General features: G+C 31.9%; 16 protein-coding genes, 3 long non-coding RNA genes, 2 other non-coding genes and 1 pseudogene across 39 annotated transcripts; 11 read left to right on the top strand and 11 right to left on the bottom strand.

Moving 5' to 3' along the window:
• The first annotated feature begins 16,687 nt into the window (after positions 1-16,687).
• LOC102613959 (probable jasmonic acid carboxyl methyltransferase 2) lies at positions 16,688-22,430 on the top strand. The gene is made up of 4 exons (XM_052435876.1): positions 16,688-16,762; positions 16,867-17,271; positions 18,266-18,541; positions 22,065-22,430. The coding sequence occupies exons 1-4, from the start codon at positions 16,688-16,690 to the stop codon at positions 22,428-22,430; spliced, it is 1,122 nt and encodes a 373-aa protein (XP_052291836.1).
• LOC127898666 (uncharacterized) lies at positions 19,193-21,342 on the top strand. Of its 2 annotated transcripts, none has more exons than XM_052439007.1 (5): positions 19,193-19,371; positions 19,680-19,785; positions 19,938-20,150; positions 20,251-20,430; positions 20,731-21,342. In XM_052439007.1, exons 3-5 carry the CDS (start codon positions 19,995-19,997, stop codon positions 21,085-21,087), a joined length of 693 nt encoding a protein of 230 aa, XP_052294967.1. In that variant the 5' UTR covers positions 19,193-19,371; positions 19,680-19,785; positions 19,938-19,994; the 3' UTR covers positions 21,088-21,342. The 2 variants fall into 2 exon arrangements, with proteins under 2 accessions (XP_052294967.1, XP_052294966.1); XM_052439006.1 differs by having other exon boundaries at positions 19,680-19,829.
• Positions 22,431-40,157: 17,727 nt separating the features above from the next.
• On the bottom strand, positions 40,158-42,301 carry LOC102622272 (uncharacterized). Of its 2 annotated transcripts, none has more exons than XM_006478340.4 (2): positions 42,076-42,301; positions 40,158-40,771 (listed from the first exon to the last, which is right to left on the bottom strand). In XM_006478340.4, the coding sequence occupies exon 2, from the start codon at positions 40,686-40,688 to the stop codon at positions 40,419-40,421; it is 270 nt and encodes an 89-aa protein (XP_006478403.2). In that variant the 5' UTR covers positions 40,689-40,771; positions 42,076-42,301; the 3' UTR covers positions 40,158-40,418. The 2 variants fall into 2 exon arrangements, with proteins under 2 accessions (XP_006478403.2, XP_052291714.1); XM_052435754.1 differs by lacking the exon at positions 42,076-42,301 and adding an exon at positions 41,826-42,054.
• A 1,644-nt stretch (positions 42,302-43,945) lies between these two features.
• LOC102621489 (phospholipase SGR2) lies at positions 43,946-58,423 on the bottom strand. Of its 2 annotated transcripts, XM_006478337.4 has the most exons (21): positions 58,032-58,423; positions 57,809-57,909; positions 56,813-57,001; positions 55,842-55,997; positions 55,263-55,334; positions 55,011-55,163; positions 54,702-54,752; positions 53,043-53,213; positions 52,136-52,285; positions 51,345-51,410; positions 50,691-51,236; positions 50,438-50,501; positions 50,207-50,328; positions 49,876-49,948; positions 49,150-49,252; positions 48,105-48,198; positions 47,935-47,997; positions 47,368-47,416; positions 46,939-47,042; positions 45,365-45,411; positions 43,946-44,579 (listed from the first exon to the last, which is right to left on the bottom strand). In XM_006478337.4, exons 1-21 carry the CDS (start codon positions 58,210-58,212, stop codon positions 44,339-44,341), a joined length of 2,796 nt encoding a protein of 931 aa, XP_006478400.2. In that variant the 5' UTR covers positions 58,213-58,423; the 3' UTR covers positions 43,946-44,338. The 2 variants fall into 2 exon arrangements, with proteins under 2 accessions (XP_006478400.2, XP_024954305.2); XM_025098537.2 differs by lacking the exon at positions 58,032-58,423 and having other exon boundaries at positions 56,813-57,083; positions 57,809-57,906.
• Positions 58,424-86,004: 27,581 nt separating this feature from the next.
• On the top strand, positions 86,005-92,677 carry LOC127901001 (acetolactate synthase small subunit 2, chloroplastic-like). 2 transcript variants are annotated; one of them, XM_052436715.1, is made up of 11 exons: positions 86,005-86,421; positions 86,692-86,899; positions 87,166-87,249; positions 87,995-88,093; positions 88,318-88,467; positions 88,927-89,011; positions 89,447-89,538; positions 89,626-89,725; positions 91,915-92,006; positions 92,087-92,187; positions 92,282-92,677. In XM_052436715.1, the coding sequence occupies exons 1-11, from the start codon at positions 86,192-86,194 to the stop codon at positions 92,298-92,300; spliced, it is 1,260 nt and encodes a 419-aa protein (XP_052292675.1). In that variant the 5' UTR covers positions 86,005-86,191; the 3' UTR covers positions 92,301-92,677. The 2 variants fall into 2 exon arrangements, with proteins under 2 accessions (XP_052292675.1, XP_052292676.1); XM_052436716.1 differs by having other exon boundaries at positions 86,008-86,421; positions 87,995-88,078.
• Positions 92,678-94,694: 2,017 nt separating this feature from the next.
• Positions 94,695-100,994, top strand: LOC127901002 (protease Do-like 1, chloroplastic). Of its 2 annotated transcripts, XM_052436717.1 has the most exons (11): positions 94,695-95,039; positions 96,350-96,533; positions 96,937-97,253; positions 97,909-98,028; positions 98,946-99,117; positions 99,220-99,257; positions 99,520-99,715; positions 99,840-99,989; positions 100,080-100,214; positions 100,302-100,415; positions 100,773-100,994. In XM_052436717.1, exons 3-10 carry the CDS (start codon positions 96,952-96,954, stop codon positions 100,380-100,382), a joined length of 1,194 nt encoding a protein of 397 aa, XP_052292677.1. In that variant the 5' UTR covers positions 94,695-95,039; positions 96,350-96,533; positions 96,937-96,951; the 3' UTR covers positions 100,383-100,415; positions 100,773-100,994. The 2 variants fall into 2 exon arrangements, with proteins under 2 accessions (XP_052292677.1, XP_052292678.1); XM_052436718.1 differs by lacking the exons at positions 96,350-96,533; positions 96,937-97,253 and having other exon boundaries at positions 94,709-95,039.
• Positions 100,995-101,208: 214 nt separating this feature from the next.
• On the bottom strand, positions 101,209-139,756 carry LOC102621011 (uncharacterized). Of its 6 annotated transcripts, none has more exons than XM_052436720.1 (7): positions 139,482-139,756; positions 139,309-139,388; positions 138,982-139,079; positions 138,694-138,811; positions 102,716-102,807; positions 101,728-101,834; positions 101,209-101,559 (listed from the first exon to the last, which is right to left on the bottom strand). In XM_052436720.1, the coding sequence occupies exons 1-7, from the start codon at positions 139,739-139,741 to the stop codon at positions 101,535-101,537; spliced, it is 780 nt and encodes a 259-aa protein (XP_052292680.1). In that variant the 5' UTR covers positions 139,742-139,756; the 3' UTR covers positions 101,209-101,534. The 6 variants fall into 6 exon arrangements, with proteins under 6 accessions (XP_052292680.1, XP_052292679.1, XP_052292682.1 ...); XM_052436719.1 differs by lacking the exon at positions 138,694-138,811 and adding an exon at positions 102,888-103,005; XM_052436722.1 differs by having other exon boundaries at positions 139,318-139,388.
• LOC127898629 (phospholipase SGR2-like) lies at positions 107,466-121,804 on the bottom strand (annotated as a pseudogene).
• On the bottom strand, positions 131,447-131,544 carry LOC112498443 (small nucleolar RNA snoR100). Its single transcript, XR_003065759.1, has one exon. It is a non-coding gene; the product is annotated as a small nucleolar RNA snoR100 (small nucleolar RNA).
• LOC112498283 (uncharacterized) lies at positions 136,150-137,582 on the top strand. The gene is made up of 2 exons (XR_003065502.2): positions 136,150-136,936; positions 137,385-137,582. It is a non-coding gene; the product is annotated as an uncharacterized LOC112498283 (long non-coding RNA).
• Positions 137,648-138,686, bottom strand: LOC127901003 (uncharacterized). The gene is made up of 3 exons (XR_008052982.1): positions 138,527-138,686; positions 137,948-138,034; positions 137,648-137,775 (listed from the first exon to the last, which is right to left on the bottom strand). It is a non-coding gene; the product is annotated as an uncharacterized LOC127901003 (long non-coding RNA).
• Positions 139,757-150,595: 10,839 nt separating the features above from the next.
• LOC102620563 (uncharacterized) lies at positions 150,596-156,862 on the top strand. 2 transcript variants are annotated; one of them, XM_006478333.4, is made up of 7 exons: positions 150,596-150,998; positions 151,489-151,883; positions 152,217-152,402; positions 152,564-152,665; positions 152,750-152,824; positions 152,908-153,024; positions 155,383-156,862. In XM_006478333.4, the coding sequence occupies exons 1-7, from the start codon at positions 150,764-150,766 to the stop codon at positions 156,628-156,630; spliced, it is 2,358 nt and encodes a 785-aa protein (XP_006478396.2). In that variant the 5' UTR covers positions 150,596-150,763; the 3' UTR covers positions 156,631-156,862. The 2 variants fall into 2 exon arrangements, with proteins under 2 accessions (XP_006478396.2, XP_006478397.2); XM_006478334.4 differs by having other exon boundaries at positions 150,597-150,998; positions 152,750-152,821.
• An 838-nt stretch (positions 156,863-157,700) lies between these two features.
• On the bottom strand, positions 157,701-165,509 carry LOC102619312 (uncharacterized). Of its 5 annotated transcripts, XM_052438490.1 has the most exons (21): positions 165,360-165,474; positions 164,796-164,898; positions 163,946-164,001; positions 163,033-163,137; positions 162,873-162,929; positions 162,683-162,753; positions 162,448-162,547; positions 162,094-162,164; positions 161,909-162,009; positions 161,715-161,821; positions 161,566-161,619; positions 161,383-161,438; positions 161,225-161,263; positions 160,969-161,113; positions 160,508-160,683; positions 160,350-160,417; positions 159,925-159,997; positions 159,788-159,849; positions 158,783-159,710; positions 158,260-158,550; positions 157,701-158,169 (listed from the first exon to the last, which is right to left on the bottom strand). In XM_052438490.1, exons 3-21 carry the CDS (start codon positions 163,994-163,996, stop codon positions 157,887-157,889), a joined length of 2,838 nt encoding a protein of 945 aa, XP_052294450.1. In that variant the 5' UTR covers positions 163,997-164,001; positions 164,796-164,898; positions 165,360-165,474; the 3' UTR covers positions 157,701-157,886. The 5 variants fall into 5 exon arrangements, with proteins under 5 accessions (XP_052294450.1, XP_006478390.2, XP_006478395.2 ...); XM_006478327.4 differs by lacking the exon at positions 164,796-164,898 and having other exon boundaries at positions 165,360-165,509; XM_006478332.4 differs by lacking the exon at positions 164,796-164,898 and having other exon boundaries at positions 161,715-161,818; positions 165,360-165,508.
• Positions 165,510-172,878: 7,369 nt separating this feature from the next.
• On the top strand, positions 172,879-179,361 carry LOC102618805 (uncharacterized). Of its 2 annotated transcripts, none has more exons than XM_006478326.4 (13): positions 172,879-173,108; positions 174,025-174,106; positions 174,194-174,264; positions 174,824-174,938; positions 175,067-175,146; positions 175,739-175,823; positions 175,910-175,990; positions 177,076-177,170; positions 177,259-177,309; positions 177,702-177,782; positions 178,073-178,145; positions 178,233-178,310; positions 179,001-179,361. In XM_006478326.4, the coding sequence occupies exons 1-13, from the start codon at positions 172,978-172,980 to the stop codon at positions 179,037-179,039; spliced, it is 1,062 nt and encodes a 353-aa protein (XP_006478389.2). In that variant the 5' UTR covers positions 172,879-172,977; the 3' UTR covers positions 179,040-179,361. The 2 variants fall into 2 exon arrangements, with proteins under 2 accessions (XP_006478389.2, XP_006478388.2); XM_006478325.4 differs by having other exon boundaries at positions 174,022-174,106.
• Positions 179,362-180,144: 783 nt separating this feature from the next.
• On the bottom strand, positions 180,145-181,655 carry LOC102618527 (cytochrome c). The gene is made up of 3 exons (XM_006478324.4): positions 181,440-181,655; positions 180,980-181,113; positions 180,145-180,464 (listed from the first exon to the last, which is right to left on the bottom strand). The coding sequence occupies exons 1-3, from the start codon at positions 181,549-181,551 to the stop codon at positions 180,372-180,374; spliced, it is 339 nt and encodes a 112-aa protein (XP_006478387.1). The 5' UTR covers positions 181,552-181,655; the 3' UTR covers positions 180,145-180,371.
• Positions 181,656-190,088: 8,433 nt separating this feature from the next.
• LOC107177063 (pentatricopeptide repeat-containing protein At1g05670, mitochondrial-like) lies at positions 190,089-191,255 on the top strand. Its single transcript, XM_015530302.2, has one exon. The coding sequence runs from the start codon at positions 190,089-190,091 to the stop codon at positions 191,253-191,255; it is 1,167 nt and encodes a 388-aa protein (XP_015385788.2).
• Positions 191,256-193,058: 1,803 nt separating this feature from the next.
• Positions 193,059-198,879, top strand: LOC102617575 (protein DETOXIFICATION 14-like). Of its 2 annotated transcripts, XM_006478320.4 has the most exons (7): positions 193,073-193,492; positions 193,980-194,524; positions 194,630-194,716; positions 195,197-195,253; positions 195,357-195,595; positions 196,724-196,929; positions 198,513-198,879. In XM_006478320.4, exons 1-7 carry the CDS (start codon positions 193,295-193,297, stop codon positions 198,582-198,584), a joined length of 1,404 nt encoding a protein of 467 aa, XP_006478383.2. In that variant the 5' UTR covers positions 193,073-193,294; the 3' UTR covers positions 198,585-198,879. The 2 variants fall into 2 exon arrangements, with proteins under 2 accessions (XP_006478384.2, XP_006478383.2); XM_006478321.4 differs by lacking the exon at positions 195,197-195,253 and having other exon boundaries at positions 193,059-193,492.
• On the bottom strand, positions 198,691-203,909 carry LOC102618044 (flocculation protein FLO11-like). 2 transcript variants are annotated; one of them, XM_006478322.4, is made up of 7 exons: positions 203,500-203,909; positions 201,802-202,428; positions 200,338-201,363; positions 200,194-200,246; positions 199,582-199,675; positions 199,291-199,428; positions 198,691-199,128 (listed from the first exon to the last, which is right to left on the bottom strand). In XM_006478322.4, the coding sequence occupies exons 1-7, from the start codon at positions 203,593-203,595 to the stop codon at positions 199,036-199,038; spliced, it is 2,127 nt and encodes a 708-aa protein (XP_006478385.2). In that variant the 5' UTR covers positions 203,596-203,909; the 3' UTR covers positions 198,691-199,035. The 2 variants fall into 2 exon arrangements, with proteins under 2 accessions (XP_006478385.2, XP_006478386.2); XM_006478323.4 differs by having other exon boundaries at positions 200,359-201,363.
• An 18,705-nt stretch (positions 203,910-222,614) lies between these two features.
• LOC127901564 (small nucleolar RNA R71) lies at positions 222,615-222,718 on the top strand. The gene has a single exon (XR_008053805.1). It is a non-coding gene; the product is annotated as a small nucleolar RNA R71 (small nucleolar RNA).
• A 16,755-nt stretch (positions 222,719-239,473) lies between these two features.
• Positions 239,474-240,258, top strand: LOC127900944 (uncharacterized). The gene is made up of 2 exons (XR_008052861.1): positions 239,474-239,718; positions 239,992-240,258. It is a non-coding gene; the product is annotated as an uncharacterized LOC127900944 (long non-coding RNA).
• An 8,560-nt stretch (positions 240,259-248,818) lies between these two features.
• On the bottom strand, positions 248,819-249,772 carry LOC102613378 (ethylene-responsive transcription factor ERF022). The gene has a single exon (XM_006478395.3). It carries the CDS (start codon positions 249,705-249,707, stop codon positions 249,189-249,191), a length of 519 nt encoding a protein of 172 aa, XP_006478458.1. The 5' UTR covers positions 249,708-249,772; the 3' UTR covers positions 248,819-249,188.
• Positions 249,773-260,726: 10,954 nt separating this feature from the next.
• On the bottom strand, positions 260,727-262,416 carry LOC102617287 (ethylene-responsive transcription factor ERF021-like). Its single transcript, XM_006478319.4, has 2 exons — positions 261,475-262,416; positions 260,727-261,151 (listed from the first exon to the last, which is right to left on the bottom strand). The coding sequence occupies exon 1, from the start codon at positions 262,033-262,035 to the stop codon at positions 261,475-261,477; it is 561 nt and encodes a 186-aa protein (XP_006478382.2). The 5' UTR covers positions 262,036-262,416; the 3' UTR covers positions 260,727-261,151.
• Positions 262,417-288,358: the final 25,942 nt, after the last annotated feature.

Here is a 288,358-nt window from a genome sequence, read left to right as displayed (position 1 = left end):
GCCAATTTGGAATTGCTGTAACTTTTAAAATAATTACTGTTAGTTGTATTGTAAAACTAGTTTGGGAATACTGTAGTTTTTAAAATAATTATTATTAACTGTGCTGTAAAAATAAATAGTTGTTAAGAGAATCAGTTAAGTGTTTAATAAATTTTATTTTTAGAAGTATTGTGAGTTTTGAAAACAGTTATGAGCATTTGATAAATTTGACTGTTAAACTGTAGAGAGAAAATAAATGACTAAAATGTATTTAATATACAATAAAATTTACTTATAAAAATATGCACATATAATATTTTTAATTGTGTATTATAATAATTTTTATTAAAAATAAAATTAAAAATATATTGATTTTATTTTTTATTTTTTATTTTTTATCTTTAAACAATTGATAATTAAAGTTATAATTTAGTGAAACAAATTTAATAATAATTCGACCAAAAAATTGATATTAATAAATTTATATTGATGAATCAAAATAAAATTTTATTAAAATATTGAGTTTGTTTCCAATTTGAATAAGGATAATTTTGGGTTTAGGTAGTAATTTTAAGGATATTTATACAATTGTATTAAAGGATAAAATTAATTTTCAAAATCAGAATTTAAAAGATACTCTTTCCCTACTTTTCAAAATCAGCTGTGGGAGGAGCTGATTTCACAAAAGTAATTTTGATTTGTTTTTTTTTTACCAAACACTAAAATTACCTTTAGATTTACAAAATCATTTTTAAACCTCCTAAAAGAAATCCTCAAACGGGCCCTTAGTTTCCCTAAAAATCGGTCTAAAGGCTTGCAAGCCTAGATAAGCCTAGGTGGGGATTAAAATTTTAAGTAAATTTTTAATAAAACTAAAAGTAATTAAAAAAAAGGATAACTAAACTAATTATAAATAAAGAGCCAGATGAGGCATAAATTTTTGTGTACCACTTCAGCTGTAATATGGGTGCAGGTTCATGTGTTGCTGCCTCTGTTTTCCTCATGTAGTTGGAGAATGAAGGTCAAATCTGTCATTATAGCAGAGTGTGACAAGTGTCAAGTCGAGGGAAAGTACGATTTGTCATCCATAACAGTATGGCATGTCGGTTCAGTGTTCTGATAGCTGTACGACCCTTTTTTAAATGTCGGTTGATACAATAAGTAGTACACGTGATGTATCACGTGTATTACTTACTTCTATGGCATTATTAATTGCCGTTTTGCCTAACGGAATCAACCGAAGCCCTTCACGTGTCCCTTGGTTTGTTCTATTGGCTGTTAAAGCCGTTACACGCGCGCGAAGATTATGGGTGTTGCTAACAAAACCCAAAAATTGCTGCTGACAGTTGCGGGATCTTTCAATATTGTTTTCTAAATGTATATTAAGCCATCGGATCTGATCTTTGACTAATTCTGTTCATTTACAGTTTATCTTCAATATTGTATCTTGTAAAGACAAAAGTAGGGAAAGCTCTCTTTGATCTTCACCGTGGATATAGGTTAGTTTATGGCCGAACCATTATAAGCCTTTTATGTCAAGTGTGTGTGATTTCTTTGCTTAGATTGATTAGTTATTCTTTTTGCACAGATCAAAATCATCAAGCATAGTTTCTTTAGTAGCCATTTAAAGGTCATTAGACTTAAGAGTTAAGAGTAGTTCTTGGGGAACAGGAATCAGTTCTTGCTGATTTGAAGTTTAACAATACTACATTCGGATTATTTCAAATTCTACTAATTTTCTTTTTTGTTCCAAAATGATTTGATCAACAAGACACTTTGTTCAACAATTCATAGATCCACCAAACATTAATTTAGAAATCTAATTGCACAAATATATGGGAAATATCTATTCCTATAAAATTTGGAGAAATCAAGCCCTCATAGAAGGCTTGAATTTGAATCCACACCCTCAACCTAACTTGAGAGATACGGGAGACAAGGGCTAGTGCTCGCATTAGATAATTAATTTCTTAAGAAGTTTGTTTCATATTCATATTTACATCACGATTATTGATTTGTTATATTTAATTATAAAATAAGAGTGGTGGATAATACTTAGAACTCATTGCCTGCGATAAAATGAAATAAATTTAAAAAAGAAAAAGGCAAAAAAAAAAAAAACACTAGAAGTTTCAATTTTTGTTACAAGTTTTAAGTTGGTTTACAGAAACTCAAATTACCAAGTAGGCAGTTGTAGTGGAAACTCCGTGAAATATTTTTAGATCCTATATTACAAAGTCTATGAAGCGGGAAAAGACAAAGGCAGGAAATCCAGATTTATGAATTAATATGTACGCCAGAGAACCCTTTATTTCAAGAATCTGGCAAAAACTATCTTTACCATTCAATTATGCACACAATTTTAATGAAAGCATTAGACAGATTTATAAGTTACTTGTACTTGTTAAATAATTCTGTCTCTAGTGTCATCACCACTTACTGACAAATGAACTTGGTAATAAAATTGGGTCCAGCTATATTACCCATGGTGTTTGGTACCCCATTTTTTGTCTTTTTCAAATCCACCTTTAGATTCAACCCAAAAGTTATACAACGGCTTAGATGCATTTGTTAGGTTATTAACCTTAACAATATTATAATTGTTGTTGTTGTTATTATTATTATTATTAAAAATATTATTAACAATAATTAATAATAACTAAAATAATAAAGTTAATAAAATTTAATAATAATAATAGTAATGGGGGCAGTATTGATCCGTTATTTAGTCGGGTTTCTTTATCGGGGTTCTTTATTAGTTTTTAGTTCATTTTTTTTTTTTTTGTTTAAGTATTTTTATGCTTTTCTTTCTTTGATTTAGTATGATATTGTTGGTATGCGCTAATACTACTAATAAATTACTAAATTTCTAATTTTATTATTAGATTATTAATTAGAAATTAGTTTCTAATTTTACAGTTAATTTCATAGCAAAGAAAAAAGACAATAGAAATAATAATATTATTATTAAATTTTATTAACTTTATTATTTTAGTTATTATTAATTACTGTTAATATTATTTTTATTAATATTATCATTATTAACATTTATTATTATTATTAAATTTTATTAACTTTATTTTTTAGTTATTATTAATTATTGTTAATATTATTTTTATTAATATTATCATTATTAACATTTATTATTATTATTTTATTTTATTTATTTTATTTATTTTATTTATTTAGTTATTATTAATTACTGTTAATATTATTTTTATTAATATTATCATTATTAACATTTAGTATTATTATTATTATTATTTAATTCATATCATTTTTATAATAATATTTATACATGTATCTAGATAATGAAAATTACATTATTATTAAATTTTATTAACTTTATTATTTTAGTTATTATTAATTATTGTTATTATTATTGTTATTATTTTAGTTATTAATAATAATAATAATAACAAAAACAACAACAATAATGATAATATTGTTAATAATGATAAATTAATTATTTTTATTAATTATTATTTTTATCATTATTTTTATTGTTAATAATGATAATATTAATAAAAATAATAATAACAATAATTAATAATAACTAAAATAATAAAGTTAATAAAAGTTAATAATAATAATAATAATAATAATAATAATTATTATTATTAATGACATTTAAAATAATAAATTATTTGTGATTTGAACAAATGTAATTTAGGAAATATGAAAAAATTAGAAGGATAGAAAAGTAAATATATGTTTCATTCACATTCCCACATTTTCATTCATAAACCTCTCATGGGAATGAGATTTTCATTCCTTATTCTCAAATTGTGGGGGACCCACACATTTTATTCCCATTCCCAAATTACAATTTGCCAAGTAAACATAGGTTTCATTCTTATTCCTTTATTTTCATTCTCCAAACCCACAAGTAAACACACCATTAGAGAGTTGCTATCTGCCTTCAACAATAATATAACAATATGATGATCCGCCTCCTAAAATTACACTTATTTTTTACACTTCTTTTGAACCTTTAAATTAAGCATGAATGAATGTTTAAAATTAAATGATATGAATGTCAAATGAGTAGAGTTATTACTAATTCTCTCTCCTCTAATTTCTTTTCTTTTCTCTTCATTCTAACTATTGTATATCAAACTAATAATTCTTTTTTCCTTAGTTGTGAAAATAAACCGATAATAATGAAGCAGGAAATGATACCAAACCTCTGCATCCGGAGAACCTAAGTAACTCATTTGAATCTGTGACAAGAGGATGGTAGTTGACTAATGGTTGATATATTTGCTTCGATGTACCTCAAAACTTTTAAACTGCCAATATTATTTGGCAAATTTTCTAGTTTAGAGCAACTCTCTAAGCACAACCTTTCAAGCCATACTAGATTTTCGAATGCAGATGGCGGCTCTGTAATTGTTATCCGTCTTAAAATGATGTATCTTAAATGTTCCATTTTCTCCAAGATTTCTGGGAAACTCTCAGTCACCGCGATAAAGCCGAGAAGAGATTTCAATTTACAAATGCTAGTTGATTCCGTCTTTAGCCTTGTGCAATTAACTGAATTTCAACACTTTAAGACCAATTAAGCACTCTATTGATGAGGGAACTTCTTCTATTGCAGTTTTTCATAAGTCTAGGTCTGTTAAGTTTCTAAAAAATTATGGAAACTCTGTGAGATTAATCGAGTTGCAGAAATCAATAGTTATCGGAGAAACAAAATGAATGCTTCTTAGAAAAGATCTAAGACGTGTGTAGCCCTCGAAACACAATATATATACTAGATGGCTGAAATTCTGGATGGATGAGGGAGCGCAAGCCAATTAAGTTTGTACAATTTAAAAGATTTGTTCCCTCTCATGACTTATGGTTTGTGATAGGTCTGGCATCATAGTGAAGTAGGGAGTGATGGAGGTCAACAGATTTTAACTTGAATGTTTTCTATAAAAAAGACAAACAAAGAATACAGTAAATTAGCATCAACCAATTTTACAACTAAATGCGCATATTTTAAAGAATAAAAAACTTACTGCTCTGGTACTGGTATACCATATCTTTTTTGCTTCTCAAACTTTTTCAAATTTATTGTAAAGCAATTTGAGGTCAATAAGGTTCTTCAACTTAAAACTCGATAATAATGTTCTCAATGGTATTTAAAGATATCACAATTTTTCTATAAGGTATTTCAAACCTTGGTCAACATGCACGTCAGAGCTTGTAATTGAAACACCAAAACACTCTGATACATAAAATTTAAGCAATCTAAGATTTCACATATATATTTGCACAGGCTTGAGAACATATATGCTTGTTTTTTACTTTTGACAAGTCAAGGAATATGCCTTCAATAATGGCATAGGGCCTCAGAGCTCTATATCACATAACTTTAATAAAATCTAAAACTTGATTATGTAAAAATATTTGCTAATACATTTATTTTAATATAAAAATTTTTACCAAGAAATGCTTGCTAACAATAGCAAATAAATAAATAAATAAATAAATAATTATCATTATTATTATTCATATCCATTGATATATTTGCAAACTTTCTTATAATTATATTTTATAATCTTATTTCAGTTGAAAGCAATCCACAATTTTGTAGTTTTATGTAAAATAAGTAGGGATGACAATAGTACCCGCAAACCCGCTTAAATCCACCCACCAAAACCCGCCTGTTACGGGTAATTTTGTGGGTTGCTGGTGGGTATGGCATTATAAATTGACACCCACAGTAGGTTGCGGATGGGTTTAGTATTAGACAAATATCCGACGAATACCCGCATGGGTATCTGTCAACCCACATCTTTTTTTATTATTTTTTAATTTAATTTTGATTAAAAAAATATTTAAATATAAAAGTATACTTATACACTTATTATAATTTTGGTTGAATTTTCTTTAACTTAATGCATGGATTATTTCATTATTATAATTTTGTTCTTCGGATTAGTGTTTAAAAATTAACATTCTTTAGAAAATATTAATTTTAAGTATTATTATAGGAATCATGTTGGATGGGTGCTAATGGTGGTGAATAAAATGAAAATTTTCGATCGGAGCTTGTGTTGAATGACAATATGAAATGATAATTGTTATTTTTAAATACTAGTTAGTAGCTTTTTTATGGATTTATGTATTTTATACTTAAATTTGAGAATTTGTTTGAATTAATGTTGAAAATTTAATTTTTCATTTACATTGGTTAAATTTAAAATTGAGTATGTTTTTTGGAATTTTAGGTTATTACTACAAATTTACATATTGAACATCTATGATTTTAAATATTGAACATCTATCATTACAGATTTGTTAATTGTCAACACACACAGAGAATGAATTTTCTTTAAAAGATAAAAATCTGCAATTTAAAATTCATGAGCGTTAATGACAAATCCGTTGTGTGGTAATGACAAATCCGATACGGACAGTGCCCATTACCATACCTAAAAACAAGGAAAATTTTCTTAAAAAAGATCTTGCGGGCCTAATTTTATGGCCTATAGGGCTAAGTCTCAGAGCTCATTCATATCTGAGCAACAAACCCCTATTACCATTTGAACGAAATTACTGGAAAGGGCAGGCATAACAGTTTTCCTGCACTTCTTTCATAGCTATGGAGCTGATATTTCTTGGATGAGCAACAATAATTACAGCACGTTCTAAACATTTATACTGTATATGTTGAAATTTTTTAATTACATAATTCAAGATGATATGGATTAATATTTTACCATGTTACCAGATTGTAGATTCATGTTTAAGTGCAAATTATACAATCTTATTTACTTGGTTTTGGTTGAATTGAATGTATCCGACCTTACAAATTTCCTTTCATATAATATTTATATTCTTCTTATATCCATGTTTTATTGAGAAAAGGATATATACACTATATTCTACATCCACGGAAGGAATTATGCGAATTCTGATATTACAAAAGAAACAGAGATTGTTGAGAGTAGATGTACGATTGAAAAGGTGTGAAGTAACTGTATTGAAGTTGAATGCTTGGAGCTTTCTGTCGGTTTTCCTAGAAATACCTTGGAGCTCTCCTAATACTTATTTTCTGACATAGAAAAAGCGATATGCGTTCTCGTAGACAAGCACTACGGGATAGGAGGGATCCTTCTTTGCTATCCCACTAGGAGAAGACCCATTCTTTCTATGTTGTTTAGGTGCGCGATTGCTATTGGTTTAGGGCTGCCCCTTTCCTTGTATCCTTGCAGTCGGATGGCACCCGTGACGAAGGTTTCCGCTGATGATTTTATCATTCTCTTACTTTATGTGGATGACATATTGATTGTAGGCCATGATGCTACTAAAATTGAGAAGTTGAAGAGAGAGCTTCCATCACTTAGGCCGTTAGTGACAATAGTGACCTGAGGAGTGGAGATGCATTCCCTGATCCATTGCACTACCCTCTCCGGAAAGCCCAGGATGTTCAGGACTACGCCTACAAAGTCCCATCTAACTGTGTCAAAGTTGAAAGAAAAACATGTAAAAGTTTTTGGTGGCCCAGCAAGGAGTTACTAACATTATCATGAAATGATCCTAAATTAACAATCTCCTAAACTCTGTGAGATATAAGCCTTAATGTGATGTAGTTGACCGATGTTTCTAGCATGAATGGAATCCTAACCTGCTACATGAACTCAATTCTACTGCTACATGAACCTGAACAAATGCTAGGAGGTGCCGGACGCAGCCTTCTATTCAACTCATCTGTTGATATGTAAACACACACAGAACACACACACACATATATAGTAGTCTTCTCATCCGAAATTTTAAAGTACAAAAAAAGTATGAGAACTGTGGGGTTTAAAAGGCCTAAAACTTAAAGTATTTAAACCGCACGGTTTATGCGTTTTCTCGAACTTTTTTATACTTTAAAATTCTAAATTAGAACATTTTTATAGCGCTTAAACCGCACGGTTTATGTATTTTTCTAAATTTTCCCACACTTTAAAATTATACACACACACACACACATACATATATATGTATATATATTATAATTTCTCAAATCCAGGATCTTAGATCTAATTGATTAATTGTTTAAACTTTTTCTTCATTATAAATTTTAACAAATAATTTGAAGTCTAGCAAAAACATTTTTTAAATGGGGTGGATTTACGTAAGCTGTTATCGGTTATCCCCACCTACCAAAATATTATGTGGAACAGTGAAATCATATACGTACTCAAAATAATAATTTTTTAAATCCTAAAGGAATGTAAAAAGCCTCTTATATTTCTTTACATTTAAAAGAGCTCTTAAGGAAAGAATAAAATATAGACCATAAATAATTTTGGCAGATTTTTTCCCCTTAAAATTCAAAGAGAAAAATTTTAATTGCACATGGATATTATAGTGGGAGACCTAGCTTTAAAGAACATAATAAAGTAAGGCATGATTTTTCTTTTTTGTCATTATGGCCCTTAGTAGAGTGCAATCAGTGTAGTATTGTTGTCCAACTGTTTTAGTGTGGGATAAATTTCATTGTGTTCCCCTACTAGAGTGATTATCTTCAAAATACCCCCCAAGGATAAGAAAACACCACTCTACCCCACAATTGTCATTCTAGGTGAAGCACGACGAAGTGTTATTGATCTAGGAATGCTATATCTAATCATTCATATCTTAAGGGACATTTCATCTAATCCACATTTAATCGTCTTCATCTACCATGGATAGGTATCTTCAACTACAGGCTCATCCTCATCCTCCGAATTTTCTAAGTTAATCACCTCTCTTCTTTTTATAATTTCATCTACATATCCACTGTTATCCTCATCTATCTCCTCTTTCAACTCACAACTACCTACATCACTCGTAGTAGCATGAATGGTAGTCAAAGGAATAGCATCCACCACAATATTTTTGGTCATTTTGATACTAGGTCTTGTTGAACTAAGAAAAACCTACAAAGTGAAAATGACTATGATTACTCTCCTAAGGATAGCAATAAATAATAAAAAGCAATGAATAAATAAATACTCACAAAAAGATGTCGGAAAGTCGCAGGAAAATCACTAGAGAGTCGACAAAAGGCCGCCAAAAATTCGTCGCCAGCTACTATGAACACCACCGTCGGGCACCTTGAGAAATTTTTCTCTCTTGTTAAGTTTGAGGATGAAGCTGAACTTGGATCAGCTCACTTGGGAGTGCCAACTGGAGCTTACTTGATTACCAAGAATGATGCTCACACAAGTAAGGTGATGCAACACACACGTGAAGAAGAAAGATATCCAAGTTGGCAGAACAATTACACAGAGATTCCTCAACCATTATGTGTGTAACAATCTAGTTATAGATGAGCGGCTGAGATTTAAATAGATAACACACGCATTATTTGTTTTTAGTAATTGTAAATCTGAGTTGCTGAGCTGTATGATAAATCTGATCAGCTATATAAGTTAGTAGCATTGTACATTGCATAATAAATAAAACAGTTACAAATTCATTACTCAAAATTCTCACATGGTATCAGAGCTCTGAGAAGCAACAATGGCGAGTAATGAAAATCAGATCAACAGTAATGGAGCTTCGAGCTCAACCATAAACACTAATCATCTTTCAAACGTTAGCACCTCTGTTCTTAACTCACTTGTCTTCAACACGCCAATAAAGCTTACCAATAACAATTACTTGTTGTGGCGATCTCAAGTGATAGCTACGATCAATGCAAATGATCTGGAGGATCTGATCGATAGCTCAAAGAGTCCACCTAGTCGAGTTGCGATCAACATTGACAGTGATCAAACTGTGATCACAACTCCAAATCCACAGTTCCAGATCTGGAGAAGAAATGATCAGCAGCTAATGAGCTGGTTACTCTCAACTTTAAGTGAAGAAGTTCTTAGTGTTGTAGTTGGAGCAAGGTCTTCTCTGGAGGTGTGGCAAATTCTTGCAGCTCAGTTTAGAGCTAGATCCAGAGCCAGAGTTCTGCATTTGAGAACTCAAATTCAGACCACGAGGAAAGGATCTACCTCTATTCATGAGTACTACACAAAGATGAAAACAAATCTTGATGCTCTGAGAGCTGCTGGAAATAATATGACTGATGAAGATTTTGTGCTGTGCTTGCTTGCTGGCCTTGGATCTGAATATGATTCAATTGTTACAACTATTAATGCACAACCTGAAGGCACATCTCCCTCTGATGTGTATGGCATGCTGCTGAGTCATGAACATAGAATCGAATATCAACACTCTGTCAGTCATATGGATTATCAAGCTAACTTAGCTTATCACAGAGGAAATCAAAGGAGGAACTGGCAGCCGAACAACAACTATGGTGGAATGCCAGCTAGAAGCTCAAATGGAAAACAACCTGGTGGATACAATTTCAATCAGAATATGAATTCACCAGACAAGTTCAAAGGCAAGAATCCTGCTGATGAAGAAGAACCTAAGGGACCATGCCAGATCTGTTTCAGGAAAAATCACACTGCTACCAACTGCTCGTACAGGTTTAAGAAGAATTATGTACCTAATCAAGCACCTAACAGGAGGAGTGCATTTATTGCTGAAAATGGAAGTCACAGGGATGGAGCCTGGTATCTTGACAGTGGTGCAACCAACCACATCTCAAATGACTTCAACAATCTCAACATCAGCTCTGAGTACAAGGGAAGTGATCAGCTGGCAGTAGGTAATGGTACTAAACTCAAAATAGTTTTTGTTGGTCACTCACTGCTCAACACACTTGATTCACACACATCAACTCATATCAAACTTAACCACATTCTTTATGTTCCAGAAATAACCAAAAACTTGATTAGTATTTCACAATTATTGCATGATAATGATGTCTCTATTGAATTCCATAAAACTTGCTGTGTTGTCAAGGACAAGAGAAGGGGGAGTGTTCTTTTGAAAGGAATAGCTAAAGGTGGATTGTACAAACTGTTGAGTTTGCCTCATGATTCCAGTCAATTCAAATCCATTCTATTGTCTTCAATTACTACTCCTAGTCTACTTACAGTAAATAAAACATCTTGTCATGAGTCTATGTTGTCTGTCAGTTGTAATGACAATTATACAAGCAACAAAGTGCTTGATCTTTGGCATATGAGATTAGGCCATCCTAGTGTCAGTGCTCTTGTGAAAACTTTATCTGCTTGTAATATTCAATTTGGAAATAAAACATCTGGTTTATCATTCTGCAAAGCCTGTCAGTATGGAAAACAACACAGATTATCTTTCAAACATAGTGAAACAAAAACCTCAAAAGCCCTTGAGATCATCCATAGTGATCTTTGGGGTCCTGCACCCACTGAATCCAATCAAAGTTTCAGATATTATATATCCTTCATTGATGATAAAACCAGATACACATGGATTTATGGATTAACTCACAAGTCTCAAGCACTCACAACATTCATATCTTTCAAAAATCAAGTTGAGAAAAGTCTCGAACTGAAAATTAAAACCTTACAGTGTGACATGGGGGGGGGGGGGAATACAAAATCTTTGAACCATACCTGAAACATGAAGGTATTTCTTTGAGATACTCATGCCCATACACTCATCATCAAAATGGAAAAGCTGAAAGGAAACACAGACACTTGGTAGAAACTGGATTGACTCTTCTTGCTCAATCTGGATTACCCTTGAAATTCTGGTGGGAAGCCTTCTCAAATGCCACATTTCTCATAAACAGAACCAGCACACCTACCTTAAATGACAAGACTCCTTTTGAATTCCTTTACTCAAAGAAACCAGATTACTCTCTCATCAAAACATTTGGCTGTGAGTGCTATCCTTTCATGAGACCTTACAATAAACATAAACTTGATTTTCATACCTCCACTTGTGTAAATTTAGGATTCAGCTAATATCACAAAGGTTATATGTGTCTAAGTTCAACTTGAAGAATATACATAGCAGCACATGTAAACTTCAATGAGAATTCTTTTCCTCTCAAAACAGATCCAAAATTCATAAAGTCAAACCAGAACAAACCATCTGAGTCTTTAAATTCCTTTAGCAAATTCATCACAGTGACTTTTCCTTCTGACAGTCACAATCATGAGGCACCAGTAGTAAGTACAAGTTCATCTGAAAAAGAAATTCATGATCTCACTCTCCCTAATGATCAAAATTCTAACAACAATCACAACCAAATTCTTCCAGAGCAAAATATTTCTTCAAACCTACACACAGAAATTCAAGATACCCCAGAGTGTTCTTGTGCCCCTGAACACAATGAAGCTCAAAACCAAAACACTGAAATAACTCAAACCACTTCTAAAATTAACCCTTCACATCCCATGATTACTAGAGCCAAAGCTGGCATCTTTAAGCCTAAAGCTTACAACACTAAAAAAGCTTTGTCCCTAGAAACACCATCAAGTGTTGCTGAAGCTTTAAGTGATAACAACTGGAAACTAGCTATGCAGGATGAGTTCAGTGCCTTGGTTAGAAATTAGACCTGGTGTTTGGTTCCACCAGAACAACATATGAAACTTGTGGGAAACAAGTGGATATTTAGAGTAAAACAAAACTCAGATGGAACAATAAACAGATACAAAGCCAGATTAGTTGCAAAAGGTTTCCTACAAACTGAAGGTGTAGATTATCAGGAGACTTTCAGCCCTGTGGTGAAAGCAGCCACAATAAGAATTGTTCTAAGCATGGATGTGATCAATAACTGGAAGTTGAGACAAGTTGACATTAATAATGCCTTTCTAAATGGGGAGTTAACTGAAACTGTTTATATGCCTCAGCCTGAAGGCTTTGTGGATACAGATCACCCAAGATATGTTTGTAAGCTAAAGAAGGCCCTCTATGGTTTGAAACAGGCACCAAGAGCCTGGTTTGATAAGTTAAGATCAGTACTTGAATCATGGAATTTCTGTCGAGCAAAATCAGACACTTCACTGTTCTTCAAACAAAATGAAAATGAGCTGATCATCCTACTAGTTTATGTGGATGATATCATAATCACTGGAAGCAATAATGTTGAAATAGAGCAGCTTATTTGTAATCTGGGAAATGCTTTTGCTCTAAAAGATTTGGGTCAGCTTAACTTCTTTCTAGGCATTGAAGTCACAAGGAATGAAGATACTCTGTTTTTGTCACAATCAAAATATTTGAAGGAACTACTTACTAAGTTTGATTTAAAGAACTGTAATGGCTCAGACACTCCACTAGCAACTACAGAGAAGTTGAGCAAAAATATGGGGGAAATACATGCTGACTCAACTCAATACAGGAGAACCATTGGAGGACTGCAGTATGCTGTATTAACCAGGCCTGAAATTGCTTATGCAGTCAATAAGTTAAGTCAATTTATGTCCAATCCTCTGCAGCCACATTGGTCAGCTTGCAAACGAGTACTCAGGTATCTAAAGGAAACAATTGACTATGGCTTGACATTCAAGAAGTCTGACTCCTTTGATCTTGTAGCATATTCAGATGCTGATTGGGGAAGTGACCCTGATGATAGAAGGTCCACCAGTGGGTATTGTGTTTTCTTGAGTGACAATTTGATTAGCTGGAGTTCTAAGAAGCAAAGTGTGGTATCTAAGTCCTCAGCTGAATCTGAATACAGAGCCATGGCATTAGCTAGTGCAGAAGTAACTTGGATATGTTCATTACTGCAAGAATTGGGATTAAAACTCAACTGTACTCCTCTGTTGTTAAGTGACAGTACAAGTGCAGCTGCAATTGCTACAAATCCAGTTCTCCATTCTAAGACTAAACACATAGAGATAGATGTTCATTTTATCAGAGACAAAGTTGAGAAGAAAGAGATCGAAATTGCTTTTGTGTCCAGCAATGATCAAACTGCAGATGTGTTAACTAAACCACTCACTTATTCCAAGTTTAGCTTCTTCAGAAACAAACTTAAAGTCTCTCCTAGAGACTTAAGTTTGAGAAGGGATGTTAAGTTTGAGGATGAAGCTGAACTTGGATCAGCTCACTTGGGAGTGCCAGCTGGAGCTTACTTGATTACCAAGAATGATGCTCACACAAGTAAGGTGATGCAACACACACGTGAAGAAGAAAGATATCCAAGTTGGCAGAACAATTACACAGAGATTCCTCAACCATTATGTGTGTAACAATCTAGTTATAGATGAGCGGCTGAGATTTAAATAGATAACACAGGCATTACTTGTTTTTAGTAATTGTAAATCTGAGTTGCTGAGCTGTATGATAAATCTTATCAGCTATATAAGTCAGCTGCATTGTACATTGCATAATAAATAAAACAGTTACAAATTCATTACTCAAAATTCTCACATCTCTAACCTCTTCTCTTTTCTCTTGTAAACTATTGCATGAGATAATGAGAAATGAGGCATTATATAGGAGAGAGAGATGATCTTAGCCAATTAAAGAGGATTTGCAATTAAGACAATTAATGATAGAAATAAAATATTCTTAGGAAGGAATCAAATCCTCCTAACATAGCTTGAATCTCCAAAAATCATCCTAGGATGGAAATAAATTTTTCAAGTATGGAAAGAATCATCCTAGGATGGAAATTTGAATCATCAATAAATCATCCTAGGATGGAAATAAATTATCCAAGTATGGAAAGAATCATCCTAGGATGGAAATTTGAATCATCAATAAATCATCCTAGGATGGAAATAAATTATCCAAGTATGGAAAGAATCATCCTATGATGGAAATTTGAATCATCAATAAATCATCCTAGGATGGAAATTTGAATCATCAATAAATCATCCTAGGATAGAAATAAAATTTTCCAATGATGAAAGGAATCCTCCTAGGATGGAAATTGAATCATCAATAAATCATCCTAGGATGGAAATAAATTATCCAAGTATGGAAAGAATCATCCTAGGATGGAAATTTGAATCATCAATAAATCATCCTAGGATGGAAATAAAATTTTCCAATGATGAAAGGAATCCTCCTAGGATGGAAATTGAATCATCAATAAATCATCCTAGGATGGAAATAAATTATCAAAGTATGGAAAGAATCATCCTAGGATGGAAATTTGAATCATCAATAAATCATCCTAGTATGGAAATAAATTATCCAAGTATGGAAAAAGTCATCCTAGGATGAAATCCTCCTAAGGATAAAATCTAAGGAAACTTTCCTTAAAGAAAATCATCCTAGGATGAAATCCTCCTAAGGATAAAATATAAGGAAAATTTCCTTAAAGAAAATCATCCTAAGGATAAAATTTAAGGAAAGTCATCCTAGGATGAAATCCTCCTAAGGATAAAATCTAAGGAAACATTCCTTAAAGAAAATCATCCTAGGATGAAATCCTCCTAAGGATAAAATCTAAGGAAATTTTCCTTAAAGAAAATCATCCTAGGATGAAATCATCCTAAGGATAAAATTTAAGGAAAGTCATCCTAGGATGAAATCCTCCTAAGGATAAAATCTAAGGAAAATTTTCTTAAAAAAAAAAAATCGTCCTAGGATGAAATCCTTCTAAGGATAAAATCCTTCTAAGGATAAAATATAAGGAAATTTTCCTTAAAGAAAATCATCCTATGATGAAATCCTCCTAAGGATAAAATATAAGGAAAATTTCCTTAAAGAAAATCATCCTATGATGAAATCCTCCTAAGGAAAAAATTTAAGGAAAATTCCTCCTAAGGATGAAATTCTTGGAGAAAATCCTCCTAAAGATATTAAAAAATAATAATAAGAAAGTCTAAATTTTTTATTTATTTAAAAATTTTAGACTGGGGGGGCAACTGTTGGACCAAAAATAAAATAAGTCTAATAAGACCCATCTAATATATTTCCTCTCAATTAAGCTCACGAAGTGGTGGACAAATGACCTAGAATGATCCTCCTAAGTAACAAGGTTTCAAAGCCCAAAAGGAGCCAAAATCCTAGATTCTTATCCTAAGACAAATCACCTAGGATAAATCAACTAGGTGGCAAGGATGTAAAGTCCAAAACGTGCTGAGGTTCTAGGCTCTTACCCTAGGACGAACCTCCTAAGTTTGAAGGCTCTTATGATCCCAAGGTCTTAGTAAAAATAACCTAAGGATAAAACATTCCTTCCTCTAATTTGTAGACAAGTTTGTATATCCATGTGTCAATCCACATGGGTACTAGAGGACAAGTGTTGCCAAATGTCACAAGAACAATGACATTTGTCATCAAAATAACTAGGACCCAAGTCAAATCAGTTTGGTCGATAAATATGTCTTTCATTCACATCAAAAGGTAAGACAAAAAAAGAGACTCAAAAGGGGAAAATGCTAACTTTCTCCCTCTAATCTTTCTCTTTCTAAATTCATATTTCCAAAAGTCCGATGACTGACTTGACCGTCGGAGGGTTTACGCCGGCAAAGCCGGCCCTTTGATAATTTTCTTGTGTTTGTAGAGTATCACAGGATAAGGACCTTTTGATTGCCTAAGGAAGTGGACTCAGAAGAGTATATACAAAGGCCCATAAAAATCAGCCCAAAGAATGAACTCACCATCATAAGTTGGGACAAAATTTGCACCAACAAGTACCATGTGATACTATCTCACCATAAGGTGAGCACCATCGCCCATTATATCATTACTCATTAATTATATCCACAAGATTTAGCAGGATATCTAATTCCTTACACTGGGCCACTTGATATATAAGAGCCAAAGTATTGATTGTTGTATCCTCGTACTATAAATAGAGCGTAATCACATACACATTCTCATTCTCAATTCTTGATTGGCGGTACAGCTGAGAAATAGAGAGAACATTAAAAGGGAAAAAAATATGGAAGTAATGAAAGTACTACACATGAATAAAGGAGATGGTGAAAACAGCTATGCAAATAATTCCGCCGTTCAGGTTTGTTAATTCCATGTTACCAAATTTCATTTCAGTGCTTACTGTATTGTTCTTAATTAATTTCTTCATGGATATACAGCTGATTCAGTTAATTATATATGTAGGGCAAGATTATAACAACAGCGAAACCGGTGATTGAAGAAGCTATACTAGGAATCTTATGTGAAACATTCCCAGAGAGCATTGGCATTGCGGACTTGGGCTGTTCATCTGGACCCAACTCCTTGCTTGTGATCTCTGAGATAATCGACATCATACATGCAAAATGTCGCAATCTGGGTCGTCCATCGCCGGAGTTTAGGGTTTCTTTGAATGATCTTCCTGGCAATGACTTCAACTCCATATTTGAGTCATTGCCAGCGTTCTTCAAGAAGCAAAAACAAGAAAAGGGTATTGGATTCGGACGTTGCTACATATCGGGCGTGGCTGGTTCCTTTTATGACAGACTGTTTCCTGACAAGAGTCTCCACTTTGTGCATTCTTCTTCAAGCCTCCACTGGCTCTCCCAGGTTAGTATTTATTGACTGTATCCACTGGCTCGCCCGGGTCATTATTTCTTGACTGTAGTATGTATAGTGAAGGGACATATACTACAGATGTGTGTCTGCGATTCCTTAAACAGTTTTTATATTTCCAAGTCAAAGCACACACAAACCGCTCCTGGCGGAGAGTAATTTTCACTCAACTTGCATCTACTGCATGCTTAATGACTCTGAAACCTTGAACATAGGCATATTTTATTTATATTTATCCAATTTTTGGAACTCCTTTGGAAAGGTCATGCTGATCAGTTGCTCAAGTATTTCTTATCTTATGTTGGTACCAAAACAGAAATCTTCCCTAAAGAATGGATAACGTATGAAACGCGTCCTGCTCAAAGCATTTATTTGTTTTTTTAATAAATATTTTAGGATATTATCATTTTACCACATAATTTTTTCTAACAAATTATTCTATTACCAAAGTTTTCTAATAATTACATTTTCTTATTTATTATTTTAATTTTTATCATTTTACCACCAAACAATTGACTCAATTAAGAAATTGCTAACGTCACGTGAGTAATTTAGAAACTTTAATACATTAAGCTGAAAGTATTATAATACTTACAATTTTATCGCTTAATTATTTTAAATTTACAAGATAATCAATTCATAAAAGTACTATCTCTTTTACTATAATTAATTTTTTAATTTTTTATTTTATTTGTACTTATACAGATTAGGGTAAAATAAACTTTTATCATAATTTTTTTGTTAAAAATTACATTATTTTTAAAAGCTTGGTAATAAAATAATAATAATCGAAATGTGAGGTGAGAAAAAATAATTGTTAAGAAAGAACTTCAGTGCATGGTAGGCGAAAACTGTGGCTACGAAAAAGCTGAAAGAAAAACTAGTTAGATTTTGTGGTGAAATCAAGATTCGAAAAGTATGTAAGAACTAGATTGTACTTTTATCTGAACGATTAATGAAAGTAATCTGAAGGAAAAAATATGTACAGGTACCACCTGCTCTGGAGAGCAATGCTACCCCAGGGGCTTTGAATAAGGGAAAAATCTACATATCAAAGAGTAGCCCACAGTGCGTGTTGGATGCATACTCGTTGCAATTCCAAAATAATTTTTTGATATTTCTGAAATCACGAGCAGCAGAAATGATTGCTGGAGGCCGCATGGTCTTATCGTTAATGGGCAGGAGATCTATTGATCCTACCACTGAAGAAAGTTGCTACCAGTGGGAGCTCTTAGCGCAAGCACTAATGAGCTTGGTTACTGAGGTACTAACAATAATTAATTTGTTCCAAGTGTTTATCTCCTGCGCCCCCCCGCCCTCTCTCTCTCTCTCTCTCTCTCTCTCTCTCTCTCTCTCTCTCTCTCTCTCTCTCTCTATATATATATATATATATATGCTCCTAATTAACACCACAAGAAAATAGAGTATTGGCTACAAATTCTATTGCAACAAAACTTACTTTATTGCTAAAATTCATATCTTGCAACAAAAATTAGTCTTTATCGCTATAGCTAAACAGATTTTATTCTTCTTAATGATGTGGAATAGGCAAGAAAATTAGAATATATGGCAACAAAATATTTTCTTGCCCTACGTTATGTTTGGCAACAAAAGTGTTCTTGTTGCCTAACAAGCTTAATGAAGGCAAAATATGTTTCGTTGCTCAAGTTTTTCCACAACAAACACTTGAATCAGTTGCAACAAATGAAATATTGCAAAAAGTTATGATTAGCGAGAAAATTTGTTTTGTGCTCTCAGAGTTTTTTGCAACGAGATTAATTTTGTTGCGCAAAGGTTAACAAAAATATTAAATTAATAAATGAAAATATAAAGATAATATAAAAGCAAACATGACTTTGTGGGAGGCTTTTTAATTTTTTATTTCCGCGCCCTTTATTTAATAAACCGCGTGCTAACCGAAGTAAAGTTTCCATCTCCAATTTTTTCTTAATTAAAATATTGCTTCTAGAATATTTCCACTTTACTCTTCGCTTGTTTCTTTTGCCCTGCCATGGAGTCATTCTCTCTACCCAAGCTTTAAGCCATTGAAGAGTTGTACTAGGAAGGCACCACTCAAGACAACGATTTCTTCAAGTAAATTTAGTTTTATTTTATATATTGGCCTGTTGAGTTTGATTTTGTTTAGTGGGTTTTGCTTTAATTATTTATTAAGTGGGTCTTTGTTTCAATTTTTAATTTGTTAAATTAAAGTTAATGGATTTTTCATGGGTTTTTCATGGTGAAGAACCCGAGTTTGTGGACAATAGTCAAATGAATGTAGGATCTATGCCCAGTAATAGGATCTTTCATGTTATAATTTCTTTGACAAAATTATAGTTATCTTGATTTATTTTTATGTTGATTATTAATAAACTCTAATGTATATTTTTAATAATTACTAGATGGGTCCTGGACATAGAGTTACCAAACGTGTAAGAGCAGAAATTGTTGTCGCATCTACAATTCCCCAATCTCAACCTGTTATGTCCAGCCAAGAGTTTGTGCAAGGTGTTGTTACAACTCTAGAATTTGGTATTTAAAGAGTTTAATTGGTAGGTTTTGTTTGATCGACTATTAGTAAGTACTTATGATTATTAATATTCTTCATCTGTCATTTTTTTTAATTATAAACTGAGATATCTTTTTTTTCCTAAATTCAGTCAAAGTTTGAGATTGATTTGAACTTACCACATGTTCGTCGATGTGTGAATAACATTATGGGTGGGAGATATCGTGATATGAGACATTGGATGTATGATCATTACTTGGATTATCCATCCTTTGAAGAGGCACTTAAGCATTCATATCCAGGCATATGTCCAGATGATTGGGCTTGGCTTTGTCATAACATTTACAATTCCGCAAGTTTCCAGGTCCAATGATATTCATATTATGAACTTTAAATTGTCCAACTAGTTGTCAATATGCTTGTATATGTATCTTATTTTCCACTGTTATATTTTTTTAATGTAGACTCAATCTACCAAAAAAAAAGCTAATCGTGCTAAGCTCCCATATGTCCATTGTGGGGGATCAAGACCTTTTGTTAATTATCTTGAGGATGACATGGTTGATGGTGAAATAGAATTATTTCGCGTCACTCATTTCAGCAAGACAAAAGGTTGGGTGAATGAGGTGGCACACTTAAACCATGTAAGATGCTTTGTTGGAAACAAAATTTTTAATTTTATTATTTCTTATCACCTACATACTGTTGATGAAAGTTTACTCATTGAGTTTTTTTTTCTTAATTTTTCTTTCATGCTCTAATTAACTTTATTATTTGAAATATCAAATAATTAGATTTATAAGTATAACAGCAAGTTTCTTTTTTTTTTTCAATTTATACCTTAATACAAATTAATTCCGTGACCAATGGATTAAATTTCAACTATTTAATTAATAAAATTCTTTTTTTTCTTCCTTCATTTACTAACAAAGCTTTATGTATAGGACCAAATGGTAGAGATACAACAACAGCAACAAATAGATCCTCAAGAAGCAAAACCACTAACTCAAAGGGAAATATGCATTGAAGTACTTGGAAAGAAATCAGGCTATTTTCGAGGACTTGGCAACGGACCACGCCCAACTTCAAACCATGGTGTTGATACTTCTGAGGCTGACAGATTGCATGGTATTATATCTTCACAACAAAGTAGATTGGATTCACAAGATGTTGAGCTTCAAGAACAAAAGAAGACTATTGATCAATTGGAGTCCAGATTGTCCCAATTTGAGGGTATGATGCAGCAATTTTTTTCTTCTCAAGGATCCGTTTTTCGCTTTACAGATTCAGCTACTCAATGATTACTCATTTCAATGATGTCCTTAGAGTATCTTGAACTTGTTAGTATTTTGAATTGGTCATCACTTGATCTTTTTGGTTACTGCTGGTGCATGTCATATCTTTAAGTATTTGGAGTTTGGAGTAGTTGTAATTAGAGATCGTTTATAATTTTTGCTCATTACATTTTTGGGATAGATGACAATCCACTTTTGTATTTGACTATCATATGTGATTCTTAAAGTCAGTTTTGTATATATATATATATAGCTTGGATACTGAATGGGCCTTTAACTTTTAAATTAGTTCAATGACATTAATGATTTTTTTGTTAGATTTCTCAACATATATTTCTAGTTTATTATTGTCATGGTGGGGGAAAAAATTGGTATCTTTCCCAACGAACTTGGTTTGCTTCCTTTTATACCATGATATTATTAAAAAAAATTGTAGTATTTTTTAATGACAAAATTGATTTGTTTCTAAAAATATTTAAATATTTATTGCAAATTTGTAAAATTTTCAACATAAAGAAACAAAGTAGTTTTGTTGCCTAAAATGATCTTAGCTAACAAACACCTTTGTTGGTACACGTTTTTTTTATAAAATGTACTTTATTTCTTAGCAACAAATTAGTTTTGTAGTAAATAACTATATAGAAACAAAATAATTTTGTTGTGTAAAACTGTTTAGCGCAACAAAAATGTTTGTTGCCAAATTATTCTCTAAACAAGTTGAAGACTCCTTCACAACAAATCTGTTTTGTTGCGAAAGGAAGTTTGAGGCGAGAAATGTTTTGATATGTTGTTAAACATAGAGGGCGACAGTGCTAGGCCGACGACCGGGCCGACAAGCTTGTTTTTGTAGCAATAACCTATGGCAACAAAATTGGCACTTTAGGCAACAAAATCTTTTTGTTGCAAAAAGCCATTTCTGTTGTGGTGTAATTAAAATGTCCAAAATTTCATTGTACAAAATACAAATAATATTTGGCATGCAGCGTTTGATTGAAGAGGAAAAGCTTGATTCATTCAATGCTCCTTATTACGCTCCATGTCCGGAAGAACTAAAGATGTCGATACAAAAGGAAGGCTCATTCATCATTGATCGCCTCGGCCATTTTGAAATTGATTGGGATGGGGGTGTTGAAGAGCTCACTAATACAACGTTACTGCCATTGTCAAGAGGACAGCGAGTGGCTAAGACGGTAAGAGCCGTAGTGGAATCAATGTTTGAACTTCATTTCGGAAAGGGCATAATGGACCTTTTATTTGCAAGATATGCTGAGATGGTCGACGATTACCTGTCCAAGAACAGAGCCAAGTACATTAATTTGGTCATTTCGATTATCAAAAAGGATAACTAATCTAATTATAAATAAAGAGCTAGATGACGAAGCGTAAATTATTGTGTACTACTTCAGCTGTAATCTGGGTGCAAGTTTGCGTGTTCCTGCCTCTGTTGTTCCTAATTTGTTGAAGAATGAAGCCCAAATCTGTAATTATAGACAAATATGACAAGTTAGTTATATTTACAGGAAAAGTATGATATACTAGCCAAAACAGTATGTCATGTCAATTAAAGATGGCAAATTGCAAACTTGCGCTCTTTTAAGCCTAAGCCGAAGCTCATGTTCTTGGTAACAGCCTTAGGGCCAGTTTGGGAATACTGTAATTTTTAAAATAATAATTATTAATTGTGCTGTAGAATCAGTTTGGGAATGCTATAGTTTTTAAAGTAATTGCTATTAGCTGTATTGTAAAAATAATCAATTTTAAAGAGAATTAGTTAAGTATTTGATAAATTTTATTTTCAGAAGTATTGTGAGTTTTGAAAATAATTATGAGCACTTGATAAATTTGATTGTTAAACTGTAGAGAGAAAATAAATCACTAAAATGTATTTAATATACAATAAAATTTACTTATAAAAATATGCACATATAATATTTTTAATTGTGTATTATAATAATTTTTATTAAAAATAAAATTAAAAATATATTGATTTTATTTTTTATTTTTTATTTTTTATCTTTAAACAATTGATAATTAAAGTTATAATTTAGTGAAACAAATTTAATAATAATTCGACCAAAAAATTGATATTAATAAATTTATATTGATGAATCAAAATAAAATTTTATTAAAATATTGAGTTTGTTTCCAATTTGAATAAGGATAATTTTGGGTTTAGGTAGTAATTTTAAGGATATTTATACAATTGTATTAAAGGATAAAATTAATTTTCAAAATCAGAATTTAAAAGATACTCTTTCCCTACTTTTCAAAATCAGCTGTGGGAGGAGCTGATTTCACAAAAGTAATTTTGATTTGTTTTTTTTTTACCAAACACTAAAATTACCTTTAGATTTACAAAATCATTTTTAAACCTCCTAAAAGAAATCCTCAAACGGGCCCTTAGTTTCCCTAAAAATCGGTCTAAAGGCTTGCAAGCCTAGATAAGCCTAGGTGGGGATTAAAATTTTAAGTAAATTTTTAATAAAACTAAAAGTAATTAAAAAAAAGGATAACTAAACTAATTATAAATAAAGAGCCAGATGAGGCATAAATTTTTGTGTACCACTTCAGCTGTAATATGGGTGCAGGTTCATGTGTTGCTGCCTCTGTTTTCCTCATGTAGTTGGAGAATGAAGGTCAAATCTGTCATTATAGCAGAGTGTGACAAGTGTCAAGTCGAGGGAAAGTACGATTTGTCATCCATAACAGTATGGCATGTCGGTTCAGTGTTCTGATAGCTGTACGACCCTTTTTTAAATGTCGGTTGATACAATAAGTAGTACACGTGATGTATCACGTGTATTACTTACTTCTATGGCATTATTAATTGCCGTTTTGCCTAACGGAATCAACCGAAGCCCTTCACGTGTCCCTTGGTTTGTTCTATTGGCTGTTAAAGCCGTTACACGCGCGCGAAGATTATGGGTGTTGCTAACAAAACCCAAAAATTGCTGCTGACAGTTGCGGGATCTTTCAATATTGTTTTCTAAATGTATATTAAGCCATCGGATCTGATCTTTGACTAATTCTGTTCATTTACAGTTTATCTTCAATATTGTATCTTGTAAAGACAAAAGTAGGGAAAGCTCTCTTTGATCTTCACCGTGGATATAGGTTAGTTTATGGCCGAACCATTATAAGCCTTTTATGTCAAGTGTGTGTGATTTCTTTGCTTAGATTGATTAGTTATTCTTTTTGCACAGATCAAAATCATCAAGCATAGTTTCTTTAGTAGCCATTTAAAGGTCATTAGACTTAAGAGTTAAGAGTAGTTCTTGGGGAACAGGAATCAGTTCTTGCTGATTTGAAGTTTAACAATTCTACATTCGGATTATTTCAAATTCTACTAATTTTCTTTTTTGTTCCAAAATGATTTGATCAACAAGACACTTTGTTCAACAATTCATAGATCCACCAAACATTAATTTAGAAATCTAATTGCACAAATATATGGGAAATATCTATTCCTATAAAATTTGGAGAAATCAAGCCCTCATAGAAGGCTTGAATTTGAATCCACACCCTCAACCTAACTTGAGAGATACGGGAGACAAGGGCTAGTGCTCGCATTAGATAATTAATTTCTTAAGAAGTTTGTTTCATATTCATATTTACATCACGATTATTGATTTGTTATATTTAATTATAAAATAAGAGTGGTGGATAATACTTAGAACTCATTGCCTGCGATAAAATGAAATAAATTTAAAAAAGAAAAAGGCAAAAAAAAAACACTAGAAGTTTCAATTTCTGTTACAAGTTTTAAGTTGGTTTACAGAAACTCAAATTACCAGGTAGGCAGTTGTAGTGGAAACTCCGTGAAATATTTTTAGATCCTATATTACAAAGTCTATGAAGCGGGAAAAGACGAAGGCAGGAAATCCATATTTATGAATTAATATGTACGCCAGAGAACCCTTTATTTCAAGAATCTGGCAAAAACTATCTTTACCATTCAATTATGCACACAATTTTAATGAAAGCATTAGACAGATTTATAAGTTACTTGTGCTTGTTAAATAATTCTGTCTCTAGTGTCATCACCACTTACTGACAAATGAACTTGGTAATAAAATTGGGTCCAGCTATATTACCCATGGTGTTTGGTACCTCATTTTTTGTCTTTTTCAAATCCACCTTTAGATTCAACCCAAAAGTTATACAACGGCTTAGATGCATTTGTTAGGTTATTAACATTAAATGTCCCTATTGTTTATACAAAATACGAAAAATTAAAAGTTGTTAAATTTTAACATGTAAGTCCATAATATTTTAAATTCTTTTTAGATTATTGAACTAGGTTTTCAATTAAATAACTTATTCTTACATTTGTTAATATTTATTTAAATTAATAATTCTCTTATTAATTAATAAACTAATTAATTTAATATATAGCTAAACATTGTATTTTTTTTACTAACATAATTGACAATAAATATATATACGATTGTTTTTTTAATTTAACAAAATGGCAGCCAATTTCCTCCCATGTGAGAGATATTATACCTTTTTTTTCTCTAACGCAAGAGATTTTACTATCTCAAATGGATGAAATGCACAAAATATGAAGATGAATTTAATTTCATATTATATATAATTAATGTTTTATTATTTTCTTGTAGTAATAAAACATAAATTTTGTATAAACAATAGGGACATTTAATGTTAATAACCTAACAATGCATCTAAGCCATTGTATAACTTTTGGGTTGAATCTAAAGGTGGATTTGAAAAAGACAAAAAATGGGGTACCAAACACCATGGGTAATATAGTTGGACCCTTATTTAACATACTATCAATTATTTGATTATGTAGACAAATATATTAATTTACTAATAATAATAATAATAATAATAATAATAACAATAATAATAATAATAAAGTGTTAGTTTATCAATTCGTAAAATCATGAGTTTATCAATTTATGAAATCATTTTTGTTCATTTGAACAAGGATTTTGTATTTTTGGTTGAATTTTTGTCCTTAAATAAAAAGAGTAAATTTAATTACACACTTAACTAAATTGAGTTTTTTTATTCCACCCCACCATTTTAAATACTCATTAGCACTCATTTAAAATATTACATTAACTTAATTAAAGAAGGGTAAAAAAATAAATCTAAGCAATTACTCTATTTGAAAATAATTTAAATATTTCTTATTAATTTTTTGTAATTAAAAAGAAGAGTAATAATTTTATTTTATTATTTTGTTTCTATATTGTAAATAATTTTAGTTATCTTTTAATATTAATCATTTTAGGAAAAGTAAATAAAAAATAAGAATTTTTTATGTAAAACACATTAATCAATTTTTCATATTATAAAATGCATAATGATTTATAATAAAAATTAAATGCGCATGTTTACCCATGTGGCAACGTAGTTTCGGCCAATAAAATTTTAATAATAAACTACTTGGACTTGGTAATAATCAAAGGCTTAACACTTTCAGATCATGGAAAAACTAATGATAATCTCTGTACAATCATATCGAGTTCTGACCATTTACTAAAGTGCAGAGTTAATAATCAAGCACAACAAGTATATTAAGTTTTGTCAGAAAAATTTATTCTTTTTCCTTTTTATTTTTTATGCAAAGGGGCTCTCAATCAAGAGCCAAAAAGGAATTAAACGGGTAAGCTACCCCATACATATCATGAGCAAGTAAAGGTTTTAACACTTTTAGGAGGACTCAAAAACAAGTGGAGACTCAGCGAAAGAGAAATAGCGAGATTAACCATGTGGTCTGTAGCGTAATTGGCCTCACGGTATATATAATTGATGCAAATATACCAATCACCCTTTAGAAGCTCTTTTATAGACCAAATGAGCGGAGAAAATTCATTGTTTAACTAACAAAAATTGGAAACCATCTGAGAACTTACATACAAATGAAATAGTTTGAGCAGACAATGAACGTATATATTTCATATACTTTTTTTGCTACGTGAATGGAGAAGCTTTATTTAGTCAAATGGTACTCCCTATTGTGGATTATAAAGTAAATGAAAATCTCTTACAAGTTCCAGATTTTTATGAGTCTTATATCTGTAATGCATGAAAGAATAATTAATAAATATTTCAAACTTTTGTATTTCATAATTTTTCTTTCCATCAAAAAGCATTTTTAGCTTGAAAAGGGTATAATATGAAGATTCAATTTAATGTTATTTAAAATATATATATATATATGCATATAAGATAAATATTTTAAAAGATTGCACATCATGCAAACTAAATGTCAAGAAGGTTGAGAGAAAGATAAGATAAAGATGTGTTTCTATTAATTTTTTAATTTTTTAAATATTTAAAGGCTGAGAGATAGTGGGAGACAAACGGCAGCATCTCTCTTATTTTCTCTCAGCTTTCTCTATATTTAACTGTGCTCTCATGCAAAATTGGTTCTCTTCTATCAAAAAATAGAATGACAAAAAAGTAGCCAACTTTTACCGTTCATATTCAACTGGACCGTTAACAGGATTGTTTTCAATTGAATTTTGGGTAAAAAAAACTGTTAACCAGATTGTTTTCAGTTTAATTATAGGTACAGACATTGTTGGTGCGCTTCTTTTCGAATCACATTTTTAACTTTTAATTTATCTTTCAATCACATGTTTTTCGTAATTTATCTTTGCGCTTCTTTTTGAATCACTATTTTTATCTTTTAATCACATGTTTTTTCCGGTGACAACTCGTTAGGGTAATCTTAAGTTTTTAATTTCGTAATCATTTTTCCAATCAATATTCTCAAGGCTTTAGTTTTATAATGCTTTTCATATTATTATTAACACTGCTTTTTACTATTAGAGAGAGCATGGCAAAAGGGAGAGAGAAAATATTGGAGCAGAAAGATTTGAAGTAGGATTCACACAAACAGGGAAAGTATTAAAAAAATTTAAATATTTAATTTCAATAAAACTCATTTATTGATTCTTCTCAAATCCCACTGATATTAATGAGGGTAAGGCTAAGAGTACTAGTATGGTGCGTTTACTTTCTGAAATGGGAATGTGATGGAATAGGAATGAGGAATGAGAATGAGATTTAAATGTTTACTTGGCAAAAATAAATGGGAATGGGAATGTGCTGAAATGTCATTGATTTGTTTACTTGGCAAAATAAATGGGAATGAGGAATGGGAATGAGAATCAATTTTTCAAAATACCCATAGTATTAATAATTAATAAAAATAATTAATTTATCATTATTAACAATATTATAATTGTTGTTGTTGTTGTTGTTGTTATTATTATTATTATTAAAAATAATGTTAACAATAATTAATAATAACTAAAATAATAAAGTTAATAAAATTTAATAATAATAATAGTAATAATAATAATAATAATTATTATTATTATTATTATTAATGACATTTAAAATAATAAATTATTTGTGATTTGAACAAATGTAATTTAGGAAATATGAAAAAATTAGAAGGATAGAAAAGTAAATATATGTTTCATTCACATTCCCACATTTTCATTCATAAACCTCTCATGGGAATGAGATTTCCATTCCTTATTCCCAAATTGTGTGGGACCCACACATTTTATTCTCATTCCCAAATTACAATTTGCCAAGTAAACATAGGTTTCATTCTTATTCCTTTATTCTCATTCCCCAAACCCACAAGTAAACACACCATTAGAGAGTTGCTATCTGCCTTCAACAATAATATAACAATATGATGATCCGCCTCCTAAAATTACACTTATTTTTTACACTTCTTTTGAACCTTTAAATTAAGCATGAATGAATGTTTAAAATTAAATGATATGAATGTCAAATGAGTAGAGTTATTACTAATTCTCTCTCCTCTAATTTCTTTTCTTTTCTTTTCTCTTCATTCTAACTATTGTATATCAAACTAATAATTCTTTTTTCCTTAGTTGTGAAAATAAACCGATAATAATGAAGCAGGAAATGATACCAAACCTCTGCATCCGGAGAACCTAAGTAACTCATTTGAATCTGTGACAAGAGGATGGTAGTTGACTAATGGTTGATATATTTGCTTCGATGTACCTCAAAACTTTTAAACTGCCAATATTATTTGGCAAATTTTCTAGTTTAGAGCAACTCTCTAAGCACAACCTTTCAAGCCATACTAGATTTTCGAATGCAGATGGCGGCTCTGTAATTGTTATCCGTCTTAAAATGATGTATCTTAAATGTTCCATTTTCTCCAAGATTTCTGGGAAACTCTCAGTCATCGCGATAAAGCCGAGAAGAGATTTCAATTTACAAATGCTAGTTGATTCCGTCTTTAGCCTTGTGCAATTAACTGAATTTCAACACTTTAAGACCAATTAAGCACTCTATTGATGAGGGAACTTCTTCTATTGCAGTTTTTCATAAGCCTAGGTCTGTTAAATTTCTAAAAAATTATGGAAACTCTGTGAGATTAATCGAGTTGCAGAAATCAATAGTTATCGGAGAAACAAAATGAATGCTGCTTAGAAAAGATCTAAGACGTGTGTAGCCCTCGAAATGCGTATATTTTAAAGAATAAAAAACTTACTGCTCTGGTACTGGTATACCATATCTTTTTTGCTTCTCAAACTTTTTCAAATTTATTGTAAAGCAATTTGAGCTCAATAAGGTTCTTCAACTTAAAACTCGATAATATTGTTCTCAATGGAAACCCATGTCTTTAAAGATATCTCAATTTTCTATAAGGTATTTCAAACCTTGGTCAGCATGCACGCTCAGAGCTTGTAATTGAAACACCAAAACACTCTGATACATAAAATTTAAGCAATCTAAGATTTCACATATTTGCAGAGGCTTGAGAACATATATGCTTGTTTTTTACTTTTGACAAGTCAAGGAATATGCCTTCAATAATAGCATAGGGCCTCAGAGATCTATATCACATAACTTTAATAAAAAATTCTAAAACTTGATTATGTAAAAATATTTGCTAATACATTTATTTTAATATAAAAATTCTTACCAAGAAATGCTTGCTAACATAGCAAAAAATAAATAAATAATAATAATAATAATAATAATAATTATTATTATTATTATTATTATTATTATTATCCATTGATATATTTGCAAACTTTCTTATAATTATATTTATAATCTTATTTAAATTGAAAGCAATCCACAATTTTGTAGTTTTATGTAAAACAAGTAGGGATGACAATAGTACCCGCAAACCCACTTAAACCCACCCACCAAACCCCGCTTGTTACGGGTAATTTTGTAGGTTGCGGGTGGGTATGGCATTACATCTATGTCTATATCTAGTTGTATCGGTGATGATTCCCCCCAAAACCCTCCACCATCACTTTTTCTGTCTAATGGGAACATCGCCAACATCCATATTTTAGAAAGATAAAGGCGAACAAAGCTTTCTATTGGCAGTTGAACAGGGTGCTATTGAGTTATATGGTCATCTGTAATTTATATCAACCTGAACTTAATTCTTTTGTTTGATTTCATTGTTAATTGTCAAACAATTAACAGTTGAACAGGGTGTTACGGGTAATTTTGTGGGTTGCGGGTGGGTATGGCATTATAAATTGACACCCACAATAGGTTGTGGATAGGTTTGGTATTAGGCAAATATCCGACGAATACCCACATGGGTATCTACCAACCCACAACTTTTTTTATTTTTTAATCAAATTTTGATTAAAAAATATTTAAATCTAAAAATATACTTATTATAATTTTGGTTGAATTTTCTTTAACTTAATGCATGGATTATTTTATTATTATAATTTTGTACTTCGTATTAGTGTTTAAAAAGTAACATTCTTTAGAAAATTTTAATTTTAATCATTATTGTAGGAATCATGTTGGATGGGTGCTAATGGTGGTGAATGAAATGAAAATCTTCTATCGGAGCTTGTGTTAAATGACAATATGAAATGATAATTGTTATTTTTAAATACTAGTTAGTGGCTTTTTTATGGATTTATGTATTTTATACTTAAATTTGAGAATTTGTTTGAATTGATGTTGAAATTTTAATTTTTTATTTACATTGGTTAAATTTAGAATTGAATATGTTTTTTTCGAATTTTAGGTTATTACTACAAATTTACATATTGAACATCTATGATTTTAAATGTAGAAACCCGCAAAAAATTCGTCAGGTATCATTACCGATTTGTTAATTGTCAACACACACAGAGGGTGAATTTTCTTTAAAATATAAAAACTTGCAATTTAAATTTTATGAGCATTAATTACAAATCTGTTGTGCGGTAATGATAAATCCGTTACGGACAGTGCCTATTACCATACCTAAAAACAAGGATTTTTTTCTTAAAAAGATCTTGTGGGCCTAATTTTATGGCCTATAGGGCCAAGTCTAGGGATGGCAATGGGCACCGCCCGCAGCGGGTTTGCCATTACCAAACCCAAACCCGCACAAAATTTAAATTACCAAACCCACCCGCAACCCGCAGCGGGTTTTAATTTTTGTACAAAAACCCACCCGCAGCGGGTTTTAACAATTACCAAACCCGCAATGGTATCCGGCGGATTTTTTGCGGGTTTCCATATTTAAAATCACAAATGTTTAATATATAAATTTATAATAATAACCTCAAATTCCATATAACATACTTAATTTTATATTTAAATAATGTAAATGAAAAATTAAAATTTCCACATCAATTCAACACAAATTCTCAAATTTAAGTATAAATTACACAAATCCATTTAAAAAACACAAACTAGTATCTAAAAATAATAATTACATTTCATATTATCATTTAAAACAAGCTCCAAGAGAAGATATTCATTTCATTCACCACCATAAGCACCCATCCAACACAATGCCTATAATAATAATTAAGATTAATATTTTCAAATACTAATTCGAAGGAAAATGCCTTTAGTTTTCTTTAGATTATGACTTTAGAATAGGATATAGGCCACATACACACATACACAACTTTGAGCCTTTGGCTATTTGGTAATTTAATTAATGACATTATTTTCTTTATACATTTTTAGATTTAAATTAAATTAAAAATATTTGAAAAAAATATTGCGGGTTTGGTGGATATCCATGCGGGTATCCACCGGATATAAGGTTAATACCAAACCCACCCGCATCCATGTGCGGGTTTTAATTTATAATACTAAACCCGCCCGCAACGGGTAAAATTACCCGCAACGGGCGGGTTTTGGCGGGTGGGTTTGGGCGGGTTTGCGGGTTTGCGGGTACAATTGCCATCCCTAGCCAAGTCTCTGAGCTCATTCATATCTGAGCAACAAACCCCTATTACCATTTGAACGAAATTACTGAAAAGGGCAGGCATAACAGTTTTCCTGCACTTCATAGTTATTGAGCTCATATTTCTTGGATGAGCAACAATAATTACAGCACGTTCTAAACATTTATATACTGTATATGTTGAATTTTTTTAATTACATAATTCAAGATGATATGGATTAATATTTTACCATGTTACGAGATTGTAGATTCATGTTTAAGTGCAAATTATACAATCTTATTTATTTGGTTTTGGTTGAATTGAATGTATCCGACCTTACAAATTCCCTTTCATATAATATTTATATTCTTATTATATCCATATTTTATTGAGAAAATGATATATACACTATATTCTACATCCACGGAAGGAATTATGCGAATTCTCTGATATTACAAAAGAAACAGAGATTGTTGAGAGTAGATGTACGATTGAAAAGGTGTGAAGTAACTGTATTGAAGTTGAATGCTTGGAGCTTTCTGTCGGTTTTCCTAGAAATACCTTGGAGCTCTCCTAATATTTATTTTCTGACATAGAAAAAGCGATCTGCGTTCTCGTAGACAAGCACTACGGGATAGGATAGATCCTTCTTTGCTATCCCACTAGGAGAAGACCCATTCTTTCTATGTTGTTTAGATGTGCGATTGCTATTGGTTTAAGGCTGCCTCTTTCCTTGTATCCCGGTTCTTTGTTGCAGTCGGATGGCGCCCGTGACGAAGGTTTCCGCTGATGATTTTATCATTCTCTTACTTTATGTGGATGACATATTGATTGTAGGCCATGGTGCTAGTAAAATTGAGAAGTTGAAGAGAGAGCTTCGATCACTTAAGCCGTTAGTGACAATAGTGACCTGAGGACTGGAGATGCATTCCCTGATCCATTGCACTACCCTCTCCGGAAAGCCCAGGATGTTCAGGACTACGCCTACAAAGTCCCATCTGTGTCAAAGTTGAAAGAAAAACATGTAAAAGTTACTAACATTATCATGAAATGATCCTAAATTAACATTCTCCTAAACTCTCTGAGATATAAGCCTTAATGTGATGTAGTTGACCAATGTTTCTAGCATGAATGGAATCCTAACCTGCTACATGAACTCAATTCTACTGCTGCATGAACCTAACCAAATGCTGGGAGGTGCCCGACGCAGCCTTCTATTCAACTCATCTGTTGATATGTAAACACACACACACACACAACACACACACATATAGTAGTCTTCTGATCCGTAATTTTAAAGTACACTAAAAGTATGAGAACTGTGGGGTTTAAAAGGCTTAAAATTTAAAGTGTTTAAACCACACGGTTTATGTATTTTCTCGAACTTTCCTATACTTTAAAATTCTAGATTGAAACATTTCTATAGCGCTTAAACCGCATGGTTTATGCATTTTTTCGAACTTTCTCGCACTTTAAAATTATACACACACACATACATATATATGTATGTATATTAAAATTTCTCAGATTCAGGATCTTAGATCTAGTTGATTAATTGTTTAAACCTTTTTCTTCGTTATAAAATTTTTTAAAAAAATAATGTGAAGTCTAGTCAAAACTTTTTTAAAATGAGGTGGATTTACACAAGCTGTTATCGGTTATCCCCACCTGCCAAAATATTATGTGGAATAGTGAAATCATATACATACTCAAAATAATAATTTTTTAAAGCCTAAAAGAATGTAAAAAGCCTCTTATATTTCTTTACATTTAAAAGAGCTCTTAAGGAAATAATAAAATATAGACCATAAATAATTTTGACAGATTTTTTTTCGTTAAAATTCAAAGAGAAAAATTTTAATTGCACATGGATATTATAGTGGGAGATAAGTTTTAAAGAACATAATCAAATAAGGCATTATTTTTCTTTTTTGTCATTATGGCCCTTAGTAGAGTGCAATCAGTGTAGTATTGTTGCCCAACTATTTTAGTGTGGGATAAATTTCATTGTGTTCCCTTACTACAGTGATTATCTTCAAAATACCCCACAAGGATAAGAAAACGTCACTCTACCCCACAATTGTCGTTACTTTAAACGGTTGACTAACGTTGAATAATGAAATTACAGGATTATCCTTGTAAGAAACAGAATATTCTATCTAACGGGATTATTGTGTAAACATTTGAGTTTTGCCAAAGGTTTTAATGTGACATCTCTGTCAAAAAACATGGGAGTGTTAGGCTTATAATATTAAAAATGTATATTTACTTGTTTGGTCAAAAAGTTTTAAGTTGATTCCTTATTTGGGCTTTAGATTCAAGAAAATTATAAGGCATGCCATTAAATAACTCTTTTTTACTGAGATTTGAACTGTGATTTCAACCACTCATTTTGAAAATTAGAAAAAAAAAAAGCATCCTTCTCTCTCTATGACTATAACAATTCGAATTCAAAGATCAAACTTACCATTATTTTACATATTTGAACAAGGTTCATAGTTGGCAAATTAGAAACAAGACAACAAAAAATCCAGAAATAACAGCAGGTATGTCCTCTTCAAGAGGTAGTTGGTTTGATGCGAAGATGAAGATGAAGATGAAAATAAGAACTTGGAGATCAATGGAAAGGTGCTCAAGTTCAAAAATAAAACATGCAGAGATTGCGGTAATAAAGGCCGTAATTTCTTCAGATGGTAGAACCAAGTATGTACAAGTATAGAGTAATTATAAAAGGATTGAGAAAGTCGCATGATGGTTTGGAAAGTGATGATGATATGGGAATTAAAGACAAGAAGATGTTGGAGATGAGAATTAATAAACTTGTTGTAAAATCATATTCAATCATTAGGCTGCTACATATTATCTTGTTCATGATGGTACTTTGAATGATGTATATGCTTAGTATTGCTCATAACTGAAGTGTGAGGCTAGAAAGTAGTGGAAATTAAATTAAATTAAATAGTTGAATGAAAAACTTCCATGTACCAAGGAAGCTCATGCATTACATTTAGTGATATGTATTTCTAGTTCAACAAAATATTACACTTATGTTGTTGTAGTCAATATTCACCATCACTAACAGAATATTACATTTTGCCTTTTTAGCTTCTATGATAAGGAATTACAGACCAAATATTAATTGCAACAACCCCAAAAAAATAGTAATTTAGCCTAAATAGTTAATAAAATTATAAAATTAACAATTCTAAAAAAAATGAGCACACATACTGCATCTCAGTTGTTTTAAGTCTACAATTAGGTTATAATTGAATAATTATTTATTTATTTATTTATTTATTTATTGCACTGTCGTAGCAGTGTATTCAAAAGTATCAAAATATCAAAATCAGTAGCATCATTTTCTATAAATGTCCATACTGCTACCATCATGTCATTTACTGTAATAGTATTTCTCTGCAACATAAAGCCTCAATTCGTAGTTACCATGTTAGCAAAACAATATCTTATATGTGAATAAAAAGATTAATTTTTAAAGAAAAAGAAAAAAAAAACTTACAGCCACGTTAAGCCATTGTTTTGCCTTTCAAATCTCTATTTGTTTGAATTGCGCTAGATTGTGGAGTGGCCCCATTAAATTTGCCTCCCTCTCTAATTTCAATGCCTCTTATTGGTGGCACCGAAAGTTGATCAAAAGCTACGTTTCTTGCTGTTGATGCATTCCTTCGTCTCTCTTTTGCTCTGCTTATTCCTGATGCTTCCTTTGTTTCTGCTGCTTCATTTGTTGTTGGTGCTTTCCTTGATGTTGAACCCCTTGTTGATTGTTTTGGGATAGGCATTGAAGTATTAGGTGATGGCTCAGCTGTTGATCATAATTCATCACCATTCATCATTAACAGGTTTAAATCATGTAAATAAAGCTATGTTTCAGTTTTAAGATTGACTTTTAACTTTATTATCATTTATCGAACATCATATACCTGATGTAGATCCATTAGGTGTTGAGTTTCCAGCGGTGTTCACTCCTATAAATGATGCTCCTAAGCTTGAGGTTGCTGCCAAGTTCTTGCATGCTTCTATTCAGTACAGTGAAGTAAATTTTGTAATGTTAATACACTCAATCCTTTAAATATGGTTAAATTCATATTACTCCCGATATATAGTGACAAAACTTTAATTTACATTCCAAAAAATGTGAAAACATTAATTTACTCCTATATGTAGTCACTCTAGGTGGGGGTAATTTGAAAATAACTTAACAGTAACTAAAAAAAATTGAAAAATTAAATTGTAAGCAATTTCAAACTAACCAAATTTTTTTGTCCTTTTGTTATCCAACCGTTGGATCCAAAGCAAGAATTGCAAGAGTAAAGGCAACGGCAAGATGTGTTTGCTTAGGTTATTAACATTGCAATCTCTCTCGTTTCCTAAAAAGTCAGATAAAAATATAATTATTATTAATTTACTCTCTTACCCCATCAATAATCATCCTCCTCTTTCTTTCGTGCACAACCCATGGGTAACCTTTAGATTTTCATTTTTCTTTTCTTCTATCCTAGTTTTTTTATCTTATTTCTTTTAGTAAATTTTTTATTTATTGGCTAATTTATTAAATAATGTGAATAAGGAAGGTGTAGGGAATTTTGAGAGGATTTTTATTATTGATATCGAGTAATTATAATACCTAATTCAGTTGCACATCCATAAGAGCCACAACTCTTTAAATAGAAAATAAACCCTATGATTATTTCCTAACTTCATAAAGATAAATCCCTTGATTTATTCCACAAATACATCAATATTTTATAATTCACCAATTATTGCTATCATTTCCATATCTACTTCTATAATTAATTATCCGTAATATTAAGAAAGTACATAACATTAAAATTGAATAGAAAAATAAAGAGGAATTATTGTTTCCTCTGTTTTATTTCTCTAGTTTTATTATGGGAACATAACGGACCTGAGTATCGAATTTTTTTTTTTTTTTTGCTTATCTTTTATGTATATTTGGTAAAATTTGTAGAGACTTATAATGAATTTAACAATGATATAATTTATGTAAAGATTTTTAATAACTTTGTGAATTTGATTTTTATGAATCAAAATGAGAATTGAAAAAAATCTTTTTCTTTTTTGGGTATAAGGGATAGAAACAAATAAAGTAAAGTCCGATTGATTAGTCAAAACCTAAAAGAGTTACTCGGTGTTTAGTTAAATTTCTTTCATATTAGGCGAAAAATATATAGTTTAAACTTTTAACAATAATAATAATACATTTTGAGATGGGTAAGTTGTTTTAGTGTTTGCACGTATTAAATCAAATTCAAATAAAGGTAGTTAAATCCTAATATTTTTTAACAGGATTTTCTTTCTAACGCTAATAATTGAAACTTTGTGGTCTACGGTGGTTGAATTGGGATTCTCTCATGTTCTAATATTTTCCCAAAAAAAATCACTAAGCAATTGGTAGTTAATGAATTAAAAATTAAATATAATTAAATTCTAATCATATACTAACACTAAAGGACAAGTGTCACAAAATCTTTAAAACTCTAGGATAATTCAGATTCAATTGAGATATAGAAAGGATTACAAAGTATGAAAAGAGTGATAAAAGTTGAATATTCATTCTCTATAACCAATAAAAATAAGAAATGTTTATGACTATTGGCAAAAACTAATCATTAAACCAATTGATTGTATCAAAAATTGACCAAATAAGCTTATTATCTTTGAGAGACCATCATCCAATAACTATAATAAAATCAACTTAAAAACAAGAGACCAAGCACAGCCAATAGTAGATCAAATCCAAATGATTGATTTGCTATAAAATCCTCTTATTTTCGCTTCTTTTTTGTTTAATAAATCCTCTAACATATTGAAAAAAAAAAAAGGAAGAAGGGAGGAGAAAAAGATAGCCAAGATTAATATTAAACCATGGAAAACAAGAGAGAGAATAATAAATAATTTTTAAATTAGACTTACATGTTAAAATTTTAAAACTTATAATTTTTATTATTTTGAGAAAATAAGAAGGACTAATGTGTAATACAGCGTAATTGTGGTACAGTTGCAAGATAGTTTTGTCCATGAATACTGATATGTTTGCAATAAAATTCACAACTAATAAGTAGGTATTAATATGAACTCTTCCAATTTGCGAACGAATCTTAATTATCTTATCCAACAATGACTTTTGTAATTGATGGACGTGATAAAGAATATCAATATTTCGTTGTGCCTTCTAGAAATGACCAGCAGTGAAAATACATCAAGTTTGAAAGCATAAGAAATTAAGAAGGATAAAAAGGCTAAAAGTAGATATGGGGATCAAGCCTCAAGGTCTCTTACCTAAGTGGAAAGTTAAATTTTAAATTCTGAGTCCACCATTCTATGAACCAGATAATTACCGAAGCTCTAAAATGCACATGCTCTTTAAACCATATGATTCCAGGAAAAGAATCATAAATTACATATAAATCAACCTGTTTGAGCAGATAATTAAGACGGATTCCATTTTAAACAAGTTTATGTTTCATTTACTTTATTTGCTACGTGAATGGAGAAGCTTCATTTAGTCATATGGTATAAACTTCCTATTGTGGAATGTGGAGTATAAAATAAATCAAAGATCTCTCACAAGTTCCACATTTTTATGATTCTTATATCTGTAATGCATGAAAGAATCATTAATATATATCTTAAAGTTTTGTGTTTTATAATTTTTTTTTTCGGTCAAGAAACCTTTTTAATTTGAAAAGGGTATATTACGGAGATTTAAGTCAATCTTAATATTAAAAAAAAAAAGTCTACATGCGAATAATATTGAAATGTTAGAGGAAATTAAATATTTTAAAGGAAGCCTTGAGATGTAAGAGGAGATTAAATATTTTAAAGGATTGTAATGCAGAACAATTTCTTTTGTAGCTCAAAGATAGAATAGGCAGATTAGTACTAGCAGGCAATTTCTACTATTCATGATTTCATTTTAATTTCACAATGTGATTTATTTATTTTATCCTCAAATATTTTACAAGTTTTTAATTTTTATGTTTTTCATATTATTATTAACTTTTAATTTCATAATGCGATTGATTTTATATTATTATTAACTTATACACTCATTAAAGTTCGAATCAAGCCTAAAAAAGTTACTCCTTACCACTAGACGTTAGGCTTCTTTAATTTGTTATCGATTTCATATGTACATACATAAATGAAGTCTGAAATTTGAGGCGACACATTCAACTCTTATATTAAATTTGCAAATGAAATCCAGTTACACAAAGGAGGTCATACACTGATCAAATTAATTAATAATATGACATTTGTACTAATCATTTATTGTGATACCTCTCAATCGACATAGAGGGACAGCCCCCAAAATAATTGAAAACGAAATCAGAAAGCCAGTGATAAAAAAAAAAAAAAAAAAAAGGGAAAAAAATTGCTATTTTTACCGTAATCTTTTTAAATGGAGGATTATATTCACGTGCTGTATCACCTGCTCAAGGGATTGGCACTAAAATTGACCCAAAGAATTTATGTTACACGATTACACGAATCCCAAGAAGTTCAAAATTCATTGTTTTTACATATTCAAAAACAATAATGATAAATTTATTAAGTTGGGATATAAGGATTGTACCCCAATTTATATGACAGAGTGGCATGACCTTATAGAATCAAGTGATAATTAATTATTGAGTCTTATTATTTCTTATTCAAGTGATGAATTTATATTGGTGCCACGCAGATTGAGATACAAACTTTATGTCTCAAAATACTCATTCGTAAAACATGTGACTGTTGTTGGTTTAATTTACTTTGTTGATTAGTAAGAGATTAAAAGATGAAAATGGAGGAAAAGCTCACAAATATAAGAATAAGAGATCCATGATAAGGTCAAAGCAAAGGAACTATAGGAATAAGTGAACTATAGGAATATTTTGGTAATAAATATTATCCCCTTCATCTATAAAACAGAGGTACAATTCTGTTTAAGAACTTCTGTATGGAAATACAATTGTACTATTATAAAATACAATTGTTCTGTTATAAAATAAAATTGCCTCTTGTCTCCTCTCTCAAACTATATCGATTAAGTAAGGTGGTTCATATTTCTCCAAAAATGGATTCCAAAATGAATTAAGGAATTAATTGATATTGTTTCTTCAAACCTTAGGATTGTTTGGTCTGAGACAAACTTTCAGTATTCGGGCTTTGGAGCTGTTCAAGTTGTTTTTTACCCCGACGAAGTAAGTACTCAATATAGAGGAAATTTTTTCGATCTACTTGGTTGGAATTCTGGCGGAATTCAGCTGAAACAATTGATTCAATCTGACGTCGATCTTCTGCTGATTTGCAACGAGCTGCCCGAAGAAAACCTCTGTATAGACTAAGCACTTGCTTCTGCAGCCCCGAAAGCCTTGGCCCCCTGGAGGCTCCCATTGCATCTTCTTGTTTTAAGTTTGTGCTGAAAGACTTCTTTACAAAGGTAAATCCCAACAGAAAGTATTATGTTTCCTTGTACACTGGAGAAACACAAATATTAAGTTTTGTTAAGAATATAAAGATTGAAAAAAATCGAGAGTGAATAGAAGAGCAGGTTTAGGATAATCGATGGGAAGTAGAATATTTATTTTATAGAGAATAAAAGTGACAAAGAAAAGATATAGAGAGAAATATTAACACATTTGCAAATTCAACCTTTAACAAAGGAAGCATATCTAAAGGATAAATACCAATGTTAAGTACATTAACAAACAAGGGAAAGGAGTCTATGTGGTGGCAAACCAAAATTGTATTAAAAAAGAGAGCCACATAGCCTTGTTTAACTTGTAAATTCAATATGTAACTACATTTATCACCAAAGTTGCCATTCGAGCTTGTTATATGCTTTTTCTCTTATACAAGAAACAAAAACTTAGTTAATGGAAAGAAATTGCACAAACGTCCAGACCGAAGTCCACTCAGTGTAGTCTGAAAATAGTTACAAACTAAAGAAACAACCACAAAGAGAACTCAACTAAGAGTAAATTTGTAATTGAAGTGCTTCTAGCTAAATAATACCCACTAATACTTGGAAGCTAATGTTCACCGCTATCAACTTAACATCTACTTGACGGCTAGTGATTTCATTCTACAATAACTACAGATTTCACAACACTTAAATCTAAACATACCCCAACTACCAAAACAGCAAACCATGATAAATGGAACAAAGACAACGTCTTAACCATTACAGCATAAACAACGAAAGATCAATCACGGCAGTGAGCAAATTGACCAAAGCTCGCTATTTATCAAGCTATCACAGCATCAACCTGAGGGTATGTTTAGAACGGTCTTGTTTGCATCTGCCTAATTTTGAAAAACACGTTTACTTAGCAGATCGTGTCTGCTAATTACCCACCCAGTTATATGACAACTGCTGATTTCATTCCACAACAACTGAGAATCACCTCTACCCCAAACATCTCCTAAATCAAGTTAAAGGCTGTGAGTCAAGTTCTATACAGATTAAAAGCTTATAATGTGATCAGTAATCAAATGCCCACATGTATGAATCAACAATAATCCACTCACATAGGCCCGGTTCATCTTCTTCATTTGCTTTATTTCCATTGAGGACTTTCAACAAACACATGGCAATCATATAAAAAACAAATCAAATAACTTCTTTCCACTTATTTTTTGGATCTAACATCCAGCAATCAATAGAACGATTTAAATTAAACCCAGAAACTAGTTTGCTTCCTATCTTGTAAATAAAAAGTTATTCAAAGTTCAAAAAATTAATTTTAAAAAAAAGAAAAGAATGAGCTTAAACTTGTACCAGCAAAATGAGGAAACGAGAGTGGGTCGCCGGTGGATCCAGAATTAAATAGAGGAGAGTTTAGATATTATGTGTTTCTATCTGGGAATTTTGAGAGAAAATTAAATTATAAGTTTTTTAAGCACCGATGTGCGTTTTGATTTATGTATTTCAGAAGAAAAGGTAAAAAAAATTGATTTGTGATTTTTATAGTTGATTGATGTATTAGGAAAAGGAAAAAAAAAAGAAAAAGTTTGATTTATGATTTTTAGAGTTAATTTGAAGAACGACTTTCCGAAATGTAACGGTTTGGGTTTGCAATTAGGGATGGCAAAAATCCCCACGGGGACGGGTACCCTCGGAGATTTTCCCCATTCGGGGAGGGTATGGGGATAATTTCATACCCAATTTCTTATTCGGGGAGGGGACGGGGAAATTTTTTTACCCAATTTCTTATTCGGGGAGGGGACGGGGATGAGGTGGAATCCCCATCCCCTACCCATTTCCCCATTTTAATTTTTAATTTAATTTTAATTTTTTAAAATTACTAGTAAATAAATTATAAAATTTAAATTATAAAATTATAAATATTGGTAAAAATAAAAAATATCAAAATATTTATATTATTAAACTTTTAGGCCTAATTAGCTAATTAAAGTTCTAAATTTTTATTTAGGACATTAAAAAGACTGAGTAGATTCTATTAGCCAAATTTTTTTTTAATTTTGATATTCTTTAAATATTTTAAACTTAAATCTATTTTTTATTTAATTTTAGATGTTATAATTGCCCACAGCGAATCACAATTTTAATATCTAATCTAATCTAATCTAATATTTACTTTTGATTTGCTCCGATTTAACTATTGTGTTGTAAAGGGAATAGTCCACATTTATAAAGTGCCCACGCCACCATTGAAAAAGTTAATTTTGAATCTAAATTTGATTTTATTTGTAACAATTTTGTATTAGACTATTAATTTGTTCATGATAGTTTGTAAAATAAGTTTGTATCTCTTGTATGTTGCGTTACTTACTAATTTAATGTATGTGACTTTTGTAATAGATATTAATGTAAGATATATTTCGAACTTTACTTTTATTTGAATTTTTTATTTTAATATGATTAACTCAAAATCGAAAAAAAAATGTATTAGTTATTCGGGGATCGGGGACCCTCGGGGATCCCCTGTTATTATTCGGGGAGGGGATGGGGATTCTCTCAAGTAATTCTGACGGGGACGGGGAGGGGATGGGGACATACGTAAAATATCGGGGATGGGTACGGGGAGATAGGTCCCCTCCCCTCCCCTCCCCATTGCCATCCCTATTTGCAATGGAATTAAGCTATAACTGGAAAACCAACAAATAAATGGAGACTAAAAAATTGTGTGTTAAAAGAATATAAATTTAGTCTTTAATTAATGAACAATTTAATGCTAAAACTTACAAAAAAAATTAGTCTTTAATTAATGAACAATTTAATGCTAAAACATACAAAATTGAGATGCAAAAATTTGATGTAGTTTGCCTAAATTTTTTTTCTTTTTAAATTCTTATAAATTTATCTACCCATATAACAAGAAATCGATGAAACATTTAAATTTATCTTTAAAAAATCTACTTCCAAATATGTATTTAAAAATAATAATAAATAGATATAAATATACCCTTTGGAAAAACAAATGTTTTGATACCAATTGTAAGTATAACATATGAAATTACTTTATTAGTAATTTAGATTACGCGTGGTTAACATTATAAGTTACAATTAGACGGCAAGTGCTACATGACTGTATCCACACGATCTCAGACTTTCTTCATTTCTTCGTGAGAAAATCAACCGTTAATACTAACTGCAGCCTCAAGATAATATGTACGTTTCGGAGCACTTACAAGCACAACGTGTAATTATTAAGCATCAAAATAAGTACACAAATTTAGTTGCAACTGGCAACAAACCTTCGACCTTTCTGCCATAACTTGTATTCTATGTACACATTTTGAATTTCTAAAGCCTACACTTCTTTTCTGTACAGAATGAACATATCTATAGTACGAAAAGCTACTGTTTACAACAAGATGCTGCACAACTTACATCCACTCTTCGAAAATGTACCACTTTGACAACTCCGGCAATTTTCCAGCCGTGGGAAACCTATATGAACCTGAACGTGCCATGACATGGTTACTAAAGATTAACTACAAAGGTTAAATCGTCGATATGATCCGCTACACTGGCAGTTACATTTGCTATACAACAACACAGGGAAAGCTGTTACTATTCAGCGCTTCTTTATGAACTTCTTTGCTCTTCTCGAGAAGCTTCTAACCACAGCTCTGTCAGAGAATGTCAGCGGTAGCTCTTCTTCGGCATATTCCCTTTGGTCGGACCAACCTGTGGAACCACTCTCACCCTTTGAGTTATCTCCGCCAGATTCCATTGGCGAATTCGGGTCTTCAGGTATGTCCCGATACAAGTGTTTCAGTATGAATAGGGCAGTATCTTCATCCCTCCAATAGTTTCTGCACAAAAACACTCAAATGATTAAAAGGAAATTTATACTTCCTAAAATTAAGCAACATTACATGCAAACAGCTATTATAATTAAGTGATGAGCAAAGAGCCTCACCCCTGAGCTAATGAGCTCACAGGAATAGGATGCATTTTTGAAGTTCATGTAAGACACGAGATCAAGTAACAGGAGCAGATGACACCCCTTCATTTAGTAGTTAACTAAAGTCCAAATAATATCATTATTTAAATTTAAGATAGAAGTCATTTGCGGATGCTTAAAGAAACCTTCCCAGACCACCCAGACCCATAAATAGAAATGCAAATTTACGTCCCATCTAGCTAGCAAGAGAAGCAAGAAAGATCCAGCTAGTTTAGCTGGTCAATTATCAAGTGTTAGTTATTGGACAAACAAGGGGGCAACGAAACAAATGTACTGTTCCATCAAGCAATGTTGCCTGCCACGAGGATTTATAGCACAAGGAATACATCTGCATTCGGAGAACTATATCACCCTGAGCAGTACGGATATAGATACATCTCTGTGGTACAGATATAACTTCAGAATTTCCTATGATCTCAAGCACAAAGGCTAATCTATTGAACATTTTTCAAAGGGATAATCAATATTTCTCATGTTTGAGCCTTAAAAATGCATGCCAAACTGCCTCAAGCGAACTAGCTTATCTCAGCTCGTTCAATAAAAAGCATGGAATAATAAAACATACGGTAGGAAGAAATGAAAAACAGACACAAGTATATACTTGATAATATTATCCTTTTCAAAAGCACTTACGTATGTGACCCAATGGCTTGCAAATATGGATGTTCAAATGTTTTATCCTGCATGATCGATACAAAAACGCAAGATTAGAAGACATTAACAGAATAAGTTGGCAGTATTATCTAAACTGATTAAAACTAAAATTACCCCATCCTACCACCAATAAAAGTAATTATAATTAATTAGGAAAGTTCTTCAAAATCGCAAACTAAAAAGGGTAAACTTCAATTCATCCCCCAGATAGAATGACAAACTTCAATTTACCCCCAAAAAGTGTGAAAACCTCAATTTACACCCCATTTTCATTCAGAAGATGAAAGCAAATGGGGGCTGCACAGCCTGCACTGATACATTTCTCTCGTCTTCTAATAGCAAATGCGGCTAAATTGCTGTTTTCACACTTTTGGGGACAAATTGAAGATTGTTATTCTAAGTAGGGGCATATTCAAGCTTATTGAACTAAAAAATATCAAATTAATAAGAAAATTACTAATACTGTGCCCAAGTCTTATTGTACATTGCTTTTTTGGCATCCACTTTGATGTAACACCTATTCAAACAAACCTGTATTGCAAACATATCCCCACACACTCATTTTCAGTCTAAGTTGCATGCAACAAAGTAATGTCCAGGAACCTCCTCTTTATCAACATTCAGATCCCTAAATGCCCACTTTTAGACCTCAAGGCATGCAATAGAGGATATGTAAAATTCCATAGCCTAGAATCTAACATTTTCAATCATTTCCAACAGTATTACATTATCCATCTTACTGCTTTGTATGGTTGATCTGTGTCAGATGATAATCCTTATCACCCTTTTACAACACCAAATATAGCTTATTAAAAAAAAAAAAAAAAAAACCAAATATAGGGATTTTCACTCTTGTTCAATTTGCTAGCTTTTGTTCAATTTGTTCAATTTGTTTAATTTGGCAGGAGGTTAATGTCCAATTAGCTAGCTCTTGTTCACCTAGGAGGTTTAATGTCCACATAGTACTTTTAAAGACTGCCAGTTGCGAGACTGACAGGCACAGGACTGTCAAGCAATAAGAGAACCTTATAGTAACAGCCTAGGATAAAGATACATGACATTCATCTATGGTTACAGACATAAGGCAAGCTAACTGTAAAACAATTTGATAAAAACCACATATATTAACAAATTAATATATCCTCTAAGCCTACACTAAAGGCAAAACATAAAATATAAAACATTAATCAAAGATAGCTTCCAGTGGAACACAGGGTAGAACTGAAGTTAGACGGATAGCAAAAGACCCACAGTCATGCCGTGCCCGATCTATCAACTTTCTCTGTTTTATGGGAGAAGTGGAGGGAAGACATTCCTAAACTAAGAAGGTAACATCATTCTAAAGAAAGAATAAGTAGGAAAGTTTTGCATAAAATTTATAAGGTAGCATGGTCATCACTGGCTGGATGAGAACACAGGCCAAGAATAATTCAAAATCAAATTATCAATAAAACATGGCATTTGAGTACACAAACACAATTGAAGCATATTTTTGTCAAGGACATGAAATAACAGTAAAGCATAAATAGTTGGCATCAAAATTCGGTACACACTTGAAGCATGTGATCTATCCGTCCTTCTTGACTTCCAGTTAGCCTCTCCATCATTATAGAACCATAGGACCTTTCTTCATTTTCTTGACCGTGCTCTTCTTCTTCTGCAATATAATACGGGACAGATCATTGATGTCATTAATAACATATAAATAGGGAAAACCAACTTAAATTAAGTGTATCTACTTTATTTGTTTCCTTTTCTTCTATGCTTTATATTTTCCTCCTTCAATGGGTCTTTTCCCTTTTTTGGGCTTTTTTTTTGGGTGGTGGTGGTGGGGGGGGGGGGGGGGGGGGTAGCTGCCAGTATACAGGAGAATGGGCTGTTCTCATGGAAGATATTGTTATTTTTATGCTTGAAAAAGAACAATATAAAGGGGTGGTTGAAAGAAAAAGCAATACAAACAATAAAGGAGAAGACCTATTTACCTTCTATACCATCTGCATTTCTTGATTGACAAGCAGTTAAAACTTTAACCTGTTTCAATGGCATAGAATTCAGAACCTCAATAGTTTCCAACAAATGATCAGAAAATGTTCAACAGCTAAAAAATGAATATGGCAGTTCCTCATGAACCAGAACAATTCAACTAATTTCCAACTGATACCCGGCAATTTTATATAATTACAAGTTTATGCATGTATAAAAAATATAGGCAAATGAATCAAATGTGTTAGAATTAAATCTCTACAGCTATGAACCAAAGAACTGGGGTTAAGTTTAGATTAGGACAAATATTTAGTTCAATATATACATATGGAGAAAATTCTCATTTTACATTCTATCCATCTCTCAGCTGTTTATCTTCTCTCTCCCTCCTCTTTTTCTCTTCCCTCTATATCTCTCCCCTTTCTCCTTATGTCCCACATTACAGCCTGAGCAATAGTGTAAAAGACAAGACAATACCAAAAAGCTGAAATACAAAGTTAAACAGCAAAACCTCATGCATAAATTAAGAAAGAAAGAAATATTAACTCAGGAAAGTCAAGACCCACCCTTACAGAATTGAAATGATTCGAAATTGCTTGAGAATGAGCAGCTAAATCTTCAGTAAATTCCTAAGCCACAGATATGAAGAAATTAAAAGTAAGAATATGGAAAAGAAGTTGCCACACAGAGACAGGGAATAGATTTAATTCATTCTACTAGTATTAAAGGGGCTTACCCGAAATCCAATATGCAACCTCTTCCCACCTTTGTGGTAAGGAATAAAAACTGGGCATTTGTCTAGGTATTCTTTACAAACAAGAGGTTCAATTCTGTAAATACATCCTGAATATAAGCTGAATTATCATATCAAAGACAATAAAGGAAAAGAAAAAGCATATAAAAGAGACACATTATCATAAGAATAGAACTCTCAGAATATCATCATCAATATATATATATATGTATATATGCTTGGAGTCAAAAGATATGATGTGGTGTGCTCTTTATCTCCTAGGCCAGTTTTTCTGGCATTTCATCAAACACTTCAAAATTGGCAAAGTCTGAAGCATTACTTTCCTTTTTCTCTTTTTTAAGGCTTTGGTCGAACAAGAAAGCAAATGAAAGGACAATGGGAAAGCATATAAAGAAAACATGACTCAAAAGGAAGGATGGAGAAGAAGAAGAATCCCAACAGATAAAAAAGAGAATGTGAGAGTTTGTAGAGAAAAGGAGCAGATAAGAGGAGGATGGAGCCAGAAATTAAGAGAAAGTAATGATAGAGGGACAAAGGAGAGAGCAAAGGAACATAATTCTTCCCAAATATTTTGAAATTTGTGTTTTCCCCACCCTTTCTAATACTGTAGTAAAGCTCTATAATAGACTTTGCAGTGCTTGAAAAACTAGAATAAAATCACTTTATGTACAAAGTCTACAAAACGGGAGAAAATATCTAGTACAAAGAAAGAATAACACTTCATATACAAATACCTTCCGAATATGGAAGAAAATGCCAAATACCAAATTCTTATAACATTTTTGGAGAAAACGTTTCTCAAAAAAAAAAAATTACACCAATCTTCAAATATAAACCTAATACGTTAAATATAAAAGCAGAATTAACTTATTGCAAATGTTGAAACCATGATATGATAGGCCCAACTGATTGCAACAGGATGCCTTTCCTTAGTGGGTGACACATTTTTGAATGAAAATTTATGCAACATATTCCAGAAAAAGTAAACAGAATGATAATAGAAATAAAAGAGATGTGTGAAATAAACCTATATGCTACAGGATCAAATGGGTGAAATATGTTGAACATTTGACGACAAGCTGGCATCTCTTCGTTTACATTTTCCTCTGCCCAATATTCTTGTCCTTTTCCTGGAAAGAGAGGAAAAAATAGCTCATAAAAATTGTACTTTAAGAGTTTGACATGGAGGCAAGTACTATAAAGAATTCCAAAGCAAGAAAAAGGAAACTACAATAAAGATAGACCTCTAGAGGATGATTCAAGCAAAACAATTATTAGAGTTTCCAAAGTACAATTAACTAACTAAACATCAAGACACACAAACTTATTTGATATATGAGAGCTTTCATGAAAACGACACAATTGACAATTGAAAACAATGCACAAAATCTAATGTCAGTTTAAATTTACACTGATAAAACAATATACGCATAATCATTTTAACTTCTTCAAAGAGCTATCCAAAACCATTCGAAGTTAAAATATGTTCATGTATTAATTAAAGTCCAAAGACCAAGATGTAAAAGAATTTTATCTCATGGCATTGCTCAAACATTTTTGTACTTCCTGAAATGAAAGAATTCCTTCAAGCATATGTCTGCAAGCAGATCCCCGTATGAGCTATTTTTTTATCGTTCATCAAAACTACCAAGCATATAAATATTAAGAATGCTGAAATTTTTCACTGAATGCCGTGTCCAACAGTAAGAATATCCAATAACCGATCTTGAAGCATTTGAAAAAGTATGATTACCTACTCCAATACGAATATTACGGAGTGCTAGGAAGACACCAAGAGGTGATCCAACAGCAAAGAATGTGTCAACCTGATGAGTAAACAAAACAAATTAAAAGATCCCTCAAATAACACAAACAATAGCTCATATGTACATAAAAAGCTCTGCAAAGATCCAATTTTCATTTCTTCTACCAAAATACAAAGATTTAAATTTGAAATCTACGAAATGAGGAAAAATTAAAAAAAAAGAAAGAAATTGCTGACTCCAGAAAAGCTCTTTAATAAAAGAAAAGGGTTAAAGGAAAAAGATACTCCACAAAGGAATGAGCGTGCTTTTGTCCCCAACCTTAAACTCAAGCTTTGTGTAATTAACATAAGGGGTATAACTCTTTGGTGCATCATCTAGCTTAGATGGCAGCTTGTCAGGTGATGGTTGCTCTGGGTTGTTAGGAAGAGCCTCATAATTTTCTGTTTATGCAACACATAAAAACTCCAAGATATCACACATAATCTCCTTCAATAGAAAACAACGAAAAAGTAGAATGTGAAGAACAGATATCAAGCCAATGCAACTCACCACTTAGGCCGTTACCATCACATTTGGACTCCAATTCCGCTATTCTTGATTTTAGGGAACCAATCTGAAACACAGAAAAACTCCATTTTAAGTCTTGTATTGGTAGAAACCAAAGGTTTATCAAAATACTTTTTGAGAAGAAACTATCCGATTTCAATACTCTTGTTAGCCCAAAGAAACCTGGCTTCAGGTAAACTTATAATAATACACAGAATTGAAAGAAAGGCGTGCCAAAAGCATTATAAATTTCCACCTCTTCAATGAGAAGATTAATTGTTTTATCCTTATCACTGGTATTTAAGCAATCTTCCTCTATCATCTTCTCCATGTCCTTGACACCAAAGTCCTTGTAGGTAGCTTCATTTAAGCCATCATTTTGTGCAAAAAAAGTGTCACTGGAACCATGAACCATTTCCTGAACATCATTGTCACCTATTCGCTCAGAGACCATAGCTGTTGCAGTAATATCACCTGAATCTGATATGACAGAACCCATAATTGGGGAAAGATCTTCAGAATTTCCCTCGTGCATTACTTGAGTTGATTGCACACTCATTGTGTCTTCATCAGCAGGATTCACCTTTTCCCTAGTATCATTCATCATAGTGGAGATATTATTCTCTAGATTGGTTGAAGAGTTGCATCTAGAAGGCTGATTGTTCATATCCGGAGAAGATTCTTCACTGCCGGCACGTTCCTTGTACAAACAATCCATTGGAAATGGAGAAGATAGATTCTCTTGATGGCATAGAATGTCATATGAGAGGACACTTCCCAAGGAATGACCATATATGGAAACCTATACAAATATTAGGATAAATTAAAGGATTACACAATGCAAATTGTCACTTTATTGTTCTAAATTAATTCTTAATTATTGTAAACTAATAAAGAGATATTTCCATACCTTTCCATCATAACCAGGATTCCGTTTTAGAAATTTCAGATATAACCGATTTAATTGATTTGAAACCTGGAGGAGAATTGCATATTTATCAGTTTAAACTTCAAACTAGATTTCAACTCCAACCTAGACATCTTGAATCCATAAACTTCTGACCCCTACAAAAAACAGTCACTTCCTTTCCAAAACATCAAGTCAATGTCATAGTAGATAGAAGGAAATTTCATTTATACTAAAAATAAATGAAAAAAAAAACTGAGACAGGATTTGCATGTAAGAAGATGAAATTGTTGCATGCTCAAGACATCTCCAGCAGAAAGATGTTTCCATCACCATCATCAACGTAGTGGAATTAAACTTAATAAATCCTTCCAAATTAAGGCTCCTATATCAGTACTTTATGAGTCCCTCAAACAATCCTCTCAACGACCATCAAAAATATGCTTTGGGCATGAGAAAAGTGACATTACTTTTTCTTTGATCCTCAAGAATTCAACTAATACACTTGTCCTTTTATGATCCAAGACTTTGAAAAGAAACGTCAAGGTAAACATGAACAGTTAACCAATGGGAACTAACAGAGTAAGTCAAATAGCTTGATAGCACATTTATCAAAGCCATCATATATGTCTAGACATCAGCAAGTTTGACCCTATAATTTTTCAGGTTTTTGCTCAGTGAAAGCAACATTGACATCTTACGAAGAATTGGTCCAGATAAAATTATCATCTGTAGTAATGAAAATGGAATATGAAAGAAGAGAGTAAGAAAATAGAGATAAGATAAAGCAGTACCGAATTGATAATATCCTGACAGTAAATGGGGCTCATGTAGTATAATACATCGTGAACAGTTGCACTCAGCATGACACGCAAACCGCGAACACCATCTAAAGTGATCTTTTCAACAGCAGTTTCACTGCTAAGCTTCAGACCTTTTCTCCACTGAAACAAAAATATAATGCTATGTCTGATGAGCATTTGGCACAATTTATTGAAAATAATAAGAATGCAGGATTGCTTTTGAACTATAAGAAACATGAGAACAACTTTGTAAACAGGATTGTATAGGTTTGTTTGTCCTTTTTTAGGGTAGTTGGGTATTCACTGTAAATCAATCTTTGATTGATTTTAGAAGATTTTTGTACACCTTTTGGTTCCACTCCTAGGTTTATTTGCTGATCTTGGAGACAACTGTTCTGTCTCTAACACTTTTTTTCTTCATTATTTCATTATCTTTTCAGTTTCTAATATAAAATTCTTTATTAAAAGGTAAAATTAAAATAACAGACCACCTATGAATTTGTACAAGTGAGAATTATCAACTAAGACCACAAATCTCAAATCAAAATAGGATTCTAATCACACAATACACTGTTTACCACAGTTAATGAACCAAGAACATGCACTAGCACACCAACAAGAGATAAAAGAGAACAGGAAATGATAGGAGAAAGAGACAGGATTCTTGTTGAACCCAACCAGAATAAGCTCTTAACAATTATGGTTATGACACAAACCCATCAAGACAACATGTCAACGCATCTACTCATTTCACATTTGCTTCAGATAAGCAGAGTCTAATTTCATCAAACATGATTCCTTTTCAGATTCCACACAGTATAGATGGGTTCCTGATACAATGAAACCAAACAGCATAGGAAAAGAAATCTGAATTGAAATAATAGGATTTTCCGTTCACCTGGCATGGGATAAAAAGAACTCTTTGAGTGCCACGTTGATGCAAAGTAAGGTGTCTTTCAGCAAGATGTACAGTTATATGGCGAAAGTTGCCGACATCATCAACCAGATTCGATTTCTCCAACCTTTGACCAATACCATGAACCATAAAGACTAGGTGTCTAACAGGAACCTACATCAATAGTACAAGATTACACCTATCCGTTTGAGAACACAACTGACAGTCTGGTAAGATACTGAAAAATGGTAATTGAATGAGAACATAGGGATGTAAATAAAGAACATTGCAAACCTGAAGATATGCACTATTATAAATATCTAATAAAAGAGCAGAAGAGCAGCAAAGCATCCAGATTTGTTATACATTCACTAGCAGACAATGAAAAGCAGTCATTTATTCAATTTAATAGCTTTAAAGCATTACGAGGAGAAAAAAAAATACACTACTAATAAAATATGTTGTGGAATATAACAATCAGAATCCCACATTTAATTCTAGTAGCTAAAATCCTAAGTTACCAAAAAAAAAAAAACCTCAACAACAAATGTTCTCACACACCGGTTTTGTAGAAGCAAAATTTCAAGAGCTTAGCAGGGAGAAACTGTAAAGTTCACAACATTGTGACCTCAAGAATCACTAAAATGAATACCAAAAAATATCTGAAAAAGTTTGTTTGTTTTTTCAACTTAATGAAAATTTTCAGTCATCAAGTCATTAAGTTATTAAGTCAATTTTCTAAGGTACTTAAATCTAAAAAGACTGAATGACATTAGGAAAAAATATTCTCTAAAAATAACCCTATCTACTTAATTATTTTCATCGTTACCTAAATAAAACTTATTAATTAGCATTATTATTCATATCCATAACTTATGCCATAACTTATGATAACTGATAATATAGTAATAGATTATTATTATTTTTATCCTTTTATATTATTTAAATTAGCGTTATTTAGAATATTAAAGGCATTCACTTGAACATGATTTATGTTGTGATAAAATACTATCATATTTGTGTTCCTTGAAATATTTATTATTTATTTAGCATTTAAAATTTGTAAGGGCAAAAATGTAGAAGTACTGGTTTTCAGACTCTTTAAGTTGAAAAGACAAACAAGTTTTCAGGTTAAAAAAAAAAACAAATGCCATCATACACAAGGAACAAAAGATAACTTCCCATTTGGCAAATCAGCAAGTTATGTGCAGATCTGTCAAGGACTTAAAAAATAATGGGTACCCAGAATTTCATTTAAAAAATAATGTTATCCGTCATAACATTAATCTTGGGTCACGTTTGCACTTCACTTAAAAATTCATATTTTCGGCACAAGTCCAATGACCTGAAAATTATAGTATCATGCAAATCCTTCATTATGTTGATCTACACAATTTTCCAGTGAGGATTAGAAGTTAGCTGGTTAGCTTCCCAATTCCCACCAGCTAGCAAAACATGGCAGTCAGCAAGTACCCAATTACTACTGCATAGCAAACAAGGAGACCAGCAAACATGAACAATACTTACATGTGTGTGTGTGTGTGTGTGTGTGTGTCACTCAACTGGTCTCCAAAACCCATATCTCTGTTGCCCAAATATTATAAAAATTATAAAATAAAATAAAATAAAAACAAAAAATCAAAGAAATATGGACGGTCTTACCTGTGAACAATAATCGTCCATTTCCTCCTCTTTCTGCTGACGTAATTCATCCTGGATTTGGTGCAATTGACATTACAGAGTACCAAGTGTGGAAGTTCCAAAAGATTATTTAATTACGCATCAATAACTCATAAAATCAAATTCCAGAGAAGGAAAAATTAGATCATGTCCTAAGAATAAGAATCTAATTTCAAATAAGAAATTAGATAATGTCCTAAAAGACAGAATCTAATTTCATATTCCATGAATACGGACATAACAAAGGCAGTGGAGGATTTATTCAATCACTAAAAGGAGAAGGACAAGAACCTTGCTTGGATTTGCTGAGATGGTTTGGGAATAACCACGCCTTAACTTAATTCCATTTCCACTGAAACTAATGATGCTAGAAAACCCAGATGCATCAACATTAAGCCAAGCCTCCCATGTATCATCTTCTCCAGTAAAAAGTGCATGAAGACCCTACATGGACAACCCAAGAGAAGTTAGTGCCCATGTTACCAATCCATATTAGGAATTGAGGGAACAGAAATCTCGCATTTCACAAGAAAATATATGTACTGGAGTAGAGCCTTGCAGGTCAACTCGAGCTGCAAAAAGTCCAGAAGGTTGAAATGTTCTGCGGTGCCAAACCTGGGACAAGTCCAGCATTCTTCAGTATTCTTCTTTTTTTTTTCAAGACAAAAAATAAGTAAGAATAACAATTAAAAATAAACTGCACACTTCTATTGTTGCATCCCAAAATTCTATTGGTTAAAGAAGATAATACAATAGAATTAAAATTTATATTGATTATACGGTTTCTTTGAAAATTTGCATAGATCTTTGTGTGATCTTTAGGGATTCTTCCCTCGTGGACTTCTTGTTCACTTCTTTGCACATCTATTTTTTGAAATATAAGCTTCTATGTTTTGCATTAAAACAAAAAAGTTTCTCTTAAAATTTAGGCACTTCTCATGCTGCGGGATATACATGAACCAATGAAATTTATAGCTTCTTCACAAGTTCAAGCACTTTTCATGTTGGGATATATTTATAAATACAGACTATCTGTATATGGGCAATGGAAACAATAAGATTAAACCCAACCTTATCAAATAACATATTATTCAGGTATTAAATATAACTATTGCAGCAAACCTGACTACGGTAAGCAATCTCTAACTGTTCAGCTACATCTTCACGAATTGGAAGCCAATCAAGGCCCCCCTTACGAGCAAACCAATGGCCTCTCAAAACACGCCGGTTGTCTCCATTCCAATAAACAGGGAAACAATGTCTCCTCACTAGATCTACCTGCAATCGAGGGCTTCATCTTTAAAGTATTCTCCAAGTTACAAAAAAACAAACAATGCTTTGAAATGAACAAAAGTACCCAGAATTTCAGTTAAAGATTAAGAATCTTGCAAGAGCAATTATAAATAATGTAAGGGTTGAAAAGAAAAGAAAAGAAACATTGAACCAGAATCCTCTTATTATTACTGTCTAATACCAAAAGTGTTAAAACATACAGAGTCCAGAACAACTGGAGGAGGAAGGAGGGGTGGGGGTGCTGGTGAATGCAAATGAGCCAAGTTCCAATCCAATGCAACACATTACGAAAGCAAAAGAAATTGTTATATGGTAGGTATATAATATGTTGTTTAGCTTATTTTCTTCGTTTTGAGGCTAAATTCAGACGTCACACATCCGCAGCTAAAGATGCTATTTAGCTTTCCTCTTAAAATTCATCTAATCAAGATTCACATGTGTTATCCATGTTTGGAATGGTTTTAGTAATTACAGTCTAAAGTCTGCTATAAGAATGAGTATTTTTCTTGGCAATAAAATCAAGTAAAATATGAGAGAAAGGTTCCGGAAGCCACTAGATAAACCAGAGGTAGACTCTATTAAAACAAGAATTTGAAGTTTTCAAAGATAACTCTAGCTCATTGCAAAAAAAGAATCCAGTGTTGACTGAACTTTCTCAAGGTAGACTGATCACTATGAGCAAGGATCCTCAATCTAACAAGATGAAAATATTTGAGTTCTAGATTTGTCTTCATAGTAAACACAGAATAAAAGTAAACAAACGGAAGAGCTAAAAACTTCACCAAGGGAAAGCAGGATACCTCATAGAGTCCTCCCTTTACAGGGACACCAACTCTTTCTTCTTCAACTTCATATAGCTCAGCTGATCGAACAGACTCTGTCAAAGAAGCTTGTACATCTGACTTCTTAATAGAACTAGCTCGTTCCCGTGGACCTTCACTACACTCTGCATACTCTTTCCACCAGTTAGAGAGAAGTTCTTCCTCTCTCTGTAACAAGTGTTCAACCATTTGCCTTACTAAAACACATCCATTGAGTTCTTCATATCATGGTTTAATGAACAAATAACACCTAACAAAAATTAATTGAAATTAAGACACTAATATTACATGGCCTCAATAGCTGCCTCGTAAGTCCTAACTATGCTCCTCAAGTAACTCAATGTAGTTTCAGAAACTCTCACATCAAACACAACACTTGAACATATACATTCTCTATTGAGGTAAGCAACACTGCCACCTAATGACATCTCATTAGTCACAGTTTCAACCAAATCCATGAAGTGCTACAGAATCACACCACATGCAGTGAGCAAAGTTGCTTTATGATACCTCGTAGATTGCAAAAGCCGTCAATTAACCCGACCGCACAACATGGCAGTGTCACTTGTCATAACATATGCAAAGTCATTGTAAATAATATAAGTTCCGTAATTCTATAACACCTCTTCAATATACTTTTAAGTTGGGATTAACCTGACTAAACCATGTGATAGTGTCACTCAGATTAACATAGAGCAAAGAAATTAACTATGCTTCACTCAAGCATCTCAAAACTAATTTCATAAAATCTCGCACTCAATTGTTGTGCTCAACACACTAATATGCATACTCTAGTAAGGTGAGCAACATTCTCAGACACAGTTTCAACTACACCAACAAAGTGTTCTGGGATCACCACACACACATTATGCATTGAGGATTTAACACAATATGCTGCATGGCAGTATCAGTAACCATAACATAACATGGGCAAAGTCAATGTACATTAGATAAGAAGGAAAAAAAAAAATTGACCTGCAAGAAAGAAGCCTCAATCGCAAGAGAATCTCTCATACCAAAACGAAAGTAATCACTCTTCCCAACTATCTCAGTACTAGGAACCGAAGCAGCAAGCTCTGTGAAAACACCAAAAATTCCCAATTATTTACTCTCACGCCACGTGTAATTAATCTAATTCAAACTAAAAACAAAAAAAGAGAAAAAAATTGAAGGAACTGAAAATGAAATTGGAACAGACCGTTGGGAAGCAAAGGGAACTTCGAGAAGTACCAACGAACGTCCCCGCCATCGGAAGGACTTCGCGTTTGCGCCAAGTACTTTTGGCGACCTTTACAATGCTCTATCTCATCTTCCAATCTCGCTATATTTGATGGCGTGTTCTTCAACAATTCCGCATTCGTCTCAGCCGAATCCTCCATTGTGTTTTTTTTTTTTATTTCGTTTTTGGTTTCAATTGAGCTTCAATTTGATAGAAAAAAAAAAAAAAGTGGTTACATAAGCAATTGTCGTGAGTGATTGGAATGGTAGGTTGAAAATGGAATATTTGAATTTCAGATGGAGGAATTAGAGAACAATCATCTTCCTCGGCAATGGCGGTTGCGTGCTTTTTCTTTTTCATTTTTATTTATTTGTTTATTTATTCAGCGGTAATTGGTATTGTTTATTTATTTAGTTTTAGTTGCATTTTATTTTTATTTTTTTGCTTTTTTCCTCTTTTTTTGAGGATCAATTTCATTTGAACCCATGAATTGTTTTTTAACATCAACTTATCCTAAAGAATTCTGAAATAGTCACGCAGCCGCCAGTTTGCGAATAATGCTTAATAGCAACCCAATCCCTTAGCCATCATTCGTCATTGCGTCTCTTTTTTTTAATATAGAGTGAAGTAGCGTTTGGGGCAGCTGCGCTGCCACCGCGTAGCTACCCCAAACGGGCTATGAATTTAGCATATTGTATTATAGGCTAATGCTAAGTTACATGCATGTACCTTACACCCCTCTCATATGAATAGTGAATGATGTGGGTCCACTCACTATTCATGTGAGAGGGTTGTAAGATACATGCATGTAACTTAGAGGGATCCTGTATTATATGATACTGAATTGGATCATTTTAATGTAAATATATTGTATTGTGCTATTTTGTTTTAAAACTATATTATAATAATGTGAAATAATATTTGGTGCTACATTATACTATATTTATTTTTTTATTAATTTAAATTATATATTTAGGAAATAATACTTGTTAGTGCTTAGAAAAGTACTAAATATAAAAGTGTTAAATTTAAAAAATTTAACTTTTTTTGTATAAATAATAAAAAAAATCATATTTGAAACCTGTGGCCTTATATTTTCTAGAGCATAACATTTATTTTTCACTTATTTTTCAAATATATAACTTGTGAAATAAAGATTGGAACAAATAATTTAATCAAATAATTTCTAAATAATATCACAACATAAATAAATAGTTAAAACCTACAAAATTAGTTCAAAAGTCATTTTAGGATAATAGAATAAAAGTTTATACATACCACAAGTTAATAAAAATAAAATAAAATAAAATAATACAATAGTTGTAACATATTCACTAACAAAAAAAAATGTGCTAAATAATCCAAATAAGAATTTTATAGTATATGTAACAATATTTTATATTATTATTTATATTACTATTAATTTTAAGTTGATATTATTGAAATTTATTCATATTTAAATATTTATTAATAGTTACATTAAATTATTATTTATGTACTTATTATTAGTTATATTAAATTGTTAAGTAATAATTTATAAATTTATATTAATAATTATACTCTAAAAGTAAAAGAAAATAAAAATTAGTAATATATACATTATATTGAATTAAAAAAGTTATATTTATTCATTATTATTACCAAAAAAAAATAATAATACAACAACTACTGCATTAGCTTAGCTCGACTGTTAGCACACCCGCTTGTTGCATTACAATTTCATTCCAAACAAAGGATAGTATTAGTTTAATGGGGAATAGTTTCCTAATGTCATGCAATACTATCTTCCAAACATGCCCATAAGAGATTTTACATCTTGATTTTATGGCACCCATATCTGACAAAATTAACAAAGCATGGGGTTAGAATGATTAATGTTGGAATGTTTGAGGATAAATTTATGTTAATGAAACTATAATGGAGTAAAATAAAGTTAACCTATGTTCAATTGCTTTAGAGTTGGAAAGTCAAGAGAATGTAAATTGCTTCAGGAGTTTCTATCTAATTCGTGGTTATCTTCGATTTTATTCATTTGCACCGAATTCTTGACTTCGCATGGATGGAGAATGGATTCAAAATGGCTTTCATCAAATGCTAGCATGATAAATGTAAATAGTAAATATAGCTTGCGGGTGTCAATTAATTTAGTTAGCAAAGTCTCGTCAGCGAAAATCATAATTCTCTCGTTTAAATCCCACTGACATGGGGCACCATTAAGCTGCAGCTAAAGAAAACAAATGTAAGCAATTTGTAGAGTGAAGGAAAGAATAAAAATTGTTAGGAAAAAGTGTTAGTTCAGTCTAGCCATGTGTCGTCCATTGATTGGTTAGCACACTCTTAATCTCTAGAGTCTTTGAAGTTGTATGGAATTATGCCCTGCTTCTGTTTTGATATCAGCGATCTTAATCTATCAAGTGTTTGTTCGAGGGTGAGGTCCACACCGCTCTTTGTGCATTGGCATGCTACAATATGATTCCTATGTTGTGATCTTGTATGGCTTCATGGCTTGATGGGCTCTTAAGAAGTAAACTAACGAAATAATAGGTCTAGTTGTGAGAAGTACGGTGTAGTTAAAATATTAATTTTTCTAAAAAAATTGATAATTAAAATTTTTACAAAATTAATTTTTTTGGACACACATGAGCTTCAACAAAAATTAATATATATCTTTTTTATTTTTTATTTTATTTTTGGGTTTAATTTGATAATCTAATTTTTTATTAATATCCAAAAAAGAAATATTACTGTAAGAATGTAATATTGTAAAAATATGCTAAAAAAATAAAAAAAATAATGGCACAAGTGTCAATATTTAACAGCAAGGACATTTTAAGGTATTTTTAAAAAATTTAAGAATTAAATGGACACTAACCTCATAATATAGGGATTAAATAAGCTTTTACTCCTATTTAGGATAGTAGATGAGTTACTTGAGGTGAAACAAGTAGGCGTTGTTGTATAGATTTTTATAAAGCTTATGACAGACTCAAATTTTTTAAATGAGGTTATTAAGTCTGTGAATCGAAAAGTGTTAGCGGTTTGTACAAAGTTCTTAATCAATGTAAAGTTTGAGAAAAGATAATTATTCACTTTCTCCCAGTATTAAATCCTACATGTCTTTTATTTATTTATTTACGTTTTGCTTAAACTTTTGATGAATGATTCTGGATTTTGATGGGACGTCCAAGTGATGTGGACATACCAACGTTAATAACCAATGAAGTCGATAATTATTCACTCCTTTCTTGTTTGGTTCCTAGTTAAAAGTTTTGTAATTCTTTAATTTCTAGGAAAAATATGTCAACCAACTTCAGTGTTATAGTCTTCGTTATATATAATTTTCACATTGAATGTTTGTACTTTAAATAAAAAAGTTTATTTTCATCTTTCAATAGTTTTTGTAGTGGACATTTGGTTGTAATTAGATTTGAGTGAAGTGAATGTGTGGTTGTAAACTTGTAATAAACCACAAGATTTATTTTTTTTAATGGGGTTGTTTATTCTACAAAATATGTCAAACAATAAATTATTTTTATAGGATCACTATTTTGACCAATCAACTTTTTATGCAAAATTAACTTGTTAGTTATGACCAAGACAAGGATTTGGCATTGTTGCATACTAAGACTAATGATAGATATCTCTGATTTTTTATCTCAAATTTCATCATAAAATAATGCGTCATTTATTAAGTGGCTGGTAATTTTTTATAAGATTTAAGTAAATTGACTATCTTATCTCATCAACAAACTAATGAATGCTATATCATTTAAAATAATTTTTTGGGAATAAAAAATTTAAAATGTGTAGCATTACTGGCATATTAATGCACCAAAACGCAAATAAAACCAATAACTATGTGAGAAAGTCAATGCAATCAGCCACCCTGCAAGTATGATTTTGATTGTTCATAAAGTTTGATTGGAGTAAATAAATATATTGTCTCTAGAACTAGTGTGTTCTCTGGCGTTGGATGTTCTATTCCAATTGACCCTATAAGTTACTATTGAGACATTGTATTTTTTTTTTTTTTGGGATATACTACCAATCCGGTATCTAAAGACTACATTGGGCTCTGCCTAATCCGAATTCGAGCTGGGTAGAACCATATAGGAGGCAAAACTCTCCCAACGAGACATTGGTTTTTATAATATTAACTGACTATATTTGTTAGGGGTTAGACTGTTAAAGTCACAGTTTATAAAATTCTATGATTATATTTGTAGGGTGTATTAGTATGTGATAATTTATTTCGTGAATCTTAATATGGTAATGCATATGGAATCTGGACCTCAGGACGCCCTTATTGTAGGGTCAAAAAAGTTAGAATTGTACAAAGAGCTGGTCCTTGGACACCCTAAAAATCTATTATAAACCTCTTTAAAATGAAATTGCATATATAATTAAAGAAAATTTAATTCATTTCTTTGAATAAAAATACAATTAACACATAAATAAATTAATCTTTTAACAAATATCCTACATACACCTCATTTCATAATTTATATTTATATTATTAAATTTTATTTGAAATTTTTTTTAAGAAAATTATAAAATTTAGAGTTATGGAGACAAAAATTATTTCATAAAAAAAATAATTTAAGATCTTAGGATTTGCATGCATTTTATAAATAAAAACTTAAAAAACTACTTTTTCTTGGGTGAAGTTCTACTGAATGATGACCTTTTTAATATATCGGATTGTATTTAAAAATTAAAATGGCACCAAACTGAGCTAGTACCTCTGTTTTGGTTTAACTTGGTGTCAGTTTTAAAGTGATGGTATTTAAAATTACCCTTAATATATAGGAACAATTATTTAAACATTATGTGTGTGTGAATAATTTTTCAATGAGGGATCCTTTAAGTTATTAAAGGAAGTGTCTATTTTTTCCACTCCAGCATTTACCAACTCAAGGAAGGGGATCGGACTCATAATTTTTAGAGTGAGAAGCGAGATTTCAACTTCTATGGGGGAGGTGTTAGTGGATTCCCACTCCTAACTATTTCTTTTTTACCCTTCCCTTATTAGATATAATATAATTAAAATAAAATAATGTAACATTTAGTTAAAAATAATAATATTATATTTATTTAAATAATGATTATATTATATTATTTAATAATATTACATTTATTAAAACTAATAACACTAAACTTATTTAAATATAATATTATTATATTTAGTTAAAAATAATAATTTATGTTGATTCTAAGTTAAAATTACTTGAAAATAGTATTATTATATCCATGGAGAATTAATAATATTATTATACACTATCTTGAAAATATAATATATTATATTTATTTAAAAATAATAGCATTATTTATTTAATATTATTAATTAATAATAATAATAATAATAATAATAATAATAATAAGTTTATTCTAAGAGATTATTAATTTTGTACTATATTATTAATAATAATGTTTCATTTGTGTTGCTTTTATCAATAAGTTTTAATTTATAAAATTGAATTAAAATTAATAAAAAAATATAATTTACAAGGTTAAGAACATTAATGATTATTATTAATTTATATAATTAAAATTAATAATAAAATAAATAGTTTGTTTTACAAATATATTTTTTTATCGCTTTGTAATTAAAAACTATAATTTTAAATAATTCACTCTCAATCTAAGACCAAATAAACACATAAATTATATTATAATTCCTATTACACACTCTCATTCCAATGTAATTAAATAACATTCTTTCACTCCTACTCCATACTCCAAATTTCAAGATTCTCCTTCCAATTAGAAGTAAATGTTGCCTGGCTAAAATAATAGATAAACTAAAAGTAAAAAAAAAAAAACCACATACTCTAATATACAGACAAAATACATTGTATTGGAGTGTGTGTTTTGTTTGTCTTTTTAGTTTATCTTCTACTTTAATAATTTAAATAGATCATTTATTAAATAATGACTACATATATATATATATATGAAATAAGAGATTCTTGACCATATTAAAATCAAGAATAAGCTAAAAGATTAAAAAAAAACTCTAATGCAGTGCATTTTGTCCTATAATATATTGAAATTGCTGCTTTTTTAAATTTTTTAACTTGTTCCTGACTTTAATATAGTCGGTGATTCCTGATTATATATACATACATACATATATATATATATATATATATATATATATATATATATATATATATATAGAAGAAAATAAAAACTTTAATACAATGTATTTTATCCTGTAGTATATTAGAATCTATACTTTATTTATCTTTTAGTTTATCTTTATCTTTAATATGATGAAAAATCTTTTATTAGAAACCCACCGTGTGTGTGGCTTTAGCTAAGTTACGATTCATTTAAATTGCATTGCCCCTAAAATGTGCCAAAAAAAAAAGTAATATAAAAGTGAGGTCTACTTCATTTTTGCATGGACTTTATGTTTCATGAATTGTAACTTAGGAAGACCGTGTGTGTGTGTGTGGACTTTATGTTTCATGAATTGTAACTTAGGAAGACCGTGTGTGTGTGTGTGTGTGTGTAAAAGACACGGACTTTGTTTGGAGGTCACAGCACAATATGGAATACTACCTCTTCCTCTTATATATCTTTGTCTCTTCGAACGGGGTAACCCCTTCAACCATTTGGTGGTGGGTTTGAACGAATTGTTTAGTCTTGATCCCATGCCTGCCTTTGATCAACGGTCCCTAAACAATATTTCTCATCTGATGATAACGCTGTTTGGCCCATTATTGACCTCTGCTTTAGAAAATTCGACTCTGTGGGCCATAAGCTGTCTACCGTGCGCCCATCGTTGCTCATGACAACTAGGTAGCAGACTACGTTTCATTATATAGGACTGCTTTTATGCTACCACGCCTCTCTTGACCTCTGCTTGCTTCTTAGTCTACATTTAGTCAATGTTCATTCGAAAGTAGGAGCTTCTACTTGTGATGATGAAAGTGAAAATGCTCTGTTAACTGATCTAAAGGTACCAATGCATCAGTGTGTGTGTGTAGTAGGTTTTCAACAAGAAATTCCTGATCATATTAAAGTCAGATATAAGCTAAAAGAAAAAAATACACATATTTTAAAGCAGTATATTTTGTCATATAGTATATTGAAATATGTGTTTTTTTTTTAAATTATGCCTAACTTGAATATAGTTAGGGTAAACACACACACACACGTTGTTAGGGAATTTTAATCTCACCTAAGATATTGGAAGAAAAAATATCAAATAAATAATAAACAGAAAGTAGATAGAGAATAAAAATAATTACACAATATAAGAATTTACGTGGAAAATTTCAATACTGGAGAAAAACCATGGCCGCTAAGGATGACGAGAAAAAAATTCACTACTTGAAAAATTATTACAATCACTCTAGTATTCTTTTTTTCTTTACACCTAAAATCCCAATAACACCCAATCTCTCAATAGATCTACAATTTCTCTCAAATAAAAAATTGTATACTTGTAGAGAAACCGATTGCTATGTTATGTTAACCTCCTATATATAGTGATTATTGCTTATAAGAGAAGTATTTCTTTCCTTATGTAAATTGCATTCCTTCATGAATAAGCTAAACTCCAACGAAAAAATTATTTATTCCATAAATAAAAATCATTCTAAATTAAAAAAAAAGGCTAAATAAGAAAAGATTAAGAAATATCTTAACTTAGGATTTACAAATCCTCACAAAAAAATGCACATATTTCCTAACATATGCGTATAAACACACACACACACACACACTATATAGAAGACATCGTCCCCAAAAGATTTCATGAAAAAACAAAAGAAAGACTTTCTGCCGCTAATAATTCAAAACTGAATGTCAGTTCCAAGGTTGAAGCCTCAATCCATAATAATGGTTTTGATTTTAAAACTTCTTTTGTCCTCACAAATGATATTCATCATGCCATCATTTTAGGAACTCCTTTTACAAATCTTATAACTCCATATACTGTCAATTATGATAGTATATCCTTCAAGGCAACAAACAAAAGACTTGTTTTCCCTTTTATTGAAAAACCTAAAACAAGGAATTTAAATATTGTCAAAGCTTGTTCTGTTTACCAAAACAAAATTAATGCCATTCTTAAGTCCAAACAAGATGATTTATTTTGTTTACAAAAAGATTTGAATTTCCAAAGAATTGGAAGTCAATTACAAAATGATTTTATACAAAGAAAAATCTCTGATTTCAAAAGCCTTATTGAAAAAGAAATATGTGCCGATTTACCATCTGCTTTTTGGAATAGGAAACAACATTTGGTAGATTTGCCTTATGAAAATTCGTTTGATGAAAAACAAATACCCACCAAAGCTCGTCCAATCCAAATGACTATGGAATTGGAACAACATTGTAAAAATGAAATAAATGATCTTGAAACTAAAAGACTCATTGTAAAATCCAGATCACCTTGGTCTTGTGCCGCTTTTTATGTTAATAAAAATTCTGAAATAGAAAGAGGCGTACCTAGACTTGTGATAAACTACAAACCTTTGAATAAAGCTTTAAAATGGATTAGGTACCCGATACCTAATAAAAAAGATTTACTCCAAAAACTTTGTTCAGCTTTCATTTTTTCTAAATTTGATATGAAGTCTGGTTTTTGGCAAATACAAATTCACCCTAAAGATCGATATAAAACAGCTTTTACTGTTCCCTTTAGACAATACGAATGGACAGTAATGCCTTTTGGTTTGAAAAATGCACCCTCAGAATTTCAAAAAATCATGAACGTATTTATAATCCCTATTCTGAGTTTTGCATTGTTTATATTGATGATGTGTTGATTTTTTCTCGAAGTATTGATCAACATTTCAAACATTTAAAGACTTTTTATCTCATTACAAAAAAGGCTGGATTAGCCCTTTCTAGTTAAAAAATTTCTTTATTTCAAACAAAAGTCCGGTTCCTTGGTCATCATATTTCCAAAGGAACTATCACTCCAATAGAGAGGTCACTTTTGTTTGCAGATAAATTCCCAGACAAAATTCTGGACAAAACCCAATTACAAAGATTTCTTGGTAGTTTAAATTATGTTCTCGATTTTTGCCCTAATATCAATAAGATGTCTAAACCTTTGCATGATAGGTTAAAAAAGAATCCTGTTGCATGGTCAGAAGAACATACCAAAGTTGTTAGATTAATAAAGCAATCTGTGAAAAATATTCCATGCTTATTTCTTGCAAATCATGCATTACCTAAAATTGTTGAAACTGATGCATCTGATATAGGTTATGGAGGTATATTAAAACAAAAGGAAAATGACAAAGAACAGATAGTACAATATGTTTCTGCACATTGGAATGATTGCCAGAAAAATTATTCTACTATCAAAAAAGAAATTCTTTCTATTATTTTATGCATATCTAAATTCCAAAGTGATTTACTAAATCAAAAATTTCTACTTAGAATTGATTGCAAAGCTGCAAAACATGTTTTAGAAAAAGATGTTCAAAACATTGCATCAAAACAGATTTTTGCACGATGGCAAGCTATTTTAAGTGTTTTTGATTTTGATATTGAATTTATTAAAGGTGACAAAAATTCTGTTCCTGATTTTCTAACCAGAGAATTTCTTCAAAACAGATAATGCCGCCAAAGAAGAAAGATAAAGGTAAAGCACTCTGTATAAAACGAATCAACCGCAATTCCATTTCATTATCAAAGCAATCCATAAAGAATTATTTTGAAAGCACATCCATCCTTCGATCCTATTTCCTTCTAGTATCAGAGCCAAGGGGAGGAAAGTGTTTTATTGTTTAGAGTTTCGTGTTTAAAATCTTGTGTTTTATTTTGAAGTTTTGTTTTGTGGTGAATTTTTACTGGTTGTAAGTCTCGTTTTAGGATAAGGATTCCGCTGAGGACTGTAAATCCATACCTGTAGCCATATTGACCAAACCAAAAATAGACCATAAGGTCTTGACCATGGATCCTCCGATCTGTAGAACATCGTCCTTTTCTAGCTCTTCTTCCGGGAAGACTAGTGAGTCAAAGCATGTTGTGAGTTCAGAAGAATTCATTATTGAGAACTTTGATAAAGCAATTGATTGTTGGGAACTTCAAAAAATTTCCAAAGAAAAGATTTACAAAACAAAAATGCTTGATCTTTTAAAACATGATTATATTATAAAGACTGAAGAACGTGATATAACTCTTTCAGAGCCTTTTGAAACAATTTATTTGTTTTCAGAAAAATCTTTAAAGAAATTAAAAGAAAAGAATTTCAAGTATATTCACATTGGTCTGATCCAAGTAGGAATAAAACCTTTGACCAAAGAAGGCTTGGATACTTCTATCCTTGCTGTCCTTAGAGATGGGCGATTCATCTCTTTTGATGATTCTTTACTAAGTAGTATCGAATCTAGTCTATGTAAAGGTCCCATATCTTTTGATTGTTATCCAAATATAACAATTTCTCTTAAAGACAAAAATATTTTAAAAAGCATGATTTTACAAATCAAGACCCATAATTATCATATGATTAAGGGATCTATCCCAGTTGCATTAATTTTTAAAATTTCTTACAAAGCCATGATTTCTGCATTTAGCACACAGCATAAATACCAGTCGAAAAGAGATGAGACCCTTCTCTTGCAGACTGATTTGTCCAAAGCAAACACGGTCATTCCTAAACCAATCCAATGGAAAGATGTAAATCTTCCAGAGGAATGGATCCTCGAAGGAGCCGCTCTACCAGCGATTCTGAAACAACTTGAGCCCAATACAGAGTTGCAAAATGTGACTCAGTATTCCGATGGTAAGGTCAAACTGTCATTCAGGAGATCTACCTCATCCAGATTTTCTGATAGAGCATCGTGCTCAAGCATTCCTTCATTGGAAAGGAAATTTACAAAAGTACCCTCTGTTATAAATCTCGCTTTTCAGTCGATAAAAAGTCAACATAGGTTTTCTACTTCAGATATACCTAGTACCTCCATTCGATCAGTTGATTACACCACTAGTGTTCCTCATCCGATCTACACTAGTAATCAACATATACAAAGTCAGGAAGAGAATGAACCTTCTCCTCCAACATCTCCTACGTTTTCTGCTGTTACAGAAAATGTTATCAATGTCATTGAAAAAGAATTTGAATTAGATAAAACTTCTCTGCATAATGATTTTTATTCTGATTTAAACAAAGAAAAAAGACTTTGGTTTTTCAAACATTTTTTAAACCAAAGAAAAGAAATCCAACAAACTTATTATGAATTTGTGAATCTTCATAAAGTTCATATATTGTTTTTTGATTGGTTCGAAATATATTCTTCTGATAACAACGTCTCTTATCCTTTTAAAGAGTCAAACCCTATTACTATTAGGAAGAAAGTTTCTGAATGGAAGCTTCTTGATAGTGATAGAACTATAGAATCTGAACACCCACCTCTTCGGAGTGTAACCGTTGATCACGGTGAACCTCTTGTCCAAATTCGAGCTTCACCTTACAAAATTCCAAAACCAAATGATTCTGAGGCAAATTTAAGTAGTATTATCCAACAGAATAATTTCTGTAATACTAACTTAAATACAATCGGAAAGCAGTTGACTAGGATAGAAAACCAAATCCAGAAGTCAACCATTACTGTTCCATCAATTTCTCATATTCCAACAAAATCGGATTCTGACAAAAAGCTTAAGGAACCTATTTTCAAACCCTTTCAGGTTTCGAAAACTAGCCAAAAGCTTGTTCAAGAGTCAAAATCAGATTTTGCTAAAGCCATTAGAGAACAATTAGATAGGATAGAAGCTGCTTCTTCCTCATCTAGCAAAGTTCAAATAGCCCCTGATACTCCTCAATCTAGCAAGATTGGAGTATTAGAGAAAGATGACCAAACTTCTATAGCCTCTTCGGACGTAGAAGCCTTCCAAGAGGAACCTACTCCTAAAGCCAACAAAATCCATTGGGAATTAGCCCTTCCCACTATCAAGACTCCACCGGATCTAGCAATAGATAATAGACCAAGTGCATTAAATCAATCAAGATATAATGCATCTTCAGTCTATGAGTGGAATATTGACGGCATGTCCGAGTACAATATCCTAGGATTGTTGCAACAGATGACAATGGCAGCCAATGCCTATAAAACTCAAGCAGGAACCTCTGATCGTGCTATATCAGAAATCCTAATTGCCGGTTTTACTGGTCAACTAAAAGGTTGGTGGGATCATCTTCTCATTAATCAGCAACAATTAGACATTCTAAATTCCATTCAAGTCGATGATAATGGAGTCCCTATTCTTGATGAGTTCAACAATCCAATCCAGGATGCTGTTGCTACTCTAATTTTAACCATTTCCCTCCATTTCATTGGTGACCCTTTACACCTTCGTGATAAAAACGCTGAGTTACTACATAATTTAAGATGTAGGAAACTTAGTGAATTCCAAAGCTACAAAACCTCTTTTTTCACCAGACTATTTCTAAGGGATGATGCAAATCATATAACCTGGAAAGAAAAATTTCTTGCTGGATTACCTACCCTTCTAGGTGAAAAAGTAAGAAATTCCATCAAAGCCCTTTATGATAATCGTATTCCTTATGACGAGCTTACCTATGGTGAACTTGTCAGTTTCATCAATAAAGAAGGTTTAAAGATTTGTCAAGATTTGAAATTACATAAACGACTTAAGTGGGAGCTTAAGAAGTCTAAACAAGAATTAGGCAGTTTCTGCAAACAATTCAATTATGACCCCTTTAAAACTTCTTATTCCAAAGATTGTAATGGCGAGTGTTCTATTAAACCCCGCAGGAAACATTACAAATCAAAAAATTCTAGGAAACCCTTTCGTAATTTTAGAGAACTTCCTTATAAGAAACCTTCGAGACCTTATAAGAAACCCAAATTCTCTAAAAGAAAAGAGTTTAGAACCTTCTAAAGAACCCCAGTCAACCCCTTCTAAAGAAAAACTACTTTCTTCTGCCATGCCCATCAAATCCTGTATTGATTTGGTTGAAGAACATGGAGCCCAATACAAATCTATTTCTTCTGATGACCAAGTAAAGCAATGGATGAGTTCCATTACAAAATCTCCAGAGCTCATGCTTGCCCTACAAAACCTTTCTCAAAGCCAAATTTCTCCTAAAAAAGAAATTGATAGAGAAATTACAAAACCCTCTTCCTAAAATGTTGTTGTCTCTGCTGAAAGCTCATCTTCCCAAATTGTGCTTTCTCAGCCAACACCTTCAAAGAAAACCTCCGATTGGTTTGATAAAGCCCATTTTCAAAATATTCTTTCTATGGAAGATGGATTTTACCATACTGATCCTTTTCAAAGCATTTCAAAGTTTTTCCCCAAAGGCTGGTTTTTCAAACCATGGGATTTAACAAAACCCCAGTCTTATTATCAAAGCATTTTGGAAATAACTGAATCAGTTAAATTCAAACATTTCTTTCTTGACAAAACCTATTCTGAACCGGCTTATTCCACGGCCACAATCCTAAAAGTATTGAGCCCAAACCAGTGGGGTGACCTACTCCACAATTTTAAAACCTTCCCTTTAAATTTTGAGACCCGTTTACCACATTGTCGGACTTTTTCCTACTGGGATTACCAACAAGCCTGGTATAACACCTTTTTTATCCAAAACCCTAAAAAATCTCATTCTTGGTTATTTTTCTTTAATTCAAAAATAACCGTCCAAAGCCTACCTAATTGGTTTCATCATTGGTGGAACTTCTTCGGACCAATACCTCAAATCCTAACTCCAAATGCCACAAATTGTTTAAACCTCTTTAAAACCCATTATAATCCTTCTGACTCAGAGAAAAGATTTCCCCCCTTTCTCTGTTTTTGTACAAACTTCTTCCTACCATGGGTTTGGATGTGGAACTTCCGATTTCATACCCATGAGTCTCAAGTCATCCTTCAAAGAACCTTCAAAGTCAAATGGTGGTCAAAATTTGATGAGCAGTCCAAATTGACTGTTAACATGATCAAAGATTGGCTCTCCTCTAAAAGCCTCCTACAACCAACCCTAGAAGCCTCTAAAGCCCAACAAACCTTCCTAACCCAAAAATCCAAAGCCCAGTCTCTATTGGCAAGTGCCAAAACTGAAGATGAATATTTTAAAGCCATGGAACAGCTCCTCGCCTCAAGATCAAAATCATCAGTTGCAGACTCCTCTGAAGATGAAGACGAAGATGAAGACGAAGAGCCATTCATTTCCCTTAGAGACGAAAACGAAGATGATTGTTTCGGCATTTTCTCTCCAGTAAAGCATTGTAAATAATTATTTGATTATTTACTTTTAAAAAAAAATTATTATTTTTATCCTGTTTCTTTGGGTGGTCCTCTGGACACAAGTGAGAGCGCACATGTCTCTTCACCCGTATCGTATTTCAATTTTGTACAAAGCATCTACTATTCAAAGATACGATCCAATTGTTACTGTGCACTTAAAGCTCCGCTACAGTGAACAGTGCAGATTTCCAGATGTTACTGTGCACTTAAAATCCCGCTACAGTGAACAGTTTATATATCTTTGTATAAAAACCGAGAGGAAGACTTAGACTCCTCAGGTTTTTCATTTCTAAGTTTAGAACTTCTCTCTCTTCTCCTCTCCCTTCTCTCTAGAATTCTCTCTCTCTCTCTCCGGGAATAGGAATCTGGAATCCGAAGACAAAAAGGAATTTCTCCTGTCTTCAAATTAATTTCCCATTATTTCCCTTTCTTCTCTACAAAGAAAAACCAACCGATGTAAGCATTTCATTCCAATTTTATTAAAGCATTTTAATTTCCGCACTTTAAATTTCAGCAATTTAAATTTCTGCAATTTAATTTTATGTAACATTTAAATTTCCGCAATTTACATTTAAAGCATTTAAATTTCAGTTTTTAAAGCTTTCATGCATGCTCTGCAGACTGATCTGTATCAGATCTGCCGTATAAATTGTACGTTCCTCTGAGGCAAAGAGACTAGATCTCGATCCTCAGTTGTAAAATCTTCTCTTCTCCCTCCATTCCTTCAGAGCACCATTTCCGGGAACCGGATCTGGTACTGTGTTTGTACCCAAGCCTTTAGATGTATGTGTTGCTAGGCTTGCAAAAGAATTTAATAAAGAATTGGTAAATTGTTTAAAATCTGACAACCGCGTTTAAAGAACTTAATCATTATCCGGTAAAGCAAAAGTGATTTGGTATATCAGCTGGAATACTCGAGAGTGCGGGCTACTGGTCCAAAGGGTTATTAAAAATCGGTTTTAAAATAACTAAGCCGGAACCATCTCTCAGATAACAACGCTACGTACCCTATCAAGTTTAAAATTTTGATTAGCCGTGTTCCATCCAAAGCAAAGCAGTTCCATTTAAAGAATCTAAACATTATTCGGCAAAGCACTCTGTATAAAACGAATCAACCGCAATTCCATTTCATTATCAAAGCAATCCATAAAGAATTATTTTGAAAGCACATCCATCCTTCGATCCTATTTCCTTATGTTATCAGAGAAATTTTTGAATGTCTAATTGTTGCTGATTAGTGAGAAGATGATCCCACCAACCTTTTAGTTGACCAGTAAAACCGACAATTAGGATTTCTGATATAGCACGATCAGAGGTTCCTGCTTGGGTTTTATAGGCATTGGCTGCCATTGTCATCTGTTGCAACAATCCTAGGATATTGTACTCGGACATGCCGTCAATATTCCACTCATAGACTGAAGATGCATTATATCTTGATTGATTTAATGCACTTGGTCTATTATCTATTGCTAGATCCGGTGGAGTCTTGATAGTGGGAAGGGCTAATTCCCAATGGATTTTGTTGGCTTTAGGAGTAGGTTCCTCTTGGAAGGCTTCTACGTCCAAAGAGGCTATAGAAGTTTGGTCATCTTTCTCTAATACTCCAATCTTGCTAGATTGAGGAGTATCAGGGGCTATTTGAACTTTGCTAGATGAGGAAGAAGCAGCTTCTATCCTATCTAATTGTTCTCTAATGGCTTTAGCAAAATCTGATTTTGACTCTTGAACAAGCTTTTGGCTAGTTTTCGAAACCTGAAAGGGTTTGAAAATAGGTTCCTTAAGCTTTTTGTCAGAATCCGATTTTGTTGGAATAGGAGAAATTGATGGAACAGTAATGGTTGACTTCTGGATTTGGTTTTCTATCCTAGTCAACTGCTTTCCGATTGTATTTAAGTTAGTATTACAGAAATTATTCTGTTGGATAATACTACTTAAATTTGCCTCAGAATCATTTGGTTTTGGAATTTTGTAAGGTGAAGCTCGAATTTGGACAAGAGGTTCACCGTGATCAACGGTTACACTCCGAAGAGGTGGGTGTTCAGATTCTATAGTTCTATCACTATCAAGAAGCTTCCATTCAGAAACTTTCTTCCTAATAGTAATAGGGTTTGACTCTTTAAAAGGATAAGAGACGTTGTTATCAGAAGAATATATTTCGAACCAATCAAAAAACAATATATGAACTTTATGAAGATTCACAAATTCATAATAAGTTTGTTGGATTTCTTTTCTTTGGTTTAAAAAATGTTTGAAAAACCAAAGTCTTTTTTCTTTGTTTAAATCAGAATAAAAATCATTATGCAGAGAAGTTTTATCTAATTCAAATTCTTTTTCAATGACATTGATAACATTTTCTGTAACAGCAGAAAACGTAGGAGATGTTGGAGGAGAAGGTTCATTCTCTTCCTGACTTTGTATATGTTGATTACTAGTGTAGATCGGATGAGGAACACTAGTGGTGTAATCAACTGATCGAATGGAGGTACTAGGTATATCTGAAGTAGAAAACCTATGTTGACTTTTTATCGACTGAAAAGCGAGATTTATAACAGAGGGTACTTTTGTAAATTTCCTTTCCAATGAAGGAATGCTTGAGCACGATGCTCTATCAGAAAATCTGGATGAGGTAGATCTCCTGAATGACAGTTTGACCTTACCATCGGAATACTGAGTCACATTTTGCAACTCTGTATTGGGCTCAAGTTGTTTCAGAATCGCTGGTAGAGCGGCTCCTTCGAGGATCCATTCCTCTGGAAGATTTACATCTTTCCATTGGATTGGTTTAGGAATGACCGTGTTTGCTTTGGACAAATCAGTCTGCAAGAGAAGGGTCTCATCTCTTTTCGACTGGTATTTATGCTGTGTGCTAAATGCAGAAATCATGGCTTTGTAAGAAATTTTAAAAATTAATGCAACTGGGATAGATCCCTTAATCATATGATAATTATGGGTCTTGATTTGTAAAATCATGCTTTTTAAAATATTTTTGTCTTTAAGAGAAATTGTTATATTTGGATAACAATCAAAAGATATGGGACCTTTACATAGACTAGATTCGATACTACTTAGTAAAGAATCATCAAAAGAGATGAATCGCCCATCTCTAAGGACAGCAAGGATAGAAGTATCCAAGCCTTCTTTGGTCAAAGGTTTTATTCCTACTTGGATCAGACCAATGTGAATATACTTGAAATTCTTTTCTTTTAATTTCTTTAAAGATTTTTCTGAAAACAAATAAATTGTTTCAAAAGGCTCTGAAAGAGTTATATCACGTTCTTCAGTCTTTATAATATAATCATGTTTTAAAAGATCAAGCATTTTTGTTTTGTAAATCTTTTCTTTGGAAATTTTTTGAAGTTCCCAACAATCAATTGCTTTATCAAAGTTCTCAATAATGAATTCTTCTGAACTCACAACATGCTTTGACTCACTAGTCTTCCCGGAAGAAGAGCTAGAAAAGGACGATGTTCTACAGATCGGAGGATCCATGGTCAAGACCTTATGGTCTATTTTTGGTTTGGTCAATATGGCTACAGGTATGGATTTACAGTCCTCAGCGGAATCCTTATCCTAAAACGAGACTTACAACCAGTAAAAATTCACCACAAAACAAAACTTCAAAATAAAACACAAGATTTTAAACACGAAACTCTAAACAATAAAACACTTTCCTCCCCTTGGCTCTGATACTAGAAGGAAATAGGATCGAAGGATGGATGTGCTTTCAAAATAATTCTTTATGGATTGCTTTGATAATGAAATGGAATTGCGGTTGATTCGTTTTATACAGAGTGCTTTACCTTTATCTTTCTTCTTTGGCGGCATTATCTGTTTTGAAGAAATTCTCTGGTTAGAAAATCAGGAACAGAATTTTTGTCACCTTTAATAAATTCAATATCAAAATCAAAAACACTTAAAATAGCTTGCCATCGTGCAAAAATCTGTTTTGATGCAATGTTTTGAACATCTTTTTCTAAAACATGTTTTGCAGCTTTGCAATCAATTCTAAGTAGAAATTTTTGATTTAGTAAATCACTTTGGAATTTAGATATGCATAAAATAATAGAAAGAATTTCTTTTTTGATAGTAGAATAATTTTTCTGGCAATCATTCCAATGTGCAGAAACATATTGTATTATCTGTTCTTTGTCATTTTCCTTTTGTTTTAATATACCTCCATAACCTATATCAGATGCATCAGTTTCAACAATTTTAGGTAATGCAGGATTTGCAAGAAATAAGCATGGAATATTTTTCACAGATTGCTTTATTAATCTAACAACTTTGGTATGTTCTTCTGACCATGCAACAGGATTCTTTTTTAACCTATCATGCAAAGGTTTAGACATCCTATTGATATTAGGGCAAAAATCGAGAACATAATTTAAACTACCAAGAAATCTTTGTAATTGAGTTTTGTCCAGAATTTTGTCTGGGAATTTATCTGCAAACAAAAGTGACCTCTCTATTGGAGTGATAGTTCCTTTGGAAATATGATGACCAAGGAACCGGACTTTTGTTTGAAATAAAGAAATTTTTTAACTATAAAGGGCTAATCCAGCCTTTTTTGTAATAAGATAAAAAGTCTTTAAATGTTTGAAATATTGATCAATACTTCGAGAAAAAATCAACACATCATCAATATAAACAATGCAAAACTCAGAATAGGGATTATAAATATCGTTCATGATTCTTTGAAATTCTGAGGGTGCATTTTTCAAACCAAAAGGCATTACTGTCCATTCGTATTGTCCAAAGGGAACAGTAAAAGCTGTTTTATATCGATCTTTAGGGTGAATTTGTATTTGCCAAAAACCAGACTTCATATCAAATTTAGAAAAAATGAAAGCTGAACAAAGTTTTTGGAGTAAATCTTTTTTATTAGGTATCGGGTACCTAATCCATTTTAAAGCTTTATTCAAAGGTTTGTAATTTATCACAAGTCTAGGTACGCCTCTTTCTATTTCAGAATTTTTATTAACATAAAAAGCGGCACAAGGCCAAGGTGATCTGGATTTTACAATGAGTCCTTTAGTTTCAAGATCATTTATTTCATTTTTACAATGTTGTTCCAATTCCATATTCATTTGGATTGGACGAGCTTTGGTGGGTATTTGTTTTTCATCAAACGAATTTTCATAAGGCAAATCTACCAAATGTTGTTTCCTATTCCAAAAAGCAGATGGTAAATCGGCACATATTTCTTTTTCAATAAGGCTTTTGAAATCGGAGATTTTTCTTTGTATAAAATCATTTTGTAATTGACTTCCAATTCTTTGGAAATTCAAATCTTTTTGTAAACAAAATAAATCATCTTGTTTGGACTTAAGAATGGCATTAATTTTGTTTTGGTAAACAGAACAAGCTTTGACAATATTTAAATTCCTTGTTTTAGGTTTTTCAATAAAAGGGAAAACAAGTCTTTTGTTTGTTGCTTTGAAGGATATACTATCATAATTGACAGTATATGGAGTTATAAGATTTATAAAAGGAGTTCCTAAAATGATGGCATGATGAATATCATTTGTGAGGACAAAAGAAGTTTTAAAATCAAAACCATTATTATGGATTGAGGCTTCAACCTTGGAACTGACATTCAGTTTTGAATTATTAGCGGCAGAAAGTCTTTCTTTTGTTTTTTCATGAAATCTTTTGGGGACGATGCCTTCTCTAATGCAATTTAAATCGGCGCCAGTATCAAAAAGGGCAATGGCGTCCATTGCAAAATCATCAGAAAAGATTAAAGTGACTTTAATCAAATACTTTCTTGTGGTGATTTGCTTTAAAACAAATAGAAAATCATTGGGTACTGACTCAATGTTTTCTACTTTAATATCATCACCATCATCAGGATTAGATTCATTGTCTGAATTATCCTGCAATTGTTTTTGTAAAAGAAGTTGGATAGTATCAGAATCACTTTTTTGTTTTTCTTTTAAATCTCTGATTTCACATTTGATTTCTTTTATCTCTTTCTGAAGATCTTGGATATTAGGAACCGTCTTTTTGTTTTCTTTTTATCCAAAATTTGAGTAAGATCATAAGAATTCTTTTTAACAATTGGGACTTTAGAAGTCTCGGCTTTATTAAAATCTAAAGTTTTCAAAAGTTTATCAAGATATACTTTTTGAAGATTTGGATCAGAAATATGCTTTACAAGTTCAAGAAAAGTTTCTTGGTCTTTAGTCAAAACATTGATTTTCTTTAAATATGAATCAGATTTAGATTCACTACTGCTAGATACAGAGTCATCTGAGTCAAAAAGCTTATCAACTTGATATGGATCACTGTCTCCCGACATGGAAGATTCGGAATCAGAAGATTCGACAAGAAGGGGGGCTAATTTGGAAAGGATTTCTTGATCGAGGTCAAGTTCATGAAGCTTTTTGTTCATCCTGCAATAATTTGCAGTATGACCTTTCATGCCACATTTATGGCATATAGCTTCTTTGTAATTGAAAGGGTCTTTGGTTTGGCTCTAAACTCTTTTCTTTTAGAGAATTTGGGTTTCTTATAAGGCCTCGAAGGTTTCTTATAAGGAAGTTCTCTAAAATTACGAAAGGGTTTCCTAGAATTTTTTGATTTGTAATGTTTCCTGCGGGGTTTAGTAGAACACTCGCCATTACAATCTTTGGAATAAGAAGTTTTAAAGGGGTCATAATTGAATTGTTTGCAGAAACCGCCTAATTCTTGTTTAGACTTCTTAAGCTTCCACTTATATATATATATATATATATATATATATATATATTGCCTAACACACACACATATATATACTTCCTCCCATCTTCACTGTCTCTCATGGATCATAATCACCATTACTGCCATCTTATATGCAAATACCATCACCGCTTGCATAGAAGTGGGTGGGCAACTGTAAAACGAATTAGTAATAATAATGAATATGAGGAAGCAAAAGGATAACCCTATGATTTATATTCCAAAATGGGACCCCATGAATCATGTATTTTTACTGTATATCTAATTCTTGCTAATTGCTATCTATTTTAGATTATCAAGAGTTTAAGATGCTCAGTTGTGCAAGAAAGAGCCGATGAGACCAAAAAAAGTACAGTATTTATTCTTATAAGGATAGTTTTGGAAATGTGATGTTACTTGAAAAGTGAGGGGAGGGGGGAGATTAGATAGTTTGATGAGCCCAAATTTCACCAATCCACCTTTTATTCAAAAATCTTAAGCCAGACATATTTGATTTGGGTTCGGTCGGAGCTTAAACCACAGTTTGGTTGAAGCTTAAACGAGCCCAAGCCAGGCGTCCCAGCCCTTAACGATGTGTTTGGTATTATAATGTGTTAAAATAATGTTCCCATTAACTTAATATTAATAAGATGTTTGGCAAAATTTAGGGGCTCATAATGCATCGTAATGTGCCAAAAATGGCGCATTACACAAACCCGAGTTTGCTAGAGTTTGTGTAATGGGGTGGTCCCAGTGGCTTTTGCCTCAATTGAGGCAAAGGTTAATGTCTCAATTGAGGCAAATGTAGTTATAATTATAAAAATGAATTATTTTATTATTAACTAATATTATAATAAATAAAATATAAAAATAAATTATATAGATAATATTATTTTATTTGACAATAAATATTTATTATATAATTATATTAATAATTAATTTAATATAATTAATAATAAATTTAAATAATACTAAACTAAAATTAATATAGTATAGTATAACATGAAATATTGTACAATATTATTATAATAAATATTAATATAATACAACATAATACAATACATTTGCGTTAAATAATTTAATACAGTGTACCAAACACATCCTAAATTCATATGTATTACTATTTATTACTCTTAAATCATGTTTGTTAGTTATTTTTATTTAATAAAGATTAACTATAGTTAGAGGTTAGTTGTCAAATGTCTTAAGTCTGAAATTTTACTAATTTTAGACATTTTACAAAAATGTTTTTAACTTATGTCTGATTTTCAAACATTTACATCCGAATAGAAAAAGTAAGCTTTTATGACTTTTATTTTAATGGAAAAATATCTGAATGATAAGTAAATATTATATTCTAGAAATGTCTCTATAAAACAATTTATTACCTAAACTATAAAATAAAATCTTCCTTTTTTATTTTGACTTACAAGGACGTAAATGTCAAAAAACCAACTTTAAGATTTTTTTATTATGAAAACAAACAAGATGCCACTTATATTCAGATATTAAAAAAAGAAAAATAAACAAATGATTCAAAATTTCGTATTCAGACTTTAGAAAATTTTAAACCCATTTAGATTTTAGAGTAAAAAAACAAACGCTACCTTAGTATATGTTTTATGTAATTGAGATATAATATTATTTGCATGGCGGTTTCTTCTTCTTCTTTTTTTTTACCAGAAAATTTGAAGATAACATAGGTATAAGGTAGTGTTTACATTTTGTAATGGAGTGAGAATCCTTAGATTGGGAGTGTTGAGTAAAAGTGGGAGTAGGTTGTTTGTTTACATTGAAATGAGAGTATAGAATCGAAAATTATGTATTTAATTTATTTTGAATTAAGAGTAAATTGTTTCAAATTACAATTTTACTCTTTTTTAAAGAATTGTAGCTTTTAATTACAAAATTAATAAAAAAGTATATTTGAAAAATCAAATATTTATTTTATTATATTTGTAAGTTAATAATAATTATTAATATTCTTAATTATGTAAATCATATTTTTTTATTAATGTTAATTTTAATTATATAAATTAAAAATTATTGATAAGAGCAACACATATGAAACATTATTATTAATAATATAGTATGAAATTAACATTTTTCTAGAATAAACTATTTATTATTATTAATTATTAATATTAAATAAATATAATACTATTATTTTTAATTAAATATAATATTATTATATTTTCAAATAAAGATAGTGTATATAATATTATTAATTCTCAATGAATATAATAATATTATTTTTAAGTAGCTTTAACTTAGAATTAATGTAAATCATTATTTTTAACTAAGTATAATAATATTGTATCTAAATAAGTTTAATATTATTATTTTTATAAATTTAATTTAATAATATTATTTAAATATGATATTATTTATTTTGTTAAATATAATAATATTAAATTTAATAGAAGAAGGATAAAAAAGAAAAAAGATGGGAGTGGATATGAGAGTGAAAATCTCACTCCACACTCCCAAAATTAGTGGGGCCTATGGAGTGGGATTTTCATTCATTCTTTAAAATATGTAAGTAAATATTAGAGTATAAGGAATTTATACTCCTCACTACTACTTCAGTAAGGAAACATAGTAAAAATACAGTGAACAAATCAAAGGTGATTTCACAAATAACAAATCAAACGACCATTTATGTGACTTCGCCCACATACTTAAAATAAGAGTATTTTTTATTTGCCTCTCATGAGAATTAAAAAACTAACACTAATATGGACCTATATTGTTGATATCAATATCAATAAAATTGTAAATTAACATTTAGGTGGCGTTTGTTTTTTTGTCTGAAATCTGAATAGACCTGAATTAGTCTGAATTCTGAATAGATTTGAATGTCTGAATCTGAATAATATGTTTGTTTTTTTGTCTGAATCTCAAAAAATAAGTATTAAGTTGTTTGTTTTTTTCAACTGAAATAGCTGAAAATATGTACTTTTACATTTGTACCCTTATTTAAATTTGAATGTCAAATAAATAATATATTAAATACTAAAATATTTTAACATTTTTAAGTAAAACTATATTCAAGTGAATCCATAATTATTTTACAATTTTAATATATAAAATACCATAAATTTCAAATTTTATCATATGTAATATAAGAAAGAAAAAATATGGATATTTGATTTGGGTGAGTTTTGGGATAGACATGAAAACTAAATTATAAAACATGGATATTTTTTACATTAGTAAATAATTGACTTAATTCAAATTTCTCCATTAAGTAAAAAGCCAAAAAAATTGGCTTATTTTATTAAGTCAAAATTATCTAAAAAATCTCATTAAGTTATAAAAACAAACACCTCTAATTAACTTAATTAATTAAGTTAAGTCACTTTAAGTCATTAAGTTAAAAAACAAACGCCACCTTAGTCCTGTATTGTTGGTATTAGAAGACTAAGATTTTTAGTATATTCTTTTGTTGAAAGAGAGGGGAAAAAAAAGAAAAACAAAAAGTTCCCAAACTAGAAAGAACAATAGGGTGAATAAATAAGATGAGAAGAGATAAATTCTATATTCAACCAAATAATGAAATCAAAATTGATCCTCTTTTTCTCTTAATTTCTCTTTTCCCTGTTCTTTCTACTCTTCTCCTCTATTCTCATTTTTTCTAATCAAATTGAGACGTTAGATAAGTTTGATAGACCTCAAGATTTAAGAATTGTTTGTTTTTTGTCCGAAATTTGAGTTTTAATTATTTTTAGACATTTAGATTTTTTTTTTAGGTTTTCTATAACATAGGTCTGATTATAAGATATTTACGTCTAAATGAAAAAAGTTATAAATTCAAACTTTTATTGGAATGGTAAAACATCTTAATAGAACTTCAATATTCTCTCTCATTAATATCCCTATTAAATATATTTATTTCCTACTATTAATATTATCATTTTATTATTTCTTATTTATCAATTTTCCTTGTTCTGCGTGTATTCAACTATCAATTTTTTGCTTGTTCTACGTGTATTCAACTATCAATTTTTTTATTATGAATGAGAATTTTAAACATAATTGGACTCATGTGAGTGTGTTCTATAATAGTTTCATCTCTTTACACTTATAATTAATATTTTTCTAATAGATTTTGAATATCATTTAGTACATTATTTTTAATGCATATGATTAAACAATTCTTCGTTGGCTTACATAATTAACAAAAAAATAATCATATAATATACTAAAAATAACATTATAAATATCATGGACTAGTGTCAAAAAATACACGTGTTAGATATATATATATTTTTTTCATACTTTGTTAAGGTACACGTTATCAAATTTTTTTAACTAATCATATAATTTATGAGTAATAATACAGTCACAAACTTTTGTACAAACTGATGTAGCATGATGAGATTGATTGAATTAAATATCACTTGGTCCACATGATTTGTTTTTATTAATTTATATTTTCATTCAACCAATGAATTAATGCCATGTCAGTTTGTACAAAATAAGTTTGTACAAGAGTTTGTGGCTGTATCATTACTCATAATTTATTTATAACTGATCATGTGTTTAACAAATAAAAATAAGTGTTGTTGATATTTATGAGGCTATATATATAGAGTGATAATACAACCACAAATTAGTGTACAAACTTATTTTGTACAAGCTAATGTGACATCAATTTATTGGTTGAATGAAAATACAAAATAATGAAAATAAATTATGTGGGCCAAGAGATATTTAATTTAACCAATTTTATTATGCCACATCAATTTGTACAAGATAAGTTTGTATAAGAGTTTGTACCTATATCATTACTCATATATATATATATATATATATATATATATATATATCATAATATTTATAAGGCTATATAAGTGTTGTTAATGTTATATTTCATATGTTTTCTTCTTAAAAATCAAACAGCTTAATACTTATATTCAAATATTGAAAGAAGAAAAACAAATATCTCATTCAAATTATGTATTTAAACTTATTTAGACTTCAATAAAATTCAAACCCCAAGTTCCACAAAAAAACAAAAACAAAACACAAACGTTACCTTTGTACTTGTTACTATATGAATTTAAACTACTGGAAAGATCCCTAGTCCCTTAAAAAGTTAAATTCAAAAAGACAAATAACACCTGTATAACGAAGAATTCATTATTTTACTACATATTCACCCGATTGGGGAACATTTAAATGGGCTACCCGATCCATAGCCCAAAAGGCAAACACACTATTCTTAATAGAGTGGAGCTATTGGCACCCCTCTAATATTCTTTGAAAGCCCTTATTATAAGTACACCCGATTAAACAGAAAATTTATATTTATTATTAACACTCACTTTAATTTCAAAACTGTTTTTTTTTTTAATTTGATTTTCTCTCCAACACCCTACAATAAACATTGGCATTATTTTTGCTGCTCATCTCATGTCATGCTTTTCGTCCCTCATTCATACAATTTCTCGTCCATCTGTTGAGTTCTTCTTCTTTTACAATTTTGTTACTTGATAAATTCTTTCAGTCCCGCTCCTTAATTTATACTAAGCTATTGGACGACTCCTAAGAGTTTTCAATAGAAAATTGTTGCTGTATAACACTTTATTTTGATTTTTTAGATGTATAAGTCTCAAAACAATTCATTGATTTTTAGAATGAAATTGATGATGAATGCCAAGAAATCGTAACCAATTAAAAATTGTACTTATGCAGAATATGGCTGCGTTTGAAGTTTAGAGAGAAAAATATAATTGATGCATGTGTCCTTAAACATAATTACAGAAAATAGGGGTTTTATAAGTTCAATAAGGGGGTGCCAATAGTGGTCTTAATAAAGCTGTCTTCGCAATAAGTCACGATGTACAATGTACCAGCCAATCAAAGAAGGATAGAACGAGCGGCTTCGGAGCTTGCGTTTTCAAGTCGACTAATAGAGTCTCTTTCGTTTTATCTTCATTGCCAGCCACTTTACCTTCAAGAAAATGATTCTTTTCAACCTAAAGGTCTGTCTCTTTTCGTGTACCACAATACCAACAAAAAAGCTCTTTATTTAGGCCATTCACATAGAAGGAAGTAGGGTACTCATAATTCAATTCGATTTATTCAATTTGTTTAATCCATAAAAATCTAATATGTGAATTAATGGATTGAATTGGATTAAAAATTTAAAAATCTGCAGACAGCGGATTGAATATGAATTTATTTATGTAAATCAATAAAAATTTGCGAATCTTCAAAAAAATAATAAATATATATTTATTTAATAAAAAAATTGTAACTGTGGTGTTATTACTTACTAATAAATAAATAAATTAAAATATAGTTACATTAAAACTATACATATATTATCCAATACTAATATATAATAAACATAATTAAATAATTAAATAAACAAATATAGCTTTTTAAAAAGTTAATTTTAGTTGATTTTTATAATTTTAGTTAATTTTCATGTATTAATTTAAACAAATGAGTTTTTTTTCTGTTTATTGTGTTATATTTTAAAATCTTGAATATATTATTCTATCTTTATTTAAACACTTAATTTATTAAATCTTATTCAATTTTGAATTTGATCAGTAGTAAAATTATTTTTATTTAATTAGTTTGTAGAATGAGCATAATTAAAATTTTTAATCTACAAAATCATGGATCGGAAATGGACTGGTGTCCAATATACAAAATCCGAACCGTGAGCACCCTTAGAAGGAAGAATAAGATTTTTTTTTAGTCTATTTTTAAAATATGAGAAATGAAAATTGTACAAAATGGTAATAAAATAACCACCATATTTAAGTAGTTTTGATGGATAAAAAAGTTATAAAAACAAAGCTTTTCAATTATAATTTTGATAAAAAATAAAATTATTTATAAATTTATAATCAAATAAATTAGAAATAAAATCAATTTAATTTTTAAATTACAACGGCAAGTATTTACTGTAACTACAAAAATTACAGCTACGCTCATAATATGAGTAACTTCAATTGACTATTTTTCTTTTACCTCTTTTGTTAGAATCAAAGACCGTGCCTTCAATCTTCAAGTATAAATAAAATTGGCGTACTATCTTGGCTTAGCCAGGCAATCTTGCTTGTTTTTCTCAAATGCTCATATGATCGGGATCCGATATAAAGTTGTGTGAGAGCTTGCTGATTCTGCCGACCCTTGGCGTTCTTACTTTCATCATTTTCCATTCCTCTCTCCCTTCTTCAATGGCGGCCATTATAAAGCCAGCGTTACAACCATCACAAGCCCTTCTCCCAAAACCCAACTATAATTCCCCCTTCATTTGTGACTCCCGAAAATCTTATAGTTTCCCGGCAAGGGTTCCATTTTCGCTCTCAAATTATAAAGCTAGCTCCCGTCGTGCCGCCTCGAAACCCGTCGTCTGTGCAACAATTATCGATGGGGCTTTCTCTTTCTCTTCTACGAACCGCTCCGAGTATTCACTTCACTCACTATTTTTCTTATGTGTGTGTGTGTATTCAGCCTGTGATTTGTAAGCTTGTATTGATGAAAGGTTGTGCTGAGAAATTATCCATGTTGGCCTTTCCTTGAAATTTTATTTATTGATGTGCGAATAAGTATCATAACTGTCTTGCTGATTCCATGCTAGCAAGTTGTTTTACTAATTAATAACTATCAAGTATTCATTTGCATGCTAAATTAACATTCTTTCCTTGGTTTTCTACTGCTACTACTACAAATTCAGGTTGAGACGAATTTCTGTGTTTGTTCGGGATGAAAGTGGAGTGGTAGACCTGATTGATGAGGTCTTTGCAAGGAGGGGATATAATATAGAGTCTCTTGCTGTTAGTGGGAACAAAGACAAGGGTCTCTTCACCATAGTTGTTTCCGGAACTGACAGGGTGCTGCAGCAAGTTATAGAGCAGCTTCAGAAACTTGTAAACGTTTTGAAGGTTATCACGTTACTGTGGAATCTCCCTCTCGAAATGCATTTATTCCCTGAGACTTTTATTACATTCAATTTGGCATGTGGATAGCATAACCTTATAATTTTTTAGTATTAATTGCCTCCTTTTAGATGTATTTGCCTTTTTCTAATTTCCTTAAAGTTTCTTAATCAATTTCTGTTGTTTACCTTTCCTGTGAATTTCTATCTTTGAAAGTAATATTTTCTATCATAGTTAAATTCTCAACTTCTGTATTCAAATCTGGTCATCAGGTTGAAGATTTCTCGAACGAACCCGTTATTGAACGTGAACTAATGCTTATAAAAGTGAATGCAGATCCGAAGTTTTGTGCTGAGGTAGCTACATGCTGTTGATTTGATCCTTGGAGATTAAGTTTCAAAATCTATCTTCATGTTTTCATCTTTCAAATTTCTCTGAATTTCTTATTCCATGTCTTGTTATTCATCTTTAGATTAGGCAGTTACTGGACATATTTAGAGCGAAAATTGTGGATATCTCAGAACACTCGCTGACAATTGAGATAATGGTTGTCAGAACTCTTTTTTTATTTTTTTTTGGGATCATCTGTCTTCTCTTCCCTGCCCCCATTATATTAATGTTCCATGAGCAAAGGGTTATTTTAACATATAATTTGCTATGACGGTGTTGAAGAAAGTGATTAGATTATCTGGACTTTCGATATTCTTGAGTTTTGACAAATTTTTTAAGAAACTTGACTTTTATTTTGCTTTAGTAGAGTGACATGTACCTGGTAGTTTGGATTGCTTCTTTCCATCATGAAAACTGAGTGCAGCAAGGACTGGATAATAACAGCAATAACATCTAAGGCATTTAGATAGTTTTGATTCGCATCAATGAAGTTTAGCTGAAGCAATTTCTTTTTTTCCCCTTTTTTTTTACTTTTGGAGAAGTAAATGCATATATCGATTCTTGTCTCCACCATTTAGCCTTGTCAAATGCTTTCCTAGTCTCAAGTACAGTTTAAATTGCTTTGTAGAACGTACCGATTTTCTGTCTTCTCGCTCATCCTTCGTTGTTAAAATTCTTCTGACATAATTTATTTTGTTACATATAATCCAGGTGTCTGGAGATCCTGGGAAGGTGGCTGCCGTGCAAAGGAACTCAAGCACGGTTGGGATCCTAGAAATTGCAAGAACTGGAAAGGTTAAAAAAACAAATGTAATCGTTTGTTGTTAACTTCATTACTTAAGCACTTTGTATTTCTTAGGGAAAAAAAAATGCCTGGACATCATTTCATGTTTCTAACTTAAGTAAAGGGATGGGCTAGGATCATCTCATCTTATTAGTTTGAGAAATAGAGAAAAAGAAAATGATATACAGAGAGAGATAGAAAGGGGGAAAAAAATTCATTTGTTAACTTATGAACCTTTTATTCTTAATAGACTGCCTTCAGAAGGGAAAAGTTGGGGGCTTCTGTGCCATCTTCGGGATTCTCAGCAGCTTCATATCCTGATCTTTGTGAAACACCAACTTTTGGTGTTCTTGTTGGGGCAGGAGATAGAGCATTTCTCAGTCAAACTGGTGCTGTCGAGGTTTGCGCTTCTCTAAGATTTGCATTTAAAATTTTATCCTAATCTGGCATTTCCATGTTTTCTCTTTTGTTAGCTTGCTTATGTGGTATTGATGCAGAGAAAAATGTGCATTTAGAGGGAGCAGAAAAATTGTTTGCAAAAGTCTCATGACATCCTAATGCCAGATTCTATTTACCGTTACCATGAGCAGGTGGATTGTGGACTTTGGGTTTAAACCCAAAAGCCACAGTCCTGATCCCGGAGTACAGCAACTAAAAATAGCCCTAGCTGTTTTACTCCTATTAGAACCTGCCCCATCTTTCAAAGCATTTCTTGCCATATCTTTAATCTCTCACTCTCAAAGCTTCCCTTACTTCTTTGGGACAATGTATTCATTTAAAGCTAGATTTCCGTCAAAGCCTCTGAAATATGCAACTAATTCCTTCCATTTTACATTTCTCTTATACATCTTGGTCACAGAGAGGACCTGTTTATTGTGCTGGCTCGGTTCCACTGCTTGAAGCAGCCGACAGTTCAATAGAACGAGTCACTGATCCGCGTACTGGTAAGCAATTTTTTGTGCACAAACATTCATTAACTTAAATCCTTTTCATCATTTTGTAAAAGTTTGTGCATAGAGCTTGCTTCATTGAATGCAATATAACTCGAATATTAGGCCTAATATCATGTGTGAATCAGGAAAAGGTGGCTGATTGATTTTATGAGCATCAAAAAGAGAGTGATTATTCAATTGGAAGAAGGCACAATCAGATATTGTTTTTGCTTAATTGATTAGGCCTGAATGTAGAATTGATTAGGCCTGAATATAGACTTAATTGCATAAGTGTCCACTTTCCTTGTTGGCAAACTTGTAATTGTGGATTGAGATTTTTCTTATCATTTTTGGGCACAATTAGATATTCTTGTACCATGTTTGTTGTATAGCTAGCTGAGACTTTCTTTTATTATTTTGGTTAATTTTGTTACTTATATTTTCTAGATGTTATCATTGTTCTTCAACATCCATCTGATTATAATGTGATGCAAGATGCCATAGCCATCCTCTGCGAGAATGATAACATCTGCTGTCAGGTTTGTTGTTACTTATTCCTTTCATTGCTTTACTTTTCCAGTTTATCAATATCTTTCTAATTTATTTTATAAAATAATTATTATTAGGTTATGAAATCTTATACCAAGAAGCAGCTTATTACGAAGCTTTCTCGCAGTGGACGAAAAGTAATAATTGCGACTGACCATGGTGTTGGAGCTTTTCTAGGTAAACTCATGACCTTCAAGCCAATTTGCATCTTTTCAAGTTTATCATCGCTGTTGCGTATTTTATTGACTGCTTTATGTTTATTTTATTAACACATTTTGATCAGGGGAAAAAAATTCTTTTCATTTTGGTTTTTTTTTTTTTCGTGTATTTTCTAGTTATGCTATCAAATTTATTAAGCTTGGCATTGGATCTGTATTAGAGAAATTAAAATATTGATTGATGATGGAGGAATATGAGCTTTGGTTTGAATTTGTATGAACTGAGAAAGAATTTACTTAAAGAATAAAAAATTAGCTTTTGGTGTAAAGTTGTATGAAAACCATGGTGAGTTGTGAAACTTAGTTGTGGAAATTTTTTGCCGAATGTTTTTGATGAGTGTAAGTATTAGATGAATGTAACCTCCTGCTGGTCTTCAATCACTACAATCTCCTTGACCAGTCAACGTCTGTGCATGCATTTATCTTCAATTGTTCTCATCTGCTTAATGCAAACCATAGTTTGTTGTCCCTTTAATATGTCTTAGCAATTTCTTGCATCCCACCAGTGTGCCTTTTTGGGATCTTCAACAAATTGGCTCAATTTGTTCACTATGTGTCTTTACTTCCTTGCATAGGAGTTCTTTTATTCTAAACAGATCAAGAGCAGACTTAGTTTGCAGTAACATGCATTGCTGCAGTTTCTATTTTGATCTCCAATACTAGGAAGTTGTCGTTAGTCTCTTAGTCATTCACTCTACCAACTTTTTAGTTCGTCCAGTGATCAGAATGTCATATACATAGATAAGCATAATCACAACATCTTCAATGCCCTTTTTAATGAAAAGAGAGATGTCAGAGATACACGTTTTTGAAACCTCACTGGATCAATGCCTTTTTCAGTTTATCATATGTTGTCCCAGGTGCCTGTTCATAGAGAGCCTTCTTTAGTCTACATATGTAGCGAGGTTTGTCTTTCTGCAAAAAGCCTTCTAATGGTAGCATAAACACCTCTTCACTCTGTTCCTCACGCAAAAATGCATTGTCAAGTTGATTTCCTAGTTAAAATGGACTGCCAAGCCCAAGAGTAATCTCATAGCGCAAGACTTGGCAACAGGGCTGAAATCGTTTGTGTAGTCAATTGCTTCAACCTGATGGTAGCCTTTAGCTACCAATCTTGCTTCTGTTTCACCTTGCTGACTTATTTGTTTCCCACTAACCTCAAGCCTTGTATGAATCTTACCAAGGTTCAAGTTTCATTATTTGTAAAGGGCTGAAATTACTCTTCCAAGGCCTTCTACCATTTGGGATCTTTAAGAGGTACTTCTGTACATTCGAGCAGGAGATCCCAATGTGGTTGCTGTGTATTTGCTAGGTATAGTTTAGGCGTATAGATAGTTTAGACCTGGTATATACTGTTTCGTTAATGTTGTGTTCGTGTTGTTCTGCGCCTGTGATGTCTTGTGTTTCAAGAGTCTCATAGGATGGAGTTTGGCTTGGTTGTCTAGAGGCTTGTGATGAGATAGTGGGAATATTGTTCGTAGGCTGTTGATCTGATGGCAGTGAAGAATTTGATACAAGTGAATTATCTCAGATGTATCTGCTTGAGTGTTGTCAGAGGCTCTTGCATCATTGTTTAGTCAAAGAGATTGCAATCATCATTCTCAGATTTGGTTCCCTTAAAGGATAAATCACCTTTGTATGGCAAGTTTGACTCCTAAAACTACATGTCTTGAGATGTATGCTCTTCCCCTGCTGTCCGTGCATTCATAACCTTTGTGACTGGGGCTGAAACCCATGAAGAGTCATTTAAGAGTGTGTTAATGCAGCATGTTTTTATCATAGGGTCTGAGATGAGAAAAGCAAGCACAAGCAAATGTTTTAATGAAGTTACTATCTGGTTTCACCTTATCGATCTTTTCGAAGGGTCGTAAACTTTGTAAGACCCGCCCTGACACCCTGCTCGTAAGATAGTCTGCAGTATGGAAAGATTCCCACCGAAAGTTGATAGGAAGACTTGTGTGAACCAAGAGAGTTAAGCCTGATTCGACTCTGTGTTTCTTCTCAAACTTGTACTCTGTTGTGCATTCCTTTGTTGTAGTGCAAGCCAACTTTCCCTCCTCAAATGGGCAGAACATTTTTTGCGGTTACTGAATTCTCATTATTGTTCATTATTATATTCTCTTAATTGATTTCGAATGTTCTTTTCAGATAAAATAGATTTATTAGCATCGGGCAGCCCTGTTATTGGTGTCCCTGTGCGTGCTTCTGGAGTGACGGGATTTCCACATCAATTTGTAGAGGTATATACTTTTCTCATTTAAATTTGTGTTTAGTCTTAAATTATACGTTAACATTTGTTTGTTCTACTTTGAATATTCAGATGTGCCCTAAGCATGCCATTCTGCTAGTTCCTGTGAATGATGCAAAGGGTGCAGCTAGACAAGCTATGATTATCTGTGATATGGTTCACCCCGGGGGCAGGTTTGGTTCTCTCCTTGTGTAAGTCTGATTGAAACCTGGCTCAATGCAAACTGCATAATTCTCATTTTGTTTTTCTTTCGCAAATTATGTGCAGGACTCTCAAGAGGATGTAAACCGTGAGGGGACATGCTGCATACATGTTTTTTATTGTCTTGTGGAGTAGTGATGATGTTAATTATTATCAGGGTCCCGGTGAGCTATGTTTTCTTTAACTAACAAAAGTTGAAATGGTTAACTGCGAGATAGATGCCACGGGAACTAAGAAAGGAAAACTGATCGGCACCGCCAGTAATTATCTGGCAGAAGAAAAAGTAACGGATGTTGAAGTGAAATGATTTTTTTTTTTTTTTTTAGCAGCGATAAAATTGAATGTTGAGCTTGAGAATGACAGTGTCCGTCCTCTGGGGAAGGCCAAAACTTAATAATTTACTAATGAAATAGAGAATTCAAGTAGTGGGGTCACTACCCAAGGTACTAATAAATTGAAATACTGAATCACTTAATGGGGCTCTCATTATAGAGCCCTTTATGGTCAAAGGATAGATTAATGTCAGTGCCAGGCAGCGAATTGTTGAATGGGTAATTTTCACTGTCCATGGGTTTTAAGCTGATGGAAAGGCTAGGATATAGGATTGATTTGGATTAATTATTAAGATTAAATTTTATTAAATTAGATTGGATTAGGTTGAATTATTTGTAGCTCAGTGTATTTTTGGTACAATATTTGATTGGATTATATTAAATTAAATTTAATATAGTTAAATGATATTTAAATTGATATTTTATATAATTCTCAAGTAATGAGTGGCATGCTTCTTATTAATGGATATAATATATTATTAAATAATAATTGAAGTGTTTAATATTTAATTTTATTGTAAACAAATAACTAAATAATTCTTACGTCTAATATTTGGTACTGCATTAACCAAATTATTGAATTAAATCTAGATTTTTAATATGATTTAAAATAAATTATGGGATAAAATTTTTGATACTAAATACAACACAAAATTCTAGGTAAATGCATTTTGACAATAATTTTTATATTTAGTTTAAACTAAATATTACTTTAAATTAAAAAAAAAAAGAGTGATAATGAAGACAAGAACATATTCGTTTCATTTAATCTGATCAATGAAATCCTCATTACGCCTATATGAAAATAAGGATTAATAATCCTAATAATGTTAAATTATATAAAAAGACAAACTGTTGAGTGGAATTCTAAATTTGTGTATGTATGCATTTGTGCGGATGGGTGATGAGTCTCATAAATCAGACAACAGGTATTTTAAGTGTGCAAGTCACAATCAATACAAACTTACAATACTTGCAATAACAGTTTATATATCTCAAGCTCAAGAATATAACAAAATCTTTACGGAATAATTTATTCCCGTCTCCCCTATGGAAATGGAAACTCTAATAATCATTCTTAATTTTAGGTGGAACTTACCACTTTAATTTTCATTCCACATCTTATTTAAGGAAGTAAACACATCATTTCTCATTCTTATTGTCAATAGGTAAACACACCATTAGAGCAACGATTTACTATAACAAATTCAAGTATTTGTTGGTAACGCTGTTTATGTAATTTGACTCAATCTTGCTTCATCTAATTGTTCTATTACCTGTCGGGTGGGCAATTGCTTTGTAGATCCTGGTAACCCATTCCTGGCCCAAATTGAATACAGATTACCTTATAACTAATCCTTGGCGGCGGGATAAGTAACAAACGGTAGGCCGTTCGTTTTCAGCCAAAAATTCTTGAATCTCCTCTTTGATCATCTGCCGCTCCCCTCAGTTCCTTAAATCAAAATCTGAACATTGCTACTTTTTATCGTCTTGTTTCGTCTCAAAAAATGAGATATTAACATATTATTATAGCTGAAACAAATAATCAAACACCATATGGATCGAATCATGCGTTAGAAAACTCAAAGAGTTAGATAAAGAGGATTACCCCTGATTGCCAATGCAGATTGCAGAATATAAGAGTTAGAATAATTCAAATGCATAACTGCTGAAAATATTTAGAATTAACTAAATATGTTTAAAATACGCTGTAGGACAAGAATACCCATTTGGCTCATTTAGCGAAGCAAGTCCAGAAGTTGGCTGGGGCCGAGAACGTGAGAATAAAGGCCGTGATTGACCCGAGTTTGGTCCAAGTTGATTGATATGGGCGTCCAGAAGCAGTTGGAGGAGAGATTGCTGCTCAGCTTGATTTGGGTGACGTTCAACTTGCTGTACGATATGAATAGGGGTGTCAAAAAAACCCGCCCGGACCGGATCCGGCCCGGACCCGGCCAATCCGGTCGGGGCAAAACCCGGACCGCATATACAGAAAAAGCGGATCCGGGTTTTAGAATTTAAAACCCGGACATATCCGGGCACGGTCCGGGTTCAGCACCCAAAACCTAAAACCCGGACCTGGACCCGTTTTCCCAATTGAAAAAAAAAAAAAAACTAAACCAGTTACCTACCCAAACCCAAATCACAAAACCAAATCCGAAAATCCCTAATTCCCCAAATCGCAAAACACCCAACCCAAAGGTATAAGCTGAGCAGCGACGCTGCCACCGTCACCGTCGGCTAGCACCCACCGTCACCGTCGGCTAGCACCCACCGTCACCGTCGGCATCATCTCTTCTCGTTTGCATTTGCTGACTCGGTTTTGCTCAGTTGCGGCTGTGACGGGAGTCGTTCGTGCAGCGGCAGCAGCGCAGTGCATCCCCCTCCGGCGCCGTCAGCGTCAGCGCCACCGTCTCCAACTCTCCATTGCCACTTTGTCATCCACCATCAGTCTATCACTCTGCCATCACAGCCACCACTACCAGCCGCAGGTATTGATTTTTTTCCTTCCATATTTTGTCTTCCCAGTTGCATTTTTGCCGATTGCTTCTCTGTTGGTGTTGGCTGTTGCTATTTGTGTTTATTTTCGGTCAATTTTGTGCATGGTTGCTGACTTGCTGTTGCTGTGAGAGTGTGAGGCTGTGAGACTTGCAGATGTACATGTACACACATTAACGGAGGACTAAGCTTATTGTTTAATTAATTAAGTTGCTTGGTGCATGCCACTTACCATCTGCCGCTTTGACCATTATTGGATAACTTCTACCAATTTGTTACATCTTAATTAAATTTATTTTCAATTTAAGATAGTTGTATGACTCTACTGATTAAAAGGGAGCCATTGTTTATTTTCAATTTATTTTTAATCTGTTACATCTTAATAAAAATGAAAGAATTTTTTTTTTGAAATATTTGTTTGCGGGCTTAGAAGCCCGGAAGACAAAATCCGGACCCGGGACACGCCGGGCTCAAGCCCGGACCGGACATACAAAAACCGGGTTTTGTCCGGGTCCGGGTTTTAATTTTTGGCATCCGGTCCGGTCCCGGGTTGCACCAAACCCGGACCGGACCCGGGGTTTTGCCAAGCCTAGATATGAAGAAGACTTTTGTTTTTCATTTTTTGTATTTGTTTTTATAATTTGATTGAAGTTTGTAAAACATCTTATTATTTAAGGAAGATTCAATCTTCAGTTAATTCTGAGGTACATATAATAATGCAGTTTCGGGTCGGGGTAAGCTTCGGATATTGATTTAAGGAAAAAGGGTTGGTACTCCCCAATGTTTGGGAAAAAAGACAAAAAATTTCTTAACATAAATGGGGGTTATTAGTATAAAAAGTTAATTATCAGTTTGTCTTTTGATATAATTTGACAACAGTTTCACTACAATTATGCACATACCTTAACTATGATAAAGAATTAATTGTATATCTTGCTTGCAATTAATTGCTAGCATATAAAGTGGAAACAATAATGCAGCATAATTTTCAAAAAATACATAGCTAGCACATATTATGGCCAGAATCAAGAAATATGATTTGAATTTTTAACTAACCAAATTGCCCATTTGGTCAAAGAAAACAAATGTTTGATCTAGAAGGCCATCTTGAATTTGGACGTAAAAGACTGACTGTGCGTGAGTTGGACATACTTAAGGAGAAAACAGTAAAAATCATCTTGGTTGATTTAACCAAAGAGCATTGATACTTAAACGCTAAGGGTTACTGTTTATGTTACAAAACGACAGTACCACAACGTAAGTAAGGTTATCGTTTCTGCGTTGTTGGTCCTTTTTTCCACAGCTAAATTTTAGGTTGGGCGCGCTTTCCCTTTCAATTGTCAACGTCAGCTCCCCGCCTTGACAAGGTCAACACCTGCTCCTTCAATTTGTCAACATTTTCACTTTTACAAGCAAAGCAACATAAAAGAGAGAGTCTATTTTGAAAGATTCCTTCACATCGTCTTCTGCGACTGCAACTTCATCAGGTTTTACCTTCTTCTCTATAGCCAATATAAAAAATCGAACATTCTGTTCTTGATTTCTTAGTTGAACACGATTTGACTGCAGCTCAATTGAATAAATGCTTTTGCTTGAATTTATTTATTGAAGTTTGCTTACTGTAGTGCTTGAGGCTCAACCTTCTGAGTTTATATTTTCTAATATTCAACGCGATCTTAGAGCTTTATTGGTAAGCATTGTGAAGGCAATGGATGTGAAAACATTTTAAAAAAAAATTCGATGCGAAGTTACTTGATGTTCAAAAACTCTGTCGTATGTGAAGGCAATAAGATGAAATTACTAGATGGTCAATTAGAACTGCTTTAAAGGGTAAAGCAATTAAAGCATATTACAACTCACCCTTTTGTTTCATTGCATGATTGTGTGCAGGAGCTGCAAGAGAAAATGACTTACTCGCTGCAATCTCCAACTATGTTCTCTCTTTCTCGCTCTCCGAACAACAAGCTATCACCACCACTGATCAACAGATACCATTTCCCTTTCATGAGTGATTCGAAGGCTTTGATCTTGACGAAGCAATCCTCGTCCTTCTCTTTAGAACCTTTCTCTCTTCTTTTCTCCGGCGTTGGTTCCAGTTCTACTCATTTCTTCGTTAGTCGACAGTGTAAGCTTAAGACGGATGAAGTCGAAACGGCCGGCATTTTTGAAGAAAACCTTCCTTCGGTTGTTCACATCACCAATTTCGGGTATTATTTATAGTTTGTGTCTGCGGTCTAACTGATAATTTACCTGAATGATTTGAAATTGTTAAGTCTTTGGAGGCTGTTGTTGATTAATTAAGGAGATGTTTATTCAATCCTTTCTATATTTGCTGCCGAGCAAAGTTGGAAGGGGCTGCCCACCCTTTGCTCTTTCTGCCCCTACCTATTGTCATTTCACGAGAGGTATTCTGAAATTAAGGTTATTGTTTTTCATTTGAGTATTTAACTCTCTGCATTTTAGGTTAGTAGTTTGTTGTCTTTTTCTTTTTCTTTTCTATCTTCTTATTATTATTTTTCAATACATTATTTTGCTATCTTTAATTTTTCTTGCAACTTTAAGCCATTTTACGCACTAAGGGTGAGGGGTGTGATATCATAACACCTTTCGCACCAGGAGTATTCTTATGGTTATACTAGTATCTAATTAGCATATATAATAGTCATTCAAACAGTTTTACTATTACATGTTTTAGTAGTAACCATACATGACCTCCAATTGTTATGAGGGTATGAGTGGCTGCTTGGTGTGGTTAAGGATTGCAAATTGTTTTTTATTTTTCTAACGAACACTAAAATTATTTTACTAATTTTAATTTTCTGTTGTTGAATTTGCTTGTTTGGTGATTTTAAATATTTGTAGAATGAATACATTTACGTTGACTATGGAATACCCACAAGCAACCGGGACGGGTTTTATTTGGGATGAAGACGGTCACATTGTCACTAATCATCATGTGATTGAGGGCGCTTCTTCTGTCAAGTTTGTTTTCTTTCATCCATTTTATCTTTATAAGTTAGATTGTTCTAATTATTTTTTTATTTAAATTTTTGACACAAATATTAAACTATTGATTTTAAGAAATTTTTTAATTAATGAATAACTATCATTAGATGCTACGTAATTTCACTTTTAATATTAACTATTATAGTTCTTAAAACCAATGGCTCAAAATTAACTTAAAATTTTAACATAAATTATATACTTAATATTTTGATGTCAATTGATGATCTCATCAAATCTAATAGTAGAGATTAAAAATCAACAGATGGCATTAAATCTTGCCAATTCGATCATCTACTTTTTTTACCATTTTTAATAAGATCAATGGTTATAAATTTTATATTACAATTTTTAATTAAAACAACCCCACCCTTTATAAATATTTTATACACAGCATTCAAGTCTGCTAATGCTTCATTTATTAGGTTGATAACTAGCACATCAATTTGAATAAACAAAAACTAATATATCAGCTAAGTTTTTTTTTTTTTTCAAAAAAATTAATAATAAGTTGCATTAAAAGGGCCAATAACATTTGCTAAAGTGATTAATCTGCATAGAGTTTGACTTTGAGCCATCAGCCACTAACAGAACGCAAATTCAAGGGTCTGCGTGTGTATATTTTTATATTTATAACATACTAAGTTACATAATATATAATTTACGTTAATTTAAAAGTGATACTTAAAATTCAAGTGCTGTTTAACTGTCAAACTCTCTTAAATTATTGAATACTACTTTTAAGTTGTGTTGTAAGTTTTAATATTTTATTGCTGATTATGTGTCCATTTTATAAGCATTAAACATGCTCTACCCTATGTGTTTATTTCATCTAAAATAAATTTTTGCGTAGAAGTTTATGCTTGAATAAAGATTTTGGAATGTCTGATTTACAGGGTCACACTTTTTGACAAAACAACTTTGGATGCAAAAGTTGTTGGTCACGACCAAGGCACGGATTTGGCCGTGTTGCATATTGATGCACCAAACCACAAATTAAGATCTATACCCGTTGGTGTCTCTGCTAACTTGCGTATTGGTCAAAAAGTCTATGCAATTGGCCACCCTGTAAGTGTGATCTTGGTCATGGCATTTAAGTCTCAGAGACTTGTTATTTTTTTTTATCGGTTAGTTGAAATCTCTTTCTTAAGTTCATATCTATCTTTGCAGCTTGGACGGAAATTTACCTGTACGGCTGGTATCATTAGGTAACTTCATAAAGAGTCATTTTCTAATGCGGACGTTTTCATTTTATTTTTTTAGTGTGGACATGTTGTTAAATAATATGACTTAATAAAATCAGTTTTTAATATCCTCTAAAACCGCATTTGAGAAAGATTAGCTTCGTGAAAATATATCTTTTTACCTCACACATATTTGAAATTCTTATAATATTGCTGAATTCGATATTTCATATGAAAACCATGTCATTACTAATGCCTATCGCATTCTTTATCTATACTGCTGCAGTGCATTTGGATTGGAACCCATTACAGCTACTGGTCCTCCAATTCAGGGTCTTATACAAATTGATGCTGCTATTAATCGTGGTAATAGTGGAGGGCCACTTCTAGATAGTTCAGGAAGCCTGATTGGAGTAAATACATCTATTATCACTAGAACCGATGCATTCTGTGGCATGGCATGTTCTATTCCAATTGATACTGTATGTTATTATTTTGATATTGGTTTTCATTTTACAGATAAAAACTTGTGATGTAAACTTCTATTTTTTATTTTAATGCATAAAAACTTTAATGATTCTTTTTTTTTTCTTTTAATGTATACAGGTAAGTGGCATTGTTGACCAACTAGTGAAGTTTGGTAAGATCATAAGACCTTATTTAGGGATTGCACATGATCAATTGCTGGAGAAACTTATGGGTATAAGTGGAGGAGTGATCTTCATTGCAGTTGAAGAGGGTCCTGCGGGCAAAGCAGTATGTTTAATTTTTTTCCTTTATCTTTTTGTATGTTTTTTTTTTCTTTTGTGCTTTCACTCAGTAAAGTTGATCGGTGTTTATCTGTAGGGTCTGAGATCAACCAAATTTGGAGCTAATGGCAAATTCATTTTGGGCGACATCATAAAGGCTGTGAATGGAGAGGATGTCTCCAATGCCAACGATTTGCACAACATTCTTGATCAATGTAAAGTTGGAGATGAGGTATCTCGCGATGATGCATTACTCTCTTTCTCCAATTATTTTGTCCTAGTTGTCTATGCAAAATTCTTTGAATTGTTTTGATATCAGGTGATTGTAAGGATCTTGCGTGGTACTCAATTGGAAGAAATTCTCATTATTCTTGAAGTCGAACCTGATGAGGCAGAGTGAAAGAAATGTTTTATACATGTACTAGTCATGCAGGTATGTATCCTTTAGAAATAAATTTGACTTATAAATCAGGATGGTTAAACTGAAAAATAATAAAAATAATATTTTATTGCACTTTTTTTTCATAACATTATCATTCACTGTGAAAATAATTAATGAAAATTGTGATTACATATTGAAGTTTGATATTGATATGATTACCGTAGCAATTTTGATATGAATTTTAATTATGTCTAGCCCCATTGCATTCACATATGCAGATGTAATTATGTCTCTTTTCTCCCCCAAGTAAATAATATGTTTAGGTTTTTATTTTACTTCACATTCTTCAGCTTTTACTTATTTATTAATAGTGTTTATTTTCATTTATTCGTTTTATTTCTCTCGGAGGTTTTGGAGAGAGCCATCTCGGACCATCATTTTCCAAGTGGGTTTGTGAAGCATGGTGGACGGTTAATGGTGTGTTTGCTGTTGTCATATTTTCTCTTTTCGAACAGACGTCAATAATGATGTTTAATTACTTGTTGCATTCTGTCTTTTCGGACCATCACAAAATTGTAAGTTGTTTATTTTCAATATTAACTTGAATTATGGGCTCGTATTTCAGTAGAATGGCTTCTCCAATTCCAATTACATTAAAAATTAACTCTAAAAAAAATTATACCGTGTACATATTTAACTAACTTATAAATTTAAAATTATTAATATCGACACGAAACAAGATTGAATTGGAGGTCGTGAAACCTCGCGATGCTTGTAAATATTGATGTTAAAAACTAGAACATCCACGGTTGTAAGAAGAAGTCAAAAGTTTACATCGAGTCAGTGAGCTAAAGTAGACAATAGATTCATCGATTGAGATATAATTTTGGGTCACAGTTCTCCTCCATCAGTTGCAGACAAAAAGAATTCAACAGCAATATCTTCACAAACAGAAGAAAAATTACTTTCAATCCATCAAACACAAACAATCAAGTAGGATTAATAATACCCATATCTTACGGCAATGCAAAACACACTTGCATTGTTCTTTTCTACACCCTAAACCCTTTGCTGCTTAAATCATCCCACACTAATACAATGATTAGTCAAAAGATTTCAGTAAGATTCCCAACCATTAATCTGCAACCTCCCAGATATTATCAAACACCATTACTCTTCCACGTACTTTCTGATTCTGCAAAAATTATGTGCAACATTAAAAACACAAAGAAAGAAAATTCATCAAAAAGGATTAGTTCATACTGAGACATAGATTCATATTAAAAGAAATAACACTAATATGGGTTGTCCGGCATTTGAATCAGACTCGCATTATTATCAACCACATAGTGAGGACACCAACCTTTCCAATAAATCCTCGTCAGCAATTCCAAGTACCTTTACTGCATATAGAGCAGCATTTTTCGCATTATTTCTTGGAACAGATGCAACTTGGACATGACTTGGCATCTGAATAACCAAAACACAAAGATTAGCACTATGGCTTTTCAAGACAAGCTAAAGATAGCATAATTATAAATACAGTGAACAAATCAGAAGTCATTTCAAAAAAATAACACGCCAATAACTTGCTTGCATTGTATGATTCTGCCTGATGGAAGTATCAAGAACCATTTATGTAATAAGTGATTACATTACTCAACTATTGTTCAAGCTAAATGACCCCTTTCAAGGCCATGAATGCCCATTAACCAACAAAATATAATAATTTCATTCACATACTTAAAATAATAAGAGTACTCAAAAAAGTAACAATTATATGGATCGATATGTTTATTCACACATTCTTCCTCCCACCTCAAACTGTGCTAACCATTACAGTTAAGGGCATTCTGGAAACTTTACAAAATAATTAAAAAAATGATTTCTTTTTCAATAAAATCCTAGAAGTTTATGCACAGAGCTTGTCTTCCCCAAGCTAATGAAAGGGGTCCAAGAGCAAAAGAGCAACATGTTAAATATTTATCAAAAAGCTAATCAGCACTGCTAATCAGCACAGTCAGATCTTTGATGCAGCTGTGTGCTGTCACTAAGAAGGCAGCTGGCGCCTTTCGAAGCACAATTGCAGTCCGAAACAGGTTCATAAGTGTATCTACTTGGTAAGGAAACTTAAATGAAGAAGTGTTTGATTTGGGTTTCATTATAGATGGATGCTTGAAATAAGCATCCATTTTGGATTTAAACCAACAAGCAGCAAAATACTAACAAAATTTGAGAATCTCTAGATTCTAGTTGTGCATTTCAGGAATATGATGTAAATTTCACAAACATTGAAGATTGTAGGGATTGTAAATAATGTAAAGATAAACAAATTTATTAGAGTGGCCTACCCGAATTGAGTTGATTACATCATCTTCACTCCAGTCTTCACTTAATAAAGGAACACGAATAACAAGTATTTGAGAATTTGCAGCAGCTACACCTAAAATAAAAGAAATGCACTCTAGTGAGAAATTTGTGCTAAATCAAGTCAGTATATATGGAGAAAAATTCATAACGTGCCTGATAAATGGGCTTCAACACCGTCACCAACAATAATGATCTTAATGCCTCGCTCCTTAGCCGACAATGCATAAGACAATGCCTCCTTGCAATTTTGATGAGGTGGTAATATTTTAATCTGGAAAATATAAACTTAATTATATGCATTTGAATTCATAGTTCGTTTGAGATTATAAAAAATACATCATATACACATACATACAAATACAATCACTGATGAAGAATTAATTTTGAGAAGAAAAAGACTATAGTAATAACAAAAGTATTAAAGAGTTCTAAAAGGGAACCTCATAAGGTACGCCGAAGTCACTCAAGGTCCTCGCAGCATCATTCATAACAGGAAGATCCAAATCCGATTCCATGATTATCCCAACAATTGGGGCATCTGCAGCGAGCAATAAGAACCGAGGTAGACAAGATTTCGTGGAGGGGCAGGCGGCAGGCACATACACGATTTGACATCGCAACAACTTATACGATTCAATGGACCAAACAATGTAAAATGCTTATGACAACAATCTAACGATCCATTCAACCCCAAGGAAAAACAAAAATTGCAACTCTTATGTTTGATTAACGAATTTCATAGAATAATTTAACTAATGCTACACATATCATTTTTACCTGTAGAGTCACCATTAGGGTTTTCTTCCTCGAAGACAGTTGATGGTTCACGGACAGATGAATCATCCTTCCTGCATGGAGAAATATTTCCAATATCAAATGAATAATACTTTTTTTTTTTAACAACGAAGATATAGAACAGAAAGCAAAGCTTAAATTACCGACCTTCTGGAAGTAGCAGAGCCGTTCGACGAGGCTAAAACAGGAATTGTGCCCCGGCTTACAGTACGAACCGAATTGGGACGCTTGCTGTTATTGAACATCCGAACTTTTCCTTCAACAAATTTTTTTTGCCGCGGTTCTATTAAGCAAGAAGTAACGATGACCTTGTTGAGTACACAAAATAGCACTCGCAGATCAATGGTAATGGTCTTCATTGTGAGCACCGCCGCGCCAACCCTAAATCGACTTTCCCTGTAATCTTTTATACTTTTTTGTTTTTTGGGCCCGCTTATAAAACACCGGTACTCTCATTTTAATTGGTTAAAAGAGGCAAATATTAAATGGCAACTATCTGAAAGCTCCCTCATTTTAGGTAAATATCAAGATAATCAATCTGAAATTAAAAAACTATGAAAGACCCCCTCAACTTAAAAAAAAGAAAATACTCCTTTTTCTTTTAATTCATGGAAAAAATAGTTAATATATTTAACTTATGTACTAATAAAAAATATAATTAATTAAAATTAATAGATTAATATATTTAAACAAAAATAATTATATTATTTTCTTAATATTACGTTATAAATTTAATGATTTTTACTTTAAAAAATGTAACTTATGTACTAATAAGATTAATATTTTAATATAATAAATTACAATAAATTATATATCAATTAAACTATTTTTTTTATATTACTTTATAAATGTAATGATGTTTTGCTTAAAAATTATCAAAACAACTTTATCAATTTTTAATCGCATTAAAATCCAAATATCTAAACATATAATGAAAACAATTCAATTCTAAATATTTGGAAGAAATCAATCCCAATATCCCACAATACACATACAGGGACTTAAATCCCTACCTACAAAAATGATTGCAATGTTTATCCAACTATCAAATAATTATCATACCAAACATCATACTTACCCCTCAAATATTGTTGTTGTTATTATTAGTGGCTAATATTAATACATTCTCTATATACCCTCTAAAAAAATAATTGTATATTAGACAAATATAAAGCATCTAATATTTGATATTTTTAGATAAAACTCACAAACAATCTCTTATGCAAATTAATTAATACAAAATTATGTCAAATTAATTACTTTATTTAATCTTTTATGGCATAGTAAATTATTTTGGTAAACAGTAATCAAATTTATAATGGTACATAATATGGATAATTACAATTTGAATGCAATTAATATTGAATAATGTTATATTCAATTATTTTTACGGTTATATGCTTTAAGCATGATAATTACATTTCCAAATTAAATCAAATTATTTGAATAATATTGCACTCACTAGATGGTTCATGATTTGTGTACTAAATAGTGTGCGATTATCATAAAATTAGTTCAATCTTACATTTATATCTATATTTTTTTGAAATTAAGTTAATTTATATAACAACTAAATAAGCTTCTTTTGGTAAATTATTCTTGAACAATAAATAGCTAAAGAGAAATTAGATTTTAAAGAGCTATTTTCCGAATTCTTTTATATTTGCTTAATTTTGGTAGTAACCTAGAATAAAGAAAATAGTAGTAATAAGCGGGTAATACTGGTTTATATTAGATTTTGGGAAAATGAATGCATAAGGAAATTACAAAAGAATTGAAAATCATGCATGGTATAACCTCTGTGTATGTGTTTTGTTAAATAATATAATGAAGGTAGTTTATTAACAGACATTATTAGGGTAATTTGATCATATTTTTACTTCTAAAGAATTCTTAAAATTAAAGTCCCGTGTTATATATATTTTTTTCATTTGTTTCCTAAACTGAATGCTGCTGTAATGCTGATTTCTATAGCAGCTTTATTCCATTCCATTGTTTCATGCTAGAAAAAATGAAAGAAAAAGCTAAAAATTATATTGATTTGTATTCCCCCATCTTCCCCCCCCCCCCCCCCCCCCCCACCCCAAAACGGTTGTGGTATTGATATTACTACCATGCTATGGTAATTAGTAACCTAGATATTGTATGTGATATGGCTACCTGAACCGATTGTTTTTGGGTATGCTGAAAAATTATAAAAATTATGAAAACTACAATAAATATACAAGTCAATGGATAAATAAACACGGTTTAGGTTCTTAGTTTCCTTTCATTTTGGAAGTTGTTCATATTAGATGCTATTTGATGATTTACATTATTCATGCAATCAATTTGTTCTTATTTATTGTAGATGTGTTCTCCTCTTTATCTTCCAAAGATACTTTATTGTTAAATTAAAGTTGACATAAACATTGCATGGAACAAGTATGCTAGTCCGGGAATAATTTTATGTTTTAATATTGCTATTAAAAATTTCTTTAAAAAAATATATTGTCAGAAATTAGTATATAGTTTTGTGTGTAGTTCGCATTGGGTTTTTTTTTTTTGGTTGAAAATAAAATTTATTTGGTTCTACCCAAGAATTTAAGACATGCATTTTAAATTTTGAATATTATTTTTTATTATCATTTATTTATTTATTATTATTATTATATTTATTTTTGTATGCAGGTCTAGTTTTTGAAAGCTGTAAATTGATTTAGTTTTGTATTGGTTTTATTTTCTAAAAGCTTGTAAAAAATTCTTGTAAACCTGTGTAGATGAATGGAAATTTTTGTATTGGTTCATTTTTTAGTGCATTGGATAAATTAGTAGGTTATAATTTCATTTAGAAGCAAATGCCAAAAAATCATTTGAAAAAGTAATTAATTAAACACGCTTAATTCATAATCATAAATGTTATTACTGTGCTATTAGATTTTTATAATGCCATATATTGGTCATAATAAATATTGAAAAATTATTTTAATTAAGCCCTGAAAAATTGAAGAACTTATTTTGTAACTAAAAAAATTGTATGTATATTTAAAAGAGAATGATTGTCAATTAAAGAAAAAAGTGTTGTTAGCAAAATTATAATTACTTAAATGATAAATGAGCATAAATGTGAACAAAGTCAAAATATTAAATTCATGACGAAATTTCCTAAAGTCATTTCAACTGAAAAAAGATATTTCAACACCTCAAGTTCCATCCATAGAATGAGTATGTTAGTCGAGATTTTTTTTTAATATTTTGAATATTGTTGTAAAAAATCATCAAAAAATATGTTATTAAAATTAGAATATAGTTTTGTGTTATTTTATATTTAAATTTCATTTTTTCTGTTGAAAACAATATATATTTGATCTTGCCTAAGAATTTAGATCATGTCTTTGAAATTTGAATATTTTTGTTATTTTTTTACAACATTTTTTTCTAATTTCATTTGATTTTTGTATTTTTTTAATGTAGTGCCCATGAAATCTAAATCCCAAATTAGTACCATTTGATTTAGCTTTTGGAAGTTGTGAATTTATTTAATTTTGTAATAGTTTTATTGATATTAATAGTTTTAAAGAGTTATTTTCTCACAAGCTTGTAAAAAAATTTCTAAACAGAAGTGGTTTTAGGCTCGACTCTTTTTGCAATTTTGACTTTTCAACAAGCCTCATATTAGGTTACTATTGTCACTAACTGCTTAAGTGATCAAAGTTCTCATTCTTGTAATGAAAATCTTAATTTGATTAATTTTTAAGTGCATCGGATAAATTAATAGGACATTATAAATTTATTTGCAAATAAATGCCAATAAATTTATGAGTAAAAAGACCATTTGAAAAAGATAAATTAATTAAACATGCAAAATGAAATTACAAAATGTTCTTACTATAACGTTAGATTTTCATCGTACCATATTGGCCATAATAAATTTTTGAAAATTATTTTCGCTAAGTCTTGAAGATTGAAGAACTTTTATAAATTGAAAATTATATACATATTTAAAAATGAAAAGGAAGAATACTCGTTATAAGAAAAAAATGTTGTTAAAAAATCTCATGATTGTAATAATAATAATTGTAGTAGAAAAAAAAACAAATAATTTCAGTACGAAGAGGGCAGTATCTTCATCCCTCCAATAGTTTCTGCACACAAACACTCAAATGATTAAAAGGAAATTTATACTTCCTAAAATTAAGCAACATTACATGCAAACAGCTATTATAACTAAGTGATGAGCAAATAGCCTCGCCCCCGAGCTCATGAGCTCACAGGAATAGGATGCATTTTTTAAGTTCATGTAAGACACGAGATCAAGTAACAGGAGCAGATGACACCCCTTCATTTAGTAGTTAACTAAAGTCCAAATAATATCATTATTTAAATTTAAGATAGAAATCATTTGCCGATGCTTAAAGAAACCTTCCCTGACCACCCAGACCCATTAATAGAAATGCAAATTTACATCCCATCTAGCTAGCAAGAGAAGCAAGAGAGATCCAGCTAGCTTAGCTGGTCAATTATCAAGAATTAGTTATTGGACAAATAAGGGGCAAAGAAACAAATGTACTGTTCCATCAAGCAATGTTGCCTGCCGCGAGGATTTATAGCACAAGGAATACATCTGCATTCGGAGAACTATATCACCCTGAGCAGTACGGATATAGATACATCTCTGTGGTACAGATGTAACTTCAGAATTTCCTATGATCTCAAGCACAAAGGCTAATCTATTGAACATTTGTCAAAGGGATAATCAATATTTCTCATGTTAGAGCCTTAAAAATGCATGCCAAACTGCCTCAAGCGAACTAGCTTATCTCAGCTCGTTCAATAAAAAGCATGGAATAATAAAACATACGGTATGAAGAAATGAAAAACAGACACAAGTATATACTTGATAATATTATCCTTTTCAAAAGCACTTACGTATGTGACCCAATGGCTTGCAAATATGGATGTTCAAATGTTTTATCCTGCATGATCGATACAAAAACGCAAGATTAGCAGACATTAACAGCATAAGTTGGCAGTCATTATCTAAACTAATTAAAACTTAAATTACCCCATCCTACCACCAATAAAAGTAATTATAAGTAATTAGGAAAGTTATTCGATATTGCAAACTAAAAAGGGTAAACTTCAATTCATCCCCCAGATAGAATGACAAACTTCAATTTACCCCCAAAAAGCGCGAAAACCTCAATTTACACCGCATTTTCATTCAGAAGATGAAAGCAAATGAGGGCTGCATTGATGCATTTCTCTCGTCTTCTAATAGCAAATAGGGCTAAATTGCTGTTTTCACACTTTTGGGGACAAATTGAAGATTGATATTTTTTAGTTCGATAAGCTTCAATATGCCCCTACTTAGAATAACAAAGTAATAAGAAAATTACTAATACTGTGCCCAAGTCTTATTGTACATTGCGTTTTCTGGCATCCACTTTGATGTAACACCTATTCAAACAAACCTGTATTGCAGACATATCCCCACACCCTCATTTTCAGTCTAAGTTGCATGCAACAAAGTAATGTCCAGGAACCTCCTCTTTATCAACATTCAGATCCCTAAATGCCGACTTATAGACCTCAAGGCATGCAATAGAGGATATGTAAAATTCCATAGCCTAGAATCTAACATTTTCAATCGTTTCCAACAGTATTACATTATCCATCTTACTGCTTCGTATGGTTGATCTGTGTCAGATGATAATCCTCATCACCCTTTTACAACACCAAATATAGCTTATTAAAAAAAAAAAACCAAATATAGGGATTTTCACTCTTGTTCAATTTGCTAGCTTTTGTTCAATTTGTTCAATTTGATAGCTCTTGTTCAATTTGTCAGGAGGTTAATGTCCAATTAGCTAGCTCTTGTTCACCTAGGAGGTTTAATGTCCACATAGTACTTTTAAAGACTGCCAGTTGCGAGACTGACAAGCGCAGGACTGTCAAGCAATAAGAGAACCTTATAGTAACAGCCTAGGATAAAGATACATGACATTCATCTATGGTTACAGACATAAGGCAAGCTAACTGTAAAACAATTTGATAAAAACCACATATATTAACAAATTAATATATCCTCTAAGCCTACACTAAAGGCAAAACATAAAATATAAAACATTAATCAAAAATAGCTTCCAGTGGAACACAGGGTAGAACTGAAGTTAGACGGATAGCAAAAGAACCACAGTCATGCCGTGCCCGGTCTATTAACTTTCTCTGTTTTATGGGAGGAGTGGAGGGAAGACATTCCTAAACTAAGAAGGTAACATCATTCCAAAGAAAGAATAAGTAGGAAAGTTTTGCATAAAATTTATAAGGTAGCATGGCCATCACTGGCTGGATGAGAACACAAGCGAAGGAATAATTCAAAATCAAATTATCAACAAAACATGGCATTTGAATACACAAACACAATCGAAGGATATTTTTGTCAAGGACGTGAAATAACAGTAAAGCATAAATAGTTGGCATCAAAATTCAGTACACACTTGAAGCATGTGATCTATCCGTCCTTCTTGATTTCCAGTTAGCCTCTCCATCATTATAGAACCATAGGACCTTTCTTCATTTTCTTGACTGTGCTCTTCTTCTTCTGCAATATAATATGGGACAGATCATTGATGTCATTAATAACATATAAATAGGGAAAACCAACTTAAATTAAGTGTACCTACTTTATTTGTTTCCTTTTCTTCTATGCTTTATATTTTCCTCCTTCAATGGGTCTTTTCCCTTTTTTGGGCTATTTTTTTTGGGGGTTTTGTGGGGGGGGGGGGGGGGGGGGGGGGGGGGGGGGTGGGGTTAGCTGCCAGTACACAGGAGGATGGGCTGTTCTCATGGAAGATATTGTTATTTTTATGCTTGAAAAAGAACAATATAAAGGGCGGTTGAAAGAAAAAGCAATACAAACAATAAAGGAGAAGACCTATTTACCTTCTATACCATCTGCATTTCTTGATTGACAAGCAGTTAAAACTTTAACCTGTTTCAACGGCATAGAATTCAGAACCTCAATAGTTTCCAACAAATGATCAGAAAATGTTCAACAGCTAAAAAATGAATATGGCAGTTCCTTATGAACAAGAACAATTCAATTAATTTCCAACTGATACCCGGCAATTTTATGTGATTACAAGTTTATGCATGTATAAAAAATATAGGCAAATGAATCAAATGTGTTAGAATTAAATCTCTACAGCTATGAACCAAAGAACTGGGGTTAAGTTTAGATTAGGACAAATGTTTAGTTCAATATATACATATGGAGAAAATTCTCATTTTACATTCTATTCACCTCTCAGCTGTTTATCTTCTCTCTCCCTCCTCTTTTTCTCTTCCCTCTATATCTCTCCCCTTTCTCCTTATGTCCCACATTACAGCCTGAGCAAAAGTGTAAAAGACAAGACAATACCAAAAAGCTGAAATACAAAGTTAAACAGCAAAACCTCATGCATAAATTAAGAAAGAAAGAAATATTAACTCAGGAAAGTCAAGACCCACCCTTACAGAATTGAAATGATTTGAAATTGCTTGAGAACGAGCAGCTAAATCTTCAGTAAATTCCTAAGCCACAGATATGAAGAAATTAAGAGTAAGAATATGGAAAAGAAGTTGCCACACAGAGACAGGGAATAGATTTAATTCATTCTACTAGTATTAAAGGGGCTTACCCGAAATCCAATATGCAACCTCTTCCCACCTTTGTGGTAAGGAATAATAACTGGGCATTTGTCTAGGTATTCTTTACAAACAAGAGGTTCAATTCTGTATCAAAATCCAACATCAATTCTGTAAATACATCCTGAATATAAGCTGAATTATCATATCAAAGACAATAACGGAAAAGAAAAAGCATGTAAAAGAGACACATTATCATGAGAATAGAACTCTCAGAATATCATCATCAATATATATATATATATGCGCTTGGAGTCAAAAGATATGATGTGGTGTGCTCTTTATCTCCTAGGCCAGTTTTTCTGGCATTTCATCAAACACTTCAAAATTGGCAAAGTTTGAAGCATTACTTTCCTTTTTCTCTTTTTTAAGGCTTTGGTCGAACAAGAAAGCAAATGAAAGGACAATGGGAAAGCATATAAAGAAAACATGACTCAAAAGGAAGGATGGAGAAGAAAGAAGAATCCCAACAGATAAAAAAGAGAATGTGAGAGTTTATAGAGAAAAGGAGCAGATAAGAGGAGGATGAAGCCAGAACTTAAGAGAAAGTAATGATAGAGGGACAAAGGAGAGAGCAAAGGAACATAATTCTTCCCATATATTTTGAAATTTATTTTTTCTCCACCCTTTCTAATACTGTATTAAAGCCCTATAATAGACTTTGCAGTGCTTGAAAAACTAGAATAAAATCACTTTATGTACAAAGTCTACAAAAGGGGAGAAAATATCTAGTACAAAGAATAACACTTCATATACAAATATCTTCCGAATATGGAAGAAAATGCCAAATCCCAAATTCTTATAATATTTATGGAGAAAACGTTTCTCAAAAAAAAAAAAAATTACACCAATCTTCAAATATAAACCTAATACATTAAATTTAAAAGCGGAATTAACTTATTGCAAATGTTGAAACCATGATATGATAGGCCCACCTGATTGCAACAGGATGCTTTTCCTTAGTGGGTGACACATTTTTGAATGAAAGTTTATGCAACATATTCCAGAAAAAGTAAACAGAATGATAATAGCAATGAAATAGATGTGTGAAATAAACCTATATGCTACAGGATCAAATGGGTGAAATATGTTGAACATTTGACGACAAGCTGGCATCTCTTCGTTTAAATTTTCCCCTGCCCAATATTCTTGTCCTTTTCCTGGAAAGAGAGGAAAAAATAGCTCATAAAAATTGTACTTTAAGAGTTTGAACATGGAGGCAAGTACTATAAAGAATTCCAAAGCAAGAAAAAGGAAACTACAATAAAGATAGACCTCTAGAGGATGATTCAAGCAAAACAATTATTAGAGTTTCCAAAGTACGATTAACTAACTAAACATCAAGACACACAAACTTATTTGATATATGTGAGCTTTCATGAAAACGACACAATTGACAATTGAAAACAATGCACAAAATCTAATGTCAGTTTAAATTTACATTGATAAAACAATATACGCATAATCATTTTAACTTCTTCAAAGAGCTATCGAAAACCATTAGAAGTTAAAATATGTTCATGTGTTAATTAAAGTCCAAAAACCAAGATGTAAAAGAATTTTATCTCATGGCATTGCTCAAACATTTTTGTACTTCCTGAAGTGAAAGAATTCCTTCAAGCATATGTCCGCAAGCAGATCCCCGTATGAGCTATTTTTTTATCGTTCATCAAAACTACTAAGCATATAAATATTAAGAATGCTGAAATTTTTCACTGAATGCTGTGTCCAACAGTAAGAATAGCCAATAACCAATATTGAAGCATTTGAAAAAGTATGATTACCTACTCCAATACGAATATTACGGAGTGCTAGGAAGACACCAAGAGGTGATCCAACAGCAAAGAATGTGTCAACCTGATGAGTAAACAAAACAAATTAAAAGATCCCTCAAATAACACAAATAATAGCTCATATGTACATAAAAGCTCTGCAAAGATCCAATTTTCATTTCTTCTACCAAAATACAAAGATTTAAATTTGAAATCTATGAAATGAGGAAAAATTAAAAAAAAAAAAAGAAAGAAATTGTTGACTCTGGAAAAGCTCTTTAATAAAAGAAAATGGTTAAAGGAAAAAGATACTCCACAAAGGAATGAGCGTGCTTTTGTCCCCAACCTTAAACTCAAGCTTTGTGTAATTAACATAAGGGGTATAACTCTTTGGTGCATCATCTAGCTTAGATGGCAGCTTGTCAGGTGATGGTTGCTCTGGGTTGTTAGGAAGAGCCTCATAATTTTCTGTTTATGCAACACATAAAAACTCCAAAATATCACACAGTCTCCTTCAATAGAAAACAACGAAAAAGTAGAATGTGAAGAACAGATATCAAACCAATGCAACTCACCACTTAGGCCGTTACCATCACATTTGGACTCCAATTCCGCTATTTTTGATTTTAGGGAACCAATCTGAAACACAGAAAAAATCCATTTTAAGTCTTGTATTGGTAGAAACCAAAGGTTTATCAAAATACTTTTTCAGAAGAAACTATCCGATTTCAATACTCTTGTTAGCCAAAAGAAACCTGGCTTCAGGTAAACTTATAATAATACACAGAATTGAAAGAAAGGCGTGCCAAAAGCATTATAAATTTCCACCTCTTCTATAAGAAGATTAATTGTTTTATCCTTATCACTGGTATTTAAGCAATCTTCCTCTATCATCTTCTCCATTTCCTTGACACCAAAGTCCTTGTAGGTAGCTTCATTTAAGCCATCATTTTGTGCAAAAAAAGTGTCACTGGAACCATGAACCATTTCCTGAACATCTTTGTCACCTATTCGCTCAGAGACCATAGCTGTTGCAGTAATATCACCTGAATCTGACATGACAGGACCCATAATTGGGGAAAGATCTTCAGAATTTCCCTCGTGCATTACTTGAGTTGATTGCACAGTCATTGTGTCTTCATCAGCAGGATTCACCTTTTCCCTAGTATCATTCATCATAGTGGAGATATTATTCTCTAGATTGGTTGAAGAGTTGCATCTAGAAGGCTGATTGTTCATATCCGGAGAAGATTCTTCACTGCCGGCACGTTCCTTGTACAAACAATCCATTGGAAATGGAGAAGATAGATTCTCTTGATGGCATAGAATGTCATATGAGAGGACACTTCCCAAGGAATGACCATGTATGGAAACCTATACAAATATTAGGATAAATTAAAGGATTACACAATGTAAATTGTCACTTTATTGTTCTAAACTAATTCTTAATTATTATAAACTAATAAAGAGATATTTCCATACCTTTCCATCATAACCAGGATTCCGTTTTAGAAATTTCAGATATAACCGATTTAATTGATTTGAAACCTGGAGGAGAATTGCATATTCATCAGTTTAAACTTCAATCTAGTTTTCAACTCCAACCTAGACATCTTGAATCCACAAACTTCTGACCCCTACAAAAAACAGTCGCTTCCTTTCCAAAACATCAAGTCAATGTCATAGTAGATAGAAGGCAATTTCATTTATACTAAAAATAAATGAAAAAAAAAACTGAGACAGGATTTGCATGTTAGAAGATGAAATTGTCGCATGCTCAAGACATCTCCAGCAGAAAGATGTTTCCATCACCATCATCAACGTAGTGGAATTAAACTTAATAAATCCTTCCAAATTAAGGCTCCTATATTACTTTATGAGTCCCTCAAACAATCCTCTCAACGACCATAAAAAATATGCTTTAGGCATGAGAAAAATGACATGTTACTTTTTCTTTGATCCTCAAGAATTCAACTAATACACTTGTCCTTTTATGATCCAAGACTTTGAAAAGAAACGTCAAGGTAAACATGAACAGTTAACCAATGGGAACTAACAGAGTAAGTCAAATAGCTTGATAGCACATTTATCAAGGCCATCATATATGTCTAGACATCAGCAAGTTTGACCCTATAATTTTTCAGGTTTTTGCTCAGTGAAAGCAACGTTGACATCTTATGAAGAATTGGTCCAAATAAAATTATCATCTGTAGTAATGAAAATGGAATATGAAAGAAGAGAGTAAGAAAATAGAGATAAGATAAAGCAGTACCGAATTGATAATATCCTGACAGTAAATGGGGCTCATGTAGTATAATACATCGTGAACAGTTGCACTCAGCATGACACGCAAACCACGAACACCATCTAAAGTGATCTTTTCAACAGCAGTTTCACTGCTAAGCTTCAGACCTTTTCTCCACTGAAACAAAAATATAATGCTATGTCTGATGAGCATTTGGCACAATTTATTGAAAATAATAAGAATGCAGGATTGCTTTTGAACTATAAGAAACGTGAGAACAACTTTGTAAACAGGATTGTATAGGTTTGTTTGCCTTTTTTAGGGTAGTTGGGTATTCACTGTAAATCAACCTTTGATTGATTTTAGAAGATTTTTGTACACCTTTTGGTTCCACTCCTAGGTTTATTTGCTGATCTTGGAGACAACTGTTTTGTCTCTTAAACACTTTTTTTCTTCATTATTTCATTAACTTTTCAGTTTCTAATATAAAATTCTTTATTAAAAGGTAAAATTAAAATAACAGACCACCTATGAATTTGTACAAGTGAGAATTATCAACTAAGACCACAAATCTCAAATCAAAATAGGATTCTAATCACACAATACACTGTTTACCACAGTTAATGAACCAAGAACATGCACTAGCACACCAACAAGAGATAAAAGAGAACAGGAAATGATAGGAGAAAGAGACAGGATTCTTGTTGAGCCCAACTAGAATAAGCTCTTAACAATTATGGTTATGACACAAACCCATCAAGACAACATGTCAATGCATTTTCACATTTGCTTCAGATAAGCAGAGTCTAATTTCATCAAACATGATCCCTTTTCAGATCCCACACAGTATAGATGGGTTCCCGATACAATGAACCCAAACAGCATAGGTAAAGAAATCTAAATTGAAATAATAAGATTTTCTGTTCACCTGGCATGGGATAAAAAGAACTCTTTGAGTGCCACGATGATGCAAAGTAAGGTGTCTTTCGGCAAGATGTACAGTTATATGGCGAAGTTCGGCAAGATGTACAGTTATATGGCGAAAGTTGCCGACATCATCAGCCAGATTCGATTTCTCCAACCTTTGACCAATACCATGAACCATAAAGACTAGGTGTCTAACAGGAACCTACATCAATAGTACAAGATTACACCTATCCGTTCGAGAACACAACTGACAGTCTGGTAAGATACTGAAAAATGGTAATTTAATAAGAACATAGGATGTAAATAAAGAACATTGCAAACCTGAAGATATGCACTATTATGAATATCTAATAAAAGAGCAGAAGAGCAGCAAAGCATCCAGATTTGTTATACATTCACTAGCAGACAATGAAAAGTAGTCATTTATTCAATTTAATAGCTTTAAAGCATTAAGAGGAGAAAAAAAAAATACACCACTAATAAAATATGTTGTGGAATATAACAATCAGAATCCCACATTTAATTCTTGTAGCTAAAATCCTAAGTTACCCCAAAAAAAAAAAAAAAAAAAAACTCAACAACAAATGTTCTCACACACCTGTTTTGTAGAAGCAAAATTTCAAAAGCTTAGCAGGGAGAAACTGTAAAGTTCACAACATTGTGACCTCAAGAATCACTAAAATGAATACCAAAAAAATCTGAAAAAGTTTGTTTTTTCAACTTAATGAAAATTTTCAGTCATCAAGTTGTTAAGTCATTAAGTCAATTTTCTAAGGTACTTAAATCTAAAAAGACTGAATGACATTAGGAAAAAATATTCTCTAAAAAGAACCCTATCTACTTAATTAATTTCATCGTTACCTAAATAAAACTTATTAATTAGCATTATTATTCATCTCCATAACTTATGCCATATCTTATGATAACTGATAATATAGTAATAGATTATTATTATTTTTATCTTTTTATATTATTTAAATTAGCGTTATTTAGAATATTAAAGGCATTCACTTGAACATGATTTATGTTGTGATAAAATACTATTGTATTTGTGTTCCTTGAAATATTTATTATTTATTTAGCATTTAAAATTTGTAAAGGCAAAAATGTAGAAGTACTGGTTTTCAGACTCTTTAAATTGAAAAGACAAACAAGTTAATAATTATTATCAGAGATTCAGACAAAAAAAGAAACATGCCATTTATATTTAGGCATTTAGCCCTATTTAGAATTTAGACTAATTCATATCTATTCAGATTTCATGTTAAAAAAAAAAAAAACAAATGCCATCATAGACAAGGAACAAAAGATAACTTCCCATTTGGCAAATCAGCAAGTTATCTGCAGGTCTGTCAAGGACTTAAAAAATAATGGGTACCCAGAATTTCACTTAAAAAATAATGTTATCCGTCATAACATTAATCTTGGGTCACGTTTGTACTTCACTTAAAAATTCATATTTCGGCACAAGTCCAATGACCTGAAAATTATAGTATCATGCAAATCCTTCATTATGTTGACCTACACAATTTTCCAGTGAGGATTAGAAGTTAGCTGGTTAGGTTCCCAATTCCCACCAGCTAGCAAAACATGGCAGTCAGCAAGTACCCAATTACTACTGCATAGCAAACAAGGAGACCAGCAAACATGAACAATACTTATATGTGTGTGTGTGGGTGTGTGGGGGGGGGGGGGGGGGGGGGGGGGGGGGTGTGTGTGTGTCACTCAACTGGTCTCCAAAACCCATATCTCTGTTGCCCAAATATTATAAAAATTATAAAATAAAATAAAATAAAAACAAAAAATCAAAGAAATAAGGACGGTCCTACCTGTGAACAATAATCGTCCATTTCCTCCTCTTTCTGCTGACGTAATTCATCCTGGATTTGGTGCAATTGACATTACAGAGTACCAAGTGTGGAAGTTCCAAAAGATTATTTAATTACACATCAATAACTCACAAAATTAAATTCCAGAGAAGGAAAAATTAGATCATGTCCTAAGAATAAGAATCTAATTTCAAAAATGAAATTAGATAATGTCCTAAAAGACAGAATCTAATTTCATATTCCATGAATACGGACATAACAAAGGCAGTGGAGGATTTATTCAATCACTAAAAGGAGAAGGACAAGAACCTTGCTTGGATTTGCTGAGATGGTTTGGGAATAACCACGCCTTAACTTAATTCCATTTCCACTGAAACTAATGATGCTAGAAAAACCAGATGCATCAACATTGAGCCAAGCCTCCCATGTATCATCTTCTCCAGTAAAAAGTGCATGAAGACCCTACATGGACAACCCATGAGAAGTTAGTGCCCATATTACCAATCCGTATTAGGAATTGAGGGAACAGAAATCTCCCATTTCACAAGAAAATATATGTACTGGAGTAGAGCCTTGCAGGTCAACTCGAGCTGCAAAAAGTCCAGAAGGTTAAAATGTTCTGCGGTGCCAAACCTGGGACAAGTCCAGCATTCTTCAGTATTCTTTTTTTTCTTAAGAAAAAAAATAAGTAAGAATAACAATTAAAAATAAACTGCACACTTCTATTGTTGCAAATCATTCCATCCCAAAATTCTATTGGTTAAAGAAGATAATCAATAGAATTAAATTTTATATTGATTATACGGTTACTTTGAAAATTTGCATAGATCTTTGCGCGATCTTTAGGGATTCTTCTCTCGTGGACTTCTTGTTCACTTCTTTGCGCATCTATTTTTTGAAATATAAGCTTCTATGTTTTGCATTTAAAAAAAAAAAGTTTTTCTTAAAATTTAGGCACTTCTCATACTGCGAGATATACATGAACCAATGAAATTTATAGCTTCTTCACAAGTTCAAGCACTTTTCATGTTGGGATATATTTATAAATACAGACTATCTGTATATGGGCAATGGAAACAATAAGATTAAACCCAACCTTATCAAATAACATATTATTCAGGTATTAAATATAACTATTGCAGCAAACCTGACTACGGTAAGCAATCTCTAACTGTTCAGCTACATCTTCACGAATTGGAAGCCAATCAAGGCCCCCCTTACGAGCAAACCAATGGCCTCTCAAAACACGCCGGTTGTCTCCATTCCAATAAACAGGGAAACAATGTCTCCTCACTAGATCTACCTGCAATCGAGGGCTTCATCTTTAAAGTATTCTCCAAGTTACAAAAAAACAAACAATGCTTTGAAATGAACAAAAGTACCCAGAATTTCAGTTAAAGATTAAGAATCTTGCAAGAGCAATTATAAATAATGTAAGGGTTGAAAAGAAAAGAAACTAGAATCCTTGTATTATTGCAGTGTAATACCAAAAGCGGAGCAAATATAAATAATGTAAGGGTTGAAAAGAAAAGAAAAGAAACATTGAACCAGAATCCTCTTATTATTACTGTCTAATACCAAAAGTGTTAAAACATATAGAGTCCAGAACAACTGGAGGAGGAAGGAGGGGTGGGGGTGCTGGTGAATGCAAATGAACCAAGTTCCAATCCAATACAACACATTACGAAAGCAAAAGAAATTGTTATACAGTAGGTATATAAGATGTTGTTTAGCTTATTTTCTTCGTTTTGAGGCTAAATTCAGACGTCACACATCCGCAGCTAAAGATGCTATTTAGCTTTCCTCTTGAAATTCATTTAATCAAGATTCACATGTGTTATCCATGTTTGGAATGGTTTTAGTAATTACGGTCTAAAGTCTGCTATAAGAATGAGTATTTTTCTTGGCAATAAAATCAAGTAAAATATGAGAGAAAGGTTCCAGAAGCCACTAGATAAACCAGAGGTAGACTCTATTAAAACAAGAATTTGAAGTTTTCAAAGATAACTCTAGCTCATTGCAAAAAAAGAATCCAGTGTTGACTGAACTTTCTCAAGGTAGACTGATCACTATGAGCAAGGATCCTCAATGTAACTAGATGAAAATATTTGAGTTCTAGATTTGGCTTCATAGTAAAACACAGAATAAAAGTAAACAAATGGAAGAGCTAAAAAATTCACCAAGGGAAAGCAGGATACCTCATAGAGTCCTCCCTTTACAGGGACACCAACTCTTTCTTCTTCAACTTCATATAGCTCAGCTGATCGAACAGACTCTGTCAAAGAAGCATGTACATCTGACTTCTTAATAGAACTAGCTCGTTCCCGTGGACCTTCACTACACTCTGCATACTCTTTCCACCAGTTAGAGAGAAGTTCTTCCTCTCTCTGTAACAAGTGTTCAACCATTTGCCTTATTAAAACACATCCATAGAGTTCTTCATATCATGGTTTAATGAACAAATAACACCTAACAAAAATTAATTGAAATTAAGACACTAATATCACATGGCCTCAATAGCTGCCTCCTAAGTCGTAACTATGCTCCTCAAGTAACTCAATGTAGTTTCAGAAACTCTCACATCAAATACAACACTAGAATATATACATTCTCTATTGAGGTAAGCAACACTGCCACCTAATGACATCTCGTTAGTCATAGTTTCAACCAAATCCATGAGGTGCTACAGAATCACACCACATGCAGTGCGCAAAGTTGCTTTATGATACCTTGTAGAGTGCAAAAGCTGTCGATTAACCAGACCGCACAACGTGGCAGTGTCACTCGTCATAACATATGCAAAGTCATTGTAAATAATATAAGTTCTGTAATTCTATAACAACTCTTCAATATACTTTAAGCTGGGATTAACCTGACTACACCATGGGATAGAGTCACTCAGATTAACATAGAGCAAAGAAATTAACTATGCTTCACTCAAGCATCTCAAAACTAATTTCATAAAATCTCGCATCAATTGTTGTGCTCAACACACTAATATGCATACTCTAGTAAGGTGAGCAACATTGTCAGACACAGTTTCAACTACACTAATGAAGTGCTCTGGGATCACCAGACACACATTGTGCATTGAGGATTTAACGGAATATGCTGCGTGGCAGTACCAGTAACCATAACATTACATGGGCAAAGTCAATGTATATTAGATAAGAAGGGGGAAAAAAATTGACCTGCAAGAAAGAAGCCTCAATCGGAAGAGAATCTCTCATACCAAAACGAAAGTAATCACTCTTCCCAACTACCTCAGTCCTAGGAACCGAAGCAGCAAGCTCTGTGAAAACACCAAAAATTCCCAATTATTTACTCTCACGCCACGTGTAATTAATCTAATTCAAACTAAAAACAAAAAAGAGAAAAAAAAATTGAAGGAACTGAAAATGAAACTGGAACAGACCGTTGGGAAGCAAAGGGAACTTCGAGAAGTACCAACGAACGTCCCCGCCATCGGAAGGACTTCGCGTTTGCGCCAAGTACTTTTGGCGACCTTTACAATGCTCTATCTCATCTTCCAATCTCGCTATATTTGATGGCGTGTTCTTCAACAATTCCGCATTCGTCTCAGCCGAATCCTCCATTGTTTTTTATTTTTATTTTTATTGTTATTGTTATTTTTCTTTTGTTTTTGGTTTCAATCGAGCTTCAATTTGATAGAAAAAAAAAAGTGGTTACATAAGCAATTGTTGTGAGTGATTGGAATGGTAGGTTGAAAATGGAATATTTGAATGTCAGATGGAGGAATTAGAGAACAATCATCTTCGTCGGCAATGGCGGTTGCGTGCTTTTTCTTTTTCATATTTATTTATCCATTGGTAATTCAGGGTACTTGGTATTGTTTATTTATTAAGTTTTAGCTACTTTTTTTTTTTAGGATTAATTTCAATGAACCCATGAATTCTTATTTTAACATCAACTTATCCTAAAGAATTCTGAAATAGTCATCCAGCACCCAGTTTGTGCATAATGATTAGGGATGGCAATTGTACCCGCAAACCCGCCCAAACCCACCCGCCAAAACCCGCCCGTTGCGGGTAATTTTATTCGTTGCGGGCGGGTTTAGTATTATAAATTAAAACCCGCATATGGATGCGGGTGGGTTTGGTATTAACCTTATACCCGGTGGATACCCGCATGGATATCCACCAAACCCGCAATAATTTTTTTTAAATATTTTTAATTTAATTTAAATATAAAAATATATAAAGAAAATAATGTAATTAATCAAATTATCAAATAGCAAAAGGCTCAAAGTTGTGTATGTGTGTATATGGCTCATCTCTTATTCTAAAGTCATAACCTAAAGAAAACTAAAGGCATTTCCCTTCGAATTAGTATTTGAAAATATTAATCTTAATTATTATTTTAGGCATTGTGTTAGATGGGTGCTTATGGTGGTAAATAAAATAAATATATTCTCTTTGATCTTGTTTTAAATGATAATATGAAATGTAATTATTATTTTTAGATATTAGTTTGTGTTTTTTAAATAGATTTGTATAATTTATACTTAAATTTGAGAATTTGTGTTGAATTGATGTGGAAATTTTAATTTTTCATTTACATTGTTTAAATATAAAATTGAATATGTTATATGGAACTTGAGGTTATTATTATAAATTTATATATTAAATATTTGTGATTTTAAATACGGAAACCCGCAAAAAATCCGCCGGATACCATTGCGGGTTTGGTAATTGTTAAAACCCACTGCGGGTGGGTTTTTTTAAAAAAATTAAAACCCGCTGCGGGTTGCGGGTGGGTTTGGTAATTTAAATTTTGTGCGGGTTTGGATTTGGTAATGGCAAACCCACTGCGGGCGGTGCCCCATTGCCATCCCTAATAATGATTCACTTAGAACTTAAATTAGTTTTTTTTTTATTACTCAAACAATAGCAACCCAATCCGTTATCCATCATGCGTCTCTTGTTTTTAATATAAGAGGAGTTTGGTATACTATATTGTATTATACTATATTTTATTTTTTTTATACATATGTGTTGTATTATACTATTTTACATCAAAACTATATTATAATAATGTTGTACAGCATTTGGTGCTACATTATACTATATTTATTTTTTCGTGATTAATTTAAATCATATATTTAGAAAATAATGCTTATTAGTACATAGAAAAGTACTAAATATAAAAATCTTAAATTTTAGAAATTTATCATTTTTTAGTATAAATATTAAAAAATCATAATCGAAGCTCATGGCCTTATATTTTCTGCAGCATAACATTTATTTTTCATTTATTTTCCAAATATAAAACTTGTGAAATAAAGATCGAAACAAATAATTTAATCAAATAATCTTTAAATAATATAACAACATAAATAAATAGTGAAAACCTACAAGATTAGTTCAAAAGTCATTTTAGGATGATAGAATAAAAGTATACACATACCACAAGATAATTAGAAAATAATAAAGTGATATGGTAGTTACAACATATCCACTGACAAAATAAATTGTGCTAAATAATTCAAGTACAAATTCTATAGTATATGCAACAATACTTTATATTGTTATTTATATTACTATTAATTTGAAATTAATATTATTAAAATTTATTCATATTTAAATATATGTTATTAGTTGTATTAAATTATTATGTGAGTACTTATTATTAGTTATATTAAATTGTTAAATAGTAATTTATCCATTTATTAATTTATATTAATGATTATAATGTAAAAATAAAATAAAATAAAAATTAATATTATATTATATTTAAAATTATATTTATTTATTATTATTAAAAAAAACTAATGCAGCAACAGTCACATTAGCTAAACACAACTATTAGCATACCCCCTTAATGCATTACAATTTCAATCCAAACAAAGGATAATATTAGTTTAATGAGGAAATAAAGTTAAACGATTTTCAATTGCTTTAGTGTTTGTTTGGCATGCTTATCTAATGATTATAAGTACTTATTTAATATTATAAATTGTTATTGTAATTTTTGTTGTTGTTTAGTTTTTTTTTTTTTTTTAGAGCTTTTGAAGTTTAAAAATGTCAAATTTTGGGCTTTGAGAGTAGAGGTTGAAAAGTTTTTTTTAAAATATTAAAATATTTAAAATATTATCTATTTATTTGATTATTTTATTTTATTTTATTTTTTATAACATAACTTTAAAAAACTTGCCTATTAAAGTAACTTTATAAAATTTTAATAAAAAATCTCATTGACAACCAAACACCAAAATATTTTGGTAAAAACTTTATTTGTAAAAGTTTTATTAATAAAAGTTTTACTTAAATAAGCTCTATTTAAAAAGTTATGCCAAATTAAGCCTTAGAGTTGGAAAGTTTAGAGAATGTAAGTTGCTTCACGAGTTTCTATCTAATTCATAGTTGTCTTCAATTTTATTTATTTGCACCGAATTCTGACTTTACATGGATGTAGAATGAATTCAAAATGGCTTCATCAAATGCCAACATGACAAATGTAAATAGTAAATATAGTTTGTGGGTTCCAATTAATTTAATTAGTAAAATCTTTTGAGCGAAAATAATAATTCTCATGTTTAAATCCCACTCACATCGGGTACCACTAAGCCACAGCTAAAGAAAACAAATGTAAGCAATTTGTAGAGTGAAGGAAAGAATAAAAATTGTTAAGAAAAAGTGTTAGCTCAATCTAACCATGTTTTATCATTAATTGGTTGGTACACTCTTAATCTCTTGAGTATGGAATTATGCCCCACTTTTGTTTGATATCAGCGATCTTCTAATCTATCAAGTGTTAGTTCAAGAGTTAGTTGAAGAGTGAGGTCCACACAAGTCTTTGTGCGTTGGCTTGCTACAATATGATTCTTATGTTGTGATCTTGTATGGCTTGATGGGTTCTCAAGAACTAAACTAATGAGATAATTGGTCCAGTTGTGAGAAATAGTGTGTAAGCCAAGCATTATATATGAATAGTGCAAAACTATACTTAAATTTAGTGGAAAACTAGTTTGAAAAAGATTGTTTAGGGTAGCGGATGAGTGACTTGAGCTCGGACAAGTAAGCGTTGTTGTATAGATTTTTATAAAGCTTATGACAGAGTGACTTGAGGTCAGACAAGTAAGCACTGTTGTATAGATTTTTATAAAGCTTATGACAGATTCAAATTTTTTTGCGAGGTTATTAAATATGTGAATCGAAAAATATTAGCAATTTATACAAAATTCTAAATCAATGTAAAGTTCGAGAAAAAAATATCTAGTGTTCCATTATTCACTTTCTCCCAATATTAAATTCTATGTCTTTTATTTATTTATTTATGTTTTGCTTAAACTTTTGATAAATGGTTCTGGATTTTGATAGGATGCCAAAGTGATATTAGACATACCAACGTTAATAATGAAGAAGACAACTATTCAATCTCTTCTTGTTAGGTTCCTTGTTAAAAGTTTTTTAATTTCTAGGAAAAATATGTAGCACTACTATTTAATAATGAAGAAGACAACTATTTTATTTTTTTAATTTCTAGAATGTGTAGCACTACTAGCATATTAATGCATCAAAACACAAAGAAGACCAAAAACTATGTGAGAAAGTCCATGTAATCAGCCACCCTGCAAATATGATTTTGATTGTTCATGAAATTTGACTGGAACAAATACATCTATTATCTTTAGAAGTGGTGCATTCTGTGGCATGGCATGTTCTATTCCAATTGATACTGTATGTTATTATTTTGACATTAGTTTTCATTTTACAAATAGAAATTTGTATACGAATTATAAACTTGTGAAGTAAACTTCTATTTTTCATTTTAATGTGTAAAAAATTTAATGATTCTTTTTTTTTAATGTATGTAGGTAAGTGGCGTTTATGTGAGAAAGTCCATGTAATCAGCCACCCTGCAAATATGATTTTGATTGTTCATGAAATTTGACTGGAACAAATACATCTATTATCTTTAGAAGTGGTGCATTCTGTGGCATGGCATGTTCTATTCCAATTGATACTGTATGTTATTATTTTGACATTAGTTTTCATTTTACAAATAGAAATTTGTATACGAATTATAAACTTGTGAAGTAAACTTCTATTTTTCATTTTAATGTGTAAAAAATTTAATGATTCTTTTTTTTTAATGTATGTAGGTAAGTGGCGTTTATGTGAGAAAGTCCATGTAATCAGCCACCCTGCAAATATGATTTTGATTGTTCATGAAATTTGACTGGAACAAATACATCTATTATCTTTAGAAGTGGTGCATTCTGTGGCATGGCATGTTCTATTCCAATTGATACTGTATGTTATTATTTTGACATTAGTTTTCATTTTACAAATAGAAATTTGTATACGAATTATAAACTTGTGAAGTAAACTTCTATTTTTCATTTTAATGTGTAAAAAATTTAATGATTCTTTTTTTTTAATGTATGTAGGTAAGTGGCGTTATTAACCAGATAGTGAAGTTTGGTAAGATCATAAGACCTTATTTGGGGATTAAGTATCCACATAATCAATTGTTGGAGAAACTTATGGGTATAAGTAGAGGCGTGGTCTAGAGGTGGCAAAAATACCCGCCCGGTCCGGACCCGGACCGTACCCGGGTGTTGCGGGCCGGGTAATACCCGGCCCGGGTATGAAGCCGGGTCGGTCTTGGGCATCACTTGATAAACCCGGAACCCGGATTTTATTAAAAAAAATTATTAAATATATATTATTTTAAATATTTTATATTTATTTGACTTATTTATTATACATATATAAAGTTTTAAACACTTAAAGTTTATATTTTCATGTCAAATTTTATTGAAATAAATTTAAAACTTATAAAATTATCAAAAAATAAAAAATATATACACATAAAATATTAAAAAATATAAAATCCGGGTATCCGGATTAAAACTCGGCCCGGACCCGGACCCGGACCCGGACCGGTTGCATCCGGGCAGGGTTTGGTCATGGCAATACCCGGACCCGACCCGGGGTTTTGCCATCTCTAGCGTGGTCTTCATTGCAGCTGAACAGAGTTCTGCGAGCAAAGCAATATATTTAATTTTTTTCCTTTATCTTTTTATATGTTTTTCTTTTCTCTTTTGTGCTTTCACTCAGTAAAGTTGATCGATGTTTATCTTTAGGGTCTGAGATCAACCAAACTTAGAGCTGATGGCAAACTCATTTTGGGCGACATCATAAAGGCTATGAATGGAGAAGATGTCTCCAATGCCAACGGTTTGCACAAAATTCTTGATTAATGTAAACTTGGAGATGAGGTATCTCGCGATGATGCATTACTCTCTTTCTCCAATTATTTTGTCCTAGTTGTCTTTGCAAAATTCTTTGAATTGTTATTATATCAGGTAATTGTAAAGATTTTGCGTGGTACTCAATTGGAAGAAATACCCATTATTCTTGAAGTCGAACTTGATGAGGCAGAGTCAAAGAAATGTTTTATACTTGTAATAGTCCTACAGTATCCTTTAGAAATAAATTTTATTTATAAATTAGGATGGTTGAACTGAAACATAATAGAAACAATATTGTACTGCACTTTTTTTCATAACATTATCGTTCACTGTGAAAATAATTAATGAAAATTATGATCATATATTGAAGTTTGATATTGATATGATTATTGTAATAATTTTGATATGAATTTTAATTATGTATAGTTCCATTGTATTTTAAATAAAAAGTTTCTTTTTATCTTTCAATAGTGTATTTATAGTGGACATCTGGTTGTAAATAGACTTGAGCACCAAAAGTGAACTTGTGTTGTAAACTTGTAATAAACCACAAATTTGTATTCTTTTTTTAATGGGGTTATTTATTCTACAAAATACTTCAAACAATAATTTTTTTTTTATTCTACAAAATACTTCAAACAACAAATTATTTTTATAGAGTCACTATTTTGACCAATCAACTTTATATGCAAAATTAACTTGTTAGTTATGACCAAGACAAGGACTTTGGCAATGTTGCATATTAAGACTAATAATAGATATCTCTAATTTTTTATCTCAAATTTCATTGTAAAATAATATGTCGTTTATTGAATGGTTGATAATTTTTTATAAGATTTAAGTGAATTGACTATTTTGTCTCACCAACAAATTGATAAATGTTATATCATTTGAAGTAGTTTTTCTAGATAAAAAAATTTAGAATGTGTAGCACTACTAGCATATTAATGCACCAAAACACGAAGAAGACCAATAACTATGTGAGAAAGTCTATATAATCAGCCACCCTGCAAGTATGATTTTGATTGTTCATGAAGTTTGATTAGAGCAAATACATCTATTATCTCTAGAAGTGATCCATTTTGTGGCATGGCATGTTCTATTCCAATTGATACTGTATGTTATTATTTTGACATTGGTTTTCATTTTACAGATAGAAATTTGTATGTGAATTATAAACTTGTAAAGTAAACTTCTATTTTTCATTTTTATGCGTAAAAACTTTAATGATTCTTTTTTTTAATGTATGTATTCCCTGACAAAGTAGATCATGTGTGTTAGCTGAAGAAGTCTCTTTATGGGATCAAACAGTCCCCTAGACAGTGGTACCTCAGATTTGATGAATTCATGCAATTACATGAGTTCATCAGATGCAATTATGCTTATAAGCTTCGATTGGTTACCCAAGAAGGAGTGAGAAATACGCGAGACAGGCAGCGTGAACGTCAAAGACGAGGCCATTGAATTGCCTTTTGGCTCTCTTTTCACGGAGGGTTTTTTTTTTCCCCTCCCCTTCAAATATCTACCGAGACGAGACGGAATTGTCCGCGCCTAGCCGCACGACCACGATGATGGTTTATATAGGGTTTATCTATGCTGGGTTCCTGATGTGCGATTACCAAGTTACCCTCCGTTAAAATATACCTCTCATGTTATTGGTAACAGGCCCCACCAGGGCCCAAAAGTCCGTCCAAATATAAGCGGATTGGGCCTAGGCTGGACCTAAATTGGGCTTCCGTTAATTTTTGAAATAAATTTTAATGAAGTTAAAAGTCAAAAAACTAAAATTAAAGATGATTATTTAATACATAATAAATTAATAGTCTAATACACAAAATACTAGCAATACAATATAATAAACATATATTCAATCACTTGAATTTGGCTGTTTTCTTTTTTTTTATTTGATTTCATTTTTTTTAATTTATAAATTATAAAGAGTCTAAGTTTTTTTTTCCATAAGCCCTTAATCTGACCCATTCATAGTGGGTTTTTAACAGTAGGTTTTAAAATTTTTAATCCATGTCTAGGCTCTCATATGGAGGGTTGGACAAAAGCCCACGGACCTAGGGCTGTCCAGTCTTTTTTGTCCACCCTACTTCACACCCCTTCACTAAAGTATTCCAAACACTCAACCAATTGGTCAATTTTATTTAGTTTTCACTAATTTACCCTTGTATGTTTTAAATAATCTTAACCCCACTCTTCAGTAAACTAATTCTGACAATAGTAGTACTACATCCTAAATTTTTTATATAAAACTATTATCCTAAACGATATGACATTCATCAATTAATTGATAAAATAATATAATTAATTCACGTAAATCTTATAAAGAATTATCAATCACTCAATAAATGATTCATTATTTAGAATTAAATTTAGGTTAAAAACTTTCGTATATCTATCATTACTCTTCTAGGAAATATTACGGACCCTTATATGTTTCAAAATTAATTATCCCAACCCCACTCTTAACTAAACTAATTCTGACAAGAGTAGTGCTACATCCTAAACTTTTTTTTTTTTATCAAAATATTATCTTAAATGATGTGGCATTCATGAATTAGTTGGTGAAATAATATAATTAATTTACTTAAATCTTGTAAATAATTACCAACCACTCAATAAATGATACATCATTTAGGATGAAATTTAGGATAAACAATTTCAAATATCTATCATTACTCTTCTAACAACTATTACTGTTAGTTTTCTTTAACGTATGAAAAATCATATTTTGCTCTTTAATACTACAATACAATACATCAATCATATTTAATCCTAAAAGATAAAAGGTGTAATATTTGACTCTAACAAAAGATGAAAGGTATTTAAGACCCTATTTAGTATTGTGAGGTAGTTAATACAGTAATAAAGTGTTTGTTAAATATTTTTTTCTGGAAGCTAAATTAATTTAATTTCATATTTTGTATGATGAAAATAATTATAATATATTTACTATCTTTGTCAAAATTATAATTAAAAGTTTTATTTTCCACACACTATTAGTTTTTATTTCATAATTATAGTGTTTTTTCACAATACAATCAACTTTTTCATAACTATAATATTTTTTCACCAAAAAAATATATATATATTTAACAAAATTTGGTTGTTTTTTCAAAATTTTTTATCCATCAAAACTACTTAATTCCGGTGGTTATTTTATCATCATTTTGTACAATAGTCATTTTTTATATTTAAGTAATAAGATAAAAATCTTATTCTTCCTTCTTTCATAGCACAAATGTTGTTCTGGTGTTTTGTGGCATTTTGTACATTCTCTGTTGGCCAGGGGAACCGAATTGAAATTACTCAATTCAGTTACATTTAGTCCAGTAGACAAAAATTAAACTATTCACATTTTTATAGGCTCAAATGCTTACAATTGACTTCCAAGATGTCAATAAACCTTTACAACAAGAGATTATCTCCAATCTCTTAACCCAAGTGTATCCCAACACTTATAATCACTTTTTGTTATAAATTTTTTCTTCACTCACACAATACTTAAGATTACAAATCAAAGCCCAATATGTGAATAAATGAAGCAAAAATATGTTTAAAGCTCTATGAAGGTTGTCTTCTTGATTATAAGCTTAATGATAGTGTTGTGATCAGTCTTTGTTTGAGTTTGAATGAGCTTATTTATAGTTTGAGCTAAAAAAATAGTTGTTACTGATTGTCTGCCCGTAAAAGGATTGCCGTTAACCATTAACAGTTAACCGTTTGGACTAGTGAAAGTTGCCGTTGAGCCAAATTTCAAATAAAGGGTTGACCGTTTGTCACTACCCTTTCACCGTTAAATTCCAGCAACCTGCAAAATAAATTTCTGCTATCCGTTCTTACTAAACGGTTAAATATTATCAAGGAATGACATTCTGGAATTTATCGATTAACCGTTTGACGTTACCGGTTCGCTGCTTATTTCCAATAACCTGCAAAACGAAATAGCCTTATCTGTTTCTGTTAAACGGTGCAAGATTAGTACAAGCTTCCATTCTTGAATTTATCGGTTAACCGTTTTCGACAAACGGTTCACCATTTGTTTTAAAATTGAATAATTTTTAGAAACCCAATTCACCCCCCTCTTGGGTTGAATAACTAGAATTTCATACTTATTACAACTTTAGAAGTTTAATTAAATCACAATTTCTTATCCTTTTTGTAAATCCTTGATTACCAGTGCCTAATAAAAGGATAAGAACTAAACAGCACTAAATCATACACAAAATAAAATGAAAGATGAAAAAAAATGTAGGTCATAACCAAGCTCCTAAATAAGAGATCATTAGAAGCAGGCATGCGGACCCAAATCAATTTCTTGCACATAACCATGCTACCCTCATCTCTATATATATTAATTCCAAAGCATTAGCTCATTGTTCTCAGATTTTATCAAAAAATCAAAAATGAAAAAGATTAAACCCTAGAATAGAACTTGAAAAGTGTAAGATCGTAAAACATCTTAGCCTTCGCATCAGACAGGTTCCCTTGTTGTGGTTTTAATGGCCACTCGTACAACCAGCGAGGGGGCCTTCGCATTCCATGCGACCTATGTAGCTATTTATTGGCTCCTTCTGCTGCGAAGCAGAGCAAAAGATACAAAAATACAGAGATTAGACTTTAGTGGAATGATACAATTAGTTTGGATTCGGCACAATGAAATTTTTACATCTCTTGCGGTTATGACCTGGTTCGTTGCACCGCCCGCATCTCAAAGTCTTTCGGTTTACAGTCTCATCGATAGAAGGTATTCTGAGCTCCAGACGACAATCAAGTGGTGGTGCTTCGATCGGTGGGTTAACTTTCATTTCTTGGATTTCTGCTGGAATGTCTCAATCTGTCATGTTGCCAACCGGCTCCACTGGTTCTACATATACCATGACCAATGATTCTTTAGAGTAATAATTAGAGCAAAGACTTATGTAATCCACACAAACAGTAAGACAAATAGCAATTGCATGCGCACAAACAAGCTGATCGAGTTGGAATACTCTACATGAATAAGTCCTGTCATGAATGTCAACTATCTATTCCTTTATACCACCACCCAAAATATGGAGTTGATGCTGAGACACGGAATGAACGGTCATTCTTTCGGCCAAAATTCTTCTTTCGCTGACTATCTCATCTACCCACGTCTTTAGACGAGTGCTCATCGATTCAGCCACAATTTTCCTATCATAAAACCATTGCTGTAATGTTTTTCTAAAGTGATCAACAAGATGAGTAACAAGAAATTTTCGCGATCCCTCATGAAAGAATTTACACTTTCCACAATATTGGTGGTAAATATATTGTACCTCCTACCTTCAAATTCAGACATTGCCTAATTATCACGTACCCACATTATTCTGTAAGTAATCAGTTGTGCCCGAGTGGGACATCCACAACCCTTCAAGTTGCTTTTTAAATTCTTCGTGTCCATATGCCTTTGCTGCATTAATAAAGGATGTCTCAAATTGATCTCAAAGAGGTTTGGACATCTTGAATTTTGACTTAATGTTACTTTTGACATGGTAAAAACAAACGCCATGAGCAGCAGTGCGAAATACTTTCAGAACGACTCTCTTGATGGCAGTGCATCGATTAGAGATAATTACTAACTCTAGTCTATCGCCAATCATGTGAAAGGAATTAAATAAAACAAACTTGTACTAAGTAGCCAAGATTTTTAGGTTTTAAAGAATAATATAGAGCCTTTGCTCATCAAATCTTTGAAAGTCTTTGTCGATGGGTAATTGCTCTAACCACTCATGATTGTTCAAAACTTTTGAAATCGAAGTGAAAGAAATAATCAAAATAAATTCATATTATAAATCACAATCACATTTCACCATAATAATAGTAATAGATTCTAGAAATTAAAAATTTAGAATTAAGACAAATTGAAACTATAAAGAGCTGAAGTTACCATCAAGTGAAGAGCTGATGGCTAAGTTCAAAGATTTCATTGTGTTGAATCCAAACTAATTGTATCATTCTAAATCAATCAGCCACCTTTTATTATCTCATATTGTTCCTAGTGATAAAACAGGGACAAAAATCATAAAAATTTATACCTAGGAAAAAGATGATCTCCTTATAATGTTTTTATAAAACTGAGAATTTGAAAACAGAGGATGTTAAAATAAAATAACAGCCACTTCTCTGTTACAACTTTGTTTCTGTTTTTAATTCCTTATTTTGCTATATAAACTGACTGAAATAACCAACAACATCTATTTGGGAAATGTAAGAGGAGTTTTTTTTTTTGCTGCATTTCTTTTGTTAGCTTTTGATTTTGCTATACTGGTGTGAATCCGAACATAATTTTAAGCATCAAGTAGCAGTTAATTGATTCATGTGAGTAACATTTCACACTTTGGGAAACAACTAACGACAAAAGAGTTTAGGTTCTCATTTTCAGAGCCATGTTGTTCTTATGCTTATATTGAGTTTTCCTTTTTGGTTCATATTCTTTTACTTTCTCTTGATCTTTTGGTTCTTGTTTGGTTAGTTTACTTACTTTTATTCATTTGTTATGTTCCAAGAATTTGTGATGACTAGCATATATGTTTGAGGCCGTTCTACGAAGATAAAAACTAATTTTTTATGTGAATTTGTGTTCTTCTGTGGAATATTGAGTCATTTGTATTGAAAGAGTTATTTTGGAGGTATATTGTTACATTTGACTATTAGAGATATAAATACCCAAAGGTGACTGGACTGGAATTAAAATCAGATTAAGTTCTCAATGCCCCGGTGTATGTTAGAAGCTTCTTCGGTAATCAACTCTGCAATATTTGGCGGTAAATGAGTATCAGCATGTAGTTTGTATACACCAGTGAATTATGCTTTCAGTTGTGTGGTTTGGATTCATTTCCTTTTCATAAGAATATGTGGTAGGAGTTCTTTGTACAGTCAATTCTTCAATTTTATGTTGTGCCATGCAATTGAAATGGACTTTCAATATGTTAATTTTTTTGGATTTTTTTCCTTGTTACCTCTTTTAGTAATGGAATAATTTACAGAGAAAAAAAATCTGCTTGTTTATTTTTTTTTAGTTTTCTTAGGCATTTGTTCATGTAAAAAAGGAAATTTTTTTTGAAAAACTCAAAAATGTTGTTGCAAGAATCGGATGAGAATAAGCACAACGTTTAAACATTTGATTGTGGAGGATCATGTAATGGAATATGATGATCCGGAATATTATTATTTTAATTCAAAGTATATTGTTAGGTTATCACACGGACATATTTAAATGAATGATAATTAAGTTGTTTACAATCTAATTTTTGGTGAATAACTTATTTTGAAATTAAAGTTAAAGGGAATTGATGAGTATACCATGAAAGAGCTTTCATGACTTTGTGGTCAATGGGCAACATATGTTGCCAAGTTAATTATAGCCTACAATCACGAGGTAATATATGAGTGATTTATTATTATTTTTGCTGTCAAATATTAAAACTTATTTTTTGTGGTATACTAATTGATTTTATATACTTGTCGGTGGGAAAAAAAAAAATGAAGTCATGTATGGGTATTCAGTGACATTCTTGTGACTATTTTTGTTGGTTAATGTTTGTTGAAACTTAATTTAGTATTTTGTTGTTTAGAGCTTGTCGAAAACTGAATTTGGTACTTATTTTTTTCTTTTCTAAACAGTGGTGTAATTGAATTATGTGAATTGAAGTGATGTGGTTGGGATGTTTATTATGTGAATCGTGTTGCGAGATTTGATATATTTAATATATTTTGAGTTTTCTTTTGGTTGTAAAACAGAAAGAAAAAATGTAATTAAAATAAAAATATACTATTAACCAAAAGCAGTATAACATTACTAAATACGGACACTAAATATTTAAAATAACATTAGTAATTTTTGACGTTATTGAGTCAGTGTGCTCCTAATACTGTAGTCACATAAATCACTAATGTGTAAATAGTATCATTGAATACTAACATCATCATGTCATTATTTTGATGATATTATAGTGATACGAATTACTGGCACAAAAATCACTGACACTAAAAATTAGTGTCAGTGTGTTCTGACTAGAACATTCCTGATACAATTAACAAGTGTAAAAAAAAGTAATTACTGACACTAATTTAGTATCAGTAATGTCCATTTTTCTAATAGTGAAACCAAACATCACGTAAGTTATTGTATCACAACTCACAAGAATGGAACTGTTATTTGCTAGTATTTGCTACAAAATAATAGAATTTTTTAACATAAAAGATTATTTATCAAACTTTTAAATGAGTATTCTTGTTCCATAGAATATTAAAATCTATATATATATATTTTAGCATAAATGGGGTTATTACTATAGAAAGTTAATTACGAGTTTGTCTTTTTATATAATTTGACAACAGTTGGTACTACAATTATGCAAGTACTTAAAAGGGTAAAAGCTCGTTTCATCCCTATATTTTAAGATTAGTACCTATTTAGTCCCTATATTTTAAAAAATGCCTCAAAATATCCCTACCCTTAAATTATTGACATCCCTGCTGTTACTTTTTGTTTCTTTTGACTTGCTTTTACAATATTACCCTCTTACAATAATGTTTCTTTTTATAAAATTAATAAATTATCAATTTAACCCTAAAAATAAAATTAATATATATTAATTTTTGTAAAAGTTTACATGTGTCCAAAAAAAATTATTGTAAAAATATTAAATTACCTTTTTTTGGGACATTAGTAATAAAAATATATATATTATTTCCTTAGCATTGTGTTACAAAAAAGTAACATATATTAATTTTGTTTCTATTTTATTTTTTGAGATTAAATTGATAATTAATTTTTTTCTTTTTATTAGTGTCCAAAAAAATATTGTAAGAGGGTAATATTGTAAAAATTAATCCAAAAGCAACAAAGTAAGAGGAAATGTGCTAATAATTTAATGCAGTGATGTTTTGTGGTATTTTTAAAAATATAGGGACTGAACGGGTACTAACCTCAAAATATAAGGACTAAATGAGATTTTACCCGTACTTAAAATATAATAAAGAATTGTTGTATATCTTGCTTGCAATTAAAAGGTAGAATATACCACGAAAACAATAGTGAAGCATAATTTTCAAAATACATAGCCAGCACATATTATAACCAGAATCAAGAAATATGATTTGAATTATTTAACTTACCAAATTGCCGTTTGGCCAAACAAAACAAATGTTTGATCTGGAAGGTCATCTTGAATTTGGACGTAAAGTCTTAACTCGGTTTGAGTTGGACGTACCTGAGAGGAAAGCAACAAAAATTATCTTTACTGGATTAACTAAAGAGCATTGATACTTAAACACTAGGGGTTATCGTTTATGCTTCAAAACGACAGCATTACAACGTAAGGTTATCGTTTCTGTGTTGTTGGTCCTTTTTTCCCTCAGATAAATTTTAGGTTCCTCGACCGACTTTAACCCCGACTCGCGCCCCGAATTAAACGCACCGTTTTGAGAATAATTGAAAATGCACCGTTTCGACGCATTTTTCCTTCGTTTTGATTCATTTTTCCTTTCGTTTTGAGGCCTTTTACTTTTTGTACAACAGCTGCAAACCGAAACGCACTCTCTCACAGACGACAGCCGGTACAGACGACGGACCACCGCCATCACGCGATCGAGGTCTCCGTTACCATCACCGACAGTCACGCGACCATCCTCATCCACTCACAAAGCGCCAGACCACGGCTCCCCTCGGCCAGGTCTCCGTTGCCATCACTGATAGTTCTGCACTTGAGGTAATGGAATGATTATTTTAGAGTTGTAAAATTAGTTGATTGAGATTTTGGCTGATTGGGAAATGATTATTGGTGCTGGAATTGTCTTTTGGCTGTTTGATAATTTTAATTTAAATGATGGCATCTTTCTGTAGGCAGTAGTCTGTCAAAGAAATAATGCTAAAAATAATAAATAGATAATTAAGTATATAGAGGACCGATTTAGTGCGTGCATCAAGAGATTTGATTATTGATGCTGGAATTGTTGCTGCCGGAAGTGATTATTGGACTTGTTGTTTGATAATTTTAAATTATTTGGCTGATTGAGAAATGATTATTGGTGCTGAAATTGTTACTGCTGGAAGTGATTATTGAATTTTCTGTGCCTTGAGATGGAGTGTGACAATTTTTTTTCTTTTTTTTTGGGTAAAATGACAATTTATTTTTTATTTATTTATTTTTCTTGTAGGCTTTGGAGAGAGGCATGTCGGACCATCATTTTCCAAGTGGGTTTGTGAAGTATAGTGGATATTTAATGGTGTGCTTGTTGTTGTCATATTTTATCTTTTCGAGCTAGCGGTGTTTAATTACTTGTTGCATTCTCTCTTTCCGGACAATCACAAAATTGTAATTTTCGTTTTTTCAATATTAACTTGAATTATGGGCTCGTACTTTAGTATATGGCTTCTCCAATTCCAATTACATTAAAAATTAATTCTAAAAAAAATTATACGGTGGACACATTTAACTAAATTCCTTATAAATTTAAAATTATTAATATCTACATGAAACAAGATTGAATTGGAGACAACCTCCCAGACATTGTCAAACACCATTGCTCTTCCGCATACTTTCTGATTCTGCATGCAAAAATTATGTGCAACATTAAAAACACAAAGAAAGAAAATTCATCAAAAAGGATTAGTTTATACTGAAACATAGATTCATATTAAAAGAAATAACACTAATATGGATTGTCTGGCATTTGAATCAGACTTGCATTATTATCAACCACATAGTGAGGACACCAACCTTTCTATGGATCTATATTGTTTATTCACACATTCTTCCTCCCACCTCAAACTTTGCTGACCATGACTGTTAAGGGCACTCTGGAAACTTCACAAAATAAAAAAAAATGATCTTTCTTTTTCAATAAAAATCCTAGAAGTTTATGCACAGCGCTTGTCTTCTCCAAGCCAATGAAAGAGGTCCAAGAGCAAAAGAGCAACATGTTAAATATTTATGAAAAAGCTAATCAGCACTGCAAATCAGCACACTCAGACCTTTGATGCAGCTGTGTGCTGTCACTAAGAAGGCAGCCGGCGCATTTTGAAGCACAATCGCAGTCCGAAAGAGGTTCATAAGTGTATCTACTTGGTAAGGAAACTTAAATGAAAAAGTGTTTGATTTGGGTTTCATTATAGATGGATGCTTGAAATAAGCAAACATTTTGGATTTAAGCCAACAAGCAGCAAAATACTAACAAAATTTGAGAATCTCAAGATTCTAGTTGTGCATTTCAGGGATATGATATAAATTTCACAAACATTGAAGATTGTAGGGATTGTAAATAATTTAAAGATAAACAAATTTATTAGAGTGGCCTACCCGAATTGAGTTTATTACATCATCTTCACTCAATTCTTCACTTAATACAGGAACACGAATAACAAGTACTCGAGAATTTGCAGCAGCTACATCCAAAATAAAAAAATGTACTCTAGTGAGAAATTTGTGCTAAATCAAGTATATATGGAGAAAAATTCATAATGTGCCTGATAAATGGGCTTCAACACCGTCACCAACAATAATGATCTTAATGCCTCGCTCCTTAGCCGACAATGCATAAGACAACGCCCCCTTGCGATTTTGATGAGGTGATAATATTTTAATCTGGAAAAAAAATAAACTTAATTATATGCATTCGAATTCATAGTTCGTTTGAGATTATAAAAAATATATCATACACACATACATACAAATACAATCACTGATGAAGAATTAATTTTGAGAAGAAAAAACTATATTAATAACAAAAGTATTAAAGAGTTCCAAAAGGAAACCTCATAAGGTACGCCGAAGTCACTCAAGGTCCTTGCAGCATCGTTCATAACAGGAAGATCCGAATCCGATTCCATGATTATCCCAACAATTGGGGTATCTGCAGCGAGCAATAAGAACCGAGGTAGCCAAGATTTCGCGGAGGGGGAGGCGGCAGGCACACACATGGTTTGACATCGCAACAACTTATACGATTCAATGGACCAAACAATATAAAATGCTTATGACAACAATCTAACGATCCATTTAACCCCACGGAAAAAAAAAATTGCATCTTTTATATTTGATTAACGAATTTCATAGAGTAATTTAACTAATGCTACACATACCATTTTTACCTGTAGAGTCACCATTAGGGTTTTCTTCCTCGAAGACAGTTGATGGTTCACGGACAGATGAATAATCCTTCCTGCATGGAGAAATATTCCCAATATCAAATGAATAATACTTTTTTTTTTTACAACAAAGATATAGAACAGAAAGCAAAGCTTAAATTACCGACCTTGTGGAAGTAGCAGAGCCGTTCGACGAGGCTAAAACAGGAATTGTGCCCTGGCTTACAGTACGAACCGAATTGGAACGTCTGCTGTTATTCAACATCCGAACTTTTCCTTCAACAAATTTTTTTTGCCGCGGTTCTATTAAGCAAGAAGTAACGAAGAACTTGAATTCACAAAATTGCATTCGCAGCACACTGGTCCGCATTGTGAAGCACCGCCGCGCCGACCCTAAATCGACTTTCCCTGGAAGTAGCAGAGCCATTCTGTAAGTGTTTAAGTGTTTAAGAGCATCGCATTGTGAAGCGGCATCTCCAAAACATTCAATAAATTTATTTACATTATAAATAAAAGGATAAAAAAATATGATATTATTTAAAAAATTATTTAAATAATAATAAATTAATATTATTTTAATTATATAATTAATTTTTTAAAAAAAATTAATAACAATTAAAGTATTTTTTTAATAAAAAATAATAAAATATAAATTAAAGAGAGATAAATTAACTCATCAAATTTAAAAAGAGATAATCAATTCTTATTTAAAAAATCTTAATTAAAGTATTTTTTAGAGGTTTAAATATTAATGTGGCCCTTCAAATAAGTAATAAAATCTTATTTAAAGAGTATTTTGATGATACTCCATACTTATTTTTTATGGATCCGCCAAAAATACGCCTCTTTTTATTATTTTCTTAATACAACCAATAACCGGCCACCGGTACTCTCATTTTAATCGGTTAAAAGAGGCAAATATTAAATGGTAACTATCAGACAGCTCCCTCATTTTAGGTAAATATCAAGATAATCAATCTAAAATTAGAAAACTATAAAGACCCCCTCAACTTAGAAAAAAGAAAATACTCCTTTTTCTTTTAATTCATGGAAAAAATAGTTAATATATTTAACTTACATACTAATAAAAAAATAGTATTAATTAAAATTAATTGACTAATATATTTAAACAAATAATAATTATATTATTTTCTTAATATTACGCTGTAAATTTAATGATATTTTACTTTAAAAAATGTAACTTATGTACTAATAAGATTAATATAATAAATTACAATAAATTATATATCAATTAAACTATTTTTTTATATTACTTTATAAATGTAATGATGTTTTGCTTAAAAAACTATCAAAACAACTTTATCAACTTTTAATCGCATTAAAATCCAAGTATCTAAAACATATAATGAAAACAATTCAATTCTAAATATTTGGAAGAAATCAATCCCAATACCCCACAATACACATACAGGCACTTAAATCTCTACCTACAAAAATGATTGCAATGTTTATCCTACTATCGAATAATTATCATACCAAACATCATACTTACCCCTTAAATATTGTTATTGTTATTATTAGTGGCTAATATTAATACGTTCTCTGTATACCATCCAAAAAAATAATTGTATATTAGACAAATATAAAGCATCTAATATTTGATATTTTTAGATAAAACTCACAAACAATCTCTTATGCAAATTAATTAATACAAAATTATGTCAAATTAATTACTTTATTTAATCTTTTATGGCATAGTAAATCATTTTGGTAAACAATAATCAAATTCATAATGGTACATAATATGGATAATTACAATTTGAATGCAATTAATATTGAATAATGTTATATTAAATTATTTTTACAGTTATATGCTTTAAGCATGATAATTACATTTCCAAATTAAATCAAATTATTTGAATAATATTGCACTCACTAGATGGTTCATGATTTGTATACTAAATAGTGTGCGATTATCACAAAATTAGTTCAATCTTACATTTATATCTATATTTTTTTGAAATTAAGTTGATTTATATAACAACTAAAAATAATAAAAATATTAACAAGCTTAAATTTTATATCTATATTTTTTAAATTAATTAAATTATATTTTTGGTGAAACAATAAGTAATTAGGTTTCATTTCGGCGGGTAAAACTACCGCCAAGATAAAACGAGATTTTTTTTTTAGTACTGGGTACATTTACAATTTTTTAATTTTCCCCAAATTTTGATTCAAAATATAAATGCCTCTCATTGTTCCATTGTTAAGAAGCCCTACCCGCTCAACTCAAAGATATCACCGGGCACCATCGTAGATGCTTAACAAAAAGAAAAACAAGCAGCCGCCATGAGTTTTTGCCCTTAAAGTTTGTAAATCTCGTTCTTACCTTCTGTCTTTCTCACTACAGTCCCTAGATCCCTCATCTTTTCACTTTCGTTAATCTCCCATAATCAATCAATAAAAAAGTTGGCATCTTTCGAACACTTACAGTTCAAGGTAAATGAACAAGGTTTGAAATTGTATTAAAAATCTATGCTCAAGCATTTTGCATAAAAAAATTTATAAATTCAGTTCCCTTTTCTTGAACTCGTCTTATTAGGGCTTAGAAATTAACTTTAATTATTTTTTTTATATATTTTGAATTATCAATTACATTTTTCAATCCCTTTTTTTTTCTTGCATGTTTTATGGTTCCATTCTAGATGGATTGGCAAGGGAGAAAATTGACAGACGATCTAATGCAAACACTGCTTTTGGCATCCTCTCAAGTGGTTTGATCCAAGTCCAAGTGACGCTGATGAGTGATGAGTAGCCTAAGCTTGAGTTTACTGTCGCCAATTCAAAGAAAAATCTATTAAGAATATAATAAAGTTAAATTTTATAAGTAATAATAAAAGTTACTTATTAACTGATATTATTTGGGGTAATTTGGTCATGTTTTTATTTGATGAAATAGGTGAACTATGCCTTTATTGAAAGAAATATAAAAATTAGGGTCCAAATGTTTAGACAGTTGAAATTAAAGAAAAAATTGCATCTGAATTCTGGAGGTTGACAATAAATTTATGTGATAATGTATGTGTGTATGTATGTGTATATAACTTGTGAAATTCAGTAATGAAATCCAATTAGATAGCATTGAATTTCTTTACTTTCGAAGAATTCATAAAATTAAGGTCACATGTATTCTGCTTCTTTTCGTTTGTTTCCTAAAGTAAATGCAGGATAATGTTGATTTCTACAGTAATTTTGTTTCTTTTTAGTGTTTTATACTAGAAAAATTAAAAAAAAAAGGCTAAAAAAGACATTGATTTGAGTTGTTTTTTCTCTGTTGTGATATCGTTATTCCTACCATTTCAAAGCTTAATTTCTATTGCATTTTGTAAGTTTTTCATAATAGATGCTATTCTCATGATATATGTTGTTCATGCAATCATGGATCCGTAGTCCTGAAAAGTTTTGATCTTGTTAATTCTGGATGTATTCTCCTTTTTCAGAGCAACAAATGAATTTCAAGTTTCTTGAATTGTTGTGATGTTTTGATTTCAGTGCATGAATTTTGTGGTTTCTCAGTCACTATATTAATATTATGTGTTATGCAAAGGTGATGATGGGAATTATGAGTTTGGGTTAGTCAACTGGATCGTTAGCTGAGCATGACAATCCTTTTATGTACGACAAATAAGCTTCTTTTGGTAAATTATTCTTGAACAATAAATAGCTAAAGAGAAATTAGATTTTGAAGAGCTATTTTCCGAATTCTTTTATATTTGCTTAATTTTGGTAGTAACCTAGAATAAAGAAAATAGTAGTAATAAGCGGGTAATATTGGTTTATATTAGATTTTCGGAAAATGAATGCATAAGGAAATTACAAAAGAATTGAAAATCATACATGGTATAACCTCTGTGTATGTGTTTTGTTAAATAATATAATGAAGGTAGTTTATTAACAGACATTATTAGGGTAATTTGGTCATATTTTTACTTCTGAAGAATTCTTAAAATTAAAGTCCCGTGTTTTTTTTTTCATTTGTTTCCTAAACTGAATGCTGCTGTAATACTGATTTCTATAGCAGCTTTATTCCATTCAATTGTTTCAAGCTAGAAAAATGAAAGAAAAAGCTAAAAATTATATTGATTTGTGTCCCCCCACCCCACCTAGATATTGTTTTTGGGTATGCCGAAAAATTATAAAAATTATGAAAACTACACTAAATATACAAGCCAATGGATAAATAAACACGATTTAGATTTTGAATGCATTTTACTTACAAGAACAAATCTATATGTTGATGAATTTTTTACAGTTATTTTTAGGTGCTTAGTTTCTTTTCATTTCGGAAGTTGTTCATATTATATGCTATTTGATGATTTACATTATTCATGCAATCAATTTGTTCTTATTTATTGTAGATGTGTTCTCCTCTTTATCTTCCAAAAATACTTTTTCGTTAAATTAAAGTTGACATAAAAATTGCATGGAATGCTGATGAATTTTTTACAGTTATTTTTAGGTGCTTAGTTTCTTTTCATTTTGGAAGTTGTTCATGTTAGATGCTATTTGATGATTTACATTATTCATGCAATCAATTTGTTCTTATTTATTGTAGATGTGTTCTCCTCTTTATCTTCCAAAGATACTTTATTGTTAAATTAAAGTTGACGTAAAAATTGCATGGAACAAGTATGCTAGTCTGGTAATAATTTTATGTTTTAATATTGCTGTTAAAAATTTCTTTAAAAAAATATATTGTTAGAAATTAGTATATATTTTTGTGTTTAGTTCACATTGGATTTTTTTTTTGGTTGAAAATAAAATTTATTTGGTCCTACCCAAGAATTTAGGATATGCATTTGAAATTTTGAATATTATTTATTTTTTCCTGGCCTTGTTTTTTATTATCATTTATTTTTTTTTATTATTATTTTATTTATTTTTGTATGCAGGGACCCTTGAAATATAGCAGCATGCGAACTCTAGTTTTTAGAAGCTGTAAATTGATTTAGTTTTGTATTGGTTTTATTTTCCAAACGCTTGTAAAAAAATCTTGTAAACCTGTGTAGATGAATGGAAATTTTGATTTGGTTCATTTTTTAGTGCATTGGATAAATTAGTAGCTTATAATTTCATTTAGAAGCAAATGCCAAAAAATCATTTGAAAAAGTAATAAATTAAACGCGCTTAATTCATAATCATAAATCTTATTACTGTGTTATTAGATTTTTATAATGCCCATGTATTGGTCATAATAAATATTGAAAAATTATTTTAATTAAGCCTTGAAAAATTGAAGAACTTATTTTGTAACTAAAAAAATTGTATGTATATTTAAAAGAGAATGATTGTCAATTAAAGGAAAAAAAAAGTGTTGTTAGCAAAATTATAATTACTTAAATGATAAATGAGCATAAATGTGAACAAAGTCAAAATATTAAATTCATGACGAAATTTCCTAAAGTCATTTCAACTGAAAAAAGATATTTCAACACCTCAAGTTCCATCCATAGAATATGTTAGTCGAGATTTTTTTTTTTGAATATTTTGAATATTGTTGTAAAAAATCAGCAAAAAATATGTTATTAAAATTAGAATATAGTTTTGTGTTATTTTATATTTAGATTTCATTTTTTCTGTTGAAAACAATATATATTTGATCTTGCCTAAGAATTTAGATCATGTCTTTGAAATTTGAATATTTTTGTTATTTTTTTGCAGCCTTTTTTTCTAATTTCATTTGGTTTTTGTATTTTTTTAATGTAGAGACCCATGAAATCTAAATCTCAAATTAGTACCATTTGATTTAGCTTTTGGAAGCTGTGAATTAATTTAATTTTGTAATAGTTTTATTGATATTAATAGTTTTAAAGAGTTATTTTCTCACAAGCTTGTAAAAAAATTTCTAAACAGAAGTGTTTTTAGGCTCGACTCTTTTTGCAATTTTTACTTTTCAACAAGCCTCACATTAGGTTACTATTGTCACTAACTGCTTAAGTGATCAAAGTTCTCATTCTTGTAATGAAAATCTTAATTTGATTAATTTTTAAGTGCATCGGATAAATTAGTAGGACATTATAAATTTATTTGCAAATAAATGCCAATAAATTTATGAGTAAAAAGACCATTTGAAAAAGATAAATTAATTAAACATGCAAAATGAAATTACAAAATGTTCTTACTATAATGTTAGATTTTCATCGTACCATATTGGCCATAATAAATTTCTGAAAATTATTTTCGCTAAGTCTTGAAGATTGAAGAACTTCTTTTATAAATTGAAAATTATATACATATTTAAAAATGAAAAGGAAGAATACTCGTTATAAGAAAAAATGTTGTTAAAAAATCTCATGATTGTAGTACTAATAATTGTAGTAGTAAAAAAAAATTATGATAGTGGTAATAATACAAGTATAATATAATAATATTTGTAATTAATAACGTAAGATTTCTTTGAAGTAATTAGAACTTAATAAAACTAATTTGAAAAGAAAATAGAGTGGCAAAAATTTAATTTGAATTAAAAAAAAATCTTAATTCTTGATTTAGAAAAGTGGTAAAAAAACATATAGCAAAAAGTATGTTAGAAAAGTTTGGAAAATATTAGGATGAAATTCATGGTGTGATGGTTGTTGTTGTTGTATTAGATCCTAGGTACAAAATGGTTTTAGTGGGCTATTTCTTTCCTCAAATTTGTAAAGGTGATTGCTCAACTCATATCGATGGAATATGTACTCTTCATTCTAACTTATACACAAAATATTGAAAAAAACAAGACAGAGAAAGAGAGAGAGAGTATGTTAAGATCGAATTTGGGATAAGCATGTGGAATGTCCAAAAATTTAATGCATTTAAGTTAACATGTTCGTAAATGAGTTAGGCCAGAGTTAGATACTTAATTGAAGGAGGAGGATAAGATTACTTCGGACTTTAAGATTTTAATATGGTGGAAGGTGAATAAAAGTCGGTATCCTATATTATTTGAGATTACTAGAGATATGTTAGCTATTCTAGTCTCTACAATTACTCCTCAGTCTATTTTTAATGCAGGTGATTGATTTCTAAGCCCATATCATAGTAGACTTCATCCGAGTATATTAGAGGCTTTATTGTGCACTCTGAATTAGATATGAACTCAATTCAAAGGTATCAAACTTATCGCACTTGTCAGTAGCTAGTAGTGTGAGAGTGGTGTGGTGAGTTCTTACTCTCCCCCTTCACCCTTTGTGAGTGTTTTAGGTCTTTTATTCTCTCTTGTTTTATATGATGGATACGGTGGAACTAGTGAAGCTTTGTGGCTCTTTGACTTTGCGTGATGAAGCAAGTGAGGTCTTGGTCTCAGATGTTGTCCATAAACGTGGGGAGGTAATTGCAGCCAATTGTTTGATTGGTAAAATTTTGACAAGGCGAGTGATTCCTAAAGAGGTTTTCATGAAGAATTTTCTGGCGATTTGGAAAAACGTTAAGGGAATTAAGGTAAAATTTTTAGAGAAGAATATTTTCTTGTTTCAGTTTGCATTTGCACAAGACCGCCGACGAATTCTTCTACTAGGCCCTTGGCATTTCGATAGGGCTTTGGTTGTTCTCACTCTATTACTTGGCAATGGTGATTTAACTATACAATGCTTTAACAAAGTGGCCTTTTAGGTGCAAATTTATAATGTGCCGTTATTATATATGTCAAAAGAGATGGCATAACTTCTTTGGAGTAGACTTGGAACGGTGGAGAAAGTAGACGTGGGATTATCCGGGGATTGTGTGGGTCACTATATCCGTGTCTGTGTTACTATTGATGTTTCTGCTCCATTGAAGTCGGGCCTGTGTGTACAATTTCATTCTTCGGATCCTCAATATGTGCTACCTGTGCTATATGAGAAGTTGCTGGATTTCTGTTTTCACTGCGGAAGGTTAAGGCATGTATTTCGTGAGTGTGAGGAGTATGTGCTAGTAAAGGTCGAGGATGGTTCCCATCCCCCTCTTCCATTTGGAAATTGGTTGCGAGCGCCTACTAGTGGTTTCATGAACCAGTCAGAAAAAAATCCGGCGACTGAGTTTCACTCTGGTGATGACGGAGAGAGGTTGAATGAGTCGTTGTTGGCTCAAGAGAAAGAGATGCCTGGTATTGATGATGCCATAAATTCAGACGTTTTCCATAACGTAGAAACGTTAAATTCCGAATGTGCTGATGCTACTGTTGATGGGCAGTATGTGATGGGGTCAAAGAATCATGAACGACTGGATGGAAAATCATTGTCTAACAATGTTAATGATATGGCTCAGGTGCAAGACATAGCACGTGACTTATCTCCAAAAGTGTGTGGGCCTATTTATAAATCGAAGTACAATGGGGATGGCCCATTAAAGGAAAAAGAGGGGGTTCATGGGTTGCCATCTAAAGACAAAACAAAGGGGGAAAATACAAGTGCTGAGGCTACAGTAATAAACATAAATTCCCAAAATATAAAAAATACGTCTGCACCTATTTTGGAATTTTCTTCTTCAACAGCAGTGCGTTCCTCCATCAATCATCATTCAAAATTAAAGAAGCTTGCTTGCCAAGCTCACTTGCCCCAATCGTCTGTACCTGTCCAGGAGGGGAAGAAGCGGTTTTTGGAGAGCTTGATGTTGTCTCTAAGGAAAATGCAAAACGGGTATGTTTGGGGTTGTGTGGGGCTGAAAATTCATCGATATTTATTGGTATTGCTGGTGAGAGAAATCCTAATGGGGATGAGCATGAAAATAAGTTGGGTTCTGCGAATGAATCGGCGGGTTCTGTGTTGCAGCCGCGCCGACCACAATGAAGATAATGGTGTGGAATGTCCAAGGTTTGGGGAATCCTCTGACATTCCTAGCACTTAAAAAAATCCTCAAACGAGTGAAGATGGAGATTGTATTTTTATGTGAAACTAGGAAGGTGGTTTTAAAGATGGAAGTTGACAGTAGGAACTTGGGTTATGAATGTTGTCTAGTTGTGGGTAGAACAGGAACTGGGGTGGTTTGGCTTTGATGTGGCGACAAGAGGTGGATTTATCATATAGTCTCCATCATATTGATGCTATTATTAAGCAACATGAAGAACTTTCTTGGCGTTTCAGTGGAATTTATGGTCATCCTTAGGCAGGAATGAAAAAGCACACTTGGGAGCTTCTTCGCCGGTTGAGTTCAGAGTCTAGACTGCCGTGGATTTGTGGTGGTGATTTTAATGAAAATTTGGAGCCAAATGCAAAAGTTGGAGGTCGGTTTTGCTATTTGGATGCAATGGCAGAATTTCGGCAAGCTTTGAGTGACTGTAAATTGATAGATATGGGTTTTTCCGGCTTACCTTTTACATGGTCTAATCGGCGTTTTGGATCGACTAATTTAATTGAAGAACGGCTTGATAGGTTTCTTTGTTCCTGTAGTTGGCAAGATTTGCATTTTTCTTCATCCGTTTCTCATTTAACTTCATGGGCATCTGATCATTGTCTTGTGTTGCTTGAAGTTCGGGATCAATTTATGTCTGGGTTGTATAAATCAGTTAGGCCTCGATTTCATTATGAGGCGTTTTAGAAAGGGTATGATCGATGTACGACTATTATTAAGGAATGTTGGCAAACAAATGAGTACTTAGTGAATGATCAGGTGGGGATTTTTAAGCGAAGGGTGGCACGAACGGTGGCGGCATTATCTCACTGGAGTGCTCAGGAATTTCAAGGTAGAATGCGAAAGATTGACTCGCTAGTGCATAAGCTGGGCTATTTGAAGCAGAATTTTGGTCACTTTGATGATGGAATTTAGATACGGGAGTTAGAGAATAAAATTGAGGGGTCACTTCTACACTTTACTTAATTTTGACAATAAAGTTTTTTTTTTTTTAACAAGGTGGAATTTTTAAAAATAAGATCATGAATGGAGAAGTGACTGATAATGATAATTAAGAGGAGACACAATCATGTTGTTGATGCTCTATGATGCTCAATTATGAAGGATCAAGGTCATATATAATACAAAATATTTACTTGTTTAATGCTTTAATTACTTTGATTTATAGATTTATGATGATGGTCATTGAAAGTTTGTAAGTCATAAAAAAGGCTTGTTGGAAGAATGAACTTTCTATATTTAGTTTGAAATTAATTTGTAATTTCATATTATAATTTCAGTTTGTGAATCCATAGGGCTAATGTTTGTTATGGGATGTTTATTATTTCTAATTTGATATTAGATATATTATTATTATTATTTATTTCATACTTTTTGTATTATTTTTCATATTATAAAAATTAAATATCCATTACTATTCATATTTGTAGATATATGTATCTAGCATTAAAATCATATATGGATATAGACATATGCATCATAGATAATTATATAGTTGCACTTGAATGGATAATATCCATCAACAGGTGGATGTTTACAGTGCGTCTACTTCTTGGATTGAGGAATTGGAATCTGGATTGGGAATTATTGGCAGTGTTTAATTGTTATAATAGAAGTGGAATGGAAATCAAACATGTGAGGTGCATAATGTTTTGGAATTAAGGAATGGAAACTTGATTCCCGTGAGGGTTGGGAATCAAGTTCCCATTCCTTGAACACCTCATTTACCCTCACCCAAATTTCATAATCCCACTTTTGTCCTCAATTTAAATATTATTATATTATTTTTATTGTTATTATTCTTTGTTTGTGATTTTTGTTAATAATAATAATAATTCTACTACTAATTAATGGTAATAAAACTAATAATAATAATAATTAGTTTTTAAAAATAAATAATATTATTATTAATTAATGATAATAAAATTGATGACGATGGTAATAATAATAATTATTATTACTATTATCATTGTTGCTGTTGTTGTTATTATTATTATTAACAATAAATAATGAAATAATCAACTAAAATCATTTTAGTAATTTACAACAATCTATTATGATTTAAGATAAAATAAACATATCAATGATAATATAACTCATTCTGATTTCTATTTTTATAGTTAAAGTAAATATTTTATTTCGATTCTCATTTTCTATTATGATTTCAAATATTTTATTTTGATTCTAATTTTTTATTATGATTTCAGTCTATTTTGATTACCGATTAGTAAATACACTATTAAAAAAACATTTCTTTTGGATAGACTCGAAATAACACGACACTAAAACCAATCTTCAGTCCATGATGAGCAATTGGCTTAAGGCCGGTCCAAATGTTTTGTTGGCCCAACATTTTGTAAACCCTAAATTATACAAAATTACAATTAGGTCCTCCGTCTCCATCACGCACTAAAATATCTGCACAGTAATCAAATTGCTTTCGATTAACGTGTGTGTGTATATATAGGCACAAAACCCTTCTTCTCGACATCTCGCTCTCTACATCTCTCAAGAAACCCACGAACTAGTGGACGTTATATCTTTTGACTGTTGGAACCCTAATTTCTTAATAAATTATTAGATTTTTAGGTTTTTTTCGTTTTGTTTCTGTTTAATCCGAATGGCGGAGGAAGAGGTGTTGGCTCCGGCGTCTGCTGCTGCGGCGGATCTTAAAAGGAAGCTCGACGATTTGGAGCCCGACGAGGCCTTAGAACACGCAGAGGGAATGCGTGATGACGAGGCCAAGAACAGCGATGAAGTGGAAAAGAACGTTGATGGATTTGCGGAGGCTCATGGATCAGAGGTTAAGCGACCTAGACTTGATGATGAGAAAACTGAAAAGCCTGATGGTCCAGGTAATTTATTATGAATTATTTTTATTTTTATTTTTTCGGTTTGCTTTTTCCTTAGATTTGTGATTTGATTTTTTTAGTTGATTTTTTTTTTGTGCAAAATTATATATTATCAATATTTTGCCTAATACTGTCATTGAGATGATCTCTTTTCGAGAATAGTCAATGAATTTTAGAGGTTAATTGGGCCATTGAAGGATGAATAAATAGTTTATTTTGGAAAATTAAATAGCTGCTGAAATAGTATGCAATGTTTATAATGTGCTAACTTTATAAGCTAAATGAGACTATTGAAGAAAAGAATATGCATTAGAACTTTTGGTTTTGACTTCTTCTCTGTTTTCCTTCTATTAGATCGCATTTAGTTTAAAGGCAGTTGTTGATACATGGTTATCTTGTATTTTTTAGAGGCTTATATACTTACTTTTAATAATGTTATTCTTGTTAACTTGGGACTACTGTAATAATGAGCAAATAATTTGTTTGAGTGCAGTTAATGTGAATGGATTAAAAGAAGAGAAACCAGATGAAGTAGTGGATGCTGAACAGCTGACTGAGGATACTACTAAAGAAGAAGAGCTAGAAAGTGCGGAAGTGAAAACTGAACAACATTCTTCAGTGGAAGAACAGGCTTCGGTTGACAATCAGCAAATCTCTGTTAAAGAGGAGACAAAAGAAGTCTTATTCAGTACTGAAGAGGCCTTTATTGATGTTAAAGAGGAAACCAAAGAAGTCACTGTTAAGGAGGAAGAAACAGTTAAAGAAGAAGAATCAGTTGAACCCTCTAATGTGGTTCCTCAACAAGTGGTTGACAATTCTAAGTCAGATGATCCGTCTTCAACTGATGATTCGACCATGAGCCGCAAAATTGAGGTCCCTAACAATAAGGTGTGGCATTAGCTTTGGATATAGTTTTTTAAAGATATTTTTATCATCTTTTTTCTAAGAGTAGTTTGTAACTGTGGAGGTGAGTGCTATATATTTGCAAATAACCCTTTCCTTTGGGTGCCTAATAATTTGCCAAATGTGGACCAAAATTATTCATGTGAAGGCTTCAATACTCTTTGTGAAGAATTCCTAATGATAACATCTTGATGATTTGATTTGATGACTGTCTGATGGTTGTGTAATGCGTGTGGAAATCAAAATTGCTTTTTATTGGTTAGATCAAGTGTGCAAGAGCATCTTTTGACAGATTAAAGTTTGCAAACGCTGGTACAGGTTGGGGTTCTTATTGGCAAGGCTGGGGATACCATACGGTACTTGCAGTACAATTCGGGGGCAAAAATTCAAATTACTAGAGATGCTGATGCGGATCCCCACGCTGCAACCAGACCAGTAGAAATAATAGGAACTTTAAGTAATATAGACAAGGCTGAGAAACTTATAAATGCTGTGATAGCAGAGGTAATGTGTTCAATGGTTTTATTTTTTATTCCTAACAAGTGATTAATTTAATTTGGGCAATGTACTTTTTTTTATTTGCTTTTTGTAATTTTGTTTACTTGCATGATTTTGGGACTTTTTTTAGCACTCATTAATTGAAGATAATGTATCCATTACTGCAGGCTGATGCAGGGGGCTCTCCGTCACTTGTAGCTAGGGGCTTAGCTACTGCACAGGCTTCTGGGGCTGCAGAACAAGTTGAGATTAAAGTTCCAAATGAAAAGGTTATTGTTGTTATCATGATGAGCTGAAATACTTGGCTTTGCATGCATGTTTGCTGATCATCCATTGCACATAATCTTGGTCAGGTTGGTTTAATAATTGGTAGAGGTGGGGAGACAATCAAAGGTCTGCAGACCAGATCAGGGGCACGCATTCAGGTAGTTGATACCGTTACCCTAGGCATTACTTAACGATTCAGTTGAAGGTTGATGTAGACTCAGTAGTGAAACTGTTTTTTGTATAGTTGATACCTCAACATCTTCCCGAAGGAGATGGTTCCAAAGAGAGGATAGTGCGAGTTACTGGTGATATGAGGCAAATTGAGATTGCTCAAGAAATGATAAAGGAGGTTTTGAGTCAGGTTTGTTTTTGACCTTGTGTCTTTTACTGTAGACTTGCAGTTTTATTACATTTTAGATACAATTTTTATTTTGGTATTCTTTGCATTACAATTATCCATGTGGATATATGAGATTCTCTTGTAATGAATTTTTGTTGAATGTTATTGAGATGATGACTTCTAGAAATGCTTTGAGACACTGAATGTGCTCTGCTCATTGATATGTAATGTACAATTGGAAGAATTTAATTCATTACATCAGAGTCATAAAGGTCTATTGTTTAACTGCTCATTGTATAGTTACTTGTAATGCTACATCTTTGATGGTGGCAACTTGCACCATGCAGTCCAAGTCAGAATACAGTTCTTTTTGTTGTGTTAGAAAATGAATTGTTGAAATTTTTGGAGACTGTTTAATTCAATGCTTTCTAATTTTTATTTTTTTTTAACATCTTGCAATCCTTAAGATCTGTATCTATATGCAATTAGTTCATTTTCTTTGGTATTTGTTTTGAACAAGTGGACATGTAGGATTCCATAGGTTACTTTCTCATTCTGGGGGCAGTTGCATATTTCCTACCATGCCTTATCTTTTTTTCATGTTGTCACAACATCTGGTAGTTTGGAATCTATAAATTGTAATGTATGCTTATGCTTAGAGTAAGTTGTGGTCTGAGTGGATACTCTTTTTTTTTTTTGGTTACTGATAGGATAACTGGTTATGACAGAGAATGTAGCTTTCCTACGTGTTATTGATATGTAATGGGAAAATATCTAGGACTACTTGAAGGTTTGACTTTCTTATGGATGTCTATCATAAATTAGTTGTATGTGAAGTTCTTTTGCTCTCTGCTATAATTGTTCAACTTCAGTGGCATTACTTCTATTATGTCAAGAAGCATATGTAAACAAACAATTTTGTCAATTATTTTGACAAAAAAATCATAATACTTATTGCTTGATTTGGGTCTTTGGAAAAATGTCTTGTCTTCATTGGATTGGTCAAACAGAAGCTCAATATCCTTTGCATTTATCAACATATAATTGTAGTCATGGTGTGATAACTTTGCCATGGGAGTGAGAGCTGAATTACATTACCACTTATGCCAAGGTTACATGAATGCTATTAGGAAGATATTCATGTATTCAATCGAAGATGTCGGTTGCCATGATTTCTTTATGTTAAAGGTGCCAATTCGAGTTGGTTGGCTTTAAAAATGCAGATTTGGCTATCCCTTTCTCATGGGTCAGCATTGGTTTCTTGGTGTAGCAATAGACAACCACTTTTCACTCCCCCGAAGAGAGGTATACTCGCAATTGCTGGTGTTACTAGTGGGTAAGATTGCTTTGAGACTTGAAAAGTTAAAAAATCATGTAGTAAAGCCTATATTCTATTAACCTTAGTGCTTTGTAGTGTCCCGATGTTCTATGTGTCGGACATGTATCGAAGACAGTTCTATACCTGGTGAAATTTGTCATGTTATGATTGATGCTTGTTGAAACATTGGAGAATATGGTACCTGTCTTCTGATGTGCTTTGAGGTGCAGCATGAATTCGTCGGAAACATTATTTGATACCTGAGATCTAGCATGTTTATGCCATCTATTTTATGGTAATTGCCTGGAGTGTTATAATCTAGCAAATTTGTGAACTCAAGCATCCAGAATATGTGTTAGTCTGAAGATAGCTGAGAAGCCGTATCCTCTTTATCTTTTGATGAACTTTGAACTTCTAAAATTTCCAGAAAGTCCCTAATGAACATTCTATCTTGTCATCTTGATTGGCTTCCTATGAAACATGTTTAGACTACTGTGCATTTGGAATATCTGATCAATTTCATCTAGTCCTTGAGATCTAATGCTGAGACTGCTGAGAAATATCTCTATTGTAGAATTTATCTCTTTCTTTGATCTTGTTGGTTGAGAAGTGAGAGTTTGTGATAGTGAGACAATTTTCCTCTGAATTTTATTAATGGTGTCTGAAGCATATTATATGCTCTTGCTCTTAATAAACTTTTGTTTTTAATACAGGTTTGCTTATAATCATCATATCTCTCTTTTTCAATATAACATGCTTATGATAATTTTGTACCTTGTTATGGTGATGATTATCATGAGTCTACTGAAATGTATGTAATGTTTGTGATATTAGTCTTACATTTTGATTTTCATTGTTGTGCTGAAGGTCTTGGCTTTCACTTGAATCATTTTTCATCTGTTTAGTTGGTGGCTTCTTTGTATTATCATTCCAAAATGACATGCATTTTGTGACTTTCATATTTGTTCATTTGTATGAAGATCATCTTAGTTTGTCCTTGTATGTTTATGAATGATGGTTACTTTGGTTACTAATTCTTGTAATGCAATTGCATTCAATAGACTGTGAGGCCGTCAACTCTCTCTGGTGGGTTTAACCAGCAGGCTTATCGACCTCGTGTGCCTACGGGTCCTCCTCAATGGGGTCCACGGGGTTCTCACCCTTCTCAACCTATGGCATATGACTATCCACAGCGAGGACCTTATCCATCTCAAAATCCCCATTATCCACACCTGCCATATGGTAATTATCCTCCACAACAAATGGCTCCAAGAAGTAATTACGGTGGTCCTCCCAATATGCAGGGTGCTGCCGGTGGTTATGATTACTATGGTGGGCAAGGAGGTCATGTATCTGATCGACCGGTCTCTGTCTCACATTCAACTTCCATTCCTGGGCATCCTTCAGTCCCTGCACAAGCCCCTGCTGGGGGTCCACCTCCCTCCCAGGCAAATTATAACTACGGACAGCCACATACTTCAGAGTATGGGCATCAACAACCTTATGCCCACGCAGCTCCTCAGCAGGGCTATGGACATGGATATGATGACAATCATGCTCCGGTACAGCATCCCTATGGAGGGCACAGCAATTCTCAGCCTGTTTACTCGCAGGGTGGGTTGCAATCTGGTTATCATCAACATCAGTATGGGAAACCACCATATGGGATGCCAGCACAAGGAACACAGCCCCAATCTTATGGTCCCCCTAGGCCTGGTCAACCAGGGGACATACCACCTTACCAAAGCCAAGTTCCATCAGCTCAATCATATGGCCCTAATGTACCACATCAACAGCAATACCCTTATGCAACAAGTGGACCCACGCAGCAAACATATCCTTCATATGGGTCAGCACCGGCTCCTGACAGCTATAATCAGCCTCCAGCATCTGCTCCGGGGTATCCTCAACAAGCTGGTCAGGCAGTTCCTAATTATCCTCAGCCTGGTGGTCAACAGGCCCCTAGTTATGGGCAGGTAGCGCCTACTGCCGGGTATGGACAGTACACAAATACTCAGCAAGCTTATCCCGAACAGCCTGCAACTAGTAATGCAGGTTATGGATATCAAGGGACACAAGATCCTAGTTATGGAAGTAGTGCTCCTGGGTCAGCATATGCTGCACCAACTGGGCAGCCAGGTTATGCTCAACCTGCAGCAACTCAACCAAGCTATGATCAGTCTGCATCGCAGTCAACTGCATATGGAGTAGCTCAAGGAACTGCAGCAGCTGGTTATGGGAAAACTGTCTCACCTCAGCCTGGTTATCCTCAATATGATTCAACCCAGATGTATGCTGCACCTCGTTGATAATTTGATTTGTATTTCTAATTACCTGATGTGGATTAGTTAGCAGTAGCTCTGGTTAGGTCTATTCCTCTAAACTGCTGGTGGAATTTGCAGTTGCTGAACTCTGAATTTCTTGTTTTGTGATAACTGAGTATCTTACATATATGCTGCTGGTATTTGTTATGTTGTTCCTCATCTTCGACATTGTATGTTCTCAATGACATAATCTTATCGTAGTATCTATCTTTTTAAAGATTGGTCTTCAGGCTGTTTGTGACCCATTTGAACAAATATCAAGGTTCTCTTCAAAGGTAATGAAAAAATTTTCGTATTATGTTAAATGGAACTTTGAAGTCGCCATTGAGTTAGATCTTGTTCTGAGATGATCTTACGTATGAAACGGTGGTGATTGAATTCAAGTTTTTTACCTCAAACATAGAAAGCAATTTTTATTTTTTTTTCCAAAAGGCTTCGATGGATCACCTGGTGAAATTACAAGATGGAATGGAGAGGAGTTACATCCTTTTTTTGAATCTCATGGAGTAGGTTATCGTTCTCCTCACCCTGTTATGCACATTCTTTGCTTCCAATGAGGAAGCAAAAGCTTTTCTGAAATGGAATGCCTACTTTGAAAACCCAACTTACGCTCTGTTTGGGTATTGATGTGCAGCAGTTGTGTCGTGGAAGATAAGTTTGTGTTCGGTAAACATGTAAAATTTTGTTTTGAACCTAAGTTGACTATCAAGTTAAGTTGTTTCAGCATTCACTCAGTTGAGGTTATGGCTTAAAAGACGACACTTCACTATTTTAACCTTATAGACTTTCCATTCTCAGAATGCTACAAAATAGGAAAGTTGGAATCTCATGCAAATCTTGCTGGAAAGATCATCAAACTAAATATACAAGCTTTGCCTTGTATGTTTGTCAAGCTCAAAATTCTCAGAATCAGTTGAGTACCCAAAGGTCAGGTAAGCTCTCGTTTTGAGCTTGCATGGTATGGCAACTGATTTGGTGATTCAATTCCTGCTTCTTTAGATAATTTGAAAAACCAGTTAATGAAGTTATTTAAACTTAATGCTCTTGGACAAAAGTTCATGTGAAATCTGAAGCATCTGTTATTTCAATCCTAGTATCCAATTCTAATTTATTGCACGTAAAAAAAAGCTTGGTAACACCAGTAGCACCATATTAAGTTCCAGTGCCATTGATAATAACATTCCTTTAAAGAAGTTACTAATGAAAAGGAATTGCCTAAGTTGGCACGTTCAATCCAAGAATTACCAAAGAACTCTTCCGATTGTGAAGTCATAAACAACCTTTAGGAAGCCTTTGGAAGCTTCCTCCTTCGGCAACTTTAACAGAGAAGCCACTTTTGAAAATGCGGCATGTTGCTCCAAGTATGAAGAATCCCGATCACTTATCTCATGTTTTATCTCTTGCCTGCTCAGCTTTGGCTTTGTCAAAGCCCACTGCATTGCCCATATGGTCAACGGCCGCATATAACAGAGAGATCTGTACTCATCATTGTTGTTCCAACTTTCTGGAGTCTGAAAAGAGTATCTGTAAAAGAACAATTTTGAGTGAGTAAAACGGAAAGGTGCTTCCTACTAATCAACAAAGAAAGTTAACTGAAGAAAGAAGTTCACTTACCCAAGACCATCTTCGGACCAAGCTACTTCATAGACACCAGCAGCCGTCTGAAATGCCATATCCACCATCTCCTCTTGAATCATAGAAGCAGCAAGGCCGTATGTAACTCCAGGCCATATTTCTCTTGCCTGCAAGCCAGACATATCAATTCTTCCATCAGGTTGCATACCGTTCATTGCTCCACACATTCCTCCTTTCACCTTTAAGACATTGAAGTCGTAAATTTTCGTAAGTGCTTTCTTCACTTTAGCTTCATCAGCAATTGGCAAAAGACCGCATGCTCTTGCATACCTATAGTGTAGCAAACCGCAGACATGATGTTCAACTTTCAGAATAGGAAAATTAAACAGATTATAATATTAGCTTTTCGGTTGTGCACGCACAAATAAACTGAAGGGTGGGAAAACAGGAGGCAAATGATCTATATGATATTTCATGGTACAGTGTTATGCCAATCACTGGACTGAATGAAGGAACATTTATTCTCATGGTGTATGATAATACTGAAAAGAATCTGACTCACCATTGCCCAGCCAATTGATCGGCCTGAATGGATGTGCTTGAACTACCATCACTGTTGTCATAATTGAAGTAGGAACCATTCCATAGACTGTCATATACAGCTTTTGCTTTCTGATATCTAACCCAGAAGTAACTGGCAGATGCATGGTCACCAACGTCATTTGCCAAGGCTGAGGCAGCCTGAAGGGCAGCCACCCACAGCCCACCGCAATAAGCACTGACCCCGTTAGCTGACCATGCATCATAAGTCTGATCAGGAAACCCTTCATTCTCAATCATTCCATCCCCATCCTTATCAAACTGTTCCATATAAGCCATAGCAATATAAACCGAGGGCCAAACAGCCCTTGCAAAATTTTTATCACCAGTGGCTACAAAATCCCTGTAAACTTGGAGAACAAATTTAGAATTCAAGTCTTTCCACCGAGATGAATTGAACAGGTTATAACTATTTATTTCAAACCATGGGTCATCAAGCCCAATATCATGGGGAACAGCACCGAGAAATTTTCGAGCAACCCACTTTCCATCACTCATAATTTTCATTGTACCAGGATCATGCATCATTACTGCTGCTGCAAAGTCTCTCTGAATGCTAAGTTCTAGTTTGGGGAATAGCATGACCAGTGCAAAAGATGAATAGAAATGGACATCGTATGTATTATACATGACGTATTCAGCCCCTTCAAGGTACAGGAACTGACCAATATTTTCTTCTCCATTTTCAAGTAAACGGGTTCCAAGAGCAGTATCAGACGATGCTGGAGTATGAATTTGCTCAAGCGTAGATGTCATCCTTCCAAGGATTCCATTAGCAGTGTCATTTTCATCGTCCGCACAAAAAATATTCTTATTATCTGACCTTGGAGTATCAAGAGAAAATTTTCTTTCCCTAATGGTTGCCAAACTTTGCATTGGAGGTGAGCCATCTGTGGAATTAAAGAGTGAGCTTCAATTACTATAATAAAGCAGATTTCAATCAAACAGATTTTAAGCTAACAAATACCTGTCCAAATAGTTCCTCCAGCATTGAGATAATAAAGCTCATTAAAAAGAGTGATTGGGTACCTGCAAAAAGACTTATCAATTACATTTTTCCTCCTAAATTGGAAGATTTGTACACTAATTTTCCATCAATCTCACCATTCAGGAAACCTTTTGTCTTCAAGAATTGGTCTTTGCCATGCTTCTATCTCGCATTCCCATTTAGCATGCTCTGGTTTTAAAACATTAGAAAACATATTCAATTATATGTATATAATGTTATCTATAATTGACATGGTCAGAACTTGCTAAAATATTCATAATATTTGTTGAAAAACTGCAAACGCAGATACCTAGCACCTCAGCAACATATTTCATGCCATACCAGATAATGGAAGATACAGATGCATTTTTTCCATATCATTGATGGAAAAAATTTAGGCGCGACTGGTTTACCACGTCATCCATATGCCCATTTGTTACAAATTTTCTTTCTATCTACCTTAACTATTACCCCTGATTGGTAGTTTTTAGGAGGGAGAAAAAGAAAGAAAAAAACCCCAAATGCTTCATAGAAACATTACCAAGGATGGCATCATGTGCAATTCTAGCTGCTGAATCCCCTAGAGTGCCATAAAATTTCGTATAACGCCTGTTATTGAGGAATTTTGTATGTAATAAAGTCAGAATCATTTGACAATGTTGGGCTTACTAAACATATTGGCCAGACAGGGAAACTCACCTGTGGTACACCTTTTCAAAAAATTTGACTTCTGGACAGTCCCACGCCAATGAAAATGTGACACTACGGGTAGATCCAGAAGGAATAGTTAAAGAGGCTGCTATGGCTGCTCCAATGGACGATCCTGGTTCCGAAGGTGACGTTTTATCATTGTCAAGGTGGTCAAATGATCCGTGCTGTAACAATAGAAGTGAATCAAGATCTTCATGCAGACAATGGATATTAGTGCATAACAGAATTGCATATTCATCTAATTTGCACACAAGTTTTTCTTTCCTATAATACATAAAATCTTTTATGGCTCACCATTTACAAATCAGAATGCATTGTTTGTGTCATTTGATAACAATGACATCAGATAATGAATACGCTTAGGAACATTATACTTGTATCTATATATTTTGAGAGAGAGAGGCAAATTGCTTTCACAGACATGCAAGAATTTAAGAAACATCGATCACCTTTTTTATTTCATTCCACATGTCTTTAGCTGTGATTCCTTTGGAATTACCAGATAACAAGAAGCAAGGGCACTCAGAGACATGAACATCAGCTGTTTCCTCTGCTGCAATGGCAAAAGTTACTGGAGGACGTCCATTTGCCGTTCTGAAATGTTTGTCATTAAATTAGAGTTTCCCAATGCATCTTATAGTTCAAAATGTATATGAATATTATAATTGCACAAACCATGGAGCTAAGTCTCAATAAATAGATTACCTATGATGTAAAGTTAATCCATGCACTCCGTCCTTTGTCCTTGAAGGAATCAAATGCTGGTTAGTACGGAAGGATTGATATAGAAATTTAATTGGGCCGGAATAAAAAAAAGGTTCCATTAAGGCGTGTATATTTATTAAGTCTACCTATATCCTTACATTGTCTTTGAATTGAAGTGATGACCAGATAATCCAGAGTCTCCAGCAACAGAATTCTGCCCGCAGAAGCATAAATGTTTAGTGTTTAAACAATGCTTCGTATATTGGTTTGAGTATACCACCTACTGTGTAAAATCTGAAGCAAATTGAAATATATGGTTCTGTGTAAAATCTCAAACTTACAGCCCAAGTAAAAAGCAATGTGACATCCGCAGAGGTTTGTCCTGAATTAGATAGCTGAAAGAGACATAAAGAAATGCTTAGGGCCACATAATCTGGAGTTAAACTAGTTATGTAGTACAAATGAAGTTGCTTAAATGCCCTTTCCTTACCGTGAATGTAAATACTGATGCAGGGAAACTGCTCTCTTTGTAATTATGGGGAATAAAAGGTGAAATTTGACGACAAACAATTCTAAGTTCTGGATCAGGTTCCCCTGCTTTACAAAATTTGAATGTCAAATGTAAGAAACTGACAACACATAAAAGTCTTGGTAGAGTTTTTTTCAGATTAGTGAAGCTCATACCATCATAGACTGTCCAAGCCCTCGGAAACAAAGCATGATAGGTACAATTTTCACCCTTCAGATTCCAATCCCAAGATTCAATGCCAGAGTCTGTATTTTTTCTGCAAAACAACTCACCAGTTCAAATAATGTGATTATAAAAGATTAATAAATGACATATTGGAAAGATAAAGATTGTTGCTTACTTGGGGACCCCTGGACTCCTCGGGCATAATACACTGGAAAACTTTTCTCCATTTGGGCGTGAAACGAAAACCTGGATGAGGAAATGGCATCAAACAATTTTTACCTGACTTACCCTAACACATTTACTAATTCATCATAACTAAATTCAAGAGAATAAGAGTTTACTGTTTATTTCATTTCATCTCTCGAAAAGATATGAATTAAAGCCCACAAGAAATTTCTGATAAATATGCTTACAGAACTTGTGACAGTGAAAATTGAGAAAGGACTGATCCATATTTTTTAAATTTGTAGCCACAGTTCAGGCTATGCTACTTTGGAAATGACTTCACAATACATAAAAGTAGACTTACAGAAAATTGATTTGCCAGAACTGGGGCATCATCACAAATCCCGTGGAACAGTTTGAAGCGTTGAAACTCGCCTCTGTAACTTCTTCCAATGCTTCCTGCACTAAAGTCATGCTTTCAAACATATGAGTGGCATTAAAAAATTGAAAGAACAGACAAGAAAAAAAAAAAGAATGATTAAAAAGTTCAATAGCAATATGCATAGGCAAATTTGTCATGAGTATATAATGAAACCTACCCAATACCACCTAAGGGAATGCCTTGATCACTGGTAATATGATGCTTTCTGAAAACATTGAAAACTGGCACCTGAATAAATGAAGAATATTTGGTTGATATCAAAAATAAAATGAAGAATAGAATTGGGCTAAACGTGATGTGCTAGTAAGTGTAGAATATCCCATCAGAACACATGATCTGATCATTACCTTTCCTTTTGCTTCTTCTTGCTTGCTATAACGATAAAGTCTAAACCCTATATGTGCCTTCAAATTTAAAAAAAAAAATGAAAATTCATTAATCCAAAATGCTGATCATCATCAAGAATGAACATAAGATGAGTACTTCATATAAATTTTCGAGCTTTACCAAATGCCTAAACTCTTGAAAACTTAGAGTGAATCCCGTTGGGACTTTTACATTAGAATCCAGTTTTCGCTGCCATGTCAACTGGGGGGGTTGCCCCGGGTCAACCTAATGCAAAAAGAAAAAAAAAACAAAAAGCAAAAATGATGGAAGAAATTTAAGGTTTAAAAAGGCATAAAATTAGTCAGAACACTCGTAAGACCTTATTCATTGATTACCACACAATTATTCTAAAAACAAAATTTCTTTTGTACTTTGGTGAAGTGATGCAAAAGCATATATTGTGGTTGTAAAACACGTTTCCAGATGATTAATGAAGCTAAAACACGTTTCCAGATGATTAATGAAGCTTTATGTGCTAAAGCATCCACACATGTCTATTTCAACATAATCATTGATTTATAACTCTGTGGGTGACACAACCGATTGTAAGCAAGCAACTTCTAAGTGCCACAGAAGTAGTTGTAGTGAGACAGGGATCATACTGAGAGACACATACATTCAGTAGTTCTGTTACATTCTTTTAAAAAATCCCAATCAATAGCTTAAACTTCTGCCCCAGCAAATCTCTTCCTGTAAACTATACTGATAACGTTAACGCAAATGCATTTCATGGTCTCTTCAAAATGGAGCCAATCTTCATATTAATCATTAGGGATTAATTTTTTATCAATAACATAATTGACTAGGCATACGACCGTCTGAATTTGGAAGTACTGAAAGCAAAGGTATCTATATTTTTACGCGACATTTGAACAAATAAGTAATATAGAATGCCAAGATCATGTGCACTAGATAAATCAATGGATACAGAGAGAAGCAGACACTGAACTATTCATACAGAAGGCAAAACCAACAAATAAAACTCTGAGACATAGAAGAATTTAAAATGTTCAAATTTTGCTCATCAGCATACCTTGGGCATGGATGCTGCATTTTCTCCTTCTTCTTTGACACCGTTCTCCATCTACCCTGCAAAGAATTCGAATAGTTGACAAATATCCAAATTTGAGATACAGATTAACAAATTCATTTCTGCTACTAGTAAAGGTCATTCTGGAAAATTACTGAATGCAGCTGGTCAAGTAGACTTATGCAGAGTAAACTTTGACTCTAATAGCTTAAAATGGATATAAGTTTCTATCTATGTATTGCTTATGTAATTTTTGCACATCGAAAGTGCAATGCAGGAAAAATTAATTTATCCATTAAAACTAATACAAATGAAACTAACAAATAATAATTTTTTTTAAAAAAAAAAAAGAATGGTCCCAAATTGAAGATAAAGTCAAAAGTGTCACAAAATATAATGAGGACATCTGGCTGCAGACAATGGGGGTCATAATTAATGAAACACAATGATCTTCCTGCCTTCAACTTTTTGCTGAAAATATTTCCCAAAATTAATCAAACTTTTTCCAGAAAACTAACATGAAAGAATTATTATTATTATTATTGCTTTGCCTAAAAATGATACTTTTCCCTTATTTTAATTGAAAAAGCCATGAATATCTCCTAGATGGCTCTATGCTAAAAGCATTTGGGTCCCTGTAATTTAAAGTATCTCAAGTGGTAACTTAATTTACATTTCTTTTCACACTCGACCCTGTTGAGAGTTTGTCAAATAGTTTGGGGTAATTTGCAACGCTGTCCTTGTTGTTTAGCGAAAATCTAAACAAAAATACGAGTTTCCAAAGTTCATCAATCAACTCCTCAATGATTCCATTCTTACTTCTTATATTATATTATATGAACGTAAATCAAACCTCATCGTTGAACTATTCGAACTTCAAACTATGAGGAGCGCCCGTATGAGATTCTACTAACTAGCACGAATAAATTCTGTCGTCGAATCTTATTATTAAGAACCTGGAAATAAAATCAATGATATGAATAATTTATATTCGTCGTGTCATCTTGATATGCCCATTTCCGAGATATAGCAGTCAAATCATGCTCCTAGTAGCAGACTTTTAACAGAATTTTGAGGGCAGATACCGCGAAAATGGAAACATGAGGGATCCGTAAGATATTTCCTCCATTTAGTAATTGATAAAAGCACCAAAAAAAATGAAAAATTTTGAACAAGAATTATAATAATAATCTACATGCAAGTGTAAAAACACTCATGCAAGCACTTCACGTATATATTTGCAAAACAAAGGTTATAGAAATTAAAGCAAAACTCAAACGTGTTTAGTTTTCATAGAATCAAAGTTAAAAGAGTTACAAAAACCCATCAAATTAACACCCAAAAAAAGAAAAAGAAAAAAAGATGAACGATTGATTGATACCGATGAAACCCAGTTGAACAGAATGAGAAAGCTGACCTGCTGCAATGCAGAAATGGCTGTTTGGATCAGAGAAAAAAAAAACGACTTTTGTTGTAGTAAAAGAAAGAGAAAAGAGAAAGATCTCTCTGGTGAATGGTCGTTGAGAGCTTGATAGGGATGCATACACATATATTCATTTATGTACAAGCAGTAATATTTTAATTTGAGGTTATTAATTGGCTACGACGCCAAGGGTTCTTTGATCTTTCACTAAAATCTTTTCTTCAATAAAAAAAAAAGGGGGGATTGATTGATGGTAATATTTTAAAACAATTATTGGTAGTATTGGCACTTGGGTAGTTAATTTTGTATTTTTTTAAAATATTTTTAAACCCTCATAGTCTAATACAATCGAAATTTAACCTCAAACTAGTTGACGGGTTCAAATGTATGCAGGTTTTGATAGGTATATATAAAAAGTGTTATATTAATTTTTCGATCAGCAAATATAATGGTCTAGATAAATATACAATATTAAACACTATGACTAAAATAAATCCATGTGATCAAAATCATTTGAAAATGGTGTCCATGAACATGAGTACTCTGTGTGCAAATTTGTATAGAATATTGCTACTGTTGAATTGAATTTAGAATGAATATTATAAAGATACGCATATTTGAAAAGCCAATAAATAGAGAGAAAAAAAAAATTATTAAAATAAGGATAGCCATATTTGAAAGTTTAAAAAACGGAATTTGGTCAAAATCCACATATACATATGACCAAGTGACAAGTTTAATTTGTAGATTTTGTCTGATAGCTTCGGGACAACATATTTTAAAATTTTGACATTATAAGCAAAATTTGTCGATATACACGGACCACGCCACTTGTGCCACGTTAAGGCGGACGCAACAATTTATTTTGAAAGGTATGTTTTTCAAAATTGAAAGTGACTTGAAAAGGAAACGATATTGAATTTTCTTCTTAAATTTGTTTTTCGAATAAAAATAAAAAGTAACTTGAAAAAAAAAATGTTGAATTTTCCTTTCTAGATGTGCTTCTTGAATAAAATGAAAGTAGCTTCAAAAAAAAAAATTGTTGAATCTTTCTTCTTAGATGTGTTCTTGGATTAAAAAAACAAAGTGATTTGGAAAGGCAAAAAAAAAAAAAAATGAATTTCTCCTTAGTCTTAGATATGATTTTGAAAAAAAAAAATGAAACTGACTTGAAATATACAGAAGATAAATTTTGAACTTTCTTAAAATGGAGAGTAAAAAAAAAAAAAGATATTAGAGAGAGAGAGGGGTGGATATGGAGAGGAATAGAAAATTTCTTGTTCTAATTAATATAAATGGAAGATCTAAAATGAATACAGCAGAGGCCTCAGGCTACCTTATTATTAATCAATTTGAACACGAAATGTTTACATTCGATGGCATTTCATATTTGCAAAGTAAAATCTATATAAAGCACAACTCAATAGTTTTATGTAGACTTGATCAGGTGGTTTTTTAGTATATTTTTATGGCCGTCACTTAAATTCAAATTTTTTTAAATAAAATAGGAGATTTAAATAAAAATTGTTTAAACTTTACCCACTCCTTATGTTAAAAATAAAAAATACAAAATTTAATGTGTAGGTTAAAGCATGTAATTAAATTAGAAGAATGCAGTACAAAAAGCCATCAAATTGAACGAAACTGAACTATTTGTTCAGACTTGCAGAAAATTTCTGTTAAAACTTCTTTGATCGTTGATAGGCATGCAATTAAACACGTATCTACTTGTATTATTTTTATGGGAGTTACAATGGTTATGATGAGAAAGATTCATTGATCTTTAACTATAAATATCTTCTTTAAGATACAAAATAAAGTTAATTAGTGGTGACATTTAAAGACACGATGAGGATCCATCTATCTTACATGCATGTAAAATATATTCCCTTCACATGAACAGTGTATGTGTGGGACCCACACACTGTTCATGTGAGGGAGATGTATCTTACATGGGATTGCCGCATGATAATTGTCAACATCAATCATTAAATTTCTATTTGATTATTTGAATATTGCCGCAATTAGTTGAAATACAAACACAATATTACTTTTCAATTTAGCCGTGTGATTGTCACTATGAATAATATTTGCCACCTTATGCCTTAAGATAAGGTTTGGTGAGTATTTTTTTTCCAAGAAAATGATGTTTAGGACATAGACAAATCCTTATTAATTATTAATTGATAATTTTTCATCTCAAGTCCACGTGGCTTTTTCTATGTTTTAACTATCACTTATTATAAGACATTAAGAGACTTAGGTAGTGTTTACTTTCTGGAGTGGGAGTGTGGAGTGTGGATTCCTCCCACTCCAGTGTTTACTTACCTTAAAAAAGGGGGAGTGGGAGTGGGAATCCGTGGGTCCCACCTAATTTTGGAGTGGGGAGTGGGATTCCCACTCCCATGGGGAGAGGTGGGAGTGGGAATTCACTCCCCCCTCTTCCTATTTTATCATTATAATTAAAATAAATAAATAATATTTAATAAAATAAATAAATAAATAATATTTAATAAAATAAATAAATAATATCATATTTAATAAAATAAATAATATCATATTTAATAAAATAAATAATATCATATTTATTAAAAATAATAATTATATCATATTTATTTTATTAAATTTAATAAAATAAAAATAAATAAATATTATATTTAAATTAATAATATTAAACATTAATTTTAATAAATATTATTTATTTATTTAATTAATAATAATAAATATTTTATTCTAAAAAAATATTAATTTTGTACTATATTATCAATAATAATATTTCATTTGTGTTGCTATTATTAATAATTTTTATTCACATAATTTAAATTAAAATTAATAAAAAATTATGATTTACATAATTAAGAATATTAGTAATTATTATTAATTTATAAATATAATAAAATATTTATTTTATTTTTCAAATATATTTTTTTATTAATTTTTTAATTACAAATTATAATTCTGTACATAAGGATAAAATTCTAATTTAAAAAAATTTACTCTAAATCCAAGACAAAGCAAACAAATAATTGAGATTCTGATTGACAATCCATACTTTCATTTAGTCTAAGTAAACACCCTACTCCCACTCCCATTCCATACTCCTAATCCAAGGATTCTTACTCTAATCCAAAAAGTAAACGCAGCATTAATGTAGATGAGTTAACTAGTATATACACATACATTTATTATTTATTCTCTCTCAATTTATTATGATGGAATTTGCTCAAGATATTTAATGATTCAAAAACGTACCTAACACGGTGTTATGGCAACAATAATAGAAGTGCATTCGAGAAATTTTGAAGAGAAGAATTATCTACAAAGAAAAAAAAGAAGGTTATGAGAAACAAAGAATTGAAAATATTAAGAAGACTAATACTTTTCTGTTATTTCAATTTTAAAAAAAGGGTAAAATTCATTTTTCTTAGGACAATTTCATCAGCTGATCATGTAGTCAAACTGACAAAATCGACCAAGGCATTTACATTTTGACATCATGTATTAGAACATTGTTTATATTCTGACGTCATGTATTAGAACATTATTATATATAAAGTTTACCTTTCTTAATTCAAATTCAATTAAACCCAACCAAAAAAAAAATATATATATATATATACTACTAAAATTCTTCTTTGTCATTTAAACAAAAGCGATTGAAGTTTTTAACTCAACTTAGATTTTATACAGTATTGTTGTTCAGTGTTCAGAGCCTTGATTGTGTTCTGTTAAACAATCTCAATTATTATTTTTTGGATGTTATAATAATTGTATATCACAAATATTAGATGAAAAATTACAACATCATAATACTAAATATAACCTTTTTTTATTGGATTTAAACTTTCTTAAAGGAAGATGAGAGGGATAGAGGGGTATTAAAAAATCACTTGACAAATAAGCCTTGACAAAACACATTTCGCAACTTGCAATCACTTGACAAACACAGTTTTTTAACAAAATTCTAAATTCTAGTGTAAAATTTAGAAAATGATAAATTATCAATTTTATGTTTTTATAGTGGCTTAATTCAATTTATCTGCAAATAAGTACCGTTTCTCTAATTTTTTTTTCTTATATGTATGATTTATTACTTATCACTTTGTGATTATGTCACTATAAAAATTTGAATAAAAATTATCTTTACACTAATGCGATTTTCACTATTTGTTCCTCTTTTTCTCTTACTATTCGTAATTGATAAACAATGTGACAAATATTAGATAAACACTTACAATATCATAATACTGATTAGAATCTTTTTTAGAATTAAATTTTCCTAATTAAAGGAAGATGAGAGCGAGAGAGGTATTAAGAAATGAATTTTCTTATATGCTTGTGTGAATATATTCGATAATGACTTGAAAATGTACACATTTAATATAGTAAAAGAACATGAAAAAGTATTGGGAGAATTTTCTTAGATGCCTGTGCATATGTAATTTATCTTTTTCTTATTTTTCGAAAACAATGGGAGACAATGAATATTTTGGGGCAAAAAAAAAAAAAAAACAAACAAACAAACAACCACAAGCATTTGGCAACTTGTGGTCACTTGTCAATAGAATTCTAAATTTTATTGTCACATTAGAAAATGATATATTATCAATTTTCAAGTTTTTATAGTGGTTTAATTTAATTTATCTACAAACAAGTACTTTTTTCTCCAATTTTTTTCTTATAGTCAGGATTTAATACTTACCAATTTGTGGTTGTATTATTATGAAAACTTGCATAAAAATTATCTCTAAACTATTGTTTTTACTATTTGTTCTCTCTCTTTCTCTTACTGATTACTGATTATTTTATGTTTTCTCATTAATGATATTCTAACAAAGTTTCTTATCACACCATAACACCTAAACACTTCATTAAATATTATTTTTTAAAAAAATCAATCACATAAAAAGACGTTTAATTTAAATTATTTTATAAAAATACAAGGAAAAAAGTTCAAAGATTCGAGCACATAAGTAGGTGGGTCTCAACTCTCAACCACCCCCACTATATGAGCCTTGCCATATTTGTGAGCGATGGATATTTACATAAGATAGATTGATCAAGTCAATACTTTGAATTTAAAAGAAAGAATAAAAAAGGGAAGGACTGATCATTTATTATCCTAAGTGATAAGATCACCTTATAGCTACTGATATTTTTTTCAAACCTAATATCATTTTTTATTGTTTGTGTAACGACTGGTCCCCTTAACGAGTATATTTTATGGAGATTTTATGTATTTGTAGACGAAATAGTAATCTTATGCATGGAGCCTATTAATGAAAATGATATTTATTAATTATCAATGGTGCACAGGTGAATATGATTAGGTGTGTGTATGTGCGCGCGCGCACAAGTGCATTGCATAATAATCAGACTCCCATTTCCATACCATATAGCTTAAGGGTGGTAGGTGGCGGGGACTCGACTCGTAAACTAGCCGTCCTCTACGGAGGTCGAAACTTTAACTATAGATTTGTTGAAAATATTTGATGTAATTGATGATTAAAACGATGCTTGGTATTAAGGTTAGACAGTCGTAGTTTTTAATTTTTTATGAATACTAGTAATTGTTAGTGTCGAATTTAGAAAAATGATTTATGAATGGGTTAAATTACATAACTAGAAAATGTGAAAATTAAAATTTCATGAGTTAACAAAGTTCATAGAAGTTGTTTTAATAGATTTAACGGGGGCTGAATTAAATAATAATAAACCCACTCATATCAGTTACTAATGTGGGCTTGTGTTTTTTTTTAAAATTAAAGTGTAGGCTTTTATAGCTGTCAAAGTTAAAGTTTAAATTGTACGGGTTTATAAGTTTATTGGGCTATTTTTATAGTTTAACAGGAGCTAATTAGTAAATCAAGTAATTTCCTCTTTGTTTATTTATTTATTTTTTTTGAAAATTATCTTCTCTAGAGCACTCACTAGTCATGAGGTGGATCCGCCTTTGGTTGTTATGGTTTAGAAGTAAGGTTGATTTGATCTCACACTTATACAACGAAAAACATATACTATTTTTATTATTTTTGTCATAATTATTATTTAACAATTATATCTACTATACACTGTCAACTTTTATTTTATAATCATGGCTTATAAAGTATAGTATAGCACCTCCATACCATAACAAGACCTATTTCATCCCTCTCCTAATTTATAGAGCCAAGGTGTGCTAGACAATACTATGTTAATGAAAGATTATGCCCCTTCTAAGACAATGTTTGAGCAGTATATATATGTAATTTGAAAATTTAGAGAGTGCTTTCTAAAAAAAAAAAAAAATGTTAACCCTTCGGACTAAAAAATAAATACTTTTAGGCAATGTTTATTTTTTGGAGTGGAAGTGTGGAGTGTGGATTCCTCCCACTCCAGTGTTTACTTACCTTAAAAAATGAGGGAGTGGGAGTGGGAATCCGTCAGTTCCACCCAATTTTGGAGTGGGGAGTGGGATTCCCACTCCCATGGGGGGAGGTGGGAGTGGGAATCCACTCCCCCCTCTTCCCATTTTATCCTTATAATAAAATAAATAAATAATATTTAATAAAATAAATAATATTATATTTATTAAAAATAATAATTATATCATATTTATTTTATTAAATTTAATAAAATAAATATTATATTTAAATTAATAATATTAAACATTAATTTTAATAAATATTAATTATTTATTTAATTAATAATAATAAATATTTTATTCTAAAAAATATTAATTTTGTACTATATTATCAATAATAATATTTCATTTGTGTTGTTATTATTAATAATTTTTATTCACATAATTTACATTAAAATTAATAAAAAATTATGATTTACATAATTAAGAATATTAGTAATTATTTATTTTATTTTCTAAATATATTTTTTATTAATTTTTTAATTACAAATTATAATTCTGTACATAGGATAAAATTATAATTTAAAATAATTTACTCCCAATCTAAAACAAAGTAAATAAATAATTAAAATTCTGATTAACAATCCATACTTTCATTTAGTCTAAGTAAACACCCTACTCCCACTCTCACTCCACACTCCTAATCCAAGGATTCTCACTCTTCAGAATTCTCACTCCAATCCAAAAAGTAAACGCAGCATTAATATATACTCTCTCACCCATTAGATTCTCTCTCTCTCTCTCTATATATATATATATATATATATTATTTTATTGAGATGCATAGCAACATGAATCCAACAAATACAAGAAGTATCAATAGAATCTTTACTCTTTAGCGAACCCAGCGCAGGACAGGATAGGGGGATAGGTGCCGTATCCGGCTTCCAGGATTAATTAAAAGCAGACATTATTTTCTTTGAATTTATGAAACAACCGGTAAAAGTTTTAAAATTATGAAAGTACCCCAGCTCCAACTTGCCCCTGCCCTATGTACAAATTGCAATTTTATGTGGAAAAAATGGGCTTTCTTGACTCATCAAATTCGGGCCCGTTCATAAGCCCATATTGTGACCCGACCAATATATATATATATATGTATATAGAGCCAGATGGAAGGAGGATCGTCTACTTCCGGTTTCACTGTACCTGCATTCATATTTTTCGTATTTTTCACTCGGAGAAAAATTGGATTGAATTGATCAGATTATGGAATCGAATTCGAAAAATATGAGTACGCTTCCTGAAGAAAGCTTAGAAGAAGAATTACAATCAGAAGAACCCCAGCAGCCGCCATTGCCTTCTGCTTTCGCGTCACTTCCTCAGCGTCCTCCAACTCAGTCAGTTCTCTTTTTTCTTTTATCTTTTTTTCTTTGTTATTTATTCTTGATAAATTGATATACTAATGATCTTTTAATTAGTTAATTAATCATTTTTTTAGTTAGTGATAGCTTAAACTTTGTAGTTTAGATGAAGGCGTAAAATGATCTTTATTATTATAGTTTAAAAAAAAAAGAAATGATCTCTACAATTGTGTGTTTTTGTTTTATTGACATGTAAGGTGGATTAAATTGGACTGCATAGTTGAATGATTATATGTACAATTAGTTTGTAACTAGTAGCAGTTTAGAAGGAAAATAATGATCACATGATCAGTGTACTTTGTGTCTGTTGTAGAATATAGTCTATTGGAGCTGTACTTTGGGGTCCATACACTAGTAATCATTAAATAAGTGATTATCAATCTTGATTTGAGCGTAGATGATCGGATAAGTGAGTATTTGATAATTTGCCACAATCCCAGTCGTTTCACTCTCCGGGGAAAAAATGAGCATTTGGCAGAATTAGTACTTGTGCGGGAAAATGAAATATAAAAATGCCTTAAATGGTTTCACAGATATGGGACATTGTGTGATGACATGGAAGGTTCTTCAAAATGATGTCCAATACGGTGGCGACACTGTGTTAATAAGTTTTCATTAAGGTGAGAAATTTGTGGGAATTGGATTCTGCTATACTACTTGATGTGGAATGGGGCCTCTAGATGAAGTTACCAGAAGTTCTTTGCAATAGGCAATAAGGGATTGCTGTGACAAGTTATTTTAATCGATGGGGTTTGGAAAAAAATAATGATGTAAATTAAATTTTTCTAACATCATAGGTAGTAATTCGTGGGGGTGCGTTCTTTTACATTATGATTCTTTTATTTTTGGTAAAGAAGTTCTTTGTCTTAGTTTATAAATTTTCTTGCAGCAGTTCCTTAGAAAAATATGCACCTTTGGATTGGGTGGGTTATTTTGATGAAGAGAAGGATATCTCCATCCCAGACTCGAATGATGTTAGTGTTGACAATTTGAAAATATTTCAATACTAACATTTGTCCATTATTGTAGTTATTCTCTTCTAATATGCGTTATCATTTTAGGTCTTTCATGTGTATATGGCAGGAACTGAAGGACCAGTCATTTTTTGTCTGCATGGAGGTGGTTATTCTGGGTATGTTCGAGTATTCTTCAGCTTGATTATTCCATTTTCACTTCTTTTACTGTAAATTTTTTAAACACACGAAGCAAGATGATGGATCATTATATCTACTTAATTACACTTTAACTGAATGCTGTCCAAGTTCCATATTGTTTGATCATTAAATCATTTATAATCAAATGATGTGCTTCGATGAATGAAACTTTTTGTTCCAGTAGTGTAATAAGCTAAATTTGTTTGTTATTTTTATTAGTTTTTTTAGCAGTTCGGTTTCTCTTGAGTTTCTTATTGAAATATTTCAAATTTCTGTTAATAGAAGCCTGTTGTCATTGATTACCAACAGATATTGAGATATACACTGATGTTTGAATACTTTGATTTTATGCACATTTTGTACACAATCAACTAAATACATCTCAAGACTTCTAAGTTGTTTTCGGTTTTATTTTTTATTTTTTCACCTTTTTGGGATTCTCTTGTTTATTTAATTGACATATGATCATATTTCATGTATGCACTTTTATATCTTTAACTTTCTGAAAAAAAATATTTACCTATCTCATTTTGGCAGGCTCTCCTTTGCATTGGCAGCTGGTAAAATTAAGGAGAAAGCTAGGGTAGTTGCTATGGACCTGAGAGGACATGGAAAATCATCCTCAGAAAATGATATTGACCTTTCTATTGAGGTGTAGACAATTAATACTATATTGCTAGAATAAACTAATTAACAATGTCGTGTACAGAATTGATAGTCAGAAAGTTCACTTAATTTTCTATTGTATCCCTAATTTCAAAGAAAATTGTGTGTTTGCAGACTATGTGCAATGATGTTTTAGCTGTTTTAAAGGAAATGTATGGTGAACAACCTCCTTCAATTGTGCTTGTTGGCCACAGGTTGGACTTCTTTGACTAGTTATTTCCTTTTAAGTTTTGTTGGATAATTACCATGTCTGCCAAAACAAAGTGCTAAAACTTCGAAGTTCATTAATCAAATGGAGTGTTTCAGTTGTGTGGGACTATGTTTATCCTTTTTTTTTTCTTCCTTTTCTGGTTGCATGGCCTTGGTTGTCGCCTGGCACGAGAAATTGAATGGTTATGTTAATAATTTAAATAACTAAATGCTACAATGCAAAAATAAAATAAAAAAATAAAAAAATAAAAATCCAGGCTTTCAGCTGAGTTTTGATCTTTGGACAGGGTGATAGCATTGAAATTGAGTTTCACCAGTTTATTTTTGCTAAATGCTTATGTGAGTGGATCTACATATGGTTGCCCTAGTTCTTTGAAAGTCAAAATTATGTGATTGGTTAGTTGTCAAATCCTAATGCAAAAGCTGCCTATCTTCCTTATGCTATTTCTGATCGTAGAGTTGAAGATATCTTCGGTCCTTCATAGTCCTTAGTCAAGAGAACAATTGTAATGTTTTCATATGATCCTCGCTCTATGGATGAATTACTGTATATTGACTTGTGCCTTTACTTTACAGCATGGGAGGTTCAGTTGCTGTGCATGTTGCTGCAAAGAAGACATTACGATCATTGCATGGGCTGGTTGTTGTTGATGTTGTAGAGGTTTGGTTTCTACAAGCCAACTTACTCGTCGATATCTGTGACTATTTGCTAATGGTATTCTGAAGTGATATTAACAATTGTTTCAGGGAACAGCTATGGCTTCATTGATTCATATGCAAAAAATTCTATCAACCAGAATGCAGCATTTCTCAAGCATTGAAAAAGCAGTAACTACATTTCATTGATACCGCTATTGTTTTTAGTGTTTTTAATGTTGCTGAAGTTGATGGAGTGATATTTCGTAGAATATGACGTGGTCAGTGCATGACCTTGATTTTGGTATCTGAATGAGTCAGTGGTTGATGAAATATTCAATATCAATAGCCAATTTAATGAATTTACCAAGCCACTATGTTACCAGACAGTGGTTGAAACATACTTAGCAAGATATAGAGGTGGTAGTATTTGGCAATAGGAATTTAGATTCTAAAGGACGACTTGCTGAGCTTAAGTTTAGTTTTTTGTTTAAAGCAACAAACTATTTGGTGGTAATGAAGAACTTAGCAAATGATAACAAACTATTTATGGATAACCTTAATTATAATAATTATTTTTTCCATGGGAAGCTGAAAGAGTAAATTAGTAATTAGGAAGAAGCAAATACAGGCTGGATCATGTGTCAAGAAAGAAACAAAACCAGCCCTTATAAGGGTGTCTGCATCTTTGGACTAAAAGTCTGGAATCTTCTTTATCTTTCAATGCAGTGTATATGCAGACACCTCAGTCCACTGCATCAAAACCACTCCCAACAGAACAGCATACTCAAAATGCCTTTCTGATTAAGATCTATAAAGAATTAGGAAGTAACTTAAAAATCCTTTGGACATACTGGCATAGAGAAATCTTAAAAATAAATCCTAAAAGTTCTTCACTTCCCTTTCTAAAATGTGATTATTCTTTCTTCCTAATTCCCTCTAGTAATAATTGATAATCGCCACTAGATAAAATATATACCACCATAAACCAATCTCTATTTAAATGGATCAGAAGTACCTATTGCCACGAACTGCAATAAAGTTGCAATAAATTAAGATGATATAATAAGTTAATATCATGCCATTGGATAGTTCCTATTTCCATGAACTGCTTTAATTCTGTAATCAGATGAGATGATGTAGTGACATGCCATTGGAGTTGGCCGAACACCATTTTGTTAACCTAATGGTAGTTCTGAGCTGGAAAGTTATTTTCAATTTAAGCTTTCATTTACCATTGAAGTTTGGCTCTCTTCATTAATTTTGAAACTGTACAGATTGAATGGAGTGTGAAAGGAGGTTCTTTAAGAAATCTTGACTCTGCTCGTCTCTCTATCCCTTCAACATTAAAGTATGATGATTCAAAGAAGTGGTAAGTGGTTCTGCTATTCTAACTAACTTTCATTATGAAATTTTCAACTCCTGTTTCTTGATGGTATCATTATGAATTTGTGCTGCAGTTATGTCTACCGAGCACGATTAGAAGAAACTGAACAATATTGGAGAGCCTGGTATGTTTGTTAATTGTTATAAACATTCACATTAAAAATACATCTTAGCAAGAGTTAGCACTATTATCTTGTGTTAAAATGCAGCTGATCTAATAAATTTTTGAAATTTTCCGTTATATTCAAAACCATTGATCTTTTATGGGTGTATGGTAAGAAAGAAACATCCTTTTTTCTTTGAGAAAAGAAAGAAAGCATTGGTGGCTTGATGCTTTCTTATCTTGTCTGTTCTTGTCAACCTACTTCTCAAATATCTATTACATGGTGATCTAATGCATGACTAAGTAGAGCCCAGCCAATGTTGACTTTAATGATTACGAGATGTTTAAAGTTTTCTCTCAGCATCTTTTATTGCAAAAACTCATTCCCATATTACACAATTAATGATCTTGCAGGTATGAAGGTCTTTCAGAGAAATTTCTGTCATGTCCTGTCCCAAAGCTCTTGCTTCTAGCAGGAACAGACAGACTCGATAGGTTTGCTTATTTCAGCTATTCTAAATAGTTTTTAAGATGTTTATTAATGTTGTTGTTATCAATGTGTATGTGTTATGGTTATACTATTTGAACCACCTGGCCGCCAAATGTGTCAATAAAATATATGCCATCTTATCAGTTATGTGTGAAATCCACCAATTATTTTGTAATTTGCATGAACCTTGAGGGAAAGGATACACATTACATCTTTCTTTGGCAGCAATTAATATCTATTGTCCATACTGCCATAAAAAGTTGGTTTATAATTTTTTGGCACTATTTTGTAACAGACCTCTTACAATTGGGCAAATGCAAGGGAAGTTTCAAATGGTGGTTGTCAGACATACTGGGCATGCCATACAGGTCCTCCAATTATATTTCGTGACAAATTCTTGACATTTTTGACTTGTTTATAAAAATTACGAGTTCTAATATCCTACATTATTTCAGGAAGATGCACCTGAGGAGTTTGCATCACTGATACTCAATTTTATAGCTCGTAACCGAATTGGCCCCCATGGAGTTGAGGTTGGTATTCATATTTGGTTATAAATTTAAATTCCAAATTGTTCTCAAGTTTCTTTTAGCACTTCTATCAGAAAATCCTACAAGCATTATTTCTTTCGGCTTTTCTTTTTCCTCTAGAACCCAAAATATTATTCTTTCATATTGTCATAATCTTTCAATTACATACATCAACACCCACAAGGGAGTTTTCATCACCTGTTTGAAGGATATCACCTAGTCTTCTCAGAAAGTAATTTGCCTTTATTATTGAGAATCACTTAATAATCAGTTCAATATCCAATGCGAGTTATCAAGAGAAACTACATTAGTTTTCAGTGTGCTTGTACATGCACTGAATTTGTCCATAGAATTTGAGTGACAAGCTCCTTGCTACTAATTAGAAACCAAATGTTTGTAAACACCAACAAAACTAATGATCTTAGGCGAACATGTAGAACCTGTATATAACCTATGTATGTGACTATTGAGAACATTGGATTCCTTCGAGGCTTTAACATAGTTAAGGATTTGTTCCAACCCTGTGCTCTATATTCTTCCTGCAAAACTTTCTCAAAACTTCCCCTATAATGATAATAACATACAGTTCAGTTATGTGCTCCTTTTTAGAGATTGTATATCACATGCTTGCTTCTGAAGATTAGTGAACACAACCTTGTTTATGTTTACCGGAATTAATCCATGGTGTTGCAGATACCTGGGCTCCGTCAGCCATTGCAGTCACAAACTTAATATTTCATCAGTCGCCAGCAGTTCCCTGCTTACTGATGGACAAATAGCAAGTCCTGGGCTTTTCTTTATTCTTTGACCAGAAGGCATGGCTATTATTTTTTATTTCTGTGCTTTTCCTTGTTTCCATTACCTTTCAGTTTGTTGGTAGCGTTGTTTGTGGTGGTGCATCATCCGACGACTAGATGAGGGCATGTGTATAAGCTTCAGCATAACTCGTAGAGGGTTTATATTTCCGTACAGTTTGTGCTTTTTTTTTTAAATTTACATTCAGGATTCTTATTTTACTTATAGTCAAAATTTTCGAGATTTTGTACTCACAAAACCGCGAGCTCCATAAAAGACTGGATCTGAAGTGGCTTAATTTACTCCTAGGTGACCCAGAACCCTTAGTTCTAGGTGTTATTCTCAAGAGTATTTTGTCCTTGAAAAGCCAATACAATAGGATTTGCATATAATAAAGCCAATACACTTTGCGTACTGTAAGCTCTAGCAAGCTTCTAAATGATCTATATTTTATTCAATCTCTTGCTGGCTTGAGTTAAAATCTCATCACATGAACTGACATTAATTAATTTGTCAACAGATAAGCTTAAGATCTTCCAGCAATTCCAAAACCTGTAGTCTACAACACCATTAATAATCTTATGCATGCATCAGACTCAAGGAAGAAAGTGGCTTCTTATAAGCTGATCATTCCAAATGCCTGTCTCCAGTTATCAAGTCTGCAACTTAAAACTCTTCTTGCAGAGTTGCAGTGGCATATGTATGTTATAGGTTTATAATTCTGGTCTAAAAATGAAGAAGACACTAAAACCGAATTTGCTCGACTCATTATTGGGTTTCATTACTCAACAGCAAATATCACCATCCAACTTAAACAGACCCAGACCCAAGCACAACACACTGGTTAAGTCAATGATTCACCTTACATAGCTTGCACATAACCTGATTGACACTTTTATAGCAGCAGACAAATATGAATAGCAGCGACAAAATAAACAAAGAACTACTAGTTAAGGAAAAGCTAGCTGTAAACTGATATTCATAACCGTTATCATAGATAATCCCAAAAATAAAAAATGAAAAATCTTTTGCCAATAGAATATTCACCCAAAATTCATGAAATATGATTATAACCAGGAAATTCAATTGAATATTATGTTTGCCAATGACAGCAACCTTTTCTCAAATTAGCAATGCTCAAGTTACAAAGAACATTGCTGAACCTTAAATGTTTAAAATTTATTGGTAAAAAACAGTACTATATCCGCACCGCAAAACAATCTTCAACAACTGCAAAATGGAATAGGTAAACTGACTATCGGCAAGTTCTTATGCAGTAGATTGTTTCAAATATGCAATAAGGTCGGCACGATCCTGAGGCTTCTTCAATCCAGGGAATACCATCTTTGTTCCAGGAATGTACTGCAATCAAAACATTGGAAACATCAGAAAGCCAGAAGGGATGAAAATGGGAAGAGCAAATTGATAAGAAAAGAAAAAAAAATTACGTCACAAGGAGGTCACAACTCTTCGTGCTACTATAAGCATTGTAACATCATGTTTACATGAAACATAAAACATCCACAACTCCTAGGTAAGAACCATCAACCAATAATTTTGAAGATAGAAACATAAAACCCTTGACAGAAAACTCAGGCGACTACACTACTAAACATGAAAGAATATATCTGGTTTTTTCATACCATAATAATTGAAAGCAAGTGCCCAAACCCATTCTATCTATGCCATCTTATAAAACCACTAAAATAAACTGACACTTTATATGAAAAATACTCGCGTGAAAAGTTTAACATAAAATAAAATAAATACTCCTAGCAAACACATTCAATCATGCCAATCTTATTGACAACTATTACACCAGGACAACTAATATCATGATATTGACGAGACTTATACTGAAATCATAAATGTCATACCTTCTTAGGGTTGAGCAAGTAATCATACAAAGTCTTTTCCTCCCAATTCACAGCCATGTTCTTGTTAGCCGCAGAGTATGAGTACCCAGGTGTAGTCCCCGATTGCCTTCCAAACAATCCGTTCAAATTAGGACCTGCATCATAGTTTTTTTTTTTATTTAAAGAAAATAAACAAAGAATAAAAAATAAAAAAAGAAAACTAGATTCCATTTAGCTCATTCCATTAGAACCCAAATCACAAAGTACAATTTTTTAAGAGAAAAATTAAGCAACCTCACGGACCCAATTTACAAAAATCAAAACCCTAAATTCCTAGTAGATTGTGTCTATAAAAGCCCTAAAATCATGTATAATTTTGAACTCCCTTACTGAAATCAATATACAAAGTCGCGAGATCTACAAACTATCAGATCCACGAAGAGAGAGAGAGAGAAAGAAAGTCGGCGACAGACAGACAGACCTTGTTTGTGACCGGCGCCTTTCTCGACGGTGTGGCACTGAGCGCACTTGGTCTTGAAGATCTTCTCTCCGGCCTTTGCATTGCCGGGAGGTGCCTCATCAAACGACGCCATTATTGTGGTGTTTTGAAAGATCCAAAGAGAGAAAGAAGACGCAGAGAGAGAGAGAGAGAGCTGTGATTGCGTTCTTTATTCTTGAGGAGGAAGTTACTTAGGGTTTTGATTTTGATTTGTTGGTTTGGTTTTTTTTTGGTTCTTTTCGAGATGCTGCTTGGAATATTCGCGAGGTGGCAAAAGCACGTGGTCGCCACGGTAATTTTAACGTGGAAAAAGGCCGTCCCTCGTCAGTTAACTCCCGACTGTACACGTGTCTTGTTTTTATTGGCACAATGTCAGTTGCTATGGACCGGCCATTTATGTTGACCGGTCTAATTGCGTGCTTGAGTCGGTGTGTATACTCGGTGGCCTTTCTTAATTTATATTTTTGGAGTAATTATGACATCTGGATCCCTACGATTTTACATTTTCTTAAATTAAGGATATATGTTTTACCTTCTCAAAATATATACACATATATGTATACGTTGTTTTACATTTGCGTTAACAACGTACCTGACTAACCTTTGAAGTTCTATCCGTTTAAAATGTGATCACAACCCTCCATTGGGCCTATAAAACTTCTCAATCTCAATGAAAAATACATAAATTTATTTATTTTTATTGAGATTTTTTTACTAATGACAACAATATTGTGAAGTCCAAGATAAAGTAAAAAAAAAAAATAAGTGCTCAATAGTTGCGATTGAGCTCTAGCAAGCAATTGTTAATTACCTATTTCGTACAACTTATTTAATAATTATAAATAAACGGCGCTTAAATCATTTATCTTCGATGCTTATTGTTGAGGCCATCAAGTAAAAATATAAAAATTATATTATAATCTTTCAAGAGCATTTTAGTTCGCGTAAGTTTTTTTTTTTTTAAATAAAAAAAATGAGAATTTTTAGAAGGAAAGAATATATGTCAATAAGATTTATCTTCCCAACCACTTATTACCAAATTAAAAAAATTAAGTGGTCATTTGAATCCTCCAAATAAGCTTCTACACCAATTTTCTTTATAAACCCATAGTTTCAAATTAAGTATTAATCTTTTACTTTTTAAACCCCCCATAATTCCATAACTAAACCTAATTAAATATGTGAATATTTAATTGGCATGAGGTTGTTCTAACTTAACCAAGATCCTCGGTTCGAGGCTTGGAAATGCAACTGCGTTAAATACTTGTTGGGAGAGCTTTGCCGCCCTAGTGATCTTACCCGACTCGAATCAGGATTAATCGGAACCCAATGTAATCTTCGGATACCAGATGATTTAATACACTGAAAAAAAAAATATGTGAATATTTTCTCTCTTACCTTCAATTAAATGATCAAAACCAATTTTTTTTTAAGAAAAAAAAATCTGTTTCTTTCTCCTCTTACTCCTGTTCCTTATCATAAACACATCTTGCAAAGAAAAATGACACTTTCAGGTTTCATAGAAACAGTCATTTAATTTTATGAAATAATTTCTTTTTCACATATGACAGAACTTTCGCTGATTCATTTGGCTTTTTCATTTGAGTGAGATTGATGAAACCCAACTATTATCTCTTTACTTAATTGGAGTATTTTTGGATATGAGTTTTTGATCTTTTTGGTTTCTCGCAACAAGTGTATAAACTCTAGAATTTGGGTTTTGTCAAAATTCTTTCATTTTAGCCATCATCCTTGAACATTTCAGAAATTGAGTTTGACTCTTATTCAAAATCCATGACTGTTTTATAAACTTCTGTTTGTATGAACGAATTGTAAAGGTCCTAAAGGAGGAATATTTATGGTAATTTATTTTTTGAGTATTCAACAAATAAAAATTCTTCCTGTAATTTTAACTTAAGGTTTAATTATAATAAAATATTGATTTAAGGGTTTAAAGAGTAATTTAATGTGTTCAAATAACCCCACCATTAAATTTAGGATAAGCTATTTAAACTCACTAAATTTCTTGTAATTTTAAAAAATAAATAGGTAGAACTATTTGAACCCACTAAACTACTTATTAAACCTATTTATTAAATAAACTCACTCTAAATTTTTTAATTTTTAATTTTATTTAATAAACCCACTTAAATACCCAATATACCCTCACTAAACTCAATTTTTAGAATAATAGTGTTTTAGTCATTAAACCCATTAAATTTATGTATAAACCTTTCTAAATATTTTTTTCTCCATTAAACTATTAACACATTCAGAAAAATATAGTTACAACACACGATCATCCTTCTTCTTCTTATTATTTTTTATTTAATGCAGCACAATTCCAAACCATCAGACATTTCTTATTCCATTTTACACAATTTTATCAAAGTCTGAACGTTTGATTCGAGATGTAGATTATTCAATTTCTTCATAGAGGCAAAAAAAAACAAACAATTTCTATTCCTATCATTGCTTCTGCTGTAATCACCAACATCAAATAAACCGCAGCCTTGGAAGTAACTTTTACAAATTGAATGCAAAGGAAAATACGTAACAGAGCAAATAGATACAACTGCTGCAGCAAACATCAAGCTCCTCCTCCTCCCATTCCCATTGCTGGCCTCAACATTCAAACCTAACTTTCTCTTTTTCAACTTCACCATTTGCTCCCTCCCGCCAGCATTGGCCCAAGCTTGGCTGCTGCAAAGGAAGGAGGCTGTCATGGTCATTGCTGCCATTTCCACAATATTCATGTGCTTTCCTTAAATGTTTCATTGAATTTTCAAGCTACGTTAAATGTAAAGTTGTGTTCAAAAAATAAAATTTCTTTCTTTTTCCTTTTTAACTATATTTTAATGTCCATAATTGCAATTTATTTTAGGGATATTTATTCATAAAAGATTATATTCCAATGTAAGTTTAATGAGTAGTCTGGTGAGTTCAAATATTCCCGCCTAAAAAAAACTTATTATTAAAAATTTGAAATCTAAAAATCTAAAAATTATCCTTTACCAATCACTTTCGCTCTTTACCTTACAATTAAATATTCTCTCTCTACTCTCATAATCTGTAAACTAGTCACACAATTTCACTCTCTTTTGTTTTTTGGTTTTCCATAGTATATCATGATTTATATTTCTTGCTTTATATATATAATAATTTTTTTCTTGATATTCATTAGTTTTTGTGTTTAGTCAAAATTAATTTCTTGATATTCATTAACTTTTATAGTTGATAAAAATTTATTGATGATCATTATTAATTAATAAATTTTATTCCTTTTAGTTAGTAATACAAATTATCTTCAGCTAAAAGAATATATTTGAATGAATTAATCAGAATTTGTGAAATTTAGAAAAAAATAATTAAGTAATTTTTTAAAAATTATTTAGATAATAAAATTCTTAATTAAAAGAGAATGTAAAGAGAAAATTGGTAAAAAATTGGTGGATTCAAACAGCGTTATTAAATTACTCTTTTATTATGCAAGTCCAATTTATTCTTATCATTTTCGGCAAACATGGGGATACGCACGTCTTTTTCGGTTTAAATCCTGTTAAAATTGGAGAGTTGTTTTTATGGGCTAGAGCAGCCCAAACCCAATACAATTAGAGGGCTATTTCCTGCCCAGGCCCAAATAGGTTTAAAAAAATGCGAAACCGAACGATATGGATCGGCTGGGTTTTATTGAAGAACCCGATTCAAACAGGTTCGAATTTTTTCGTTTATGGCCTTATTGGCTAGATTCAATACATTCCGTTTAATTTATAGAAATTCGATTTGTAGATTAGTGAATTGAATTGAATTGAAAATTTGATAATCCGTAATTGGTGGATTGGATATGTATCTACTTTATAAATCTGCAAAAATTCGTGAGTATGCAAAAAAAAAAAAAATATTTATTTTATTAAAAATAAAACTTATAAATATGACATTAATACTTATAAGTAAATAAATAAGTTAAAATGTAATTATATTAATATTATATTATATCTTATTTAATAATAATATAAAATAAAAAAAATTAAATAAACAAATATAATTTCCTAAACAGTTAATTTTCATGTACTAATCTAAATAAATGAGATTTTTTTTTCTTTTTGGTCTGTTATATTTTAAAACTTTAAATGTATTTTCTAGCTTTATTTAATCAATTAATTTATTTAAATCTTATTTGATTTTAAATTCGATCGGTAGTAAATTATTTTTATATTAATTTTTTTTATTTAGTTAGTTTGTGTATTGGATAGAATTAAAAATTTTCAATCCGCAAACAAAACCGCAAAATAGTGGCTTGGATATTGATTTGGTCAAATCCGCATCCGATCTGCAGAGTTTGGATTAGATTTGGATTGAATTTCACCAATCCGTAGATTAAAAATTTCGTGAATCGAATATGTATTGATATCCAATCTGTAAAATCCGATCCGCGAACACCCCTATTACTAACACTTTCTCAAGAAGCTTTTTTTTTTTGGACTGTTGATTCGGATTTTATTTTCAATGTACTAAACTGAAAAACAAATCAAATATTTTGATTTTGTTAAATATCGAACCGATCAATTTTTTTAATTATATGTTAATTTCCATTTAATTTAATTATTATCACTTGAAACGGACTATTTGGTATTGTTTTTCACAAGTTATTTTACATTTTATAAAAATATAAAATCTATTTAGTAGGTTTATTTTCATTCAAATTTTATAGTACACTAAAAATAAACTATATGTATTTGATATTATTTAAAGCAACAAAGTGAAAACACAAATATTATATTTTCTACTTTTAAAGAATATGGTATCATCATCAAAGTGTGGGCCTTTGTATCCTTCACTTTCATAAACTTTTTTCATTTACTTTTAACAATTTTAACACTTTACTGACTTTACTCTTCTATTTATCATTCACTAACTCACTAAGTATTCCAACTACCTCCAAGCTCTAATTGTTCTTCATCCTCTTAACTCAAGTCCAAGTATTTTTCTTCCAAGCCTCTCTTTTCATTTTGTAAATTTTTTTTTGGTTATTTTGCTAGTTACTTTTTGGAAGAATTTATTGGAATTATTTCTTTTAGAATATTTATCTATTATTATATGGGATCCAGCTACGGTACCACAGTGGTACCGTACCACTGGTTTTATCTTTTGTGCTAGCATTGTTGTAAAATTTCATTGAACCCCTTTCATTCATTTTATTTAAACTTTACCTCATAAATACTAAATTAATTTCTATTGCATCCATATAAACATTATAATTAGCACATTATACTATTTACTATTTATACATTTTTCTTCTATATTGCACCTTTATCATAATACCCTCTCTTTATCACAAATACCGACGAACCCAATCCGAATTTCGTTTCCATTTCCGTCCACACCACCGGCCAAGGTTGGTACCGATCGAAAGATTGTGCGACGCCAGTCATCGCCATGCCATCCTTGTTGTAAAAATAACCGGGTCAACCTGACCCAAATTTTGTTTTCGTTTCCAGCTACTCCACCGACCAAGGTTGGTACCGATCGGAAGCTCGTATGATGCCGGTCATCTCCATGTCAGCCTTGTCGCCGTAAAGCATTCGGAAAGCTACTGATCGAAGCCGTAAAAAGTCATAGAATCCCCGCTTCAATTCGCTGTGGTTTCTCCAGTTTCCGGTGACGCCACCACTTGGGTTTTGTTCTCCATAGTTCTCTCTGTCTTTTCTGACCAACCACAGCCACCGAAGGAGCCGATTTGCCATTGATCGGCCGTTGAAGGATTCACGGGTTTGGGAGAAATAAACTTAATATTTGTGAAGTAAAGTTCAAATAAGAATAAGTGAAAGGGCTTCATGAAATTTTACACAGAAAAGACAAAAACAGTGGCATGGTGCCATTGATGCACGATAGGCGAGTCCTATTATATGTGTCTATATTTGCAGCGTGAAAAAGTACTTGTACAAGTAAATTTATTTGGGAGATTGCCAATTTTCTCCCTACAGTAATTAATATATACCATTTTCCCCCTACTGTTTTTATGATGCCCAAAAATTCTCCCTGACAATATAAGTTTACAATATTACCCTTATTTTCAACTACTCTTTTATTTTCATTTATTATAAATTAAATAAATCACATGAATAGAAACCAAATAAAAAATTAAGCATTAAAAACAAGAAATATATGTTTTGATATGAGAAAAAAATTAATAATAAATTTTTTTTCTTGTACTTATTTATTTTGTGAAACTTTTCTTATAATAAATATATAAGAAGTTATTATAAAATGATAAAAAACTTATTATAAGAAAATTTGAATGACAAATAAAAATTTATTATAAGATAAATAATAAAATATTTTACCTATGCTTTTTACATTTAATTTTAAAAATATTAAAAAATATTTATTATAAGAAAATATTCACAAAATAAATAATTATAAGAAAAAAATTTTCATATCAAAACATATACTTCTTGTTTTCATACTTAATTTTTTATATAGTTTCTATTCATGTAATTTATTTAATTTAAAATAAATGTAAATAAAAGAATAATTAAAAAAAAGGTAATATTGTAAACTTATGTTGTCAGAGAGATTTGTGGCCATTATAAAAACAGTAAGGTGGCGTTTGTTTTTTAACTTAATGACTTAAAGTGATTTAACTTAATTAGAAGTGTTTGTTTTTATAACTCAATGAGACTTTTTAGATAATTTTGACTTAATAAAATAAGCCAATTTTTTTGACTTTTTACTTAATGGAAAAACCTGAATTAAGTCAATTGCTTGCTAATGTAAAAAATATCCCTGCTTTATAATTTATTTTTCATGTCTATTCCAAAACTCACCCATAGATAGGGATGACAAATATCCAATTATGAATGGATAATATCCATCCAAACACAAATCTATAATTATCCATAATGGATATATCCATATCCATATCCAGTATTTAATATTGGACATGGATATGGATTTTATCCATATAACTATGGAGATCCATGGATATCCATGGATATTTTATTTTTATTATATAAAAATAATAATATAAAATAGTTAAAATTCTAATATTAAATTTGGTTATTAAACTATTTATATTACTAATAATATATATATATGTATGTATAATAAAATGACGGTCCGGTGGTCGGTGGCGGCGGTCCGGCGATGTCCGACGGTGTTCTGGCAACTTTCCGATGAATTCCGGCAAGGTCCGGTGGTGGTCCGGCGACCTTCCGGCGAGGTCCAGCGGTAATTCCGGCGATGTCCGATGGTGGTCCGGTGGTGGTCCGGTGAATTTTCCGGTGGATGTCCATTTATAATATTAAATTAATAAAATAAAATAATAATTATTAATAGTATTAAATAAGTTAAAAAATTAAAGGATAATTTTGAAAACTTTAGGTTTTAATATAAGAGGAATTTAAAATTTTCACTAGTTAATATAATATTTTTATAATTGTTTGTTTATTATATTTTATATTTTATATTTTATATTTTATAAAATTAAAATTTTTTAAACTTGCGTTGGGTTAAACGGATATCCATTGGGTAAAAATAATTATCCATATCCATTCATATCCATCTGGATATAATTTTAAAATATCCATTTCAAAATCTAAAAATTTTTGGATGGATATTATTCGATCCAATTGGATGGATATTGTGGATATCCATTATGGAGCGATCCAGTTGCCATCCCTACCCATAGACATTTATCCCACATAATAATCTCATCATTAGTTTTACGTATAAATGTTAAAATATTGTGGTATTTAATATATTATTTATTTGACATTCAAATTTAATAAGAATATAAATGTAAAAGTACATATTTTTAGTTTTTTAAGTTGAAAAAAACAAATAACTTAATACTTATTTTTTAAGATTCAGACGAAAAAACAAACATATTATTCAGATTTAGACATTCAGATCTATTCAGAATTCAGACTAATTTAAATTTATTTAAATTTCAGATAAAAAAATAAACACCATCTAAGAAAATAAATAGTATATGCTAATTAGTGTAGGGGAAAACTGACAATTTCCCAAACTTATTTTATAGATATATATGAGAATAATTTAAGTACAGTTAATTCACAAAGAGATTATCCGCAATTAGTCTATTTAAGCCCTACAGATGTTTTTAATTAAAAAGCAGAACTGGACCGACTGTGTGGTCCGGTTTTTTCGTTCTCCGTTTTGTTTTTCTCACACCTTACAGTCTCTCAAAATCCTTGATGCAGGAAGCCTAGTGGAAGAGGAGGTTCCCAAGATCAACTGAAAAGAATGAAATTATCAAAATCTTCAAAGAAGAATCTCAGATACTTGTCAATTGCAAACCCTTATTTCTGTCTTCGCTATTTGTTCTCTAACTCTTCGCAATCATATTTTTCTTGTAATCTCAAAACCCTAGTTTCGCCAAAACCCTCTCCAATCCCAAGCTTGAATTCAGATCAATTTCAATCAAAACCCACTTCAAATCCTTCATATTCCTTCATTTCCTCAATTGGGTCGTCTTCATTTTGTCATTTAACGCACCCGTCTTGTCATTCTTCACAAAATTTGTATTTCAGTGTCTGTAATGGCAGCTGTAGAAGTCAAATATCGAAACTTGGGTTGTTGACAAGTCGATGCATTTCATCCTTTGCAATGGTTAATGGACCTTATGCCACTCCAAAGCAAGTTTCAGAGATTATTGAGTTATTAAGAAGTGGTGATAGTGAAACAGAATCCAAGTTGCTTTCGATGAGTGTAAGTCTATCTAATGCTTCTGTTATTGAGATTTTACGGGTTTTGAATTCCGAAAAAGTATCTGCATTATGTTTCTTAAAGTATATGAGGGAAATTATGCCGGAATTTTATAAGAACTCTGATATTTGTAGTTTAGTTATTGATAATTGCGGACGATTAGATGATTATGAGACAATGCGTCAACTTTTGAATGAGTTTAATGTGTACCAAGTTTGCCTAAATGAAAAGGCATTTGGGTTTTTACCTGTACTGATTTCAAGTAAGGCGTTGACCAAGAAATGCATATGGAGAGTGGTTGAGGTTTTGAATCAAGTTGAGGGTTCATGTCTTGTTTCTGGTGTACGAGCATTGATTGAGATGTTTAGTGTTCTTGGACTGTATGAAATGGCAAAGTATGTGATAAAGAAGACAGAGAGGAAGGTGTCTTACTACAATATTCTAATTAAGGAAATGTGTCGGAGATGTGATTTTAAAGGACCAAGAGATTTACTTGTTGAAATGAGGCAAGTTGGTTGTGAACCAATCACACTGACGTATAATTATGTGCTTGGTGTTTTGTGTAAGAATGGTCAAGATGCTGACGCTTGTGAACTACTTGAAGAAATGCTTGGAAGGAATTGTCACCCAGATGCTATAACCTATGAAATATTTATAGTTTACTCCTGTAGAGTTGGAAAATTTGATGTTGCATTTAATTTTTTTAATCAAATGGTGAAGAGGGGTCTTCAACCTCGGCTAACGACACATGCTGCATTTATCAAGGGTTATTTCAGCTGTTATCGGTATGAGGATGCTTACAAGTATGTGGTTCTTTCAGCTGATAAGTATAAAAGCTCTAGCAACATGTTGTATAGCCTACTTGCAAGCCTTCATGATAAAAATAACAATCCAGTAATGGCCAAGAATGTACTTTCGGAAATGATGAAAATTGGTCTAAGACCAAACGTTTCAGTATACAGGAGAGTTTTGAAGCATCTACATACATCACGTCAAGAACATATGGCCAAATGTCTAAGCAGCAGGTATTCCAGTTTGAGTTTAGGGTCAAGTGTTGAAGCTAGATGATTTTCATTATTATAATTTTAAAATTATTTTCTTCTCCCCATGCAAAACTAGGTCATAGGAGCATTGTAGCTACAATGAAACTGAAGGCATTTTTCCTAGAATTTGTGTTCTTAGAAACCAACTTCATTTTTCCTAGAATTTGTTTTCTTGGAGACAAACTCCTAATTTTGTTTTTCTAATTCTATCAATCATTAGAGTCAAGTGCTGGGAAAAAGAAAAATATACCATTTATGCCTCAAATGTCGTAGTGAATTGAGCTATGTTCATCCTTTCGTGTGTATTATGAGTGACAAGTTTTCCTTCTCACCTCTTGTCGTTAAATATGTTTTACTATTTTGTTACGTCGTAGAACTGGAAAAATGTATGAGGAGAACTTTGTTCCTTAACACATTCATGTTGTTCTCCTCAGATGGGTGGTTTCTATATTTTGCTATCTTCTCTTCCCAATGGATAAACTTGCTACCGAACTATTTATGAGTCAGAAGTTTATCTTATATTTGCTTCTAAATCTAGTAAAGATTTTGTCATGTCTATGGAGTGATTGCCATGGAAACAACTAGATAAGCTGTATGATTTTAATTTATGGTGCGACTGTGAGTTTGATCATGGTTTTATGGAGGAGGGTTCCTTAGTGAAACAACTTTTATTTACATGAGTTTCTAAATCCAATAAACAATTTATTTTAACTAGTCATTGCTTATATTACCAGAATTTTGAACTAGTCATTATTAGGAAACGGGGGTGCCTGAGTCTAAATGTATGAAACTTGTTCACTCTTGCATTTATGTTGCATTCATGAAATGTATAATACTAGTTTTATTTTTTAATTTTTTTAACTAATAATATATATTGGTGGGATCTATTGGGATAATGGCGGGATAATTCGGTGCGGCACAACCACATCCTGAATATTTGAGTACAGAACAAGTCGAATCTCTTTTCCAAATATTTGCAAGAAAATCTTTTTCTACGTTTACACATGTGAGATTAGGGATGGCAAAATAATCCAGACCCGGCCCGGATCCGGACGAACCCGGATAATCTGGGTCGGGTTGAACCCGTACCGGAATGTAAAAAAATCTGGGTCAGGAATAAATTTTAATAATCCGGATATATTTGGGTCCGGGTCCGGGTTTAGGTTAACTCGAACATCCGGAACCCGGACCCGGATATCTAATTTTAATATTATTTCTTAATTAATTTTATTGATTAATCTAGATGTGTTATTGCTTGGAAATGTATTAATTTTTTATTTTTAGAATTTTAAAAATTGATATTGATTCATTGATTCGGGTTCAAAACCCGAAATCTGGAAACCCGGATTTTTCCGGGTTGAACCCGGACCCGGACCCGGGTGAAAAAATCCGGGTCCGGGAAAAGAAAATGGTATCCGGGTCCGGATCCGGAAAGGCTAAACCCGGATCGGACCCGGATTTTGCCATCCCTATGTGAGAGTGCTTGGATCTATTCTCACGTGTAGGAAGGGAGTTATAGGTTTAATGAAGAAATTAAACGGAGAATAAACCAATTTCTGCAGTTCTGCACAACACACAACACTCAGAAATAGATTAAAGGAGCTTTAAATAAAACCATATATGAGTTCATTCTCAGTCATGGAAGTGGTCCAATACTGCATTATCCTTTTTAAAAGCTTACCTGTTTGTCACGAAAAACATCAAGAAATCGAGTGAGATGGACAACCACCTAAGTCTAATGAGATCCACACATTGTTTCAATCAGCAATAAATTAAGGGATCATTCCTTATCACTTGAAACATTTTGTATGAAAAGACAAGATTAAAAAATGCACAAATATCGAATCAAATCAATCATCACCAAATGGGGAATAAAGAGAGTTTTAATTGGAAAGGCAGATAAGTTTTATTTGGAACGGCAGATGAGTGGAACATGCACTATCTGGGTTAATCAAGATAATCCATTAACTAATTATCAAGTTTTATTCTCATGTATTGATATAAGAAGCAGCGTGTGGATTTAGGAGAAAAATAAATTATCAATAAAAGGGAATTTTAATTATTATGGGTAGCAAATTGGTGGTTTCTTTGAAAGAGATAAAGAAAGTGAGCTCCATAGCAGCTCCAATGGTCGCTGTGACAGTGCTGCAGTATCTTTTGCAGGTTGTTTCAGTGATAATGGTGGGACACCTTGATGAGCTCTCCCTGTCTGGAGCCTCCATCGCTACTTCTTTCACTAGTGTTACTGGCTTTAGTCTCCTAGTTAAGTCTTTCTTCACTTCTCTCTTTTTTCTTTTTGCATTTTTATAAAATTTTGGTCTAAAATCAATTGGATAGAAAGATCAGCTTTTCCTTTAAGCTAAGTCATTAATTTAGATCATGTTAGAGCTTAGTCTTAAGCTTAATAAAGCTTTTGAACCTTAGCTCATACATTTTTTTGGTTAAGGATAACATTGATATTCTGATTCTTATTATTCAAGGCCGACTATCTTATACTTCTAATAACTTACTTATAAACTTGTATTGTGAATATTTTGAATTTTTTGTTTAACTATTTCATGTGTGATGTTCATATCTTCTTAAAATTGAGACCAAAAATCTTTCCCAATAAAAAGAATTGGGTAAAAGACATGCATTGATGTCAATGACAAGCTAACACCAAAACCTGAGAAAAGGAAACATTTGAACTAATTGGCACTACTTGTTAATTGTTTATCAAGTTACCAGAATTTTGTAAATTCCTGAGCAGTTTGGAATGGCAAGTGCATTGGAGACACTATGTGGACAAGCTTATGGAGCTGAGCAATTTCAGAAACTTGGAATCTACAAACACTGCTCCATCATCTCACTCATTATAGTCTGTTTTCCAATATCTCTTCTATGGATTTTTACCGACAAGCTACTAATCCTTGTTGGCCAAGACCCTTCGATCTCCCGTGTCGCTAAAAAATACGCAATATTTTTAATCCCTAACCTCTTTTCCTATGCTGTTCTTCAATCATTCATCAGATTTTTTCAGGTTCAAAGTTTGATCCTTCCAATGCTTTATAGCTCAGTTTTAACTTTGTGCTTTCATATTCCTCTTTGTTGGGCACTAGTGTTTAAAATAAAACTGGGAAGTAATGGAGCTGCTTTGGCCGTCGGCTTATCGTATTGGTTCAATGTGTTGTTGCTTGGATTTTACATAAAGTATTCTTCAGAATGTGAAAAAACTAGAGCTAGTTTTTCGATAGATGTGTTCTCGAGCATCAAAGAGTTCATCAGATTTTCTGTTCCTTCTGCTGTAATGGTTTGGTAAATTTTTTTTTCTTTTCTATGAGGAAATTGTTGGCTTTGAACCATTTAACTATTTTGTTCCAGGTTTTTTAAACGTTTTTTTTTCTTGGCATGTGCATGTAGTTTTGAATGGTGGTCATATGAGGTTCTTATTCTGCTTTCTGGACTGCTACCAAATCCCAAACTAGAGGCTTCAGTTTTTTCACTGTGGTATGTGTTTTAGTGCCCACTTGACATGGCTTCTTTTTAAGCTATAATTGCAAAAAGCTCCAATTTTAAGGGAAGAATCTCAAATGTTGGGCTTCTTTGCTTCTATAAAAAGTTGTTTATGAGTCACTTTCAATTATTACATTATCACCATTTTGTCAAATTAGAATAATATCAGGGACGTAAACTCTTTGCTGAAACTACTGTATACAAATTGAAGTGACATGAAAACATCATTGGCAAGATAGATGTTAAAAAGTCAGTGTAATTAAAAACAAAAAATCTTTGAATCATGTGGCAATCATATAATAGAGTCACGCCAACTTCAAAAATTGACATCGAAAATGACTCAATCAGAAGCCTTTGATTAAATATTTTTTCAGAAGCATGAGAAACAGACACTTGCTCAATTTGATAATGTGGGATTTTGAATACAATATTGTTTCTAAGTCTGATCTCTTTTTTTTTTCCTTCTCCTAACAGCTTTACCATTACTTATTTGCACTACTTCATACCGTATGGATTTGGTAGTACTGTAAGGTCTGCTCCCAGCCTCTAAAAACCTCACAATTTTTGTGCACGTGCATTGATAGTTCATCATTTTCAAATGAAAAAGCTTCAACCATTAATAACCATTTTACAGTACTCGAGTTTCCAATGAGCTGGGAGCTGGGAATCCGAAGGCAGCGAAAATGGCTGTCTGTGCCATAATCATTCTTGCAGCAGCAGAGATGGTTACTGTGAGCATAGTTCTATTGTTCTGTCGCCATATTTTGGGATATGCTTTGAGCAGCTCCGAGAACATTGTTCATCGTTTGGCAGATATGGTTCCTTTCATTTGTCTCTCAATTATTATGGACAGTTTACAAGCAGTACTCTCAGGTTTGTTCTAAATCATCTTGAAACCTGTTTCTTGGTCTATCAAATACCAATTTCGTTTTCAAAAAATACCACTTTGAAATTGATACCAATCTTCTAAAAAACATAAGCAGACCTTACAGTACTACCAAAAAATACCACTTTAACCACCGTTTCCATTCTTAAAAATTTTTATTTGAATTGGAAGACTGACATTTTATTAGTGATATAATTTCAAAATGTTCAGGAGCGTTTAGTATCGTTTTTGCACAGTTGTTTTTCATTTTACAGAAATATAAATTAAGAGAACTTGTTTGGTAGAATTAATTTTTATAATGTTTTCGATTTGCATGAAAACAAATGCTACTTGTTTATTACATGTAATTAAAAACATAAAAAAACGAATAATTTTTGTTTCCCACTCTAATCGGCCCCCCGTTTTGTAAGGAAAAAAAGAAAAAGCGACTTCTTTATATTTATGTCAGTAAAATGTAGTAAATCAAATTACTGGGTCTCATCAAAGATAATTAAAAAAAATCATTTTCCAAGACAACTGCAGACAGTGCATGTTATTAAAATAAATTTTTAATTATTATTTAGTACTATTTCTAGGCAAACTACTAAAGATATTTCAATAATTTTATTTTCAAATCAACTTTGAAATCAACTACAAAACTTGCTTGTATATTTATTAAAAATTAATCACATCCATACTCTAATACAAATGCAAAAATATCATTTGGAATACAGCACCAAACACACAGTTTTTTTTAATCATTCTTAGAGAATATATATTTTTTGAAGCAATGTCTTTACATCGTATTAAAGAAAACGGTGAGGTTGAATATATGTTTACATTACCAGATTTTTAATTATTCTGATGAAATATGTTGATATTTTTTAAAAAGAAAGTAATGTCTTTAAGGTAATAAACACGTTTAGTAACATGTTTTTACATAAAACTCTTTAAACCGAAAACATTAATCTCAAATCCATTTTGAAAAATGAGTAAGAAAAGGAAAGGTATAAAAATCAGCTTGATTTTTTTTTTCAAAAAAAAAAAAATCTGCTTAAGTCATGTCAAAGCAACAAATTATTATCTGTAAATTCACTTAATAATTTTCCAAAAACATGTTTTATTGTTTATTTCAGGTGTTGCAAGGGGAAGTGGGTGGCAAAAGATAGGAGCCTTTGTGAATCTTGGAGCATATTATCTTGTTGGAATTCCAATAGCAGCAGTTTTGGCTTTCGTTTTTCAGTTAAAAGGGAAAGGTCTTTTGATTGGACTAGCAACAGGATCTTTTGTACAAGCAGCTTTGCTTGCTCTCAAAATAGTCTTCACAGATTGGGGAAAACAGGTTTTGAATATACAACTTTTCTTTTGCATACGTTTATTATACTTTTACTTTTTGGCACTTGCTGCTTCACTATATTGTTTTTGTTTTCTAAAATCAAACATGGGTTCGCTTTTGTTTTATAAAATGAGTAAAATAATTGGAATGAGAATCGAATATATGTTTTCTAATTTAGAACAAAAAAATATTTTTTCCATCCAACATTCTACTTAATTACTATTTTGAAACTGATTTCTATTTAGCAAAAAAATAAATATATAAATAAATAAAAACCGCGGCAAACAATTTTTAGAGGGCATTTGGTACTGTTTGATATTTTATGCATTTGTTTTAGAGAAGAAAAATAGTATTTTAATTCTAGTTAATTATTATTTAGAAATAAAATTATGTTTGTAGCTTGTTTTCAAAATATTATTAATTATTTAAAAATAAAAATAGTGAGATACTTTTAGTGGAAATTTTTATAAAACGTGCTTTAACACATTCATAACCTAAGGGGAAAGTCATCTAAAACATCAAGCTCATAACAACAAAAATAGAATGACATAAAATTATATTTTAAAGCACCAATCAAACTAAATAAAAACAATCTATTTACAAACAACTTCGTTTCTTTTATAAGAAAAAAATTATTAAAAAAATGAGATTTGCATCTTATACATTTACATAAGAAAAATCACTATAAAAATTTAACAACCATTAAAAAAAAATTATATGAGAGGTAAGGAGACTTGCATAGAGAGTTGAGCTTTGGTGAGCTTGCATAGATAGATGACATTTGATAATTTGGAAAAGTGAGAAGGGAATTTGATAAAGGTTGAATTGAATGTGGTATCTGAGTGCTAGACATGGTTTGTAGGTTAAATGTTTGAAATTTGAAATTTACTTGTTTGTTTTTCTTAACTTATGTTTGATTTTTAAAAATTCATATCTTAATAGAAAAGTAAACTTTTGTGACTTTTATTTAATTAAGAGAATGTCTGAATGAGAAGTAAATATTATATTTCAAAAATATCTCTACAAAATATATTTATTTTTTAAACTATAAAGTATAATCTTTTTTGTTTTAAATTATAAGAATATAAATCAAATAACCATATTTAAGATTTTTTATTTATTTATAAAAACAGACAAAAGTTCACTTATATTTAGATATTAAAAAAGAAGTCATTTAGATATTCCTAATTAAACCCATTCAAATTAAAAAAAAAAAAATACACACAACTTTTCTTCTACAGGCAACTTAGTTACCTTAAAAATAAAGAACTGCTTCTACAAAAGTGGAGAACAACCGTTTTGCTTCATCCAATTTTCTTTAAAAAAGTGAGGAGATACAGATATTTCATTTTACTAATTCTCCATTTACTGTTAAAAAACATGCCCACTAAACATAGTTTCTAACTTTTTGTTCTTGCAAAATGCAAAACACCTAATGAAAAGACAATTCCAAACACACCCTATCTTTCTCTTGCCTTATTTTGGTTTTGGAAAACAGTGAACACCCACTTAATTTTTGTAATCGTGAAAAGGCTTTTGGCATGCAACGGCACCGGTGTTGACTTGAATTTGATCCATTGATACTGTAGGCATCAAAAGCAAGAGAGAGAATCTTTGAAGGAGATTCCCAGCAGAGGCAGAGCCAGGAAATTGACTCATAAAGGGCAACATGGGAACCCACTTCTCATAAGATTATATAATAGGGAAAAGAATTCCTTTTTAAAGGAGAAAAAAAAAAGCACAACAACAACAGCAACAACAATCAACTATCTAAAATTTGCAATTTGTTATTTGCATTCCTCGATAGCCTTCAGAAAAAAGAGAGCCTTGCATGAGCATAAACTTCCTATCTGAAAGACTGTAACTATTAACCAATACAGTAATTCTCACTTAGCCTGATGGACTACATATTTTTCTTTATTTACAAAGATGCAATATCTCTACGTGTTCATTTTATTGAATTTGCTTTCTGCTACTTCAATCGCAATTGTACCCAGTCCTTTCGTTGCATAGGTAAGAGTGACGCAAGTGTCATCTACATATGCCCCCAGCAACTTTGCAAACTATTGAACGAGTTGATTGACAAGACGGGGTTTCTCCTATGTATCCCATTCACTGCCTGCTAGGTCTCATTTGTCTGCGTGCCGACTTTGTAGCAATACTAATTCGACCACGTTTTTCATCCCCAGACTGCCGTGGTGCAATCTGAAACGTCAACCACATTGCTTTAGTATGTCCACAAAATAATGGAAGAAAGATGGGGATATAATATAACAAATGTTAATCCGATAAATGTATTCAATTCAAAATTTTCTTCTCAAACAAACCCTAAGCAAACAAAGTTAGAGATGATAAAAGATATGCGACCTTAGGGACTCGCTTTTCATGCAGAGTCTTGAAATTATTGGACACCATAGACGATGGAGGCTTTGGGTCTCTTCTTGGTCCAGTAGATGATAGAGCTTTGGGATCTCTTCCAAGCTCAAGAATTTCTTTTTCTTTTCCCTGCAATGCAAGATTTCCACTCTTAGTAACTTTAAAATATTGCATTCATCACTGGTTAGTTGAAGGCAGTGAACAAGCATAACAAGTATAATTTTCTGAAGTAGAGACCATCAGCAAGTGGATCCATATATATAAACTAGAGCAATTAATCACCTCTTTCTGTTTTCCTCCTTGGACAAGACTCCTGTGTCCAAGCTGAGCTCCAACAATTTGACTTGATTTACTCGGAGAAGAAAGGTTTGCAGACCTGTTATTTGCAGACATGATAATCAATCAGATTCTATTTTCCAAACCTCATGAGACACAAGAAATGGAAGAAGCAGATACAGACAATGACAAATAATTTAAACAGTTAGCATCCAAATATAACATGCATTGGTTTTCTCCATTTGAAAAAACACTTGCCAGCTTCATCCTGGCTCGTAAAAACTATTCAAGTTTATTGGTTTAAGATCAAGTATCTGCACACGTGCCCCGTAAATCATATTCTTATCGCATATCTTACACTAGATGAAAAAAGAAATTCTAAAGCTGAAATGATCCGCATTAACCTGTCATTTGCAAATTAGAAAAGCAAAATATGTCATAATTTCTTAACAAAACAAATTTTGAGCACTACATGAATTAAATGACTTCACTCTTCAACTGGTACAAGAACCACTGAATTTCTAAAGCTTCCTAACAACTCAACCAAATATCCTGAAAATTACACAAATCAAATGGTTTAAGGGAGAGGCTAAGGAAGAGGGTGAGTGAGAATCAGACCTGTTGCCCAGGTTTCTCGAACCACCAGTAGAAGCTTTATCCTTTGAAATACCCTGCAATTATAAATATTATTCAACTGTGAGAGGAAGTCATTACCAAATATTAAAAACACTCAAAAATTTAACACACAAACATCTAATTTACCTTAGAAGATAGAGAACTAACCGGTATACTTTTAGGTAACTTCTCATCCATGCCTTGGGGAGGTGTGTTTGGATTCACTGGACGAGTTAAACTTGAAGAAGATGACACTGGCATACCACATGGAACATGAATCGATGACCTTTTTGATAACTTCCCAGCCAAGCCTTGAGAGTTTTTGCTTGGCTTTGCCGGAGGAGTTCTTAAACTTGAAGAAGATGACACTTGCATAACAGATTGAGTAGGAACTGGCAACCTTGTTGGCAACTTCCCAGCTGAGCCTTCAGAGGTGGTGCTTGGCTTCGCTGGACTTCTTCTACTTGATGTAGATGACACTGGCTTAGCACATTGAACAGGAACTGATGACCTTGTCAGTAACTTCCCAGCCAAGCCTTGAGAGTTTTTGCTTGGCTTTGCCGGAGGAGTTCTTATACTTGAAGAAGATGACACTTGCTTAGCAGATTGAGTAGGAACTGGCAACCTTGTTGGTAACTTCCCAGCCAAGCCTTCAGAGGTGGTGCTTGGCTTCACTGGACTTCTTGTACTTGATGTAGATGACACTGGCTTAGCACATTGAACAGGAACTGATGACCTTGTCAGTAACTTCCCAGCCAAACCTACGGAGGTTGTGCTAGGCTTCATCAGATGATCTCTTATACTTGAAGAAGATGACACTATCTTAGCAGATTGAGCAGGAACTGGCAACCTTGGTGGTAACTTTCCAGCCAAACCTGGGGAAATTTTGCTTTGCTTCATCAGATGAGCTCTTACACTTGAAAATGATGACACCTGATTACCCTTTGCTGACAAAGAGTCTGGAACAGTTGCAGTGGGGCAAACTTTTGTAGTTTGTCTTTTAGTTTTGCTTGCAGCTTTAGGACCACTTTTCTTAATCGGAAGAAGACTGTTATCAGTCTTCTGAGTGATTTTTCTATGGGTTGGTTTTGGCTTCTCGGATTCCTTAATAGCATTTTTTGCAGTTCCGCTGCTTTCCAGATCTGTCTTATTTCTGAGAGAGGCAACAATTCCCTGTTTAAGATATGGAATGTCCTATCTATGAGACACTGATAGTAGAAAACGCAACAGATATAATAGAACACTATCCATTGTAAGGAAATAACTATCACTGCTTGTTTTGGTCATTACAAGACATCAAGTTTATTGAAATCAACTTAAATAAACAAGAAATTCCAACATCCTATTGGTCAAATTTAGTTTGGCCTTCAATCTGCCTGACGTTTCACCAAATTGTGATCTCCAGCTTGCAGAAAGTTTTCTAATCTATAAGAAACTTTCCTGTCTAGATCCAAGGATTTTTAACTGCTCATGGAAGAGGAAGTTAGCTAGACTAATTTGTTAGATTAAAAAGTGAAATTCTCAAAGCAGAGTTGAATATTCAGTTCAGCTGTTAAATAGGGGGCAGGTAATTTAGGAACAGACATGCAAAACAAGAGAATGGTCATTTACCTTCGCCTGTAAACCAGGTACTTGTTTCTTTGGCTGGTTAGTTTTATGGCTGACTGAACTGGAGACCAGACTTTTCTTAGAGGCAGTTTTCATGCTACCACTTGGAGAATTTTGAGATGAAGAAGTCCTTTTAGTAGAATGTTTTGCTTTGATAGTAGATGAGAATAAACTCGTTATATTCTTCATGCCATCTTTAACAGTAGACAAGCTATTTTTACACCATTGTGCTTCAGTATCTTGCCCTGAGTCACACACAGTGCCTCCTGGTGATGAGTTGAGGCTAGTAATTGTGCTGTTGTCTGAAATAGGAATTTGGCTAACATTGTTTTCGTCTTTTGACACTGTTGAATTGACATCTGTGGTACTACTCTGTGTAACTTGGCAAGCATCACGCTGGGTGAATTCTTGCTGCTGTGCTTGTAATCCCTTAATAGCTCTAAGCTTTTTGTAGTATTCTTCAAAGTAAGCCTTTTTCTGAGCAACTAATCCGGGATTTTTGAATTTATCCAACTCTTCCTGAAATCTGTCATGAGGGAAAACAGACCGTTTTTCCCATGCAAGTGCCTCGGTAGCATATTTTCCAAAAGAAACTGAACCTTGATCAAGAATACTGGAGAGGGATACAGACTGCACATAAAGCCAGAACCAGAAATAACAACAATAAAAGAAATAAAAAAAAATTCAGAGAAAATCTCTAGAATAATTAAAATGATGCTCAACATTCAAATGGATTAAGTTTTTAAATCCTCCATTTGAGCTTTAACTGAGGAGGATGTAGTGGGGAAAACTGAACTTTCAAATAGACAATCTACTGCCAAAGTTCTGGAATAAATTAAACTAAAGAGAATCTACTCAAATGGTTTTTCAATATAACAAATTAAACTAAATTAAGTTATGGTTATTTTAGAAATTGAAAAAGAAATGACCAAATAATTTTCAGCAGTTATCAACTCTCTCAAAGCCGAAACAAAGAGCTTGAACTCCTTGTATAGCCCTCCATAAATACTAATCCGAAGTCTAATGATTTCTTTTAAACATTTGATAAAACAATTTCTTGAATGCTTCCAGAGAAAACAAACGCAACAAAACAAAATATCTGAATCCAGATGACAGGTAATTCAAATTTTGCCGACTATGTCGTCCAAATCATGGCCGACGAAAGGATTTATCAACCTGATCCCAACTAAGACTTCTGTTAGTTCCGTAATTTATTCATAAATAAATAAATTATCCAACCAACGCTACATAAAACACAAGAAACACATTTAGAGTAATATGTATAACCTTTGTACTTCTATTTTACTTAATATATAGCAATCATACACGCAATCCAGATGCCTACTTATATTTGACTGCAGTGATTCCATTATGTTATACTTGTTTGTAAAATTCAAACATAACATAACTTTCCTTTCATTCCAAGTAACAATGCATTTTTTTTAGCACGTATTTGTTAAATATTAAGTTAATTCATAAAACTGAATATCATCTAATTATCATAAATTAATTTTAAAATTCATATAATCCATACACACACCAAAAAAAAAAAAAAACGTGTGATTACATAACTACACTTTCTAAATAGAACGAAAACCGTAGAGAAATTGAATCACAATTAAATGGAAACCAAAAATATAATTAAAAAAACTGTAATAATTAAAAAATTACATTTATAAATTTTTTTTATTGATAAAATACCTCAAACTCAAGGTGCTGCTGGCTGTCAAATGACAATTCAGGTGAAGACCTGGCGCTACTCTCGAAGAAGGCTTGATGATCAACCTCAACTGCCATTTAAAAAATTTCTTAAACTTTTTTTTTCTGAATTTTACTTTCTTGTTATTCTCATTTTCTCAAAATTACTTCCGCAGTTCCTTTAGGTCTATATTTGATTCCTCGGGACGCATTTTCCTTCGTTTTCCTTCAGTTTCTCGGCATCCAAACAGTCATCTCGAGGCGAAAATTACTACCAGTTTATCGCCGGATCTTCACCACTTTCAAATGCACAGAGGATTTGTCTCAATCCTTCACATTTTTTCTCATCTTCGAATCCTTATTGTTTTTATTTTTAATTTTTTGGTTCTTTTTCGTCGGAACAGCGACGGCAAATTAAATGGCGCTTAAAAAGGGCCACCAGAGCAACTAACGCACATAAGCAAGGTCCCACTCTGCCACGTGGATTACGATAGCATTATCGTTTTAAATTTTTAATCCCTACCTCTGCATCTTAATTACGTAAATGCCATCGTATTTCGCTCTTATATTTGTGCGGGCCTATTCCAAGAGGATCCTGTACTCCCATCATTTGAAGCACGCGTGGCATTATGTTTCATTAATGAAGCTTGTTTGCTTTTGAATGGTGGATAATTCGCATCATTGGTACGAGTGAGTAGATACTAGATTCCTATTTTCGGATAAAACGATAATATTTTTTATTTATAAAATGTTTACGATGGCGTGTGTGATTCCACGTGGGTGGAGCGGTTAAACGAACATGGGTTGCGATGGGGGCCACGCGATCTGAGCGTGGAGTAATAAACTTGTATGCAAAATTTAGATTTAGAGTTTGTGCATGATATTTTTAAAATCCATATGATCTCATTATAATTTTTACTATATTTGATAATCGCTCTTATAAAAGCAAATTACAAAAAAGTAAAATAAAATGCCCAAAAACAAAATATTTGGAACATATGTTTACAGTTGCAATGCATGTATAAAGTTTCCGAGGGCAAGATTATGTTGACACAGGGTAGTTAACCTTTTTTTTAAAATTTTTTTTGGGCCAATTACACTGCAGTCCTATTACTTGTTAGGAAAAAACAAGATTTTTAAATTTTAACACGTTAGTATTACACCTACAACTTTTCTATTGCAGTGATGCTTCTGGAAGCCACCACCTGTTTTACAAGCACCTTTTAAGGATATTAATATTGCAGTGATGCTTTATAGACAAGTCAATTTAGACGATATGAGTCTTCCTTAGTAATGCAACATTTTTAGAGAAGTCAATGCAACATTTGCTAGAATTGAAAAAAAAAAAAAAAAGCTATTTGCCCTACCCCAAAAAAATGATTGTGGCCATGGTGCTGTTATTTAGCGTTGACAAATTTTGACAAAAATAAATAAATTTAGATAGTCGAATTTGACACGATTATTAAATTTGTTGTATTCATGTCAATTCAATTAATAATTGTGTCGGGTTTAGTTTTAGACTTTCTAACATGATAATCCATTTATAAAACAATTAATTATAAATTGACTTTTATTGTAGTTAATAGATAAATGTATAGCACTACAAAATTTCAAGGAAATATAATTCTTATAAAAAATAAAAATTTTGTTAAATATGTAACACATTTATGACAAGATAATAAATGGGTTGGGTTCACAATTAAAAAAATGAGTTGGATTTGAGTAAGCTTAAATTTGACACGACATGACCACTAACCTAAATTGCCACCTCTACTGTTGTCCATTTGCAATGTTAGTGAGAGAGAAGAAATAATAGAAAATAAGGTAAATTTCATTATGCCCCTTACTAAAGTGATTATCTTTAAATTACCTGCTAAGAATACGAAACATCACTCTACCCCCCAATTGCCATTACTTTAAATGGTTGGCTGACATTGAATAATTAAATTACGAAATTATCCTTGTGAGAAATAGAATATTCTACCTAACGGTGTTATTGTGTGAACATTTGAGTTTTGTCAAAGGTTTTGATGTGACATATCTATCAAAAAATGTGGGAGTGTTAGGCTTATAATATTAAAAATGTATATTTACTTGTTTGGTTTAAATTGATTCCTTATTTGGGCTTTGGATTCAAGAAAATTACAAGGCATGCCATTAAATTAACACTTTTTTATTAGGATTTGCACTGTGATTTTAGCCACTCATTTTGAAAAAAAAACCATCATTCTCTCTCCATGACTATAACAATTCGAATTCAAAAATCAAACTGACCATTATTTTATAGATTTGAATAAGGTTCTTACTTAGCAAAATCACAAACATGACATAACAAAAAATAAGAAATAATAGTAGGCATGTCGTCTTCAAAAGGTAGTTGGTTTGATGTTGAAGATGAAGATGAAGATAAAAATGAGGAGTTGGAGATCAATGGGAAGGTGCTCAAGTTCAGAAACAAAATATGCAGAGATTGCGGTAAATGTGCATCTATATACATCTCAGAGTCTACTGCAAATTCTAACAAGCTGTACTACAAATGCGATAATAAGACTGTAATTTCTTTAGATGGTGCAAATCAAGTATGTATGCATATAGAGTACTTATAAGAGGATTGGGAAAGTTGCATGACGGTTTGGAAAGTGATAATGATATGAGAATTAAAGATAAGAAGATGATGGGGATGGGAATTAATAAACTTGTTGCAAAATCCGATTCAATCATTAGGCTATTGCATATTATCTTGTTCATGCTGGAGATGGAAATTAATAAACTTGTTCATGCTAAATATTATCTTATTCAATCATTAGGCTGATAATTAATAAACTTGCTGCAAAATACGATTCAATCATTAGGTTGTTGTATATTATCTTGTTCAATCATTATGAGTATAGAGTACTTAAAAGAGGATTGGGAAAGTTGCGTGACGGTTTGGAAAGTGATGATGATACGTGAATTAAAGACAAGAAAATGCTAGAGATGAGGATTAATAAACTTACTGCAAAATCAGATTCAATCATTAGGCTGCTGCATATTATCTTTGCATGATGTATATGCTTAGTGTTGCTCATAACTGAAGTATTAAGCTAGAAAGTAGTAGAAATTAAATTAAATAGTTGAATGAAAACTTCCATGTACTAAAGAAGCTCATGTATTATATTCAGTGATATGTGTTTTCAGTTCAATAAAATATTACACTTATGTTGTTGTAGTCAATATTCACCATCACTAGCAACATATTGCATTTTGCCTTTTCAGCTTATATGACAAGGGATTACAAACCAAATATTAACTACAACAACCCAAAAAAATAGTAATTTAGCATAAATAATTAATAAAACTATAAAATTAACAATTCTAAAAAAAAAAAACGAGCACACACCCTGCATCTTAGTTTTTTAAAGTCTACAATTAGGCTGTAATTACATATATATACTGCACTGTCGTAACAATGTATTCAAAAGTATCAAAATATCAAAATCAACATCACCATTTTCTGTAAATGTCCATGTTGTGCAAATTTTATTGTACTCGCAAGCGCACGAATCTATTGTAATATAGACTAATGGTGACGAGTGTCGATCCCACGAGAAGGTGGATTTTAATTGTGTGTAGAATTAATTTTGTAAATGGGTGATTGGATTTGTGGTGGAAATGATTTGGAATATGCTAAAACTTAAATTAAAATGGCGAGAATAAATTCTAAAATTGGAATTGAAATGGCGAGAATAAATTGAAGAAAATTCTATTGAGATGACGTACTTGGGTATCTGGATCCGTATCAACATGCATCATGGGCTAAATAATCCGTATTAATGCCAATTAAATCATGAGGGGGGAATCCACACCTCATGAACCACGCTCTAATCAATATGGTGCTAAAGGCTTATCGTGCCAAATAATAATAACCTTGTACTAGAGGGCCGGTGAAACCAAGGCGGTACTAGACAAGATTAGTATTATTTATCGACGAGAAGTCAAAACATCCACAAAAACTAGAGGGGAAGAGAAAATAAATTTACCAAATTAAGCCCATGACACATTTTGAGACTTCACCTTCAACCCAAGCTTGAAAGAAAATTAGCCACTCATAATTGAACTAGGGGCAAAATGAGAATTTATTAAAATACGAAGAAAATACAAGATGGAGAGGGAATTACAGAAAACAGAGTCCAAAAATGGATTCAGAGGTATCAAATTAGGGGGGAGAGACCCCCTTTTTATAGATACATGGAGTAAATCATGGCCATCGGATTAAAAACAGTTTGGACGCTCAGGATTGTGCCACGTCATCAGTCAACAGTCCACGGTTTGACCACGCGGATGAACAGTAACACGGTTTGACCCGGATGAACAGTAACGCGGTTTGGTTGAAAATAATCCTGTGTGATGCATGTACCGTACGCGAGATTTTTCGTCCACTGATATGTTGCCACGTCACCATCAACAGTACATAAGAATTTTAGCCCAACAGGATCGTGACACCTCATCAGTCAATGCCACATCATCAGTCAATGCCACGTCATCGTCTGTCTATGTGAACAGTGTCATGAACAGTAACGTATACAGAACCGTACACGTGAATAGTACCGTACATGTGAACAGTGCTATTTTTCCTTTTATGCTCCTCTTAAGGTTTTTGACCGTCCTGAGTTCAAAAGTGATGTCCGTTTTGCCATCTGATCTCTCATTTATTGTGAAATGACTATGATGCCCCTAAAATACATAAAATACTTAATTAAAATAAAACAAACGAAATTAAATCAAAAGAAGGTTAAATTCATAAAAGTAAAGGTGTTAGTAAAACTTGAAATGTAAAATGACGGTTTTCTCCTTTATAAATATGTATTTTCTACCACTCAACAGTCCATACTACTGCCATCATGTCATTTACTGTACAATATTTCTCTGCAACATAAAACTCTAATTCGTAGTTACCATGTTGGTAAAACAATATCTTATATGTAAATAAAAAGATTAATTTTTAAAGAAAAAAACTTACAGTCACTTTGAGCCACTGCTTTACCCTTCAAATGTCCCTTTTTTTTAAACTGGGGCAGATTGTGGAGCGGCCCCAATCAGATTTGCCTCTGCCTCTAATTTCAATGCCTGTTGTTGGTGGCACTTAAAATTGATCAAAAGCTATGTTTCTTGCTGTTGATGTATTCCTTTGTCTCTTTTTTGCTTTGCTTATTCGTGATGCTTCCTTTATTGTTGGTGTTTTCCTTGTGCTGAACCCCTTGTTGATTGTTTTGGGATAGGCGTTGAAGTATTAGGTGATGACTCAGCTATTGATTATAATTCATCATCATCCATCATTAACAAGTTTAATTCATTTAAATAAAGTTATGTTTTAGTTTAAAGATTGATTTTTAACTTTATTACCATTTATGAAACATCACATACTTGATGTAGATCCACCAGATGTTGAGTTTCCAGCAACGTTCACTCCTGTAAATGATGCTCCTGAGCTGAGGTTGCTGCCAAGTTCTTGTGATGCTTTTGTTCAACATAGTGACGTAAATTTTGTAATGTTAGTACACTCAATCCTTTAAATATGATTAAATTCATATTTCTCCCGATATATAGTGACAAAAATTCAATTTACATCCCAAAAAATGTAAAAAACATCAATTTACCCTCCATATGTAGTCACTCTAGGTGAGGGTAATTTGAAGATAACCTAATAGTAAGTAAAAAAAATTGAAAAATGAAATTCTAAGCAATTTCAAGCTAACCAATATATGTCTGGTCTTCTAATGTGCATTGGCTGGATTGACAGAGCAACCTTTTATATTGTAACAAATACCTCAAACGTATGAACAACGTGCTGTAATTTGAAGATAACTTAATAAGAACTATAAAAAATAAAAAATTAAATTCTAAGCAATTTCAAACTAACAAATATATGTCTGGTCTTCTTATGTGCATTGACTGGATCAACAGGGCAAACTTTTATATTATGACCAACATCTCGACAATATGAACAACACGTTGTGAAATTTCTTTTATATGCTGGTGGTTCATCAACCTCCCTTTTTTTACATGTCTTAGGCATGCCAGGTGGTCTTTGAACAATTAAAGGTAATATTTTATCAGCTTTAACATGTGGTCATTTAGATTTGTTCGGTAATGGATGGATAATGCCAAAATAGCACATTAAATATGCATTCTTTAAGAAATAAGGGGCAATATACTTTTCATAAGTAGTCATAATGTGAGTTATACAAGGCATTGCATGCTTACAAGGTAAGCCACTAATCTGTCACAACCCACAACTACATGTATACTTATCAAGGTTGACAATATAAGACTCTTGGCATGTTTCAACTTTATATAAGGCGTCACATGCTGGTATGATGTGATAATTCATACCAATCTTCAACACATTGTTTATCTTCTTGTTAATAAAAGCATGAACATCACTTGGCCACTTCTAATAAGTTTGTCTTATCTCAATTACTGCTTTCATCATCCATTTCCTAATGTGTTCCACTAAAGCCATAACTGGTGCTTTCCTCATTTCACCAAGCCATGCATTCCAACTCTCTATCATATTGTTTGTTGTGCAATCACTGTTGTGCAAATTTTAATGTACTCGCAAGCGCACGAATCTATTGTAGTATAGACTAATGGTGACGAGTGTCGATCCCACGAGGAGGTGGATTTTAATTATATATAGAATTAATTTTGTAAATGGGTGATTGGATTTATGGTGGAAATGATTTGGAATATGCTAAAACTTAAATTAAAATGGCGAGAATAAATTCTAAAATTGGTATTGAAATGGCGAGAATAAATTGACGAGAATTATATTGAAATGACGTACTTGGGTATCTGGATCCGTATCAACATGCATCATGGGCTAAATAATCCGTATTAATGCCAATTAAATCATGAGGGGGGAATCCACACCTCATGAACCACGCTCTAATCAATATGGTGCTAAGGGCTTATCGTGCCAAATAATAATAACCTTATACTAGAGAGCCGGTGTAACCAAGGCGGTATCTAGACAAGACTATTATTATTTGTCGACGAGAAGTCAAAACATCCACAAAAATTAGAGGGGAAGAGAAAATAAATTTACCAAATTAAGCCCATGACACATGTTGAGACTTCACCTTCAACCCAAGCTTGAAAGAAAATTAGCCACTCATAGTTGAACTAGGGGCAAAATGGGAATTTATTAAAATACGAAGAAAATACAAGATGGAGAAGGAATTACAGAAAATGGATCCCAAAAATGGATTCAGAGATATCAAATTAGGGGGGGAGGCCCCCTTTTTATAGATACATGGAGTAAATCATGGCCATCGGATTAAAAACAGTTTGGACGCTCAGGATTGCGCCACGTCATCAGTCAACAGTCCACGGTTTGACCACGCGGATGAACAGTAACACGGTTTGACCCGACTTGGAACAGTAACGCGGTTTGACCCGGATGAACAGTAACGCGGTTTGGTTGAAAATAATCCTGTGTGATGCATGCACCGTACGCGAGATTTTTCGTCCACTGATATGCTGCCACGTCACCATCAACAGTACATAAGAATTTTAGTCCAACAGGATCGTGACACCTCATCAGTCAATGCCACATCATCGGTCAATGCCACGTCATCATCCGTCTATGTGAACAGTGTCGTGAACAGTAACGTATACAGTACCGTACACATGAATAGTACCGTACATGTGAATAGTGCCATTTTTCCTTTTATGCTCCTCCTAAGGTTTTCGACCGTCCAAAAAGTGATGTCCGTTTTGCCGTCTGATCTCTCCTTTATTGTGAAATGACTATAATGCCCCTAAAATACATAAAATACTTAATTAAAATAAAACACATGTAATTAAATCACAAGAAGGTTAAATATATAAAAGTAAGGGTTGTTAGTAAGACTTAAAATGTAAAATGACGGTTTTCTCCTTTATAAATATGCATTTTTTAACACTCAACACACCCCCCAACCAGCTTATTGCTAGTCCCTAGCAAATAAAGCGAAAACAAAATTCAAATTCAAAATAATTTTTTTTTTGTTTTAATAGAAACACTCGTATTTATTCCATCAGATTAATGATAGCAATCAAATAAAAGTATAAGCATTATCTCCAGTCTAAAGCAACATCACACCCACATCAACCATCCACATGAATTAGCCCAGTAGACTTTGTTTTAGCTACTCTCAAGAATGACATGTCAAACCCCAAATCTCACTGGAAGTAGTGACACTCTCACAAATAAATTAATCCCAATAAAAATAACCACTCCAATGAATGGTAATTGAGAGAGAAAATAATAAAGAAGTGATATCACATGCTCTCACCAAGATGAAATAAATATGCCCTCAGCTTAGAAATAATACGATCTCAAGTCAAATAAAATGTTAGTCAACCCACTTTATTTATCTTTTTTTTTTTAATTATGCATCACTACATCTTTTTAGCCCATATAACTAGCTTCTACTTCAAACTATAGTTCCCTAAAATCAAGAAGGACTTTTATTAGGATGAAACGTAGGCTAGGGACATGGCTAACAAAGAAGGAAAATAAGGAAAACAAAGTGTATGTTTGAGAAAAATGCAGAGAATTTTTTTTTTTTTTGGAAGTTGCAAGGTGGATTTCACCTATTTTTATTCTTTTGAAACAACAACTTTTGTTTTTGTTTTTGTTTTTTTGTTTTTTTTGTTTTTTTTGCTTTTATTTGGCATAACTTCACTGAACAAAATAATTATTTACATTTTCTCAAACATAAATAGGTGATGAAACTTATAAGATATCGGGTAATACTCCAAATCGGAGTGGGTCAAGATGATAAGTTGACAAAGAAAAGGTTTTTTTTTTTTTTTTTTTTTTTTTTTTTTTTTTTTTAAGGCTCAAAAGGGTTAACTATGGATATTAAATAAAAGGGATGGCTTGAAAGGCTCAAACGGATCAAAGATAGCCTCTCCATCGTCTTTTAGGGCTCTAAATAATCTTCCATATCTACTAGTTAGATGGGCCTCCAAATGTAGCAACACACTCTTTTTTCTTTTTCTTTTTTCTTTTTTTTTTATTTTACAATTTTTTTTAAGGGTTAACTCAAAAGTAATTTAGAGATCGTGTATAAAATAATAAACTGCTAAGCTGTATAAAGAGTGGGCAAAAGGATTATTCTCCAAGAAAAATAATAGGCTCAAAAACTCACTTGGTACTTATTATGACATGTTCATTCCTTCAAGCAACTCACATTTGTCTCCGACATCAACATGTAAAGTAGCAAACATAGCGTAACATCTGTTAACATATATGTTTTCATAATGTTGATTTTGATGATAACAAACAAGATTAAGAATGATTAATCTTTTAAGCTCAAATTATTTTTTATATATTTTAAATAAATCATTATTTTCATATTATAAATGTTTTATATTTAATGGAAAAATGATTTTATGAAAAATGATTCTTTAAATACATGAAATGTTTGTCATCATCAAAAAGGGGGAGATTGTTAACATATATGTTTCCGTAATATTGATTTTGATAATAACAAACAAGATTAAGAATGATTAATCTTTTAAGCCCAAATTATTTAATATTCTTTTTAAATAAAATCATTATTTTTACATTATAAAGGTTTTATATTTAATGGAAAAATGATTTTATGAAATTGATTGTTTTTATTCTTTTAAATAAATCATTATTTTCACATTATAAATGTTTCATATTTAATGGAAAAATGATTTTATGAAATTGGTTGTTTTTCAAAGTTTATGGTTTAATTGAAAGAATTTTGAAAACTTTGAAATAAATAAGTATTGCTTGAAATTTTGGAGAATGACTTATTTGAAAAGTGTCATAGCATTTTGGGCTATATCATAATTTCAGAAAATTTTGAGATTAACAAAGCATTACTTATAAATTCTGAAATTGGACCTATTTGCAAAGTTTTATAACGTTTTGGGCCGTAATATAGTTTTGTAAAGTTTTGGGGTCAAACTGTAATTTCAGAAAATAGTGCACTGTACAGGTTACTGTAGCAAACGGCTAACCGTTTATTTAAAACGGTTAACCGATAATTTCCAGAAAGCATGTTCTGCAAAGTATTGTTAAAATGATGATTCTGGAAACTAACGGTGAACCGTTTACTGAAAACGGTTAACCGATTATTTCCAGATTGCTAACCTTGAACCGTTTAGTAAGAACGGTTAAACCAAATTTGTTTTGCAGGTCTCTGGAAATTAACGGCGAAAGGGTAAGCCTAAACGGCTAACCGTTTATTTGAAAATTGCCCCAACGGTAACTTTGACCGGCCTAAACGGTTAACCGTTAATGGTTAACGGCGAACCGTTTTCGAGCAGACAGTCTATAACGGCTAGTTTTTCAGCTCCAACTATAAATATGCTCAATCCAATTCAAAAAAAAAAAAAGGAGATTTCCAACAATCATCATTGAGCAAAATATAGAGAATACAACTTTCATTGAGCTTTAAATCTTTGTATTCATCTCATTCATTCACACATTGAGCTTTCACTTGTGATCAAATACATTGTGTGAGAGAGATTCATTTGTAATCCTTTTTGTAAAATCAAGTTAAAAGATTGTAAGTGTTGGGATACACTTGGGTTAAGAGATTGGGGATAATCTCTTGTTGTAAAGGTCCATTGACACCTTGAAAGTCAATTGTAAGCGTTTGAAGCCTTGGGAGGCTAGCTTAGTGAAATCCTCAAGCCCGGTATGCTTGGAGGCGTGGACGTAGGCGGGGATTGCCGAACCACGTAAAAATCCTTGAGTTTGCTTTCTCTTCCCTTACTCATTTATTATTGTGCTTTTATTGAATTTATTGTTTTCAATTTGATTAAGGCAATAGATTAAATTGTTGAGCGAATTGCTTAGCTTAAATTTTAAAATTCCAATTCACCCCCCCTCTTGGGTTGCCTAGTTAGTATTTCATTTGGTATCAGAGCAAGGTGCTCTTGTGTAGACTTAACCGTCTAGAGTTAAAGATCCATAGCAACCCAAATTAGCTCAACCATCATGGAAGGCCAATCTATCACTAGACCTCTATTTTTCGATGGAAATGATTATCCTTATTGGAAAACTAGGATGAGAATTTATTTACAAGCTTTAGATTATGAAATTTGGGAAGTTGTTTGTAATGATTTATTCATTCTTAGAAAGAATGCTTTAAGTGAGTTGGATAAGAAAAATATGTCTTTAAATTCCAAGGCTATGAATGCTTTATTTTGTGCCTTAGATAAAAATGAATTTCATAGAGTTTCAAATTGTTCTAATGCTTATGAAATTTGGAGAAAACTTGAAATTGTGTATGAGGAGACTACAAACGAGGAGGAATTTCATGAAGTGTCGAATTTGGCACTTATGGCAATTGGAGATGAATCGGATGATGAACTTGATGAGGTAAGTGATCCAACCTATGATGAATTGTATGATGCTTTTAAAGAAATGCATGATGAGTTGATGAAATTTGGTAAAAAGAATGCATGCCTTAAAACGAAATTGCTAGAATCTACAAATGAAAAGGATGCCATGCAAAAATGCAATGAGTCATTGAATGAGAAGATTAAAGGATTAGAATTAGATAATAAAACCTTGCATAATAGAGTTGCATTATCAAATGAGAAACTTAGCACTTCACATGAGCATCTAGAATCATATGTAGATGACTTGAAAAATGAAAATGATGCTTTACAGAAATGCAATGATTCATTAAATGAAAAGATTAAAGGACTAGAGTTGGATAATAAATTGTTACATGATAGGATTGCATCATTTAAATGTCAACAAAGTATTTCGTATGAGCATGAAAAATCACATGTTGATAAATTGATGAATGAAAATGATGTGCTTAAGAAAAAGAGTAATGAGCTCAATGAAATTGTGTTAAAATTCACAAATGGTCAAAAGAACTTAGAAAAATTACTAAGCACTCAAAAATGTGTGTTTGATAAAGGAGGACTTGGGTATAAGCCTTATTTGAAACAAAAATATTATAAGAATTATTTTGTTAAGGCTACCTCCACAAGTGATCATAAAATTGTTTGTCATTATTGCAATCAAAATGGTCATATGAAGAATAGATGTCCAATTAAGAGACATGTATATTATGGAGTCAAGTGTATTTGGGTTCCAAAAGGAACCATTGCTAACACTCAAGGACCCAAGAATATTTGGGTACCAAAGGGTACAACTTGAATTTGTTTTGTAGGTACCACAATCAAGGAATGGTGGAGAAGTTCCTTGATGAAAGCTTGTGAGGATATTCACTTGAATATGAGCTAGGAGAAAAAGATGAGGCAAGATGATTTAATTATTTTGGTAACAATTCTTGCCATATTAATTTTGTTGAATGAATCATGATAAATGAATTTGCGAAAGTATGCTTGTATGTTTACATGATTGAATTATCATTGTGTTTAACATTGAGTGCTTTATCATGATGCATGGCTATATATATATATGATGATAACTTGTCAACTCATCATGATGGATTTGTTTTTATTTTAATGATTATGTAATGCCTAAGCATGATAAATAAGTGATATGCTTTAATTCTCAATCTTAGAATACTTACATATTTCATGATTGTGTGATGTATATACATGATAGATAAGTTATATGTTATTTCTTGCATTAGAAATTATCATGGTGGATAATTAGAAAATCATGCATTTGAGATTTTTTTTGTAATGATTTTGCCATTGAGTATAAATTTTCATGACCTATAACTCTACATCAAAATGGAGTTGTAGAGAGAAATGATAGGTCTATTCAAAAAATGGTTAAGACCACATTGATTAGACATCATCTCAATAATACTCTCTATGAGTTTTGAAAATATAGAAAACCCAACATTAGTTATTGCAAAGTTTTTTGGATGCAAATGTTTTATTTTGAACACAAAAGATAATCTTGGCAAATTTGATCCAAAATTTGATGTTTGTATTTTTCTTGGCTATTCAAACATAAGCAAAACTTATAGAGTATATAACAAAAGAACTTTGATTGTGGAAGAATTTATACATGTTATATTTGATGAGTCTAATTCTTCCTCTATGGAGAAAGTTGTTGTTGATGATAATATAGATGAAAAGCTACAAGAAGATTATCAAATGATAGCCAAAAGAATTTACAGGTAGTTGCGACTGTGGCTCACATCTTCCTCTGGTTTTACGTCCAGAAACGGCTTGAACGCCCTCTATGGGTCGAAGATAGGCTTCCTATCCAGTTTTCTTATAAACTGGCAAACAGGGTCGTTTATAGTCAGATTCCCGAGACTATATCGTGCATGCTCTTTCTGGAATAATGGCCATAACTGGAGAATCGCTCCTTGCACATATCCACTGGGATGCGTTTCAAGAGAAAAAAGGATATCATCCAATGACTCCTTATTCAAGCCATCCCTAATGAATTGAATCTTATCTTCCCTATTATCAGACACCATTCCTAAAGAACATGGGTTTTTATTGCAACTCATTCTGGCACACTTATGACAAGCAACAGAAATTCTTCGAGCTCGTCGTTTTCTTGCATAATTTCCTTTACCACAACCAGGCATGTATGCAATAAATTTTGGAGGTAACTCACATGCCGATCGTACTTTAGCCTCGATTAACCAACGGATGTCAGTAGGTATGTTATTCCTCATGAGTAATCGCATGCGTTCGGACCGAGCTTTATAGATCGTAAGGAGAGCATTCTGAGGAAGTGAAGGGAATCGCTTGTGAAGCTTCGCTAGAGTCTCATTTTTGTCCATACTTTCGCCTCAGAATATCAGTTATTATGGGAAACTGAAGTAACCGACTTGATTGTCACGGAGTACCGTTATCCGCCACTTCACCGGGGTAACAAACTAAAGCACACAAACAGAAAAACAAATTAAAACACATAAAGAAAATTAAAATCGTCCTCTTATTGAATTTACCTCAAGCTCCAACTGGATGTCGTAAACACTTCTCTCAATGTCTCTGAGTTGGCTTTCTAAACCCTCAACATACGCTACTAACTCTGGTGGTTGTAGAGCCCAAATGCGTTGTGTTTTACAAAATTGAATCTGCCTTTTGAGATGAGTTTTGACACGTTGAAGTGGTTTAAGAATGTTCAAGAGGAACGGTCTAAGTATGAGACTCATGATTAACAATGATAAGAGAAAACTTAATGGTAAAATAAACACACTTATGCAAAAACAATTTCAATTAGCAAAAGAATAATATAAAGAAAGAAAACAAAATCAAATCAACGAAAAGAAAGAAAACAAAATCAAATCAACGAAAAGAAAGAAAACAAAATCAAATCAACGAAAAGAAAGAAAAAAAATCAATTCAAATCTGGTGGGTCACTCAAATTTATTTCGGTGTCTTCTCCACGTGGTTGGTATTCTAGATATGGCTTTAATCTTTGACCATTAACTTTAAACGTGACACCGTTCTTTGGGTCCTTAATTTCAATTACCCCATGTGGAAAAACAGTATGAACAATAAAGGGACCAGACCAACGAGAGCGTAACTTACCTGGGAATAGGTGCAAGCGAGAATTGAATAAAAGCACTTTCTGACCTGGAGTGAAAGATTTTCTCATAATTTGCTTGTCATGGAAGACTTTCATTCGTTGCTTGTAAATCTTGGCATTTTCGTACGCATCATTGCGAATTTCTTCAAGTTTTGCCAGCTGTAATCTTCTTTCTGAGCTGGCTTGCTGCATGTCAAAATTGAATTTCTTGATGGCCCAATATGCACGATGCTCGAGTTCCACAGGTAGGTGGCAAGTTTTTCCATACACTAGCCTGTAGGGTGACATCCCAATCGGGGTCTTGAAAGCCGTTCTATATGCCCATAAGGCATCATCAAGTCTTAATGACCAATCTTTTCTGTCCGGCCTCACCGTCTTTTCTAATATGTGCTTTATTTCTCGATTGGAGATCTCAACTTGGCCACTGGTTTGCGGATGATACGGGGTCGCCACTTTGTGTGTGATTGAATACTTTGTCAAAAGAGTTTTGAATGATTTTTTACAAAAGTGGGCACCACCATCGCTGATTATTGCTCGAGGGAATCCAAAGCGCGAGACAATGTTGCTTTTCAAAAATCCTATCACCACCTTGTGATCATTGGTCCTACATGGAATTGCTTCTACCCATTTTGATACGTAGTCAACAGCAACCAATATGTATTGATGGCCAAAAGAAGGGGGAAAGGGTCCCATGAAGTCGATACCCCATACGTCAAAAATCTCAACCACTAAAATTGGATTTAGTGGCATCATATTTCTTCGCGTAATGCTCCCCATTCGTTGACACCTATCACATGAAGAACAGAAAGTGTAAGCGTCTCGAAATATAGTTGGCCAATAGAAACCACATTGTAAAACTTTAGTCGCTGTTTTCTTAGCACTGAAATGGCCTCCACAAGCTTGTTCATGGCAGAATGAAAGAATATTCTGAATTTCACTTTCTGGGACACATCGTCTAACAATTTGGTCTGCACAATACTTGAACAAATACGGGTCATCCCAAAAGAAATTCTTTATCTCTGCAAAGAATTTTGCCTTGTCTTGCTTGGTCCAATGCTCAGGAAGTTTACCTGTAACAAGATAATTAACTATATCAGCATACTAAGGTAATACTTCCACACTCATTAATTGTTCATCTGGAAATGACTCATTCAATATTAATGGCTCTGTAATTGTGTCAAAATGGAGACGAGAGAGGTGGTCCGCCACAACATTTTCTGTCCCTTTCTTATCTTTGAATTCCAAGTCAAACTCCTGCAAAAGTAACACCCAACGAATTAGTCTGGCTTTTGTATCTTTTTTTGTGAGAAGATATTTAAGAGCAGCATGATCTGTGAATATAATTATTTTACAACCAATGAGATAAGATCGAAATTTTTCTAATGCAAACACTACTGCTAGCATTTCTTTTTCAGTAGTTGAATAGTTCAACTGTGCATCATTCAATGTCATACTAGCATAATAAATAACATGGGGAATTCGATCAACTCTTTGTCCTAATACTGCTCCTACTGCATAATCAGATGCATCACACATGAGTTCAAATGGTAAGCTCCAGTTCGGGGCCTGAATGATGGGTGATGATGTCAACAACTGTTTTAATTTTTCAAACGCCATAAGACATGAATCATTAAAGATAAAAGGTACATCCTTAGCAAGTAAATTACATAAGGGTCTAGAAACTTTGCTAAAATCTTTAATGAAACGTCTATAGAAACCAGCATGCCCAAGGAAAGATCTTACTTCTCTGACTGTTTTGGGTGGAGGAAGATTAGAAATGAGATCCACCTTGGCTTTGTCAACCTCAATACCTTTGCTCGAAATGATGTGACCGAGAACAATACCTTGTTTTACCATAAAATGGCATTTCTCCCAATTTAAGACCAAGTTCTTCTCGATACATCTCTGCAGAACTAGTGTTAGATGATGTAAACATTGATCAAACGAATCACCAAAGACAGAAAAGTCATCCATAAAGACTTCAAGGAATCGGTCAACCATATCAGAAAAAATGCTCAACATGCATCGTTGAAATGTAGCAGGTGCATTACATAATCCAAATGGCATTCTCCTATATGCAAATGTGCCAAAAGGGCAAGTGAAAGTAGTTTTCTCTTGATCTTTTGGTGCTATGGGAATCTGATTATATCCTGAGTAGCCATCTAGAAAGCAATAAAATTCATGGCCTGCTAATCTATCAAGCATTTGATCAATAAATGGTAAAGGAAAATGGTCTTTACGTGTGACAGAATTCAACTTTCTATAATCAATGCATACAGGCCATCCTGTAGTTACTCTAGTGGGTATCAATTCATTATCAGCATTGGTAACTACTGTGACTCCTGACTTTTTGGGGACAACTTGTACAGTACTAACCCATGAACTATCAGAAATGGGGTAAATGATACCAGCATCTAATAGCTTAAGGACTTCTGTTCTAACAACTTCTTTCATATTAGGATTTAACCGACGTTGCATTTCCCTAGTAGATTTAGCATTTTCATCAAGGTGAATGTAATGCATGCAGTCTACTGGGTTTATACCTTTGATATCTGCTATGGTCCATCCTAATGCCCTTTTATGCTCTTTTAAAACATCCAACAACTTACCTTTTTGTTCGTCATTTAGGGATGATGAAATGATTACCGGCAGAGTACTTTCTTCTCCCAAAAATGCATATTCCAATGTGTTGGGCAATGGTTTGAGCTCGAGTTTCGGTGGTGATTCTGATGATGGGATGAGTTTCTTCTCTGATAGTGCTAGTTGTTCAACTCTTGACTTCCATTTATTAGTGTCCATGGATGGTGCTGAGTCAAGTAGGGCGTTGACCTCATCGACCGATCTGTCAATATCAAAATCAAAACCAAAGTGAGTTAAACATGTTTGTAAAGGATCATCACTAAGGTTTGAAACAAAAGTATCATCAACTAATGCTTCAATTAAATCCACATCAACAATTCCATCATCTGCACTGTGAGGTTGTTTGGCAATGTTGAAGATGTTTAGCTCCATAGTCATGTTGCCGAAAGACAACTGCATATTTCCAGTCCTGCATTGAATGTGAGCATCCGCAGTTGCCAAGAAAGGTCGGCCTAGGATAATGGGAATGTGCTTCCTTGAATCCTGTATAGGTTGAGTGTCAATTACAATGAAATCAACAGGAAAATAAAACTTGTCTACCTGGATAAGCACATCCTCCACAATACCACGAGGTATTTTTGTGGACCGATCTGCAAGCTGTAACACCACTGGAGTTGGGTGTAATTCTCCAAGTCCAAGTTTCACAAATACAGAATAAGGCAACAAATTTACACTAGCTCCTAAATCCAACAAAGCATTCTCAATTGTGTGGTTCCCTATGCTACATGAGATAGTGGGGGAGCCTGGGTCTTTGCATTTTAAAGGAATTTTATGTTGGAGTATAGAACTAACGTTTTCTGTTAAAAATGCCTTCTTTTGAACATGCATGTTTCTCTTTTTAGTACAAAGGTCTTTAAGAAACTTGGCATAAGATGGAACTTGCTTAATAGCATCAAGTAAAGGGATGTTAACACTTACCTGTTTGAAGATTTCAAGAATCTCACCTGTGGATTTTCCCTTCTTGCCTTTAGCTAACCTCTGGAGAAATGGAGCTTTCGGAACATATTCTCGTGGGTTGATTTCTTCTTTCTCCTCCGGTGGTGAGTCCTCAACACTCACAGGAACAATTTGATTTTCTTTTCTCACCGGCATCTCCACTTTGTTGTCGACTTCTTTTCCTTTTCGCAAGGTCATGACAGCTTTGACCTCTCCATGCTGCTGTGGTGAACTGGTACTTGCTTCATGTACTCCTTTAGGATTAGGCACTGGTTGACTTGGAAACTTGCCTTTCTCAACAGTCATTGCCAAGGTCTGAACTGAAGAAGCAAGTTGTCCCACCATCTTCTCGAGGCTTGAAACTGATTGGGCTTGTGAGTTGAAGCCCGCTCCCAATTCATTTCGTAGTCCATCAATGGTGCGGTTCTGTTGCTCAATCGTAGAGTGAGTAAGATTTTTGAGATTCTGGAATGAATCCTCCCATGGTCTAGGTTGAGAGTAGTTCTGGTTCTGATTGTATGGTCTAAATGAGGGCTGAGAGGCTTGAGGAATTTGCGGAATTGGTTGCATTGGTGGAGCTGGAGCTGCTGGTCCATTCTGTTGGAATCCTTGAGACCATGAAAAATTGGGGTGGTCTCTCCATCCAGGATTATATGTGTTGGAGTATGGGTTGTAATTCGATGGTTTTCTCATTACACCTATGGCATTGGCTTGATCTGAGTATGAGTCATGGTCATGTGGTTCTGTTGATTTAGCAGTCGATAACGATGCTATTTGTCGAGCAAGACCTTCAACCATCTCCTTGACTTCTTTGATTCCCGAAGTTGACTCGCCAATTTGAACCTCATTCACTCCTTTAATTCTTCTAGTATTCCTGAGTGATCGACTCCGTTGTTGGGAATTATCTGCTTGTCGCTGGAAGAATTCCCAAATTTCTAATGCACTTTTTGACATTAGCTCTCCTCCACTTGTTGCCATTAGCCATTCTTGCACATTCGGTAGTAATCCCTCCAAAAAATATTGACATTGGTGCCATTTCTCGTACCCATGATGTGGACACTTCAAGAGTAGCCCATTGAATCGCTCCCATGTTTCGAAAAATTGCTCGTCCTCTTTCTGAGTAAACTCTGAGATTTCCCTGCGAATAGAATTGGTTTTATGCACTGGGAAATATTTGTTCAAAAATTTAGTTACCATTTGTTCCCATGATGAAATGCTATTAGCAGGCAACGTATTTAACCATGAACGAGCTCTATCCTTTAAAGAAAATGGGAATAGTCTAAGTTTAACATCATCATCTGAAAAATTCTCATATTTGAATGTTTGACAAATGGCATGAAAATCATTCAAATGATTATATGGATCCTCATTTTCTAGGCCATAAAATGTAGGGAGACAATTTAACACACTAGGTTTTAATTCAAAACTCCTAGCAGCTACATTTGGGTATCTTATGCATGACGTGCTCAAATTAGCTAAGGGACTAAAATAGTCCTTAAATGGCCTCTCCTGTGGTGCTTGTAAATCCATTTTATTTTTAACGTGTTTGTGTGTGCGAAGTGTTTTTTCTAATTCAAGGTCTATAGGTTCAAGATTAGGTAATAATGACCTACGACCATGCATGCAAAATAAATAAAATAAAAATAAAGATGCAAACAAAACAAAAAATAAAGATGGGAACAAAACAAAAAAAAAAAGAAGAGGGAGAAATTACGATACTAACCTTATTGCGCTATTACAACCTTTGTATAAAAATACACAAAAATAAATACGTGAAAGAAATTAACTAAAAATTAAATTAATAAGATAAACAAAAAAAAATTACAAAGAAAAATAAATGGAAAATTAAATTACAGAATTTTAAAGAAGAGAAAAAGAAAAGAAATACTAACCTTTAAATGTAGATTCACTTTTTTTTCTTTTTTTTTTAATTAAAAAAAATACAAGAAAACAAATAAAAGAAATTATTCAAAAAAAATTAATTCTATGAATTAAAATTACTTACCTCCCCGGCAACGGCGCCAAAAACTTGTTGTGCAAATTTTAATGTACTCGCAAGCGCACGAATCTATTGTAGTATAGACTAATGGTGACGAGTGTCGATCCCACGAGGAGGTGGATTTTAATTATATATAGAATTAATTTTGTAAATGGGTGATTGGATTTATGGTGGAAATGATTTGGAATATGCTAAAACTTAAATTAAAATGGCGAGAATAAATTCTAAAATTGGTATTGAAATGGCGAGAATAAATTGACGAGAATTATATTGAAATGACGTACTTGGGTATCTGGATCCGTATCAACATGCATCATGGGCTAAATAATCCGTATTAATGCCAATTAAATCATGAGGGGGGAATCCACACCTCATGAACCACGCTCTAATCAATATGGTGCTAAGGGCTTATCGTGCCAAATAATAATAACCTTATACTAGAGAGCCGGTGTAACCAAGGCGGTATCTAGACAAGACTATTATTATTTGTCGACGAGAAGTCAAAACATCCACAAAAATTAGAGGGGAAGAGAAAATAAATTTACCAAATTAAGCCCATGACACATGTTGAGACTTCACCTTCAACCCAAGCTTGAAAGAAAATTAGCCACTCATAGTTGAACTAGGGGCAAAATGGGAATTTATTAAAATACGAAGAAAATACAAGATGGAGAAGGAATTACAGAAAATGGATCCCAAAAATGGATTCAGAGATATTAAATTAGGGGGGGAGGCCCCCTTTTTATAGATACATGGAGTAAATCATGGCCATCGGATTAAAAACAGTTTGGACGCTCAGGATTGCGCCACGTCATCAGTCAACAGTCCACGGTTTGACCACGCGGATGAACAGTAACACGGTTTGACCCGACTTGGAACAGTAACGCGGTTTGACCCGGATGAACAGTAACGCGGTTTGGTTGAAAATAATCCTGTGTGATGCATGCACCGTACGCGAGATTTTTCGTCCACTGATATACTGCCACGTCACCATCAACAGTACATAAGAATTTTAGTCCAATAGGATCGTGACACCTCATCAGTCAATGCCACATCATCGGTCAATGCCACGTCATCATCCGTCTATGTGAACAGTGTCGTGAACAGTAACGTATACAGTACCGTACACATGAATAGTACCGTACATGTGAATAGTGCCATTTTTCCTTTTATGCTCCTCCTAAGGTTTTCGACCGTCCAAAAAGTGATGTCCGTTTTGCCGTCTGATCTCTCCTTTATTGTGAAATGACTATAATGCCCCTAAAATACATAAAATACTTAATTAAAATAAAACACATGTAATTAAATCACAAGAAGGTTAAATATATAAAAGTAAGGGTTGTTAGTAAGACTTAAAATGTAAAATGACGGTTTTCTCCTTTATAAATATGCATTTTCTAACACTCAACAATCACACTTTACAAACTTATCAAAGACATGCACTGACCAATGCTTGGGGTTTAACTTTCTCAGCCATTGAAATGCATTTTCATTAATTTTTTGTATGTTATTCATTGCGCTCACAAAAACATCTTTACTCGATGCTCTAACTGCCCTCCAAAACTCATCCCTCAACTCCACTTAAGGGAATCTTGTCTTAAGGTTCGCAAACATATGTCTCGCACATAACTTATTTTATGCTCTAGTGAACTCCAAATGACGTGCATTAAGTACTCTTTTTTGCATGTTAGTCACGAATGTCAATTGCCTGTCATTAGTTAAATACGCTTGCAAGTGGTCTAAAAATCAAGTCCAGCTTTGAGTATTTTCAAATTCACAAACACAAATTGCAATGGGAAATATCCTCTTATTTGTATCTAAACTTACTTATGATAACAACACACCTTCTAATTACCCCTTTAAGTGACATTCATCAAGCCCTATCAACGACTTACAACCCTCCTCAAACACATCTCTAAGGTCTGGGAAGCTCACCATAAACCTTTGAAACATGCACTTATGAACATATGTGTCATGCTTTATCACATTCAGCAAGGTCAATGCCACTGGCTTTTTCTATTTGATGACATTTGCATAATCCCACAATGATTTGAAGCTGTCAACATGGTCACCATTAGCAGCTGATTTTAAAATTCTTCTCTTTGGCTTATAGACCTTTTGTGGAACAACAATCACCCATGCATTTTTTTAGATCATCGACAAACGTGTCCACACATATCCTTAGATCAGCAAGCACTTTATTGCGGTACTTTCTTGCTATCCAAGCTTCAATTACCTCAGGATTGTTATCAAGGCCTTCATAAGTGTGTATGCTGTGCAAAACCCGAATTTGAAAGCACTTGCCCCAGTTTTGAAGTGCAGCATATACTCTAATTGGGCACTTGTTTGCACAGCAACCACACAAAATCTTTTTTCTCTCGAACTTGATCCTCCTACCCTTGAAACTCCATTGAATACAGTAATCCTTCAGAGCCCATGTCAATTCTCTGAAATTCTTGAACATCATTCCCTCTTTAAATTCAATTGGTTATGTACCCTCTCTAAACATTTTCCTGCCCAATGCATAAGACATCTTGCTAAATTGATGCTCGTCCTCTGAGTCTGAAAGTGGCCTATTGTCGCCATTATCATTTTCATATCCATCAAGTAAGTCATCATCTTCTTCGTTTTGAGCTTTGTCTTAAGGCTGACTCTTATATACTCTTGTGGCTCCACGCATATCATCTTCTCATTCAAACTAGATATAAAAGTCTATTTCCTCAGCTAGTAGCATCTCATCATCTTTATCTACATGTCTTGTTGGACCTGCACCATCATCATTCTTACTTGATTTACTCTTTTTACTTTTCTTGGATGAGTTCATGACTTGCTCCGAATCTACAAAGTTGGTATTTCTTTTATTTTTTACAGGCTTCTTATCAGCCTTAACTGTAGTAGAATGAGGCATCCTCTAATTTGCAATCCTTTGAGAAGCTCTAATTTGGACAGTAACAACCTTATTCTTGTTAGCTTACTTATGTGAATTGGTGATAGTAACAGGTGACTTGTTAACATTTTTCCATTTTCTTTTACTAGGTTTAGTTTGTATAATCTCTTATAGAAAATTCTCAGTAGGCACTATATCTTCTACTTCTTTAGTTGGTACCTCTGATTGAGAATGTGTAGTCATTGATCTTCTAAACCTATGGGATGTATTATTCTTTAAGAATTGGGATAATAGTGGATCAACAACCTCAACATCTTTCTCATCAGCTTCCACTACAAAGTCATTTAAGACTTTATCAACAACATAAAAATCATATAAGTGATCACTATGCTTTGAAAGGTGTACGGAGTCAGTCTCACCCTCATCAGCACCATTTTCTAGACCACAATCACCTGAAGGATAGTTAAATACAAGCATTGATAACGGGGTTTTGTCAAACTGAGGTGGTAATGTTGTTGCTGGTATTAGAAATAAGGTTTGGTCAAATTGTGGTAGTAGTTCTAATGTGACTTGATTAAATTTAGAAATGTTTTATCTGGAGCCCCTTTTGTAGGTATGACAAAGCTACCAAACACATTGGGTTGTATATTGTTGTTAATAGGTGCCTTTAATTTCTCTAGCACTTTTCATATAGTTTGGATATCAAGTTTGACTTTAGGTGATGATTCATGAATAGAATCTGGATATGGTCTGGACTTCAAACTAGTAATTTGAGCTGTGGTTTTTGTTGTAAGCTCAGTTCTGCTGTAATGGTGGGTTCAGTTGTGGTTTGTATTTCAAAATTGTTAGCTTCTGCTATAGTATCAAGTTCAGTTGTGGTTTGTGTTTGTAGATCATCTTCTACTGCAGTGGTGCCCTCAGTTGTAGACTCTAGTTATGGAATAGAGAGCCTAGAAAATTTGGTCTCTGAAATTTTTCTTGAACTTTTTCTTACCACTAACTTTCTTTTGCCACCTCTTTTTCTAGTTGCAATTGCATGTACTTGTTGTTGTGCTTTAACATTGTCGGTTGGTTGCCTCGGAAACATAAATAACACATTTTGAGGTTTAACATTAGGCCCAGCAGCAACATCTTCTATATCATCCTCAAATAACCTCCTTTTAATCACATTTGGCATATTAAGTGCTACGATGGTTGTTGGTGGTTAAATACTAATGCTATTAGTGTCAATGTGTAAGTGTACACAACAAGTAATAAAGTGATGAGTATTCAAGATCGTCTCCACAGGGATTGATGTTATCAGATTTGCTACAACAATCTTAACAGTGTAGATTTTGTGCTAAAATAAAATAAACAATTGATGAAACTAATTTACTAATTAAAATAAAAACGCAATAAATAAAATGCAACAAAATAAACTATCACGTCAAGCTCAAGGATAAAACTAATGGTAATATATAGTAGTTGAGTGAATAAACTATCTTAATGGCCTTGACTATTTTTTAATGGTTGGCTCGGTTGCTGCGATATTTGCTACAGCACTGGGCAGAATCCTTATGTATCCTCAGCCGTCGCATGTTGGATATCTTATATCTATATGCAACCTAACAGTGATCAGTTGCTATGCCAACATAAGATATAACATTACACGCTTAGGTTTTATTTACCCTACAATGTGAATCCTTATGTATAGTTCATCACTAATCTTAAATCAAGCATGGCCCTTTTGGGACTCAAGTAAAACTCAATCCGGAAAACTCAATTTAAGATCAAGTATTGTTCTGATATGTTCCACTAAGATATGCAATTTTGCTGCTCTCTCCTAACTTGTATCATTAAATGGGTGATCAACCGAAATAATGAATAAAATAAATACTATAAAAACAAACTGTCACAGTAAACATGCAGTAACACATATATTCAGTCAATTAACCATCAAGATTGTTTATCACTCAACTACAAATAAATTTAGTTCATGGTTTGTAAAAGAAAAATAAAAAACAAAGTTTCAGCCATGAAACACATCCCTATAAATAAATAGAAAACACGAAAACAAGAGAAGGATAAGAAAGATTGAGCTCCCAATTGATTTCTGCAAATTCTCCTCTTGTGCAGACCTTAATCTCTCTCTTGAATCTTATTTTTCTTTTGTCTCTTTGTGTTTTTCTCCTTGGGTGACGGTTCTCCTTAATCCCTATGATGTGTGCTTCTTTTATAGTTGAAAATTAGGGTAAACGGAAGCCTAGGGCGCGCATAAGTCAGATTAGAAAACTGCAGATCGCAATTCTGAGTTATCCCGCACAGAATTTTCTCTGTCGTTGTTGCAGGATTGCTACAGCAATGGTTGCTACAACAATAGCTACAGCAACTACATTGTTCCAGATTTGTTTCAACTCTTTTGTAGCCATGTTCTTTCCTTATTTTTGCAAGCCTATTGCATAGCATTCCTTCCATGAATTATAAGCTTCTGGAAACCTACAATTATGCACACAATTTGAGTACAAATTACTTTAAATCGAGCAAAACTTATTAAGACTGACTAAAATGATTATTTATGCAAAATGTAACAAAAATGCAATAGAAACACATAATTCACTCTCTAAGTAGTATTGATTTAAGCCTAAAAGTGTCATGATAACTCTCATTTCATAGAGTTATCAATGGTCATGTCAAACGCAATCTCTGTTTACTTTTTCTTATTATACAACTACCTTATCTGACGCAGCTCATGATTATTATCTATTATATGCTTCTTCCCCTTTCATGGCCATGTAAGTTTAATGATAAATCTCTCATCTCTATAACTGTTTCTCCCAACCATTCTTTTCATTGCAGCATTGATAAGAACAACTCTACTTAAAAAATCAGGGTCAATGAGGCCAACCTCAAAGGTTTTACCTAGAAAGTTGACAACGCCTTTCACCCTCAAGCGCCCCTTCCATAACAAAAGTATTACAAAAATCAATAACAACGCAAATGTAGGCATGATATCATAAAATGAAAAAAAAAACCAAAATATCAATCACCAAAACCAAAACATGCAGGGTATATATCAATAACTCAGTTTCTTAGTTATGTTTGCTAAACAACCACTACACACACACACACACACACACACACACACACACACACAAATGTATATGCTTTTTTTTTTTTAATCTCCAGCAACTTATTTGTAAAGGAAATACTATAAGTTTTGTTAATGGTACAATAAAAATAAAATACCTCAATTCACTAAGAACTAGGGTTTAAATCCATTTTTCTTCAAATAATAACAGTAATAACACAAATTTTTCATATATACAGATCATTGTTCTAATTAATATTGTTCTATATTTTTTTAAAAATGGTGTTAAACCCATTTTAATGGAAATAACTGAATGAAAAAAAGATAAATTCCTTATCACTGCCATCGTAAGGTTGTTGTTACCAGCAACCAGTCTCCAATGGTCACTTTTCTTTGTAGTCTTTCAAACAAAAAGTATTGTTTATGGCCAATACTCTCATGCTTTGTTTCAAAGTTTCTCTATCTAAACTGTGAACAAGATGATCGTTTGCACCAAGAGAAAAAGATACTCTGCTGTTTTCAATTTAACCACTTATATATTTCTCATTAAAAATTTTGAAAAATACTTATTATAAAATATTACCCTATATAAAATTATAAAATTGTAGGGAGTAGTTGAAAGACTGCCTTGATTTAACATGTCACACTCTTCTAGGCTAACACTTGTTACGGTATTTGTTCAAATAAGATTTTGCCCTTTAAGCTCATAATTTTAATGGGAAGATCACAACAACTGGGGGATAGAGTGATGTTTTTGTATCTTTGGGGGGTATTTTGAAGATAGTCACTGTAGTAGGGGGCACAATGAAATTTACCCTAAAAATATTTACTTTAAGTTTATTTTTAATAAAGAAATATTTTGAATTATTTTTAAATCGAATTTAGATTTATTTTCACCACTTTTTCAATTAAGTTAACGATAACTATGAGGATGTTCTTTGATGACCTTTTAAAATGTTGGGGTGAAGTAATGTTGTTAATTTATTTGAGTGTGCAATTAAATTTATTCTCTTTTTTAAGGGCAAAAATTCAACTAAAAATACAAAAATCTTTACTCAAATAAATTAAAATGATTTTTACATACTCATAACTAACTCTTTCTTATATTGGTAAATTAATATATTTTTATTACATAATCAACTAATTAATTTTATCTTAAATAAATATAATATTATGTTACAAAAAGATAACAAAACATTAAATACATAGAACATAAAACTAAATTCATTTTTATATGAGATAAAAAAAAACCTATTATGTTGAAAATAAGGGATTCAGAGTTCGATTTCGGCTAGAGTGGGTAGGGGATCAGGTTGCTGACAGGCTGAATAATTTTTTTATAAAAACAAATCATATTTACATTTATGAATTAGTCTTCCTCTATATATACAGGTCATTCACCCATTGCTCTCTTATTCGACTTTGTAATTAATCAATCATCTTCAAAATGATTAGAGATAAAAATGTTCTCTCTATACTAGCAATGACAAATAGTAGAATAAATGCTAATGTCACTAGTATGTAAATTTTTCAATCCTTATCTATGAGTTTAAGTTTTTGAATCAAGCAGCTTCGTGATATTTGAAGTAATAAATTGTCATCAAAACTAGAGTCCCTTAAAGACGCCAACTCAAGGTTTTTCTATAGAGTGGAGACTTAAGCTCTCTTATAGAAAACTATGGACGTTTTAGTTTAAGAAATAGGTAATTACTAAGTTACATTATATATAACTTATAGTTTTGTTAACATTATGAACACATATATGTTAACAATCTCTCTTTTTTTTATGATGATAAATCTTTCATATATTTAAAGAATGATTCCACAAATTGGTCCCCCCAAAATGATTCCACAAAGATCCATAGCAACCCAAATTAGTTCAACCTTCATGGAAGGCTAATCCACAACTAGGCCACCATTATTTGATGGTAATGACTACTCATATTGGAAAACTAGGATGACAATTTATTTACAAGCTTTATATTATGAAATTTGAGAAGTTGTTTATGATGGTTCATTCATGCCTATGACTAAAGATGAAGTAGGAGACGATATTCCAAAACCCTTAAGTCAATAGAGTAAATTAGAAAAGAAAAATATGCCTTTAAACTCTAAAGCAATGAATGTTCTATTTTGTGCTTTAGATAAGAAAGAATTTTATTGAGTTTCTAGTGTTGAAAGTGCTTATGAAATTTGAAAGAAACTTAAAGTTATATATAACAGAACAAATCAAGTCAATGAGTGTAAAATTAGTAGATTCACTAGGCAATATGAGATGTTTCAAATGGAATCATATGAGAGTGTTCATGATATGTACACTAGATTTACCGATATTGTGAATTCTCTTAAAGCACTAGGAAAGACATTTTGCAATTGTGAAAAAGTGAAGAAAATTATTAGATCATTGCTTAAAGAGTGGAGACCAAAGAGAACGGCTATAAAAGAAGCAAAAAAATCTTAATACCTTATCTCTTGATGATTTTATTGGTTCACTTATCTCATAAGAAGAAGATATAGCTAATGAAAGAATTGATGAAGATAAAAAAAAAATAAGAGCTTTATTTTTAAATATTCTATAGTTGAAAGTGATTATGATGGGACTTAGGACTGACTTTGAAGATGAAGGCATTGAAATGATTGCTAGAAAGTTTAAAAGGATCTTGAATAAGCAAATCAAGAGAATAAACTTTAAAGATCTCTTGAAGAAAACCCTAAGGTAGAGAAAGGGAAGAATGAGCCAATTGTTTGTTTTATATGCAAAAAAACCTAGCCATATAAGATCAGAGCGTCCACTCCTCAACAAATTTAAGAAGAAAGTCATGGTAGCTACTTGGGACGATAGCGATGAAGAATCGAGTGATAGAGAAGATTCGCAAGAAGTGTCAAACCTAGTACTTATGACAATAAGAGATGATGAACTTGATGAGGGAAATGATCTTCCTACTTATGATGAATTATATGATGCTTTTAAAGAATTGTATGATGGATGGATGAAAACTGATAAAAGGAATACATGTCTTAAAAAGAAAATGGTAAAGCTCATAAATGAAAATAAATCTTTAAATGCAAAGATTACATGCCTAGAATTAGAAAATAAATCATTGCATGATAGAGTTGCATTTTCAAATGAGAAACCTAACACTTCACATGAACATATAGAATCACATGTAGATGATTTGAAAAAGGAAAATGAAATGCTCAAGAAAAAGAATATTGAACTTAATGATGTTGTCTTAAAATTTACAAACATGCAAAAGATGTTGGATAACTTGCTTAATTCACAAAAATGTGTATTTGACAAAAGAGGTATTGACTATAAGCCAAATTTAAAACAAAAGTATTATAAGAATTATTTTGTGAAAAGCACCTCCATTAAAAATCAAGTTGTATGCTACTATTGCAGTCAAGATGGTCACATGAAGAATAAATGTCCAGTTAAAAGAAATGCATATTGTGGAATAAAATGTATTTGGGTTCTAAAAGGAATCACTGCTAACACTAAAGGACCCAAGAGTATTTGGGTACCAAAAGGTACAACTGGAATTTTTTTTTGTAGGTACCATAATCAAAAAATGGTGGAGAGTTCCTTGATGAAAGCTTGTGAGGATAATCACTTGATCATGATCTAGGAGAAAAAGATGAGGCAAGATGATTTAATTGTTTTAGTAACAATTCTTGCCATATTGATTTTGTTGAATGAATCATGATGGATAGATGATAGCTTGAATTTATAAAAGCATGCTCGTATGTTTACATAATTGAATTATTATTGTGTGTAATCATGATGCACGAATAAATATATATGATGGTAGCATGTCAGCTTATCACAATGCCTTTGTTTGGTTTTGATGATTTTATGATCTTTGATTTCATCCTTTTAATTATCTATCATAATGTTTCATGTCATTTATTCATCTTCCTTATTTGCTCATCATACGCTCTCCAAGAAGCCAAACACGAACATTTATCTCACTAAAATCCATTATCTTTATGTTTTTCTTGCTTATTTGATATTTCTAAATCATTATCTATCGCTTAAACAGTAATTGTTCATCACTTATGTATGTGTGAATTCTTGTGCCATTGATTGTATTATATCATCATTCATTTGTAATATTGGCATATATGACTTATTGTACTTATAAATTTGATCACTTATTCTTTTAGCTCATAATGATGGCTTATCTTTGAAATATAAGTGTGCAACCCAAGAGGGGGGGTGAATTGGAAATTTAAAAATTATCCTAGCAAATCCACACAACAAGCAATCTAATGTCTTAATAAAAATTGAAAGCAATAAGTTCAAGAAAAGCACAATAATTAAAAAGTAAGGGAGAAGAGAAACAAAAATACGAATTTTTACGTGGTTCGGCAATCCCCGCCTACGTCCACGCCTCCAAGCGATCCAAGCTTGAGGATTTCACTATCCAAACCTTTCCAAGGCTTCAACAAATACAATTGACTTCGAGGTGTCAATAAACCTTTACAACAAAGAGATTATCTCTTAATCTCTTCACTCAAATGTCTCACACACTCAAACTCTTACAATCGAGATGAATAAATGAAGATTACAATGAAACTCACTCAATGAGTAGATATTCAAAAATGAAGAACAAGAAAAGATTCAATGTTTGTATTTTGCAAGTTTGAAAGCTCAAGATATCACATGTGCTTTTTGTTTTTGCTTATTGGATAGATTCAAAATGAGTTGGATTTGAGTTCTTATAGTTTGAGCTCAAAAACTAGCCGTTACTCACATTCCAGGCGTATCTAGTTTGTCGTTTATGAAATCCGGTAAACCAGATTTATGTTACAGTTAAGACAAAAATTTAAATTTTGCCTATCCGGCTTGCCGGTTACGAAATCCGGTAAGCCGTTTTCGTTCTGGATGCTTACTGCCCGTATCTAGATTTTCGGTTTTCAGAATCCGGATAGCCGCTTGCTACAGTAACCTGCTACAATGAAATTTTTCCTAAATTTTTAGTTTGACCCCAAAACTTTATAAAACTGTAGTATGGCCCAAAACGTTATGAAACTTTACAAATATGTCCAATTTCAGAATTTATAAGTAATGCTTTGTTAATCCCAAAACTTTTTGAAATTATGATTTCGCCCAAACTTTGTGAAATTATAGAATGACCCAAAAAATATTTAAATAGTTTCAAATAGGTCCAAATCCGAAATTTAAATTACTATCAAGGATTTTAAAATTACTTTCATTTTAGTCCAAAATGTTTTAATTCCATAACATCATTTTCTTATTATAAAAGCACAATTCATAAATCTTTGCTTAATAAATACATGTGGTTTGTTATCATCAAAATCAATATTTATAGCCATATAGGCCAACAATCTTAATATCCATGTTGATTTTAATGATCTATATATTACCATTATGTACTTATGCTTTGCTTAAGTTTTGATGATAAAGAATGTGCTTTGATGATTACATTATATTTGATTAAGTCTGATCTATGCGATCTATGATTGGTGAATGGATGCATTTTTTTTTTTACTTATTGACGTATTGTTGAATACGCATGACTTGCTTTAACTGATATCGAAAGTGGGAGAAATACGTGTACTTTGAGATTTTTAAGCATATGAGAACTTTTAAGTCATGTTGAAATATCACATTAGATCTTTGATGAGTTTAGTTGTCTTGATTTCTAAAATGTAATTAGTAATTATGGAGCTTGGATAGTTAATAATATGCTCTTATGACTTTTTGTTCGTTATTTTAACTCAATTGCTATTGGTGTCAATGTGTAAGTGTACACAAGTAATAAAGTGATGAATATTCAAGATCATCTACACATGGACTGATGCTACTAGAAATGCTACAGCAATCACGACAGTGCAAACTTTCTTCTATCTTAACTTAATAAAATAAATAAAGTTGATTGACTAATAAGATTAACAACTTAACAAAGTAAATGCAGTGATGAAATTAAATTGCACGGTTTGCACAAAAAGAATTCAATAGGAATAGAGTAGTTGAATGATCAAACTTTCTTGATGGGATGACTGTTTTGTTCAAGCTAACACCAGTTGCTACAGTAACTATTACAGCACTGCGCATAATTACTTTGCATCCTCAGCTGTCGCATGTTGGACATCTCATACCTTTATGCAACCTAACGATGACCAGATGTTATGTCACATAAGTTACCACATTACAAACATATACTCTCTCTACCCTACAAGGTGAATCCCTATGTCTAGTTCATCACAAATCTTAAATCAAATGTGGCCCTTTTGAGACTCAAGTTAAACTCAATCCAGGAAACTTGACTTAAGATCAAGTATTACTATAATAATTTCCACTAAGACATACCCTTTTGTGGCTGTCTCTTAACTTGAATAATTAAATAGGAGGTCAACCGAAATAATGATTGAAATAATAGTTATTAAAGCAAAATGCTACAATAGACGTGCATAAACTCATAAGAATAGTCAAGAACTCATCTAGATTATTTGTCACTCAACTACAATTAAATTTAGTTCATAACTTGTAAAAGAAAAACTAACAACAAAATTGCAGCCATGTAATACGTCGTTTTAATCAAAGAATAAATAAGGAGACAAGTAAAGAATGATAAAATTTGAATCCAAATAGTTCTGTAGATTTTTTTCTTCAATGGTGCAGACTTGTTCTCTCTTAAATTATGTTTCTTCCTTATTTTTCTCTTGATTTTTTCGATGATGATTCACGACCGCCCTTCCATATGATGTGTGCTCCTTTTATATTTGAAAATTAGGATAAACTGAAGCCTAAGTCTCACATCTTCTAGATTAGGAAACTACAGATCACAAGATTCTGCAAAATCTTTTCTGTTGTTATTCCAAGATTGCTACAACAACGCTTGCTACTACAGTAGCTACAGCAACTGCATTGTTTCAGATTTATTTCTATTATTTTGTAGCCAAATTCTTTCCCATCTTTTGCAAGCCTATTGCATTAGCATTCCTACCTTGAAATTTGAGCTTCTACACACCTACAATTATGCATATGATTTAACCACACAATTTTTTCTAAATCAAACAAAAATTATAAAGAATAAACTAAGATGAATGATTATGCAAAATATAACAAAAATGCAATGAAAACACATTATTTACTCTCTAAGTAGTATTGATTTAAGTGTAAAAGTATCATGCAACTCTCTTTCCAAAGAGTTATCACTTTTGCATGCCTTTGCTTGATCTATTACTTGATTTCTTGATTATTAATAAAGGGAGCTACCTTGGCAACTTTACTTAGTTCTTATTGCTTCTATTTTAGATAATTTGCATTTTGAACATGTTTGGTATCTAAAGGGGGAGACGAAATAATATATTATTTTGATGATATCAAATGGGGGAGAATAATATGCACTTTGAACATTCTTTTGATGGTTGATTAAAGTGATTATTTTGAGATATGGTGATGATTTGATTGCATGATTGTTTTATATGATGATTTAATGTTACAAGTTGTTGCTTTGGTAATTGATGGAATAATGGTTCATGATCATTTTATGGTTGATGGATTGTGTGATTTGTGTATGAAGTTGGTTTGTATAATGATTTATAATAATTTGGGAGTGATATTACTAAACTTGTATTTGAGGTGATGCTTATTGTTAGGGGGAGATTCTGTCGAAATTTCTACTCGAATAACATGGATAACAAATTTGCTACTATTTTTCTTTTCCACTAAATTTTCTTTTTGATGATGAAGGGGGAGAAGAATACATGTATTTAAACTTGTTACAACATAATCATTTTATGGTTGACGCATTGTGTGATTTGTGTATGAAGTTGGTTTGTATGATGATTTATAATAATTTGGGAGTGATATTACTAAACTTGTATTTGAGGTGATGCTTGTTGTTAGGGGGAGATTCTGTCGAAATTTCTATTCGAATAACATGGGTAACAAATTTGCTACTCTTTTTCTTTTCTATTAAGTTTTCTTTTTTATGATAGAGGGGGAGAAGAATACATGTATTTAAATTCATTAATTCAGTTAATTCGCAAATTATAAAGGGAGCTTATATTTGTGAGGAGCAATTTGTGGAATTATTCTTTAAATACATGGAAGGTTTGTCATCATCAAAAAGGGGGAGATTATTAACATATTTGTGTCCATAATATTGATTTTGATGTAACAAATAAGATTAAAAATGATTAATCTTTTAAAAGGTCAAACTATTTTCATACATTTTAAATAAATCATTATTTTCGTATTTATGAAATTGGTTATTTTCAAGTTAATGGTCTAAATTGAAAAAGTGTTGAAACTCTGGAAATAGACTTATTTGCAAAGTTTTATGAAGATTTAGGCTAGAGTATAATTAGTTAAAGTTGTGGGATAAAATTATAATTTTAGAAAATAGTTTCATTATAGCAATAACTATTGCAAACGGCTAACCATTTACTGAAACTGGCTAACCGATAATTTTCAAAGGTATTAATTTGTTTTGCAGGTTTCTGAAAATTAACGGCTAACCGATAACTGTAAACGGCTAACCATTTAATTGTAATTCAACCCAAAGATCATTTGGACTAGTCAAACGGTAAACCGATAACAATTAATGGCGATCCAATTTCTCTCAGAAAGTCAACAATGTCTAGTTTTTAGCTCCAACTATAAAATGTTTCAATCAAATTCAGACAAGATGAGATCTAAGAGTTATCATTGAGCTCGCTACTAAGCATAAAACTATTATTGAGCTTTGAACTTGTTTTTGTTTCTTTGATTCACATATTGAGCATTTTGTAATCAAATACATTGTGTGAGAGAAAATTCATTTGTATTCTTTATCCCTGAGAGGTTGTAAGTGTTGGAAACACTTGGGTTAAGAGATTGAGATCTCTTGATGTAAAGGTCCATTAACACATTCGAAGTCAATTGTAAGTATTTAAAGCCTTGGGAGGTTTGAATAGTGAAATCATTAAGCTTGGTTTACTTGGAGGCGTGGACGTAAGTGTTGGAAACACTTGGGTTAAGAGATTGAGATCTCTTGTTGTAAAGGTCCATTAACACTTTCGAAGTCAATTGTAAGCATTTGAAGCCTTTGGAGACTTGAATAGTGAAATCATTAAGCTTGGTTTACTTGGAGGCGTGGACGTAAGTGGGGATTGCCGAACCACGTAAAAATCACTGTGTTTGCTCTCTCTTCCCTTACTCTCTTATGATTGTCACTACTACAAAAAATTAAAATAATGACCCATAAGTTATGACTGTCTTTATTAACAACCGTCATAAAAATTATTTGATGACTGTTATTATATAAACCATCATAATATCTAGCATTTACAATGACGGTTCTATTCTATAACCATCATTAAATGTTACTTTAAAATATAATTTTACTTTTAATGACAGTTATTTAAAAAACAATCATTAAAAATTTGAAATTTATAATGATGGTTGAATTATATAACCATCATTAAATGTGAGCTAAATCATAATTTTACTTTTAATGACGGTTATTTATAAAAACGGTCATTAAAAGTTCAAGGTTTATAATGACAGTTCTATTATAAAAACGGTCATTAAAAGTTCAAGGTTTATAATAACGGTTCTATTATATAACCATCATTAAATGTGAAGATATTACTTTTAATGACGCTTATTTTATAAAATCGGTCATTAAAAGTTCAAGGTTTATAATAATTATTCTATTAAATAACCGTCATTAAATGTGAAGTTATTACTTTTAATGACGGTTATATTTAAAAACGGTCATTAAAAGTTACTACTACAAAAATGTAAATACAGCCAATCTATGATGACCGTTCTTTTTAACAGTAGTCACGAAAAATATTTAATGACCGTTATTTCAACAACGGTCATAAAACTATATCCTACAATGACCGTTTTGAAAAAAACCGTCTTTATCAGAAATATTGATTTTTTAGTTAATTAATGATGGTTAATATTAAAACAGTCATGTTGAAACACGATTTTCCCTTATCTTCAAACACTTGAAGAGGCGCTCACTTCACATTTTCAGTCTCTCACGACTCTTCTTTTTGCTTAAGCTCTCTTTATTTTGCTTTAAATCGATCACTCTCAATTGCCGTTTCGCTCACTTTACTTTCATAGACCCGTTCACTGACTTATTCCACTCTATTAAATTTTATATTCGCTCTCCTGGACCTACTCGTTATCAATCATTCGCTCTTCTCCATGGTTATTGCAGGTAAACTCTTTGATTTTGGTGGGATTATGTTTGATTCTGAGGGTTAAGGCTAGGGTCTGGGCATGTTCAGTGGTAATCTCGTTGATTTTGGTGTGATTGTGATAGATTTTGAGGGTTATGGACCCTTATAGTTAAGTAGAAACCTTTGATTACTTTTATACTTTATGTCTCTTCTTCTTTATTTATTTTTTAAAATTTTTAAAATTTTTTTTGGTGATATGAAATAGTTGTTAAAGATAAAATATATGAATTGTGAATTTTGGTTGATGGTAGAAAAGGAAGCAACATGAACGATGGACAAAGGAGAAAGATTATAGGTTTCTAGGAGCCCTGAAGCTATACGGTGTCTTGGAAACATAAAGAAAGTTAGTCTTCTGTGGTGTGTTATTCTTATTTCCTTTGTGAAGGCATGTTCCTGAAGTTATTCATTTTTGTTCAATTGGTTTTAATTTATGGTTTAATTTTAGCATTTTAAAGTTGAACTGGTTGGACGTACATATTAGGAATCAAATGAAATGATGTTATTCAGTATTTTTTTTACTTTATTGGAGTTTTGTCTCTTCTTTTCTTTCTATGTCTTACATGGTGCAGTGCAGAACATATGGGGGCAAAGACCGAAATAATTTCTATTTTTCAGTAGATTGTAATATTTCTTTAGGCACTTTTATTTTTGTTGGCAGTGATTATAAAGTATTTACAAAATTCGAACAAATGAGTCTAAAGTTTAAGTTGCCATGTCAATAGAGAAGGATAATGCAATCCAGTCATGCTATTATTTGTATTAAGGTTGCTTGTGTTCAGTAATTAGAATTAGCTTTAACTTGTATTAGAACGTGACCAAGTAACCTTCACTTCCGTACCCTTCCATGGACCAATTAGATCTTTACACAGTGTTTAGAGCACGCTTGCCTTTGTATATATTAAATACAACAATATTGGTTGCAGTAGTTCAAGTTTGCTCTTGAAAATATTGTCTTGTAGATTTAAATATATATAATTATGTCTGTAAATTATTTTACTAGAGAGAAAAAATATTGTTTGTGATTTTACAAGGTAGCCTAAACTAATTGAGAGAGCTATTGAATTCCTAGAAAGAAAAGAAAGAAAAATAGAATGGAAGGTTTCCCTTACTCGGAAGCTTAATAGTTATTTAAAAAGATTAGATTCCTTAAGCTTTTAAATGAAATATCTCATCATTCACTTATTGTTTAATTCTAAGACATTTGCAGGGTTTAGTGTTAACTAGATAATTGTAAAGATTTCATTTTATATTTTGATAATCAAATTATTTAGATTCTTTCGAAAAGAATGCTTTGGCATATCAATTTCTGAATGTTGGATTGTCAAATTCTATTTGTTAAATTTTTAATTCTTTGTTAAATTTTTTCCCTTTGAAATTATGGTTCTTTAATATATTCATGCGTAAGCATTTTGATTAGACACATGTTCTAGATTTGAGTTTAAATGACTTTAAAGGGCCAAGATTTGAACCTTTAGAAAATTGTCAACTAGTCTTTGTTGGGTATCCAATATTATATAGTAAACCAAGTTATCATATTTATGAGAAATGTTGCATGTGGGATTGTGGGAATTTTCTATAAGTGATCGTATTTATGAAAAATGTGATCGTAAACATAAAATCGAGATTGAACTAATGAGTGAAAATGGTGATACTTGGGAATTTTTTAAGGATATGCCTTTTTCTTTACTTTAAAAGCCAATTTGTTTAGCTTTTACCTTTGATTTGAATTTTTTGTTTCTGTTCTTTATAGCCAACCAATGAAAATGGTAATACTTGGGCTCGAATAAGTAATAATTTAATAGGAACTACATTGGTAAGCCTAGTTGCAAGACAAGAACTACTTTGCAAAGCATGCTTTGTGTATAATTCTAAGCAAGGATTCAATTTCTTAAGGGCAAGCTCGCTGGCTCTGTGTAAATGTTCCAAGTGCCGATAACACCTTATGTAAGCACAAAATATAGTCTCTATTTGTTTTTTAGCTTATATATTTGTTTGTATAATTATATAATATTGGATTTTAATTTGAGAATTCATGTAGCATATTTTTTCATTATTAGGAGTTACTTTGATCAAGGTTATTTAAGCGCTAAACTATTATAATTAAGCTTGTATGTATTTGAGTTTTTTGTGTGTAAATGACAATTATATCAATGTGTAATGTAAATTGAAATTTTGCAAATGTGGCTTCAATTGTATAGTTTAGAATGTGAAAACAACTATATAAATTTTAATCTGAAAAAACAACTGAAGCATGGTAATTTGAAATTACTTTTATTTTTTACTCGTGCAAAAGATGACGGTTTTTATATAAGAACGGTCATCAAAGACTTATATATAATAAGATGATTGTTTTATATAAAAACCGTCATTAAAAATTAACATCTAATGATGGTTTTCTTTAAAACCTTCATTAAAAATATATAATAAAGTGCTATTGATGACCGTTATTTAAAGAACCATCATTAAATGTTTCTTTTAATGACAGTTTTTAAGAAAAAAACCATCATTAAAACTTTATTATATATCGCAATTAATAAATGTTTAATAAAATAACCGTCATTATATGTATACATTTAATGACGGTTTTTGAACCGTCATAAAAGGTGTACCTTTTAATGTCGCTGCCTAAGTTGACAGTTTTTACTTGCTTTAAATGATATCGATAGGGGGAGAAATTCATGTACTTTTAGATTTTTAAGCATATGAGATCTTTTAATTTATATTGAAATATCACACTAGATCTTTAATGAGTTTAATTATCTTGATTTCAAAAATGTAATTAGTAATTATGGAACTTGGATAGTTGATAATATGCTCTTATGACTTTTGCATGTCTTTGCTTGATCTATTACTTGTTTTCTTGATTATTAATAAAGGGAGCTACCTCGACAACTTTACTCAGTTCTTGTTGCTTTTATTTTAGATAATATGCATTTTGAACATTTTTGTTGTCCAAATGAGAGACAAAGTAATATATCATTTTGATGATATCAAAAGGGGGAGAATAGCATGCATTTTGAACATTCTTTTGATGGGTGATTATGGTGATGATTTTGAGATATGGTAATAATTTGATTGCATTATTGTTTTATATGATAATTTAATGTTACAAGTTGTTGCTTTTGTAATTGATGAAATCATGGTTCATGATCATTTTATGGTTGATGGATTGTGTGATGATTTGTGTATGGAGTTGGTTTGTATGATGATTTATAATAATTTGAGAGTGATATTACTAAATTTGTATTTGAGGTGATGCTTGTTGTTAGGGGGAGATTCTGTCAAAATTTCTACTTGAATAACATGGGTAATAAATTTGCTACTCTTTTTTCTTTTCCACTAAGTTTTCTTTTTGATGATGAAGTGAGAGAACAATTCATGTATTTAAACTTGTTACAACATGGGTAACAAATTTGCTACTCTTTTTCTTTTCCATTAAGTGTTCTTTTTTATGATGGAGAAAGAGAAGAATACATGTATTTAAATTCATTAATTTAACTAATTGGCAAACTATAAAGGGAGCTTATATTTGTAGGGAGAAATTTGTGCAATCATTCTTTAAATACATGAAAGGTTTGTCATCATCAAAAAGGGGGAGATTGTTAACATATAAGTGTCCATAATGTTGATTTTGATTATAACAAATAAGATTAAGAATGATTAATATTTTAAAAACTCAAATTATTTTTCATACACTTTAAATAAATCATTGTTTCCATATTATAAAGGTTTTGTACTTAATGGAAAAATGATTTTATAAAGTTGGTTATTTTCAAGTTAATGGTCTAAATTGAAAAAAGTGTTGAAACTCTAGAAATAGACTTATTTATAAAGTTTTATGAAGATTTAGGCTATAGTATAATTATATAAAGTTGTGGGGAAAACTATAATTTTAGAAAATAGTTTCACTGTAGCAATCACTGTTGCAAACAACTAACCTTTTACTGAAAACGGCTGACCGATAATTTCTAGAGGTATTAATTTGTTTTACAGGTTTCTAGAAATTAACAGCTAACCGATAATTCCAAAAGGCAAACCGTTTATTTAACATTCAGCCCAACGATCATTTGGACTAGTTAAACGGTAAACCGATAATAGTTAATGACGATCCGATTTCTCTCAGAAAGTCAACAATAGTTAGTTTTTAGCTCCAGCTATAAAATGACTCAATCAAATTCAAACAAGATGAGATCTAAGAGTTATCATTGAGTTTGCTACTGAGCATAAAACTATTATTTAGCTTTGAACTTGTTTTTGTTTCTTTGATTCACGTATTTAGCATTCATTTGTAACCAAACACATTGTGTGAGAGAAAATTCATTTGTATTCTTTATCCTTAAGAGGTTATAAGTGTGGGGTACAATTGAGGTAAAAGATTGGAGATAATCTGTTGTTGTAAAGGTCCATTGACACCTTAGAAGTTAATTGTAGGCATTTGAAGCATTGAGAGGTTTGGATAGTGAAATCATCAAGCTTGGTTTGCTTGGAGATATGGACGTAGACGAGGATTGCCGAACCACATAAAAATCATTATATTTGCTCTCTCTTCCCTTATTTATTTATTATTGTGTTTTCTTAATTTTTTTATTTTTGATTTCATTAAGACAATAGATTGAATTGTTGTGTGGTTTGTTTAGCTTAACTTTTAAAATTTCAATTCACCCCCCTCTTGGGTTACATAACTAGTATTACAATTGATATCAGAGCGAGGTCACGGGTTCAAGCTGCCACAGAAGTAATTTTGAGGGATTGTTGGGGTTATGGGGCCCAACAATTCTTTTGTGTGCTTTTGGTATAACATCCTTTTGTGTAATTCCATTAAGGTGACAGTAAGATTACCTAGGGCATAACTGCCCGGCCTGTTGGCACAATTACAAGTGTGTGTCACTCGCCACTTAATGTGGGGGCTCTGCGCTTCCATGGTATAAAGAAATAAAGTTGCGCCTTAACTATCAACTTAAACTTTTAGCCTAGTGGTAAGTATTTGATCCTAACAAGTTTAACTTAAAAGTAGTTTCTCATGACTTATCAGTTGTTTGACAAGCAACAACCAAATAATAATAATAACAATAATAACAACTTTGGGTTAATGCAAGTTACAAATCTCACGGATACTGTATAAAATATACATGTCAAAGACTCAAAGAGTGAAGAATCAAATCCAAGTGAGGACATCAAATTAGACAACCGAATTCAACTTTTGAAGATCCTTAGCAGTTTAGCCGCCTTTTCATAGAAGACTAAGGTGGCGTTTGTTTTTTAACTTAATGACTTAAAGTTACTTAACTTAATTAATTAAGTTAATTAGAGGTGTTTGTTTTTATAACTTAATGAGACTTTTTAGATAATTTTGACTTAATAAAATAAGCTAATTTTTTTGGCTTTTTACTTAATGGAGAAATCTGAATTAAGTCAATTACTTGCTAATGTCAAAAATATCATTGTTTTATAATTTATTTTTTATATCTATCCCAAAACTCACCCATAGATATTTACCCCACATAAAAATATCCCTGTTTTTTCTTTCTTATATTATATATGATAAAATTTGAAATTTATGGTATTTTATATATTAAAATTCTAAAATAATTATGTATTCACTTGAATATAGTTTTACTTATAAATGTTAAAATATTGTGGTATTTAATATATTATTTATTTGACTTTCAAATTTAATAAGGATACAAATGTAAAAGTACATATTTTCAGCTTTTTAAGTTGAAAAAAAACAACTTAATACTTATTTTCTGAGATTCAGACAAAAAAATAAACATATTATTCAGATTCAGATATTCATAACTATTTAAAATTTAGACTAATTCAGATCTATTCAGATTTCAAATAAAAAAACAGACACCACCTAAGTTGCACGCAAAATTAAAAGCGCATCCTGCTATTTTCTCGGGCAGACTAAAGCAACGAAAATAGTAGTGTAGGACAAATGTTAGGACTAAACAAACAAGGGCCCAATTTTTTAGTGTACAAGTTAAGCCAGCCCAATATTTTTCATTAAATTAGCCCAAAATTTAATCGCCATACTGCAAATATTGATGAAGAGAAAAAGTATTTAAAACTTTCTGCACATATCAATCCCAAGAGATTTGACAAAGTAGATTGCTGCTAATATCAAGCAATGAAAATGTTGATGCAAAATATATAGCACAAAATATGAAGCATGTATAAAAGGATTTAGATTCAATGTTAAGTTAAATTTTGTGCTAAGGTTTTATAATTTTGTGATTAGTAGTTCTTAAATAAAAAAATAATATGCAATTAAATATTAATCGTACATTGTTACAAATACATAGAAGATTATAAAAAGTTTAGCACGAACGCTAAATTTTAATTTGTATAAAATAATGAAATGCATAGTAAGGGTGAATACTCATTGAGATTCAAAAAATCTCTAAAAACAACTTTCGAAGCATATTGTTGTCTAAAAGGGCTCCCTTTTTAATTATATACGAGGAGGCAGTGTTCGAGTAATAGGGAAAAAAAAAAGAAAATTTAAAAATAAAACTAAAATCATCTTAAGAAGAATTGAAAAGGTATTATATATTAGGGAGAAGTCTATGTTACGGCTTCTGTAAGTAACAGCAGCCAATGGGGACCTTCCACGGGTGCTAGAGGAGAGACAAAGAGGTCCCAATGCAAGGTGATGGAAATGGGAAAGTTCGAAGCTGTTACTTGCAGCTTCTGCACGGAAGCCATTTCCACTATATATTGGATTTCTTGTGGGTCTAGACAGCTCTTGGCCATTATTTCATAAACAGCCACACGCTGCTTTAATTAATCTAGGTATCTAACAAACATTTCAATCACTTCACTCAAGAAAAGCAAACGCTTTTTGGTCTTTTAATTGGTTTTAGTCTTTTACTTCGACTGACACTTGACAGAACCAAAGTCACGTTTAGTAGGGTCAATTTTAGCTTTGGGCGGTGTTGAAAAAGACTTTTGTGGGATTTGAAGAATATGAGAGGTTCTTAAATCGTGAAATATAATTTTAGTACAGTTATTTTTTTAATTTAATCAATTAAAAATAAAGCACTAAATTGCATTTGACTTTTAATGCGTTTACTACAACATTATACATTGCAAGTATAATATTTTACATGCTAATAATATTGTCATGCAGCTGATACACGCATTGTTTGAAGGCGGATGCGTCAAATACTCCTAGGTCATTATAAACCTAGGATAGTTCAAATAATGAGAGATACAAATTAATTTGCTAATTAGATAATAAATGAATTTTAATTCCAGCATGTAACAACCACATTCAGAGCTTGTGCAAATAAAATTTAATGTACAAAGAACAATAAATGAAAACTCAATTAGAAGTTTCTATGGAAAAATTTGACATACATCATTTTCATGCTGTATATTTTTATCTGGTTGGCTAGCATAACGAAATCCATGGAAGCGCATGGTCTCCTAATTATTTATTAACTAGGCCGCCAGCTATAGAAAGATACTGATTTGGTAGGTGAATATTGCTCTAGATTCACCAAAAACTTAATTTTTCCAATTAATGCATGAAAATCTTTTTTGGTCTGTGCGATTAGTTGATCGATTAGAAAAATTATAACTTGATACGACTTTCATTTAATTTAGAATTTTTTGACATAACGATCTGGTCTAATAGAAATCTGCATGGTCAAACTCCCATTGCAAAGGCCCTCTACTTCATTTGTTTGTTTATTTTAATTTTATGTTTTTGAAATGTTCATTCATGGTAAATGTTCATTTAGTTCTTATTTTAACTTAAATATCAATTTGATCTCTATATTTAAAAATATATCTCAAGACATTTCTGCTGTTAAATATATTATACTCATACCCTTATTTTTTGTTTCCTTTTATAATAATACCTTTACCACAATATTTTTGTCGATACTAATGAAAGAAAAAAAAAGATAATTTATCAACATAGTCTTAAAAGTAACATAAAAGTTTGTCCAAATTTTTATGTTATTATTTTACTTTTAAGATTAATTTGTAACATTATTTTCTATAAAATAATTATTAGTAAGATTATTGCAAGCATATTGAACATTATTCTAAGTTGGCTTATATTAATTTATTTATAAAAAATTGTTAGTAAATTGTTACATGGGTACAAAAAATACTAGTTCTTTCATATTGATATTTAGTAGTTAATTTACTAATAATAATTATTGGTTGATTTGCCAAAATTAACTTTTGTAAGGATAAAGTAATTAATGTTAAGAATATTGTTGTAAGAATATTATTGCAAAAATAAAAAAAAGGGTAACAATACAACATACTTTAAGTGTAAGGATATTTTAATGAAGAATTTAAAATATAAGAATTAAACAAGTACTTAATTAAGTAAAAAATGTAGGGATTAAACAAATATTTAAAAAAAAAAAATATATGGTTGTGGGTTTAAATTCACACTCTGCGGAGATTCTCCTTTTCATTATGATCATGATTTTAGTTCTGACGAAAATCATGTGGCTAATGCTTACTTTTTGTCTGAGCCCGAAGGTACTGAGGGGCTTGAGCTTACCTTTACTTTGGTCACTAGTCTTAAGTATCACAAGAGGCATTCTCTCCATTAGCTTTTCCTTCGTGATAATTTTTTGTTGAGCTATGTGCTTATTTATTTCTTTTGGGTTGTTGCATTCTTCTATTTTATTTTATGTTGCTTTTATTTGTTTTATTATTTTTTAGCTTAGAGGTATTTGTTCATGTCCCCTCCAGATGTATTTTCATTTCTTTTTATTAATCTACAGGTAAAGACATCTTGTCTAACCCCAAGTGAGTAGTGTGTCAAATCTAGGTAATATGATTAATCATTTTAATATTTAAACTTGAAGTATGTTGCTGGAATAATTATTATTTTTCTTCTAATTCAGTAATCATTATATAGGTATTTTTTGGATGTATAGATAAAATGCCATATAATAAAGAATATAATGAATTTTACACCTGAAAATTAAAATAAAAAAGAATTAAATTACTAGAATTGGAAGGACATATAAGCCATAAAACCTCAGAGAGTGAATTTTCGTTGTAAGCTTGAATTGATCAAATTAAATTGTATATCAGTTAATAGATCTTAAACATAAATGGAAGGAATTTTCTTTTATCTTCAGATATATTTGGTAAGAACTAACATGAGCTTTAAGTAATTATTGTCGAAACAACTTCAAATACATTCAAAATGGAAAAGAAATACCATGTAAATGGAGAAACATCATCTCACTACATATAAATTAGAGATGCAAAAAAAATGTGGGTGAAAGAAAATACAAAATCCTTTTGCACCAGATTGAGTTATACTAAAACACAACTCATTTACCACCCAAGAGTGACATGTGCTAAATTGATTGAAATTTTTTGTCAAGACTATAAAATAATTTTTCCCTATTTTAATGTGTGATTAAAGTTTATTGGCCATATATTATCTATAAACCATAAATTAATCCCATATGGACTCAACCTGCATATCATAATTTCCCCACTCACAAACTTCATCAATACCGTCGTACAAAAGCATTTGCTCCGGCGACCAAAACGTTCCGGCCGCCAATTCCATCCACATCTTCGGCGAATCCAACGGCGACTCATTGATAGCCTGGATTTGACTCGGCGAGAGTCCAATCCTAACGGGACCCAGACTACAGTTCTCAGCAATCGGTTTCCTGAAACTCAATGCTGCTTCCTGAGCTGCAAGCTGAACGTCTTCAGGTTTCGAGCTGGCTGGCCTCGGGAGAGTGTCCGCGAGCTCGGGGAAGTTGAGATGGGCCCCACTGCGTCCCCGGAAGTGCAATGCGGCCACGTCGTAGGCCGCGGCGGCCATCTCGGGGGTCTCGTAGCTCCCGAGCCAGATTCTCGTTTTGGTTCCCGGCTGCCGAATTTCGGACACCCACTTGCCCCATTTTCTCATTCGGACGCCTCTGAAAGCCGATTGCTTGGTGACGACTTGATTAGTTTCCATGGAGTCGTGTAATGTGTACTTTGTGTTGTAATCAGAAGTGCTTTTGGACTTCGAGGGGGCTTTGAGATTTGATGGCTATTTATAGAGGTGGTTGTGGTGTAAGCAAAAGTGCTTCTTTGTGAATAAGTCGATCGTGGTTGGAAGTGAAGTGAGCTTCGTAGTAAGTACGTTTGTGCGAGCATGCTGGCATTGCGTGCATGTGTGTATGCACATTACTTTTTTAGGTTTTAAATGATGCAATCACATCATCACGTCCCACGTTTTGTTTCATACTAGAATAATTCAATTACTGTAGTATAGTCCTCGAACAAATTCGTAGGAAATTCTGTACGAACAGGGCACGGTTAAAACGATGCCGTTTTGACCGCTCCAGTCACCATTTTGAATAATTTTTCGGACACTACGGATTTTTTTAAAAAAAAAATTAATAGTGAGCGAAGTTGATCTCTGTCGCTCAGAAATATTTGCAAAGTATGTAATACTTTTCTATGGAATTAAGCATTAAATTGATAGATAGCGTCGTATATGCACATATTTTTATTACTAATAAGTGCAGCAAAATAGTTGGGGATCCCATACTCAAAGGCTGTATCATAATACAGCTTAATAATACAAGAAAAGTACCCTCACATACTTTTCTTCCACTGATGATGTAAATAGAATTCATTATTTTTTTAATTATTAAAAAATTAATGTAAAGCAATAATTGTGCCCAATTGCCCATATTCTATTGGGTGTTGATTGATAAGGGCACAAGGCTTTCTGTTCATAAACGCGGAATACCGACATGTGCCGGTAAGCAGTGGACTCGGTCTCCTGGTCCTGTTCTTTTTGAACTTAGTATTTTGCACGGACCCCATTCCAGAGATTACAAGTATAATTTTTAATTAGCCGCGTCAATATTTTAGTGTTATTGCTTATTCCCCCAAAAGGTTTCCTATTCAACCCTAAAATATAATTTATAATTTGGTTTTTTTACTGAATAAGTACCATCGATTCGTTGATCTTAATAGACAATATTAGTTATGTTATCATATATTTGTTGTTATTTAAAAATTGTCAATAGGTCTAAGGAGATTGTCGGTTTTTTCTTACCGTAGTTAATATTTAACATTTATCTCCATATTATTTTCATAATTCTCCATAACTTTTTTGAATCATGATTTCATAATATTACCTTTATCTGAAATACAATTTTAGTCATATACATAATAAGTTAAGTAAACCATATAAATTGAAACTAAAATAAAAAATTTAGATAATAAAAATAAGAAATAAAGTTTTTAGTGTGAATAAAAAAATAACAATAACATATTTTTCATGTACATTTGTTTATTTTTAAATTTTTTGTGATAAATATATATTTTATATTACTAAGATTGAACATTAATCAAATGATCCATTTATCCCTATTTTCTTTTCAAATTTTTTGTGGTAAGGAAGTTATTGGATATTATGAAAATGGTAGGAGACAACTGGTATTTATTGATTTCAGTAGGGGGAAAGGTAGCAATCTCCCCTAGGCCTGAAGTCCTGGTTCAACCTACAAGGCATTGTTTTTCACGACGGACCCAAGCTACTATGTTAAGGCAATCACTATGGGTTGTGATTTGGATGTTACAAATATATTCTAGTAACTCCCAAGACATTGAACGTTTAGATAAACTCACTTGGTTGACATTAGCTTATAAGCGAATGCATGTGGAATAGGTTAATGGAGAACCAACAAGTTTAAAAGGCACAAATCCGTATAAGACTTAACGCGTACGCATTATTTTCACTACAAGATCATCCAATACTTGGGCAAGTTAAAGGTAAATTAGGAAAATCTTTTAGAATATCTCTTGCAAACTCTAATTACATCCAAACGCTAGATTTGGATTCAATGCTTAGCTGATATTTTTGTTAGCCTTTTAGAAAGATACAATTGGTAGTTATTAGATAAGAATATAAAACTAATTAAATTTTATTGTATATTGCTATACATACACATGTGGTAGAAGATTATCAAGAGTTGATCACATATTAGCTCATCATTAGATTTGAATCCCCAAGCACTCAACCTACCTCTACTAGGTAGATTGGTTGACGACTAAGCAATAGCAATTCAGCCTTTTGAAGAACATAAATCATGTCTATTACAAAAAGTGATTCTTTACCCACATTATAGAAGGGAAAAAAAATCACAATTACAACCTTAAATCCCTACCTTATAGCATTACGATTAGGGGAATCTTATAATGACCCAATTTCATAACTTAAAAGGCTAGGGTTTATACCTCTATTACCATTAGGCATCTGTCATTCATCCATCAACTTTTTCATATTGATTATCTCAAAAAAAAAAAAAACCATTAAAACAACAATCTTTGTAACCATTCTTCTTCTTCTTCTTTTTTCCAATCTCAAATATATCATCTCCATTCCTCGTTTCGATTCCTTGGCCCATAAGAAAATTGAACCAATAGACATTATCATTCTACCATCAACACAACCAATTCCCTATCCAAGAACAAACCCTAATTCTTGATTAGACATCCAAAAACCCTAAAAATCATACCTTAAACCCCAAGAAAAATGCTATTGTAGTTTGCTTTACACACTAAAGTCTTTTTAAATTGCAATTCACTCAAAAAAACTATCCTCTAAACACCACAATTACAGTTTTTGGAGCAACTTTGCTTTAGATTCAATCTTTAGGATCAATTTCGTCAATTTATCTTCACATGCTTACCACTATATCAAACCCTAGGACATCACCTATACCCAACGATTCTCTATTATTTGCTATCCTACTCTGCTTATACACTATTATTTATAGCAAGATCTATTACTGTTTGAGCTCATGTTCTACGTTCCACAGAGTCAACATCGATCAAAGTTATAACATGAGTTTTTCTAGGTCATTCTAGATACGTTTGTGGGCCTTGCATCCAAATACACATATCAGGTGCGATTGCAAATCATTATCATTTCCAAGTCTAAAATAAATCTGACGCAATCGTATACCAACCAAAAAGAATGTATCCACACACAGCAATGTGAAAATCCCACCATAACAATATTTATATATACAAAAATTTAGATTAATTATAAGGGAAATTATCAATTTTTCCTACTGAAATTAATATATACCACATATCCCCTTATAGTTTTTAAAATATCCAAAAACCCCTTTTGATATAAAAAAATTAAAGGAAAAGAGAGGTAAATTGTTCATTTGCTTGATAATTTATCGTGAGAATATAAAACATATATCTATGATAAGGAAAATATTATGCAAAATAAAAAAAAATAAGACAAATGTCTTATTATTAATTTTTTATTCACACCAAGACATCTTTTTTCTTATTTTTAGTAATTAATTTTTTTATTTTAATTTTCATTGATATGATTTATTGAATTTATAATAAATATGAATGAAAATATATTTAAAAATAAGGCTAGTTTTGTGAAATTATGTTGTTAGGATTTATTAGCTATTATGAAAATATTAAAAAAATAAGTGGTATATATTGATTTTAGTAAGGAAACTAACAATCATCTTGATTATAATTTTAGTCACGATTTGGACCTTCAATTCGTTTGAACTCCTAAGAAATTAGTTTTTTTTTTTAAATTTGTAATTGTTATGCTAAAGTTTAAATATTTAGATTATATGTGATATCTCTACTACGTTTATTGTGGGATTGCACACCGGCCAAGAAAGTTTTGAGTAGGTATTCATGAATTTATTAATTACTTTTTAGCATATGGGTAAGAAATTTGCAGTTCAAAAACAAATTTAAAATATGTAGATATTGTTAAGACGTGTAAGAAAATAATTTGAACTAGAAATCCAATGTGCTAAATGCCCTAACAAAGTATGTCATATAAAATGTCTTTTTTTACTTTGCGAATTTCAACATTTTTGTTTTTTATCATTAGGAAGATAAACACTTGTGATTACATTTTGTCTCATTAGGACAATCTACAATCCGATAATCGCGATCATAATAGTTTTTGGGCGGCTTATAGGTGAGGATGGCAATTTTTTCTGTTGGAGGATCTCATCCCTTTTGGAATGAGATTGGGATATATTTTTATTCCAAAAAAATAAAAAGGACAAAAGTGGAACATTTTTTTATCCCACTTGCATAAACATGACAGAACTAGGATTGGCAAATCCTATACCCATCACATCCCATTGCTAACTCTGTTGGTTTAGTTTATTATTATATTATTGAAGTATTGGATGTTTTAACATGGCTAAAGTTAGTCACTGTTCAAAAATTATATTCGAACATGTATGTAGTCAAATATAAAACTATTATTTGATTACTCTACTTTATATTTCTTCAAGTTTTTTGTTATATTGAATTATGATGATCCTTAAAGAAAAAAGTTAGAATTTATTTATTTACATTTGGGACTGTTCGGGATAATGGAATGAGATAAAATATTTAATAGGACGGGACTAAGACAAACTTTTGTCTCAGAAAAGTAAAAGGATGGGAATGAGGCATTTTTTATTTATCCCATTACCATATACGGGACGAGACTGAAATTGACAAACCATGTCCTATCTGGTCCCATTGCCAATCCTACTTATAGGGCTTATTTAGAGGTATTGTGCGGAGATTCAAAGTTATTTTGAGAAGTTAAAAATTAATTATGTTTTGGTAAATTTTTTGAAATTATTTTTAATAAAATTACTTCATCTAACAGTATAAAAGGAATAACTTTTCAAAACCCTAATTTTAATAATTAGTTTCATTTGTTACATAAACCTAAAAATATTTTTATTCAAGTAGAAAATAAAATCACTAACTTTAAGAATATTTTTTTTAACTATAAATTATTTTGAGTTAATAAATAAAAGAAACAAAATTAATAAAGTACAAAATTTGTCAATTTTTTAAGTTAACCAAAATACTATATATATGTTGTAGTTTATGTATAAGTAAATTTCATTCAACGTTATATTCCTTCTAGTTGTTTCCATTTTTATTGCATTTTAGTAGTAAGATTTGTCAATTTTTAGTAGTAAGATTCAAGTAGAAAATAAAATCACTAACTTTAAGAATAATTTTTTTTAACTATAAATTATTTTGAGTTAATAAATAAAAGAAACAAAATTAATAAAGTACAAAATTTGTCAATTTTTTTAGTTAACCAAAATACTATATATATGTTGTAGTTTATGTATAAGTAAATTTCATTCAACATTATATTCCTTCTAGTTGTTTCCATTTTTATTGCATTTTAGTAGTAAGATTTGCCCAATGTATGTATATAAACATGCCTAAAGAAAGGGATGTTCGTAATATCTTGTCAAAAATGAATACATCATGTAAATAAAAATGATACAAAAATTAATAGGAATGTGCTTGGAAAATGAAAATTTCCTAAACTATAAGGCTCTAAACGATCGACTAGTTTGTTTAATCCTCGAGCCGCCCTATGCCAACCCACATTAGCCGACACATGAAAAAAATTAAAACAATTAGAACCATTAATTAATTATTTTTTTAACCATTAACGCTCACTTGATTATAAGTGTTCAAAAATGACATTATTTTTTTACCCATAACAAACCAAAATAAATAATTATAATCCCAAAAGAAAATCATGTGGTTGGTCTAGAAGACTCAAGAAATATGACATTTCACTGTTTTGGTCAAACTGAGAGAAGATTTAGTAGAAACAGCCATCCATCTAGCTGGATCAAGCTAATGCGTACAAAGCAAAACAAGCTTCAAGTACGAAAAGTAGTTGTGCCCTCCATTCATTTCATGGCACACTTTCTAAATCAGCTTTGAATTTATTTTTACCTTTTCAGATTTATAGCACCGCCTGCCAGCCATGCCAGCTGCCGTGGCACACCGTACAGTCCTACACACGTACGGTCACCGGCGGCAGCCGGTTGACTACGGTATCTCTTCTGCCTGTACTTAAAAAGTCATACACACGTACCCACGACCCATACCTACTGTATTAATTTATAATATTTTGTTCATTTTTGTCAAACAGTCAAAGTTGTTAGAAACTTATGTCATTATGTATAGGTTAATGTGGCATTACAACTACAGTATAATGGATTGGATTTACAAAATACTATTTCACCGTATGATTTATTTTTATAATAATTTATGTTGTGCTACATCAGTTTGCATAAATGTTTGTACAATGTAACTAATTTTTTGTCCTAACACAACTTATATTTAAATTAATAATAATAGAATCCTTCTCTAGTGTCAGTATTTTTTAAAATGCGGATTTGAGATTTCACAGAGACTTTTAAGATGTTTCAAAATGATTTTTCAACATCTTATAATATTGTAAAAATCTTTAACAACGTTGTGAAACCCTGAATCTATATTTTAAAAAATGAGGACTCTTAACACCTGAAAATAATTAAATAATGATATATTTATAAGGTTTTGTACTTAATTTCTTATACAATCTCATATGAAGGCTTGTATGGTATGAAGAAATTTATTAAAAAATAATAGCAGTTACTGGAAATAATCATGGACACCTTGTAATTATTTCAACCAATCGATCCTTACATACTATATATGTAATTGTAAGCCATCACTTTTTAAAATTGTATAATTAAATTGGAACAACGGATTGTAGATATATCTAGGTCAGGGCCCATCAAGCTCCGAAATATTTAAATTTATAATTGTAAATCTTATTCACACGCATTTGTTTTAGCATATTTTAACTGGGGGAGAGATATCAGGCAATATTACAAATCCAAACTTGTGGGGTCTGAGAACATAGGCCCAACCAACTTCAGATCACTCGGCTTAGACACAGCTTGTGTGATCCTTTGACACACCTCCAACAGTGTAAGTAGAAATCATACAGTATGATTATATAACCAATACATTATGGTGATTACACTCTCTGGCTAGTGGTTAGATAATTAGTTGCAACATCAGCCAGCAATTTGAGAAGGGCAATGAAAATTTTAAAAGTGTAACTAATACCTAATGAAGTGTAACGAAAATTCTGAAAATATATTAATTTTGGTATTTCTAAGGTACCTAGGTAGTTTTAAGGTAGCATTTCACGAGAAAATAAAATAATGCTTAATTAGACACTTTGCATATCATAGATAGTTGCTATTACAATTTAATATTAGTCATCAATCTCATATTTCCACTACACACACTTGGTTATGTTGTGCATTTTTCCATTTTACCTTCCATAATCCACAAAGATGAACCTCAAAGTCCTTTAGACATTAAATTTATGTTAGATTTAATTAAACTTTAATTATTAGATGTATTGAACTCTTAACAATTGATTTTTTTTAACACACATTTTGTGGATTTTCATGTTGACGAAACAATCTAAGGGAAAGAAAAATATATCTTGAAGTAAGGTTTGAATCTTGTTAGAAACTTTTAGTAGCCCTCGTCTAATTCTTTAAATCAATCATCGAGAATGATAAAGACGCAAACTATTTATGCATGTCGTTTATGTGAATTACGAGGACAACATGTTGTCTCTCTATTTACTTTCTGGATGGTATGTCATTTGTTGACAAAATGATAAACAACAATATCATCCAATAAAAGTGTGCCAACTAAAATATTTTTAATAATATTATTATTATAATTGTTATTATCATTATTATTAGTAGTAATAATAATAATAATAATACTAAAGACAATAATTAACTAAGGGTGTGTTTGAAACATACTATTATGTTGTATTATATTACTATTCACATTAATTTATTACTTACCTATATTTTGAAGTTTTGGAAGTTGGATAGTGGTGCAATATTATTTTCATTATTATTGTTGTTACTATTAGAATGCACCACAATGTGCTAAAATGATGCATTAGACAAACTCGAGTGCAAGTTGCACTCAGATTTATGTAATACGAGCCAACTTTTGCCTCAGTTGAGGCATTAAATATATTTTAATATTTATTATAATAAATAAATTATGAAAATAGATTATCTTATGATACTATTTTATTTAATAATATTGTATTATATTATATTATTATTCTATGTAACTATTAAAACAAACAATCTCTTACTTTTATTAAAATCATTTGACATTCATCTTTTGTAGATAATGCAGTGTTTCCTAATAAATAGGAATAATGTCATGGCATCTGACCGATAATAATAAAAGTGACATGTCATTTATAATGAAAGCATAAATGATGTGTCATCTAGAGTATGCATCGACGTATACTATTTACACATGTCGGTTGTGTGAAGATAATGATGACATGTCGTCTTCATATTTAATCAGTGGATGGAATGTCATCTGTTGACAAAACAATAAACAGCAATGGCATTCAATACTTGTGTGCCGATTAAAATATTTTTAATATTTATTATTGTTGTTGTTGTTGTTATTGTCATTATTATTATTATTATTAGTAGTAGTAGTATTTATCATCATCATCATCATTTTAATTTTATCATTATTATTGTTACTATTATAGTAGATAAAATTAATATTAAAGACAATAATTAACTAAGGATGTGTTTGGTCACTTGGCCTTTGGCCTAGTGGGCACTCCCTCACAATTGTGAGGGAAGTGGTTTAAACCCCCCACAATGCTATATTATGTTATATTATTATTCCATGTAATTCTTAAAGAAGAACAATCTCTTATTTTTGTTAATATCATTTAGAATTTAACTTTATAGATGATGCCTCGATTTCCAAGAAAAAAAGATACGTCATGGCGTCCAACCCAAAAAAGAAGAAGTGAAATGTCATTTTTTTTTAAAACATAAATGACGCATCATCTCAATTATGCGCCCCCACATACTATTTACACATGTTGGTAGCATGAATGAAAATAATAACATGTCATCTTTTTATTTATCAAGTGGATGACATGTTGTCTTTATATTTACCAAGTGGATGTCATGTCGTTTGTTAACAAAATAATAAACGGCGATGACATCCAATATCTGTGTGATAATGCACCACAATGTAGGTGCTAATTAGCTTAACTAGTAAAACATTGAAGTGACATTGAGTGGATTAATCAAATTTTCAGTGTGAAAAACTTAGGAGTAGAGAGAACGTGATTGGCGGCTATTGGTGGTGGTTTCTATGGCCACGGTGATAGATCCAAGGAGCGATAGACTAAGCGTGTCAGCTAGATTTTGTTGATTTTGATGATGGTGGAGACCGACAAAATCACGATGGAAAATTAACATCAGAGCTTGGGGAGGTGGCTGACGCCAGTGGCGGTGCCAGAAATTTATCTTAGCAGAGGCTAAGTTTAAATAATAATGTAATCTAAAAAGTTCAATAAGTAACAAATATCAAAAATAAAAAGTCATTAATACATTCAATGCATTTATAATTGATCTCGACTTATTTTTATATGTTAAAAATGTTAAAACATAAACTTATCATCAAGAATAAAAAATAAATATTTTTCTACATGTGCAACAATAATATTACTCAATCATTAATCTCTAATATGATTTCATAGACGATTTTTCACAAAATCCATTGTTGAAAATGCATTTTACTACTGTAATCATGACAACTAGTAAAATCAATACTAATGATATCAATAAATAAATTAACGAATACAATTTATCTTTTTTAGTATCAACTATTTTTCTTGTTAGCCTATCAATCTCTTTCAATTTTGAAAATTTGTTATTAGAACCCACATATGTAATATAAATATCAAATTGAATTTTAAGTGTCATAAAATTCATTGAAGAAAAATCATTTTGATAAACTCAATAAGATACATTTTTTTTTTTGTGTGAGGAGAGTTAGCGTGCAACGAATCTCAAAATAACAATTTCTTTGTGGGTTGGAATTTAAAGAAAAATACTTAATATTTTGGTTATTTTTAAATTTTAATAGGGACTTTGATGATAAATGAGATAAATATTAAATTAAATTTATAAATTTTAAAAAGTAAGAGGGGGTTGAGCCCCCCGTCCTAACATGGCACCACCTATGGCTGACGCAATGGCTAGGTTTTGGGATTTTTTCTTTCCTTTTTTCTTTTCTTGATGGAAATTATGGAGTTAATGGATGATAGAGGAATGATTTGTGTATAAAGTGTGGTTGGTGGAAAGCTCTGCTTGGCGCAGAGAAAAGCTCTTATATTGCTTGACTCAGTACAGAAGTGACACCGAATGTTGTTTTAACGTACGCCTTAAATACATGAGAAAAGATAGCCTCAAATAGAGAAAATTTTGAATGTGTCCATCACTTAGTGATAATTTAGGGTTAGGGTTTTAAGATTCAATAGGATGACTTGATGATGATTTGAATTCCATTTTCTCCCATATTCAAGGATATGATTCGTATTTCGTTCTTTACATTCTTAGTGCTTTGATTTTAAATTTATATTATCATTGGCTGCTATATGAGCTGCCAATTTGTTAGAACAATTATTTACATCATTTTATTATGAACCAAGAGCGATGTGGTTAAATAAACTCCTCGGGCTTTTATAGACTCCACCAATACTTTTCTTTGAACCGTAACTCTAAATCGTACGAAACTTTGTTAGCAGCTTCAGTTGCAACAAAATACAAGAAATAATACATGTAAACTCCATATATGACCAAGCTACATAGACAACTTTTAGATACAACAAAATTTATAGCGAGTTATATGGAAATGAGCTATTATATCGAAGACTTAAAACGTGGTCAACAATGATGCCAACATACTAATGCACTAACAATTTCACCACTAGTGATTGATTGTTGATTTTATTGCCTTGAATTGCAATTGTTCTATTTCCACTGATTTAATTATGAGAAAAGGAGGTATTTCCGATTAATTATGAGTTAATTAATTGGGTCAGTTCCACCGCCAACATTTTAGAAAATCAAGCTGTACAAATTTTCATTATAAAGTATAATGAAACGGCTTGGTTATGGTGAACGGTTGTTATTTGTTGCAACTGAGGGAGAAAAAGAACCTGAAACAAATTAAAATCCCACCACCACGATTCAAATATTTAATAACGGATCATAGAATCATGAGGAACAGAGAACAATAAACAATCATAATAATATTTCATTCCTTCATGTCAATCAATATGCTTAGCAGTACATAAAATCTATAATCCAATAAGAAAAATGAAAGAAAATCCACACGCTTCCAATACTTTAAAAACAACACCCAAACAAATGAAACAAAGATTTGTGCTCTTTGCTCCCTCTCTCCCCACGTTTCACCCACTAAAACAATTCTTAATTACAAAATATCAAACGGACAAATGCTTAATAAATATTGGGACCCTCCAAAAACTTCCCCCTCTTGCACTGAACTGACAAGTGTCCTTCATTTCTGGCTCTTCTTTTCTTTTAGATGAACCATTGAATAAACCCATTAAATTCTTTAATTGACCCTTACTTTAAAAAAAAAAAAAAATTCTGCCACTGAATGCTTGAACACGGAACACCAATCATCATTAAGTTACTGATAGAGATTAAAACTCTTGGTTAAAATAATATCACAAACACTGCTGTTATTTATTTAAAAATTCTCTAAAACGGATATTATTATTTTATTAAAATTAACAGTTATACAAAGAGTTCATTAGATAGAAAAAATATATATATATGAATTTTGATTTGTCAAACGTTAATTTTAGTTTTTCTGATGAACTCCTTGTATAAAAAATTGAATTTTTAATTACCATTAAAAATTCAGATATCCGCACTAGAAAACTCGTTAATTATGTGTATCATTATATAGCTATAGTGTTGGGTTTTTATTTCTTTATTTAAGATGAAAATTACCTAAGGGTCCCAAAGGGAGTCGCTTTGCATATCGTTCCACTCGTCACCTTCAAATTCATTTGAGAACATCATATTTTGCTCCAACATCAGCTCCTCAGCCATTTGATCCATCCACATCTTCGGAGAATCCATTGTTGAATCATTGATAGCCTGAATTTGACTCGGCGAAAGCCTGACGGTAACGGGACCCAAACTGCTTCCACCAGAAGTGCTTCCACCGCCAGCTTCTTCGGAAGTACTTCCTGCAGAAGTGTTTCTAAGCCTCAGAGCTGCTTCATGAGCAGCCATCCGAATATCCTCAGCATTTGAACTAGCAGGCTTGGGGAGTGAAGTTACCAATTCCGGGAAATTTAAACGAGCTTCACGGCCCCTGAAATGTAAAGCTGCAACGTCATAAGCAGCTGCTGCCATTTCAGCTGTTTCAAAGCTTCCAAGCCAGATTCTACTTTTTGTGCCAGGCTCACGAATTTCGGACACCCATTTGCCCCATTTCCTCTTTCGAACTCCACGGTAACTCGAAGACGTGCCTCCATGAAAACTGTTGAGAGATTTTGCATCCATGCAGTAGAATTAGATATAGTTTCGGGAAGTGATTTCTTGGGGAAAAACGTGCTTTTGGAAGTAGATGTGTGATCAAGTTACAAGTGTTATATAGCCTATTTATAATGGTGGATAGATTTGATCTTGCTAGAAGCAAGCTTCCAGGCAGTTGCCTAAGTGATCCGAAAGAAAATTAAAAAAAAAAAAAAAAAAGAAGGAAGACTGATCGTGATCACTGGGTTTAAAAAGTCATTAATATTTTGTTGCAAGAATGAACCAATTAAAACGTTCCAGGTTTGTGAATTGAGGGAAGAATTGTTGCCAAAGACAGAGAAAATGGATTTGGAAAACATTTTGTTTCCTATTTACGAACGCGGTTTCATGTTTGTATAACTATATATTTATCTGGACCCACAAATTAACATTATCCATGGCTGATTCTGAAAATTTTAACTTATTGTTGAGTTTTCACTAATTTAGTTGTTTGAAAGGAGAAAAGCCATGGCTGACTCAGAGACAAATATAACATAGATTTAAATATTGTCAAGGTGACGTAATCCTAGATTATAGGATCTTATATCTTTATTAAAATAAAATTGTACTGAAATCTAGGGGGAATTAATCTTAGTAAAGATATGTCAAGATTATATTTTTTTAAAGTAACTTCGACCAAAGGCCCCAGGACCTGGACTACTCTATTTCAATTTTAAGCCGTTTTCTTTAGTCCGTCACCTACGTTCGAATCTTTAAAAAAAGATTATGGTAATTAAAAAAAATTGATTTAAACATTATCCATCTTCTATCATTTTTTTAATAAGAAAAAAGTTTTTAAAAAAAATATTTGGCTTAATATGTTGATAGGCATGTATCTTACATGCATGTAAGATAGGAGATCCCACAAAATTAACATCAAAAGTTTTTTAAGAACCTTCTTACTCTTGTACAGAAAACTATAATCATTGATTGCAACTAATAGATACCGTTCTTTTCTTTTAACCAATTTACTGATATGTATAATTATATCTATAGAAACTTTTTGAATCAGTCATGTGATGTGATGGTTTAGTGTAAATATCCGAGTTTAAAATAAGAAAAACCTATTTTTAAATATTTAAAAGAAAATCAATCTATATAATATCAATACATATAACAGAACTCAAGTCTTAAATCTTAAGATTGAGGTGAGAATGTGCCTACCACCTTTTTTTTTATTTTTAAATCTCACTTCTAGGGGGTTTTATTACCAAAACCATGAGAGACGCGATATTGCCAGCATTCAGAACAGCCACTAATCAAAATAAATTTTGGTTACTGATTCAAGAAAATAACTTAAAAAATGGTTGAAATAAATAAGATAATTGAATTCTTTCTTTTATAACTCATCATATACCATCATAATAGTATATTGGAAATGTTCTATAAAATATCCAACATGAACATACAAAATTTGGACTGTGTCCAACGATGCAATTATGAACTTAATCTAGCCTCTAGCTGGGCAGATTCAAATCATAAGTGAAACATAGGGTTAACAAGAGGCAATCCTAACTTCCAGAAGCCATTTTTTAAAATTTTATGACCAGAAAAGCCGTTTTAATATTTAGAGTGACAGAGTATTAAATTTGTCTAGAGGCAGGTCCTCATAGACCCTTGGTCCTTGTAGACCCTTGACCTTAAAAGATTCAGTATTGAAAATTAATTTAGAGAGATAGAGTTTCTTCAAGTACAAAATTTAGTTTGATCAGGGTAATGATTTTTGGGAAGATGATCTTGCCACCATGTGCCCACTATATAGTGAACATCTGAATAGGAGACAAAATTTTACAACTTATTATAGATAATATTAAAGTTGTAAGCTAGATATTACCACTTAATATTATCACTCATTATAAGGGGAGTATTTTCACTTAGTAAATTATTACTCTGGAATTTTGTTTAAAGTAATATGCCAGAATGTATGTATGGTATAATCTTCTTTAAATGGTAAGTAGGTGTAAATCACGTTCTTTTTTTCCTCATTTCTATGATTCGATCTTTTTTTTTAATCACTTTAAATATTAAAATTTTTTAAATCTTTGCTTCAAACACTGTCTTATTATTATTATTATTATTATTATTAGGCAATCCCTATCTTACATGTATACAAGATACATTCCCCCCCACATAAATAGTATGTGGATCTCACACACGCACTGTTCTTAGTGGGGATCTTATTATTATTATTATTATCTACTGTTTAGAAATAGAACATCTTATCCTACAATTAGCTTGTACCAACCACCCAAAAACAAATCTAAAAGAAGAATTTTTTCTTCCACCGTCGGTAAGACTAAAGAATCACCTTAATGACTATTTTTGATTCGATCAATAAAGTCCTCAATTCCCATTGAGTAAGATACGAGTTCTTGATTCAACTTTTATCCTTTAAATTTCAATACAGACATTCTTAGTGGGGATCTGACAGGATTGTACTTGAATTGGACCTATTTATAGAACAATTCGAATAATTGCGCCAAAAAAGGTAGTATTGTTAAAAATTCTTGTGAGAAGTTTTACTCCCAAACAAGAGTATTAAATTTCTAGATATAATTATAACATAAATTGTTTTGTAGTGGTTTAAATATTATTGGAAGTTTTTTTAATTGCAAGTCCTAGTTATCCTCAAGAATTTAATAGACTGCTTTTAAAGAATCAATTAATGCAATACGCATAAAAATAAATGATTGGTGACACATTGAGACATAAATTAAGGTATTATTTTTTTAAATATGAATAGATTTAAATTAGTTTGAATTCTGAATAGAGTTGAATATCTAAATTTAAATGATATGTTTGGTTTTTTCTCTGAATTACTAACAATAAGTATTAAATTATTTATTTTTTAATTTAAAATAAATCAAAAAATTAATATTTTTACACGTGTGCCCTTATAAATTATAAATGTTAAATAAACAACAAACATCTTAAAGACTATAAATAAGATAATATATTATCGTTATATAATTATGTTCGATCGAACCCAACCCCTTAATATTCTAAATTAGTATATGCAAATCAATTTATTGTTGTTTATGATGTTTTATTTGAAAAATGGTCATAAAAAATTATAAAGAAAACAAAATGATAAAAATAATAATAGTCTTACCATGGTATTATTTCAAGCTACAAAGATGAGTGATAACGCTAATTATTTAATTTTATTTAGATAAGTATAAAAATTAATTAATTAGATAGGGATATTTTAGAGAATATCTTTTAATGACACCATTCAAACTTTTTAGATTAAGCAAAAAGTTTAAAAAATTGACTAAATAACTTAATGACTAAAGATTTACAAAAATTGACTTAATGAATTTGGGTAGTTGTTCCATTATGGAAGCTGAGTTGTGGGGATTGTACCAAGGTTTAAAAATAGCTTGGGAGCATGGTTTTCGCTTCCTGCAAGTTGAGGTGGATAATTTGGAGATCGCACAACTCCTGAATACCTTCGAAGCAAACCGCATTGGTATTTCATCTTTGTTATGGGGCATCAAAGATTTACTTAACAAAGATTGGCAGATATCAGTGAAGCATGTGTACAGAGAGGCGAATTTTGCTGCTGACTTCCTTGCTGGAATGGCTCTCGATCTCCCACTTGGGTGCCATATTTTTCATTCTCCTCCCATAGGCGTGCATTATTGTTTGTTCAATGATGGACTAGGGACTGCTTTTTCTTGTTTTGTTTAGGCTCCCCTTGTACCCAAAAAAAAAAAAAAATCATTAAGTTCAAAAAAAACTTAATAAGTTAACTTATTGAAATTAAACTAATTAAGTCATTAAGTAAAAAAAAAAAAACCCTAAGTATCTTAAACGAGCAACCATTGTATTATTGATTATTTTAAGGGTAAAAGTATGTTTAGTCCTTATATTTTAATATTAGTGTCCATTTAGACCCTATATTTTTTAAAATGTCTCGAAACATCCCTGCCGTTAAAGTATTGATACCGCTACCATTACTTTTTATTTCTTTTGGCTTACTTTTACAATATTATCCTTTTATAATAATTTTTTTATTTGGACATTAATAAAACGAAAATAATTATATTACCAATTTAACCCTAAAAAATTATATTAATTTTTAATTGTCAAAAATTGTATGCAAACTACTAAGTGTGCAAATGGTGCTTGCCAAAAAATTAATATAATTTTTTTTATTTTTAGGATTAAATTAGTAATTTAATAGTTTTCTTTTTATTAATGTCCAAAAAAATTATTATAAAAGGGTAATATTGTAAAAGTAAGCCAAAATAAATAAAAAGTAACGGTAAGGGTATTAATACTTTAATGGCATGGATGTTTCGAGGTATTTTTAAAAAATAAAGGGACTAAATAGACACTAATCTTAAAATATAGGGACTAAATGAGTTTTTACCCATTATTTTAACCTTTGAAAATAAATATTCGATAAAATTTAACTTTAAACATTAAGCTATTCTAAAGGGAAAATAACACTCGAGTCTCTAATATTCTTACTTTTACCACCAAGGACCCTAGTTATATTTAGTCACCCATTATATTCCGTGCATTATAATTATTTTCAAAATTTACCGTAGAAGGATAAATGTGATTTCTTCATCTACAATACACTTCCTAGCTTTTAACATAAATATGAAAAAATCTATACTAAATTTCAACTTCAAAGATTATAATAATTTACATCCACTAAGTTTTTCTTAAATGAGAGTAGTAATGTAGTATTCTCCTTAAAATGGGAGCAAATTTCTTCTTACCATAATAGTAGTAATTTAGGTTGTGTTATAACAAAAATAATGTTAACTAATATGAATAACTTTATGATCGTAAAATATCAATAGTATTGTAATTTGTAATTATAATTAAAAATTAATAATAAGCCATATTTTACTTGAACCAACCATAGTGGTGCATTTTTAACTGGTTACGCATACCTATGATGTGACAATCAATTTTCTCTCTTCCCATCATTGGTAGCTAGCTAGAAGCTATTATTAGAACTCTTTTTCCTTCATGTACGTGTGATTCACTAAATCAAGATAATTTTATAAAATTATTTAATCCACCACACGCTTGTGCCGTGATGTATAATTATATTATTGTCTAAACATCAATCATAAAGTCACGTTTACTATCATATATTTCTTTGAATTTAGGGAGATTCACACTTCTCTTTTTATGGTTCTCAACTTGTGCAAATTACCTCTTACAATTTTCATAATATTCGTTTGCTTTTCAATGTTAAGTCTTTTACTGAAAACTTATCTTAGTCATTTTTTTTTTCCTTTATTAAAGTTTTGACGACAATGAAATAAGATAGTATTATGAATATTATAAGAAAGTAAGAGATACAAACCCGAAAATTTGTTAAATGTCAATCTTCCTTTAAATTATTTGTTATTGTTTTATAAAACATGTTCAGATACATAAATTATATAGTTCAAACATCAATAATAATTAGGAAATATTCTAAGATTATTGTTTTTAGCAATATAAAAAGAACATACTAATTAACTAATCATTGTAAATTGTTCCCAATTAATAGGTCTAACTCTTACAGATTTTGGATGCATTTTGAATCTTGGAAGTTGATAATTAAAAACTTAAGATTACAATCCAAAAACATATTCTGCATTGTATTTTCAAGCATATCCCCCCCCCCCCCCTCCCAAAAAAAAAGCTCACTTATTTTTGGAAAGAAGAATTATAAGTATAAGTATAACACAAAAGATAAAGAACTTTATTCTATTTTAAGTATATACAATTTACCATCTATTGTTTTCATAATACTCTTAAAGCTCCTTGGCAGAAAAAATTTAAAGGAAAAGAGAGCTAAATAGGTTAATTGCTCAATAATTTATATTGGGAATATTATATATATATAAGAATAATTTTTTTAAATAACAAAAATAAAATAAAAATATCTTATTATTAATTTTTTATTCATAGCTAAATATATTTATTAATTTTGATACTGAAATATTTCTTATTTCAGTTTCTACTTATATGATTTAATTTAATTTATAGTAAATATGAATAAAATTCTATTAGAAAATAAAGGTCTATAAAATTTGCTGTTGGGGGGAGGGGATTTAATGAAGAGTAATGATACAGCCACAAACTCTTGTACAAACTTATTTTGTACAAACTGATGTGGCATGATAAGATTGGTTGAATTAAATATCACTTAGCCCACATGATTTGTTTTTATTAATTTATATTTTCATTCAACCAATGAATTAATGCCACGTCAATTTGTACAAAATATATTTGTACAAGAGTTTGTGACTGTATCATTACTCTTTAATGAATATTATGAAAATAGTAAGAACGTAAATATTATATATTAATTTTAGTAGGGAGAAAACTGACAATCACCTTTAAAAAATGACAAAAAATTCATTTTTAACATAAACATCATAACAGAGGTTCTTGATTTCAAAATTATAAAATATATTTCCAAGTTCCATTCAATCAAACAGTTCTTTCTTCATAAAGTCTAATCTACCTAGGATAAAAAAAAGAAAAGAAAAAGGTACAGTTTCTAAAATATCCAGAGCCACCAAAAATATTAAATGGGGGCTTGTAGTTTCGTAAAAGGATTAGTAATTATTTAGAATTAGTGGTCACAACACTACTCGATTAAATGTAAATGTTGGCGTTATTTGGCTCCAACTCAAATCCACATGTTGGCTTATGGAGTAATGAAAACAGCTGGATCTTTGAAGGCTACAACTTTCGTTAAAAAAGAAAAAAGAAATTGTGTAATATTTCAACAACAACAACAACATCAATGTTGTCTTCAGTGGTTGAATGGTAAGAGCATGATTAATTGAATGGAATTTCAGTGTCTTCGTATTTATTCTTAGGATAATTGCATTGCGCACACTTTAGCTAATACGGGTAGTATTTGTTCTTTTTATACTTATTAGAGTATACCACCTGTTTTCTTGCGTAAAATTCTACGTGAGGACTACTAGGGTTGCCCCAAATACGAATTTTCACGACGTAGTGCTTTCTTTTAATAAAATTCCTCACCATTCATGAAAAAGAAAAATAAAAAATAAAAAATAAAAAATCATTACATCATCGTTGAGACAAGCTTGCATATACATAAGTCACATATGCTATAATTTCTTTGATTTTCCGTTATTATTCTTAAATTTTTCGTCAATTCGATGTATAAATCTTAAATTTTTGGTTACATAACCCCATTAATTGGGATCTGTAATAGTGGTTCAACTATATCGTACTCCAGGCATCATTAAATAGTTGGAAAAAAGTCAAGGAAAAAAATAATTGGTCATTGATAGTGTCTAAACTGTAGATTACGGTACACTACAATTCTGTAATAGAAAATTTTAGAACCTGTAACCGAAACCATATAAAGTCGATCTCATGGAGAATCATTTTAAAATTTGGTGATTTTTCTCTGCTAGCTGCATACAAATACTTCTACGGTTTCCGCGTTAATCGATTCTTTTTATTTTAATTTGACTGGTATGGAGAAGTCATTGTCTCCCCACTCTTTCTTGTTTCCTTTTGTGGTCATTTTCTTGCTTCGTAAGTCCAATTCCATGTGTTCAAATCGAAAATGTTTTGTCATACAAAATTTGTTTGTTTCTCTTTCAATTTTTAGGATATTTTTATGTGTGAAAAAGATTCTTGAATCTTTCTTATTTTTTAAAAATCTGTCTTTCGACACTGAAAATTATAATGATCAACACTTAATAACTCTTGATCTAACACTACCGTCATTTTAGATAATCTTCTGTGAACAATATTTAAATTTAATGACCAAACTAAGTTCAATTACTTTTAAGTCATCATGATTGTCGTTCAATGAATGAAGGAAAAAAACCTTTTGTCCACCGACAGTAATGCTTCATAGCTTTAATAAATATAACACTATGTACATTAACGGAAAAAAAACAGTATAATCTTTGGTAGGGTATGGACATCACAGCATTAATTATCGTAATCTATAATAGAATATTCTATAGTAAGGTGCAATTTATTCGCCTATTACTACTCGTACCATATTGTGTTGAGCTCTTGACGATAAATAATTTTTTATTAGTTACAATATATAATCATTAATCTAAATATGGATAATTATATAATTTAAGAGAAATTTTAAAAAACATCATAGGTACTATATAATATAGGTCATACATGCATTAATTAGTTAAATTATCTCTGATATATTTTAAAATTTCTCATAATTTAGAGTTCTATCGAGATCAAATTTTAAATCTACGATACATTGTTACAATTCTCACGTTCAATACAAATACTAAATCAAAACCGTCATGGGATCTTTTGTTTTAGTATACAACTACGGGAAAACGTGTCAAAATCCCACTTCTTAGGAAAGGGGAACTAATAAGGGAATTGAATCTAATCAATGCGTTATTATTATTAAAACTCTAATGGGATTAAAATAATTGGAACAACAATCTCAATTCAAGGGAAACAGCTGCAAGGCACATACAAAGAAGTAGGTTGATTGAATAAGTGAATGAACGAAAGAATCCTTACATTGACTAAATCGATTAATTAATTACTAGGAGCCTAATAAGCTTTATAAAACGACATCATGGATCTTTTGACTCAATTAAAAAATTAATTATCTATTTACAAACGTTCGTGTCAAAAATCTTTTGGATTTTGTGGGCCAACAGTGTTGCAAATGCCGGTGCTTTTACCATATTTTCCCTCTTTTTTGACTTCAGGTTTAGAAAATAATTGACTCGTATTTTTTTTATCTACTTGGGCGTCTCCTTGTTACCAAAGTTTTTTCTAGCAGATACGGTTACAAAATTTGGAACGAGGTATGGTGAATGGGGCCGGGATTGTTATTTGAGAAAATCACTCTGATATTTGTCGAAGATTGATTGTGCCTTCAGTAACGCTATCAGAATTTAAAGAAAGGACAGAAAAAAGTGCTAAGAATCTGGGGAATTGAACTCTCAATAGTTCAAAGGGTCGGAGAGCGGAAAGGAAAGGGTCCATTGAGTCAATTCGTTCATATTTTGTTAATGATTCGAAGCTCAATTGACTTTTTTGGAGTTTGGTTTCCCTCCCCTGTTGTTGGGGTAATGCTAATCCAATCTCTGAGTCTCTTGTTTCAACGTCCTTTATGTTTGAACTCATGTTGGATTAAGAGTTTGGCTCGGCGAGGCTTGCTTATGCGAGCTTAAAGGGCCTGATGGGCTTCTGTACGTGTAGCCATTGGGCCCTGGGGCCTAATGGGTACTTTTGGGCCACAGGTTTAAAGAAAATCAGGGTATTACTTGTCTTTAAAGAAAAGTTACCCCCCTTACTTGAAATTACTTAAATAATCAAAGAGAAATTGATTCATTTCTTAATTTGAATGTAAATTCAATTATATACGTAAATAAAATATTATTCTTCTGACAACTTTTTACACTCCCATGTCATAATTTGTATTTGTATTTTAATTTTTAATTTATTTTTTGAGAACATTATAAGAGTTTAGAGTTATGGAGATAAAAATTATGTAATAAGTAAAAACAAAATTAAGACTTGTATGTAGTTTAAAATTGAAAATTTATGGGAAGATGATTAATTTTAATATATGGGTTTGTTTTTCACAAATTAAACTGGAGATATTCTAGGAACAAAATTCAAAAGGGGTGTACAATGAAATTTATTAAAAGCTCTACCCTAAAGCAAATTTAAATACTAATTACATTCAATAATTTGAATAAAAAAAGTGTACCATACAAAACTGTAATTCCAGCTAGCAGTCCCATTACAATTTTGGAGCTAAAAAGCAGTTTAACTCTGCAAATTTGTAGCTTTCAAAAAGAAGAACAACTTAGCAAATTTGTACCTCTATCAACTACATGCAGTTTTAAAGATCAATTGTTTCAATATAATTTGGTGACTGAATATCATCCCATTTGCATGGGGTGGTAATTTAGGTTAAAATGAAACCTGATATTGCGACAATGTTTTGGCCTTTCTAATTTGAATCCATTCAGCCCATCAAGGTGACCCGCCCATGTTTTATACCTCATTTATACTTGCATACGATGCGATGCCGTCATCAAGCTGCGAAAAAATGAAAACCATCGCCATTAGCCATATTCAAATGTTCATGCAGACAAGTACGTCGTTTGATTCTTGAACAAATTAATGTATCAAAGAAAAAAAATGAACCAAATACATCTCGACTGTAAAAATCTTCAAGGAGATTCATAGGTTTATTACTTCTTCTGTTTAAGTTGTTACATCAATTAAAAGTACACTTAACCCCACTATTACAAAGCCATGTTTGACTGCACAATCTTAACTTTAATGCATTCAGAATTGGCATATATTCCTATATGGGTTATAGGATTGGTCGAGAAAACGAAAAATCTTCTGATATAGACACATGCTGATTGGTTTGGACTAATCATTTTCATAGACATGTTTTCATAGATCAAATCTTGTCAAAGCCATAAATAACATGTTAAAATAATTGACATAGAAAATCTCATTAACTAGATGTCAATTGTGTTTAATAATGAGACAAAGCTATAATGGCTTTTGAAGAATGAAAAGGGATTAGGTATAGTGATATTTGTGTAGAGATTTTCTATTAATTATGATAGCGACACCGTTAGGTATTCTGATAATAAAAATTTTAACGATACTAAATTTAACTTCAATAAATTATGGTAATTAGTTCAATAAATTCTGATGATTAAATACTACTGGTCGTCATAATTTTTTATTTTCGGAATAGTTGAAATATTTAAAAATATTCATCAATTATACCAAAAATGATTTTGTATTAAATTTTAATAGACCTCACTACCACGTATGGAAGAACAAAGTGGAGTCGGCGCTCTTCAACAACAAAGTGAAGTACATCCTACCCGCCTATTCCTGACAAAAGAAACGACACCGTCGGCCACCAGAACTTCGTCGCCGATGGCTTCACGTCTCGCCACTTCATCCTCGCCCATTTGGCTTTTCAACACTACGACTCGGACAAGTCGCGGCTGCAAGCCCTGCACACTGTTTCCGCCACTCCCACCACAAGGAACTCAAGATGTCTAAGACTGATCAGGATGCGAGAGAACATTTGTTAAACATGAGAGCGATGGTTCGGCAGTTGGAGTTGCAAGGACTTAAGGACCATTCTATGTATGGATACTTGATTGTTATGTTTGTTAGATATGAGGGAATTTGTTGGCAAATGTTGAACGAATTTTTTTTTTCCTTTCTTTTTCCCACACCTAATTACAAATTTTGGCACCTGGGATGGGTATATTTGATTTCTCACAGTCATATCATGAAAATAAGGTGTGTGAATTGTTAAGTTTATTGAGAAGTTGTCTGCGAAGCATATTGGGTGCGTACTGTTGATTGCTGGTTCAGTTATCGAAGCTGCTGTTTGGCTTTGCTTTTTTCTGGATTCTTCACTTGCGTTTCTCGGTTCTTTGCACACTGCATTGGGTTCACTTGCTTACTGATTTTTGTTTCTTCTTAGTTGCTGGTGCTGGATTTTAGTTCTACACTCATTTTGTACCAAAGTTTACAACACTTACTGCACAGTTATTCATGTGATTTAGGGTAATGGGGAGTGAGGTAAAACGACCGTTACAGAGCAGGAGATGGCGTTCATAATGTGATCTTGGGTATATGCTTACAATTCAGATTTGAGATTTTGGCCCTTCTGGTTTATGCAGTAAGAGTCAAGTGGACAATTGATATGCCTCAATATTGATTCTTTTGAATCTAATAAGAAATCATCAAGGATCCGGGGGGGGGGGGGGGGAAGGTGCGAGCAATGTGTTGTCATCGTCGATATGCTCTTTCTTGCCTCCTTTTGCCCTTGTTTACTTTCGCTTTCATTTCGTTATTTTTTTCGCTTAATATAGTTTTGTGAGCTTTGATTCAGGTTGATGGATGCCGATGATGAAGGAGAGAGAAGATCCCAGATGCTAATCACTCTTGCTAGTGAGTATTTTGATCATATATTTACAGTATAACCTGGCTTTTGTTGTTCAAATTATTAAATTCTTTACTCCTTAGTATAAAATTCAAGTTCTACATTAGGATAGATGTTATGATGAATATTAAATTTTAATAAAAATTAAATTCTTATATATTTTATCCAACCAAATATTAAAAATGAAAAAAAAAAACTCAAAATATTTTGCCCCCAACCAAATACCTCCATAAAGACATAGAGTAATGGTGTATGGAGCTCTTTAACCACTTAATCTTCTGACTTCTTGTATATGTTTTTCATCCTTTCCATATGCATTCCATCCATGTCAGTAACGTCAAGTTCTTTTAATCATTAATTGGGCATGTAAACGATTTTCTTTTTGTTCGACATGCCTTTCTTTGTTAGCTGGAATTAATGATGGAAAAAACTTTTCTTCTAGTATCTTTGGCAAATATGCGGTTGGAGTTTGGTTCACTTGATTGTTATTTGGATATGCTGCATTTGAACATAATGAAGCGAGGCCAAAAAACAGGAGTGATAAAAGAATACGAAACAAAGTTGAAGAAGCCATTGTTGCAGGTTTCTTTTTGTGTGTTGTTGAAGAATTTATAAGAGTTGATAGAGCCTCACATCATTATGCTCATCTTCATCTTACATCTACATCATTAAACTGGTAATAAGAATCAGCTCTCTCGCTCCACTACAGCATCATTAAATTGAACTTGAACGGTGGACATTCTTAATGCTTTTAACAGCATAGCAGCGTGAAAGAGCCATCCAATCACAAAACGCATAATTGGAAATCATTTAAAACAAATCAAATCATATTTCTTTAACTGGTTTTGAAGAGCAATTGAAGAAAGTAAAGTTTGGCAGACAACTTGATGCACTAAAATTAATTGGTAAGTAGCATTGTTTGTTTTAGGATTGGTTCGCTTTCTCATTCAATTCTTATTAAGCAGGTCCGTCCATGAAGAAGCCCTTTTACAACTCAATAGTTTGATTAGGATTCTCTAGAATGTCTTTGTTGATGGTAAGACGACAAACCGTAATTTGAAATTCTTCTTTATCCTGGCACATGGATCTTTGGTTTGGTATCATATTGTGTACTCAAGTTAATTATGAAAATAGGTTTCGAATGCGAAGAAACTCTAATGATTAGGTTAGTTAGATGAATTTTACGAAGATAAGGATCTTTGAACTTCTAAATTCTGTTGGAATTAGGATTTCTCTCCCTTGGGTGCGGAAATCAAAATTTTTATTATCAATAATTTTTATTATTTATATATTAATAAGAATATATTATTAAAATTAGTTAATATTTAAAAAAAAAAGAAAGGGAGATTTTTTTCCCATACTAAAAATGAAAAATCAATATACACCACTTAGAATGGCAAATTGTGGGCTTGAGTTGAGTTGGGTTTGAACTTTCCATTAAGTCTAAACAAAATTTTTAATAAAGTAAAAAAATTAAATTAAAGATAATTATCCAATACATAATAAAATAATAATCTAATACATAAAATATTAGTAATATAACATAATAAATCACAAATACTAATATAAAAAAAATATAAATCCAATATTTTGGGTTTTTTTTATTTTGATTTATTTTTATTTATAAATTAAAAAGATCGGGCCAAGCCTGAGCTTTTTCCTAGACCCATAACAGGCCCAATTTATGAGGGTTTTAATATTTTTTCGGCTCATAACAGACCCAATCATGCAGACCGAGCTTTTTTTTTTTTTTTGCCAACCCTAATATCACTTTCCTCCTTTAGTTTTCATAATAGACAATAATTTCCTGGCAAAATATTTTTTCATTATTATATTTATTTTTTAATACATTTTTATTTATATTTGTTATAAATTAAATAAATAATAAAAATATTAAGTACTAAAAATGATAAATATATGTTTCGATGTGAATAAAAAATTAATAATAAAATATATTTTTGTACTTTTCTTCATTTTTAAATATTTTTCTTAAAATAAATGTATATTGGGTGGAGCTATTTGAATCCGCAAAAAATTCTCAACTGTATCCTTTTTGGAATTAAAAATTTTATTGTAAAAATATAATTTGATCAATTACTTATTTACCTCACTCTTTCCCCTCGTCTCCTTATCAAAATTTATCATGATACATGAAGTAAACATTGCATTCAACAAATGAAATTGTTCAAAATTAACAAATTTAGCCCATATTGTAATGTATACAAAATGGAATTATCAATACTCATCATGTAAAAATAAAATAATAAAAGTTTCTATACTATTTTGAATCTATTCGAATTTTTTTGGGCCAAATCTCTGTAGCATAAACTCTAAATGATAAAAGAAAGTAAATTTGACGATGTTATAGTGAAAACTAAAAGGAAGATAAAGTTGATTTAGCAAAAAAGAACAAAGAGAAAAATTGAAAGAGAAAAAAAAAATATTAGTTTTTAATCATTGTACAGAGAGAAAGTAATTAATCAAGGGTAATTTTGAGATTTTTGGGAATTAATAAATTAAAATAATAATTCAAAATTTGATGTTTATTTTATTTAAAAAGTGGGTGTTAAAAGGAAATTAGTGGGTTCACATAACCTCACCCATATATATTTTATATTACCAAGATAAATTATTAAACAAATGATTTATTTATCCATTTCTTCCTTTAAATTTTTTTATTTAGGAGGTGTTTGAATTTTATAAAAAAAATGGTATATATAACTTCAATTAGGAGAAAATCAGTGATCTCCCAAAAGAGAATATTACAAAAGAAAGATCTTGGCAGCAATCATCAAATTGTGCAGTGATTGCTGCAGCAGCAGGCAACGAAAAGATGAGAGAATTATCACAATTTCCATCACTCTCACAAATACTCCACCAATGACATGTCGTCACGACAGCCTAGACTTTCACGTGCAGAGAACAAACTCGACTTCATCCTCTGCGACAATAACGCGAAACATGTCCCCGTCGAGAAAATTCCTGACAAGAAGAACGTCCCCTTCAGGCACAAGAAGTTTCTAGCCACTTCATCCTAAACTGCATGCATAACAACCTCCACTTGTCTTTCCACCATCACCATATGGCCAAGTCTTTGCTAGACGTCCTGGTGTCATTTTTCGCGAAACCCTCGATTCCCAAGTGGATGCAACCGTATGAATCACTAGGTTTTCCTTGCCTCCCTCTATAAAGCCTTCTGGTTGCGTCATATAAATCTCTTTCTCTAAATTGCCACGAAGAAAGGTTGTCTTTTTATGTAATTGCGTAAGATATAAATTCTCTGCATCTACAAATTTTAACACTAGTATGTGAAATAATAGTTATGCAACTTAAGAGGGGGTGAATTAGGTTTTAAAAATAAAGCTAATCAAACCACACAATAATTTAATCTAATGCCTAAGTGAAATAAAAAACAATAAAATTTAACAATACTAAAAAATAAAAGAGTAAGGGAAGAGAGAGCAAACACAAAGATTTTTACGTGGTTCGGCAATCTCCGTCTACGTCCACGCCTTCAAGCAAACCAAGGTTGAGGGTTTCACTATCTAAGTCTCCCAAGGCTTCAAATGTTCACAATTGACTTTTAAAGTATCAACGGATCTTTATAACAAGAGATTATCTCTAATCTCTTTACTCAAGTGTTTCTCACACATACAAACTCACAAATTTTACAATGACTTCAAGAATTACAACAAATACTCTCTTTTAGAGTAGATATACAAATAATAGCTCAATAAATATTTAATCTATGATTATTTGCGAATTGGAAGCTCAAAATATGTTGTTTACACTTGTTTATGCTTGCAAAAGTCTTTAAAAATGAATTGAATTTGAGTTTATATAGTTTTGACATAAAAATTAGCCGTTATGCATAAAATTAGCAAGCAAACGGCTAGCCTTTTAATTAGCCGACTCACCGCTTAGCACAGTGCAAGTTACCGTTGCAATTTGAATTTTTCTACAGTAACACTATTTTCCAAAATTATGTTTTTGCCCAAAATGTTCAATTATTTGATTATTGCCCAAAACATTATAAAAATTTACAAACATAACATATCCAAGTTCAGAGTTTTTAAATAATGCTCGTTATTTCATAAAACTTTTTGAAATTATGTTGTGTCCCAAAACTTTATAATACTTTACAAAGAGGATCTTTTTCATAATTCTTACTAATTTTGAAGTTCTCAAAACATTTTAAATTTAATCCAAAATTTGAAAAATACTCAAATCCACAAAATACTTCTCTTATAAATATAATATAATACCTTTTGGTTTATGAAAAGTAATAATTTATTAAACAAATCTTGAGCTTCTCAAATGCTAAAGTATGCATATAGTAAATCATACCGGCTTTACAAGAATTTGTCGCAATAATGATTCCGTTGAGCTAAACTTTGTTCTTTATCAAGCCGTTGTCCGTTGAGTGTCTTGAGCTTGATTCACTTGCATAAATATTTTCCTTCAAGAACTAGTGAAAATGTGAAATACAATATTTATTATATCATTTAAGAGATATATTTGTTATCATCAAAATTATAATGTGTGTAGCCCTTGAGGCTAACAGTCTGATTGTAGTCAGGTTTACCTTCTTCAAAATGTTAAAGAAGAATCAGAAATAACCAGTGGCTCAGTTGCGGCAAAAACTTTTTTTCTGGGTTATTAGAGGATGAAAATCCGGGTGCTGGTATTCCAAATGTTAGCCTCAACTTCAGAAGTAAAAGACTTAGCCGTAGGAAGATTATAATTGCTTTTGATGATGTTACATGTGCCAAACAAATAGAATTCAACATCGTAATCTCTTATGTTGCACTAATGTTGAGAGATTGCTAGACGAATTTGGAAACTTAGACGCTTTGAAGGGATTGCAAGCTGATGGAACGTCTTTAAGAGAGGGACCGCTGTCATTGAACACTTGCACAACCTCGATTCGTTAACTTTTGATAGATGTAGGGGTTTGCAACTACCAATTTTCTTAGGTTTTCACAATTTGATAAATCTATGTCTTACTAATTGTGGTATCATGGAGTTACCCAAAAGTCCTGAGCAGTTATCCTCGCTAAGGTGTTTGGTTCTAGATAAAAGCAATTATGAGAGAATCCCAACAAGCATCATATAACTTTCAAAGTTAAGCTGCCTCGAGCTAAGCTATTACGAGAGGCTTTAATCCATCCCAGAGCTTTCATACAAATTAAGCGACATGGCAGCACATTGTTGCACGTCATTGAAAGCATTACCATGTTTATCTATTCTATTCAAACCAACATCATTGATCATACAAACATTTAGCTTAATAAATTATTTCAAATTAGATGGAAATGCTCAAAGAAATTATCGAAGATGCCCTGCTGAAAATTCAGCTTAAGATGTCTCGCCCTCACTGTCTCTTTTCGTATTACTATTGTATTCCCTTGGTAGGGTTGGCAGAATTCCCTAAATCTCAATTGTGATTTAGGATCCTGGCTCATTTGACATGGAATTCGGGATAAAATTTTATCCTAATTTACGATTTGGGTAGGGGATTCGTGATCCCGACTTATTTGGGATAGAATTCGGCACAAAATTTTATCATAATTTACTATTCGGACAAGATTCAAGACATTTGAAAATCCTAGTCAGAATCTCGAATGCCTTGAAATCTGAGTTTTCAAAAATATATGACAAGTCAATTTCATGAATAATTAGATAGATATGACATGTCAGTATTTGCATATGACATCTTATTTAGAAAAAATGACATGTATATGCAAATGACATGTTGGTTATAGGAGTATGATATGTTGGTTGTATGAGTAAGACATATCGTTTATGAAAAAAGCTATAGCATATGATAGGAAAATGTCATTATGGACAATTCGGGATCTCGATTGACGAGGGATAAGGGCATATTTTTGGCCCAATTTATTATTCGGGACGGGATAAGGATTGGCGAATCCTGACCCAATTTGTCCCATTGCCTACCCTGTCCCTTGGGTTTGTGCAATGGGCACAAATGGTGCATTGCAATGAGCTCCCAAATTTTGCCAAAAACATCCTTGGCAATAAATTAATGAGAACAATGGTTAAATACCGTATTATGCTACGATCCAAACACACTTTATGGAATTAAGGCTCGAGAGTAAGCTATTAAGAATAAGTGATCATATTGCTGTTGCTTTTGTAAGCTGAAAATGATGATCTATTTTTTCTTGAATCCAAGGACACTTGCTTATTATGATAATTTCATTTATAAATTGCTAATTAGTACATTTTTTTCTTTTTGTTGTTTAGGATATTTGATCAATGAGCTTTATTGATGAAGAGAACCAGCAGAGACCATTCCCAGGATAACATGCTTAGCTCTTTCTACATACATGAAGATTTTTTTTTTCCCTTTTTCAATCATATCATTTAATTTATATTTAGGTGTCCATTAGTTTCAATGTTTTACAAATTACATTGGTCTTAATAGGTATGGATGCTTAGTAATTAATTTGCAGCTTGGCCTTCAATTTTTCTGGTAATATGAAATGATGCTTCTCGATGCTATTCAATTTTTGTTTATATTGTCTTTTATCATTGATCTAATTGTAGCAGCACAAACTTTGGCTTTGAACAGGTCTTTAACTTATTGAATGCAAACACACCACGGTCACTTGGATGACAAAAGATTGATCACCTTCAATTCCTAATACTCTCAAAGAAGCCTGAATTTAAAATGTATAGGCAGCGTTTACTTCTCGGATTGGATTGGAAATCTTGAGGAGTATTAATTGTGGGATTAGGAGTGTAGAGTGGAGGTGGGAGTATGTTACTTACTTAAATTGAATAAGAGTGTGAAATAAGAATCGGAATTTCATTTATGTATTTACATTATCTTGTATTGGGAGTGGTTTATTTCAAATTACCGTTTTTCTTGGATTGGGAGTAGTTTATTTCAAATTACAGTTTTACCCTTATTTAAAGAATTATAGTTTTAATTACGAAATGAATAAAAAAATATATTTGTAAAATCAACTATTTATTTTATTATTAATTTTAATTATTAATAATTACTATTAATATTCTTAATTATGTAAATCATATTTTTTTATTAATTTTAATTTTAATTATGTAAATACAAAATATTAATAAGAGCAATATAAATGAAACATTATTGTTAATAATATAGTACAAAATTATATTTTCTTAGAATAAAGTATTTATTTAATATTAACTATTAATATTAAATAAATATAATAATATTATATTTTCAAATAAAGATAGTATAGAGTAATATTATCAATTCTTTACAAATACGATAATATTATTTTTAGATAATTCTAACTTAGATTACATAAGTTATTATTTTTAACTAAATATAATAATATTATATTTAAATAGTTTAATATTATTATTTGTTTTAAAACAAATAGAAAATCATTGGGTATAGATTCAATGTTTTCTAAGCTTTGATCATTGTTGTCACCATCATCAGAATTGGATTCATTATCCGATTTATCCTGTAATTGTTTTTGTAAAAGGAGTTGGATAATTTCATAATCACCTTTTTGTTTTTCTTTTAATTCTCTAATCTCAGATTTGATTTCTTTGATCTCCTTTTAGAGGTCTTGAATGTTGGGGATAGTTTTCTTTGTTTTCTTCTTATCCAAAATCTCAGTAAGATCATAAGAATTCTTTTTAACAATTGGAACTTTGGAAGTCTCTGCTTTATTAAAATCTAGGGTTTTCAAAAGCTTATCAAGATATTCTTTTTGAAGATTTGGATCAGAAATATGTTTTACGAGCTCAAGAAAGGTTTCTTGGTCTTTAGTCAAAACATTGATTTTCTTTAAATAACAATCTATTTCAGAATCATTACTGCTAGATGCAGAGGTATCTGAGTCAATAAGCTCATCGACCTAAAGGGGATCACTATCTCCCGACATGGAAGACTCAGAGTCAGAAGACTCTATAAGAAGAGGGGCAACCTTGGAGAGGATTTCTTCATCAAGGCCAAGTTCATGAAGCTTTCGATTCATTCTGCAATACTTTGCAATATGGCCTTTTATACCACATTTATGGCATATGGCTTCTTTGTAGTTGAAAGGGGCTTTGTGTTTAGGTTTAAATTCTTTTTTCTTAAAGAAGTTGGGCTTCTTATAAGGCCTTTGGGGTTTCTTATAAGAAGATTCTCTAAATTTCTGGGATGGCTTTCTATAGCTTTTGGATTTGTAATGTCTCTTGTGAGGTCTGGAAGAACACTCACCATTACAATCTTTGGAAGTGGAAGTTTTAAAGGGGTCATAATTGAATTGTTTACAGAAACTGCCTAATTCTTGCTTAGATTTCCTAAGCTCCCATTTAAGTCGTTTCTGTAATTTCAAATCTTGACAGATCTTTAAACCTTCTTTGTTGACAAAACTGACTAACTCGTCATAAGTAAGTTCGTCATAGGGAATGCGATTGTCATAAAAGGCTTTTATAGAATTCCTAACCTTTTCACCTAGAAGAGTAGGTAAACCTGCTAAGAACTTCTCTTTCCAGGTTATATGATTTGCATCATCTCTGAGAAAGAGTCTGGTGAAGAAGGTGGCTTTGTAATCTTGGAATTCACTAAGTTTCCTACATCTTAAATTATGTAGTAACTCAGCATTTTTATCTCTAAGGTGAGAAGGGTCACCTATGAAATTGAGGGATATTGTTAGGATCAGGGTGGCTACGGCATCCTGAATTGGGTTATTAAATTCGTCAAGAATGGGGGCTCCATTCTCATCAATTTGGATAGCATTTAGGATTTCTAATTGTTGCTGCTTGGTGAGAAGGTGATCCCACCAACCTTTAAGTTGACCTGTAAAACCCGCAATAAGAATCTCTACAATGGCTTTGTCAGAAGTTTCTGATTGGGTTTTATAGGCATTGGCTGCCATGGTCATCTGTTGCAACAATCCTAGGATGTTATACTCGGACATTCCATCTATATTCCACTCATAGACAGAGGATGCATTATATCGAGACTGATTTAATGCACTAGGCCTGTTGTCTATAGTCAAATCAGGTGGAGACTTGACAGTGGGAAGGGCTAGTTCCCAATGGATTTTATTGGCTTTCGGGGTAAGTTTTTCTTTAAAGGCTTCTAGATCAGAAGAGGCTGTAGACATTTGGTCTTGTTCTAATACTCCAATCTTACTAGATTGAGGAGTATCAGAGGCTATTTGGATTTTGCTAGATGAGGAAGAAGCAGCTTCTATCCTATCTAGTTGTTCTCTAATGGCTTTAGCAAAATCTAATTTTGACTCCTGAACAAGCTTTTGACTAGTTTTCGAAACCTGAAAAGGTTTGAAAATAGCCTCCTTAAGCTTTTTGTTAGAATCCGATTTTGATGGAACAGGAGAAACAAAAGAAATGACTATGGTTGACTTTTGGAATTGGTTTTCTATACGGGTCAATTGCTTTCCAATAGTATTTAAGTTAGTATTACAGAAATTATTCTGTTGGATAATACTACTTAAATTTGCATCTGTATCATTTGGCTTTGGGATTTTGTAAGGTGAGGCTCTAATTTGGATAGGAGGTTCACCATGATCGACGGTTAAACTTCGAAGAGGTGGATGCTCAGATTCTATGGTTCTATCACTATCAGAAAGTTTCCATTCAGGAATTTTCTTCCTAACAGTAATAGGGTTTGATTCTTTGAAGGGATAAGAAATGTTGTTTTTAGAAGAATATATCTCGAACCAATCAAAAAACAATATATGAACTTGATGTAGGTTCACAAATTCATAATAGATTTGTTGGATGTCTTTTCTTTGGTTTAAAAAATTCTTAAAAAACCAAAGTCTTTTGTCTTTATTAATGTCAGAGTAAAAATCATTGTGAAAAAGATTTTTATCCAATTCAAATTCTTTTTTAATGACGTTAATTACATTTTCTGTGACTGCTGAAAATGTAGAAGAAGTTGGAAGAGAATGATCCTTCTCTTCTTGCTTCTGCTCATGTTGGCTGCTAATGTAAATAGGGTGAGGAACTCTAGTTCCATAGTCAACAGAGCTAATAGATGAACTAGGTATATCTGAGGTGGAAAACCTCGGTTGACTTTTTATTGACTGGTAAGGGAGATTTATAACAGAAAGGATTTTTGTAAATTTCCTTTCTAATGAAGGGATGCTTGAGCATGACTCTTTATCAGAAAATCTGGTTGAGTTAGACCTCTTGAAAGATAGTTTGACTCTACCATCAGAATACTGAGTCACATTTTGCAACTCTGTATTTGGCTCAAGTTGCTTTGGAATTGCTGGTGGAGCGGCTCCTTCAAGAACCCATTCTTCTGGAAGATTGACATCTTTCCATTGGATTGGTTTTGGAATAACAGTATTGGCTTTAGACAAATCAGTCTGCAAGAGAAAAGTCTCATCTCTTTTTGACTGGAATTTATGTTGCGTGCTAAATGCAGAAATCATGGCTTTATAAGAAATCTTAAAAATTAATGCAACTAGGATAGATCCCTCAATCATATTGTAATTGTGGGTCTTGATTTGCAAAATCATGCTTTTTAAAATATTTTTGTCTTTAAGGGAAATTGTTATGTTTGGATAACAATCAAAAGATATGGGGCCTTTACATAGACTTGATTCAATACTACTTAGTAGAGAATCATCAAACGAGATGAATCGACCATCTCTAAGGACAACGAGGATGGAAGTGTCTAAGCCCTCTTTGGTTAAGGGTTTTATTCCTACCTGGATTAGTCCTATATGAACATAATTAAAATTCTTTTCTTTTAATTTCTTTAATTAATGCTCTGAAAATAGTTGAATTGTTTCAAATGGCTTTGAAAGAGTTATATCCCGTTCTTCAGTCTTTATAACATAATCATTTTTGAAAAAATCAAGCTTTTTTGTTTTATAAATCTTTTCTTTAGAAACTTTTGGAAGTTCCCAACAATCAATTGTTTTATCGAAGTTCTCAATAACGAATTCTTCTGAACTCACAACATGCTTTGAATCACTAGTCTTCCTGGAAGAAGAGCTAGAAAAGGACGATGCTCTACAGAGCAGAGGATCCATGGATAAAGAACTTATGGTCTAATTATGGTCTTGTCGGAATGGCTACAAGTATGGTTTTACAGCCCTAAGCGGAAATCTTTATCCTAAAACGGGACTTACTACGAGTAAGAAATTCACCACTCAAACAAAATTAAAATAAAACACAAGTCTTTAAACATAAAACTCTGAACTGTATTACACTATCCTCCACTTGGTTCTGATACCAGAAGGGAATAGGATCGAAGGATGAATGTGTTTTCGTTGGATTTCAATTATTAAAAACTCAAAATAAACAATTGCTTGAATTGGGTCGGCTTTAGCAAATTTTAGAATATATTACCAGATCTAAATTAAATAAATTTGCTTTGGATCGCGGTTGGTCAAATTTTAATAAAAGTATGTGGCGTTGTATCTAGATCGATGCAGAGCCAGGTCTGCCTTTGGAACCAGATCTGACTTAGAACATATTAATATTCCGCACGTTCTAGTTTCCAGCCGATATACCAAAAGTATTTACCAAATATTTATTATGTTCTTTAAGCAAGCCTAGCAACAAACATACATCTAAAGGCTAGGGTGCATGCACAGTACCAGATCTGGATCCCAGAAATAATGCTCTGAAGGAATGGAGGGAGAAAAGAAAGAATACAACTGAGGATTGAGATCTGGTCTCGTTGCCTCAGAGGAACGTTGCAGTTGTAAAGCAGATCTGATACAGATCAGTCTGCAGATGATGCATAAATTTAAATTGCTTTAAAGTAAATTGCTGAAATTAAAGTGCAGAAATTTAAACATACATGCAAAGCTTTAAATAAAATTACAAATGCTTTAATGCTTTAAAATGAATTGAAAATAAAATGCTTACATTGATTGATTTTTCTTTGTAAAGAAGAAAGAGAAATTAATCGTGAAGGTAAGGAACTATTCTGTGAACAGAAAAATTTCCTTGAACCCTTCGGATTCCAGATTCCCAGAGAGAGAGAGAAGAGAAGAAAGAAGAGAGAGAAGCTCTAAACTTCAAAAATGAAAAACCTGAGGAGTCTAGGTCTTCCTTCAAATTTATATACAAAATGAGCTCTACACTGTAGACTGTAGCGGAGCTGTAGCATACAGTAATCTTTGGAACTCTGCACTGTTCACTGTAGCGGAGTTTGAAGCAAACAGTAAGCTTTAGATCGTATGTAATAGTGATCTTTGGAGCGTATGTTGAAATAGTGACTTTGTAGAAGTACAATACGGGTGAAGAGACATGTGCGCTCTCACTTGTGTCCAGAGGACCACCCGAAGAAAGTACAATTACAAGGGAAATAAATACTCTTTTTTTTTTCATTAGTACAATAATCATTTGGAATGCTCTAATGGGGAGAATATGCCGAAGCAGTCATCTTGTGTTAAACCAAGCTTGTTGGTAATCCCAGTAGGAGAAAACCAAACAGTGTGGTAAACGCATTTGGAAATTAAAGGGAAAACGTTTTTTTATTATGGAGTAAGTCACCCCATTGTTTTGGGTTCAGAACTTTTAAGATGGTGGCTGTGGAATAGGCCGGTTCAGAATGGGTTTCACGGAGAAAGAAGTGTTTAAACTTTACAGACTCAGTGGCTTCTAAAATACTTTGATAATAAGGCTGGGGTTTTGTTAAATCCCACGGTTTAAAAAACCAGCCTTTAGGGAAAAACTTTGAAATTGCTTGGAAATGATCAGTGTGGTAAAAACCATCTTCCATTGTTAAAATGTTTTGAAAATGGGTTTTATCATACCAATCGGAGGTTTTCTTTGAAGAGGTTGGTTGGGAGGTTTTCTTTGAAGAGGTTGGTTGGGAAAGTACAATCTGAGAAGATAAACTTTCGCCAGATAAAACAACATTTTGACTTTGGGAAGGAGGTTTTGAAATCTCTTTGGAGGATGGGTTATCTTCCTCGGGGATTTGAGAAAGGGCTTTAGATTTTGAAATGCCTTGTAAGGCAAGCATAAGCTCAGGGGATTTTGTAATGGATTCCATCCACTCTTTTACTTGTTGTTCAGAGGAGATAGCTTTGTATTGGGTTTCTTGTTCTTCTTCAACCATTTCAATCCAGGATTTAATGGGTATAGCTGAAGAAAGTAATTTTTCTTTAGAGGGAGTAAATTGAGGTTCTTTGGGGGTTTTTGTAGGTTCGGTATCTTTAAGAACAGCTTTACCTTTATCTCTTTTCTTCGGCTCCATTATCTGTTTTGCAAAAATTCTCTGATTAGAAAATCAGGAATAAAATTTGTATCACCTTTAATGAACTCAATATCAAAATAAAAAACACTTAAAATGGCTTGCCATCGTGCAAAAATTTGTTTTGATGCAATGTTTTGGACATCTTTTTCTAAAACATGTTTTGTAGCTTTGCAATCAATTCTAAGTAGAAATTTTTGATTTAATAAATCATGTTGGAATTTTGAAATGCATAAAACAATGGAAAGAATTTCTTTTTTGATGGTTGAATAATTCTTTTGGCATTCATTCCAATGTGCAGAAACATATTGAACTATCTGTTCCTTATCATTATCTTTTTGCTTTAATATGCCTCCATAACCTAAATCGGATGCATCAGTTTCAACAATTTTAGGTAATGCAGGATTTGCAAGAAATAAATATGGGATGCTTTTTACAGAATTCTTTATAAGTCTAACTACTTTAGTATGCTCATCGGTCCAGGCAACAGGATTCTTTTTTAACCTATCATGCAAAGGTTTGGACATCCTATTGATATTTGGACAGAAATCAAGAACATAATTTAGACTTCCTAGAAATCTTTGCAATTGAGTTTTATCAAGAATTCTATCAGGAAACTTGTCTGCAAAGACAAAAGAACGCTCAATAGGGGTAATGGTTCCTTTGGAAATATGGTGACCTACGAACCTGATCTTTGTTTGAAACAAAGAGACTTTAGACTTAGAGATTGCTAAACCTGCTTTTCTGGTAGCAAGGTAAAAGGTCTTTAGATGTTTAAAATGTTGGTCGATGGTTTGAGAAAAAATCAAAACATCATCGATATAAACAATGCAAAATTCAGAATAAGGGTTATAAATATCATTCATAATTCTTTGAAATTCTGAAGGTGCATTTTTCAACCCAAATGGCATAACAGTCCACTCATACTGTCCAAAAAGAACAGTAAAAGCGTTTTTATAACGGTCTTTTGGATGAATTTGAATTTGCCAAAAACTTGATTTCATGTCAAATTTGGAAAATATGAAAGCAGAATGCAGTCTTTGAAGCAAATCCTTTTTGTTAGGTATTGGGTACCTAATTCATTTCAAAGCTTTATTAAGGGGTTTATAATTTATGATTGGGGGGAAACCTTTTCTCAGATTCAGAAGGAGTATAATGGG

The sequence above is a fragment of the Citrus sinensis genome, chromosome 3 (genome assembly GCF_022201045.2).
Source record: "Citrus sinensis cultivar Valencia sweet orange chromosome 3, DVS_A1.0, whole genome shotgun sequence".
NCBI classification, from domain to species: Eukaryota; Viridiplantae; Streptophyta; class Magnoliopsida; order Sapindales; family Rutaceae; genus Citrus; species Citrus sinensis.
This window is presented reverse-complemented; position numbering and strand designations above follow the sequence as displayed.

What these genes read in the sequence shown, in the direction of transcription:
- LOC102613959 (XM_052435876.1), top strand. Translation starts at nt 16,688, where the DNA reads ATGGAAGTAATGAAAGTACTACACATGAATAAAGGAGATGGTGAAAAC. An exon ending in CAAATAATTCCGCCGTTCAG is followed by an intron (nt 16,763 to 16,866) that starts GTTTGTTAATTC and finishes TTATATATGTAG; the next exon opens with GGCAAGATTATAACAACAGC. An exon ending in GCCTCCACTGGCTCTCCCAG is followed by an intron (nt 17,272 to 18,265) that starts GTTAGTATTTAT and finishes AAATATGTACAG; the next exon opens with GTACCACCTGCTCTGGAGAG.
- LOC127898666 (XM_052439007.1), top strand. Translation starts at nt 19,995, where the DNA reads ATGGGTGGGAGATATCGTGATATGAGACATTGGATGTATGATCATTAC. An exon ending in ACAATTCCGCAAGTTTCCAG is followed by an intron (nt 20,151 to 20,250) that starts GTCCAATGATAT and finishes TTTTTAATGTAG; the next exon opens with ACTCAATCTACCAAAAAAAA. An exon ending in AGGTGGCACACTTAAACCAT is followed by an intron (nt 20,431 to 20,730) that starts GTAAGATGCTTT and finishes CTTTATGTATAG; the next exon opens with GACCAAATGGTAGAGATACA.
- LOC102622272 (XM_006478340.4), bottom strand. Translation starts at nt 40,688, where the DNA reads ATGGGAGCCTCCAGGGGGCCAAGGCTTTCGGGGCTGCAGAAGCAAGTG.
- LOC102621489 (XM_006478337.4), bottom strand. Translation starts at nt 58,212, where the DNA reads ATGGAGGATTCGGCTGAGACGAATGCGGAATTGTTGAAGAACACGCCA. An exon ending in TGGACGATTATTGTTCACAG is followed by an intron (nt 53,214 to 54,701) that starts GTAAGACCGTCC and finishes CTATTGATGTAG; the next exon opens with GTTCCTGTTAGACACCTAGT. An exon ending in TTTGATCCTGTAGCATATAG is followed by an intron (nt 48,199 to 49,149) that starts GTTTATTTCACA and finishes ATGTATTTACAG; the next exon opens with AATTGAACCTCTTGTTTGTA.
- LOC127901001 (XM_052436715.1), top strand. Translation starts at nt 86,192, where the DNA reads ATGGCGGCCATTATAAAGCCAGCGTTACAACCATCACAAGCCCTTCTC. An exon ending in GAAAGGTTAAAAAAACAAAT is followed by an intron (nt 88,094 to 88,317) that starts GTAATCGTTTGT and finishes TATTCTTAATAG; the next exon opens with ACTGCCTTCAGAAGGGAAAA. An exon ending in TGGTGTTGGAGCTTTTCTAG is followed by an intron (nt 89,726 to 91,914) that starts GTAAACTCATGA and finishes TGTTCTTTTCAG; the next exon opens with ATAAAATAGATTTATTAGCA.
- LOC127901002 (XM_052436717.1), top strand. Translation starts at nt 96,952, where the DNA reads ATGACTTACTCGCTGCAATCTCCAACTATGTTCTCTCTTTCTCGCTCT. An exon ending in TCTATGCAATTGGCCACCCT is followed by an intron (nt 99,118 to 99,219) that starts GTAAGTGTGATC and finishes CTATCTTTGCAG; the next exon opens with CTTGGACGGAAATTTACCTG. An exon ending in AGGGTCCTGCGGGCAAAGCA is followed by an intron (nt 99,990 to 100,079) that starts GTATGTTTAATT and finishes GTTTATCTGTAG; the next exon opens with GGTCTGAGATCAACCAAATT.
- LOC102621011 (XM_052436720.1), bottom strand. Translation starts at nt 139,741, where the DNA reads ATGGCTCTGCTACTTCCAGGGAAAGTCGATTTAGGGTCGGCGCGGCGG. An exon ending in ATGTAATCAACTCAATTCGG is followed by an intron (nt 101,835 to 102,715) that starts GTAGGCCACTCT and finishes TTGGTTATTCAG; the next exon opens with ATGCCAAGTCATGTCCAAGT. An exon ending in GACGAGGATTTATTGGAAAG is followed by an intron (nt 101,560 to 101,727) that starts GTTGGTGTCCTC and finishes TAATTTTTGCAG; the next exon opens with AATCAGAAAGTACGTGGAAG.
- LOC102620563 (XM_006478333.4), top strand. Translation starts at nt 150,764, where the DNA reads ATGGCGGAGGAAGAGGTGTTGGCTCCGGCGTCTGCTGCTGCGGCGGAT. An exon ending in TTGAGGTCCCTAACAATAAG is followed by an intron (nt 151,884 to 152,216) that starts GTGTGGCATTAG and finishes ACGCTGGTACAG; the next exon opens with GTTGGGGTTCTTATTGGCAA. An exon ending in TAAATGCTGTGATAGCAGAG is followed by an intron (nt 152,403 to 152,563) that starts GTAATGTGTTCA and finishes CCATTACTGCAG; the next exon opens with GCTGATGCAGGGGGCTCTCC.
- LOC102619312 (XM_006478327.4), bottom strand. Translation starts at nt 163,996, where the DNA reads ATGGAGAACGGTGTCAAAGAAGAAGGAGAAAATGCAGCATCCATGCCC. An exon ending in TTCTGGCAAATCAATTTTCT is followed by an intron (nt 162,165 to 162,447) that starts GTAAGTCTACTT and finishes TTCCTCATCCAG; the next exon opens with GTTTTCGTTTCACGCCCAAA. An exon ending in GATCAATTGGCTGGGCAATG is followed by an intron (nt 158,551 to 158,782) that starts GTGAGTCAGATT and finishes GCTACACTATAG; the next exon opens with GTATGCAAGAGCATGCGGTC.
- LOC102618805 (XM_006478325.4), top strand. Translation starts at nt 172,978, where the DNA reads ATGGAATCGAATTCGAAAAATATGAGTACGCTTCCTGAAGAAAGCTTA. An exon ending in ATACTGGGCATGCCATACAG is followed by an intron (nt 178,146 to 178,232) that starts GTCCTCCAATTA and finishes ACATTATTTCAG; the next exon opens with GAAGATGCACCTGAGGAGTT. An exon ending in TTGGCCCCCATGGAGTTGAG is followed by an intron (nt 178,311 to 179,000) that starts GTTGGTATTCAT and finishes ATGGTGTTGCAG; the next exon opens with ATACCTGGGCTCCGTCAGCC.
- LOC102618527 (XM_006478324.4), bottom strand. Translation starts at nt 181,551, where the DNA reads ATGGCGTCGTTTGATGAGGCACCTCCCGGCAATGCAAAGGCCGGAGAG. An exon ending in AGGCGCCGGTCACAAACAAG is followed by an intron (nt 181,114 to 181,439) that starts GTCTGTCTGTCT and finishes ACTATGATGCAG; the next exon opens with GTCCTAATTTGAACGGATTG. An exon ending in ACTTGCTCAACCCTAAGAAG is followed by an intron (nt 180,465 to 180,979) that starts GTATGACATTTA and finishes TTTTGATTGCAG; the next exon opens with TACATTCCTGGAACAAAGAT.
- LOC107177063 (XM_015530302.2), top strand. Translation starts at nt 190,089, where the DNA reads ATGGTTAATGGACCTTATGCCACTCCAAAGCAAGTTTCAGAGATTATT.
- LOC102617575 (XM_006478320.4), top strand. Translation starts at nt 193,295, where the DNA reads ATGGGTAGCAAATTGGTGGTTTCTTTGAAAGAGATAAAGAAAGTGAGC. An exon ending in CCTTCTGCTGTAATGGTTTG is followed by an intron (nt 194,525 to 194,629) that starts GTAAATTTTTTT and finishes ATGTGCATGTAG; the next exon opens with TTTTGAATGGTGGTCATATG. An exon ending in GCTTCAGTTTTTTCACTGTG is followed by an intron (nt 194,717 to 195,196) that starts GTATGTGTTTTA and finishes TTCTCCTAACAG; the next exon opens with CTTTACCATTACTTATTTGC.
- LOC102618044 (XM_006478322.4), bottom strand. Translation starts at nt 203,595, where the DNA reads ATGGCAGTTGAGGTTGATCATCAAGCCTTCTTCGAGAGTAGCGCCAGG. An exon ending in AGCAGCACCTTGAGTTTGAG is followed by an intron (nt 202,429 to 203,499) that starts GTATTTTATCAA and finishes CTTTATGTGCAG; the next exon opens with TCTGTATCCCTCTCCAGTAT. An exon ending in AAGGAGGAAAACAGAAAGAG is followed by an intron (nt 199,429 to 199,581) that starts GTGATTAATTGC and finishes CTTGCATTGCAG; the next exon opens with GGAAAAGAAAAAGAAATTCT.
- LOC102613378 (XM_006478395.3), bottom strand. Translation starts at nt 249,707, where the DNA reads ATGGAAACTAATCAAGTCGTCACCAAGCAATCGGCTTTCAGAGGCGTC.
- LOC102617287 (XM_006478319.4), bottom strand. Translation starts at nt 262,035, where the DNA reads ATGGATGCAAAATCTCTCAACAGTTTTCATGGAGGCACGTCTTCGAGT.